The 288,358-nt window shown below is 43.0% G+C and overlaps 3 protein-coding genes and 1 non-coding gene across 6 annotated transcripts in view; 1 reads left to right on the top strand and 3 right to left on the bottom strand.

Moving 5' to 3' along the window:
* Positions 1 to 104,423, bottom strand: part of Tll2 (tolloid like 2) — a 112,398-nt gene extending 7,975 nt beyond the window's left edge. For all 3 annotated transcript variants that reach the window (XM_074078626.1, XM_074078627.1, XM_074078628.1), the window contains exons 1-18: positions 104,095 to 104,423; positions 81,381 to 81,491; positions 56,217 to 56,294; positions 45,196 to 45,351; positions 43,553 to 43,670; positions 38,856 to 39,034; positions 37,335 to 37,440; positions 29,907 to 30,031; positions 27,599 to 27,714; positions 22,323 to 22,425; positions 15,167 to 15,283; positions 13,915 to 14,060; positions 13,297 to 13,492; positions 8,395 to 8,520; positions 7,546 to 7,706; positions 6,147 to 6,327; positions 3,827 to 3,952; positions 2,353 to 2,480 (exon numbers count right to left, since the gene is read on the bottom strand). In XM_074078626.1, coding sequence (XP_073934727.1) covers positions 2,353 to 2,480; positions 3,827 to 3,952; positions 6,147 to 6,327; positions 7,546 to 7,706; positions 8,395 to 8,520; positions 13,297 to 13,492; positions 13,915 to 14,060; positions 15,167 to 15,283; positions 22,323 to 22,425; positions 27,599 to 27,714; positions 29,907 to 30,031; positions 37,335 to 37,440; positions 38,856 to 39,034; positions 43,553 to 43,670; positions 45,196 to 45,351; positions 56,217 to 56,294; positions 81,381 to 81,491; positions 104,095 to 104,278 — 2,457 coding nt within the window. In that variant the 5' untranslated portion in view covers positions 104,279 to 104,423. The remainder of the gene's footprint in view (positions 1 to 2,352; positions 2,481 to 3,826; positions 3,953 to 6,146; positions 6,328 to 7,545; positions 7,707 to 8,394; positions 8,521 to 13,296; positions 13,493 to 13,914; positions 14,061 to 15,166; positions 15,284 to 22,322; positions 22,426 to 27,598; positions 27,715 to 29,906; positions 30,032 to 37,334; positions 37,441 to 38,855; positions 39,035 to 43,552; positions 43,671 to 45,195; positions 45,352 to 56,216; positions 56,295 to 81,380; positions 81,492 to 104,094) is intronic.
* Positions 63,180 to 63,257, top strand: Trnag-gcc (transfer RNA glycine (anticodon GCC)). Its single transcript has one exon. It is a non-coding gene; the product is annotated as a tRNA-Gly (tRNA).
* Positions 104,424 to 108,581: 4,158 nt separating the features above from the next.
* On the bottom strand, positions 108,582 to 176,373 carry Tm9sf3 (transmembrane 9 superfamily member 3). Its single transcript, XM_020181409.2, has 15 exons — positions 176,122 to 176,373; positions 166,105 to 166,300; positions 157,122 to 157,244; positions 155,026 to 155,186; positions 153,964 to 154,041; positions 148,356 to 148,487; positions 146,695 to 146,861; positions 139,775 to 139,869; positions 136,103 to 136,233; positions 125,689 to 125,828; positions 122,507 to 122,575; positions 119,676 to 119,822; positions 118,763 to 118,846; positions 118,570 to 118,646; positions 108,582 to 112,928 (listed from the first exon to the last, which is right to left on the bottom strand). Exons 1-15 carry the CDS (start codon positions 176,215 to 176,217, stop codon positions 112,861 to 112,863), a joined length of 1,764 nt encoding a protein of 587 aa, XP_020036998.1. The 5' UTR covers positions 176,218 to 176,373; the 3' UTR covers positions 108,582 to 112,860.
* A 3,012-nt stretch (positions 176,374 to 179,385) lies between these two features.
* Positions 179,386 to 286,470, bottom strand: Pik3ap1 (phosphoinositide-3-kinase adaptor protein 1). The gene is made up of 17 exons (XM_020181407.2): positions 286,332 to 286,470; positions 275,654 to 276,073; positions 232,864 to 233,000; positions 230,157 to 230,301; positions 229,288 to 229,430; positions 229,027 to 229,159; positions 226,247 to 226,443; positions 223,548 to 223,737; positions 213,839 to 213,934; positions 208,989 to 209,186; positions 207,198 to 207,263; positions 205,292 to 205,497; positions 202,634 to 202,706; positions 195,453 to 195,608; positions 191,076 to 191,146; positions 190,021 to 190,139; positions 179,386 to 183,878 (listed from the first exon to the last, which is right to left on the bottom strand). The coding sequence occupies exons 1-17, from the start codon at positions 286,342 to 286,344 to the stop codon at positions 183,821 to 183,823; spliced, it is 2,421 nt and encodes an 806-aa protein (XP_020036996.2). The 5' UTR covers positions 286,345 to 286,470; the 3' UTR covers positions 179,386 to 183,820.
* Positions 286,471 to 288,358: the final 1,888 nt, after the last annotated feature.

Here is a 288,358-nt window from a genome sequence, read left to right as displayed (position 1 = left end):
ACTGAAGCAGAGATGTCAGTTGACTTGCCCAAGGTCACCCTCTGCTAGAGCTGGGCCTAAGAGCAGAGATCCTGATCTTAACCTCTGCATTCTGCCATACAAATGAAATAGACACAACTTTAAGCAGGGCATGCTGCTCACGCCAGCATCCAGAGTGGCTGGTATTTGTTACCAAGCATAGAAGAGCATTTTCTCACTTAATTCTGGTGATGCTATGAGGGAAGAGCTATTATCTCCACTATGCAGAAGGGAAACTGAGTTTTAAACAGCTGACTTGCCCAAGTTCATGAAAGTAGAGACAGATGGAGCTGAACTTGATCCCCAGCCAGCCTTCTACAACCCACTTCTAAGCCATTACCAGACTATATTGCCTCCTTCCTCCCTGTCCCTCCCCAAGGGCTGCACCCCTGAAATCAGCCAAAGGAGGGCAATAATTTCAAGGCTTCTCAGCCCTGATGTAGGCTTATCAGGTAACGTCAAGGAGATGGGACAAGGACAGCGTTAGATGAAGACGTGAGCCAAAAGATAGAACAGGAGGGAGGACATTAATTTGGAGGCATCTAAATTCAAAACAGGGAGGTTTCAGGCGAGTGATGCAGGTAGATGGGGAGGCAGAGGGAACCCTCCGTCATTTCTAGCAATGACAAACACTATAGGTGGGCAAGGCTCATGCCTTTGGAGAAAGGGCTCCTTGGGGCCAGAGAGTAGTGAGTTAGAGACACAGGGAAAGAAAGACCACGGGAACCAGTGTGAGTCAAGCAATGGGAGGGAGAGGCAGATCATGAAAGTGGGGAGCCCCCCAAAAGTCCCTGTCCCCATGCAGTGAAACACCAGCTTTCCTGAAAAGTATTCACCTCACACTCTATCATAGCAAACGATACAGAGCAGTCAATATATCCACCGTCCACTTCCCAAGGAAACTGCTTTTTAAAACTAACACGCATGTGCAAACACCTCTGATGAAGGCTTCCCATTGTGCGGGGTCTTGATTCCACCCCCAGGGGGCACCGTTCCCTTGCAGTCAGCAGACATAAATGCTGTCATTGCAAACACGTTCCAGCAGATGGCAGTCTCGGAGAAGACATGCCTTTCTCAAATGCACTCTTTATTCACCCTCACCCAGATTCCAGACTCGAGGCAGCAGCTCTTGGGAGGAGCCGAGGAAAGCGGTTCCCACGTGGGTGCACGCACAGGATGTGCCCACAGAGAGCGCCCTGTGGTCGGGGTCTTTTCTGCACTCCTCCATGCCCTGGGAGCCCATTCACTTTACTCTCTGCACCTCACTTACTGCTCTCAGCAGCGAACACCCTTGCAAGTCCCTGTGCTACCCTATATTGGTTGCCATGTCTCCTTTATTCTCTACCATTGTCCCTGAGCTATTGATCTGTCATTCATGGAGCAAATCTTGCTTATCTCAAGAGTCAGAGAACTCATTTTAAAATAAAAGTTTATCTGGAGTACAACAAGTTCTCCAGCAGGCAAGAGGGTTTGCTTTATACTCCAGAATCTGGGAGTCCCTGGGGTCTCAGATATGGGACTCCTTATGAGAGACACTCATTTTTCCTTTGAAATAACTGAGCACCTGGTGCAAGACCACACATCAGACTCATGGATGGACTTTCAACAAAGGCTTGCAAGTTTGTTTGGTTTTTTTGTAATTCAAGAAAGAATCAGCACAATGTTCCTATTGTTAATATTTACTCATTTTTATTATTTACTTTTTGGTGGTACTAGAGTTTGAACTCAGGGCTTCCTGTTTGCTAGGCAGGCATTCTACCTCTTGGCTACTCTGCCAGCCTGCTAATTTTTAAAATATAAGTTACAGAAAAATATGAATAACTGGATTCCATCTGTGTGGTTTCAGTGAGAAAAAAAGATCAACATTTCCATATGCATGTACATGCAGAGGAAATTTCTGGAGAGATTCACCAAAAATATGAGAATGGTCATTTCTTGAGTGGGAATTGGGTATCTGGGGACTTGTGATCTTCCTTCCCAAACTTTGGTATGTATTAATTTTTCCCCCTTGAGAATGTAATGTTTTGGAAAAAAAAAAATCAACACTGGAAACAAGAAGATTTCATACAACACTGCAGATCTGTATGCAGCTTGCCCTGGTGCCGCAGTGAATAGGAGTCATTACAGAGCTGCTGTGGATACTTTCTTCTCATCTGCACAGCAGTCGCCACCAAGCAGGCTTCATTAGCACCCCCACTTTCTAGTCAAACTGAGTCCTGGAAATGCTGACTAGCTCCCCCTAGTTTCAGAGCTGGGAAGTGGCAGAGCAGAAACTCAAACCCCCATCTGCCTGACATCAAAATCTGAGTTCTTAGCAAACCACAAAAGACTCACGAGTTTCACCCTGTGGCCTGCTGTGGAAGAGATATTCCAGGTGCACTCCCTCCGGCTGGGGTATTTGTCAGGCCAGTTGGGGCTTGCCAGCGTCCCCTCCGCACTGCTGATCTTGTGTGCACAGCCAGCTGGGGGCCATTGGGGGACACAGAGAGAGAAAGAAAGGAGTCATTCACTTGTGGCAACACCAAAGGCATTCATTCTAGGGGAGGGTCCTCCGTTCTTTGTCTCAGAGTCATCAAATGTGGGGATGGCCAGTCAGAATCCCGTGTGCCCTGGTGCACAGATTTGCTGATTTGTTTACACTGCCTTTCCAGCTACGGATTAGGAGCCAGGGCATCTTTCTCACTATTACTGGTCACATAGAGGTTAGAACTGAAAATAGAGTTAGGGGTCAGGTGGAGCTTGGTTCAAGTTCTGATTCTACCACCTATGGGATTTGAGGCTCTTATGTCCTTATCTATAAAATGGGTTTAAGCCTCATGCGTGTGGATTACCTGACATAACACGTGTAAAGGCTTAGTGAGTGCCAGCCTCAGCAGTGCTAGCAGAGATCCCCTCCATCACTGCTTAGTCTTTGTATCCGGGTGCACCTTTCAGTTTGTCAACCTGCTTCACCCTGGTGGCAACCAGCAAAGAGCAGTCCCACGACATGCCCATGGACTAGCATTTGGACTGATAGAATTTGCTTTCCTTTTGTTGAGCTCTGTGTTTAACATGCATTCTCTCGCTTAACTCTTCCCATTTCCAGATAAGAAAACAGAGGCGGGCATGCCCTCTTCACAACTTCCTGCACCCTTGACCTCGTTTGCTGGGTTCTGTGGCTAGGCCAAGGCTTGGAGCCTGTGTTTATCACAGATGCACAAATTCCCTTCACTGGACCAAGTAAGAGCAGAGGGGAGGAAAACTCCCAGGAGTGAGTGAAGAAGAGGACAAAGCTTTCCCCAAATTCCAGTTCACTGATAGGCCTGCTTACAGTCAATAGACACGCACATCACAGCTGCTATTTACCAACATCCAAGTGTGCAATAGGTTCAGTGACTGGAACATCTTCTAAGCATTCTTTTCATCTTTACAAAAACTTTAGGAAGGAGGTATGGTTAGGCTTTTTAACAGAAGAGGAAACTGACTCCCAGAGAGATAAACTAACTTGCTCAAGGTCACCATAGCTACTGAGTGGCGGAGCTGGGATTCAGACCTACGTAGCCTGATTCTGGAGCCTTCTGGCTTCACCACTCTGCAATAACTCAACTTTGAGCACCTGAGGCTCCCACATACTGTGTGAGGTGGAAGGGGAAGGACTGACTGCTCTCCAGCAGGAGGCCCCAAGGAGTTCCTAGAGCAAAGATGCCAGAAGCAGAGCCTCGGCTCAGGGCTGCAAGTGCTGCAAAGTGTGGCAGGCCCCCCAGCCTGCATGCATACCAAGGGAAACAATGTAGCCAAGGCAGTCCCAGCCCAAAGGGATCCTCCTCACCCTCTTTGCAGTCGTGCCCGTTCTCGTGCAGCCGGTACCCATTCCGGCACCTGCACAGGTAGCTCCCGAACGTGTTGACGCACTCGTGCTGGCAGCCACCATTGTCCTTGACACACTCGTCCTTGTCTGTGGGAGCAATGGATTTTGCTAAGAAGAACTGCCAGCTTGGGAATGGCCCTCGTGACTCAGACCCAGCTCAGAAGTTGCCTCCTCCAGGAAGCCTCCTGGATCCTCCACACACACATACACACATTATCCCCTTGGCGGAGGCTGTCACTGAGGGAGCATCTTTGCCTCTGAATGCTGGGCAGATGCACAGCATATATGTATGTTCTCTGCCTCAATCCCTGCCAAAACCAAAGAGCTCCCTGAAGAACAGGCTCTTATTAACATAACAGCAATCGTAACAACAATTAAAATAACTGCCATTCATTGAGTATTTACTAGGCAATGGGTCCTACCCCGAGCACTTCCTGTACACTTGCTAAGTTCTTTCTCACCCAACCTTGGGAGGGACCTGCTTGAATCTATTTTGCAGATAAGGAAGTGGAAGCTGGGAGGGTTTGGGCAAAGTCAGTCAGCAGGTAGTCTGTGTGACCTACCTGCAGGTCTGGGCTCACAACCCACAATACACATCACCTCCTGCCTGTGGACAAGGTTAGTGTGTGGGCCATGGGCCTGACAGTGAGTATTGGCCCTGTGCTACCACTGCCAGCCGGGGTAACGTTAGGCAGTGCCTGACCTCTGCGCCTCAGTTGCCTCACCTGTAAAACAGAGACAGTAATGGTGTCCTTCCCGCAGAGGAGGAGAAGCAGAAGAAAATAGGTTAGAATAGGGAGAGCACTGAGAGCAGTGTGGTCTACCCACAGGAAGTGCTGGCTCCTGTGATTACTTCTGTGGGCTCTTGTAACACTATAGTTCCTGTGGCCCCAGCCAGCATGGCCCATGGCCTTCTCCCAAACTGCCTTCTTCCTACATTAACCAACCCACGTCTCCCCCTCTACCGACCCCCCCCACGCCTCAGGGGTCAGTCATGTCGTCCCCTTCTCTTGGCACTACCTCCTCTTCCCATTGTGGTTGTGTCCGTGAACACTTGGCGTCTTAGTTTCACCCTTGTATTTCATGGGGACAAGTAAGAGCCTGACCTGAACTCCTGGAATGTGGACGAGTTGCCACCACTCGGCACCCCAGCACAGGGGCTACTCCTCTCTCTTGTCCTCTGGAGTCCTTGTATGGACACTTGCAGGTCCTCACCCAGCTTGGACCCAGCTCCTCTGCCTCAGGTTCCCAATATAAGCATGGAGCCACATCCTCTTCTGAGGTGGCTGCTGGCCCACTCCCCCTCACTCCCCAGTTCTACACTGCCTGGCCTGGCTTTGTCATATAGCGTTTGTAGGCCTCCTCCCCAACTTAGGAACCTGCAGAGGATCCCACTTTCTGTCCCGTTGGGTCCCCACACTATAATCAGCATTCAAGGCCCTCCATGATCTAGCCCCTCCTGACCTGGCTTACCTCATGCCCTTGACTTTCCAGCCTAGGACTTGACTCCATCCAGTCTGGTCTCATCTCAGTCTCTGTGCTCAGGAGAGACCCTGAGCCCAAGCTCACACTGCCTCTCCTTTTTAGGACTCTGATCACTTTCTCTCCAGTCATCCTAGCTCCACTTCAGCACTGCCCATCTCTTAGACCTGGCCAAGACCACAGGCATCCAGCAAAAGGTCTTTACCAATGCTCCAGAGCCAGGGGCTCCCCTCTCCTCCAAACATCAGTCCCTGTCTCACCAGGCTGAGACTTAGCAGGTACACCTCCCTGGTCTCCTCAGCCACGATGTGAGCTTGTCCCTCACCCAGGGGCATGTCCCTGGCAACCTCTCTGAGTCCAGTACTGCCCGGTACTGGACACTTGAATAAAAACACAACTTGCTCAATGAGATACTGCCAAAAAAAAAAATTAGAAACAGGTATTTATAAAGCCAATGAGTAGTTGACTCACTTCTATGCTAAGCAATAAGAATAAAAGAGAACCAACCCATAATCCCTGCTCTTAAACAGCTGGCCCTCCAGTATGATGTGACAAGCAGGACCCACCATGTGATTTTCAGATTTCTGGCCCTTAGAATAACAAGTGAATAAAATTTTGTCATTTTAAGTTAGTTAGTGTGTTGTAATTTGTCATGGTGGTCTCAGGAAATGAATACAGCCACCAATATAAAAACCCTGGGTCCGGGCACCACTGCCAGGGCATATATGTAGGAAGCGAAGCAGGAGTAGGTGGAAAGGAGGTCAGGGACCCCAGAGGACTTGCCTCCAAATCCACCTACCTGAGAAGAAGTGCGCCCTGAAACCACGTTTGGAGATCGTGTTGTCAGACTTGAACTCCACGCGTATATTGTTGTTCTGTGAGGTGATGACCTCGGGTGTCTCAGAGCCACAGAACTTGCCATGCAGCTTGGCATCAGGGGACAGGCCACTGCGCACCTCCACGAAGTCATACTTACAGACCTGCAAGGGAAGAAGTTGGAGAACAGCCTGTTGCCCCACCCCCACCTCCCACCCAGAACGCCTGCCTGAGAGCTGCACCCTGCCATGTGGCCCGATGGGCTCAGTCAGATCCACGGGAGGGTCCCTTTGACTCTTACTATGCTGGTCACTAGAGTGACATCCAGAGGCCAACAAGGACCCTGGCTTTCCCACTGAGGCTCTGTCACTGCCTGGCCCCAGAGCTGAGCCTTTAGCCTGCATCCCCCAATTTGCTTTCATTCTATCTCATGTTTGAAGTAAGGGCCCCCACTGCCAGAAGAAGAAGAAAAACAAGGAGAGGAGGAAAGGAGGTACAAGGGAGGCAGGAAACACTTTCAAACCACTGACACAATCCAACTCCATCATGCTTTCATGTAGAAAAACAAAAGCTCAGAAGGTGACAGACAGTTGTCTGGAGTCACACAGCTCAGTAGTAGTGGAGCCAGGCCTGTTATCTGCTGTAGCAATGGCTTTCTTCTCAAAAAGAACTTAAATACTGAATGGTTTGATCTATTACTTTCATGGGTTGGTTTTACACTTTGGGGTGAGCCCCAAATCAGCACTGGAGCCCCCATGCATCAGGGCCAATTGGCATTGGACCATCTCCTTAGAACTTTTAGTATCCTAAAGGTCAAGCGAGACCCAGGTGAGTGCTGTTCTTAAGGCGAAAACCCTAGTTTGGCTGGGGCAAGAGAATCATGAAGAAGAGACCGTGTGCCCCTTGGGGGTCCCTCTAGCTCTAGGAGGAGGCATGGGACATGCCCAACTAGCACTCTGGCTATAGGGCCTCACCTGATTTGATTATCCATGACCACTCCCAAGACAGAGAATAGGCCATCTACAGCATCCTTGTCTCTCACTGGCCCTCTGCCCTCTGTTCCCCTCAGCTCTACACCAACCACCAGATCAATACCCTAGGGTTCAGACCTATTCTGATCACCCCCACCCCCAACAACCGCCACCTTCAGAATCTTGTTCCAATTCTCCTTGGGCTTATCAGTGACAAGAGGGCTGGTTGGATGTCATCTGCAGGTGACATGCAACCAAAGTGACTGGATAACACACCCTTTGGATTCTGCTGGGCTTAGATTCTGTGGCTCCAACACAAGCCACCTTCCTGCCTGCCAAGTCCCTCCTAGGTCTCCAACTCTGAGTCACTTCTTAATGCTGACCCCCACCAGTTAGAGCACAGAGACGTACATCATTGCCTTCCAGTTCAAACACTTCAAACTGCAGGGAGATGCGATACTGGGTGGGGGCCACCACCTGCCAGACACAGTTTTTGTTTGTGGGATACTCTTTGGGCCACCCAGGGCTGGTGATGGTTCCGTTCAGCTTGGTAATGAATCCGCCACAAGCCACTGCATCGGGGGAAACAGAAACAAGATTCATTTGGTTTTTGTTCCAAGTGACTACAATTCCCCACCAGCAGCAATGAGCCCTGCTGTTCTGTAATAATGATGGAAAAAGTAACACGATCTCAACTGATTAATTCAGTGTCCCCCTTCTCAGCCTGTCGGCTGAAGATCTGATGGATGAAGCTGGGGACAAGCCTTTACTGCTTTTGAAAATAATTATGATGCACTTGACCTGTTGCCCAGTGGCACAGTCAGGGGCTCCCATGACTTGGACCAAAGGAGAATTAGAACTGTTTGCACCAAGCTATTCACTTGGCTTGCAGGAGCAAGAGGATTTGCACAGGTGGGGAAGGGATGGGTGAAATGAGCTATGAGTGAGTCACACAAAGTGCTCATCGTTTTCTTTACTTTTATTTTTTTACCTTAATTATCTCACAAATTTTACACAGTCACAGAAGAAAATGAGCCATGGCCCATTGCACAGTTTCTAGGGAGGAGCCTGTGTAATTTGGTGGTTTTCTCACATTTATGACTGTCACCAACTTGTTTCTCTCTTTGGAAAACAGGTGGACCCTCCCTCCACTTCTATCCATCATTACTTTGCAGTCAGCCAGCTACTCTATCTCTGTCCCACTTCTCCTAAAACATATACCCATTCCTGCCATTCCAGCTTGGTGGGCTCAACACCAACCTTCACACGTCTTCTTGTCAGCGGCCAGCTCATAGCCTGGGTCACAGGCACAAGAATAGCTGCCAAGTGTGTTCACACAGCGCTGCTCACACCCGCCATGGTCTGGCCAGGAGCATTCATCCACTTCTGCAGGAAGGGAAGGCGACTCGGCGAAATCATTACCAACCTGCCTAGTCCATTCCCCACCCTTCCACACCCCTGGGGTCCCAGCTAAAGTCCTCTAAGAATAGAGGGGCTCCTGGTGACCACCTCTCAAAGAGTCTCAAGCCCTTATCTAAAAAACTGGCAGTAGCCACAGTCAGGGTAGGATCCCAACCACACAAGCAGGGATCCCAGGTCAGCCAGTGTCGCATTCCTCTGTGGGGAGACTGGGCCTGAAGAGTGGTATTCTGCAGAGTCTAACAGTATGCACGTGGAATTTCACCAATTCTCACCAGGTTCCACACCAGAGATGCCACCTATTTTAAGGCCATGGAACTGGGGATATTGTAATTACAAATATAGCACTTCTCCGAGACATTCAATAAAGGGTTATGATGGAAGGGCCACTTCTAGATGAAGATGTGTAAGTAGATATTAGAACCAGAGAGTGTCATGCAGGTCCACAAAATGATAGAAAACCTGAGGGTGAGGCCAGAAGGAGGCGGGGTTGGATGGGAGAGGAGTCTGAGGAATTCAGCAGTGATAGGTATCTAGTGATATGTTTGGGGCATTAAATATCAGCAGGTAGGATGCCATGAGTGATGTCTAGAGGAAGAATACAGGAGTCACTGGAGAAGCCCCTCAGGACACATTAGCCCATGTGCTGCTGAAGAAATGACAATCCTTAGCATTGGGCACCTCCCAGAAGAGGATGTGAAATAAAGGAAAAACATTCTCTGCTGTCAAGCCACGGTACATCTATCCTTGAAAGAGTGTGTGCAGATGTGGCCTGAGAGTTAGTGTTGTCTAATGAAGGGACAACTAAACACTGAGACGTCTTTCAAAAAAAAAAAACCAATCTAGGAAGAAGAAAGAGTGGGGGGTGGGGCAGGAAGGAGAGTATGGGGTCATAGCACCATGGAAGGGAGGAACACAGCAAGCATGGAGTTGTTTACCAAATCTTGAAAGAATGTGTTACACATGAAATGAAATAAATCAGGTCATCTAGGAGTTGATAAGGACCTGAAGATACCAAGTGTGACCACTCAGGCAAGAAGGTTTAGTACCATTCCTGACAGAAGGCGTTTCAGATCTCGCCTAAAAACATCCAGGGATAGGACTCTCACTGTTTCTTGGATCATGTGACCCTTATAACTTCTAACCCATTGGTCCTGCAGAAATGTAAACCTCCCAGTTATTGTTCCTCCCTCTGTGATGTCCTTTTCCAACTTAAATAATTCCCTTCCAAACTTCCTCCTCTGTGATACACAAGTCCCTCAGCAGCCTGGTTTCTCTTCACTGGGGAGAGGATGGCTCTGTATGCCCCATCATTTCACCTAGTGGATAGCAAACCCTGAGACTGGGGGTGTTCTTGGGCTCAGCAAAGGCTTAAATGAACCAGTCACTAGGGATGACTGGGCTTAGGAGATGCCACAGGCAGGAAGGTGAAGTTGTCTGGGGTCTCGAGTAGATACGTTATAAAGCATGCTGGGATAATAACCATGCAACTGTTCGCTCATCTTTTAATATGCAAAGTACTTTCTTAGCTATCTGCTAGAAAGTTTGGAAAAAGGAGAAAAATAAGGATAATAAAGAGCAGTGGAAAGAGCCCAGGCTTTCAAATGAGTCAAGTCTGCGTGGATCCACCAGATCTTCCCCATCAAATCGGGTGGGCGCTGATAATTTAACCTCCCTGAGCCTTTGTCGTGCTTTAAAATGACAAGAATAAATCCTAATAAAAATTTATTTAAAAATAAAATGACAAGAATGGTCCTTGCATTAATGGTGATTGCAAGTTATACCTGTGAAGCACCCAGTACACAGACAGTCAGTGTGCAGGGCGATCAGTACAGACTATAGTGGAGCAGCTTCTGCAAGTCCAAGAGGTAGAGAGACACAATGATGGCAAGGTGGAAGGCGGTTACCTGGGCACACTTAAATCAGGTGACAGTGGAACACTTCAGGCCTGAGGAGGTGAGGGAGACAGAACAGAACAGAAAGAAGGAAAACACTTCAAGTCTGGTCCAATGAAGGAAGGGTAAATGGGCAGGAGGGATGCACAGCAGATTCAAAGATCTGGCCAGTGGGGAGAGGGAAACTGAGAGGAGAGCCCGTCAGACAGATGAGGACAAGCAAAGGCCTGAGGTAGGAGCAAGGGAGGCTCTGAGGCAATAAGGTATGGTGGCTGTGGTCAGGACACACAGGTAAGAAAGAGAAGACACAGTTTCTTAGCACAATCTGAGCCAGGTGGCGGGAGAGAGGAAGGCCAGAGGAATGGACTTGGGCCTAAAGCAAAGAAAATATAATTCCTGCAGAGATAAGAAGAGTAAGATGTAACCCAGCACAGAGGATGAAAAGTAGACTTTTTTGGGTGGAGGGGGGACTGGGATTTGAACTTTGTGCTTAAAAAGCAGGTGCTCTACTTCTTGAACCACTTGTCTAGTCCATTTTGGTCTGGTTATTTTGGAGATGGGGTCTTACAAACTATTTGCCTGGGCTGGCCTCAAACTGTGATCCTCCTGATTTTAGCCTCCCAAATAGCTGGGAGTGAGCTACAGTTCCTGGCTGAAAGGTAGACTTTTGAAGAACAGCAAGAGCAGCTGATATGTGGCACTGCAACCCTGCTCCTATGTGGAAAGATGGCATGCAAGTACACCAGGGACCCTGCTCTCAGTGAGGGCCTCGCTTTCTGCATGGCTCTATGCTGTCACCAAATAGCATCTGCTCCAGGACCACTGTCTCTTGATTGCTCTGGGCTGCAGTGGCCAAGGTTAAATGTCCCAAAAAGATATGGGAGTATAAAGGGATAGGAGAAGAGGCTTGAACCTGGTTTCAGCTTAGTATAGCAAGAGGTCTGGCTTCTTTCCATCCTCCAGGTGGTAGAGTAAATGAAGGAGTCCTTCTGTGGCTAAATAATGACACAGCTTAGGCAGGATATCAAGATTGTTTCAAAGAGAGTTAAAGAAATGGAAGGCAGAGCACATCCCTAGATGACTAAAGAACTACCTTGAAGGCAGTCAGTCCCCCCCCGCAACACTCCACAGCCCATCTACAAAGTAGAACGTAGGGATGGAGGGGAACTCTCACATTCTTTATGTAGGGGGCGGGGGACAAAATGGCCCAGACAGCCTTGAATGCTGAAGCCATCTCCCGAGGTTATACAAATGTAAGGTACTCTGTCTGCTTACTATCTAGCCAACAGGCTCTGAGAGGGACTGCCATCTGGCACCAGGAGAGGAGTGCTGAGGCCAACTGGCACCCTGGCCAGTGTCACAGGCCAGCTGGGCCCAGGCAGACCCTGCTGCCAACTGGCACCGAGGCACGAGCTTCTTTGGTTCACTCCAACTCTGCTGCAGGCCTGTGGTTACACTTCCAGTTTCTTTCACTGCTGAAGTCCTGACACACAACCTGGGCATTTTGTGCCCATAGGACATCCAACTGCTGGCCTCTTTGGGCAAAGGCTGGGCTAAGGAAGCCAGGTACTACAGACATTGTAATTATTGCTGTCTCTTGTTCTTCCCTAAATGCCTCAAAAAGGGAAAAAAAAAAAATCCCACATCCCAATTGGTACTGGTAAGCTTCTGCAGTGCCTCACTGTTGTCATTTCATTGGGGACAGCACGACAATTGTATAGAAGAAATGGACAGATTCTCTTCTCCCTATTACCGAGGGGGAAACTGAGGCTTTGGGAAGGACAGGTGGTGGCCTGCCAGGGTAGTATGGCTTGAAGTGGATTCTTTTGATAGCCAGTTGCTTTAGAGAGAACCTGGGAGAGGCATCTAAAAAGGAGATGAAAGGAGATGGGGGGAAGGGGATAAGGATTTCTGGGCTGGCACAGCCAAGAGACCTAGGAAAGGAGGGGAGGGCAGAATCAGCCTTCCCCAGTCAGCCATGAGTAGCTGGGGAAATGGTGCACCAACTGCGGCCACCAGTAGCTGCCAGTGTCCTACTGGGCGTCCATCACAATACCCTGAAAAACACCATGCTTCCTTCACAGGCTGTGGTCTGCAGGGCTTCCAGGGTTCTGAGCACCCATTCAGAGGAGCCTAAGAATGCTGGGTCTGCTGGTGTAGTCTGGACCCTATAGAGCAGCAGATCCTATAAGGCAATAAGGAGTTTTGATCCCTCACTGTCCTCCCTACCTGACTCCCCTGGGGTTTGGCTAGAGGGTGGAGGCCATTGTCTCTGGAACTAAACACCTGGGTTGCCTCTCTGGCCCACACCAGGGAATGCAAGGCAATGTTGTAGAATGAGTTTGAGTTGTGGAGTCAGATTGGGTTTGGATCCTTGATCTCCCACTTACTTACCCAAGTGATCCTCAACAGCTCTTTTCAGTGTGGATCAAATGTGATCCAAATCTAACTCAAGGGGTTATTGGTGGAATTAAATAACAAAGGAAATCAAGAGCCAGGCTAGGCACTCAGTAAATGACAGCTGCTGTATAAATATTTGTTATCAATGCTCAGCCTTAACTACAGGGTCATTTGTAGTGAAGCTTACTAAACTAAATCTTATTTAGTAAGCTTACTAAATCTTATTTCCAAGTGCAGAATAGTCTGCTTTGCAGAGGCCAAATTTGAACCTGTTCTTGATTGATGTGCGGGGGTGTGGGGCCCCATGCAGCTCTGAAATGGGTCGATGTCTCCTCCCTGCAGGAGCCTTGATTGGCGCTAAGGCTCCAGATGGGCCTTATGGTTCTTATGCTAAGGGGACAATATTTCTGCCTGTGACTGAAAGTGGAAACACACTGCTAATTCATACCCTTGAAAAAGTTGGCTGCAAAGCCCGCCTTGTTGATTGAGCCATCAGATACAAACTTCATCCACAGTCTGCTGGAACTTGATTTCACATCATCAGGCTTGTCATAGCCACAGAAGTGACCAATCAGGGCGCTCTCTTCTGTGGGGCCATCACGGATTTCCAGGTAGTCATAGGCGCAGCTGTCATGTCTTTCAATCTAAAAGGGGAAAAAGAGGCCAGGCAGTGACACTGGATGACTCAGCTTCAAGGTTTTTAACTTAAGAATGGAACCTATCACTCTCACACGAAATGCGTCCTGCACTTCTCCAAGACATCAAGAGCGAATGGTTCAAGTTGAGAAGAGAATGGGAGAAACAGGGAAGAACAATTCTACAAAACTTCCTTGGACTCCATCCTAGATTTCTTTACTTCCCTCACCCTCTCTCACAGCTTTCAGAAAGGAGGTGAGCCAAATTTCAAAGCCCACAAAAATTTGTGGCACAATTTGCCATGGCTTGAGATGGCCTCTTAAGTTCCTGTTTTTAACCACAAAATGGAAACCCATCCTTATAAAGTGGAGGGTATTGAGCAAAAGTTGCCCCTTGCTTTGTCCTGGGGAAGACATGGAGCAGTGCTCACCTCAAAGGCCTGGAAGGTAAGTCCCACGTGAAACCCATCTGACACCGTGATCCTCCACACACATTCCTTGGAAGGTCTGTAGTCATCGGGGTAGTTGGGAGATTGAATCTGACCGGCGTCTTTGGTAATGTCTCCCCCACAGGTAGCTTTACAAAGACAGCACAGGAGGAAAAGGGGCCCTGGTCACATCTTAAGGAAGGAAGGTAAGTGGTCACTTGTCACCACTAGGTGGCTCCACTCACCAACATTTTCCTCTCCATCCAGCAAGGACTGTACCTTAGAAAGGTAGAAGTGCATGTTTTCAACACTGAATTTTCTCATATTTTCCTAGCCATGTAGTGCCTTCATTGTGCATGTGATCATGTGATCAGAATCACACGGGAGATTGTTCCAACTGTGGGAGCCGGGGCTGTGTCCCCAGGGGTTCCTCCTCAGTTGGGTCCAGGGGAGTGCTAAGCAACAGCAGCAAAGTGTCCATGTGAGTCTAATGTACAGGGCAGAGGGCTGATGTACAGAGTGCACCCACACTCACACTCACAGCACACATACATGCACACATGTACACGGAGACCTACAGTAGTTGTTTCATAAAAACAAAACTTTGGCTTCCAAAATAACATTGGCTTGAGGCCAAAAGGAGCTTTAATAATTTTCTAATAGTGTCCCTTTTGGGGTAAAGGGGGCCAGAGAGACTCAGTACATAAAACAACAGAAGCAGCATAGCCTGGGGCATCTTCCAGAGTCCACCCAACCTTCAGGGTGGCCTCAGAGCCATTCTAAAAAAACGCAGGTGGACCTTCTCTGACATTCAAAATCTTCTTTTCACTGGTGAGACAAATAGAGGCCCAGAGAGGTCAGGGTCTTTGCTTAGGCTCACACAGCTATTCAGAGACCATTGCCATTTCTATAGGGTTCTATATCCCAGATACCACCCCTGGGATGGGGAAGCCAATTCTCCAGCTAGACCAGAAGGAGGATTTAGTGGGCTAGTGATGGGTAGATAATAGGTGACAGGTAGATGATAGGTGACAGGGAGATAGCAGTTTGAGTTGAGCATAGCTGGCCTCTGCCTTCCAAAGGTGGCAGGGATGGTCGTGCAGTTCTCAACTTGCCACCTACAGCGGTGGCCCAACCTTCAGGTATCTGGCAAGCTGACCCTCTGGGTGGGGAGGGGAAGAGAGACAGTGGGCTGCATAGGAGGGACAGAGGCCTATCAGCAGTCACTCACACGTCTGCTTCATCATGAACAAACCTTCATATACTGCAAAGAAGCCTTTGCCCAGGGTGCTGCTGCTGCTGCGGAACTCCACCCACAGCCGGCTGTCCGTGGAGACGAGTGGCTCTGGGACCTTATCACCACAAAACCTCCCTGGAGAGGGGAAAAGATACAGTCAGGACACCGGGGGACAGTAGAGTAAGCAGAGCTCACTGCAGCTGGAGGGAAAGTGGTTCTTCCCTCGTGCTTGGAACTGAGCGATGACCTTCACCCATTGTGACAGCTGATTCTGAAACACACTCAGGGTTGGAACTGGGACTGGGAGTCACACATCCGTGTGCCTTGTGCAGGAGACCTCCAGCGTCCGGTCAATCAAAGTAGTCGGTATGGTCTCCTTGGGGGGCACCCTCCCCTCCACACAGGTTCTATAGCGGGTATGGAAGGATAATTCTCTTCCTATGGCATCCATACCTTTCCTTCTGGGCCACTGGGCTTTCTGTTTTCTTTGTCTCAGGATTGGAGACCAGAGAACATATTTCCCCATCCTCATAGTCTTTGAAACCCAGGACGGAGGGAGGGGTACTAGGAGCCAGATAGTTGGGGGGGCATTATGGAGCCCCAATTAGGACCCATATCCTGTCCCCCCCGAGCTGAGACCATTGATGGAAAAGGACGACAAAGACCCAGGTAAGCTTAAGGATGTGGGAGAAGCAGAAAACTGTCCTCAATTCTTGAGCAGAGCTTGGAGGGGCAAAATGATTCTGGATTCTCCTGTCCTTCCTGGGGTCAGAACAGAAATATCTACATGGCTTTTCAGGATACCTGCTATGAGACAGACATGCAGAGCTCCTCAGGCCAAGCACGATAAGACACCAGCAACATGATTTCAGGCTCCTAAGGAGACATGGAGGCTACTTTCCCATAACCCAGAGGGTTCAGGGAGCCAAAACCTGTCTCCCAAGCTTCTAGAGAGTCATGGACTTGGCACCATGCTAAACTGGCTTGGGGTTGAGACAAGGAGGAAGCACAGTAGCCACATTTAAGGCCAGAGGACTGACTAGCCAGGGTGAGGACATCCTAGCAGTACCAGTCAGGATGCAGTATGGATGCTTCCCTGCCACCATCCCTTGCGGGGCGGGGGGAAAAATACAGGTTGAAATTAAGTTCCTATTGTCTGAGGGGACAGGCCCTCATAACAGATATGAGCTTTTGCTATTTAAAAGCACAATTATTTTTTAGACACTTGCATATGTGGTATGAAATTAAAACCCTCTGTAGAGGAAAGGAGTAAAATCATGCCTTTCTAGTACATGGTAAGCCTTGGTCATCTAATTCCTAGTGCCACTTAAAGATGGTAACCCAACAAGGGTAGGGATGAGTTGGGGATGAACTGAATTTTACTGACCATTTCAGAACACAGAGCAGCCAGGGTCTATTTGAATTAGAAGTCTGTGGTACTGCCAAGCACCTACTGTGTGCACCACTCAGGGAATTTCTTTAGCTTTTCAGGGTGAAGTGGGAAATGACTGCTAGTAGGTAGGATTTTCCTTGAAGGAAATACCGCACAATTTCATAAAAATACTAAAAACCATTGACTGGTATTCTAAATGGTAAATTGCAGCAGAGTGCAGTGGGAGGTAGAGACAGGGAGGATTGTGGTTTGAGGCCAACCCCAGGCAAAAAATTGTGAAACTCTATTTCAACCAATGGCTGAGCGCCATACACAGGGAAGCACAAACAGGTCGATCGAAGTCCAGGCCAGTCCAGGCATAAATGCAAGACCCTATCTCAAAAATAACGAACACAAAAAGGGCTAGTAAAGTAGCTCAAGTGGTAGAGTGCCTGCCTACCAAGTATGAGGTCCTGAGTTCAAACCCCAGTAACATCCAAAAAAAAAAAGATGAGTTGCGTGGTATATAAATTATATCTCAATTTTTTAAAAAAAATCCATTTAACAGATACTTTGTAAGTACTTTTATTGTCAGTGCCTTGTCATGTACTAGACAAGCCACTTGAAGCTATAATTCTGCTTTATCCTTCTGAGAGAAGTGGGAAGCAAGAAAGTTGGGGAGGAAAAAAAATGCCACAATGGGTGTTTCCTAATGGCCAACTCTGAAACACATCCTTTGGGGAGAGACAGGGATACCTGTGAACCTCCTCCAGCTTAATATTTAGGGAGAGGACATGAAACTGCTTCCAAGACTTGGGCATGGAAAAACCCATCAGAAGCCTGTAAATTGTCAGTAATGGTTCCTCTGGTGCGGCCCATTAGTGTCAATTAGCTTTTGGAAAGCAACGCATAAGCATGAGGAAGCATCGCTTACCAGTGGGAGAGACAGCGCAACAGCAGACAACGCCAGTCCAAAATGGGAATTTCTTTAAGCCTTCTAGCCCAAGTTTCAAGTCCAACTTTCTCCTTTCAAAACCCCAGCTCTCAGAAACACTGAGGACTGTTTCACTTCTCACTGCCTAAGGACTTAATAGGATGATACGAGGACGGCTCACCTCGGCTCAATTCTCTGGGATGAGGGAGAAATGGCAGCTCAGGAATATTTTACTGCCTTCATAAAGCCAGACTTGGTAGACTAAGTTGCAATTCTCCCAAAATCACTTTGGAATTCTGAGCTAGAGCCCATTATTTTATTCCTGACTGATACCTCAGCATTTTTCTCTTTACCACAGTGGCTCAAATGAAAGCCCCTTTGTCACTGACCATGTCTATGTGAGACACTGTCCTAAGCACTTTACCTAGAATATCTCTTTTCTTCTCATTTGTTATGGTTTGGATCTGAAAGTTCCCACCAAAAGCTCACGTGTTGAAGGCTTGGTCCCCAATGCAGCAGTGTTCAGAGGTGAGGCCTTGGAGAGGCGACTGGATCGTGAGGGCTCTGACCTTATCAATGGATTAAAGCATTGATGAATTCAGAGCTTAATGGGCTATTAAGAGATGGTGGGAACTTTAGGAGGTGAGGAAGTAGGTCATTGGGGGTACGCCCTTAGAGGGTATATTTTATCCCTAGTCCCTCTGTATCTTTCCAGCCACCGTGATGTGAGCAGCTTTCCATTGCCATAAACCTACTGCCATGATTGACCACCTTTCTTCTTGCCGGAAAGTGATAGGGCCAAGTGATCACTGCCTGAAGCCTCTGAAGCTGTGAGCCAAAATAAACCTTTCTTTCTTTAAGTTGATTTCTCTCATGTATTTTGTCACAGCAACAGCCCTAACACACCACTATTCCCTGAATTAGGTACTGTAATTAATTCCATTTCACAGATGGGGAAACTGAAGATGGGAGAATTTTCCCAAAGCTGGAGGTAGAAGCAGAGTGTGAAACTTGGCAGTTTGAGATCTGGACTTTCATCACCAATATCACCTTCTTCATCATCACACCACCATCAAAAGGAAGTCGGGTGCAATTCTGAGCATTGTATAATTTGGGACCCATAGACACCCACTCTGTTCCTTGGGAACATAGGCGTCATGCCCACTTCCATTTGGAAAGACAAGTACAAATGAAGATCAAAGCCTCCAACCACAAAGCCAGCCTATGCAATGCCAGGTTTAGCTGCTGGCCTCGCTCTCATTTCTATTCGTTTGGGAAGCTGACCCTGTTCAGGGAGTCCCAGCAGTAGAACCATGCAATACCCATGGGCCAGCCTGGCCTTCCTGCACTTCCTTCCCCATTTCAGGGAAAGAGGGGAAAAGGGCTTTTGTGTGCATTGTGTGACACAGAACCCAAGGACAGTTCTGCATACAAAAATACATTGTTTAGAGTAATTCCTCTAAGGGAATGGGGGGGGGGTGGGATCCAATTTCCAGGGCAGTGTTTAAGATTACTGCATGGGTTTCTGTGCAGCCATCACCTCCCCGCAAAGGTTCAATCTCCTAAGTGGCCCCTGACACAGAAAAACCAAGTTGAGACCTTTAAGCAGCTGTGAAATGTTTTCAATCTACTTAGTTTTCCCTAGAAATCACTATGTGAAAACCTGGGTCCTGACCAGCCTCCTTCCAAGGAAACAAAACAGGCTGGAAAGAAATGAATAAAGGAAAGGTGTCAAATTCCTAAACTGAAATCTGGTTCCAGGGTTTAGAGGAGGAGTTTAATAAGGATATCAAGAAGAGGAAATGCAGACGAGGATACTACAAGTGGGCTCCATGGGGAGTCATAAAGGGTTCATTCATAAAAAGTTATGTGTGCATTATGCCTGGATTTTCACACACTGCCCTGGGAAAAAATGCAATGCACAGTTTTTCAGAACAAGATGCATACTTTCACAATCCGCCCTAATCCGCTCTCCCTCCTGCCAAAGGGGCATTGACCTGCCTCCTCCCAGCAGATTTCATGGCACTGACCCCTCCCAGGGACCAGTTCTGCTGACACAATGCACTTGTTCCAAACACAAAAGTTCACTAACAACTGCATTTGGAAACATCAGAGCGGGCCAAATAGTTGGCAAAGGAGAACTGCAAATGAAGAATGACCATTACAGGCGCCAAGCCATGCCTTGGCTGGGACACCACACACACACACACACACACACACACACACACACACAGAGAGATAGTGGGTAAAATATGAACCTTTGATCCCCAAAACAAAACAAAAAAAACCCAAACCGTCACCACTAACATAGCCAGACATACCAGATTCTGTAGTGAGAAAATCCCTGCTTCAAGTTCAAACAAAGATCGCCTGGAAACCTGCCTGTGCCCATCCTCAGGGACATGCCTGGCCCTCTCCAGGGAGCTTCCACAACAGAGCGTTCCTCCTACTGAGTCTGTAAGTCTAACCCATTCCTGGGAGGTATAGGGCTGCCAAGTTTGACAAACAAAATCCCAGGAACTCAGTTAACTTCAAATTTCAGATGAACAATGCATGATGTATCTTACCCTAATAGAAAACCCTGCTCAGAGTCAGCAGTCACCTCTCCCTGTTACCAGGACATCTGAATTCTGCAATGATCTCAGCCCCTAGCTGACTATGTGGTCTTAGAAATTTAGTGCCCATTTGGAGAATCCGGCTTTCTCGTGAAGGTGTAGGATTTGGTGACTTGAAGGTCTCTATCAGATTGAAGAGTCTGTAGTTCCATGTTCTCATGAAACTCCTCCCACACCTCTCTTGTGAAATGACCTTGCAAAAAATCCAAACAATTGAGAAGTGTACAAAACAAACCATGAAGCTGCTCGCCACCTCTGCCCTTCCTTTCTCAGGCAACTACTTCATCAGTTTGGTGAGCATCCTTAAAGCCCTATTTCTAGGTACTTGGTACTAGACGTGCACATGCACATAAGTCTGTAGGCCCACAGGATCATTCTCTGGCCCAGCTTGTGGGGATTGCTGCAACACAACAGGATTGGGAACCTCTGCTCCAAAGAATCCAGTCCTCTGTCATTTTGCTAACCCAGTCATACTACCTGTAAACTGTGCCTCCCTCTGGCTTTTAGTACCCCTTGTCTGCTCAAATGAGGCAGGAAATAGAAATCTAGGATAGACACCCTCTACTCTGCCATCAGGTGACATAACCCACTTGTCCTGCAGTGTGCACGTTCCTGTGTGTGCTTGGTCTGGGATCACTCTCTTGGCTTGTCTACCTGGTCTGCTCATTACCTGACAGATTCTTCCTAAAGAGGGCAGCCTGGTACTCCACTCAGAGCCTGCCCTGGATGCTCCCTGGCACTCTAGGGCTCCAGCAGACAAAAATTCCTACCTGTTTGTACCTCTAGAAACTTGAACTCGTGGCCCTCTAGGCACAATCATAGCTGACCAGGCAGGGACAAATTAGTGATACAGACACTTTGCATCCAACCAGACCTTCTGTCCTACTCTCTTTTGACTTATCCTATGCTCGGTTCCCGAGGATCCAACATGATGCCAGGGCTCCATCTAGCAGTGAAACTCCCCAGCTTGGCCCTCTCCTTACTTTCCTATCACCATCTTCCACCAACTGCCCAGGAACAGCTCACTCTTACCCACAGCATAGTATGCATGGCTTTTCTGCTCAGGTGAAGATATGCCAGGCACCAAGTTCTCAACAAGACATCAGACTTGTCTGGCCCAAGAGCCCACACTACACAGAGCTGAGCCAGTGAGGACAATCCACTGCCAGCAGAGACCATTCTGTCTGGTTCCTCGTCAAGCTCCACTATGGGCTACTGGGTAGAATGAATTCCAGTGCCAGCTCCCAAGACACAAAGCCATTGGTCCTCTATACAATGTGAATCTTCCCTGGTCACCATGAGAGATTTCTCTTGTCTTGAGACTTTCTCTTTACGCTACCTACCTCCTGTCCCTCACTCAAAGGTCTGAGCTGCCTCTTCACAAATGAGAGTTCTTGTGCTGCTCATGTCACAAAAAAAATAAAACATAACCCTCACAGAAAAATGGGAAAGGATAGCTAAACCAAGAATAGAACAAAGAATTTAAAAATACTATCCTAAACTAACCACCAAGTATTATTTACAGTTATAATTTTACTTGATATTTATGTTACAGATCACAAAATGTTTTCCTTCAGTCAGTTCAGTTCAACTTGCACATATTTTAAATAATTTTGATTTGAAGATTTTGGACAGGATTTTGGATATTCAGTTCACCACATTCCCTACCACTCCTTATTTTATTACACTAATCCCATCTCACTCATTTCTACCTTCTAGAGCATCTATGTTTGCAATTCTTACAGTATACATATGTATACATATGCACATGTGTTTTAAGTAATGCTACTGCTTATTCCATTCTGTAATATACTTTTTTGTGTGTAATGGTGTACCATGAACACCTTTCTGTGGCAATATATAGTCACATCCAACTTTATTTTTAATGGGTGTTAAAGTTTTCCATTGAAAAGATGTGTCATAATTTATTCAGCTAACCCCTACTGTTGAACATTTAAATTGCTTTCAGTTTTCCCTGTTTCAGTGCACATCCCTGTAGCTAGAGCTCTGCACACTTCCTTAATTAGTTCCCGAGGATAAATTCCAAGAAGTGGAATTGCTAGGTCAAAGGGTATTCACAGTTTTAAAAGCTTTTAACATGTGTGGCCGAATGGAGTGTACAGAGTTTTACAATGACAAGGGTGCTTGAGAGCTTCCTGTGACTGCTTGTCAGGATGGACCCTTCCAGACAGTAACAGCATCCCAGAGAACACCCGATCGTTTCTCTCTCAAGACTGTCTAAAGTTCACTCACCCAAAAGGGGGGCTTTTCGCCAGTAACCATCCCGGATCTCCACGTAATCGTACCAGCATAGGCGGCTCTTAAACAAATCCATGGTTGTGAAGTTTAAGATGATCTGTAAAGAATTACCATAAAGTGAGTTGGAGCTGTAACAAAGCCTAAGGAGTTCTGAAAGCTACATCTTGCATGCTGGTGTTCTCACGTTACCCGTTAGCATACAGAACCCTCAGACACAGTAGGAGCGTCTTCTCAAAACACACACACAGGAAACCTCGTGACATTAAATAATAAACCTTAGGCAGGATGGGGAGTAAACAGAGGAGATGGGTCCTTTGGTTCTGTCTGGGGAATCACTTGAGCTTTTGAAGTCCCTAGGTGGTTTACAGAAAGCAAGATGCATTAAAAAGACAGGCCAGGGCATGTTGAGACTGGGGATTTGAGGGGTCGATGAGGTTCAGAGATACGAAAAGATCTTATAACATCATCAATCATTCCAGAGAGTCTGGGGTTAGCCTGAGTGCATCTGAGCCCCTCCATGATCAATGTCCCCTCAGCCAAGACCTCACTTTTCTGAGGTGTGGTGTATCTAATGGCCTTCTTACAGTTAGTCCCCTTGATCATTAATTCATTCATTCTGCCATTGCTTGTTGGTTACCTACTGTGTGCTGTTCTATGTAGGGCAATCAGGAAAGAAAGATCAGTCAGACAGGGTCCTTGCCTTTTGGGAGGTCGGTGAAGGAGAGAAAGGCAGATGAGCCAAGCCACACTATGGTATGAATGCTAAAAAGAAAGGAATGGACAGGAAGAGCTTTTGGTAGTCCTGAGAAGGGAGAAATAAATTCTGCTTGATGATTTTGGAAAAACATTCTCAAATAAGGTGACATTTAACTTAAGGGACTAGGGGCTCCACCGGCAGAGAAACAGCTAGAGAGAAATTGACATGAGTTAAGGCAAGGAGCTGTTTGAGGAGCTAGAGTGTGGGCCCAGTATGGGCCACTCTGTGTGTGTCTAGAATGAGGGGGAAGAGGGGCAAAGAGATGGAGTGAAGGCTGAGAAAGTGGGGTTCAGCTTGGGCTGGAAGTGAACATTTTGGCTCCCCTGGACATCCTTGAGGTCCCTCAGTGGACACCCCTATGGCCAAATAGGGAAGTGTCAGTGGAGGAGGCTGGGCTTCAGCTGTTGCTCCCACAAACAGGCTCTGGCCCCCTGTGGCCCTCCAGCCCACGCAGATAGCCTAAAACAGAATCCAGTTTTCCCTTCACCCTTCATCTCCCGTTCAAGCCCACCAGGCAAGGTGCCGGTGCCTCCAGCAACACTGGGAAGCAACAGCTTGTCTGTTCGAGCCTCAAGCTGGCTCTCTGTCCTTGCTTGGTTTGTTCCTGCACCATCACTTCTCAGCTCTTCCTGCTCTCCAGCCCTACCCCAGCCCCAGCATCCCTGACCCTATTCCTCCTCCAACTTCAGGGGCGTTGCTCTCTGCAATTCACATTCTCCAGCATCTCCACTCTGTGCCTCCATTGGCCACTTCTATAATAACAGCCCAGGGACCCTCTGTCTCTAAACAAACCCTCAGGCTGGAGGGGCTATAAGTCAAAAGTTCCAATCTCCCCAGCCAAGATCTAAGGGATGGTTATTTGTCCTGGAACTCACTGGCCCCTCTGCTCTCAACTGTCCTATTTGGTTGTCACTGCATTGGCCTATCCTTTGGCCACTGTTCTCTCTCCTTGGCTGGCTCCTGCCCTCCCCGCTCCCACCCTCCCATTAACTGTGATGACACCTCAAAACCAAGCAATTCCCATCTTGCCGACTTGACTAATGAGTCCCTCCACACCGATCACCCAGATACCAAGCCTAGGCTTTATCCCTCCATTGCCTCTGTGGTTGGCCTGCCAATACCTGCTCAGCACCCATGCCCATTGCTCTTTGCTCTTCAAGATGCCTGTGTCCCTCTTTCAGCCCAACCTTGCCTCCTCTTTAGGCCTCCTTCCTGATTGCTACATGGGGATCATCCCCAGACTTCCCTCTTTAGTGCTTTGCCCATCTGTCCTGCATACTAAGGCTTCTTACAGTGCATGTTTACCAGGCCCACCCCCATGCTTAGGAACCCTGTGGCTCCCTGTATTCCCACCTCAGAAGTTAAATGCTCTGCTTACTTCCCAAGAGCCTCCAGGGCCAGTCTCTGTTCCCTGTTTCCCAATGCTCCCTGCTTCGCCAGTGCTAATGAGACTTTTCTCCAGCTCAGCTAAGTGTCCCTTCCCCTGAGTTCATCTCTGATTGGTCAGATGGACACTGTCTCATCTTTACCTCTAGGGAACTCCTCACTGTCTCTATAGAGATTCTAAGCAGATGTCTTTAGAGTCAGGCAGATTCACTTATCAGCTCTATCCCTTACCAGCTCTGGAATCTTGGGGGAAATACTTGATTTCTTGGATATCTAATTTCTTCATCTCTAAAACAATATGCATGCCATTGGGTTAGGGACTGCATGAGGAACTGTATATGCTATGCCTGGCTTTCAGTAGGCACTCTATAACTGGAAATTCTAAAAATTAGGCCACATTGAGTGTGCAACTAGTGTTAAGGGTGCCCACCCCTTCCCTTTGGCCAATCCCACCCAATGGTCAGGTCCAGAACACAAAGCCCTATGATCTCCTAGGAAATGAAGAGTGAGTACAGTGAATAAGAATAATAGGCCAGCTCCCCTCCGTAATAGCAGTAGCTGTAGTAGAATGTGTGATGTCATTCTCCTTTCAAGCTAGCGTTTTTAACTGTACTTGTACAGTAAAATCACCCTGAAATGAAGAAAGCTATTACCTCACAAATGCCTGTCCTTCCAATAAACCAAGCATGAAGAGAACACAAACTATTTGGGAAGTCTCTTTTCATTATTATTTGTTTGTTCAGACACCCTCTCATTATATAGTCCAGGTTGGCCTCGAACTCATGATTCTCCTACATCAATTTCCCTAGTGCTGGGATCACAGGCATGCACCACCACTCCTGGCTAACACTAAGTCTCTTAAAGACAGAGCTGTACCTTAGGTTTCTCTCAAATCCCCTGTGGTGCTTGTAATCAGGTGGTCAAGCTCAGTGATACTTATAAGCTGGTTACACTATGGTTCTTTAGCTTTGGCTTTTTAAAATTACAGAAAGGAAATGTTAGTACAACTTCCTTGGTAACACATTCATAATCTGAATGAGATGGATAATTATTCAGGTTAATTATTTTAAGGATGTTAGTGAACCATAAAGACCATAATGGAAGAGGTGATGAATGAGTGGTTATACTTGAATCAATCAAGTTTGCTAATTACTAACAGCTCTGGGGAAGGCTGGGTGAAGCAGAAATTAGAATAATTGGTACAGGAATTTCAATGATGTATATCCCCCTGCCCCCAGTGAGCACTAATAATTGAGGCTTGGTGAAGCTTACACAGTTCAAAGATATCACATAGCCTCTGCTGTGCTGAGCAAGTCAACATTTTGAGGATTACCAGACCTCTTCCTCTTCTCCTCCTCCTTCCTGCCTCCTTTCTGCTAGCACCTCCAGCAGACACAGCGATGTCACATCCACCCAAGGCAAAAGCTCTGAAGTCTCAGGTCCAAGATGACAACCACACTGTCTTAAATGCTTAGAGCCAAAGAAAGGATGTGTTTGCATGAGTGCACACGTGTGTGTGCAAATGTGTGTGTAAATGTATACTCATCTGTAATAATATAAGATGAAAGATAAGCATTCAGGCTTAATTGCCTGTATTCAAATCTTAATTCCACAACAAACTTAGTAGCCTTGGGCAAGTCCATTTCCCCGCCTGTTAATGAGCATAGTATTGGCACCTGGCACATGAGGTTTGTGGAAAGATTAAGTTAGCATACCGAGGACCAATAGAAAATGCTTGCCATGGTTCTTAGCCATTTCTCTCTGGTTACCACACTATTCTTAACGACACTTGGATGGACATGTTTGTAAATTTATGGAATACCTGAAGATTGGCTATAGGCACCTGCCATTTTTTTTCTCTCAGCATTTGTGCATCCACACATCCATTCAACAAATGCTAATTGTGTGACTGCACTAAGCCATGGACAATGTGGGGTGCTGGGACTGAGGGTGGACAAGTCTGTCCTCAATGAGCACCAGGGTTAGAAGTGAGACATAAAAACCAGCAGTCATGACACAGGGAGACATGCTGCAACACATATGGGAAGATGGGGGGCCCTGCACCTCTCCTAGACAAGAAAAAGAAGGAATTCTCAAAGAGAGTTGCATCCAGCCTAAGGCAATGTGGACACTTGGATTTGTAGACACATGTAGTGAAAAGATAAACACTGGCGTAACAAAACCCAGGTTCCCCTTTCCCAGTTCTACATCTTACTCTAAATTTGGTCAATTTCCTCAGTGTCTACGCCTCAAATTCCTCATCCACAGAATGGATAGAGCAACATACACCCTGCAGTGGGATTGAGAACATACTACCCATGGTCCAAGGATAAGAGGTCCTGATCCCAAGTTCAGCTCTAGAAGGTCATGGAATCTTCATGGCCAAAGGAATGTTCCAATATAGAGCTTGCCTCTAGGCCTCCTTCCAGAGTCCAGGATCCTGGAATTCTCTATCCAAATAGCTCTGAACCCACTAGCAGGGCATGCAAGAGCTTCTTCCCTTGATCTAGCCTCCCTAAGGTAGAGGCACAGGCTGGAAGACAGCCAAGGAACAGCTGTTTGCAGAGTAGGAAAGGATGGTGTTCAGGAGAGTTGGCTGGGATGTCAACACAGGTGCTTCTGAAGCCCCAGATGGGCGATGCAAGGGCCATCCCTCTCCATGTCACCACCTTCCAGAGCAGCAGTCCAAGGTGTCAGTGAATTCTAAATTGAACCTTGCCCTCCAGGGCATTATAATAGTATATTATCAAGCAGGAGGACAGAGCGTAATTTACTGTACAATGATTAACATGTTTCATAACTTACATGGTCATTTAGTGCACGCTAGGCCTCCAGTTGTATGGATGAAACTGGTTGAGAAGCCCGGAAATAACAAATGTAAAATAAATAGTGTGGTGCATAGCACGTGGAAGATGTTCATAAAAAAGCTAGTATTACCACGACTTCTAAGAATAAGTCCTCTACCTTACCCAACTCAGTGCCATGCCATTTCTGAGGGGGGTTCCCATCTTTTAAAAAACAGTTTATCATTAATTACTATTATTTAGTTGTACAAATTTTGGGGTACCTTGTGGTGTCCACATGCATACACTATAGTCAAATCTGGGTAGTTAACACTCCCACCTACCTTTTCCCCTGGAGTGACTGAGATCCTCCAGACGCAGTGGGAGTAAGAAGGGTAGCCATTTGGGAAACCAGGTGCAGAAAAGTTCCCTGTTGTGTCCTGCAGGGTCTCCCCACATGCTGCACAAGCAAAACAACAACTGTGACAAAGGCATGTGTACCCACTCCCCGCCTGAGTCACTCCTGCCCAGGACTACAAAACAAACACATCCCCTTCAACAACCAAAGCACTTGGAATGACTGGCAAGAAGCGAGTCAGGCAGATGAATATTTTTCTGGTTAAGGCAAGAGAAAGTAGCCTCGGGTATGAAGGAGCAATAGCCAGGGGTTCTGCTGAGGCTCTCGGGAGCTGCAGGCTCTGTGGCCATGAGCAGGGCCTTAGTTTTCTTATCTGTGAACTAGGCAGGGCCATCTCAGGACAAAGAGGATGAGTAGAGTCATCTGCATTACATGAGCTGATCCTGCAGGGTGCTGGGCACCCAGTGAGTGTGTAATACTCTGTAGCCTTTCTGGTTTCTAGCCGCACCACCTATGGCAGTGCAAGTCAGTGGAGCAAAACCAAAAAAGTACTTTGAAACTCTAGACTCTTTCCAATCCCTTACTAAACACCTCTGAAAGTGCTACCAATAAAGAGAACAGAGAAAAAGGCAGAGGCCCAAGAAGCTAGAATATTCTAGAGTATATTATTCTGCCCTTGCATGTTTGAAGGTTTACCTGGTCATGAACCTAAAACACAGAATGTGTGTATGAAAAATATTTTCACTAATTTGTCTTTTTAAAAAGGGTACCTGTACTTTAGGAGCTGCAGCTTTTGTATTTCCCTGAGCCCCAGGGATTCAGATTCCAAAGACAAAGACGTTGGTTTGCTGATTGCCCCTCCTTTCATGGGGCCACCCCAAAGTGTGGGGAGCAAGCATCCTTAAGCATCTCCTGCATGCCATTCCACCTCCATGTGGCAACTGCTCTAACTTTCAGTTCCTCCTCGAAACTACTAGAAACCCCGTAGTTTCTGGAGCTGCAGGAAGGCATATGTGGAGAAGTGCCCATCACTGGCCTCAGGAAATCCTGGATATCGGGGGTTCAGTGTCACATTACTGAACAACTGCCAGGCATCGTGAGGATTACTCCCAGCAGTCAACACCCCCGAGGGTTCCGTGGAAATTATTTTAGAATAATCATCAGCATTCTGCAAGAACAGATACATTACTGTGTGGCTCCATGGTATTTACCAGCTGCCTCCAAGCCTTCCTTTTGGGAAACAAGTAGCATATAGATTATAACCAAATAAATAGTATGGCATTTTCCAGGAAGAGCTCTGAGGTTTCCTTTTAAATTCAGCAAGGTTATATGATATGTGCGTCCTGTATTTCAGGCCTAACATCCCCCAGATGACTAATAGCTGGATGGACATATTTCCTACTTTCATGGGGATGGAAGCCACACACAGTCCTGCTTAGCATGGTAATATGCCAACCTAGATTTTTTTTCTGATGTCCCCACACCAAAACATTCTATCCCGTGATCAAACTCTGTGTCTGATTTGGGGGATTGGAAAAGGTTACTGGACAATTGGTAATAGAACTTCCTTCTGTCTTTCCTTCCCAAAAGGAGGATGGTGTCTGTCTTCTGTCCCTTCTAAAGACTCGCCAGTACAACAATGCTTTGCACTGATACTCAACAGCTGAGAGTGGCTGACGAATGCTCACTGCAGGACAGTCAGAGGTGTGATTATGGTGAGACGGCAGGACAAAAGGCAAAGAGGACCAGTCTGAGGAGATGACACTACTGGACAGGCATTTGCTTTGACCCCAGGGTACTGGCCAGTCTTCCATGGCAGACTGCTGGTCCCTGACTCTGAGACCATAGAAACCAACTCATTTACAGTACAGAGGCTTCCTCGGCCTGTAGCATTTGGCATTTTCCCTCATTCTTTGTCCTCCTGCCAGGTCTGCCTTGGTTCTTCTTTTGCCAAGCCCACATCTCCCATTCATACAGAAAGGAGAGGAGTTCTTTCTTTATGGTCCTGCTGCCCTGAATGTCTGTGCAGTGCTGTCCTGCTCGACTTCTTTGCCTCTGTATCCAGAAGTCCAGAGTCTCCTGCTATGGGCTCGGAGACCTAATATTCTCCTGACCATTAGATTTTCTACACTGTCTCAGCCCTCCTGACAGAAGGACATGAGAAACCACAGCTGCCAACGAGTAGTCCCTGTAGGTCCCCCAAGTTATTTTCTGGCAAGGTAGCTGTGTGCAAACCTCACAAGTTGTGCTCTGTGAGATGCTAAGGTGCTGGGACTCCCATGGTTCACAGTTACCTGGGCATTTGTACAGCTTCCTCGCTTGAGCTATGTCTCCCTGACTGAGCCGCACCCGCTGGCCAATGGTTGGCCTGATGCCATTGTCGTCTCTGCGGGGAAGGATGGTGTCTAAGAAAACTCCCCTACAGGAAGAAAAAAGAGAGAGGAAGAAAAGTCAAGGCTACCAGGTTGTGCATGCTTGCATTCACAGTCTTCATTTCTTTGTCTGTGAGCCATCAGCATTCCTGCCCGCAGCATGATAGGAGGTTTCCTTCACTCGTGCTGGCCTTGTACCATTCCATTTCATCAACTGCCTACTCACTTTCCAGTGGCAAGATGACTGCCAGGTTGAAAAATATACTTTAGTTCAGTAGCCTGGAGTCTGCCTTACTGATATGTACTGAGAATTTCTAAGAAGCTCCTGTCAGGGCCCAGCCCCTGGGCCACCATGCTGCACAATGCATGAGGTGAGATCACAGTGCAAGTGGCACCCCTTGGAGTTGTTGTTTTGGGCAGTACTGTGCATAGATAAGTCTTAGAGCCTCCCCAGAGAGAGTCTAGTCCAGTGTGAGGTTTTTAGCAGCTGGGCAGCGAGTACAGGTGGACGAACTGGTGAATCAGAGTTTAAAGGGTCTTGCTGGCCAGAGAGGGGGTCAGGTGAGTAGTGAGCTAAATGCAAAGAACAAGAGTCCTTGAAAAAGGCTGGAACTACAGATTTCTATGCCAGACCTGGCTCTGCCATCTAGGTGAGCTTAGCAAGTCCCTTCCCCTCTCTGAGCCTTCCTGAGCCTCAGTTTACTCAGTACAATAAGAGACTGGCCTAGATGGTTGTGGGAGCCACTTCCAGCACTAACACCTTATTCTATTTCTACATGACTCACATCTATAATGACATTCATTTCTAAAATACACCGCCTTGTTTGGGCCCGGTTTCTCCCCACTGGTTGCTGCCAGTTCTGACCTCCTCTTCTGCCTGTAGAGTCTCTATCTGGCCTTTCCTAAGCGGTCTAGTAGATGGTTTTGGCTAAGCCTTTCCACAAACCTGCTCCTTCTCCAGGTACCACCTGGTTTCTTTCTTTCTTAAGCAACTTTCTGGAAAGAATTGTCTCCAACCCTGTTTGGTGCACATCTCTCATTCATTCCTTACTCCAACTGTGATCTGTCTACGTCAGTGATGGTCACCACTTACCTACCAATGGGCACTCCTCAGTCTTCATGTGCCCTCTCTACAGCCCTGGGACCTGTCACCCTCTTCTGTCCTTACTGTCTTCTATTGGATCCCAGAGCACTGCTCTGAGCTAAGAGATAGGAACCCCTTCTGCTTTCTGTTTAGACATGCCTATCAGGTTTCTTGTCCCTCTCTCTCTGTTCCATGCAGCCCATGGGTTTTAATCACCACTTATGAGTCCACAACAAATTCTGTTTCCATCCCTGGTGCCACCTCCCCTGAGCTGTCCTATGGGCCTCTTACAACCAAATTTATTCCATTTGGCTTACAACCAAATTTATTCCATTCTTCTGCTCGTCCCCTAACCCTTATCTCATGAGACATTGAATCTTAAGGCACCCTCAGCTCCTCCCTCTTTCTCATAATCTCTTCTTGGAGCCAGTGACTGGGTTCTGTCCACTGCACCTTCTCTGCAACCCTTTAGTCCATACGCTTCTCCTTGTTTCCAAATCACTGCCTTAGCTCAGGTGATCAGCTCTTCCTGACTTCTTCCAGAAGCTTCTTAACAGTGCCCTCCCTATAGGATCAGCTACTTCTGCTCTACACCACAATGATGCATTGCGATCATCCCAAAGCAGAAAGAGAGGTAAGTGTCCTTTTGGTTTAGAATCTCACCAACTTCTTGCCACTGCCTGGATCTCTGGGCCCTTTGCTCACTGGCTTCTGTCTTCCTCTCCAGCCACATCTCTTGCTATCTCCCTATAGGCCCTAAATAGGTCCTTGCACATACGATCCTCCAATGAGGCTGCCCATCCACCATTGTCTTGTCTACTCACAAATTACTATTTATTCTCCTCCATATACCCATCAGATATGTCTCCCTCTTAAAAATCTCCCCTAGCTCTTCCTATCTCTCTCATTTGTAGTTAATCATCCCCTTATCCCCTCCCTCTCCTTCCTGGGCCTTATTCATTTGTCTAGTCTCCTCTTACTACATTATGTTGGTGTTTTGGATTTTTTTATTTTTTTTTTAGGGATTGGTAGTATTTGTCTTCTCTGCTAAAAGTAAGTTTCTCAAGCACAGACTAGATTCTTCCTTTTTGTCCTTAGGCACTGAGTCAGAGCAGGCTTTAAGAAATGCTTCTTAAATTGCATTATGCAGCCAAGATAGAGAAATGTCCTCAAAAAGAGTTCACAAAATAGCTATTTACAATCAAAAGGAAATGCTAAAATGTACGTGCATTTCTTACCTAGTAGCTGTGTACTCTCCTTTCTCTTCTTCCCCTCTCTCTTTCAAGCACTCTGTTCTCCTAAATTCTGTACTACGTTGGAAAATACATACCCCTATTTCTTCCTGGTTGCATTCCTTTGTTATCTTTTTGCTTTTGCAAATTCTTGTTTTTCTAAGTGAGGCTTCAAACTCTCTTTGTCCTCAAGATTAGCATATGGGCCTAGGGAACCTGCTGATTTCCTTTTAGTCTCCCTTTGCCCAACATCTAACCATCTGTCCTGACTTTCTTTAGCCCACAGCCTCATCTCCAGGTCCAGAGTCCTCTAGAGAGACTTAAATGGAACCCCTGGTCTCTCCTCTGCCTTCACCAGGTTTTAAGTCATAAGTAATGACTTTACATGAAATTCCAAATTCAATCACCTCCTTAAAATACAATCATTTCTGATCTAATGAAAGATGTCGCCACTTGTAATTATTTCCCTTAAGAAGGAATTTCGAAGTCCAAATATAAGGATTGCCTTGTTGTCCAAGCAGCCCAGGAAAACTGACAGTGTTCTCCCCTACAGCACTTCCTGTCTGCCAGGCCCATGGTGGGCACTTTACGTGTATCATCTCATTTAATCTTCATAACACCCTGGGAAGCAGGTCTCTTATCTCTTGGCTTCCTGTTCTGTAGGTGAAGAGAGCCAGCCCACAATTTTTAAGTGACTTGCTTAGAGGACAGAGCTAGAAATGGAGAGCCAGCCCTGGAACCCAGATAGCCCTGGAGCCCACCTCTGAGTATCTTCCTCCTCCCAGTCATGTTTCCCACTGCCCAAGAAATCAGAACCTGTTCTAAGAAGGGGGAAAAGGGGCAGAGGGAGGCTGATGGGGGGCGGGGGGTGAATCTAATTAAGATATATTGCAAGCACATATGTAAATGTCACAATGAACCCCCCCTGTACAGTTAATATATGTTAATAAAAATAAATTTTAAGAAGAAATAATCAGCTTTGATGTGCATTAAATGATAGCACTGAGATCACTGTGGACTTTGAGACCAAAGCAGCAGGGACAGGGTTGGCTCACACTCAGACAATCTCCGGAACCGGGGCATCCCTGCACATCCCTGGGATCTGGCCATCCCTGTGTGATGCTCTGCAGTCCTCTCCTTCCTGCTCTCACGATGAACAGCTCCTAGCACTGACATTCTGCTAAACTAAGACAGGGTATGGCAGATGCCTGAGAAAATAAAACTGTCAGCTCTGAGTTCTCCAAACAAAGACATTCCTGTACTAGGGAACTGTCTCCTCATCTCCTGGACCTGTGCCCAACAAAACCTCCAAAGACGCCACTCCCCACTGCCTGGGTCTGACCAAGGGGGAGAGAAGAAGAATTGCATAAACCAGAGGGAACAGAGTTGGAAGAAGACAGTTTACTCGTAAAGAGACAGAGACTGCCTTTCCCATCAGCAGGAAAAGCTTTGCCCAAAGATGAGCTAATGATCTGAAGGCTGTTTGCTGCTCTTTTAGAGAATCAAAGACAAAGTGCAGTCCAGCCCAGGTGCTCTGTGGCCAGGAGTAATGACCTGGAGTTAAGAAGTGGAGGAATTTTTGAGAAGATGCCAGAAAAACACACCAGTAAAGGTCCATGGAACAAAATAGCTTTCTGGACATCAATGAAGAAAATTGGCAGAAAGAACAATGGGGGTATCCACTGGCAGCAAAATAGATCTGCAAAAACCATTCTGAACTCAAGCAGAGGTAAATTGTTAAAATAATGACTATCACCCCCAACATCTACATCCCCTGTGAGAAATGTGCATGCCTATACTCGCAGGCAGAGTATGTTGCTCTACTCACTTTAGTCTGAGTTGGCCTTGTGAGTTGCTTTGACCAATAGAATGTGACAGAAGTGATGCCATACAAGATCCACCCTGGTCCTTAAGAGGCTTGTAACTTGAGTCCTCAAGCAGAGAAGAGCCTGGCTCAACCCACCTGCAGGTGAAAGACCACAAAGAGGAGAACCAAGAGGCCCTTTGGAGAGCCAAGGGACATGGCCAGACAGTACTAACTGCCAGAAATGTGACTGACCATCGTGGACTCCAAAGTCCAATCAAGCTGTCAAATGACTGTTGCCATGGGAGTGATCTCAGGCAAAACCAGAGAAGAATGAGCCAGACTGCCCTGGACTATCAGAAAAAAAGAATAAGTTGCTGTTTTAAGGAACTAATCTGGGCAGCAAATTGTTCTGCAGCAACAGACAATAGTAGCAGAAAGGAAAGTCTGCTTTGGGTGAGCGTGCTCCGTCCCTGGCCGCCCATCACACCCGAGGGCTGTCCCCTGCTGATCTCCCTCCTAGGGACTCTGGGTACTTTAGATGAGGAGTGATTACTTCGTGGGTTTGGCCCATGGATTTCCTCTGGTCAGTGCTGATAAAATAGTTCACATTGATAATAGTGTTAGGAATGGTTATTTCCTGAGGGACAAAAAGGGGAGAATTATGAACTAGACATCAGAGGAAAACAGAATGAAAGAAAGAGAAAGAGACAGAAAGAAAGGGAAGGAGGAAGGGGAAGGGAGGAAGAAGGAAGGAAGGAAGGAAGGAAGGAAAGAAGGAAGGGAGGGAGGGAAGGCTGGCACCAGAAGAGGCTTACCTGGCCTCTGGTTCAGGTGCTTTGTGCAGTAGCTTGCACAGAGCAGGCACGAGGAAGATGGTGCAGTTTCTACAGCCCCTACATGCCTTCTGGGAAAGTGACAAAGTCTCCCCAATGACGTGACCACTGCACTTGTGAATGTGTGGAAAGAACTGCAGTGAGAATAATGGAAATTTCTTCCCTTACCTATGCCCTAGCAGCCCAGCTCTCCTAGGCCCTTCTTAACTCCCACATTAATTTATAAACTTAACAACTAAACATTGAACACCTACTATTGCCAGGCACTCAAGTGAGTGTGGAGACTAGAAGAGAATAAAACAGTCTCTGTGCCTAAGGATCTCAGTATACTGACAGAGAGGAATGCACCAGATAAATATTAGCAGAGTAATTATTAATTAATCATAAAGCAATGTGAAGAGTTGTGGCAGCTACAGAAATAAGACCCAAGGTACAAGCTTCTCAGTTGGATCAACTTGACACTGGTTCCCCGATAAAATTAATACTTTGTTTCTATATACCATCCTGCAGCTGCAGAGATGATGGAGCGACACTTAAGTTCTTCCCTATGCCAAATTCCAATACCCATGTATCCACCTCTGACATTTGTGGGATGGGCTTTCATCCTGCCCACTCCAGCTGACTTTTTGAGTCTCCCCACAACACACACACATACACACAAACACACAGAGCCCCAGGTTTCCCAGCCTGGAAGAAGCAGCCCCACCAGCTTCGGATTTCCTGTATGCCAATGAGTGAGATACTGTCACCCATCTACACCAGGTGAAGAAATTGCAGCATGAAGGTTAGAGCTGGAAGACGCTCAGAGAACGCCTGCTCCAGCCCTCATGTGAGGAGACTGAGGCCCTTGGAGGGAGAGATATAACCAACCCCACAGAGGCCCCTAATCACTGTGTGCTCCTCCTCCATAGCAAGGCTCATGGGAGAACTAAGGCTACAACCTAGCCCTCCCACTCTCAGGTCGGTGCTCTACCCATCACACCATGGCACTCCTGATGTCTGTGGAGAAGAGTCAAGAGAAAAGTAGAGATCAAGGGTGACTCAGCACACACCACTTCCAAATGCTGTCAAAGACACTGTCCTCAGAGCCCTGGGAACTGCACCTGGTGCAGGAGAGAGCGGTCATAACTGAAGCAGCTTGTAGCTAGAGGAACGGCACCCCCAAAGAACTGGGATGCTGAGATTCAACCTCATCAACAAGACGCCTCCAGCAACCTTCACCCCAAAACCAAGGAGCCCCTGGTGACTACTTTCCCTTTCAGCCCCAGGAGCTGTCTCCTGGGCCTGTGGCTCCCTTTAACCTTTGTACACATAGACTCAGGAAATGGACTGTTCCCCTCTTTGCTATGACTGTTGGGGAGCACAGGGCAGGATTTGCTACCAATCCCAACAAAGTATACGTGTCTTAATGGCACATATTCTGTGTACGAATTTATCACAGATTTTACTATAGCTTTCTATCCTCATTTTTTCCTCCCTTTCTCCCCAGTTTTCTCACCTACTTTTTCTTATTGTCCTTTGTGTATATTAGAAATCACCTTAAACCAGTTGGGGGGAATGACTAAATAAACAAGCAATTGGTTTTAAGAGGAGATTGAAGAGAAAGCACCAAGAGGGGAAAAAAAATTATTGTGTGTCTACTTTAAGTCAAGAGTAAGAAGACCTAGAAAACCAGAACTAGTTGGGACAAACCCATACACTGAACACTTATGTGGCCTAGAAGCAAGGGCAGTATGGAGATTATCTAAAATCCCATGGCACGGCAGAACAGACCCGTCGATGTCAGCAGTAGATGGCTGATCCTGACCTATTAGGATAGGTAGGTAGCATCTACCATCTGTGACCTGCAGGCAGGGGACCTGGATTCTCATTCTCACTGTCTGATTCCAGCTAGCTGTGCTCCCTTAATCTGACTGGAGTTTCTTTTTCTTTACTTTTGAAATGAGTCTGAGGTTTACACCCACCAGTCTCTGACACAACCTAGCTTCCAATAAACCAAACTTCTTCCAGGAGAACAGGGATTACCTCCCTGCTTACTACCTCCCTGCTTACACAACGACATGCTTTAAAGATGCCCCACCCACTAGAAATTTTATACAGAGCCTCTGGGTTATTACACTGCCTGGCCTCTCCATAACTGGGCCTTTCCAGTTTGCTGCTTGTGACACTAGGGCATGATGGAACGCCAGCTTCACCATGGGATTCAATCTTATTAGCAGGAACCTGATTAGATTATATTTCACTGCAGCCCAGAAGCCACCGTATTTCAAGGACAGCCAGCCAGCCGTGCTAAGAGCATACAGAGACCCGCTCACTCTCTGCAGACCTCAGGAATCCGACCCAGGCCTGCAGCAGGTGCAATAAAACACAGACGGCCCATGCAAAGGTTCCGACCTGGAGAAGGTGTTCCGGGCGTAGTGCATGATGCTGTCAAAGTCGTATGTCTCTCCCAGAGAGCTCACTTCCCCGGCTTCCATTTTTAAGAAGTTATACTCCTGACCTGTGACACAACACTCTGTTAAGGACTTTGAAAACCAAGGCAGCATCTGAAAAGAAGGAGGGGAGGGAGAAGAAGGGCCCAGAGCAACTTCCCACAGCAACCCTCGCCCAGTTGTTTAGACAACAGGGTCTGTGAGGCTTCTGGCTGTTGTTTTTAGTAGACATTTCAGAAATTTGAAACTTCGAGCAAACCCTGTGTTCTCCTAGCCCTGCCACCCAACACTCCTCCCCAAATGCCCCTTGAAACTTTTCAACTATGTTGCCAGGCAGATTAGCACTCCAACTGCTTGTCCAAAAACATGTTGTTAACAACCAAACCAAAAACCAGGACTGGGGGTGTGGCTCAAGTGGTACAATGACTGCCTAGCAAGTGCTCCAAGTTCAGTCCCCTAATACCAAAAAAACAAAATAACCAAAATATTCTGATCTCTCAATTTGAAGAAACGAAAGAAAATGAAGCAGAGAATTAAATTCATTCCTAAATACTTCACAAATTAGATTCTCTAAACATGCTTAAGGCAACCATAGAACTCATTAATTACTTTCATGTTCGATATCTCCTCTCATGGTCAGGTGCGGTGACTACACCTATAATGCCAGCTCCTTGGGAGGTGGAGATCAGAAAGATTGAGGCCAGTTCACAAGGCCTGATCTCAACAGAAAAAGTTGGGTGTGGTGGTGCGCCCTGTAATTCCCAACTACTGCTGAAAGCATAAATAGGAGGACTGGGGTCCAGGTCTGCCTGGGAAAAAAGCAAGACACTATCTCAAAAAGCCATAGCAAATAGGGCTGAAGGTATAGCTCAAGTGGTAGAGTGCCTGCCTAGCAAGGGTGTAAGCCCTGAGTTCAAACTCCAGTACTACAAAAAAAAAAAAAATATATATATATATATATATATATGTATGCATATATATATATTTTTATATCAAATTATTTAATAAGACAAGACTTTTTAACTAGACATGTTATCTACCTTGTGGCTTCTAGGCAGAAGTGCTCTTTTTACATGTGTTTGTATCTTAATTATGTTGCAGTTTCAAAAAGATGGGTTGCCCAAGTCAGCAAAAATGACTCACAAAAGCTGCCAGGAGAACTTTTTCTGGCTGATCAGCCCTAAAGCTGCCAGAGCGTTCTGGTTGATTCTGTTCCATTCAGGAAACGGGGTTACATTTCATTGTTTACAACATGGGCAATCATTTTGCTTCAGCTCTAACCTATGAGCTTCAGCAGATGATTTCCCAGGAAGGCCACAGATGGGCAGTAGCAGTGCTGGTGACAAGCACCTGCAAAGTCAGGCCTCCAAAATTCAGCAATTAGCATTGGTCAACTCCTAGCAGACCCTCCCCTTCACTCCCTCTGACCCTGGACGCCACCTTCCTGGCCAGTGGCTTCCAGGCTCCATGCAGGCCTCCTTACCTGGCTGGATGTTTTCTCTGATGATGGTGACATGTTGGTCTCTGTCTGGCCGGGTATGTTCATGCCAGAACCCAACCACATGGCCCAGCTCGTGAGCGACGATGCCAAACTTGTCACAGTTTTTTCCAATGGATATGGCCTGTGGACCCCCTCCTCGGCGCCCAACGTAGGAGCAACAGCTGGACAGTGATAGAAATACTCAGGTCAGCAGGTCAGGGGACATCCAGAGCGAGAGGCAAGCTTCCCACCCCGCCTTGCCCACTGTGTAAAAGAAACATGGCCACCAGAGATGGAAGTACTCTCTGTGTTCAACTTCTCACACAGTGCAGAAATTCCCTCCAGAGATGCGTCTCAGTCTTTGTGGTGGTCATGGACCCTCTTGAGAAACTGAAGAAAGAAATGTCCTCCTTGCCTACAGCAAAGCACACACCACCCTCCGCCCTTTGCCCTTCACCCCCACAGTGCCCAGCCTCCACCCAGCCACCAATGAGGATAAGAAGAGACCAGAAGATGGCAGCTGAGTTTTGGGAAATCATGTCAAAGGAGACTTGTGCCTCCTGGGTACAATATTATGGTTTTTTTCAAGTAACATATATTTATTATACACTGGCCAACACTGGTTTTATCAAAATATTTTGATAAAGGTATAAAAAAAGAAATTAAAATGGTCCATAATCCCATCACCCAGATAACACCTATTGAGCATTAAAAAATACATGATCATATTACAAAAGATTGAAGTCTTTACCCCCACATCCAACCATTTTATACAAAGATAACCGTTGCTAACAGGATGTCCTCCCAGAAAACGTTTCCACAGGTAGAAACATAAATATTTGTCTCTCAAAGATACATATATAGATACATGTATATAATTATTTATAATATATACTTAAACCACACAATACATCGTGCTCATTGTTCTTCATCCTTTTCCCATATAGACTTCCTTTGTTCTTTTCAAAGCAACATAGTACCAAGTTTATTTCATAGTACCAAACTTTTTATAGCACTACAATTTATTTCATCAGTCTCCTATTAATGTAAATTTAATTTTTTTTATTTAAACATAGCTGCAGGGTAGAGAATGACAAAACAAGTCAACAAAAAAACGCAAAACAAAGAAATGGCTATACTCCTACATGCTCATGGTAGGATAAATCCCGGTGATGGGATAAATGAATAAAAGGATATATGCATTTGAAATTTTGAATTTTCCCATAATAAAAATTGGTCAACCTATTTTATGTATAAAGAAAAGCTATGAATTTTTATTTATTAATTTTGCATTCAGTCACCTTAATCGAGTCTCTCTGAGTTTCTAATAGTTTTTCAATTGATTTTCTTGGCACACAATCCTATTAGCCTTCAATAATGCAAGCTTTGCCTTGTTTCCGCCAACATTCATGGTGTTTATTTCATTCTCCTATCAAATTATATTAGTTAGTGTTTTCAAAACAATGCTAAACAATTGTGTTGACCATAAACGTCTTTGATTTATTCCTGATTCTGACAGAAATGCTTTTAGAATTATCATCAACAAACACGATATTGGCTTTTGGTTTGAACTAATAATTATAAATGTATTTTTGAATGTACATATGAAAATATATATTTATTTTTAGATAATTGACATCTATTCCTGTGCTACTTTAGTTACTTTTTAAAAAGAAAAACAGAAAATGCATGTTTAATCACCCAGATGACTTTTGTCATCTACTGAGAACTGCACGTGGCTTCAATCCTCATACCTATCAATTTTGTGAGCAGACTTCCTAAGCTTGAGCTAGTCTTGCAAACTTCCTGGGGTAGTCTCCCTCTAATGAGGGTGTCAGCCTCCTACTGATGAACTCTAATGTCTTATTTGGAATTTTTCCTAGTTATTCACATGTGAGACACATCTATGACTTAATTATTTATTTGTTCATTTATTATTGGTACCCTCTGTCGTTTCAGGATAGCAAGGCCATGACAGTTCCTTTAAAACGCCAACTTGGAAATGCTCTTTCTCTCTGCCCTGAAAAATTTCAGTAGTATCAGAATATGTTTCTTGAAGGTCTAAAAGAATTCACCTGTAGAACTCTGGCTTTGGTGCTTTGGGGGAGGCAGCTTTCCCCCTGCATTTTTCAATTTCCTTGAAAGTTATTACTCTGTGTCAGTATTTTATACTTACCTTGAAGCCATTCCCATTATTCAGATTGTGACACTTCTCACCCAAGAATGTTGTAAATGACTCTTTTATGAGTCTGCCATGTCAGTGGCTATTTCCCTTTCCTCCGTTTCAAATTTTGTGCTTTTCTTCACTGACTCTTTTTTTTTTTTTTTGTCTAGGTTAAACTAAAAGACATCTATTGCTTTTTTACTCAAAGATTTTACTCTTGAGTTTCTTAGCCTCATAATGGTCCACCTTCTCTGGTTCCCCGTATTTTCATTAAGTTTATTTATTTATTTATTTATTTGTTGCTGTTGTGGTGGTTATTTTGTTAATTTCCTTGAATATCCCATTTTCATTCTTATTTAGCAATGTGGATATTTTGTACATAGCTTTAACCTTACGTCTTTCATTTTGAATTGCAGGATTTGTGTTATCTAGACACTTTACAGTTTTAATCTTCATTTCTTTCTTTTTGTGTGTGTATGGTACTGGGGTTTTAACTCAGGGCAAGGCACTCTCCCACTTGAGCCACTCCACCAGCAATCTTGATTTCTTTATGACCTAGAAGCTATAGAAAAAGATGGAGGAACTTTTTAATTTATAAGGTAGTGCCTATTCTAGTTTTGTTAAGATACACAGTTTTATTTCTTTGCAATCTGGGAGTGTTTTAATGTTATTTCTGCTGTTTACAACCCATTGAGATGTCGCTAATGCTTAACAGTGGACAAGGTCTATTAGCCTTCCATGTGTAATTAAAAATGTGTTCAGCAGCCAAGATGCCCCACCACTGACGAATGGATTAAGAAAATGTGGTATCTATACACAATGGAATTGTATGCAGCCATGAAGAAGAACGAAATGTTATCATTCGCTGGTAAATGGATGGAATTGGAGAACATCATTCTGAGTGAGGTTAGCCTGGCCCAAAAGACCAAAAATTGTATGTTCTCCCTCATATGTGGACATTAGATCAAGGGCAAACACAACAATGGGATTGGACTTTGAGCACATGATAAAAGCGAGAGCACACAAGGGAGGGGTGAGGATAGGTAAGACACCTAAAAAACTAGCTAGAATTTGTTGCCCTTAACGCAGAGAAACTAAAGCAGGTACCTTAAAAGCAACTGAGGCCAATAGGAAAAGGGGACCAGGAACTAGAGAAAAGGTTAGATCAAGAAGAATTAACCTAGAAGGTAACACCCACGCACAGGAAATCAATGTGAGTCAATGCCCTGTATAGCTATCCTTATCTCAACCAGGAAAACCCCTTGTTCCTTCCTATTATTGCTTATACTCTCTCTACAACAAAATTAGAAATAAGGGCAAAATAGTTTCTGCTGGGTATTGAGGGGGTGGGGGGAGAGGGAGGGGGCAGAGTGGGTGGTAAGGGAGGGGGTGGGGGCAGGGAGGAGAAATGACCCAAGCGTTGTATGCACATATGAATAATAAAATTTTTAAAAAATGTGTTCAGGTTATAGAATCTGATAGGCCTACAGAACCAAACTATAGTAATTATATTCCAAATCCTTCATGCATCTCTACTTAGTTTTTGGTCAACATGATGCTGACCTGCTTGGACTGAGAGAAACAAAATTAATCCCCTGCTGCCAGTATTTCTGTTGATTCCCCAGGCTTGTTTTGATGATTCTTAGTGCTATACTGTTTGGTGCATACATATTCATGGCAGCTGTGTTCTCACAATAGCTTGTACCCTTTTTCATTATAAAATATTCCATCTTTTTTTTTTAACATTTTCTGACTTTAAACACAAAAATAGGGCTAGGGATGTAGCTCAGTGGTAGAGTGCTTGCCTAGCATGCGTAAGACCCTGGGTTCCATCTCCAGCGCAAAAGCTATAGTCTATAACTATAACTAGTCTATAACTAAAATGACAATTCCAGCTTCCCTTTTTGGTAGCTCTTGCTTGTACTCTTCCATCTTTTACCTTTAAACTTCTCAGGGTCATTTTCTTCAGTAATCACCTATATGGAGAGCACGTAGTTGAGTTTTGATTTTTGATCCACTACAGAAATCTTTTTCCTTTTAGTAGGCAAATACATCACACTTACATTTATCAGCAAAACAGATATCTTTCATCCTAACGCAATCATTTTATTACATGTTATGTTTTCTGTAGGACGTCTATAAAGCCCATGGGGCCTTTAAATTACATGCAGAATTATGTGTCTATCGAATTATGTGTGCATCGATTCTTGAGAGAAGAAAGCCTATGGCCTCATCAGCCAGCTGATTCTCAGTGGGGTCTCTGGCCTAAGTTTGTGCATATGAAACACCAGCCATAGCTGCCATGGTGACATGACCCACTAGGAGTGAGTCTTCTTGGAGTCATGTTCTGGATCCACCTGCTTTGCCACAGGACTGTGATTTCACTAAGGGCAAAGAGAGTTTCCAGTAAATCCTAGACTCCTATAAATCACAGCTTGTTGGAAATTCTTAGTGTTACAGGGAAAATTCAAGACTTCGTGCATCCTCTGATCTGTTGCCTTGATCCTACTGAGGTGCCTAGCTTTGGTGCACTTACCCACAGTTCCTATAACTGAACACAATGAAACTCTCCTCATCCGTCCTCTCTATGAAGGTCACACAGGTGTGCTTCTCCCAATGTCGCATGGCCTGCTTAAAAATGGCCCTCTGACTGCCTGAAATGACAGGGAGAATCTTAGTCTTCTTGTTGAATCACCTGATTAAGTGTTTGACACTAGGAAGCCATGGACACTGTCACCAAACAAAGAGGAAGGGCAGGTCCCCTTTACTCCAAGGCTCCAAGTGCCCACTCTTAGGTCTGCCCAGTTCTGTTGCTAAGTTGTTCGTGTGTGGCTCTCTGTAGCTATGGTGAGTCATCAGGACATCTGCCTTCCTCAACCACCTTTTACAGTAGGAGTCACAGAGCCTCAGGTAGGGGAAGGGTTCATCTTCAGGAGGGGTTGGAAGTTTGCTTGGTGTGGCTTTCATTCAGGCATTCAACCAATGTGGTACTAGCCACAGGCCTGCCATGAGCAGATGTGTGGAGTGCCTGGGCCGTGCCAGGCCCTGTCCTAGGTCCTGGACAGATAGAAGTGAAAAAAAAAATCTTTGTTCCACAGAACATGTGTGAAGACAAAAGTTAACAGAACTGTCAGTGAAGTAGCTGCAGGTCGTGCTGTAGAGGTTATAAACAGGGTGCTGAGACACAGAGTGGCTGGTGGGGGTTGTGGGGAATCAGAGGGACTTTCTGTGGATGTGTCACTTGATCTGAGAGTCAAATGATAAAAAGAAGCCAGCCAAGCAAAGCTCTGGGGAGAAAACATTCCAGATCGACAGAAGGTGAAGTCCGAGTGTAAGTGTTGAGGAACTGGCAGTGGACATGTTCTGAACAGGAAGGTGGCTTGTATAAGGACTAAGAAGGAAGGAGGAGAGAGGAGAAGAAGGGATAAAAGAGAAGGAAGGGGAAGGAGGCAGAGCTCCATGGGGAGGGCTGAGGCCACAGCCAGCAGTCTCAGGCTTATTGTAGACATAACAGAAAGTCAAAGGATGATTTACATATTCCAAAGATAATAATACTAATAGCAAATAATACTATGTGTCAGGCACAATTCTATGTGCTGTATCTGTATTAATTCATGTAATTTTCAAAACAACTTCATGGAGTAGAAAATATTAACATCCCCGTTTGTAGGACAAAGAACTGGGGACAGAGAGGTTAAGTAGTTCACCAGTGGTGGAACCAGGATTTGGCCCAAGAAGGTCACATTCAGCATGCCACATCTACTGATGCCCTCTGGTTATGTATGGAGCACTGCTCAGGTAGGTGGTGGCGAGACACCAGCAGGTTCAGGTGCTCATCAGGCAGAGGATAGTGTAGCCATCCTTTGTTCCTCCTTCTGCTCAGAAGGCTGGTCCTCACGTACTCATTGTGCATACCCCATCTGTCCTTCAAGACCAAGGTGACTATGCCACTTCCTGAGGAAGGCTCAGGAACAAGGTGACCTTTGAGGACATAACCCCGACAGAAGTTTTCCTGAGTCTGGTAGAACAAGCCACACATAGGCATGAGGGAGACTTAGCAGATGGGACTGCTGTGGCCCTGGCATCCCCTGAGTCCCACCAAGTCCCTCCTAGGAGGACATGCTCAACCTCCATAGCCCAAACACCCAGACCCAACGCGGCCTCTCTGGGACGACTGACCAGTGAAGTTCCCTCCAATGACATAGGGGATGACCCCTCCAGGCCAAATCCTCTCTGTCCTTGAGGTTGTGGCTCTTCGGACCCGAGCAGAGGTGGTCTTGGCTGTGGCCTCCGAGGTCTTAGGGCTGTGTGGAAGCATAGCATCCTTCTTGCCATCTGCAAGACAGTCAGGACACTGTTTACTTTGCCCTAGGATTTCTCCTGTGAATTACGCCTAAGAATTACATCGACCATGAACCTACAAAAAGGGATGCTAGACCCTGTATTCTAAAGGGGCATTTCACCTGTCCAGGGCTTTGAGTCCCTGCGTGGTAGTTTTCCAGACACAGGGAGAAGAAAGTATAGCAAGTGTTTGGGGTTTCAGAATGGTCTGGCTTATTTGAGACCTTGAAAGAGGCCCTCTGGGGCCATAGAATCAAGGTGCCCAGATAACCCTAATCCATCTGGGGGGTGGAGGGAGGTTGAAGTGAACTTTCTGCTCAGAGCCATGAACATTTAGGGTAGTGAGCTCAGACTGTCAATGTTGCAAATTTTCAAATAATTTGGTCAGTATGGCAAAGAAAGTAGACCACTCTGTGACACTGGAAAAGAACAACTTCTTTGTAAGATACGCCTTGATAAGCCTCATAAAATCTCGCAGCTCTTGGAACATCTGGACCCTTAGGAGAGGAATCTAGAGCTGGGTGTGGTGATGCATGTCTGTAATCCCAGCAATCAGGAGGCTGAAACAGAAGGGCCATGAGTTTTTATAATAATAATAATTCATGCTAAAGATTATTCTGAATGCTATCAATATTACCATTTGTCTTATTTTCATTAATATTTGCCTCATTTGATATTTTTTCCACCCATTTATTTTTAATCTCTGCATGTCTTTTTAGTGAGTCATTCCATAGGCATCATTCCATAAGCGACTTAACGTTTCCCACAACAAAACAGTAAAACAAGTCATGCAATGATCATGAGGTTGAAGTTCAACGTATTTTTTTTTTTACTAGATATGAAATGGCCTCTTGTAAGTTGAAATTTTCTACGGAGATAAATTGTAGATACACATATAGCTATGAGAAGTAATGTAGAGAAATCCTATGAACACTTTACTCAGTTTCCCTCAATGGTAACACTTTTTAAAAACCACTGCCCAGTATCACAATAAGGATATGGACATTAATACAATCCACGGATTTCATCCAGCGTTCTCCAGCTTGACTTGTGCTCTTTGTGAGTGTGTAGTTCTATACAATTTCATCATCACAGGTTTTACGTGACTACCACCATATTCATGATACTGAAAGTTTCAGCTCCATAAGGACTTGATGTTGCTACTTTGTAATCACACCTCTCCCTTTCCCCTCCCTCCTGCCCATCCCTAAACTCTGCTAACCACTAATCTGTTTTCCATTTCTAAAATTCTCTCATTTGAGGAGTATTATATACTTAGAATCATGTAGCCTGTTACCTTTGAGGATTAGCTTTTCTCTCTCAGCAGAGTTCCCTGGAGCATCCTCCAAGCTGCTGTATGTATGAATAGTTTCTTTTTGTTGCTGAGTAGTGGTCCATGGAATGTATGCACCACAATTTTATTTAGCCACTCACCTGTTAAAACACATCTGGGTTGTTTCCTGCTGTCACAAATAAAGCTGCTATGAACATTTGTACATGTTTTTGTGTGAAGATAAAATTTTACTTCTCTGGGATAAATACCCAAGAGTGGAATTACTGGGTCACATAGTAAATGGGTCGAATTCTGTTCTGTTGCATCCATCTCGTGTTTATCCCTCTGCCAAAAGCACACTGTCTTGATTGCTATAGTGATAGAGTAAGCCTTAGTACAGCGTAGAAGGATTACTCCCCACTTCATGCTTTTTTTCATGATTTTATCTATTTTGCCATAGTGATTTTGTGTCTTTCCATATAAATTTTAGAATGAGTTTGTCTATGACTACAAAAATGAACGTGCTGGGATTTTTATAGGAATTGCATTAAATTTATAGCTCAGTTTGGACTTAATGTGGCATTCCCACATTAGTCTCTATTATCCAGTCTTCCAGTTCATAGATACAGTATGCCTCGACATTGACTTATGTCTTCTTTGATTTCTTTTATCAGCATTGATTAATTTTCATTGTACAATCCTGTACATATCCTGTTAAGTGTATATCTAAGCATTTCATTTTCTTTGGAGTGATTATAAATATTGTGTTTGAAATTTTAGCTTCTGCATATTTATGTGAGTTTTGTGTGTGGTCTTGTATGCTGCCATTTTGATAAACTCATTTATTGGTTCTAGGATTTTTTTTTGTTTGGTTGGTTTGGTGTTCTTGTAGATTCCTTGGGATCTTATGTAGAGTCAAACATGTCATTTGCAAATGCCAATGAAAATTTTATTTCTTCCTTTGCAATCTGTATGCCTTTTGTTTTTCTTGCACTTCTAGAACTATGTGGTGTGACAGCAGACATTCTTGTCTTGTTCTTGATCTTAGTGGAAAGCATTCAGTTTGTAACCATTAAGTATGATGTAAACTGTAGGTCCTTCTGTAGATAGTCTGTATCAAGTTAAGATAATTCTTCTCTATTCCTAACTTGCTGAGTTTTTATCCTGAATAAGTACTAGGTTTTCTTAAATGATTTTTCTTCATTAATTGATGTGATCACAGAGCTCTTCTTTTTAGCTTGCTCATGGAGTAAAAGGTTCGTTTAAACCTGGAATAAATCTCACTTGTTTCTGGTATATAATTCCTTTATACATTATTGGATTTGATTTGCTAATATTTTATCAAGGACTTCTGCATGTAAGTTTAATTAGGTTTTGGATGGGTCTCCAACAAACAGCAAGTATCTAGATTTTTTTTCTTATTTTTCAACCTGAGACTCTTTTAATAGGCAAATTATATTTATTTTATATTGATATACCTAGACTTATCTCCGTCCCTTCATTTTGTGCTTTCTTTTCCCCCACTTTCTTTCCTCCCTTTTTTTTCCTTTCCTGATTTCTATTGGATTGAGAATGTTTTCTACACTGGCTTTTTATTTCATTATTCTTTTTCTATTATTTATCGTTGCACTTAATTTTGAACATTATACTTGACTTAAAAAGTAGAAAGAGCCCCACCACTGACGAATGAATTAAGAAAATGTGGTATCTATACACAATGGAATTTTATGCAGCCATGAAGAAGAATGAAATGTTATCATTTGCTGGTAAATGGATGGAATTGGAGAACATCATTCTGAGTGAGGTTAGCCTGGCCCAAAAGACCAAAAATCATATGTTCTCCCTCATATGTGGACATTAGATCAAGGGCAAACACAACAAGGGGATTGGACTTTGATTGAGCACATGATAAAAGTGAGAGCACACAAGGGAGGGATGAGGATAGGTAAGACACCTAAAAAATTAGCTAGCATTTGTTGCCCTTAAAGCAGAGAAACTAAAGCAGATATCTTAAAAGCAACTGAGGCCAATAGGAAAAGGGGACCAGGAACTAGAGAAAAGGTTAGATCAAGAATAATTAACCTAGAAGGTAACACATACGCACAGGAAATTAATGTGAGTTAATGCCCTGTATAGCTATCCTTATCTCAACCAGCAAAAACCCTTGTTCCTTCCTATTATTGCTTATACTCTCTCTACAACAAAGTTAGAAATAAGGGCAAAATAGTTTCTGCTGGGTATTGAGGTGGGGGGAGAGGGAGGGGGCGGAGTGGGTGGTAAGGGAGGGGGTGGGGGCAGGGGGGAGAAATGACTCAAGCCTTATATGCACATATGAATAATAAAAGAAAAAAAATGAAAAAAAAAGTAGAAAGAATTAGTGAATAAGGAGATGGATTTGAAGAAACCAGGATCCCCAGTCTTATTCTAAGAAACATGTAACTCTTAAAAACACTTTTACAACTCTGATTTTGTTTATTTTCTTTTAAATTCCCAAATTAGTCTCTATTATCAATGGTTTCTTTGCATGCTTGCTAAAAAAACAGATTGATATCTACTTTCAAATTCATCCATTTCCTTGCTCATTATTACTTTCTACTTTCCACTTCTCCTGCCTGGAAATGCATCTTTTAATGTTCTTTCATGATGATAACAAATTCACTCTTTATCTATAAATATCTTTTATCTTAACTCTTGAAACAAAATTTAGTTGGGAAGATGTAGAATTCTAAGTTAACAGATATTTTAACAACACTTCAACACTTCAACGATGTGAAGTATGAAGTGAACAACACTTCAACAATGGCATCCCAATGCCTTGTGACTTTCATCATTGCCAAGGAAAGGTATCTTTTTAGTTTTGTGACCATTCCATTATCTATCATGTCTCATCTTTTGTTCTGTTTTCTTTTTTTGTTCTTTGTGTTTGAGGTTCCTCAAAATCATTATAATTGTCTATATATGGATTTATTTTACTTCTCTGTTTGGAATACCAAATGGTACCATTCTCAAACTTTTGCATCATTTGATTCTGGAAAATTCTAATTTATCATCACATATGGATTCACTCACTTTCTAGAGTTCTTACTGATTATACACTGAACATTATCATTTTAACCTCCACATCTTTTCACCTTTTTCACATTTTATGTTTTCTTCTTGCAGTGCTGCAACTTGCATGGTGTCCTCAGATCTACTTTCTATTTGGCTCATTCTCTCTTCAGTTGTGTTCAACATACTATTTATCTGATTCCAGTTTCAGGGAATACAGTTATCATTTATTGACAGCCTATTTAGTGCTTTTTCAAATGTTCCTTCTTTTTCACATTGTCTTTTTTTCCCCTCTATAGTTTTAAGTTCTTCCTTTGGCTCATTATTCATTTCAGATATATTTATTATAATTCCTTTAGTTTCTCCTAGTCTTTGAATATCTTGAGGTACCAATACTTCAGTTTACTATGTTTGCTGAGTCTCCTTCATGAATTAACTTTTTGTGTTTCTAATGTTTTCAGATTCATTTTTAGGCATAGCTATTCCTTTTTCCAGGAGTACCATATGCCTTGGATCATGGCTGTGACTGTGTTTTGTATTTTTGTCAGGAGTCTTGGGATTCTCTGAGCCCTGGATCAATTTTTTTTATTAATTCCTCAATATTGTTCTCATATATTTTAATTTGAGAATTCCTACTTTCATGTTGAACAGACTTTGGGATTGAGTCTCTTGTAGAGGATATTTTTGCCCTAAGCTAGAGCCTGAGAAAGATAGTAAGATTTCTCCTCTGAGCCTTTTGAGGACATTTATTTTGGAAAGATTTTAGTCTCTACTTCCTGCTCACAAGAGGTCTAAGCCACATCTCTTTCCTATATGGCATCCCATGGGCATTTAAACACCAGCTTTCAGCCCTGTTAGTCCTGGTCCAGTTTCAATGCCTTCTTCAGGTTCTTGCCATCATCCAAATCTTAATTCTATGAGTTTATGTTCCCTATTCTCTTTTAAACCTGGCCATTTACCTTTCTTTCCTTTGAACTTAACTGCATTTTTAATTTGGGGTGGAAGAAATGTTATTTTCCCCCCAGCACTTCACGCTTGTATAAGTTCAATTGGTCACATTGGGAGGTCCAGAAAGTTGATATGTAATACACTTTTAAACCTGAAATTAATTGTTTTACTGCTGGAATTTCTAGAACAGAAGTCATACACTTGCAGTCTTGGGATCAACCCAACCCACAGATGTATTTTGCTTGGCCTGGACACTTTTGGCTCACAATATGTTTTTATAAAAATCTCACCTTGAAAGCCAACTTTTAAAAATCAAGAGATTTCACATAACAACCCAGATTTTCTACTTTTTCTTTACAATTGGAAAGATCTGCCAACAGGGGGGCCCATTTTCCACCATGATACAACTCACTGGAGTGAAGGACCACTGTTCGCCATAGTCAGACCACATGGTCTCCCCTTTGTCAGAACCTCTCCCCTACTCTACGTTGTCCCATCCAGCCCCTTTCACCCATTTATATGATCTGCTGGGCTCCTAATTTGCTCTTCCAGCCCTACAATCAATTGCATCAAGATTTTAACTGTTCAAGTAAATGGAAGGCCCCAGGAGGGCAGGAACTATGTCTGGCTTGTCTACCACTCCATCCTCCAAACACCACACAGTGCCTGTCTGGTGGTAAGCATTCAATATTTTTATATTTTGAATGAATGAAATAGAGAATGGACAAACTATTCTAAAAATAAACAGCCCAACAGTCCAAACAATTCTGTAGCGGAAACTTCTCCAAAAATGTTGGCAGCACTGAAGTGCTTAGTGTTTACATCCTGAGCATCAGTGTCTTAAGTAATCACAGGCAGCGATGTAGCAAGTGCAAGTTTGTTATTTATTTCCCATATGGTTTTCAACAAGTCTCTTAATTTTGCTCTGCTGCCAATTCTCCTTTGGAGAATGGGCAAAACTACTTCTCTATTCGAGGGAATAACACTAAGACATCCCATGCTGCTCAGACAAGCTGTGCCAGATCTACATGTGACCTAGCCTCGTAAGGAATGGTTTTATGCAAGCCGAGTCAGCATGGGAAAATCTTAAGTGCACCTGGAAAGAGACTGGGGTGTAATTTCCAAAGATGGGTTATTGAATGACAGTTTCCCCTTCGGTCCAGTGAGAAATTTAATTTGCAGAGGACTCAACACAGGAAGCATTTGCCGATTAAAAATATGCCTAAACAGATGTTCTGCTTAGCCTGGAAGAAGGATCTTAATGCAACTGTCATTATTGGATTTTCTTGGATTACTACTATCTGCAATCAGAGGCCAAATAGAAGGATGTAATTATTTATTATGGCCAAGAGTCCTGCATTTGAAGAGGAGCTCTGGGGCGTCTGAAAGGATTTAACATGCTGGGGGTGGAGTGGGGTGGGGGATAGAGCCCATTTAAATTCCCTGGCTCTGGGAGCAGACCTCATCCTCTCTGAAAGAGCAGAGCGGCCATTGCTATTCAATGGTCCATTTCCAGCTGAAGGCACAGCCGGATCATAAACAGAACCAACCCAGCCTTCTCAAGTGACGATCTGCCATTTTAAGATTAGGCAACTGGTCACTCCCACATGGCAAGTAAACACCCTGATTGTCTAGCCGGCTGAAAATTCTTTACCACATGGGTGATGGCAAGTTCACTCCTTTCCTGCCACAGTCCTGAAGGACTAAAGAGCAACCCCTTGGTAAAAGAAGAAACTGCAAGTTATTCTACACAGTGCTTCTTAAAAATCCCGGTGTCCACCCTTGCCCAGAGATTGTGACTCAAGTGGCCTAGAATAGAGTCCTAGCATTGGCCATTTTCAAAGCTCCCTGGTAAGCCGCAGAGCTTAGTGAAGTTTGGGAACCATTAATATAGCCTGAAGGTTCAGTGGTAGCTCAAGATAAATGTTACCATTTGTTACCTGTGCAGCTTTGGACAAACCACTTCCCCCTCTAAACCCGACTTTCCTGCAGGATTACATGGTGATATGAACCTTGAACCAGGCTCATCAAGAGCTGCAGTCATGGCATGAAGGGGTGCAGTTGGGACAGGTTAAAATGAGTGGTTACGCCCAAACACTGACTCAAGTAACATCCAGGGATTCTGGACCCGAGTGGCACTGTGCATCCAGCTTTGGGGGATCCTTGGTCTCTGGCATACCCAGGTTGCATTATTCTTTGCTTCAGCACGAAGGCCTTAGGACCTGATCCTGAAAGTTGAAGGTCCACTGTCTTTTATGAACATGGTTCTGGAAATCAGCTCTATCCAAACCACCACAGCTTCATCTATGGAACAGTTATACACTCATTTCATTAATCCTATTACAGCCCAAGTGCATGCTGAGTTCCTGGCCCCCGGGGAGGGGCTCCTCTCACTGAAGGCTCTACCGGGGATGCTGAGTGAGCAGTTCAGCAGTTCACCCTTTCCCAAAGCTGCACGCACAAATCCCACCGTCAGGGCTGAAGGGAGCCAAATAATGCCAGGAAATAACTCTCTGCTAAAACCGGTGGTTGGGGGCTTCCCTCAGATCCTTTCTCCTGCTTGGGCGGTCTCCTGTTCTGGGGTGGTGAAAGAATGGCAGGTTGTAATTAAAGAGGAATCTGAGATTGGCACAACTTATCTTTAATTCAAACAAAAACAAGAGGCATGAAGGCTGGTGTCCAGCAGTGTCCTGAAGGCACAGGATGGGAAGGATGGAGGGACAAGCTTAAACAGCCTGTCCTCACCTCACCTCTGGGGTCTCATTCTTCCTCTGGATTGCCCTGGGTGATTGTCTGCTGCTGTAATGAGGAATTGGACTCATCTTGATCCATTATCCTCTTCAAACAAGCTGGGCTCTTCTGAGGGGCTGCAGACAACAATCTCCCCAGCTTCGGAGGTGTGTGGGTACAGGGAATAAGAGTCCAAGGTCTCTTACTGCCATTCGGATCCTGTGCACAGCCCAGCCAGTGGCTGAATTTTAATGGACTGCAGACGCCTCATTCCTTCCTGTCCTCTGTGGTTGTGTTTCTATGCAGCTGTGGAACAGCTGTGGAATCCCAGCCCAGCCCTGGAATCTCAGTGCTGTGCAACGTAATTCTTAGAGGTGGAGGTGGGGAGGAGGAATGGAAAAGCGACGTTCACTGAGCACCTTTAAAGTTCCGGACACTTGCCTTACACTTTACATAAATCTTATTTCTAGTTCTCTCCAAGCCTCATAGGAGGAATTGGGGAACCACCCAACTAAGTCAGAGCTACTAAATGGCTGAGCTGGAATTCAAACTCAAGTGTGTCTGTATCTAACTGTCCCAGTATCTTTGGTTGGGTCATTTTGTACTCCAAAATCTGGTAAAAATCCAAAAGTCTGATAATAGCTACTGCTGGTGAGCACATAAGAGGTAATGATAGAGTCCAGATATAACCTACAAGTCCCCTGTGGGGTCAACAAATTCTCACCTGCACTGGAATCTATTTTCCTCTCCTTGGGCTTTTGCTGGCCTTTTGCTTGTTTTGAATGTGGCAGAAGTAGCAATTTGGGGTTCTTAGTCCAGGCCTTCCATGGACTGGCATGTTCTGCTTCTTCTCTGGGAAGCTAGACACCATGGTGTAGAAAGTCTCAGGCTGGATAATGGAGGCGGTGTATGAAGGGGCATGCTGAGCACCAGGGGTGAGTAAAGCAGTACTGGACCTTCCAGCCCAGTCCAGCTAGAAGAATGTAGTCAAGTGAGCAATTGCAGCTGACATCAAGGAAGAGCCACACCACTGTGCCCAGTCAGCACACAGAATCACGAAGGATAACAAGTCAAGTTCAAGGGTAGTTCTATGTGACAATAAATCACATAAACAGGGAAGAGGAAACGAGGTGTGGCCTGTATGTCACTGCAGTGTAATGACAAAGTCCTCTGGCTTTATCCCCACACTATATTCCATTTTTACCACCAAGTACTGCTCATCTGTGGCCAAATGAAGTACCTTGAGTTTACCTAATGTCTAGGGAGCCTAAAAATGTATAGGTCAAAATCCCCTCAAATAGACAAGGCAGAAAAATACAGATTTTAAAGGGAATTCCTGCACATGGTCCTAGCAACAGGCTTATGTAGCTCAAAGCAAATGTAGGTGTTTCAAGTGTAGGGGAGAAGGGGGTACAGATTCTGCTTCTCTATAAAAGAAGTCAAATTAATAAGAGGCTCAATAGGAAAATGAGCAAGGGATACAAGAGGTGAGTCCCAGAAGTGTACACCCAGATCACTGGCAAATACAGGGAAAGCTGCTCAAAGCCACTGGCAGCCAATAGGAATAACTATTGCTCATTGGCTGAAACACCTAGGCCTAGTGAGATCTGGGGAAGGGGCAGACTTAAAAGTTGCTATGGAAATGTGGATTGTTTTACTTGTACACATTGCAGTCTATCAACATCTATTAAAAACATACTAAGTGTGTAAGGACATAGGTTCAGGAATATTTAAGGAGTTGTTCACAATGGCAAGAGCTGGAAGTGAAGGGAATGCTAGTTGATAAAGAAACGATGGAGGGCTCCCCTAAACCACAAGATTCTGGCATTTAAAAACCATTCCTTTGCTCTGCAGTTAACTCTACATAGAAGAAATGGCACTACCAAGCGCCAGCCTTGACTCTTGCAGGCCACAGCCCAGACAAAAGTCCCATGGCCTCTTTACTCCAGCATTGCTCTGAATGGGAATGGTTCCTCCAAAAGTGACATGCTTGTGGTGATCACTAAGCTAAAAGCTCTCAGGACTGAACTGTAGTATGCAGAGAGGCCCTGGGGATACTTCTGAATGGGGATGGCAGGTGGACCCTGCCTGCAAACAGCCAGCCAAACCACCTCCCCTGCTCCCTTCCTCAGCAGCCACAGGTCTCTAGTCTACAACCCCTCCAATTCCTGCCCCTGCTGTGTTTTCCTTCCTTGCCTCCCAAGCTCTTCCTTCTCAGGGCCACCTTGTCCCCAGCCTCATCATCTTTCCTTTCAAGTCTTCAGGGACTTCAACTTGCAAGGCAAGGGCCAGAGAGAAACATCAAGCCAGAGAGAAATGTCAAGTCAGAGAGCAGAATTTACCTGAAGATCATGCAACAAATGTCGCCCTTCCATCCTTTCCCTGGCAGCAAGCCATCCCCACTCTACCAAATGGAACACTCCTCCCTCCCTCCCTCATGCACACGGAATCAAAAAGAGTCCAAAGTTCTTCAAAAAAGAGCTGCCCAAAGCCAGGGACTGGGCATGGAGGACAGGAAGTGACCATCTTAATGGGTATGGGGTCTCTTTTTGGGGTGATAGTAGTGATGGTCACATCACACAGCATTGCAAATGTACTTAATGCCACTAACCGGAACACTTTAAAATGGTTAAAATGGACAGCTTGGCATGGTGGTTCATGCCTATAATCCCAGCACGTAGGAAGCTTAGGCAGGAGAATTGTGAGTTCAAAGCCAGCCTGGGCTACACAGTGATAACCTGTCTCAAAAAAAGGGGGCAGAGGGTTAAAATGGTAAATTTCAGCTTGTTTGTATGTTGCTATAATTTTAAAAATAAATAAAAGGTACCCAAAGAGCTGGTTGGGGCCGCACATACATTACCCTTTCTAGCTGCCTGGCTGCTGGTATTCGAGGCCGTAGGGTTTGGCCAGCTCTCAGATGACTGCTCTAGAAGCCCACCTAAAAAGGGAGGAGAAAAGGAAGGTGAGGCAGACACAACTTTGCAGCAGCATCGAAGATGAGGCAGCAAACCCGGCCACCTGAAGGAGGATCAGAATCACCTAGAGCGGTCGAGATTTGGCTAAGGTTTATTGGCAACTTCCATGAGCCTGGCACTGTTCTAGACCCTGAGCCAAAAAAAGAACCTGCTTTTCTTTTTTTAATAGCCCTACACGTCATTCACTAATTAATGAAAGTATTACCTTCCTCCCTCAGTCAAGGGTACTCAGAATGGAATTTATAAGACATCACACAAGCCCAAAGCCAGCTTGCTCACCCTCCTCCAGAGGACCAAATGCAAAGAGGCAGTTGTAGTCTGGGGTCCACTGGGGTGGGAGGCAGCACTACTGCTGGATGACACATGTGACAAGCTTGGTGACTTCCGCCTGGTGTTCTGGGCGTCCTCCAGGCATTCTGGCTTTCCCTTGGGGGAGTCCCCTTTAGGAAACTGCTGTGTTTACTTTAAAAATTGGACTCTGTAGACACTGGGTCCACCAAGGACAGTGAGGTTAGTGTTTGTTTGCCGGTGGCCATCATCTATATGTCATGTTAACATTCGTCCCCACCAGGAGAAGCCAGTCATCTAGGTGCAGGTGCAGCTCCAGGCACCATGGGCTCCTGGTCAACACGTGTGTTCTACAGGGGGAGCTGGATGGTAAACAGCAGGTGAGGAAACAAGTGAATGAGATGATGGCAGGTTCAAAAATGCTCCGAAGGACACCTGGTACCCACGTTTATTGCAGTCCCGTTCATAACAGCCAAGCTATGGAATCAGCCTAGTGCTGTCAGCAGGTAAATGGATGGAGATGCTGTGGTCTATAGACACAGTGGAGTATTATTCAGCCCTAAGAAAGAATGAAATTATGTCATTTTGCAGGAAAATGGATGGAAGTAGAGATCATCTTGGTCAGTGAAAGAAGCCTGACTCAGAAAGACAGATACTGCATGCTCTCTCACACATGGAATCTAAATCTGAAAAACAAAAAGCACATGAACAGAAAAGGTGGACTACAGTGAACCAGAGGGAAGTGGGAGGAGGAGAGGGGAGGGGAAATATGACCCAAGTGCATTGTGTGCATGATAAGAAGGTCATAGTGAACCCATTTTAAAGAAAATCTGGAAGAAAGTAGAAAAGGAGGGGTAGAGAGAGGGGGTTAAGAATAATAGAGAGGGTGAATGAGATCAAAGCATGAAACCCCTCACTTTGTGTAATTAATATATGATAATAAAAATTATTATTATTATTTGCAGTGCTGGGGTTTGAACTTAGGGCCTGCACCTTGAGCCACTCCACCAGCCCTTCTTTGTGAAGGGCTTTTTTGGGGAGGGGGGTGCGTAGGATCTTGTGAATTATTTGCCTGGGCTGGCTTTGAATCACTATCCTCCTGATCTCTGCCTCTTGAGTACAGGTATGAGCCATCGGCACCCAGCCTTCAAGATTACTTTTTACAAAAAGAAAAGAAAGTGTTCTGAAGAAGATGAAATTCAGAGTGAGGTGGAGGGTGATTGGAAGAGCCCCTTGTATGGGGGTTGAGACTATACAAACCTTCTGGGAAGGTTACTTTAGAGTTGAGCTCTAACACAAGAGGGATCCCGATCTCACCACTTAGTGATCTGGGCGGAGCCTCCTCAGCAACAGAAGAATGGGAAAGACCCTGAGTCCAGAATGACATTGCTGGCACGTGGAAGGGTCACCTCCAGTGGGCCAGGTGGACAAGGCCACCAAGGAAGGACAGATCCACAGGGCTTTGCCAGTCATGCCAGTCATGCTGTGACTTTTGACTTAATTCTTTTAGTCCAGGAGCCCTGCGAAGGGTTTAAAACAGAAGAGCCATGAGTTTTTGTGTTTTACCCAGACTGCTCTGGGGTATGGGTAGGCAAGAGTGGATCAGTTAGGAGCCACACCGAGGTCTAGGCAAGAGCAGGTAGTGTCATGGAGTAGACAGTGTGCACAGATGCTGGGCACCTCCTTTCAGGGATGTATTTGGAGGCAGAGCTAACAGGAGGGCTGGTGGGTTAGCTGTAAGGGGTGAGAGGGGCCACAGGGGTGGGTCGGATACCAGTGAGCAGTTTGTGTCCAGGAGAGATAATTGCACACCTAAAACCACAGCAAAACCCTCAAAATGACAATATCTACAAACAAAAACTTTTTCTTCCATTCTTTGAGAAACTTGCACCTTACAAAACCGTCTCCCTGTATCTACCATGACTCCCATCAGGACACTCTGTGGGAGATGGAGTATAATCCCACTTTAGAGAAGAGAAGACTAAGATGTGAAATGATTAGCCCAGGGCTGCTGGGCCCATGGAGGAAGCTGAGGGCTCAAGACACGGTCTCCCGGCCAGACCCCCATGATTTTTCCTGAGCCACGGCTAAAAGAGCTTCCAACACTGCCAACAAAGGCTCACACACAGCACCACACTCCCCAGCAGAGCCTGTCCTGCCCGCATATGCTCCTGCACCACCTCCTGAGGGTCGCCTCATTCCCTCCTGATCTCACAGGGGCTGCAGCTGCTGGGCCTCCTGTAGAGAAAAGTCCCCCTAACGCCAGGCGGGGACAGGAGGCTCCCGCTGCATCCTCTGATCCTGCTGGTTCCGCTGCCTTTGTAGCCAACTCGGAATCCACTCACACTCCCTGCAGCTGCCGGGCCGTGACTGCCAGCTCCCAGCCCACGGGGACTCTTCCAGTTGCAATATCATTTCCTCTCGGGCTAAAGGTCAGGGGAAATCCTGATGGTATGACATCGTTCAGCAAAGGAGGAATGTGCCATCTGTGGAGAGAGGATGAGCTGCGCCGAGGCTGGGCTCCAGCTCAGCCTCCACTCGGCTGCACAACTGAGGATGAGAACTTGGGCGTTAGCACCTTTCATCTGTCAAATGGGCTCCTGCGAGGACCAGATGAGGTAATGTGCTTGTTTGGGCATCCTCTCATCCAACAAATATTTATCCAACACCTGCTCCACACTGTTGCTGCTGCTTGGGGTCCGACACTGAAGAAACTCTATCCTGACCTGGTGGAAATTAAATTCTGATGGAGGAAAGAGAAGAAGATGGTAAACAAATAGGCAACAAAGTATCTAAGTTGGCAGTTGATATATGCTATGAAGAAAATAAGAGAGCCAGGGGAACAGGGAGTGCTAGCATGAGGGACTGCCATTTCACGGAAGGCAGAAAATCAGAAATCTGAAGAGAGCGAGGAAGAAAGTCTGCAGTAATCTGGAGAAGAGCACTCCAAACTGAGGGAGAGCAAGTGCAAAGGCCCTGGGATAGGAGTATGCCTGGTGGCAGGGAGTGAGTATGACTAGAAGGGAATGAACAAGGGAGAGAGCGGCAGTAGGCAATGAAGTCAGTGGGCAGTTGGGGTGGGGAAGACCTGCAAGACCAGCTCATGCAGGGCCTTGAGGACCATTTTCAGGACTTTGGTCTTTATTCCAAGTGATCTAGAAAGGAATTGAAGGACATGTAAATGATCTGTATCTGCTCTGTATCTTGGTCAAGGACAGCTGGAGGCTGTGCTAGAAGCAGAGGTAGGTACTCAGTTCAGCTGCAGGCAGAGGAGAGGGGAGGATGGGGAACTCCAGTCCCCTTGGCTCTGTGTTGCTTGCGGGTAGCATAGGTGCAGAGCTCCGGAGTTGCGGAGACCAGGTGCCCCCCATCCGTGGGCATGACTGAAAGAATCAGCATTACTAAGTGCTGGTTACAGTGCTAACCAAGTGCTAACAACAATGCCTCACAGAGACCCCATAACACAAGGACCATTTTAGGGACAAGACAGGGGCCTTGCCTGTCCTGAGGGTACCAAGACGGTTAGTGATAGAAACAGCTGGAGAAGGTGCTATGTCTCCTCAAACCTGTCACCCTTCCCTCAGCCTCAGGAAGGAACAAGAGCAAGCTGGGTGCCTGGCAGGGGCCAGCAATTCCTGGGGGCTTCAGGGCACTGTCCAGGAGGTCTGCGAGAGGGCAGTGGAGTCAGTGAGGAGGCTGGGGTCGTGGCAGTTAAGAAGACAGTCCCTCCTCTGTCCTCATTATTAAGAGATGGAGGCTCCATCTTTTTTCTCTTTAACATCCAGCTGGGATGCCCTGGCCTCACCTACACCTTCCTGACTCTGTGCTCAGCCACACTAAGCTACACAGTAACTGGGTTTCACTTTCCCTCTCCTCAATGTGCCTTCCTCAGTCACACTCACCTCTTCACATGGGGAAATCCTGCCAGTCCTTCAAGTCTCCACCTAGACACCTCTGCCTCTGGGAATCTCCAGTACACCTCTTGGGTTGCAAGCCCTTCTCCCCCCCACTCCCCAGGCCCTAGCATTTCCCATTACAAGGTGCTGGGGTCTCCTTTGTATTTAACAGAATCCCCACAGCCTAGATTTTTACATTTTAGCATCTTGAAGGGAGGGACCCTGAATATCCAGCACTGCCTGGCACATAGCAGATGCCTGATAACATACTTGATGGATGACAAATGAACGAACCAATGAACCAGATTGACACTGTTCAAAATGAGAACTTAATAATTTCTGCTCAGCCTAACTGTTGGGAAAATGTCTTTATAGCTTTGCTGGAAAGAAGGAGGCAGCTATTCTTGGAACAATGGCTCCCAGCCCTGGCTGAAATTTTGAATGATCTGGGAAGGCTTTAGTTTCACTATTCAGAAGCTCTGATTTAACTGGGCTGGGGCACACCTTAAGCATGGTGACTTTGAAAAGTTTCCTAGGTGATCCAAAGGTATGGTGAGGGTTGAGTATGGCAGCCAGTTGTGGTGGTACACACCTGTAATCCCAGCCCACAGGAGGCAGAGGCAGGAGGATCACAGGAAAGCCAGTCTGGTCTACACAATGAGGGGGGAAAAATGAGCCTGGCTACACAGCCAGTCCTCTGGGAAAGAGGCCTCATCTCATGTTATTTTCCTACAGCCCAGCTCACCAGGAAACTAAGACTCATCCAACTGTAGAAAAAGCCAGTCTCACCTCAAAATCCATGGGAAGCGCTCCTGCCTCTGTAAAAACCAACTAATAAATAAGACAGGTGAGGCTCAGGCTTGTGACTGCAGCTATAGGTACCGTAGAACAAGGGAGAAAGACAAACAGCCTGATGCAAAGATGGGGCAAACTTGTGCATTTTTCTGGGCTATATTTTTCCCAGAAAATGATTGCAAGACAAAAATATCTGAAAAAAAAATATGTATATGTATATACTTCCCATATTTGGTCTTTGCTTAATTATCTCTTCAGTGAGAGGATATGCAAAGACCTTGTAGATTTCATTAGTCACAGGGGTTTATTCAAACGTCTCCTTTGCATAAGAAACCCAGGCTTACAGCTGGTCTCTGGGAAAGAAAGCCTCCAGGCCTTGAAAAGAGAGCTCCGGCCTGTCCGAACTCTTGGTGGAACACAGCGGAGGTCAGCGGCCCATGATGCATGGGCCTGCTGAAATGCTTCTTGCCAGCATTTGCAATTCAATCCCACAGTTTCCTTTATGGAACAATTCACTAAATTCAGAGTTGTTCTTTTTTCTAATTCACCATATAATTCACCTCCCAAGTTCAATTAAGAAGCAATCTGTTAGCAACTTTGGGAGCAAGCTGCTTTTCTTTGGGAAAACCCAGTTTTCTTCTGCTTCTAACAAAAAGTGCCTTAATTTTATGCAACATATGAGACATTGATGTACACAACGTCCCCACCATAATTAATGAAATATTAACGATGCGCATCCAAGGACACCTAGGCAGAAGAAGGTGAGCTTTTCCAAAGCCTAAGAAGACAGTGCCCATGCCACAGCTCAGTATCGCCCTTTTGAACTATAGGCCTGTGAATATTCATTAACATGGAAATTCATAAACAAAAATTTTTTTTTCAAAACTGTGTTCCTTTCTTCCTTCTTAAAGCCTAAAATACTTGATTCCATGATCCGTGGTTTTCTTTTCTTATTTTTTTCTGGATGGGCCTAGGAGTCAGGACTTCACACATGCTAGGAAGGTATGCTATAATTCTTCTATTTGTACTTCCCCAGGTAGCTGGTATGACAGGTGTGCACCATCACACACAGTCATTGGTTGAGATGGGGTCTAACAAACTTTTTGCCCAGGCTGGCCTCAAATGGCGATCCTCTTGATCTCTATCTCTAAAGTAGCTAGGATTACAGGCTTGATCCACTGTAGCCAGTGATCCCTGGTTTTCTTAAGCACAATAGCTACTACCATTTTTCAACTGTAGATTATTTGAAGGTGCATCACGGATGATAACCTGTTCAGTCTTCAACCTGACCCTCTGCAGGAGGTATCGTTCCCATTTTACAAGCAGGGTAACTGAGGCTCAGAGCACACATCCATTGGGTGGAAAAGTTGAGATTCTCCAGTGTCAAAGCCCATGCAGTAGCCACCCTGTTGATTCCTCCTCAGCTCTCACACTGACTGACTTTAACACCTGAATTTACAGCTTTGACACATCCCAGATAAATCTAACACAAAATTGCTTCACATTACTCTAAGAAAAAAGGATTCTCTCCAGCACCAGATCTTAAAAGACACTTTCTTCCTGGGCCATTCACTCGAAGAATCTTGGTGGAGCACCTGTTCCGAGCAGCCCAGGAATGGGTTCCTGCTGACGCACCTGCCTTCATGGTGCCCATGTTCTGATGGAGGGATGCAGATTAGCATAATCGGTGAGATCATTTCCTGGAAGGATTAAGTACTTTGAGAAAATTAGAATCATTTTATGAAAGAGTGATGGGGGACAAGGTCTAGGAAAGGTCTCTCTGCACAGGTGACATTTGAGCTGAGGTCTAAGTGATGAGAGGGGAACATCTACCTGAAGACAGTATTAGAAACAAACAACCCAAAACTGGGCTGGTGGAGTGGCTCAAGTGGTAGAGCACCTGCCTGCCAAGCATGAGGCCCTGAGTTCAAACCCCAGTACCAGCCAGGTGTCAGTGACTCATGCCTATAATCCTAGCTACTCAGGAGGCAGAGATCAGGAGGATCGAAGTTCAAACCAGCCCCGGCAAATAGTTCATGAGAACCCATCTCTTGAAAAAAACCCATCACAAAAAAAGAGTTGATGGAGTAGCTCAAGGTGTAGGCCCTGAGTTCAAACCCAGTACCACACACACACACACACACACACAAAACAGAGTAAAGAAAGTCCTAAGGAAGGAAAATAAGTGTGGCTTATTCCACTGTGGCTGGAGTTGGGGCTTAATGCAACCATGGTAGGAATGACACCTAAGAGCACACCTGAGTGAGTCTTGTCCTCATGACCCTGTATTAATTTGCTGGGACACACGCCATGGGCACAGCAACCCTGTGGATAAGTAATATTATTCCTCCTTTATAGAAGACAAAACTGAGGTTCATGAATCTGTAAGTCATCCAGATCACCCACCCAGTCAGTGACTGAATTTGCATTCCAAGTGGGTCCATCCGACTCCAGAATCCATGCCCAAGCTGCCCTCCACCCCACACCTGCAGGGGAAGAATCCCAGGCAAGAGCAATGATGAAACATCTGCACACCTCTCTCTGAAAACTACCTGCAAGACACAGCCAGTCAGCCGAGGTTTTAATTATTCGTTAGAAAAAAACAAAAGGCAAAGGCCCTTTGAAAGGTTGAGTTAGGAACAAACACGGCGATCGCTATGGTAATCAATGTGTAATCTTAAGCAGTTCCATGCCTAGTGACTTTCACAGCCATGCCAAGTTTCAAATGCTACCAGACAGGAAAGGGAAAGTGAGTTAGATCATTGCCAGATTTTCTTAATGAAACGATTTAATATTGGCGAGTGTGTAATAAGATGAGAATTCTTACACACTTCTGGTGCAGGAGCCCTATAAATTGTTAACACTTCATAATTTTGTAAAATGTATCAAAATCTTGTAAAACAGACAATGACATGACTTCTAGGTATTTATACTACGGAATTCTTAGGCAGTGAGAAGAAGGAATGTTTATCTCAATGTTTTTATATAATTAAAAAAAGACTGTCAGGCCTACTGGCACATACCTGTAAGCCCAGCACTTGGGAGGCTGAGGTAGGAGGATCTTGACTTCAAGGCCAGCCTGGGCTACCCATCTCAAAACATCAAAAATCCAAAAACAAGGCTGCAACAACCACAATCCTAATAGGGGAGAGGCAAAATGAACTGTGATATAATGGCACATCATGTAACATTTTAAACAGTCTTAGAAGTTTACTAAATGGAAAAAAATCAAGCCAAAAAACAGGTTAGGAAATAGTACCCAATGTGAGTCCAACAGAATCCGGTATGATTCCATCTTCTCTTAAAAAGCATGTGCTAAAAACGTGAGGAAACCATGGGTGGAAATACACACAATAGCCAGATACCATCTCTGCTTGAGATTTTAGGATGTTTTATTTTCTAAAAAAAAATTTCCAGATTTCATTCAACATATTTTTTATAATCAAGAAAATTATCATGCTCTGTACTTTGTAGTGTGGTGTAGTGTGCAGGGGTGCACACACACACACACACACACACACACAGTTGCCAGGGCAACCTTCTTCTAGTGGGAAAGAAACATAGTTGTGTTTATGCAGATGGAGAAGTTGTAGTCCAACCATTTTTTCTGCTTTTCTGCTCTGACCACAAAACAAAACAATGAGTCCACACCTTGGCAGGACAGAAGAAAAGGAAGTTCATTGGTGAGAACCTCAGCTGACCTGTGGGCACCTTCTCTCAGCCAGTATTGGGTGGACCCTTCTGAGACCCAACCCTACTTCTCTCGCCAACTTCACAGGCTATCTTGCATCCTCGCAGTGGCTGGTGACACCTAGAGTTTGCTCCTGCCTCTGGCAGAGCCCATGGGAGAGTTCTTAAATATGAGCCTTCCCTCAAACCTCCAGTTTTCTCCTGACCCCTGGCCTCCAGTAATCCTATCTACCCATCTATGTCATTCACACCCAGCCTGGCCTTGGCTTGTTGGCTGTGTCCATTATTTATTGTTGGACAAAAGCTATCCCTCCTCATAGGATGTTATGAAGATTAAGAGAGAGATAATACATACAGTGCATGGAAATATGCCTGGCCAGCAATCATTAGGTTAGCTATTATTGCTATTATTTTTAATGTTGTTGTTGACCCTAAAACTGTTCTGAAGTCTGAAGGAGCAGAATGGTGTGACACAAGCAACCACAGAGACAAGACCTTTTATACCTGAAGCATCAGTCAAGGGAAAAGTTCAAGTTCTCCTTAAAGCAGACTTAACAAAGCCAAATTCAGAATTCACTGATGAAGGACTGCAGTAACTGAAGGAAGGCATCTCACTGTAACTAGTCATGGTATTTCTTCAAACCTTGCTCCATATAGTGCTCGTCCATAACAATTTGAGACACTGAATATCAGTGAAAAGATAACAAAAGATACACTTTAAGAGAAGACTCCAGTAACCAGGGATATGTAGTTTCCTTGTTATCCCTGAGAGGACTGGCCAAGAATTTGTAGTGGCTCCCGGACTGCAGGCTAGCACTTCACTGAGGGGACTAACAGTGTTGACTGGGCACTGTGCATTCTAAGGTGTGAAGTTCCCAGGAGATGGGGGCTCCAAGGAAGAAGTGGAGGAGGACAGGGAGGAGAAAGCAGATGACGAAGGGGAGCCTGAGCTCCCAGGGAAGCTACCCCTGGTAAACCTCTCTGTGCCTCCCCAGGGGAACCCCTCCACCAGAGGACAACCTAGACATAAGCACCACCAGGCAGAGGTCTCTCTCAGCCCCCAACCCAGGGATTGACAGAAATAGACAGTGGTCCCCTCCAGGTATAAAGGTAGGCTCCCTTCATTCTGGATTGATCTCAGTGCCACCCAAGGTGCCCACCAAGTCACCAAGATGATGCTGGCCAGGAGTCACCATGTGTTCTGAATCAAGCCAGTTCCACAGTGAGCTGGATCACCTGGAAGACATGGCTATGAATTAGACACCACCCCACATACCAGAGCCATGAGGCAGAAGTGAGAGCAACCTGAAGAAGGAAATCTCACTCTAACCTGGAAGTTCAGGAGGGCTTCCTAGAGGTGGTATTGAAGGGTAAGAAGGATTTCAACACATGGAGACGGGAGAGTCAGGTAGGAGAACACAGGAGGAGAGGGACTTGCCCAGTTTGGTAGTATAGGATTTTGGATCTGAGTGATCATTGGCAAGATGCTTAAAATCTCCAAGTCTCGGTTTTCTTATCTGTAAAATGGATGTTGTAAAATCTACCTTTTTAGGTTTTGAGTAGTACATGTGTAATGTCTGGCACATCACAGGGACTCATAGCCTCATTGGTGGTTATTCTTCAGTCACCTTAAAAGGCCTCTCTTGTATCTTTTCATTTGTTTGCTTGTTGTTGTTTTCTTGTGGTGATGGGCATAGAACCAAGGGCCTTGCATATGCTAGGCAAGTACTCTATGACTGAATAACTGAACTACAGCCCCAACCTAAACTCAACCCAACCCAGCCGTATTAGAGATCAAACCCAGGGCCTTGTGCATGCTAGGTAAGTACTCTAAAACTAAGCTACATCACCCAAATATTGGGTTTTGTTTTTGTTTTTGTTTTTTAAGACAGAGTCTCCCTATGTAGCCCAGGCTAGCACGGAACTCCTGAGTTTCCAAATGTTGAGATTACAAGCATGTACCACCACACCTGGCCCCAAGTTCTTATATCTTGATGACCATATTTCAGCTGGAGCTCTGGCCTGAACCTTGACTGGACAGGCCTGTCTCTTCCAAATGGAGCTCTTCCTAGGCCCCAACCTGCTACACCTCAGCCTCCCCCAACTTAGGGAACAAGTGGCAAACACAGCAGGTGCTTAACAAGTATGGCCAGTCAAAGCAGACTGAACTGAATTGACCAGTACTTGCATATGATCTCAATTAACACTCACTGCATTTTACAGATGAGAAAAGTGAGACTCACTGAGGTAAAGCACTTGGTCTGTGGTCACCATCTGGTACCTGGCAGGGCTGAGAGGATTAGACTCCCAGTTCTTGTCCTCTGCCTTGTTTCTCCTCCCTAGTGTTCTAACAGGAGCAGGTGAAGAAGAGAGAAATCCCAAACAATGTGGGAGATGGGTGCGTTTTGTCCTGTAGAAAGAAAACAACTTGTAGTTCCTTTCAGGAGAAGACATATTAATAATGTATGCTGGAATACAGAAATGGATTTTTATTTGGTTTGAGATAGGGTCTCACCCAGGCTGGCCTGCAACACAAGATCCTCCTGCTTCAGTCTCCTAAGTGCTGGGATTACACACCTGGCTCTGAAAATACTTTAATGTAGACAGAAACACAAATAAATCTACCCCCAAGCCAACTTGTGTGCTCTCTGAAATTGAATCCTGAACTGAAATCTGAGCTCTGAAAAACAAAAAGGATTGCCTACACTCAGGAGCTAGAACTTTCTTGATGCCCCTATCAGAAGGGCTTCAGGAGAAGCACTCATTTGTCCCTATAAAACATAGAAGGATTTTATCCTGTAGCCTCCATAGAGATAACCAAATGACCAATCAGTATTTAAAGGTGTCTCAAGGGGCAAGCCCCACATACTGGGGCCCAGAAAGAGTAGTAAAGAGCTCATCCCATGCCCTTGACCTTTCTTGGGATGGAACTCAGCTTGGTTTGGTTTGGGGAAAATTGTACAGCAGGGGCTTCACCTTTAAGAGATAACATGGATATAATAAAAGAAACAGAGAAAATATGAGAATGCTGGTAAACAGTGACCAGTGGTCTGGGGTGATGGCACACGTCAGGAAAATGCAATGACCCTTTGTTCAAAGAGATTAGTACCTATTCCTAGTCCCATCCCCTGGAGTGTCTGAGACAGCAAGAACCTATTCTGATACCAACACCTATACAATAGGGCCACAGCCCTCCCATGTAAACATGGAGTGTGTCCCCTGTCTGCTTTTTCTGTGTTCTACACAGTGCCACCCAGAACCCGGGGCATGGCATGAGGTGTTACAAGTAGGTGCCAGAGACTGCATCTCCAACAAAATGAAGAAATGAGGCCCCAAAAGAAGGACTTTCTCCCAGACCTCCAGCTGAAGATCTCTTCCGTTGACGGAGAAGAGAGAAAAGTGACCTTGCCGAGTGTCATGGGATATGAACTAGGGCCCAAGGTAGTGACTCTTACCCAGTGTGCAAACTCAGATGCCGAAAGCTGAGGGGTGGGGCAGGTTATGCATCAGGGTGACAGAGGTTGGGTGTGAAAGATGGTTAGGGATTGGTGGGGACTGTGGCAAACCGCAGAGCACCTGCCCCTGAAGAGTTCAGCCCATCTTATGCAACCCTGTTGATTGTTGCCATGTGGGATTGCTGGACCAGCATGGTCAGATCTTCCAACTTTCCAAGAGAAGCCAGAATTCTGGGTTTTTATGAGAAATCTGATTTTTAAATGTTGGCAGTAAATTTAAAAAATGTAAGCACTACAAAACAAACAAAACACATCTGCAGACCACATTTGGCTGGTGGGTTGACGTTTCAGGACCTCTGAGCTAGGGGATGGATGGGAAAGTCATGCCTGTGGGCAATGTGAATGTTGGGAGGAAGGGAGTCTTGGGCAATGGCAGCCAAAGTCTGGGGATGAAGGGTGTTGGAGAAGCTGGGAAGCAGAAAGGAAAAGGCAGCAGGAGCTGTCACAGACCACAGGCTCAACACCAAGGCTGTTTGGGCTCTTTCCTCAATGTTTGTGGGCAAGCCAGGGTCATGAAAGGGGACCAAAGACAAGTAAGATGGCCAGAGCACAAAATGAGATTCCCTGGCAACTCCACCACCATCATCACCTCCTTTCTCTGAATTTCCATGGAAACCACAGAAGTAATGACCTTGGGATAAACAGCCCTGAAAGAAATAGAGCTTTGTCCAGACATCCTACTCATCAGCCACATATGAGCAGGATGGGAGCCTCTTCCCAAATTCACACCAGCAGGGCCACATGCCACCCCATGCTGTGACTCCAGCTCTTGTGGTCCAGCTTGCTTGTCTCTGGGGGCTCAGTTCCCATCTCTCTGCTGTGAGAAGCAGCCCCAGCTTTCTTATCCTCCTTGGTCTCACCCACTGTTACTTATTTTTTTCAGAGAGAGGCACAGCCATACTCTTCCCACCCTCTGAGAGCCCACTAGGGAGTCTCTGGAAAGGAGAGGGTTTGATTTGACTTAAGCAGACTGTTCTGAAGTTCCATGAAGCACCAGATGAAGGAGAACCAAAGACATAGCCGTTATCTCATCAACACTGTATGCAGCAGACTCCACATGTCCAGTCCTCATCACATTCATAGAGCTTGTTTAAAAAAACCAAAAGACTCCTTTTGGCTCTCAGGAAACTTAGCTCCCAACCCTCCATTTTATAGATAAGGAAGCCATGGTCCCCCAAGAAGGAGTGACACCCCTGAAGTCTATCATGGCTAACGCTAAGGGTTGTGGCACTCATTTTGTCAAAAGCTAATTTCATTCATTATCCTGTCCACCCGGTAAGAAAATGCTTGAGCAGCTGGTGCACGGACAACAAGAGTCAGATCCTAGCAGTAACAGAGAGCCCCAAGCTCAAGAGAGACTAAGAAACACAAGGCCAAAGGTGCTTCACTGTAGAAAAACTAAAAATGCTAAGTGAAATTTTTGGGGAGATGCTGGGCATGGTGGTGTACTTCTGTAATCCAGCACTCGGAAGGCTGAGGCAGAAGGATCATAAGATTGAGATCAGCCTAGGCTACACAGTGAGACCTGTTTCAACAATAAAACAAATAAAAAATTTAAGGGGACTGTTTATTGGGTAAAAGGATCCTTTATTTTGTCAAAAAGGCACCAGTGACTCATAACTGTAATCTTAGCTACTCAGGAGGCAGAGATCAGGAGGATAGCGATTCAAAGTCAGCTCCCAGGACCCTATCTTGGAAATACCCAGTAAAAAAATGGGCTGGTGGAATGGTCAAGTGGTAGAGTGCCTTCCTAACAAGGGTGAGGCCCTGAGTTCAAACCCTAGCCCTGCCAAAGGAAAAAAAAAATATTTACCACAGAATACTCATTAAATCAGGGTAAAAACCATTTTTTCTACCTAGGCCACTGATACTAGACATATTTAATGGAGGCTTACCTAAAATGAGCATTCTTATTTAATTTTATTCTGCTTTGGTCATTAACTGTTTTTAAATTAAGAATAGGGAACACAGACTCCCATTCAATCAATATGATAAGAAACACATACACCGTTAAAAAAGAGAAAAAGTAGAATCAAATTAAGAAAACAAAAAGAATGATGAGATGAGACACAATCTTCCTGTCGGTAAAAGACAAGAGACAAAGACTGAATCCTCATCTGTCCCCTACAGAAGGAGTCCCCAGCTCCCATGAGGCTGGGGTCCCAGATTCCACACATTTAAGATGGCTGATGGGAACTCATGAAGTATTTTCCCATGAAAGGACATTACAAATGCCAAAGTGGAATTACCAGTCTTGGCCCTAAAATCCAAGTTAACCCCAAAGGAAGCTGGGTCACCCCGTGACTTCAGTTCACTCACACATCTCAGCCCCACACTAGAGGCTGCTCCATTATTCATTCTTCTCCTGAGTCACAGCCATGGAACCCCCACTTTCTTCCATTGTCACTTCATTTCCATGTCCAACCTCCCCAGGATTCACTATCAGCCTTCTGCTCCACTGACTTTATAACTTCCTCCCTTGGACATCTCTTCCACTCTCAGGACTTCCATGGTACCCCTATATAGGTTGGTAACGTGGGTTACCTTCAAAGGTATGTATCAATGGGGGACACTCCAATCAAGCATCATGATGTAGACTCAGGCATGGTGGCCTTATTGGGGCAGGTGTAGGAAGAGTAGACAAAAGCAAAAAATGAGAGATTCTGTGGCCCCTGAGAAGTGAAATCAGACTTATTCCTTTCTAATTCCTAATCCAGTCCCCAAGAGGCAGCTCTACTCTGCTTCTTCCCTTAGCTAGCAGAGTAGCTTAGCTATAGTTCTAGAATAAACTCTTCTACTTGAGCCACCTGGAGTGGGTTCTGTGTCTCACACCTGAGACAACCTTGGCTAAAATGGCAGGTCTACCACTCAAGTGTCCCAGCTTCAGCCTCCCACATCAGTGGCCTAGAAGGATAATGGCTTCTTGGGCGTATGGTCACAGTGTCTAACATGGCTCTGCAGCCAGTGTGGCTCCAGGTGGGCCCTTATGCCTCTCTCTCGAAATTCTGACAAACACAGTCATAATAAAAATCGGCTCAAAGGTGACTTTGCTTTTCCCAACATTTCAAGCTCTCAGTGAACTCTGGCTGCCATCCAAGGTGTAAGGCAGATTGAGATGATAGAATCCTTATGTTGCATTCTTCCTTCCTTCCCAAAGAACAGATGTGCACTTTATCAGATGCCTCTTTATCATCTCAAATCATCTCACTAAATTAAAAACTTTACGGGTGGAGTAACTGCCAGGCCTTGCTGGTTCCGGTGCTGAAGTCCTTGCCCTGCCACTCCTGCTGACTGCTGTCCACTGGCTGAACTGAGTGTCTGGCTCTTGGGCCAGCCCGGACCTCGGCAGAGAGATTTAAAGAATTTGGACTTCATATTTGAGGAGCTTACCCTTGCCTCTGGTCTGGCTTTGACCTGGTCCCCAATTTTGATTTGTGGACTTCTACTTTATTTCTGTCTCTTATCCCAGGCCAATTTTCTGCTTGGATCCTCCCTAATCCCCACTTCCCACAAGAACCAGGGGCCTCTGCCCTGTTCTTTGGAACTGCCAGCTTGGAGCTAGAAGCCTCCTAAAGACCTTCTGGATGCTGTTTTCCTGGGCCTCTAGGCCCTGAGAGGAGACTCTAATACCAATCGCCTGACTGGATGACACTGGTCACCTTCCTTCCAGATATGTGTTCACCACCCCACACCATCTGGGGCTTTTGGTCTCAGGTCCTGCCCCTCCAGAGTGCCTCATTCCTCCAGTGTTCCTCCCACAGCACAAAAATAATCACTTCTGTCATTAAAACTCAGTTTTCTTAATGGTGGGCAAAAAGGTGGATACAGCTGTGTCCTTGGTGCTGACAGCAGAGAGGCTCTAGTTAGCATTTGTTACCTGAAGGAAGGAAAGAGGGAGAGAAGTGGCTCTAAAAGTCACAGAAGCAATAGAAAGTCGGAGAGACAGACCCCAGTGGGGTGTAGAGGAAAGGCTAGGGATCCAGTGCATGAGAATCAACTTCCACCCTGTGGGATCCCAGAAGTCTCACGGGAGGGGCAGGATGAGGGTACCTGCAGGTCTGGGAAAGGCTGAGAGGAGTCCTGGAGGAGGGAGCAGGAGCCCACATGCTGTCTCTCACTTGGAGAAACCTGAGGACCATGGTTTCCATCTGAAAATCTGTAGTAAGGATCAAGTAAAAGAAGCTATTGGCCCTTTGGCTTAATGGCACCCTTTTCAGGCATTCCTGCAAGGTGATGTGGGCCTCAGAGCACCACCCTGAACCTGAGAATTCCCTCTGAGCTGATACCCACTCCCGGCAGGGGTCTGTCTGAGGCATCACCCATTCAAGAAATAGGCCCAATCCTTATCAGTTTCTTGGGAGCCAAGGGGAGCAAGGGAGGTTATCACACAATCCTGACTCCCTCATCTGAGCCAACCTGCACACTTGGGATCCACAGTTCCCAAGTGTTTGCCTGGCACCATTTATATGTCAAGCTTGATGCTGGAAATAAAGAAACAGGGCCAAGCCCAAAGCAAACAGGCACTGCTGTTGAAGGGGAAAGGCAGATGCTGAACACACATGACAGTAATGGAGGGGAAGACGAGGGCAGCTGCCATGGGCCTGAGGAACTCATCCTTTCTTTCTCCATCACCCGTAAGGGTGGTGATAGAGGGACCAAGTCTTCAGCAGCTCAAGGGGACAGGGTTAGTGGTGATGCCAATGGCTGTTTCTAGAAGTAATAGAGTATAAATCCTTGATGTTAGATAGATAAGAGTCCTCATACTGACTCTGGTAATAATTAGTTATGTGATTGATCACAAGCAGGCTTTTTCCCCTTCTGAACACTGGATCTCACACCTATGGAATTAGCAGTACCTGCCACATACAGCTGCTGTGAAGATTACAAGAGATCATGCATGGAAAGCATTTGCTCCATAATTAGCATGCACGAGTGGTAGTTATTATCATGCTTTTTATTGTTGCTGTCAAAGAGACACCACTGTCAAATCAATTTTCAGATCTCTTTCTGGCCAACTTTATCACTCTAAAGTTTGACTCAGGTCATAGGGAAGTTCTTTATTTGGGGGATTGCCACTGAGATTTCCCATGTGCTGGTTGGGATCAAATTCAAAGATCTGACCTCAGCACTTTGCTGCAGGCGCAGCTCCTGCATTCCCCAAAGGTTCTGGAAGGGTACTGCTAGGAATTCTAAGAGGCCAGGCATTTGGGGAACACAGGGTCTGGGATCCAGAAGTAGACCAGAGAGATGAGAAGACAAGGGAGCCATCAAAGGGACAACCATGAAAGTATTATGGTTTTTGGTGCCAAGCCAGAATACTTCACCTACAAAACTTATTTGATCCTCTTTGTAAGGTAGGCAGTAGTAACCCATGTTACAAGTAAGGAATGAGTAAGCCTAAGCACCACAGCTAATCAAAACAGAACCAAGCTGTAAGCGCAGGCCTGCAGAGTCTAACACCCATGTCTGCCCACACTGCAGCTCTCCAGGGTTCAGGATGACCAAGTGAACATGTCCGCACCATGCAAGCATGGGTTAGAATTTCACGACCTGAGGTGCATGGGTTAGTAAAGCCTCCTGGAATTTCAAGCAAAAGCATGTCTCAGAGAAGGGCTCATACTGTTCACCAGTCTCTCAAAGAAGTCCAAATGTCAAGTGCCACATACTTACAGAAAAGAAATCACAAAGACCAGGAGAGCTCCCTTAATGGCCTCTTATCTTCTCCAGCTTCCCAAACCAAAGGACCCAGCAGCAGAAGCCACCAGATAGCTGAGATGGCACTTGGCAGAGCAGAATGTGAGAGAAGACAGACCTGAATCCAATCAGCTTCCCCAGCAAGAAGTCAGCCTGGCCTTCATTCATACACTCAGGATGCAGTTCCTTCCAGAGTATCACAGGGAATCACCCACTGACCATCCCTCATGTGGACACATGTAAACAGCACTCCCACCCCAACAAAAAAAAAAAGGTGGTGAAATTAGTAGGCCATGTCTACACAGCCTAGAAACTCTCTCTCCATGGGTGCAGGAGCTGAGGAATCACAACCTGTTGATGGAGCTGCTTAAAACAACCCCATCTACGAGTTCTCTCAAGAGCCTGAAAGCAAAAATGTGTCAAGGAACAGACACATTGGGTTTCTCTGTTCAAACCCTTAATCCTCAAAAAAACAGAGCCCAGAAACCCCAAGTCAGAATTCTCAATTTTGGACACTTGTGTATCTCATAGGCATGCACTTGCCTTTGATGCCTCATAGCCTTTGGTTTCTCTCTTTTCTGTAGTCCGAAATACCAGAGCTCAAACTGACTTGAAAAAAAGTGAGAATAGCAACTCCTCTATTCAGTTGGGAACCCAGAGGCAGTGAGAGCACACCTGTCAGCCAAAGCCACAGTCAGAGAAGGAAGAGGAAATCTAGCAGCCAAAGAGGGTGTGGGTGAGAAGACCTCATGATTCAGAGATGATGTCCAGAGAGGGGACATAAGCTGTCCTATCATGTCTTCACCTCTCTCTTGCTCATTTATTATTGTGAATCCAGATGTCAAACTACTGGGGCTATGCAGATGCACTGCACAGACGGCAGGAGTGAAGGAAGCAAGGATTTCGAGCAAGGTTGGTTTCTTAAATAGAAATGGACATGGCCGAGTGGCTCAAAACAGTCAACGTAGGAAACAGCTTCCATCAGAGCCAATAAGTAATTAAAATCATTTCTCCTTTCCAAGTCCTCATTACAGAGATCAAGAAATCAGAGCCACTATCCAGACAGAGATGATTACAAGACAAGAGTTCCTTTCTTGGTATATTTGCAAAGATGGGACTGTATAACTCTGGCTTCCTTGGCTCTTTAGGGAAGAAACAAACAAATTAACATCCAAAGTCCAAAGCACCAAGCACACAGGCTTCTGCATAGCCTGTGTTATTCGATGGAAAGGTATCTAAGAACTCTAGGAGCTTGGAAATGGGGCTGGCAGTTTCTGCCAGTCACATTGAAGAGGGTGCAAGAGGGTCGGAAAGTGTGTGTGTGCCTGTGTGCATGTCTGTGTGTGTCTCCCGCTAAGTACTTCCTTCACTACACAGCTAATCCGATTAGCAGCTTTAGGAAACTCTGCAATGTTAATTCAAGGGCCCCATTCACAGAGCAGCTTGGCCCATGCCTGCCCAAAGCTCCCATTCATCTCACGGCAAATAAAATGCACACAGAAAGGCTTTCTCTCCCTGGAGGATATAATCTTGACTCCTTGCCCCACACACATCCAAATGCTGCCCTCACATCTCTCTTCCAGCAGCAACTGGGCCAGGGGAATGGGCCCACCAGAAAATGGGGGAAAAGGGCTCTCTCTCCATCCCAAGCACAAAAGGAGCCACTTTCAGCAACACTGTCAGCCAGGCAGTCTCCTACAGCTGGCAGCTGTGCTGAGGAAAGGGGTGTCAAAAATGCACCCAGCTGAGGAGCTGTGGGTGAGTCACCGGCTTCCTCTGGCCTTCATTTCTGTGTCTGTAGAATGGGGAGTTTGAGTGGAGGGAGCAGCTGGAACAGAAGGCTGGAAAGGAAGGAAACTCAGGGTGTGGACAGACACGATGTCATTGCATTTGGCTGGAGGACAGGAGAGGAAAGAAGCCTGGCTATGTGGTCTGTGGACAGAGCAGGCAGGGCCTTGGGAGCTAGACTAAGGAATGTTCCTGATAAGTAATGGGAGCTACTGAAGGGGTCTATTCGAAGAAGCAGAATTGTATTAGATTCCTAGGACTGCCATACAAGTGACCACAAACTGGGTGGCTCAAAACTAATTTCTTCTCTCCTATTCAAGAGTCTAAAAGTCTGAAATCAAGGCGCTGGCAGGACCACACTCTCTCTGAAGTCTCCAAGGAAGAATGCTCCTTTGCGTCTTCCTGGCTTTGGTGGGTTGAGACCGTCTTTGGTGTTCTTGGCTTATAGCTGCATCCCTCCATTCTCTTCATCCATCTGCACATGGCTTTCCTCTCTGTGTCTCCCTGTATCCTCTTCTCCTCTTATAAGGACTCAGTCACTGGATTTAGGGCTCACCTTAAATCCAGGATGATCTCACCTCAAGATCCTTAACGAATTAGACTTGTAAAGACCCTATTTCCAAAGAAAGCCGCATTCTGAGGTTCCAGTAGACATGAATTTTGGGGAAGCACTGTTCTACCCACTACAATGGTTGCAAGGTTACCAGGAAGATGATCTAGAAACAGGATAGGGAAAGAGAGAGACAAGGAGGCATACTGGAACTAACTCAACTCATTCCATGGACCTCTTAGAGGTCCCTCCTGGGAGCCCCAATCTCTTAAAGGCTTCTTTTATGGCCAGTGCAGCACTCTAAATGGGCTCTTGAATCAGGTCAGGCACAAGGGCTTTGCTTACCCATCATTCTAGTCTTCTTTCCAAGTTGTTCCCTGTTCGTTCCAGCTGGCAATATGGCTGGCAGGTTGGTCAGGGAAGGACATAGCAACTAGAGAGCTGGGGAACCTGGGCTCTGGTCCTGATTCTGCCACTGACTGAATTTAGAACATGGGTACCTCTAGGAAATGAGGCTGGCTGGGTCAATCCCAGGGCAACTGATATTTCAATGTGTCTGAGCCCCTCCTCTACATGCTCTATGCAGGCTTCTTCCCTGTGGCTCCATCCACAGCCTCCAAAAAACAAAACAGGGGAACTTACAAAAGCTTGGAAATGCAATAACCTGTACCTAAGAATTCATCTCTTCACCCATTTAAAGATTTGGCTCCCTTTAATACATATTTTTAAAAAATCAAGAAAATGTTTAAAGATCTAAGCACAAAGTTCTTCCCAAAAGCATCATTTCTAATAAGAAAAAAATAAAACTACAGGAAAAAAGGGAAACAACTTTCACGTCCATAAGTAAGGGCTTAGTTTTCATGTGGCAGAGCTGCACATGGACCACTGCTGCCCTTAGGAGAACCATAGTGACCGTGCTACACTGCAGGAAAAGAGGGCCACAGTGTAATGTTAAGTAAAACACGCAGACTACACAGGAGCTTGTCCAGCAAGGTCTCTTTTATGTTTTTTGGTATTATGTGTTTATGTTTCTTGATGTGTGTGTGTGTGTGTGTGTTTGCTCATGTGTGCATATGTTTGCACACGGGGCCTGAGTACATTAAGACTGAGGAGTTTAACTAGCAGATAATACTGGGGGTCCCAGGGGCCAGGTAGCAGGGGATTTCCCCTTTCTATTTTATACAATTATGAGCCTCTGGCCTTTTTTCTTTTTAACAAGCAGTATTAGTTTAATCAGCAAAAGCAATAAAAATATTCCCACCCCAAAATTAAAATAACTATTCTAGATAGATGCAAAGTACTCTTGGCCCTCAGAGAAACCAGTCAGGACAAGAATCACCTTGTCATAAAAACACACTAAAAATACTTACAAATCTTGAGAAGAAGGAAACACTAGGTATGTGCTTCAGAGGCTTCATGTCCAAACTCCCAAATTCCCTCTGCACATGGCAAATTTTCCCCGCTCTCCACTTTAATCCTAAACCCTCCCAGGTCACAACCTTCTCTCTGCAAATAATAATAAGAAGAAGGCTGAGTTGATCTTTATTGAGCATTTATTATGTGTCAGGCACTTTATAATACCTTTCCTTTTGTCCTCATGACATCACTCAAAGGCAAGGATTATTACTATTCTCATTTGACAGATGAAGAAACTGAGGCTCAGCTCAGAAATTCAGTACAGGCAGTGCAACCCCAAAGCCTATGACTGTCACAGCACCCTTCTGGGACCAAAGCTCTATTGGAGCTCCCGATCTCCTCTCAGGCCGTGAAAGAGGATCCTAGGGTCTGCAACCTCTGTCTGTCTCCACTTTCTCTTCTCTGCCAATGTTGACCAGTGCCTTCTAGGGTCAAGGTGCTGACCCACCTGTGAGGAGTCCAAAACCAATATGACCTCAACTTCCACCCTCTGTTTGCACAAAGGAACAAAGGACAAAGAAGACAAGCACCCAAGTCCACGACAATCCTGAGTAAGTGCTGTGACAGAGATAGACCATCAGGCTTCCCTTACTTCAGCATCCTCAGACGACCCTCCCCAAGGGAAACTCTCTGTCAGCAGGACATACAGCTGCCACAGTGGCTGCCCTCTGCTCAGTCCCTCCCTGAGTCTTCTTACTCACATTTGCCACCCCACGCCCTCAAGCTGTGCCATGGCAGGTCCTCCAAGGGCAGCAGGAGAGCCAATAGGGGCAACCCTGAACATTCCCAATGGCAGATGAGCACCAACCAACTGCTACTCAGGCCCGGAGGGTAAGAGCACACATAGGGCAGGGAGCCCAAGATCCAAAAGACCTCACCAGAGCCTGCATGGATATCACTCCTGCTTTCTACATATGTTCCCACCTGAAGTGTAAATTGGTATAACCACTCAGAAAAATGGTTTGACAGTATCCACTAAAGCTAGGAACCCTGCCATCCTAACAGTGGCACAGGCCCACTGAAAATGAGTGTTCCATGTTTAACAAAGGTATGTACAAGTATGTCAGCAGAAGCTTTATTTATCATAGCTAAAGACTATAAACTGCTCACATGTCTGTCAACAGAAAAATGATAAGCTAGGGCCCATTCATATAACAGAACACTGCACAACAAATGAAAGAGAATGGCAACATGGGTTGAATTTCACGGTCATCAAGCCAAGTGAAATAAGACAGACACAGAGTAACACAATAGGATCCTGTTTACCAAAATACTTCTGTGGTGATGGAGTTCAGACTAGTGGCTACTTTAGGACGAGTAATGACTGGGAGGGGCATATAGCATTTGGATTCTGGAATGTTCCATATGTCTGGTGGTAGTTATATGGGCGTGTACATCTCACTGCACATTTGACATACGTGAAGCTCACCATTTTTGAGTAACACCACACACACAAAATATGTTTAAAAATCATTTAAACACACAGACAGATTTCAGTGAGCAATTTCTGTAGGCCTCTGGGAAGAGCTGAGGAAGAGTGAAGATGGCATGGCAGAATTGTGAAGAGATGCTTTCTCATGTTTGGACCTCAATTAAGGCTGTGAACATATTGTTTAAAAAAATTTGAAAATTCACCTAAAATTCTAGTAGGCTTTTCAAACTACACAAAAGAGACCTCACAAATTCTAAGAAATACTAGTCACAGAATCAGATGCCACAAAAAAGGCCTGATGTGTCTAATGGCTCCTTCCTCCCCCCAGCCACTAGCAAGAGTCCCCTGACCTTCCATAGCTCCTGTGAGGAGCTTTGGAGCCTGGTCCTTCTAGCTGCTTGTGCTCCTCATAAGCCCTGGGGGTCACCCCCACTCTGGGCACATTCAAATCTTCCCCTCTCCAGGCTTCAGGCACATTTCTGGATGTCACCAAAGGCATCAGTAGCTGGTTGGTACCCCCAGGGTTAGAGGGGGTAGGGCAAGTGCCCAGACAGGACAGTGCCAGCAGTTATCCAGGAACCCAGCATCCTAGGGCAACTGGTGAGCTATGGAGACCGTGGGAGAGGGGTTTCCACCAAGTCACACTCATATGCAGAAACCTTGGGCAGGACCCCAGCAACCCACAGGTAAAGTCCACAGTTATTGCCTTGGCAGGCAAGCCCTTCATTTTCTGCCCCAGGCAGCCTCTCTAGACATAACTCCTGCCAGAACCCACCCCAAAGGGTCCCACTTCAGTGACCTGCACCTTATCCTTGTTTCCTGAATAGAGAGAGCCCCTCTCATACTCTCTCCCTTTCCACTTGGCTTCCCCTCCACCTGAATGCCCTTTCTCCCATTCGGGACTCCCACTTATCCTTCATGACACAAGGCAAGGGTGCCCATTTCCATGGTGCCAGACAGGCTTTGCAACTCACTCCTCTCTCTTGCCACTGCTCTTGATTCATTAGACATTTGCCATGAGAGTTTCTTAGTAAAATATCTGCCATTTCCTGAGATGTTTTGTCCCTGGAACTGGGCTAGCCTGGTTCCTTGGAGTAATTTCCTTTCATTCCCTTTGGAATGAGTGCTGATCTCATCCCACTTTACAAACAGGAAAACTGAACCTTGGAGTTGTTAGAGCTTGATCAGTTCTAAGTCAGTCTGCTAGTGTGAAGGTCTCCTTGAAGGCAGGGGCTACACTCTCCTCTTTTTCTTGGCCAATGGTAAGTGCTCAAAACAGCTTCAAGAGAAAGGAAGGGTATATGGGAAGAATGTCACAGGTAGTAGGCAAATGTGAGCCTCAGTCACCAAATGATAAGCTATCACCTGCCACATGGGAACATCAGCTCCCACACTCAGCAACTTAGACTGCTTCTAAGGATAAAGAGGCCACAAAGCCAAAGTCATTGAACCCAGTGAGCAGGGAGGTGAGGAGAACTCAGGGAACCAGTCCCATTACTGTTCACCTCAAGGTTAGTGGCAAGGAGTGGAGAGGAAAAGTAGCTACACGCTGTAGGGTAGGGGGCTCATTGGCCCCTGGAGATTCTCACTTGGATTGTTGCCAAACAAGTGCACAATACCCCATAGGGGTAATTTCCTCCCTCTTGGCTAGTTACTATTAACATTATCATCAAACATGCCCTAAATCCAGCTCACCCAGCAATTCTCTCCAGTCTAGAAAGAGCAGGACCCCAAGCCAAAGTCCTAAGAACCAATACTGGGCTCCAGCCAGAACCTTCTGATAAATAGGCAAGTACAGATCAATTGACTTCAAGTCCCCAGTTCTACATCTCTGAGAAGGAGGAAAGGTGATCACCCCTGGTTTTTCACAGACAGGTGGACCCTGGAGCTACATGTCAAATACCAAAGACTTGTAGTCCCCATCAACTCCTACTGAAGCCCCTTGTACCTCCCATGTGGGGCATGAGAAAGGGACCCGCACTTGCCAGTATTGTGTCCTGTTTCCTCCACTGATGGTTTGGTCCAGTCTTGGGCCTTATCGATGTGAAATAACTTCAGATCATCTTCATCCAAAGCAATGTCTCCCCAGAAGGCAGCTAGGAAGAAAAAGATAGAAGTGAGTCAACTAAAGGTCAAGAGGACACTGGAGATGGGGGAACAAACTCTAGAAAAGACAGACTCTCCAGTCAAATTGTCCCTGGACCTAAGTGACAGGGCTGGCAGAGAAAGAGGAAGGACAGATAATAATTCTGGGCATCAAAGCCATGTGGCCAAGGGCCAACCACTGCAAGAACCCAAATCTTCACTCTGTAAGGTATTTTGAAAGGCCCCTATCTTACTCTAGTTCTAGGCAGCTGTGGAAAAAAACACCATATAAAGACAGCTGTTTCTCTCTTCTTCAGCCCCCAGGATACAAAAGCAAAGGCATAATGTCATCACTATACTATTGTATACAGTATCTGCTGCCCTTCTCTGGGGAAAGATTAAATTCCCTGACCCACTGATGTCAGGATTGGCCACTAACCTGGTGTGAGTAATTCAGTGTGAAAGAAAGCAGTGAGAGCCAGTATATGATTCACCGCGTCCTTTTCTCCCTTTCTCAGAAGACAAGCAATGTTCTAGACAAAGTCAACTCTAGCATGCTGGGATCTTGAGTACAGATGATACAGAACACAGACATGGCTTACCAAGATGGATGTGCAGTGCTCTGGCTTGGATAAAATTCATACAAGATTCATGTGTTAAAGCCTTGATTCCCACAGCAGTGCTATGGGAAGGTGATGGAGTCTTTAGCAGTTGGGGTTTTTGGGAGGTCTTTGGGTCATTGTGGGACCTGGCCTCCTCCTCTTTGTCCTTGCTCCTTGGTGACGGGATAAGCAGTTTTGTTCCACCATGTGCTCCCAACCAAGATGTGCATGAATAAAAGGAGAGGAAAACTCATTTTTATAGCCTCTGAGATTCGAGGGCATTTGTAACTGGAGCATAATTTCTTTATCCTGACTAGTGCTGAAATTGCTATCAGAAGAGGTATGTTAGTATAACAAAAATCTATTGTGTCTGGACCAGACACCAAGGTAGTTTTTGCCAATGGCTGGAATGAGATGATCTGTGTTACACAGTGATGAAGCATGTTGCCTGTATTAACCTGGAAAGCAGATCATGAACTGGATAAGCTTATGGCTATAAGTGAAGTCGGAATGTGACTAACATGCCTTCATTGCTGTGACTCATGTTTGACAAGGTCCTACAGAAAGAAATAGACAAAAAAAAAAAGATCCAGACAATTTTAATAGGAATGAAAAAGAACAGGAAGGGTCCAAAGATTTGGAGCCTTGAAGAGTGGAAAGAGCTAATCTATTCTTTCTTATAACTACACAATAAAAGAGAACAGGAAACTTTGAGTCACAAAGGTTGATTATATGTGGCTCTGTGGTATGGAGAAATAGGAACCTCCATCTACTGCTACTAGAGACGTAAAATGGCAGTTTTTTAAAAAATTCAATAAATTTCATAGGACCCAGAAATCCCACATCTGGGGATAATCTAAAAGAAATGAAAACATGCACATACAAAGATGCATACTCAAATGTTTATAGCACTCTTGGTCATAATGGCCTCCAACTTGGAACAACCTATATGTCCATCAGCTGTTGAATGGGTAAACGAATGCAGCAGATCTATACGATGGGACATTACCAGCAATGCAAAGGAACGAATGACAAGCATGTACTACAACATGTGTGAACCTCAAACACATCATTCTACATGAAAGAACCTTATGTGGTTTCTTCCTCTGGAAATACAGCTAGAAATACCTTGTAGAGTGGGTGAGAATTAAGTGAAGGGGTATGTCCGGCTGGTCCGGGACCTGGTCTACGGTAAGCACTCAGTGAATAACGGTACCACTCTAATTTTCACTGGGTTCCTCTGGCCACTGTCTCTCCCCTTGCTTCTCCCTGTCCTCCTCCAGAAGATTCTGCCCCTGCCAGTTTCAACACAAATCTCATCACCAACATGTCCTCTATGAATTCTCCTTCCCACGCTGACATACTCTTTCCTGTCTCTATGTTTCTGCAGGACAATCTTGACCAGACAATGGGAGCTAAACTGTGTCCATCTCCTCACCTAAGAGACACTATTGCCCCAGTACATGCCAAGCTTTGGCCAGGTGGGGCAGGGGGCTTAGGGGAGTGGGTTGGGGGAAGAGATCAGCTTTTCTATGCTTTACAATTAACGATGGATTTCATCAATGCATCAATTGTTTTCATTTCTTATGAACCTACATTGATCACATTCCCAGTTTACAGATAAGGAAACCAAGACTCAGAGAAGAAAATGACTCACTCAGAGTCTCACAGACAGAAAGTGGCAGAGCCAGAACCCCCAAACCAGAGCTGTCTTCAGTCCCCCCAAGCTGCCATACTCAGATCATACACTTAGCTTCCCAAGCTATGCCAGATTCTAAATAAGGCTCCAGGCTTACACACACTCATGGGTGAAATCCCATTTCACACAATAAGGAGAGTCACTATGAGACAATGCTGAAGCCTAGAGGCTAAGAGGGAAGGTAACCAATCAGACAGTCTGGGGCTTGAGTCCTGTCAGCAAAATATAGGGCAAAAATTTAAGCTCTCTGAACTTCAGTTTCTTCATCTTTCAAATGGGGATAAAGAATAATAGTAACTCTCCTCACAGTTGTTGTGAGCCTTAAGTGAGATAATATGAAGAACTGCTCAGCACAGGGGTGGTACCTGGGCTCACTTAGTAAATATGACAGAAGAGCTGCATCTGCCAGACATTAAGATCCTCGGCAATGGCCTGTGTGAGCTGTGATGTGCAGTGCAGGCAAGTGACGTTCTCACAGGTGTGACCCCCTTGGAGTACTGACTTACACTAATGCCCAGTCCAGGCTGGTCCTTACACACTGCAGCCACAAGAGGGCACAGGCCTAGCTCTGTGTGGGCACATATGAGCCAGATCCAGTGGCAGGCCACTGGGTTCTATTCCCACCTCATGTCCCAGAGGGCCCCTACCCTAAGCCAGCCTAGCTTGTCACCCTCCCTGTAGCCCTCCAGGCTGCCCGGGATACTGTCATACTCTACCTATCTGTCCTACGGATCCCATCCCAGAAGCCCAGAGTGTTCCCAGGTATGCTCTGCCCCCAAGAAACAGTCCAAGAAAACTGCCTGTCCACTACTCAGAGGGAATACCTCTGACTCCTCAGAGCTGCTCTGGGCTCTGAAAGCTCACCTACCTTAGGCACAGAGGCTTCAAACCAGAGTGACTGGCACCCCACACACAGGTCCAGGGTCAAATGTCTTCTAGAAGTCCTCCTCTGCCCACCTGTCCCCAGCCCACCATTCCATAGACACCACCATGTTCTTCAGGGAGGCCAAGCAATTTGTTCAAGGTTGCATACTAAGTCATTTGTCACATCTACGACTCAAGTTCAGGACAATTCTCCCTATACTTTGGCCTGAATGAGCAATGCCCACCCCATCTGGGAGGTAGGGGAGAAAGCCTCTGTACTGAAGGGAGAGAGAGGTGGTCCTTGACATTCTAAGTGTGACCAAGGCAACCACAGGGAGCCAGCACCCCAGAATCCTGACACAAAGTGCTCTTCCTAACATGATTCTTGTAGGGTACTAGTCCCCTCTTCCCATCCCACTATAGTTAATGTTGTGTCTTCAGAGAGAAGAGTTGGACACTAAAGAGGGAAGTTTCAAAGACTGCTAATGCCTCAGGGAGAGGCAGGGAGAGGCAGAAGTGCTGTGATTGATTAGTGATGGTTCCCATGGCCCAAGTCTGGAGTGGTGACTCACCCTTGTTTTCATCTTTAGGAAGAGAACTAGGGTAACTATGCTGCAGAAAAGAAACCAGAAGTTTGATACAAAAGCAGCAGCTTGGGCTGGCAGAATCACTCAAGCGGTAGAGCAACTGCCTAGCAAGCGTGAGGCCCTGAGTTCAAACTCCAGTACCACCAAAAAAGAAAAAAGCAGCTGCTTCCCTAGAAAACCTAATAGAATAAATTAAAATAATTGGTCCTAAATTAATAAAATATTTTAGTGATGTGTAAGAAAAAAATGATGTGTCAATAAGCACTAAATTGCTATGCACTAGAAACTTTCTGCAGGAGTTCTATACTTGAGCTCTTCCTACTAAAGCTATAAAAAGTGGTGAAATGAAATGGAAAGGCATACTATGTTCATGGACGAGGAAAACGCTAACATCAGGCAAATAAAAGTAAAGCTCTTGGAACCTCACTTTATGTCAACTCTTTCCAAATTAATGTGTAGGGTTAATGTACTTCAAAACCACGATAATTTTTATTATCAAAAATATGATATTAAGGTTCATCCACATAATTAGGCGCTAACAGTCAAGAAAGAGTACCAAACGAGTACCGCTCCATCAGATATCAAAATGTAATAAGGTTTCAACAATCCTGCCATGTAGAATAGTCTAGAAGCAGTCTTTAGGTTACACAAAAAACCTATAATAAATAAGGTCTCACAAGTTTGTGGAAAGCAAGGGACTAATCAATGAATTATGTTGAAACAAATGGAGTAGCTATCTGAGGAAACGGAGTCGCTATTCAGGTTGACTTTGAACCTCATACTATACACCAAAATTAATTCCAAATAAATAAAAACTTGAATCAACAATTGCTCAACAATATTCAGAAGCAAATGAGCTAAGTGCACATAGCAAGCACTCTACATCCATGGGTTTTTAAGCATAGTTTCAGCCAACCAGGGATCAAAAATATTTGGAAAAAATTGTGTCTGCATTGAACATGTAGTTTTTTCTTCTCCTTATTCCCTAAACAACACAGAATAATAACTATTTACATAGCATTTACATTGTATTAAGAATTATAACTAATTCAAAGACTGCTTAAAGTATACAGGAGGAAGTGCATAAGGTTACACAGACATATTACATCACTTTACATAAGGATTTGAACATATGTGAATTTTGGTATCTCTGGAAAGTCCTAGAACCAGTCACCACAGACACCCCTGGACAACGGTATATTCAACACACACAGCTATTGGAGTCTTACTAAAAGGCAAAGGCTAGTCTATGACAGCTTTCTGAAAGAATGCTCTCCAACCATTCCCATCACCTCTTCCATCACCAGCCACATAATTCACGGGCCAGCAACATCAGCAGCATCTTGGAGTTTGGCAGAAATAGACAAGATCACGTGGGAGGTGGAGAGAGGAGGATCATAGTTCAAGGCCAGCCCAGGGAGGAAGTTAGCAAGACCCACCGCAACAAAAAAACAGAAGGTGCATGCCATAATCCCAGCTATGAGGGAGGCAGAGGTAGAAGGATCACAGTCCAAGGCCAGCCTCAGGCAAAAAGTGAAAGACCCTATCTGACAAATAACTAAAGCCAAAAGAGTTGGAGGTATAACTCAAGTGGTAGATCATCTGCCTAGAAGCCCATATGAGGCCCTGTGTTCAAATCCCAGTACTTCCAAATGAAAAAAAAAAGAAGTAATACATAATCTCAGTGCCCAACCTCTGCTAAGACAGGATTTTCTTGCTAACAAGATCCCACAGGTAAATCATGTGCACACTAAGCTTTGAAAAGCACTGGCACAAGGGACCAGTGACTTTGTCCCCAACAACCATGACCCAATAGTCACGAGTTCCCTGCCTCTCTCTTATATATGTCATGGCTGTAATGAAGAGGTAAAGCATTCTTTGCAGAAATGTAGAATTTGAATGGAGAGACCAAAGGAAGCATCTCAAATGCACATGAGTGAAAATACCTTCTGCGCTTGTCTCAAGTCAGCTGACCTCACTGGAACCCCGACCCACAACTCAGCAAGTTGTCAACAAGTGGTGGTGTTTGGTTATACAGCTCTGACTCATAAATAAATAATCATTTCAGGAAGAGAGAGGAAATGCAATAGGGAATACAATAATGAGTGTTTTTCAGAAATCCAGCATAAAAATATTTTTAAAGTAGTCAAATATAACTTTAAAGTTACTTAATATAATAAAGCATAGAAGCAGAAAAGGAGTCTCATTTGAAAGACATAGTTGGTAAATGCTAATACCTAACAATTGACTGGGAGAGAGAGAGAGGGAGAGGAGGAGGAGGAGAAAGAGAGAGAGAGAGGGAAAGAGAAATGGTTTATAGTTTTGTCAGTTTCCTAGTGTAAATAACCCAACATGGCTGAATTCAGAGTCACTGAACATGGAGTAGGGAAGAAAGACATAAAATGACCCTCACGAGCAGGTGAGAGCCAGCTCCAGCACACTACTGTGGTGACAACATCTGTAAAGTACCTCGCAGTTTCTGAGTTCTGCTCTGCCCCCTGCCTGACCCACCATCAAATCATCAGATGCCATGCTTGCGCCCAACCCTCACAGCTGCAGGAGCTGACCAGGATAGGCCATCCTTGCAGTGCCCACCCAGGATTTGCACAGCGCAGACTCTCACTGCCTTTCCACAGAAACACACGGTATTCACGGGGCCCCTGAGACTGGGTCAGCTCCTCCTGTACAGTATCTCCATCCATCCTCTTGCCAGCCTTGTGAGGAAGCCATTTTACCCCGCTTTATAGATCAGACAATTGAGGCCGTATTTGAGAGGGAGCAGGACTTCCAACATCATTGAGGTAGGACGAGGCTGCACAAATGTTTTAAGTCAACTGAGGCCTCCCTGATTCTTAAACCAGAGCTCTCACACACCAAGCCAACACTTTCCAAAGTTGCACATTTGAAGAAGTTCCTAGGTAAAGTAGCCATTTGAAAATGGCTGTGCTAAGACATTTTCTTTCCTGCAGGATTTCTCAGAGTCTTTATAATCCTAGCAATCTCATGACACCAAGAGAGAAACTGAAAATGCCACATTTCCCAATATGGCTAGCCCAGGATCGCTTTTCTCAGAGTCTCCTGTCCTAGGAGGCATGTTTTAGAGACTGCTGTGCTACTCAGCAATCCTCCAGGAATTATAGGCTCCCAGGCCTGGAAGGGGTCCTGTCCTGTCCACCACGTGATGTCTGCTCACAATCATCCAGGGACAGAAAGCTCTCACCCTTCCTTTACAGTCCCCTCGATGCTTGAACAGCTGTTTCTTCCATACCCCAAGTTTGGATCTCCTCTCAGAGGCAAAGCACTGAAGGGACAGAGAGCCACCTGCTGCCAGAAAGTACAGGCCTACGGCAGCTTCTGGCCTTCCTGGTGCATCCTGGCCATGAGCCCCTCCCCAGGGTTCCCTCCAAAATCCCTGGAGACCTGGACTCTCCATGGAGTGACCACCAGCAGGTGCCTCAGCTTATCTCCACCAACTGGGTTTCCTAATTCTCATATCCACACTTACAGCTTGGGGCTGTACTAAGGGGTGGCTGACTTCTCATTCAGCTTCCTACTTAGGGTGCTAATCACAAATGTTCCACAGTGAGGCTGCACCTCAGAATGGTGTACGCTGGAGAATAGGCATGGTCCACAGGCCATGATATACACTAGAGCTGCATTTGACCTTGGGCAAGTAACTTTTCCCTTTGGTGGTACTTTCTTCACAAGTACCATGAGACAGTTGAGCCAGCTCAGTGTGGCTGGAGGCCGTAGCCCACACACCCTTTGCATAAAGTGCGTAGAGTTGATAGGCAGACCTCCAGAGGCCAGCCAAAAGTAAGGAAATCAGAATCTCCAGGGACAGGGCCCTGGAATATGCATTTCAAATGCGTGCATGCCTGACTCCACACTGAAGTTTAGAGTTGATGGTCTCTAAGGTCCCCCAGATCTAATGATTCCCTTCAATTTCCTTTAGAGAAGCACTGGGCATCTGCTGGGGCCTGCCATTTGTCCATCCCAACAACAAGCCATGCAAGAAGCAAGGAAGGACCTCGTTAATGCTGTATTAGATAGACACCTAGGGAAAAGCCTAGGTTATTGGAGGAACTAAATATGGAGCATTCAAACCATTGGAATTCCTCTCAGGAAACAGGCAGAGGTGGAGCAGAGGGGCCAGAGGCGGAGAGAATTACAGGGAAATCCTACCCAGAGACGAATTTGGTTCACTTCAAGTTTCCAGCAGAGGGATTTAACAGGTTTAAGGAAGTTTTCTGTGAATCTTTGTCAAGGGAGTGTATGTACAAACAAACAGGGAGGGTTTTTTTTAGTAAAAAGTTAATCGGCTTAAAGTGTGCAACTAAATAAGCAAAGCTTACATTAAAGTGACCCACAGAGAAAGGACCCCATGGAAAGAAAGTTCTAGGAAATACAATATGGCCTCTATGTTCTTTTGTAGTTCCACGCTATAAATATTCATGGGACGGTGTTAATAGGGTCCACAGTTCTATGAACCACAATAGTTTTTTTGTTTATTCTCAGGACCATGAACTTTGAAACCATGACCCTAAATTTCAGGATTCTGCATTCAGGCGTGTTTGTGGAGCTGGAGGGGAGAGGTTCGGCTTGCGGAGGACAGAGGAGAGGAAATAGGCAAGTGTGAATCACGCCCCCTGGATCTTTGGGTGGAGATTAAAGGGTAGGATTTGTTTAGTATGGGAAGCCTCCTGTCTCCAGGGTCCCCAGCTGCTCCTGGGGAAATGGCCTTCTTGAGGGACGAATGGCTTAGTTACTGGAGCATGTGGCACAAAGGAGTGGGAAGTTGTAAATATTTTAATTGGATCAAACAGATTCATTGCAAGTTTTATATTGAAGACTTAAAAGACGAATTTGAATCAAGGAATTTCTAAGATAGTGAGAATTTAGCAGTCATCGATGCAATGTCCTTGTTCTCTGTATGGGAAGACTGGTCAAATGACTTGATCAAAATGCCATATCCAGAGGCCGTGTGTGCCAGCTCTCCACCCTGCTCTCTCCCACACTAGGGGTAGCAAATATGAGACACACACGTGCCTTCTCTGATGCACTCTTGGCAAGGACAGATACCTCATCCTGTCTCTTGAGTCTGAACACAGCCACCAGGCCCAGCACAAATTGAACCAAATGGCATGTTGAGTTGAGACCTATTTATCCTCCACACCATACATCATACTGGCAATGTCCATAGTCCATTACTTTGTTCCAGTTAAGGACAATCCGTTCAGGGATCTGAGCATGCTTCATCAGAAACACCCCAGGACCTGAGTGTCCATGACTCTAGTGTTAAAGGTCAATCAGGATCAAGGAGAGTGCCCTACACAGCTGGGTTCTATACAGCAACTCCAGAGCTCTTTGCACCTCAAGAGAACACCCAGCCCTGCCTCCAGCCTTGACTGACAGATGAGTCAAGAGTGTCTAGCTGGTGCCTGGGCTGGTGGCCACCTTGCTCAAGGCCTCCTGCCTTGCATCCTTATCTGTAGGTTACAATACAGTCACATCAGTATTTTTGAGGCCATGCCATAGCTTGGCTTTCCAAACAGAGCTCACTTGGTTCAACAAACACCTGTTCAGCAAGTTAAAAAAAAGAATACACCATTCTGGCATGGGCAGGCCAGCTGTATCTGCCAGGATTATTTAAGGCTCCAAATAATTTTCATCACATGTGCCCATCCCACTCAGTTGGTAGTGTCTTTTTGAGCACTGTGAGGTGACTTCTTGGACCCCCAAGAAGGATAGCCATCTCAATTAGCAATGTCTGCCACTGGCATAGCAGAGGGGGAGACTTGCATCTATAGAAAAGAGCACAGCAGACAGCTGCCACACATGGCTAGCCATGACATTTTGGGGGAAATCATTTGACTTTTCTAGACCCTGTTTCCTCATATGGAAACAGATTTTGCTTAGATGACTTTTACATTCTTGCCATCTTAGAAATCCCTTGATTCAAACTCATTTTTTAAGTTTTCATTTGCCATTTACAAGCTGTTATAAAGACACTAACTGTATTTCAGTCCACATAAATGAATAGCTGATGCCAGGCCTGAACTACAATTACAGTTATTTTTTGTGTGTTTATTCTCCTTCCTTTCTGCTCTGCTCTGTGTTGGGGAAGCCTGCTCCCATGGACTGCGCCTTCCTGTCCCCAGCTTGCTCTGGCTTCTAGTTATGTTCTACCCAAAGGAGACATGGACAGACCAGAGAGAAGAAAGAGAGGTCCAGGTATTTCTTCCCTGCTCTGGTGCTGCAGGCCTGGCAGTAGGGCTTCTCTCCTTCACGTCCCCTCCTGCCTGGTTCTAACAGTAACACTCTTTGTCCCTGTTCCTTCACTCTGGGATAGATGGGTAGTCTCTGGAGGGTTCTGCTTTCAATTGTCCCCTTAGTCTTGCTTCCCTAACTAGTCCTTTCATTAATATCTCTTCATCTCAAACATACAGAGGTAAAGTCTAACTCCTGCCAGGCCCCTGTTATATGGCTGTTCTAAGAAAAATCCTTCCATTAGTTCCATAGCTAAAGAGGAAGATGGGAAAGGTGATGACTACTTTGGCCTAAACAGCACTTTTTACTGCTTAACTCCAGCAAAATAGGACTTTCTGCTATCTCACATCTACTGGTTCCCACAGCGTTAATTTACAAGGGCTCCTCTCAGTAATGGAGAGGAGGATGCATTTAGGTCCTAAAAGCCAAAGTTTCTTAGATTCTAATTTTACATCTTATGAGTCCAATTCCAGAACCAGACACATGTCATAAGCCCTAACATCTCCACTGTGCAGTGACCTTTCAGAGAGCCATAAATGATGAGTACCATGGCTCATCTCATGCTGCAGAGGAGGCCCCTGGAGAACTGAAGTCATGCGTGAGGAGGAAAGACACAATAGGTGGAGAGCAGAGGAGGTCTGGGGTCTACCTCTAGCCATGCGCCCAGCTCTCCATATCACCTCTGATAAGTTACTGCCACCTCCAGACCCTCAGGGTTCTCAGCAGAAACATAAAAACTTAGAATAGATATTCCCAAGAGTTCCCTCCAGCTCTAGCATTCTACCACCTTATGTTGTATAGCTGGTTAACTTTCAATAAAGATGGTGGCCTGTTATCACTGTGACTGAATTTTCTGCTTACAGGTCCAGTAAGTTTGGGCTATTGTGGCAGAGGTCCATCAGTACCTTCTTTTCCTTCTTCCATAAGGGTAGAACCTCTGATTTTAGTTCTAGATCCTCCAGAAGTAAGATCTTCCAGACTCACAAGTAGCTACCTGTGGTCATGTGATTAAGTTCTGGCCAATGAGATAAAGCAATAGTGGCAAATGGCCTCTTCTCACACATTCTTTATGCCTTCCCTCCCACCACCTCCTATGTCCAGACCACGCCTGTGATGGCTCAAGCTCTGGGCATCATCTTGGACCATGAAGCCAGACACCTCTCCTAGGGAGAATGATAGGCCAGCCGGGAGCAGCTTGGATCCTATAGGACATTCTGGGAAGGCACTGCTACACTGGTCCTGGATTGCAGACCTCCAGACTTTGAGAGAAGGAAGAAACAGCCTTCTAGCTTGCTTAAGTCAATACCTCAGCTATAGACATAGATTGCCTCTTGGCCTCCAACCCACCCTGCTTGCTCATGCTCTGTGGTACTGGAGCTGGACCCTGTAAAGAATGTCTCCTTTACCACCTAGCCTAACGTTAGGCTTTGCAGGTAGAGGGCACTGGAGGGACACTGCAAGAGGAAAGACCTTTTCTTCCAGGTTCCAGTGGTCTCACCTTTCTTGCTCTTGCAGCCATGGCTTCCAGCACTGTTCAGAAGAACCATCAGCACTGACCTTCAGGTTTTTGCTAATCTCCACTGGGCAATTCCCACTGCCTGGCCTTGTCCTGCAGTACAATGGTCCTCGTGATCCGTGGTTTCACTTACCATTGTTTCATTTTCCCATGGTCAACTCTGGTCTGCAAACATTAAGTGAAAGCTCCAGAAAGAGCCAGTTCATAATTTTTAAATCGTGGGCTGTTCTGAATACTGTAATGAAATGTTGCAGAATCGTGCCCGTCCTGACCCAGATGTGACTCCTCCAGCATATCCATGCTATACACATGACCTTGTTAGTCACTTGGCAGCCATCTCAGTTATCAGGTCAATGACACTGCATCACAGTGCCTGTGTTACCTTACCTAACCATGGCAGCAAAGCACAAAAGCAGTGATGCAGAGGAGGCAGCAGGGTCTACATCACAGAATGGCAGATTCCCTGCTGGTCACTTGGAGGAATACGGTATACGGAGGGTTTGAAACTGTCAGTGGTGTTGGCATCCCCTGCAGACAAGGGGGAACCAGTGTGTCTCTGGGAACTTCTCACACCTCCAGTGGCCACCTTCTCAGCCTCTCTCCTTGGGATTAGTGGGAGAAGTTAGGATTTGGACCTGGAGGAGTGAGGGTAGGTGGTCAACTCCTTTCCTAGTAGTTTCTCCTGACATCTACTATTCCTGTTTTCTTTATAGCTCTCTTGATCTTCTTTAGTAAGTCAGTCCCCTTTTGCTAGTTAATAATTGCTTATATTCAATTTAGTATATTCAGGGGAAACATTTTGTTACAAAGGAAGAAACTGAGAAGAAAACTCTGTACCTGTAAGGGAAGCAGCTAAACATGCAATCGTGTACAGGGCCCCTGAACCAATGCTCTGCAGGTATGCTTAGCACATAAGCATCTTCATTGTGGTGGAAAGAGACTCATGGTACTAAGGGAAAAAGAACCAGAAGAATTTCAAAGCAGCGATGTATAGCATATTCAGGAAAAAACACACCTATTACAAACATGCATAGAACAAGTCTGGAAGAAGACAGAACAATGTTAACAGCAGTTACTCCTAGGCAATGGATAACCGGACATTTTTAGCCCCTGCTCTTACATATTTTCTAAATGTTCTCCAGTGGATGTGTATTGCAGTGTAATTCAGAAAGCATTTTATGTTATAATGTCCCTTTCCTGTCTACTTGAGGGGTACTCAGGTGCTTACTGTACATGTCTGAATGACCTCATTCATGTTTCAACCATAACCTTGAGGCACAAGGCAGCTTAGGACCCCTCCCCTCACGCACAGAGCCCCTATCTCTTCCCATCTCCACACGGTGGTATCCTACAACTTGATATTACCCGATACATTTCATTTCCAAAAAACCTACATGATGGATTCTCCAAATGAGAATGGGATGTGTGAGGATGCGTGTGGATGTGTGAGGATGGAGAGAAGTACTAGGGCTCAGTTTTGGAAGCAGAACTGGCTGGGCTTTGGTTGTGCTGCACGACAGGCAAAGGGACAGTCAGGTGGTCATTTTGGCAACCAGGTTTCTGACTTTAGCAACTCCGTGGTCTCTGCTACCAGTGTGGCACCTGTGAGCAGGGGCTAGCACTTCATGAGCCAAGGAAGAGAGGATGGGAAACCAGAGTTGGCCGAACAGGGAGGACCCTTGGCCCAGGCACATGAAAAAAAGTCAAGGAGGCAGGTAGCTTGAGTTGGTTCCTGTGGGGAGCCAGCCAGCTCAGAGGAATCACATCGACTCCAGTCAGTAACCCGGGTGGGAGGAAGGGGAAGAATTCAGTGCAAATTGCAGGATGAGGTGGGAGATAAGTGGCCCAGCTGGTGGAGCAGGCAAAGACTCAGGGCTGAACAGCAACACTCAAGTGCTCATGCAGGCGAGCCTGAGAATATTTATTGGTAATTGGCAGGAGTGGTTAGAGGGTGGCGTGATCACAAATAGGTCTGTAACCAATCAGCAGGAAAGCTGGGTTCCTGTTGCTAGGTTTGCATCCAGGCAGAACTGGATTATGAGCAGCCTGAGTGGGTACCATAAGAAACCTCTTACATGCATTTGGTTTATCTGTCCTCCTCTCCTTGTGAGCAGTGGAACAAAAAATTAGCACTTGCCACATGCTGTGGATCCCAAGAGAACACTTTGCAGCCCTGAGAGGCAAAGGTAAATATACCCAGACCACTGAGATTGTTAGTTATAAGGAAATTCTTAAGCAGGGAACAATAATAGGAATAAAAATAATAATAGCAAGAAAAAGAGCTAACAGTGAGAGTATGCCAAACACTTGATATTACCTGCCACATTTAACTTTTTAAAAACCCATATAATGGATTTTAATGTCATTCCCATTCTCCAAATGAGGAAAGTGATGCTTAGTGAGGTTAAGAAATTTGGTTATAGCCACACAAGTAGGACTGGAGGCATGGCTCGAGTAGTAGAGTGCCTGCCTAGGAAGTGTGAGACCCTGAGTTCAAATCCCAGTACCTCCAAAAAAAAGAGCCCAACAGGTGGTTATGGGCAGAGATGGGCTACAAGCTACTGGCTAGAACAGGATGTCTCACTACTTCTGCTCTTCCCATCCAGAGCCTGCTTGGGAAACTGGACCTCGAAAGTCCTGTCCTTCTGGGAGGGAAGAGAATGGGCAGTGGAGCTGACCTGACACCCATGCACTGCCCAAGGCCTTCTGGAAAAGGAGGGGGGAACAGAGAGGAGGATGCATTTCAACACCTTGAATTATTTGTTCTTTCCAGTGTGGGACTGACAGTGCTGTGAAGGCCAGAACGCTCTCATCCTTGCCAGGTTCCTGGATAAGGCAGAGAAAAAAGTAGGGAGGTGAGGTGGACCATGGTGCTGTGGGGAACAAATACATCAATGTGACCTTCAGATGAGGCAGAATGGAAATGCTTGTTGAGTGTGGGTGGAGGAAGCCAGGCAAAGCTACAGGTGCTCTCCCGCACAAACACCATGACCTTCATGATCCTTGAGATCATGGAAGCCCAGGCCATGTCCTAGGAGCACCCACATAATCTCCTGTGTGTCTGGGAGACCAGCAGAGAGAACAGAAGGAAAGGAGTCTTGTAAAACATCAGGCCTGATCCGAAGCTTGAAGAGAATGCTGCCACAGGCGGGATAACATCATTGTTCTTCCACTTGAAAAACATGTGAGGGCTGAGAAGACAAAGGATTGCAGACTCTTGAAGTGACAGCCTCTATTCAGTTTGCTTGACAAGGTGTCTGTGGAAGAGGATGTGCACCACCATCAAATGTAGGACAGGTCCCAAGCCTGCTGGTTCTTCCATGCTTTGCAACCAGGAGGCTGTAGGAACACTGCTTTGGAGAGAGGGATGGCTGGGAGGCGCCACCAGCCCAAGACCCTTCCCACATCTCCAAAGACTTCTCAGGTTGGCTGGCAAGCCTGGGAACCCTCAGCCTGCTACCCTCCTGAATGGGTCAGCGAGATTCATAGCAGGCTGCGGTTCTGAGGTCAAGAGGAGCTACATTGGCATCATGAGAAAACATAGAACTCTTAAAATGTCACTGACTTTGGTTGTTCAGATATAGGGTCTCCTGCCCCTTGAAATCTTATTGGATGTGTGTGGGATGATAATAATAAAATAGTAGTTACTGAATGTCTACTCTCTTGCAGGCATTATTCTAAATGCTGTGCTTATAGGAACACTTTGATCCTCAGAGTAACCCTATATGGTAGACATCAGTACACCCATCTTAGGGATGAGAAACTTGAGTCCCAGAAAGGTTATGCACATTGGCTCAGGGTCCCACAGCTATTAGTGGCCAAGCCATGCAATTTGTAGAGTCTGTCTACTTCACCCTGGCTGTCTCACAAGAGTGGAAAAACAGTGCTGTTCCTATGGTTTAACTCACACACTTTTATGGGCATGACAGGTTCTTCAGCAACCACAGAATTCTAGCAGTATTTCATGTTTACTGAGCTCTTCTATTTGCTACTCACAGTGTGTTTCATATACCAATGGTTTACTAATAGGAGCTTCTATTAGCTGCACCGTATAGACGAGGAAACTGGCTTTAAAAGTGAGGACTTGTTTAAGGTCTCAGTCAGTAAATGACAGAGGTGAGAAGGAAAACCTAAGCCAGCCTGAGCCAAAGTGTGGGGATGGAATCACAACACCATGGAAGAGGGTTGACAGAAGCAGTGTTCAGCCAGAGGCCCAGACCTAAGTACAGAGGTGCTGTGAAATGAGACATCCTGCTGACCAGTCTACACTCAGCTCCCATCCCGGATCACGCTTCCACTGAGCTGGCCATGCCCTCCCTGGGTATCGGGTGCCAGGAGGTAGTACTGAGCTCTTAGACCCTCAGCACCAGTGTAGAGCCCACGTGTGTCAGGGTCCTGCAGATCTGGGACTATCATGGGTGGCTCTGAGGTGACATTGCCGCTCCCACCTCTTGCTGTGCTGGACAGCAAAGGAAAGGCCACTCCTGACACACATGCCAACCCCAGGAAGGGTGTGCAGTGCCCATCACTGCATCTCTGGGCAGAAGAAAGAAGGAAAAGTAGGTCCCACTGATTAAGACTTGGTTACCTAACCTTGCTGACATCATTGTGAACTTTACTGTCACTGAGCATGGGCTCTGTCCAGAGACAGGGTTGAAAGTCCAAAAGTCATCAATGTCAGACAGAAAGTCCACACCTGAAGCTTGGATTCCCATATGTAAAAATAGCAGCCATCACAGCTGTATGTCTGCTCTATGGGTAATGCTGAGGTCACTGGGGGTAGAGGTAAAGGTCACTGGGGTGGAGTCCTTGCTGTGGTTCAGCTCTGGAGCAGCTTACCCATGGGGGCCTGGTGTGTTCCCCATCCCAGCCTCCCCTTTGACAGAATGGCTCACCTGAACACTGTTGGAGCCCTGGGTTCAGTTTAACATGCAGAGGCCACACAGGGCATACCGGCTCACCCAAGGTGATATTGCAGCTGGATGCTGCGCCACTAGGCTAAGCTTCAGTCAGGAGCCAACAGAGTGAATCTCCTTTCCCAGCTCAGTCCCTGGTCCTCAGATTTACTTACTTCTATATTTTAAGCACCTTTTTTTGAAATCTAACTCATATGCCATAAAATTCACCCCTCTCTTACTTTTGAGACCTTGTTTAAAAACAGTGATCAGGTCTGAAATTAAGAATCCCTAACTCTAATTATACCATTATCAATTATTTTATTCATCTATTTTTGGTACTGGGATTTGGACTCAGAGCCTTGTGCTTGCTAGGCAAGTGCTCTACCACTTGAGGCAAGTCTCCAGCCCTTATTTATTGGAAAGTTCAAATTGCTCTTCAACATTTCAACAAATGTGTTCAAGAAGTGTGTGTGAACACCTGTTGTATGCTTTGATGATGTAAATGTCAACTATTGAGCACCTCCCTGATGCAGGCACTGTGCTCAGACACTGATAAGCCACCACCCTCCTCCCCACCATCAATTAATCCTTGAAGCAACCCTGGATTTGAGTTGTTCTTTTCTGTCTTTCTTTTTTTTTTTTTTTTTTTGCAGTGCTGGGGTTTGAAGTCAGGGCCTATACCTTGAGCCACTCCACCAGCCCTTTTTTTGTAATGGAGTTTTTTGAGATAGGGTCTCATGAACTATTTGCCCTGGCTGGCTTCAAACCACGATCCTCCTGATTTCTACCTCCTGAGTAGCTAGGATTACAGGCATGCGCCACCAGCACCTGGCAAGTAGTTCTTTTCAAGTGAAGAAACTGAGGCTAAGGGAGGTTAAGTAACTTACTCAGGGTCACACAGACTTTCATAGGGGCAGATTTTGAATCCAGGTCTGGCAGATGTCAGAGCCTGTGCTCTTATCCTGCTCACACAGCCCCCGGTGCACAGTATAGGAAGTGAACTATGAGAGACAGAGGCGGGCTAGCTACTGCACCGCCTAGAGATTGGGCAAGACAAATACTTCATCCCAGTGTAACCCTGAAGTAGTTCAGCTCCATCAAATCAGCACTGTGGATGGAAAGAAAGATGTAAAAATCCCAGCTACTCTTACTAGGGTATGGCCTACGGGAGTCTCATGGGGAACACGGTGAGACACCACAGGGACAGGCTTCAAGAAGATACCATATGAGCCTCAGCTCTGCCTGGGCCTACCCCTACCAGGAAGGCTGGAAACGCTGAACAAACTCTGCCTGAAGTCTCCCCAGCTCTAGTCAGGGCACTCTGGAAGTCTGCAGCTCCCTGGCCAGGCTGATACTGAGTAGACAGTTCCTTCAGCTATGGACCCATCCACATAGGGCTAACGTCACCCCCCTCTTCCCTCAGCCAGCAGATGTTGACAAGTGCCTTCAGTATGCTAGGTGATGTTCTAGGCTGGTTGCTGGACAGTGACAAAATCCCTGACTTCATGGAGTTGAATATTCTAGCTTCATACCAATAACATGAGGGCTGCTGGCAAGAGTTGTCCCAGAGAGTGCTCTGAGTGACTCCCAAAAACCTATCGTGGGGAGAGAGGCCCCCAATTTCAGGTAGAAGTGAGGTCTGAAAGTGTGGAAGGAATCTTCCTCATGAGGAAAGAGCCAGTTCTCAGGCCATAATCCTCACCACTGACTCCTGCGCCTTAAGCCACCAACTCTATTCATCATTCCTAAACCCAAGGCTCACAGCTGTGAGGAAGTCCCTGGCATTTGCCAAGCCACTAGCTAAAAGTAAGCTGGCCGCTGGCCAGTTCCCTTGGAATAAACAAATCCAAAACGCTAGCCAAGCAGTTCTGTATCACCTGAGCCTCATACAGACAATTTTATTCACCTGAGTCACATACCCTCAGCTCAACTGTCTCCTACTTTTCAACTTTAGATCTTTTTCTGAATCTGTACAGCCTGTTATACCTGGATGATCAGAAACACAATGGAGAGTGTGGAAGGTCATTTTGTCAAAACCTGCTGCAACAATATCTCCCATTCCACATGCTCTTTTAGCATCTGGTGACTTTGACATTCCTGGGTCTCTGTTCCCTCCCCTTGAATTTGGGAGGGCTTGTGACCATGGTGGAAGTGATGATGCATGATTCTGAGGCAAGGCCATTAAAGGCACTACAGCTTCCATCTTGTTCCCTTGGATCCACTTACAATGCAGCTGCCATAATGGGAGCAAGACTGACTAGCCCACATGAAGAGGCTCTTTCTGGATGCTTTGCCCAGTGATCCAACAAAGGTCCCAGGTAACAGCCATACTCAACCACCAGACATGTGAGTGACCGAGCCTCCAGGTGATACCAGCCCTCATTGTCATCCCTGCCTGAAAGTCTTCTTAGCTTAGTCTCAGACAACACAGAATAGACACAAGCCACTCCTGCTGTGTCTTCCCTAAACTCCTAACCCACAGAATCACAAAGGTGATAACATGGTGACTGTTCTACACCACCAAGTTTGGAGTGGTTTCTTGCCTAGGCATAGAAACTGCAGCAGAGAGCAAAGAACCAGGGCAGAAGCCTTGGGATAAGTGCTTCAGCCTTCTACTCATGGGTGGATAATCTGAGACACATTCTGTTGTACTTCCCACAGGTGCTAGCAGACAAAAGCCATGGGCTACAGCAGCTACCCTGCTGCTCTCCTCATGGAGTTTCCTTCTTCCCTTATCTCACTCTTCCTGTTCCCTCAGCCCTGCTTCCTGGGACCACCTTCCAAACACACTGTCTACACACAAGTCCTTGGCTAAGGCTCTGCTTCCTAAAGAATCCAGCCAAAACCGTTCTCATATCTACACAACAATGCAAGTGTTTTCGTTCCCACCTCCATCTTGCAAATGGGGAGACTGAGGCATGGAAAGATGAAATGACTTGCTGACAGCCACACAGATGGTAGGGGTGAGGGCAGGATAAGGATTTGGCCTGGAATTCAGCTAAAGAATAAGGGCAGGCAGTCATGCAGAAGTCCCCCCAGGCTTGGCTCTCAGAGGAATGGCAAATGGGGAGCCTGTCTTGTGATTTACTGTAGTGCCTGACTGTACTCAGAGTATCAGAGGGAAAACAAAACAGCAGAGCTATGGACCCCCAGACAGAAAATGTACCAAAGAAGCCCAATGCTGCTTGTCAGTCCCAGGCCAGAAGGGCTTTGCAGATTCACTCCCACTCCCATCTGATTTAATAATCATCCCTCTTTGCAGCATCAAGTAGATTGTCTGTTAGAAGATTTAAAATTTGCAGCTTACAACCTGCTTCAAAAATTCAGCATGAAGATGTTCTTTCAAACAAGTTTCTAGAAAATCTGTTGATAAAATATCTAGCAATAGTCAGGCACTACTCTAAGCACTTTCATCTAGTAGGGATCATCCCGGTTTACAAACAAGGACACAACGATACAGAAAAATCAGGTGAGTTGACCAAGATCATGCAGCTTGTAAATGGCAGAGAAACACTGAAAAAGCAATGAAATGGGAGATGGCAAAATTGTACATGGCATCAAACTTACTAGTTTTCTCAGCCTCTGAAGGCTGAGCTGGAACCAGGGTCACAGAACATGGAAGAGGAAAGAGGCAGGGGGCTCAAATGCAAGTGCCTAGAGGCAAGAAAGCCAATGTGGGTCAAGAGAAGAGCTCCCTAGATTTGTCAGTTTGCAATCCTCACAACCCAGTGTCTTCATTCTACAAAGGAAGAAGCTGAGGCCCATGGAGGAGGGGACTTGTCCAAGGTAACACAGCTATTGAGAGGACAGGGATAGCAAAAAGACTCTTCTGTCTGCATTCTAGATCCACAAGCAGAATGCAGACTCACACTGAAGAAAGGACAGGTGGGATGATTTAGATTCAAAACCCTGAGTCAGGTCCCAGGAGCAGGACTTCTGACTGGAAGGGATGAGGAAATCAGGATTTGACTGGGGTGTACCCACAAAAGTGTGCTCTAAATATGCAACCAGGAAGTGCAGCCCCCTATCTAGAGATGTGTTCTCTGTTGAGACTTCATTGCAGTGTTGGCCTTCCACATGGATGGCTGTTCCATAGGCAAAGTCCCAGGAGGATGGGCACTGAGCCATTCCCTTCCCCCAGGTCTCCCTGGCCACTCTTAACATTGGCATAGCCCAGGGAGAGGCAGTGGGTTGCAAGAACCCAAGGATGGTTGCAGAGGATGCACAGACCTGGCCGACTCCATATGCCCGGGATCCTCTCCCTTCCAGCCCTGCCTTGAATTCCATTCAAGGCCTCAACAGGCAAATTTGCCTCAGGGTTATCCCCCAAAACTGAGGCCAGGCTGGGAAGCTCTCACGGTCAAGACCTCTGAATCTTCCACCTCTGGAAGAGGTCAGCACCCAACATAGTGGAGATGCTCAATCTGTTCCTGAGCAAATCGATCTCTTCCTCCCTCTGGGCCCCAGCTGCTCATACTGCCTCCAGAAAGCTCCAGCTCCTACCTGGCAGAATTGAGGATCTGACAGGTGCAGCTGGTGGTTGGTCCATCTCATCCTATTTTCTCAGCCTAAGTACCCTCTTTTTAGGACCAGGTACCATTCCAACAGTACTCTGGAGACCCTTGCCATGAGTGAGGTCCCATGAGAAACTGGGATACCTCAGTAAAGGCATGCTACCTGCTAATATTCTCTCAAATTACCCAGAAACCGCCCACCTTCCCAATTTCAGAGGCCCTACCAGTTATAGCAATAGGTGGATATTTTGCAGGAGTCTTCCATGCAGGAAGACCAGCCCCTCACACCTGGTTTGATCTTCCAACAGTGACAGGATCCTCAGGTCCTCCCTAGGTCCTCCATCCTCCTACGAACCTCATCTTTCCCAGACTTCAACCGGTGCACTCCCAGCCTAAACCAGAACCACCGAAGTAACAATAATTATGCCAAGACTCATTATTCCATTGGCAGAGAATTAACCCATCAATCATCTGAGCCCTTCTTTTACCGTCCCCCCTCCACCAATTTACAGATGAGGAAACTGAGGCTGATGGAGGTATCCAGAAAGTGATGGAATGGGGGTGCTGGCCCAGGGCACTGGCCCACACCTGCCAGCCATAGCCACAGGGGCCAGATGAAACTCACTGGTCCTGAGGTTGTAGCCACACTCTGGCCTCTTTCGTTTCTGCTGGCCAAGTGAACGAGGCCAGGCAATGCCCAAAGGCGAACACCATTATCCGCGGGCCCCAAGCCACTGGCAAGGCGCAGCGGTGCTGTGCTCTGAGACCACATGTCACGGGGAGCGAGAGCACCTGTCCCAGCTGGGAACTGTCCCATTGGCTCTCTTCGGAACCTGAGCCTGAATCCTTCGGGGGCTGGCACCTCAAGGATTTCTACTCAGAAACCCGCCCCCCGCCCCCAACGCCCCCCAAGCTGGTTGGTAGCTCTCGGGAAGCAGGAGCTGCAGTGTAACGGACCGCGGTCTGCGCCCGTACGGCCCGCGCGTCCCGGGGCGCCGCTTCCTGGTGGGATTAGAGCACCTGCTGGCTTCCATCTTCGCCCGCACAGAGCGACCCCCAGGCTTGACTACACTGTGGGGACTACAGGGAAGTTTGTTGCGGCAATTTAAGTCCTACGTATTCTCCCTAGGCTACCCTTTTCCTGGTGCCTGCTGTGAAGCTCTTCTCTTTCTCCTTAAAATCTCTTCCCTAGAGTAACTAACTACAGATCTTGGGAAACTTTGAGCGAAACTTAAAAATGCTGTGAAATCGGAGCCAGCGACTCCATCTGAACCTGGGAGCGCCGCGCCCAGCCCGGCTCCTCTGCTCTAGTCCAGAGCATTCGGTGGTGACCGGTGCTGATCGCCTTGCTGACAAGCGGCCCTGGAGCCGGCCGTGGCTCCTGAGCGCCCCTTCGGCCGGGCACCCACCCCGATCACCTCTGGGAACATTTCCAAGGCTGCCACCCGTTGCGCGCCGCAAACCTGGGACCCAGGCGTCCCAGGCTCTGAGTGGTATTGAAGCAGTTCCTCGGGGGGCATTGTTTTCCCGGGGAGCTGTGGCATCTTAGCGGAGGGGAGAGAGGGGAGACCCACCCCACCGACTGCAACGCTGGCTTGCCCACCACTCATTTGCATTTCAAAGGCAAACTTCTGCCGGACTGCCCCGGAGGCGGCGTCACCTACCGGCTTTGCACGGGTCGTGGTAATGCTCCAGCTGCTGCTCCGCGCCCTCCTCGCCTTCCAGAGCCCAGTAGTCCAAGGCGGCATCCGAGCGCTCCCCGAACCCCCCGGCGCCGCGAGCCAGCTGCAGCAGCAGGGGCGGCAGCAGCAGTGACACCAGGACCCCAAGCATAGGAGCCTGGGCCATGGTGGCGCGGGGTGAGAGGGACTAGTAGGCGCAGAATGCTTCGCTCGGGCGAGGGACGGTGCACAGGGTCGGATCCCAGCGGCCGGTGCTCGGCGGTTACGCGCGGCTGCCGGGCATGGCTCCCGCGCGGAGGAGTAGAGCGCGGCGCCCCCTGTCCGCGTCGAGGCACCGGAGAAGCGGCCGCTCCGAGCGACTTGCCGGGCGGCCGAGGCTGCGGCTGCTGCGACTGTGGCGGTGGCGGCGGTGGTTGGAGCAGTGGCCGCTCCGCCCCTCTCCACCAGGGCTGGACCACACAGCCCTCTCCAAGGGCCCCGGACAGCCAATCAGTCGGGCGCCCGAGGCGAGGCCCCTCCTCCTCCCGGCACCTCCGCAACTTTGGAGGCAGGGGAGCGAGGTGAAGATGCTCAAGGCATCTTCTGGGTGCCCAACCCAAGGCACACTATCCCGGAGCCACGTCGACCTCCCACCTCCAGAACGATGCTGCCGAAGACTGAGAGTGGGCTTCCCGCTTTGTTTTATTGCCACAAATCACTTTACAACTCGCAATGCACACGTGGACCGAGGCAGGAGCAGGACAAGCAGCGGTCCACGTCGCCACCAACTCGCTGTGTGCATTTGGACATTTGCAGCGATGAAGCGAATGTCTCTCAGGTACCTCTCAGAGTAGGAAAAAATCGAGGGCTACGATTCGCTCAGGCTCTCTCGCTATCCCCTCTGCCAACCATGAAGGGCACTTGCTGCAGCACCCACCTAACCCAATGTAGTGGCTGATATGTGTGGCAGATTGAAGATGACAGATTTTCCCCCTAGGTGACCCTATCCTTTATTAAAAGTCTAAGATACTTCCTACAAGATGACTGAATAGCCATATAGTGCTTTTTAAAAATCACAGACATATCTTAGTAAACAAGTCCCTCGTCCCTCACCATTAACCTGATGTAATAAAAATGGTCAATTTCTGAATTGAAAATAACTATATTTTTTGCCAATGAAAAGATAGGCCCAAATAATTTAAAGGAACAAAAGCTACTTGAAACTCATTTCTGTGATGTACCTTGAATATAAAAATTGTCAGAATTAAGCTACTTTGATTTAGAAACATATTACTATGAGTTTTTTCAAAGATCTTTTTATGCAACCAAAATTGCCCTAATCATAGAAGTATCACACACGAATGTGTATGTGCAGAGATTTTTAGTATTACATCAAGTAGAATCTTTTTTTCAAAATTAAACTGCAAAGGAAAAATGGAGTGAACTTCCCTTCTTGGTTTGTTTCCACATGGTTTCACAGCTGCTAATGACAAAATAGTTAACAGGAGGCTCACAGCTAGGCTTTACACTGTACTGGATTTCTTAACATTCTGTTCACCTAGAATAATCTCTTCAAACCAGGAAAGGAAACAAGGAAAGAAGATAACTACTGGAAGGGTGCTACTGAGTATTTCATCCTGGTTCTTACAAAGAAATGCAGTGTTGACCCTGCCTTGTGTTATGTGAACTTTCATCTAATGGGCACATTCAGGACAGAGCCAGATTGGGCAACATCTGGTTAGAAACTGGCAAGTGATGGGGGAAACTTGGGAGGAATGGATGCCACCAAATGGTCGTGAAGGCCAAGTGGCCACTAAATAGGCAATAGGTGTGGAAAGAGGTTAAACAGCATTTCTGCCAGCATGATGGAAGGAGTCAAACCCAACGCCATAGTTCTCTGCATTAACCCCAGTGAAGGTCACCACCTGTCAGTAGACAAGTTCACAAAGTCAACATCTAAAAGGCCTAACAAACTTCTGTGACACTTCTAAGTCTCCAGATGGCACTAGGCAAACAGCCAAGTGGCTTCCTCATTAGCAGAATTACTCTAGAAAACAGACATTAGAAGCCACCTCTTATACATGCACTGAGGTTGTGAGCTTTTATTGCCTCTGCTCTCCACCTGGTGGTTAACTGCCAGGACTTTTCATCAATACCCTTTGTCCAAATTCCGAAGACTGGTGTCTCTGCTGAGCGAGCTGTCCAGCTTTATGACAGAGCTTGTCCAGATGCTGCTCTGGCCATCAACCAAAAGATAGCAACAAATTACTCAGGTTGTTAGAAAGGTTGGATGAGAAAAACTCAACAGGGATGCTCAGTGTTTTTCCCATCAGTTCTATAGCTCCTAATTTCACTCACCACTTATAGTAAACTTGGGTTCAAATAGTTTTGAAATATATTTTAAATCTAAAATATATGAAAAAAAAAACCTGGAGGTAAATTTACAACAAAAGGCTGCTCAACATAGCTCCATTTTACTTTCCTAATTTTAGTGGGTTTCCTTGTTTCTCTGGGTCCCATGAATTCCTGCCCAGCCTGTTGCATCTGTAGCCAGAGCCACCAGGTACTCCTCCTCCAGCAGTTCTCAGACCCCTTCGTGTCCACTAAATTTTATTCTCCTTTATCCCACCTAGGCCACTTTCTCATATCATCTCTCCAGGCCACTGTCTACCATCAAAATTTCCTCCAGGGCAAGGAGCAGAATCTCCAGAAAAACGTGGGTATTCTCTTCTGTCTCATTCCTTCCTTGCTGACCACTTAGACAGTACTTTGCCTTCTTTGGAGATGATGATAGTTACAATTTTCAGCAGCTGCTTAAAACCTTTTATGGCTCTCGAACCCGAACCCTTATACCCCAGGTTCTCCAGGTGTCACATCAGGCCTTCCTTTCGCCTTTCTAGCATTGGCTCTTGCCCCCTCCCACACCCCATTCTCCTTGCATTAAACACCTGCAGTCATCCTAATGGCCTTGCTGCTTCACTCCTCCATCCCTTTGCCAGGACACTTTGATAGCCACAGACCTGCATCCTCATGCCAGTGCCTTTTATAGCAGCTGCTAAGACACATCTATGACATTTGCTGTTCAAGTCTGCCCTGCTGTAGCTACTGGTCTCTTAACTACAGCAGACTACTCTGACCAACCCCAACTTGGAATTGCCTTCTGTCTCTACCTACACATACACCTGCTTCCCTTCTCTGACCTTCAGGATCAGTCCTGCAACTGGAGTCGCTTAGCCTGAGCCGCTGCTAGTAACCGTTAACATTGGCCAGTTAAAATGACATCAATTTCTCCCTACAACCGTCTCTTTCTTTCCATGTGAAACTCATGTTAAACTTTTTTAAAAATAATCAAAATAGTTTAAGTACATTTGTAGGCAGCATTAACACTGACTCCACATTCGAATGTAGGCCTGTTCTCTCCTGCTGTTATATTGTACATTAACTTTACTAATTCTCACTTTGAAACTGTGAAGCTGGGTCACATAGCAAACTTTCTTCTAGCCTTAGTTTTCCAACCAGACAGAAAGTATTAATTAAAGACGTAAGAAGTAATCCAAATTTCTACTAACTTCAACTATCTGGCTAATAGGAACTGCCAATTACAGGTGTTGAGTGAGGAAGCTAAAAATATGGTGGGGGGGGGTGGCGGGGAAAGACCCAAGGAAGTTGATAAGGATCCTTGAAAAGAAGCTAAAAGTGGAAATGAAAACCACAAAGTGTAAGTAGATCTGAGAAATTAACCAAATTTCAATGTAGTACAATAAAAACAATCCCTTTCATTTGACAGTGCTCTACACTATCCCATGAATCATCTGTTCCAGGCTGAAGAGGTGACAGTGACAACCATCAAGATGACAGGGCCCTAATCTTGACTTCTGGGCTAAGAAGAGCCCTTTTAGCTACCTTAGTTTATCTACTCTTCTAGCTTCATAGGATTACTGTGAGGGAACATATGTGAAACTGAAAAAAAGTAGAACATACTAGACAAAGGCAATGTATTATTTATCAATGAGGGGAATCACAGGAATGGGGTGGTTGGTGCTTGTGTGTAGAATGAAAATTGAGAGAAAAAAATCATTTGAAAAGACAAGCCCTATTCATTTTACCATTCTTCCAACTTTTTCTATATATTTTTTTTCAAAATATAAATTGAGGGAACCAAACCTTAATTTAAATCCTTCATTTCAGGGGTCCGTTAACTATGGCCCGCTGGTTGCCTGTGTACTTAAAGTGGAACACAGCCATGCTCATTAGTTTATTTTCTGTCTACCATGGCTGCTTTGTGCTACAACACCAGAGTAGTGACAGAGGTTATCTGATCCTCAATGCCTGATTTATTTATTACTGGCCCTTGATGAGTGCGGACCCCTGCTTTACTTACCTTGGAAAGCTATTTGTAAGTTCTTTGCATGCGTATCAGTAACAATAGGTTACCCTTACACTTCGTCCATGTGTTCCACAAAGGAAAGAAACAAAGCATCCAAGGGAAGTATATTTAACTTTTTATTACTTTTTAAAAATCCAACTTCAGATAAATTAACAGACTAGATTTGAACCTCAATTTTATTTGATACATTATATACTGGATGTCTATTACTAAAAAGCCAGTTGGAATATGGCCTAAACAAACCAAGGGTGCATACAAAATGGAGTGATCATTGGGCAATCATTATTTCCTTCCAATTCTTGTTGATTGTCCATGCATTCTGGGGATTTGTAGGTTCAAGTTTAACGCAGATGAAAAACCCAAATTGGACTGCTTTTCCAAGAATGTTCTGTTGTCCTTCAAATAAAACTCTGTATCTTTTCTTCCTTGCCTTAAGCTATGGCTTATAACCTTTGTAACTTTCAAATGACCCAACCAGATGAGTGGGATGAATGTATACCACTCTGCTAGTCAGTTATCACAAGCCCAGCTCACCAGTGCTGTTATAAGCAGCTTTCATAGCAATTTGTTTCCATTTCCTAACAGTGGATTAAGAATTGACTTTATTTTTGCCTTTGCACATTCTTATCTACAGTGCCAATAAAAGCAACTCAATTCAGATGCCTTTTAGGAAATGCTTACAGGAGAGAACTAGTTATTCCTCATACTGAATTTAAATCTTACAAAAGTATCTGTTACTTTTCTGTTCTACCCTGTCAAAGCTAGTCTATTTCTGTACACTCTTCCAATCTCACTAAATTTCCACATCTTTGATCTCTTTAACACCTTGATTGCTAAAATTAGCTTCATAACTACAATTTTACAAGAAAATATAAAACATGAGTATGTGTTTTCATACATTACTACTCCTACTTATTACATGTTCCAATAAATCAATAGAATGAAGCAGTAAGACAAAATGAAATCTACTTAAAACCCAGAAGGAACTGCAGTGTGTACATTTTTACAAATAGGCTTTTCCCCTAGAATTCATATACAGAAGCCCTTCGGTATGTAGCTTTTCCTGAACAAATTACATTAATACAACTTTTTCTTTTTTACACTTGTAAAAATCCAGAAGTTTAAAAGCTATTTGCAAGACATTTGGCATAGGTGGTTAATAAACATTTAAGAAACAAAAACTGTATCAAAATGAACACAATTTGTGGATAAACCCTAAATAAAGTGGCTTTTGGAAGAATTGGAATTTGCAGCAACCACCTTTATAAAGGGGTCTGTCCACTCTCAGTGGAAAACATCCAAGCATACCATTCACTAGGTTCAGATGTGACCCAAATTTAATAATGAATTCTAAGAGTACGGGACTTGATTCGTGGGCAAACTCAGTATAACCTAGGAGTTCGACATGATAACTAAAGAATGCTTTACATTCCCTTCAGCCATTACATTTCTATTTTATCCTACTCTTGTACCAGGAGATACTTCTAAAGCAGTTAAATTTCAGGGGATGCATGCTTAAAGATACAGAGAAAGTGTATGCTTTGCTTCTCAGAGTGTCTGAAATGTTAGTTGATGAGCTGAGCAAATAATGCTAGCAAATGAATGATATGCACAGCACTAATGGAGCAAAAAAACCCAACCCTTCAATTACATAATATTCTACTGTATTCTTCTACAACTGAGAGCTAGGGAGCTAAGCCATTGTGAACTCTATCTTCGTCAAGTCACACATGTATTTAGTCTATGAAGTCAGAAACCAACATAAATCCTGTTTTTAATTTTCAGTTTTAACTCAGAGCCTTGCACTGGAGCCACACCCCTAGTTCTTTTCACTTTAGTTATTTTTCAGATAGGATCTCATGCTTCTGTGATCTTCCTACCTACACCTCTCTCATAGCTGTGGTAACAGGCATGTACCATCACACCCAGCTTGTGCTTCCAGATCAAGTCTAATTAACTTTTTTGGCATAACTGGCCTCAAATGTGATCCTCCTTATCTCTGCTTCCTGCATATCTGGGATTACAGGCATGAGCCACCATGCCCATACATAAGTCCTTTTGTAAAGGGCTTTTCCAGGTGATTTATATTAATTTGAATGTTCTTAATGTATTTGAAAGTCAGAAAGTTACTTTTTACTACAGATTCCAAAGAACTTCTTCAACTCAGAAAGAACTGGTACACCTGGAACAGCTAAACCACATTCTTTAAAGACCTTCATCTTATCTGCAAGATTATTATGAAAAACCAGTTGCATTTTACTAAGATAAAGTTTGTTATTCAATTTATACTCCATCAGATAGACTATGTGTTAAAAAGTTATGTGATATAAGGAATTAGTGACTTTTGGGTTTTTTTAAGATCATAAAGGCAGGTGTGAAGAGAAAAATGGACAATCCAGTGTACTCTGGGTTGAAGATAATCTACAGATAGCTTCTATGCAAATTTGTTTGCTCTTATCAACCATACTTAAATGGGAAGAAATCAAATTTTCACTCTTCATAGGCCTTCCATGCCACAGTATAGGATACGGAATCCATCAGTTTATAGAAACATATTTTATAATGAAAACATCTTATGTAACTATTACCTGCATGAGTTTTACACTAAGGTTTAATACAGGTGATTTGAGTCTTTCTAAAACACCAATGTACAATATTGTTTTAGGTGGTCATTTGCATAGCAAACTATTGAACTAGAATCAATGGTTCTAGAAAAACTTCACATTATGGATAGTTCCAGAAAAATGTATTCGAAATTAAAGCCTCTTCTTTTAAAGAACTATAGCCTTTATTTGTTCACCCAATAAAAGAGCTATAACCACCTGACCCCCACATCATACCAACCTGAACAGATTTTGTGCCACAACTTCATTCAAAGGGCTTGTCATTCATTTTACGACTGTTCTGGATAATCTAGACATAGCCAAGCATGGGCATTTTAGAGTGTACGTCCCTCTGTATTTGAAAAGCACATTTTATAGTATGTATGTATGTATGTATGTATGTGTGTGTGTATATATTAAAAAAAAGCCTGGCATTCAGTAATACTGCCTTTTGAACAGGTATCTTCAAATTGCAAACACATCTATTTCCACAAAACAATTTGGTCAGGAAATTTTATTTGAACATTCTAAAGCGGTAATGCTTTAGATGTTACTTAAGTGTCCCAGACAGGATTAACAAAATTAAATGTTTCTAAATTACAAATTTAGCTCCTGTAGGAGTCTCAGAAAAGAAACAGAAGAAAACAACCCTCCGCCCAAAAGAAGTATGACACACATTTTGAAGAAACCCCAATGTTTCATGCAATGGTAGGCAAGATGTAAAAAGCCACCCAAATTCACACATTTCTACACCAATTATCATCAGAAAAAAGTACTCCGCAGTCAATCTGTACATCCAAACGCATTTGGGAATCTACACCTACGTTACATTATTTAATGTTATATACATTTATTACCCACCCTCCCCTGCTTTTAATAATTTCTTATGTAAAGCCTTCATTCAAACCCCAAAAAGATGTAAGACTAACGTGGGGGGAAAAAAAGATAATCACTTTAGATATTCAGTTAAAATGTAGTTTATCTAAATCTCAAAATGTTTAATAAAAACAAGTATCTTCTCCATTTAACACTTTGCTTTCTACCTATACAATAAATTGCATTATAGAGAGTACAACTCTGTCTTCGGACTGTGTCTTCTTTGGATGTAATTAAGATGTAAGTGGATAATCTTAAATAAATGGGAAGTTGGTCCAACAAGACAACAGTAGATATATTACATGCAGAATTTAATAATGTTAAATTCTTTTTTTAAAAAAAGGATGCAGTTAAATTGAGGGGAAAAACCAATGAAAAACATGTCAAAAAAGAACCCAGATTCAATATATAAAAATGTCCCACAATAGGTCAACAATGGCAGTAAAAATAAAAAGAAAAAAAGTAATCTCTCTGGAACATCATTTTTTCAGTAACATAGAAATACTAAGTGCCAGGAAGATTTCTACTTATGTAATTTTAGCATCCAAGTTTCCCTCTGCTTATTTTATTGGAACAAATGCTTTAAATAAACTATTTGTCCTCTTCACTGAAGAGAGCTGGTCTATTTCATCTTTAATGAGCTAGTTTTGGGAAGATTAGCCATGTACTGTAGTTAATGCCTACTGCATAAAATCCAAGCATTTGCTGAGAACAGTTGGAGAAAGCAGTCAGTAAGAACCTAGGATCAATGGAAATAGATGCTACTTTAAGCCATCCACAAAAGAGAGACCCACCAAGTGCCCAATGTTAAGCCCAAATCGCTTCTTGCATTTGTTTGTTTTGTTTTTTTGCTGTGCAAGTTCCACCACTATGAAGGAGAAAGTTCCAGGTTTTCTTGGATCTCTAGTCAATTTTCACATTAGTATAGATTTTTCGGACAAAGGCACTTGTTCCCATGTAACCAATTGCTCCTGCAAAGATAAAATAAGATGTTTTAAGACAAATCCATACACAGCATTGTCTGTCATTTACAAACACTAAATGCTCTCTGCTCTGAAAAGTTATTCTTTTTCTCAGAATAATGTCTGTTATTCTTTCTAAACTTATTAAAATTGTATCATTTGCTTTGCAAAGCATCTGTTGCAGTCATACACTAAGTCTGATCTGATGTATTTTTTAGAATCAAATGCAATTACTACTTTAGTCAGTAACTACAAAATTAAAATATATCTACTATAAAAGAATTTGATTAATGACAAAATATTGTTAAATGAAAAAATATACCTTATTTGATTTGACCATATATTACTCTAAGTCATTAAAGCAGTATCAATACACATTTCCAAAACCCCAATGATAAGTAAGAAGTGAGAAGGGGTATGCTCAGGGAATAACAGAGAAGCATGGCCCAATGGCTTCTGCAGCTCTGGAGAAGAGGCACTGTGTCATGTCACTTTTTTGTTTCAGTTATAGAAGCTGTGTAGTTGGAAGAAAGGATGACTATTTGGGGGAATGAACAAAAGAGACATGTAAACAGTTCAGGAGATTTGAAATGTTATTTTTGAATAATAAACCTCAAATAGGGCTCAAAACTCAAGAAAGCAAGGACATCTGTGTTGCTAATGAAGCATCTACCTCCCATGTCTAAACATTTAAGTATATGAAAAGGTATGCAAATATTTATTGGATGGATAAATGACCAAGACAGTTCTTTTTGACAAATACTTGGGGTTCTTTAAAACAAGACAGTTGGTCACTGAACAGTCAGAGAAAATTCTCTATTGGACTCAGGAATTTACAACCTAGGATGACATTCATAAAAGTTTAAAATGTCAATCTTCTATGAGTTAGAGGTAGTAATGATACACACAAATGTCTAGCTGTTCACTTTTGAACCAACATTTATTCACCCAACTGGTGAATGACAGGAAGGAAAAAAAAAAAGCATGTATTCTGCCTTTCCTTTCTAAAAACTGTACCTCAAGGTAACCAAATGGTATTCTCCTTATAAAAATATCCTGGCTAGTAAATATAAAAGGAACAACAGAATTAGAATATTATAACCACTAATAAATTATTTAAGCTAGACAGTAATTATCAATGGCTGCTAACCTCACGCAGAGAGAACAAGACACTACACAAGCCTGATAAAAGCTTACAAGCATCGGTTAAGTATTCTTGGACTGGCACTAAGTATGGATCAAGGGCTATAGCTCTACTTTATGGGAAATGTGGAGGGGCACATGAAAAACATTAAATACACCTCATGGGTATAAACAGCCAAATCCAGAGTATGGAAAACTAAACAGTACTTTTGTTTTTGTTTTGGCAGTACTGGGGATTGAACCCAGGACCTCATACATGCTAGCCAAGAGCTTCACCACTTGGTTATGCCCCAGCCTTTTTGCTTTTGTTTTTTTCTTTTTGAGACAGGCTCTCAACTACTTTTTTCTCCTGGGCTGGTCTCTAAACTGAAATCTTCCTGTTCTCAGCTTCCCAAGCAGGCAGAATTATAGGCATGAGCCACCACGCCCAGCTACATAGGAATTTATTAAAGTAAGTTTTTAAAAATAAATAGTGAAAGAAAATGTAGATTAGAAAAGTCTAAAAGACATTCTAACCAAGCAATGTATGGGCCTTAACTGAATCTTGCTGTACAAACAACAGTATTAAAACAGAAGTAGCCAAAAGGTGAGGTAATATGAATACTAACTGAACATTTCATCATAGTAAGGAAGTATGCTTATCTTTTAGAGATGGATATACTGAAATATTTACAACTTAAATGACATAAGAGCTAAGATTAATGTCAGAATAAAAGAGATACAAATTGAAATATAAATAAAACAACATTGATCATGAGTTGATAATTACTGATATTGGATGTTGGATACATGGCGCCTCACTATATATACTACTGGTTCCTCTTTTTTGTACATATTTGAAAATTTCCCATAATTAAAATTAAAATACAAAAAAGCCCACCAAAATGACAAAGCAAACCTATTCCCATTATTTTGCAATTAATTAGACATTTCTTTTTGTTGTTTAGACTAGGTTTGAACACAAGTCTTCACACTTGGAAAGTCAGTACTACCACTCGAGCCACACCTCTAGTCCACTTTTTTCTGGTTATTTTAGAGATGGGGGGGGTCTTACAAACTATTTGCCCAGGCTGGCCTGGAACTATGATTCTCCTGATCTCAGCCTCCCAAGTAGCTAGGATTATAGGTGTGAGCCACTGGCATCCAGCTTAGACATAGGATACTATGTTATAAAATATAGATAGTTTAAAATAGTTAAAATACAACTCTTTCAAAGGTAAGAAAAAAAAAATCATTCAATTATATAAAAACAAACCTGGATTTGTTTTTTTAATTCATATGTGCATACAATGTTTGGGCCATTTCTCCTCCTCCCCCTGCAACCCTGCTTCCTGGCATAAACTATTTTGCCCTTATCTCTAATCTTGTTGAAGAGAGTATAAGCAATAATAGGAAGGACCAAGGGTTTTTGCTAGTTGAAATAAGGATAGCTATACAAAACCTGGATTTTTAGAACATAAAAACATCTATAAAATTTTAATTATCCTCAAAAACTTAACTGGCATAAGACTAGCACTAGTACAATAACCAAACCCAATTTTTCAAATTTACAAAACATTGCTCCCTTTGAGCAAAGATGTGCTTTAATCAAAACACTATCAACCCAGAGAGTCGTATTTCCTGATTTTATGAGTATCTCAAGAATAAACTTGTAAAAGTAGGACTTTATAAGAGGATACTGAATATACTCTCTAGAAAAGCAAATGTCTTAGGAATGTAACAGACATACACTTAATTTCCTTAAAACAAAAATGCCCTATTCACAATACAAAAACTATATTCTATTTCTCACTATTTCAAACTCATGTTTCTACATTAAAAAAAATCAACACCTTCTTTTAATTATTGACTTTAACATTTTAATAACATAAATCGATGGTTATGCATAATTTTTTATTATAACATATTAATCAGTTCCAGTCTGGTTTCTCTACCTCACCCCACTTCCAAATATATTAGCTCCAAAAGCAGATAAACCCATTAAATAAATGCTGTGGCAGGGAACTGTGAATGTGCCAAGACTTTTAGGCAGAAGATGGTATTTCAACAACAAAAGTACTCAAAAAACTTAGCTAGATTAGTTCCATTTTTCCTCCACTCCCTCTCATTTCATTTTCCTTCAAAGTGTCAAGATATTACTTTTCTGGGTCTTCATAAGATCACATACAGAAAGACAAATCCAGAAAGTTTTTACTCTTTGCATAATCACATAATTTTATACTTTGCTAAAGGCCAGTGATCTCAGATACAGGAGGCAGTGAGAAATGGTCTGAAGAAAGGGTGGTCAAACACTAAAAAAACCACTAACTGTCTGAGGTTACTAAGATGTTTCCACATGTGTCACTTCTAGTTTCAGCCTTCAACCCCCTTTTTCTTCCCTCAAAGTTGGAAACTATTTAACTAATATAATTACCCTAGCAGCTATAAATAAAATATGTGATTAAAACAAAGGAGAAATGCCTTTCCTTATGGCTTGTGGAATTAGTTTCACTTTAGAGTCAACCTCATTTGTGTGTGCATACACACAGGATCACATATAGGGTGCCCACGAACTGAACAAAGCTATCTTGACACCTTAAAGATGTGTGCAGGACTGGTGGAGTGGCTCAAATGGTGGAATGCCTGCCTAGCAAGCATGAGGCCCTTTGTTCAAACCCCAGTAACCCCTCCCCCACCAAAAAAACAATGTGTGTAAATGTGAAACCAGCACCACCACCCAGCTTTTAATAAGATTATCATATCTTCTTTATTCCATTGCCCAACCTGTAAGTAAAGGTGGAACTATCACAAAAGCGGGATACACTGAGTGTAGCTCAGTGGCAAAGTGTTTGTCTCGTATGTGCAAGACTATGGGTTCAACCCCCCATAAGTGGGTGGTAGTGCAATGGTAAATAACCAAAAAAAAAAAAAAAAAAAAAAAGTCTGGATTATCTGCTCTCCAGAAATGTTTCCATATTGACTAGACCTTAAGCCTTACATTACTTCTATGAGGTAACTTGGTCTCATTTTTGGAATACAACAGTGAACTGAGTTTCTCTTAAAGTACCTCTGCCTTTTCTGGACTTGGTGTCACGAAACGGCTCTGACGTGCCTCCCACAGTGGAGGGAAACCTCACCGGTAACAGCAGCAGCACTCACTAAGCATCTGCCACCAACCCGAGACTCACCCATATTTACCTGCTGAGCCCTCTGCACAGCCCCATGAGGCCAATTTTACTTCAATTTTGCCAGTGAGAAAAGTGGAGAAAAAGAAGCTATTAAGTGAGGGTAAGAGGATTCAAACCCAGGGCTGACTCACCCCCATTCCTTGCCATGTCTCTCCCAAGTAACTGGCTCCCTCTTACCACCTCATAGCAGTCCACACACTCTGGAAGACAGGTTCATTTTATAGATGACAGTGAGACTTAGAAGTTAGTGTGACCTTTGTGGCCACAAAAAAGGTGACTGGCAGCATAATGATCCAGTTCAGGTCATTTTGGCTCTCAAGTCTGGGTCCTTTCATTTATCATACTGTTTCTGAAAGTTCTGTATTTCCTAGCTATTTCTCACATTCTAGGGACTCTGTTGTATGGTAAGAACTACTAATATTAACTCTTCCTTTTGGCGGGAGATTGTGAAAGGTCATCAAATAGTAGCAACATCCTCACTTTACAGAGGCTTGGAAACATGGCCTTGATCAAGTACCAAGCATGGGCTGGGTGCCAGTGGCTCATGCCTACAATCCTACTCAGGAGGCAGAAATCACGAGGCTCACAGTTCAAAGCCAGCCTGAGCAAATAGTTAACAAGACCCTATCTCGAAAAACCCTACCACAAAAAAATTGGGCTTATAAAGTGGCTCAAAGTGAAGGTCCTGAGTTGAAGCCCCAGTACCGCCAAAAAAAAAAAGCACCAAGCACGCATGCAGCAGTCACAATGTAAGCCAGACTGCAGACACCCAATGCACATACTCCAGGCAGTACAGTGAGCCACCTTCTAGACACTGGAACCTCCACCAACTACCTGAGAGGCTTCCAAATAGAAACCATCAGGCAACACCTTCACCTGCCTACATTAGGATCTTTTCTAATGAACTCAAGCTTTAAAAATGCCAGTTTTCAGCTGGGTTCAGTGCCACATGCGTATAAGCCGAGATACTTGGGAGGCTGAGACAGAAGAATCACTGTAGGCCAGTAGCTTGAAATTAGTCTGGGCAACATAGCAAGACCCCATCTCAAAACAGAACAAAACAGTCCATTCTCAACATAAATGAAAATCTAACTTCAGTATGGAATTAATTCTGTCCTGTACAGAATTATTAGAATTTCTATAAAAAACAGAAATTAACAAGGTGATAAATCAGGTTTTGAGGGAGAGTCAAAAGGACTAAAAGCAGACTCTTGAATTTATTTTGGTGGTCCTGATAAAGCAACAGTACAAAATTTCTTAATTTCTTTATATTGTATTTTTCTGATTCTGAGACAGTCAGCAAGATTTACTCATGACCTTCCAAGAATTTCGGAACTTACCACACATTATCCCCAAGGCTGTGCTAAATACCGCCATATATCCAAAGTAAAATGATGTTTGAAATAAGCCATACATCCTGCAATTAAACAAAATATTTAGTATATACATTTTTTTACTTTCAACAAAAGGTCTTAAATGTTACTATTTAAAGGACAGATTTAGTTTCCTAAATAAAAAGATGTCTCCACTTACTTTGTTTTGAAAAAATAGTAGTAAAAGGAGTACATGTAAACATAGATTGCGGTTGATGCAGCAGAGAGGAAGCTTGTCCACTGCCTAGAAAAGAAAAAAAAAAAAGATACCTCTTTGGAATGAATGAAACTAAAAATTTTAATCAAAGAATTTTACAAAGCATCCCTTAAAATCCTGCTATTTAAAAGCAGTGTATGTACCAGTACAGAAACCTATCAAAAAGGAGAACATGTTAGTAGCAGAGAGCCTCAATTTTGTCACATTGTCTATTACAAGTGACCTGAAATAAACCATTTTCTTTTTCAGACTTAAAGTCTCCTTGTGTTTAAAATGGAAAGATGCTTCCCCATAAAACGCTACATTAAGTACTTCACAAAATATTTCAAATAACAGCACAAAAAAATTTTTGCCGGACACTGTTTTTCCTCTAAAATTTTCATTATTTTTGGGCTGGACGCATGGCACATACCTGTGATCCCACCGACTCGGGAGGTGGAGATCCATAAAATCACAGTTCAAAGCCAACCCTGGCAAAAGTTAGTGAGACCCACCCCCATCCCAATCAGGTATGGTGGTGCACACCTGTAATTCCAGCTACACAGCAGGGACAGGTAGGAGAATCATGGGCTGAGGTCACCCCCAGGAAAAAAAATAACTAAAATATATCCAAAAAATAACTAAGGAGAAAAAAAAGCACTAGGGGAATGGCTCAAGTGATAGAGCACTTGCCTAGAAAGTAGTAGGCCTTGCCCCAGTACCACCAAAAAAAATTTTTTTTCATTAATTTTACAACTGGAAAAAAAAAATCCCTCTACTGTCTTAAGTAGCAAAATTTCTACAGAGCTCTTACTTCAAAGGCCATCTTGTTATGACATATGGTCCTGAAAGGTTCTGCCCACAAGTAAGTACTTACCACCTATAATCTTCTGCATTCAGCAGGAAGTACGTGCACACAATGGTCACACAGACCGTCACAATGCACAGGATGACCAGCACCAGCATCATGAAGCCATAGACATAGTAGATCTTATACGCCCAGAAAGATGTGAAGATGAAATACCTAAGGATAAACGATAAAGGCATAGGTTTGTAGTCTTCATTTCTGAAGTTTATTCTGCTCTTGCCAAGTCTCACGTCTTACTGCTTTTATCTCACTTCATTCTCAGTTTTATTCTTTAAAGTAACTTTCAACAGTTTCCTTTCCTTTGTCTCACCTATTAAATCCTTAAACATGTTATTTTCTTGTAATTTTTCAAAAACAGATTTTTCAGGAGGGCATTCATCTCTAAGCAAACTGAATAAATTATCAGCTTAAAGAGAAAATGTGTAAAAGAATAACTAAATATCTCTCTTTGTAAAATAAAGCCAACTCCTTCATTCATTTTTTACAGATTATAATGCTTCGATTATTGCACTTTATATTTATAAAACGCTGTATTAAACAGAAAAGTGACAGAGTAACAATATGTAAAATTAAAAAAAGAAAAATAAGTAGGAAAACAAAGTCTATATTTACACTGTCTTCAGAGGACAGTGAGGGAAAGGGTAGTAAGATTTTTCATTAAGAAAAAGACTCTTTAAATCCATTACTGAAATCATCATTAAGTCAGAATGGATTTAATTCATTTAATCTCTCTTTTTTCTCATTCTCTTCTCTTTGCTAGTTCATTTATTCAACATTCATTTTCATAAAATATTTACAGAGCCCCTACCACACACCAATCAGGATAGCAGTAAGAACAGAAGTGTAAAGATATCTCCACTCTTAAGGAGAAACCTTAAGAAACAGGGAAATCATGACACATTGTGATATGTGCTATACACATATCGTCCTCTAAGGTACCAGCTATGCTCACAGCACACTCACAGTTGGTAGGTGGCAGCTACCTACTGATACCAGTTGGACTTATTAGTACAATTAATCAACTGAATTAAATGTTACACAAACCAATAAACATGAAAGCAAAAAGGATCCATGGCTCCTATTAAAATTCTGAATGCTTTTTGGAAAGATTCAATAAGACAGGTTGTTTAAAATAAAAAGGCCATAAAATTAAGTGCAGGTGAGATGGCTATAAAAGACTAGGGGACAAATAAACAAATTCAGGATTCTGTACTTAGAATGGTTCACATAGGTCTTTTTGGTTTTGCTCCACTTTTCAAATGGCTGGAAAACACCGAAGCTGTAGTATGAATGTTAAAGGAAAAATGGTAGAAACTCCAACCAGTAGATACAGAATTTGGCTCTGTATTATAAGGAAAAAACAAAAAAAGGCTGGGTGCATATAGCAGGACCATGATTTCAGGCCAGCCTGGGCAAAAAAATTACCAAGACCCCATCTCAAAGAACAAACTGGGCATGGTGGAAAGTCTGTAATCCCAGATGCATTGGGGGCCATCTGAACACAGCCCAAGCAACAAACATGAGACCCTACCAGAAAAATAATTAAAGCAAAGGGCTAGAGGTATGGCTCAAGTGACAGAGTAGTAGGCCCTGAATGCAATCCCCAATTCCTCCAAAAAGAAGTCAAGGAAACATTCAGTTGTTTTAAAATAAAATTTTATGTATGTGTCTTTTTGTGTAATTCTCTACATGAACCAACCTTTTCAATTAACCAACAGAGATGACTCTCTTATAAACATGGGTATAATACATATTACAGTGTCATGACTGCCCTGGTAGTAGGTTTCTCCTCTAGCCAGTAATCTCCTTGATGGTAGAGACACTGTCTTTAGAGTAAAGAGTAAATGCAATCATGTTTGTTAAAGAGGCTGCCCTCCTCTGCAGAAGTCAGCAGTGGGCAGCTGGAAATGTGTAAGGGTAGAGTTGTCCAATGAAGTAGGCAGGAGCCAGGGATGGATGACTGCAGTATGAGAAAGGTCTGTGTGAGGAACTACCTTGACTAAAATAAAAAGAACATTCCTATCAAGGAATATGGGGCCATAGGCAGAGAAAAGAAAGGCTTTTATTTTGCAATGGTCATGAATAATGCAGATATGAAGCATAGTAAGGGGGTGTAAGGTGGCATATATCCTACCCCATGCCCCTCAAATACATATACTTCCAGCACTCCTGAAGACCACTGGGGAAGGAACCTAGGAATGACTGCATCAAAAGATGTCAGGGAAGGAGGACATGGTGGCACACACCTGCAATTGTAGCACTTGGGAGGTTGGAGCAGCATGATCTCAAGTTTGAGGCCAACCTGAGCTACATAGCAGCACTTTGTCTCAAAAAAAGCCAAAGGCTGGCAATATAGCTCAGTAGTAACAGCATTTGCCTAACATGCATAAAGTCCTGCGTTCAATTACCAGTAGCAAAAAAAGAAAGGAAAGAAAAGAGGTCAGTGTCTACACTGACTAATAGATAATGGACTACTCTATCTAGTTTCTTTGATCTTCAGGTATTCAAAACATACAATAAAAACTAGTGATTGCATAATCATGCACGTGACCAAAGGCTGGTCTACCATTCTGTAGCATGTGTCTTAGATCCAGCCACACACGCTCCTGTCATAAAGTGCCACCCTCACCAGAGGCCAAACCAATGGAACTGCCAATCTTGATACTGAACCTCCCAAACTGTGAACTAAATAAACCTGAAAGCTGCCTGAGGGATTTTGTTATAGCGATGCAAAGCCGACTAATATAGATGCTGCCTTGTCTGGAGATTCCACACCTACCTTAACTCAAATTCTCTTATAACCAAATCCCTCAAAATGAAAAACTGCCTCCAAAACTTACATTTCAATGAAGATTGAGCCAAAAGGTAAAATTCCTCCCAGGCAAACAATAACTGCAGGCTCCATAAACCTGGAAAATATTAAAATTAACAGTAAGCTTCCAATATGATTTTATTATATATAAATCCTAATAATAGAAAAGAATACTTACTACTTTAACAATTATCTCTAAAGGACAAAAACAAACTAGTAAAAAGAAAAACAAAATCCAAAGAGGCACAATATATTAGTAACAGGTTATAATCAATATTCTTTCCAATATTAAAACCTGAGACAAGTATTTGAGGAACACAAATTATTGCCACTGAGAACATGAGAAAGACTTTGTTCACTCCTATTATACCACCTCTCAGTGACTTCTAAGAACTTTATAGGTATTTACTCACAAAAAGAAAAAAAGAAGAAAATAAAGTCTCAAGACCCCTATGTGAAATAACTGTTCATAAATCGTGCCCTGTTATCTCTTTGCCCACTCTTTCCTTAGCTCTGTAATTCCTTCTCCAGTGAATTACATAATTAAGGTATTATGAGTTCTGATTTATAATAGGGTCCAGGAAAGAAATAAAATTCACACTTCACTCAGCAAACATTTCCTGACTGCAATCAGTAACTCTCCATCTGCAATGCCTTCTCTCATCTCCTACTTCTCTTCCTGAAAGCAGTGGCTCATGTGTCCCCTTTTAAGCCTCCCTGAGGCCCCCAAGAAGAGGTGGCTCATTCCTGTTCTCTTGCTGCCTCCTGAACACGGCTCCACAGCAGCAGTCCCACACTATCTAATTGCCTACATCATATTCCCAAGGATCTAACACTAGTAAGCAGAAGCCACTCATTTATGCATTCCCAGTACCTAGCACAGTACTTGACACAGGAAATATACTAAACTAATTTCTCTGGGATGAACAAGCTAAAAATCTGAAGGGAAAATTTTAAAAAGTTGAGAGCTGGAGAAAAAAAAAAAAAAAACCTTAAAAATAATTTAGTCTCTTTTCCTTCTTTTATAGGAAGCTAAGACCCACAGAGGTTAAAGGTAACCAGTCCATAGTGACACATTCAATAAAAGCCTGATCTAATGCTCAGATTTTGGTTCTTATGTGATTAAAACAATCAAAAGACTGCAGGCTTGTTATCCCAGCTACCTGAGAAGTAGAGAAGGATCAAAGTTGAAGGCCAGCCCAGCCAGTTAGCAAGACCCCATCTCAAAAAAAAAAAAAAAACTGACATGGTGTTACACAGCTGTAATCCCAGCTTGAGGCAGCATAGGTAGGAGGATTGCAGTCCAAGGCCTGACTGTAGCAAAAACACAAGACCGTACCCCACAGAGAAAAGGGCTTGGGGCAAGGCTCAAGTGGTACAGCACCTGTCTAGCTCTGAATATAAACTCTCTAGTATCACCAATTTAAAACAAAACAAAACAAAAACCACACACCAGCTTCACTCCTCTCCTTCAGTACCACAGTGACCTGGAGAAACTTTTGTGGTTCCTGAATAGGTTTTTCCTTTAAGCTTTCCCTCTCCAGAAATGAGGTGAATGTAAGAATATCAACAGAATCTTAATATTGATTTGGGAAAAGAGTAGTTAAAAAAAAAAAAAAAGGAACTCAAAAAATCTCTAGCCCAAGTCTCTGGTAAGCACAAATCTAAGGGAAGAAAAGCTGGTGACCAATCCCTGAGACTAAACCGATCACGGTCCTCCCAACTCCAGGAAAACATCTATACAAAGTTTCTGGCCTAGGTTGTATTTATACCAATGCACATCCCTTCTTATAAACATGCATAGTTGTTGCTATGGATGGCAAGGGTCATGCATGTGCAGTAAGACTGGTTATGCTGTCTGCTGCTGAGAACCAGAAAAATAAAGAACGAAAGCAGAACAGCATAAACCGGCAGAATATGCCATGCACTAACCCAAAAGCAAAATATATGCACTGCAAGTTCATATTTTATTTAAATTTGCATCCCAAACATGGGAAGTAAAAAATATAAGGATATTTTATGTTCAGAATTCAAAACTACAAGTTAAAAACCCACTCAGAATCAAAATTTCAAGGCTACTACTCAAATAAAATGTAATCCATATCTACACTACTCCAGAGAAGCACCTGTCCAGTTGTTTGCAGAAATGCTTACCATCCTTGGTCATAGAAGGTTCTCCAGAACACATTCTTGATATAAAATGCGAGACACATGTGTATTTGAGAAATTCCACAATATTCCAAAGTGAAGATAAAGAAGATAAGCCTGAAAATTCTAATTGGTCTCAACCCTAATTATCTCTCTCAATTAGTGGATGTACCTGGCTATAAATGTGTCAGTATTATTTGGAATAATAAAACATCTAGAAAGAAAAAGAAATTATAAGTCAAGGGATGGCAGATTTTTCTATAACGCTTTGGATAGTAAATGTTTCAGGTTTTATAGGTGATATGTTCTCTGTCACAACTGCTGCTCTGTCAATTCTGATGCTGCATAGTAAAAGCAGCCAGAGACAGGCCAGTTGTTAAAGAGTTCATGTCTGTAATCCCAGCTACTCAGGAGATGGAGATAAAGGGGATCAGGATTCCAGACAAGCCCTGGCAAAAAGTTTGTGAGGCCCCATCTCAACAAAAAAGCTAAGCATAGTGGTACACGTCTGTAATCCCAAGTATAATTGTGTTCTGAGGTCAGCCCAGGAAAAAGCGAGACCCTACCTGAAAAATAAACTAAAAGCAAAAGGTGCTGGGTCATGGCTCAAGTGGTAGTGCACCTGCCTAGTAAGCTCAAGAGCCTGAGTTCAAACTCTAAATGGAGGAGGGGGATAGCCACAGACAATTGTAAATGAGTGGCCATGATTGTATTCCAATAAAACATTATTCCCCAAAACAGGCAGCAGGTCATATTTGACCTGCAGGCTTAAAAAAACCATTGAAGCTTTACTTCCCACCCCTCTACACACTAGTATACTTATCAAAGCACTTGACTTGTCTGTGAATGGTACCAATATTGAGAAAGTAAAATCAGGATATAACTCACTACAACTATGACAATTCAGGCTGATGGAAAAATTTAAATCATCAAATTCTTAAGCTCAAACTTATGACAGTCATTCTTGTTAAGTACATAAGAATTTCAAGTTACATGTACACATACCCTTAAGAACTTACATACTGTGAGAAACAATAACGTAAGAGTTAGCATTCTCTTTACCATTTTTTCTCCGGTATAGGACGAGGCACAGCATTGACTCGACAAGGGAAGTTGGGCTGACCTGACAGATTTCGGCCAAGTATTGTACCAACAAGATTTAGAGGAAGAATAACAAAAAAGCAGATGCAACAAACGGCCACCTGTAAATTAAATGAAAATGTGTGTGATTTCTCAGAGAACAGCAACACTAATAAAAACAAATGAAAAAGACACCAACAAATGTAAACACAATTTGATCACAGAAGAAACTGTTCAAGTTCAATATATGCTAAAATGAAGAGGAAAAATACTAGAACTGAATTGAATTCAAGCTGAACTATTTCCTATCACTGTAATTCTCCATTTTTCCAGTTCTTCCACACTGTCTCTGCTCAGTCCTTTTTTCTCTTTACCTGTCAGATGTCAGGCAATAACATATCTATCCGTTATCTTTCATGACTTAAACCACCTTATTTGGCTACACTTGACTGAACTCCTAATATGCAAAAAGAACCTTGGATATGCTAGTGCCCCACTATGTAGGTGAAGAAAATGAGGCTCAGAGAGGCCAGGTAACGTACCACGATCACACAGCTGGTAGGCAGCCAGATTAAAGTTTTAATCAGATCTGTGGCCTCAAAGCCCATGTTCTTTTCTAGTCTACACTGTCTCAACAACAGAATCCTAACAATAGAAGTATCTCTATCTATGTGTATAGGTATTGTTACTAAAATAACACAAATATTTTTCTACCCATTGAAAGTCTACAATTATAGAGGCAGCTATATATTCTAGAACCAAAGAGGACAAATAGGAAAATATATTTTGTGATTTTTATAAAATCTGGGTACATGAAGACACACAAACTCTTTTGGGGACAGCCTCTAATTAAGATTATTTCACTGTGAACTTCAGTAAAATGGAAAACTGAATTATCTTTAAAATCACCTTCAATTACACATCTTTAAATCGCCTTCAATTATACATTTTGCAATTTTACTAAATAGAAAGTAAGAGTGTCAGAAAAACTCAATGAAAGCTGTGCAGAAATGAAAGTAAGAGTGAACATCATAGTGATCACATGAGAAGACTCTCCTGAAGCACATTAGTGCTATGCGTGTGTGCTTGCACTTAAACTAGTATAAGGTACCACACTATCTTTCTTTCAGATAAAACTTGGATCAGTTTTAGGAATTCATTTTTGTCAGTTTAGGCCTTCAAATGATACGAATTTATGCTCACATAACAAGAATATGTGAAAGGTGAAAACAAAGCAGGTGTTTCTAACACATTTTAAAAATTGTAATATATTGTGAATTATGCATATATCTCGTATATACAGTAAATTTTGTGTCCATTTTTGCTTCTGACTGCCTTCTATAGTAATTATTATAAGGCTCATGAACCTTAACACGTTGTAATAAGGATCTCTGTATTTCCCCCTCTACTGGACTCTGGTTTCAAATAAGAATGGAAGAGAAACTGAAGGGAACATTCTTACATGGAATCCCAGTCTCAAAGAACCCTCACATCCTGAAGTGCTTCAGGAATTCCACAAGCATTTCAATATGGAAAATAGCTTTTTTAAGAAATATTCTTAACTGTAACAAAGCAATGTACTCATTCAAAAGAGTTCTATACCAACTATTAACACAATGGAGATACCTGAGCAGCCAGGCTGAGTAATTTTTATGCACATGGCAGAATAAAGTTTCTCCTGCTATCTCTGTGTATACATCTGAACTTCTGGTAAATGCGACTGATTAGGAAGGTTTGTAACTGTGCACACTGTCTTTTGTTCTACCTCCCATCTCCAATCCCAATCCAGGAACACACATACTTCTCATGAAATGTAGTACAAGCAAAGGCACTACTATAGCGCAAGTGTTACAGGCAGCTGAGTGACAGACACGTGAGGACATATCTAACCTTCTGTGCACATGACAAGAATCAATAAAGCAACTTATAAAGACTCTCATCAAGACAACTGTTGAGCATTTGTTTAAACATTCTCCCCTTGTCTGATTTTTAAAATGTGAGTTTATTAGATATTAAAGTGATTAGGCTATTAAACCAATTCCCTACTCTTTCATGTTCAATTTCTAAGTAAGTTTTACTTCAAGAATACTCTGAGGTTGCAAGGAAAGGTGTTTAAAAAAAAATACATGGAATAGATTCATCAGTCAGGGCAGGTTTTTCTACTTCTAATATTCAACTAAATAAACTGGTTGCTGAAGAAGATTCAAATGACCTGTTATGCATAACCTTGATATTAATTTGTACTCACCACAACTTTATTTCTCGTTAAATATACAACGTAAAGTATTGACTCTACAAAATAAATTACTCAAATAGAATCACAGTTCTATCAGTTTTCTAATCTGGGCTTCCACTTTTGAGTTTCATTTTAAAATGAAATTTAGCAGGTAAGAGATTAAAAAACACTTGTCTACTAGACTGGTGAAAACCCTGGAACTCAAACCAATACAGGGCTCTTCTGAGAATCTAGCCATGGCTCATGGATGAGAGGAGAGAGAAAGACTTACTCTGCATGGAGGGTCACCCCTATCTACCTAAGAACAAGTTAGACACAAGTACGGCCTGTCAGTATGTAATACCCCAAAGACGTACCGACTGATTAACTCTTCTCAATTGTAGTCAGAAACCAAGAATATGGCTAATACTAGTCACCTTTGCTTTCAGAATGGCCTTTTAGGAATCTATGGTATGTATAAGTTGGAAAGCCTAAAATGGACTATTTCTGGACACTAAAAGAAAAGAAACAAGATACTAGATAGTAACTGTTTATGGGCATGATCAATCACAGGAAATTTACAGTTTTTGTCAACCATCAAGTTTCTTTTAACACCTGATCATGGTAACTAATCTCTACCATCCCTTCCATACATTTTATGACTCTTATGGGTTTTGTTTGTTTGTTTGCTTGTTTGTTTTTGGTGGTACCAGGGTTTGAACTCTGGGCCTCACATTTACTAGGCAGGTACTCTACCATTTGAGCCATTCAGCCAGCCCTCTAGTCTGTATTAAAAGTTATCTAGTCTTACCATGTGCCTGTGGCTCACATCTGTAATCCTAGTTACTCAGGAGGCAGAGATCAGGAGGATCTCGGTCCAAAGCCAGCCCAAGCAATAGTTCGTGAGACCCTATCTTGAAAATACGTAACATAAAAAGGGCTGGTGGAGCAGCTCAAGGTGTAGGCCCTGAGTTCAAGCCCCAGTACGGCGCAAAAAAAAAAAAATCTATTTTCAAATCAAGAATTCAACGAATGGACATAGTAATTCAGCCATTGCCAACTCAAACACAAATGCATCTAAGAAGCACAATTACATTACCCAGAGATTTTCAACATGTTAATATGCAACTAACCATGCTGTTTCTTGGGTTATCTCAGTACTATAGTAGAAAAAGAATGCTACATTTGACATGAAAAATCTGTTATATAAAGCTAGCCTTACCAGAAAAGAAGACATAAGAAAACTACAGAGCAGTATTTCACCTACAGATGCAAAAATAAATGGAGCTTCAAAAGAATGCAAGATTAGAAAATCAATCAACACTATTCACCATCATCACAAAAGATACAGAAAAAGCTGCTGCAAAATCCAGTGTCCATTCCCAATAAAAACTCCAAGCAAACTATGACTAGAAGGGAATCAACCTGATGTAGGGTACCTAGGAAAAACTGCAGCTAACATGATACTTACAGGCACAAGACTGAACGTACCCCGTAACCCTCAAAATTGGGAACAAGGCAAGGATTCCTACTCTCATCACTTCTATTCACAGGATACTGGAGGTTTAGGGAGCCAGGGAGAGAGAGGAGGGCAGGAGGGAGGGAGGAGAAATGCTGATTGAAAAACAGAAGTAAATCTCTACTCACAAGACAATTTTTTGATGAATTATATAAAATATATAATAAAACAACCAAAAATAATAAGTTAATTTAGTAAGGTTGGATAAAGTCAGTATGAAAACAGAACTGCTTTTCTATATAGTTACATAACTGCTCAGAATTTGAAATTTAAAAAATATCATGTACAAGAAGCAGAAAAATGGAGTTCTTAGGGATAAATTCAACAAGAGATGTACAAAACCTCAACACTTCAATCTATAAAATGTTGCCGAGAAAAATTAAAGATACCTAAATAGGTTAAGAGACATACTGTGTTCCAGAGTCAAAAGACTGAATATGTTAAGATTTCAATTCTTCCCAAATTGGGCTATAGATTCAATACAATCCCAACCAAAATTCCAGCAGGCTTTTGTAGAAATTGATGAGCTGATTCTAAACTTCATGTGGAAATACAAAGAATACAAGTAAGTCAAAACTTTGAAAAGAACCCATTCAAGATTTATAAAGCAACAGCAATCAAGAAAGTGTGGTACTGACATAAAAATAAGACAATTAATGAAACAGAACAGAAAATCCACAAGCAAATCTATACATGTGATAAAATAGTTATCAACAAAGGTGCTAAGGCAGCTCAACAGAAAAAAGATAATCTTTCCAATAAATAGTGCTTGAACAACTGAATAGCCATATGCAAAACAAAATATACTAAAACCCTGACCCTTGACACTCATACTATATGGGGTTTAACTCAAGAGCTAAAACATAAAATTTCTAAAAGACAACATACAAGAAAAGCTTGGTGCTCTTTGGTTTGGGCAAAAGACTTCTTAAATCAGATAGTGAAAGTGCAAACAAGAAAAGAAAAAACATTTACCAATACACTGGTCTTCAAAATTAGTCACTTTACTGTTCAAAAAATACTATTGAGAAAACTAAAAGACAACAAGTCTTTCAAGACAAAAGACTTACATCTGTAATATATATAAAGAACTCTTCCCACTCAATGAGATAAACCTTTTAAAAATAGACAAAAGATCTATCTATCTATCTATCTATCTATCTATATATATATATAGGCAAATAAGCAAAATAAAATCTTCAATATGAATGATTCATCGCTAGGGAAATGAAAACCAAGAGACTGCTATATACTCATTAGAATTCCTACAATTAAAAAGACTGACCACATTAAGTATTGACATTGAGGTGGAACAACTGGAACTCTTAATACAACGCTGATGGGAATGTAAATATGGTAAAGCCACTTTGGAAAAGTTTAGCAATTTCTTGAACTAGCATATGACCCAACCACTCCACTCCTAGTTATTTATTCAAGAGAAATGAAAACATCTATCTACCCAAAAACTTACACACGGATACTCATAGCGACTTAACTCTTAATCACTAAAAACCAGAGATAATCTGAATGTGTATTACTAGGTAAATAAACTGTGATATGCCCATGCAATGAAACACTGTTGAGCAATATAAAAGAACAAACTACAAATACGTACAACATTGTAAATCTGCAATAGATTTTATGAGTGAAAAAAAAAAATACAAACTGTAGGACATCATTTAAATGAAATTCTAGGAAATACAAATTAAGCAGGGTAGTAGAAAATGAGTGAGGGAAGAAGGAATGAATTTACGAAAGCTCATGAGGAAACTTCTGCATGTGAGAATATCTTTTCTTCACCATAGTAATGGTTTCACAAATGTATAAGTATGTTTAAATTCATCAAATTATGTATTTTATATACAATTTGTCATAATGTTAATTATACTTCAATACATTTGAAAAACATACAGACAAAAAAACATCCTCTTGGGAAGGGGGAAGAGAGAGAGAGAGGAGAAAAAATTCAAAAACCACCTTTTATAAACAAAAATCCATCTTTACCACCAAAACAAAGAAAATGTGATTTTGAGTCAATTACTATTGTAAAAGTCTTGGGGTTTTGCTCTAAGCCAAAAAAAAAAAAAGAATATCACTAGCTCTGCCTATCTCTTTGAGTTCTTCTAAAACTAGATAATAGGGATGAAGACGTTCTATTAAACTGGGCGCCAGTGGCTCACACCTGTAATCCTAGCTACTTGCAAGTTGAGATCGAAGAATCGCAGTTTGAGGCCAGCCTGGGCAAAAAGTCAGAGAGACTCTATCTCAACAGAAAAAAGCTGGCCAAGTGATGGCGCATGCCTGTCATCCCAATGACGTTGGGAAGGATAAAATAGAACTGAGGTCCAGGACAGCCTGGAGACCCTGCCTCTGAAAAAAAAAAAAAAAGTGAAACCCTGGCTCCAAAAAACCAAAACCGAAACAAACAAACAAAAAAAACACAAAGCAAAAAGGGCTGGAGGTATGGCTCAAGTGGCAGAGCACCTGCCTTACAAACAAGAAGTCCTGAGTCCAAACTCCAGACTGCAAAAAAAAAAAAAAAAAGGAAATGCTCTGTAAACTACAACATATGCTACAAATTATTATCTACCCTTATTATAACATTATAATACATAATTCATCTTTTTTAGATCTAGACATCATTTCAGTCTAATGACATCTTTTTTTAGGTGCTGTCTTCTGAACTCCATATTACTAGTTTCCTCCCTGGTCTCAAATCCTTTTTCAATTTAATTATCAGATCACCACGTTTTTATTTGAATTATGAATAATCATTCCACCAAGTCAGAGTCGAGGATACACATATCTTATTGCAGCACAGTATGTGAAGGATTATGGGTATTGACTGTTTAGCTAACATCTATCCATTTTACTATTATCTGACCACATTACCTTATCTTACCCAATAAGATGTAATACTTCATTTATACTCTTGTTCTTCTATCCCACTAGAATCTACTAAAAAGGATATTAAGTTGTTGTAGCAATTTTCCTTTAATGAATCCATACTGGCTCCTACTGTTCATTACTTTTGAATTAATAACCAATTCTAAAATGTTGTGCCCCATCAACATCAAATTCACCACATTCTGTAAGGTAGAACCTACTTTCTCCCTGTCCCCCAGAAAAGTAAATTTGTCTGTGTTGAGTTTTACAACTCTGACTTTCTTACAGTTACTCAAACATTACTGATCCACGCTATCTTTCTGCATCTCTAAAAGATCCTCATGAGCAAAGCTCCTTTCACCTAAGGTAGCTCAGTATTCCTATACAGTCATCTGTCTGATCTTAGGTTTTACATCTTTCTCAGAGAATTTTCCCTCTTGTCTTGTGTGAAGCTTATTTGATTAAAAAGTAAAAAGAAGAATAGAATGGAACCACTGTTCTTTTAGCCTGTTATACTACTGATCCCATGTAATGAGCTTTTGCTATGAAAATATCTTTATAACATCCTTTTGCTTGCCTTAGCATTTGTTAACAGTTCAGCTTAGGTAATGGAGTTTTCTAACACTATTTTCACAAATCTTTACTACTGGGTACATACTACACACTAGGGTATTCTATACTCTTCCAACCACCTTGAAGAGATACACCTTGCAGGTGTGTGTGTGTGTGTGTGTGTGTATGTGTGGATACTGAGGTTTGAAGTCAGGGCCTTACTACGCTTGCTAGGCATGCACTCTATCACTTGAACTTTTTGCCTTACTTTTTCAGATAGGGTCTCGTGCTTTTGCCAGGGCCAGTCTTGGAACACAATCCTCTTACCCCATATCTCCTGCATACCTTGGATTACAGGCATGCACAACATACCCAGCTTGTTTGTTGAATGGAGACTCACTAACTTTTTGCCCAGGCTAGCGTCCTAAGTAGCTGGACTTACAGACATGAATCAGCATGCCTGGCCCTGCTTTGTAGTCTTCATCACAAAATATTAGCTATCTAGTACTCCTGGTCCCTACTTTTCCTTGCTGTTTTAATTTCTGATTACATACCATGAATTTCATTTTTGAGAGACTCCAATTTAAGTCATTCTTCCAGTTATGAGTCAAGACTTGGGTCATGACAGAGCATATCCCTACATATTTGTGAAATCTGATTTCTAAAGCCTGTGGCAAATTTCTGATTATGTCCAAGATTATTGGGAGGAACTTTTGGAGGTAAGGCCTTGTTGGAGGAAGTCACTTGGAGTGTGTCCTTGTGGGCTGTATCTTGATCCTGGGCCCCTCTTTGTCTCTGTCTCAGACTCTCTCTCTCCCCACTTCTCTTTGTCTCCTGATCTTCATGAGGTGAGCAAATCTATTCCACACATCCTTCCACGAGGATCTCCCTCATCACAGGCCCCAAAACAATGGAGTGGAGTCAGTCGACCAGGACTGAAATTTCTGAAACTGAGCCAAAATAAATCCTCTTCCCTCTTAAGTTGTTTTCTCAGGTATTTTGTCACAACCATGAAAGGCTGACTAATACACCAAGTAACTCTGATAGGACCAAAACCTCTGGATATAACACTTCGCTCACTATTAGATATAGTCACGAAAGGAAAAAGGTTTTGCCTTCCTTAAATCAATCTAATTTCATGTATTCTCTCTCATCTTTTGTAATACCTCTCTGCCAGACACTCCAACTTGAGAAACAAATTTATGCATCTTTTGCCAGTCCAACTCCAAATTTCATTGAAATGCTCTCTTAAATCTTGTAATATTCTTTTGGCTCTCTATACCATGTCTTGAAGCTGGGACACTAGACATTAGTTCAGGGTATCACCACTAACCTCTATCAATTGTTATCTTTATTAAGCTTCTAAATTGACCACTGCTTAACAAATTTAATCTGATGTAGATTTAATTTTTTGTGTGTAACTAGGTACACATAAGCAGAGAACTTAGGCTCCAAAGACAAACAATCCACTTTCAATCCCACTTAAGCTTAGTCCTGGTAACAACAGCAGTTAGACAAAATCCTTATTTTTCTGGTGCTTCTAGAGGATAATGCAGAATCCTGAAGTCCCTAAGGTTAGAGTAAGTTGTCAGATGTGGAAACTTTGGCAAAACAGAAAAGTAATGAAGGAATGAAATTGATGTTAAAGATATTAAAGGACTGGGAGACAAACAGCTGAGGCTTGGGGAAAAGAATACAGTAGGATCTGCAGACTCTGACTTTCAAACTAGACAGCAGGGCTTCTCAGATACATGGTACCTATGGTCTGGGGGCCCTTCACTCACAGACCCACCCCCAGATGGGTCTAGCATTAGGTAGACACTAGAGATTGGGTTTAAAGCAGGACAGATTTTTTTTTTCATTTTTCTTTTATTATTCATATGTGCATACAAGGCTTGGTTTATTTCTCCCCCCTGCCCCCGCCCCCTCCCTTACCACCCACTCCCCCCCTCAATACCCAGCAGAAACTATTTTGCCCTTATCTCTAATTTTGTTGTAGAGAGAGTATAAGCAATAATAGGAAGGAACAAGGGGTTTTGCTGGTTGAGATAAGGATAGCTATACAGGGCATTGACTCACATTGATTTCCTGTGCGTGGGTGTTACCTTCTAGGTTAATTCTTTTTAATCTAACCTTTTCTCTAGTTCCTGGAAAGCAGGACAGATTAAATGGCTTCAAATGAAATCCTGGACACTGATACTTTTAAAATCTCCAAGTGATTCCAAACTGGAGTTCATGAGATTATATAACCCTTTCCTTCACAATATCAACAAGCCAATCAAATAGGAATACAAATTCAAGCAATTAAAATGCTTAATAAGAGCCAGGCAGAATGGCATAAATCTGTAGTCCAAACTATTTGGGAGACTGAGGCAGGAATGTGGGCAACAGAGCAAGACACCATCTCAAAAACGACAAACACCAGCAAAAAAATCAAGTTCTAAGATTTATGCCCTAAATAAATCTTGGTACTATCTAAAGGCAAATTACATGGCATATTAACATTTAAAACCTTATTTACAAAGTAAATTTGTAATTTTGAGACAACTCTGAAATACAATTTTTACCAATATCAAATTTGTAACTTCTGAGAAAATTATAATAGTATCAGAATCTTACTTTTTAAAGCACTATTAAAATAATTTATTCACCAGATCATCTTTAAGTATATCCTTATAGCACTTTCTGATGGCTGGTAACTATTATGAAGCAAATTCTCTTCCAGTCTGAATGTACTGGAATATACTAGTTACTCTACCCTTTCTTAACGTATTTTAACTTGAAAAAAGAAAATTCAATTTTGAAGTGAGATTCAAAATATTCCTACCTCCTAACTAAAAAGTTTTGAAGATTTAGTGAAAACGTATATTGAACGTATCTTTGAAAAACCTGAACTGCAAAACAACAAAGCCTTCTGGAATTTCTACAAAACCACTTGTTAACTCCTATACAACAGAAAGAAACCCTACACAAGACTAAAACTCAGAAAGAGATGTGTGTTCTAGCTGCAGTTTTACCATTCACTGCCTGATGACCATGATCAAGTTATTTGGCCTGTTTTATGCAACTTGTATATGCATGTGTGTATATATGTGCACGTGTACACAAGTGTACATTATAACTCAAGTCTAGGGAACGCTAGTTTCAGAACACACAAAAAGCAGGTACTCTGAAGGAGCAGCAGGCCTCATATGAGAATATTTACACTTACTCAAGTAACTTACCATTGTTCCAAAAGGAATGGCTCTTGAGGCATGGTAATAAATGGCTATGAAGTTGATGAAGAAGGCAGTGCCACACACCATAGCTGGAATAAGGAATGCCCCAATAAACATCTGCTTTATCCATCTCCTTCCTGAAAGAAAAGAGAAATTATAAAAATCACAGCTAGGCAAACATGCATTAATGTTTAAAGTGTACTTAGTATCAAATTATTTAAAATTTTAATGCAAAGATCATAAAATTTGATATTCTAGTAATTGCTTCAAATCAATAGCTAATAAAGATCATTCTAGCTTTTCAAGTGTGTGAAATAGAAGCATGGCTTGCAAAGTAGGTATACTTGAAAAGACCAATGACCTATAGTAAAATATTCTGATGTTTTGTCCTGATTCTGCCACTGAATTTCTGTGAACTTTAGTAAACAACTTGTTATGGTTAGAATATGAAGTGTCTCCGCCAAAAGCTCATGTATTAAAAAGCTTGGTCCCTAGCTGGTGGTGCTGAGAGGTGACTGAATTGTGAGGGCACTGGGTTAATCCTTTCATGAGTTCATAGCTGAATGGGCTATTAGAAGGCAGGGCCTAATTGGACAAAGCAGGAGTATGTCTCTGAAAGGTATACTTTATCCACAGACCCTCCCTATCATTCTCTGCTTCCTGGCTGTCATGAGGTGAGCAGCTTTTCTCCACCATGCCTTTCTGCCATGATGTTTCTATTCTGCCCTAAGCCTAAAGCAATGGAGCCAGATGACCATGGACTGAAACATCTAAAGCCATGAGCCCAAATAAATTTTTCCTTTTTTAAGTTGTTTGTATCAGCTATTTTGTCACAGTGGCAAAAAGGTAACTAATCTACCACTCTATCTTTCTGACTACAACTTGGTCTAGATAGGGCTTTTCCAAACTATTAGTTGGAGTTCTGGAGCTTCTTAGTATGCCCATGAAGCAAAGGAAAAGTCCAGGCTCTGTAGCAAAGGAAAAGTCCAGGCTCTGTAGCCCTGCTTCCACCAGAGCAATTCCATTTTCAACAGTTTTATAAATTGGAACTACATGTACGCTTTCATCTGAAAAAAAAAAAAGAGTTACATTGCTTTGTAAAATAGAGTTTAGGGATGGAGGGTATAGCTCAAGTGGTAGAGGGTTTGCCTAACGTGTGAGACCCTGGGTTCAATTCCTAATACAGCACAAAACTAAATAAGTAAAATAAAGTTTAAAAACACGAGGTTACATAAGGTCTAAATTAATCATAGCTTATAATTTTATGTATTTAAAAGCATTTCCATGTTTGAAAAGGAAAAAATAGAATGTATTCATGAGCTTGTTCTCAGCAGTTAGAAACAAAGATTTGTAAGTTTTACTATTTCATGTATCTCTGTGTATTGCCATACACAGGTATCTGTTATTTAAATAACCAAGGGAAGAAATATGCTCACATTCACCAAGAGAGCAATAGAGAGGTATCCTTCTAACTTAGCAGCTTACAAAGGCAAGTACATTGCTAGCAAAAAAACTATCTTTACAGCTTAGAAACAGAATATAAAGATTTAACACTGGATCACTATTAAAATTCAACCCCCAAATCATAAGCAATGGGAACCCAAAAAGAAAATGCTAGTGGAAAACAAGTAAAGCCCTACTTCTGTTTCCCTCTATACAAAGTTCTTTTTAAACATGTGTCTCACAGAATTACTACCCCAAACCTTAACATTCCTCCAGAAAGACTGCTGATTCTGAACTTTCTATTTCATTTCTTTTTGGCCGGTTGTGGTGGCACACGCCAATAATCAGTAAGGAGAAGGGAATGCAGCAGGAGGATCATGAGTTTCTTTTTCTGGTAAGTTTCAAGAATCTCTCTTTGCAACACCCAGCATTTGAACAACACTACAAAAGGGATGACAACTAATTAAAGTATTTTTTTCTATTTAATTCCAACTCTTCTCTACCATTTTTCTTTTCCTTCGCTTTCCATTTAGCTTCTGAGATTCAGATGTGTGTTAACAAAACTCCTTATCCAATTCTCTTTATTTCTCCCTTTCCTTCTAATAGTCAAAAAGAATCCCACACACATTCTATTGTGTTTTCTGTTTCTTGCTCCCTTGGAGGCTCTGTCAAGTTCCAGGCTATCCCTAGCTTCGAGCTGTGTCTATAGCACTACTCAGTTCACAGAGGACAGTGACACGCCCATGAGCCCCACTGTAGTTCAAATTCTGAGGGATAACTGAGAAATGCTTGATTCTCTGGATTGACCTCTACATCAGTCTGGTTTTTAGGGATTGTTTAGACAAACTTATCAGGACACAATCAGATCTCCTAAGGGGACTAGCAGTCAGAACAGGATCTTCACCATAATGTGAAGATTTTATACTCTAGACGTAACTTGGAACTCTGTCAACTTTTAAGAATAAGTGTAGTACAGAAAAACGTAGCTGACTGCTCTTAACTTGCAATCAAACAAAAAATAAATTTAATGTCCAAATATGAATAAATTTTGTTTTAAGTAGATTTGTTTCTGCTGTGGAGACCTTTTGGAGAGTCATAAATTAAAATTTTTAGCCTAACAAGTTTCCAGGTCGAATTCAAAGTAGAAGTTACCTTAGGAATCCTTGTTTCCTTTGGATGTAGTCCTGTATGATAAAACTTACTTCCCAGACCTGGAGGTAAAATTTAGAGACTGAACACCTAACTAAAATAGTCAGGAAGTCATAATGATATGCTACAGGTATTCCAAAGAATTATCTAAACCAAAGGTTCTGACCACAGTATGTCTAGCAGGACCAATGAAAAAAGCAATGGTAAGCCAGGATATCCTGAGGAAATTTTAAATGATCCTATGCTCTGATTTCTTATAACCTATAAATCTCTCCAGTCTACTAAAAGAAACCAGGATCCCCTAATGCCCACAGTGCTTAGGCAGCTGTGAAAAATCACATTACAAAGTCTCTATCGTGGGAATGTAATTTTAAGGCCTTTCAACAATCCTTCATTCATTAACTAAAATATGCAAATCCACCACTCTGCACCTTTCTGACCACTATTAAAGGGGATACAAAGAAACTTAAAAACCCCTGAATACAATCACAGAAAGAAACATCAAGAAGTACCCTCTTATCATCCATCTATTAGCCCATCATTTTTGCATTATAGGAGTAGAGGAGCAAAGGAGATATTTAAAATGAAATGCAAAAGACTGTGACACAGAGTAACAGAAATCTTTGTGAAAAGTCTTTTGATAAGTACTTAAGAGACTAAAGAAATAAACAACTCTTTCCTATTCTCTTTCCACTGTTCAGAATGTTTACCCGTAGGTCATTAAAAAAAAAACTTTATATTCACCTATCAAGCTATACTCTCTGTGGAGGACTCTCACAGAGCACATCTAGGGAGCTAGGCACCTCAAAGCAGCATAATACCAACAACTTAAATGTACTCTCCTAGATGTTCTTTTAGGGCTAATTTCACAACGGAGATAATCTGTTACTTATTCATAATTTTAGGAAATAAAATGCAAAGCTTCCATAAAAACCCAACAGAACACAATTAAGTTTGATGGAGGTTATGTGAAGTGGCATAACAAAGGATTTTACAATGGCTTCCCTGTGCATTTAAATTCCAAATACTTCACAGTAAAATAACAACATCTAGAATTAAAAATATTAAGTGATGCTCGCAAGTTACCTCCTTGTCTAGCATACAGACTTCCTCCAAAATAACCATTCACTGGCGATGTAGCAGCATAGACAAATATGGCTGTGCTGAGCATTGATCCCCTCCTAAAAAGGCAAAAAAAAAAAAAAAAGGATAAATTAAAGCCAACAATTTGAAGAAACTGCTTAGCACTAATTTAATTTCAAAGATAAATTTTAATAGAAACAAAAATATCACAACCTGGACTGCAAAAAAAAAAAAAAAAAAAAAAAAAAAAAACCTCAGGAATACCAGGTTGATCCTAATCTGCAGCTAAATTTCATAATATATTGTAAACAAATATTTCACATGTTTTTGGAAACAATATTAGAACTTATAGTAAAACTATTCTGTAACCTTTAAACCATCCCCATTATATCAAACAAGATATTTACCTATTGTAAAAAATGCTTAGAATACTCCTTTTTATAACTTGACTAAATATTCCTTTTTATAACTAAAGTTTCTTGCCTGCTAACAGAAAGAAAATGGAAGTAGGATAATCTATATTACACACTACTATTTAAATGGTATGACATTGAGAGTTTCCTTGTCTAGTTTCCTTTACACTGTTAAATGATTTTTTAAAAATCTATAGGTCCACAGGCAACATTAATTCATTTAATAATCCCTAATCACTTGCTCCAATAAGGATATCTAGAAAATTCAGACCAATTCTCCTGCTCAGTAATAACTAGAAAAATATTTTTAAATACCTAATTGCAAAGAGAAATATTAAAATGATAAATGACAGTTTCATTTGCTATGGTATAGAAATGTACTTATTCACTTATTTCCGTACACACACTAGTCTTGCAATATGTAGCTCTCTTCCATTCAAACACTTATCTTAAAAGTGAATGTACAATACTGAAAACACTGCAATATTTTATTCCCATCAATTTATAGCTAACTATACACAAATGTAATATAAGGATTTGTCATTTTCAAATTTAAAAGATGAGTATCAAAAGTTAATCAGTTTCAAAAACTAAATGTGTTGTTATAAGAATTCAATTAATAAACACTGCAAGTGCTAATTTATTCCTTCCACACTACCATTAACAAGTAAAACTCATTCTCTTTAAAAATATGTGTGTGCACTAAGGCTGACATAGGTCTAACTGATGAAAGCAGAAAGACTGCTTGGAGGGGGAGGGGAGAGATGGCTCAAGTGGTAGAGCATCTGCCTAGTTAAGTGTGAGGTACTGAGTTCAAGTCCCATAATGCCCCTAAAAAAGAGCAATACTGCAGGTATCACAGTATCTGACTTCATATTATACTACAGAGCCATACTTAACAAAAACAGCATGGAACTGACCCCAAAACAGACACATAAATCAAGGGAGTAGAAGATCCAGAAATAAACCCACACAGCTATAGACTGATTTTGACAAGGAGCCAAAAAACACACATTGGAGAAAAGACAGCCTCTTCAACAAATGGTGCTGGGAAAACTGGATATTAACACATAGAGGACTAAAACTAGATCCCTAGATCTTATCCACCCCATACAAAAATCAATTCAAAATGGATCAAAGATCTTAATGCAAGACCTGAAACTTTGATAATACTACAGGAAAACACTTGAAGATACAGACAAGCTATTTTCTGAATAGGACTCCAATTGTCCAGGAAATAAGAGCAAATCTTTGGAAGCTATTCATTGGATAAAAAAGAATTAATATTCAGAATATACAAAGAGCCCCAAAATTAAAACAGCAAAAAAACCCAAACAACTCAATTACTAAATGGGCAAATGAAGTAGACAGGTCTTAAAAGAAACACAAACAGCCAATAAACACATGAAGAAATGTTTAATATCCTCAGCCATAAAGGAAATGCAAATCCAAACCACACTGAGATTCCATCTCACCAGTCAGGACGGCAATCATCAAGAGCACAACAAATGCTGAGAGGATGTGGAGGGGAACCACTATACACTGTTGCTGGGGATCTAAATTTAGTGCAACCACTATAGAAATCAGTATGGAGGCTCCTCAAAAAACTAAAAATGACCTAAATTATGATCCTGCTATATCACTCTTTGGCATATAACCAAAGGAATGTAAATCAACATACAGTAGAGATACCTGAATATCTAATGTATCACAATACCATTCACAATAGCTAAACTATGGAATAAGCCTGAATGCCCAGCAACACATAAATGGATAAAGAAAGTGTGACATGTATACACTATGGATTATTATTCAGTCATAAAAAAAGAATGAAATTATGTTGTCTGCAGGAAAATAAATGAAACTGGAGCTCATCATGCTGAGCAAATTTATGCCAACCTCAAAAAGCCAAATATGCAGAATCTAGACCTAAAATAATGATGATGATGATGGTGACAGCCAGGCGCCAGTGGCTCATGCCTGTAATCCTAGTTACTAAAGAGGCAGAGAGCAGGAAGATCATGGTTTGAAACCAGCCCAGGCAAATACTTCATGAGACGCTATCTTGGAAAAAACCCATCATAAAAAAGGGCTGGTGGAGTAGCTCAAGGTGTAGGCCCTGAGTTCAAATCCCAGTACTACAAAATAACAATAATAATAGTAATAAAGGAGGGACGATGGTGGGAGGAACCAGCAGAAAAGGCAGGGGGAAGAGAGGGTTGCTAAGGGGGTAAACATGGTCAAAACAATATGTATGTCTGAAGTTTTATATAAATAAATGTATATATTTATTTATATAAAGATACTGCTTTTAAAAGGGGGAGGAAGGAGCAGGGGTTAAGAGAGTGTAACAGGGGGTGAATCTGATCAAACCACATTGTATGCGTCTATGGCAGTATCACAATGAAACCCCTTTGTACTAATTTATGTTAATTTTTTTTTTAAAAGAATTAACCTAGAAGGTTAACACACACGCACAGGAAATCAATGTGAGTCAATGCCCTGTATAGCTATCCTTATCTCAACCAGCAAAAACCCTTGTTCCTTCCTATTATAGCTTATACTCTCTCTTCAACAAAATTAGAAATAAGGGCAAAATAGTTTCTGCTGGGTATGGAGGTGGTTGGGGGGGAGAGGGAGGGGGCGGAGTGGGTGGTAAGGGAGGGGGTGGGGGCAGGGGGGAGAAATGACCCAAGCCTTGTATGCACATATGAATAATAAAAGAAAAAAAAAAAAAGAAAGCATGTGAAGTTACGTTAAAAAAAAAAAAAAAAAGGCTTTCAGTGTAGGAACACTAACACTAGGCAGAAGTTCCTGATATCAGCACAAAGGGTTCAAAAAGGCTGCCCATGTGTCTGAGAATCCAAAATGACTACCAGGTAGTCCAAAGATGTTTCTACTAAATGAAGGTATAAGCAGCCATCACAGTTCTATAAATCAGATATATCCTTCATCTTTGTTTATAAATATCCTATGAGCATTTTACTCCTAGCCCTCAAATAAGTCATTTTCATCTACACTGAAATCCACTGAGGCAGCCTCCAATCCCAAGACAGGAAAAGGAAACTGCTAGGAGTTGCTTTGCCACTACTTGCTATGACCTTACCACTCTTCACCAAAAGTTTCAGCATAACAGGAACAGCAGCTGTGTGGCAGCATCACCAGGCTCACCCTCATCTTTCAAATGGTACGCCTTCTCAAGAATTAATATCACTCTCACAGACATGTACAGTGATACTGATCCTCTACCAATGTTCTCCAAGTATTTTTCCTCCAATTGTGATGGTGACCACAGAGGCAAAGCAACTTTCACGAGTTATAATATTTGCTCTTTATCCCTAACAATCACTACATCTCAAGTGATCTGTCCCAATTTCACATGCAAACTTTTCATTTTCTTACCACTTCACATTATTATCACTATTTTCATTTCCGTAACACAGCAAAGTGTTCTGAAATGAGACTGCCTAATCCGAATCTCAGCCTATCAACACCCTAACAACTAGCTGAGATAGTGCTCTGATCCCAGATAAATTACTTAAGCTCTCTGAGCTTTACTTTGCCTGTCTATAGAATGGAGTAATAATGGTTCCCTTACAGAGGTAATACACAGAGTAAAGGAGCTAATGTGCACAAAGCACAAAACATGAAACTTCAATAATGCTAGCAATTTCTATATTGTAATAAGACACTGCATTAATTTTTATTTTTTTCTTTTATTATTCGTATGTGCACACAAGGCTTAGGTCATTTCTCCCCCCTGCTCCCACTCCCTCCCTTACCACCCACTCCGCCCCCTCCCTCTCCCCCCCACCCCCTCAATACCCAGCAGAAACTATTTTGCCCTTATTTCTAATTTTGTTGTAGAGAGAGTATAAGCAATAATAGGAAGGAACAAGGGTTTTTGCTGGTTGAGATAAGGATAGCTATACAGGGCATTGACTCACATTGATTTCCTGTGCGTGGGTGTTACCTTCTAGGTTAATTCTTTTTGATCTAACCTTTTCTCTAGTTCCTGGTCCCCTTCTCCTATTGGCCTCAGTTGCTTTTAAGGTATCTGCTTTAGTTTCTCTGCGTTAAGGGCAACAAATGCTAGCTAGTTTTTTAGGTGTCTTACCTATCCTCACCCCTCCCTTGTGTGCTCTCACTTTTATCATGTGCTCAAAGTCCAATCCCATTGTTGTGTTTGCCCTTGATCTAATGTCCACATATGAGGGAGAACATACGATTTTTGGTCTTTTGGGCCAGGCTAACCTCACTCAGAATGATGTTCTCTAATTCCATTCATTTACCAGCGAATGATAACATTTCATTCTTCTTCATGGCTGCATAATATTCCATTGTGTATAGATACCACATTTTCTTAATCCATTCGTCAGTGGTGGGGCATCTTGGCTGTTTCCATAACTTGGCTATTGTGAATAGTGACGCAATAAACTAGGGTGTGCAGGTGCCTCTGGAGTAACCTGCAGACACTGCATTAATTTTTATTTTTATTTTGTGGAACTGAACTCAGGGCCTCACCCTTACTAGACAAACACTACCATTTATTTTTAGATAGGATCTGGCTTTTTTTGACTGGGACAAAGATCCTCCTACCTCTGCCTCCTTCTTAGCTGGGATTACAGATGGGTACACCCAGTTTGTTTTTGAAATAAAGTCTTGCTAACTTTTCCTTGGGCTGGCCTCCAACAGTGAACCTCCCATCTCTGCCTCCATTAGTAGGGAAGTACTTCTAAGTAACTGATTATGTTTATTTCAAAACAACACAACATAGAACACCCATTTACAGTAATGACAGTAAAAAAACAAACAAACAAAAAAACTTATTTGCCTGCTAATGCTATCTATTAAAGAGCACTTTTTTTTTTTTTTTTTTTTGTGGTACTGGGCTTTGAACTCAGGGCCTACACCTTGAGCCACTCCACCAGCCCTATATTTGTGAAGGAGTTTTTCATGACAGGGTCTCACAAACTATTTGCCTGGGTCTGGCTTTGAACAGCAATTCTCCTGATCGCTGCCTCCTGAGTAGGTAGGATTACAGGTATGAGCCACCAGAGCCCAGCAAAAAGTAGTTTCTTATTTCTAAAAATGGAAGGTCTTTAAAGTAGAAGAGCTTCTGTATTAAGAAAATGAGATGTCAAATTCTAACACATAATATTTTGAAAAGCAAAGCAAAAACAAGAATTCTAAGAAAGGTTACTCTCTAGTAACTAGTAAGATTATGAATAATATGGTCAGCCTCAACTCAATATTGACGAATTTAAACCAGTATTTAACATAAAGCATGACTTTTTGCAGATTTGAAATGCTTTTCTTATATTCAGGGTTCAGTTTACCTGAAAACATATTGTACCCTAGAATATGAACTACTTCCCAAAACTCTGAAGTTTAGTCTTTCCTCAATTATTTTAAAGCTTATGTAGTAAATTAATTGCAAAGGTTCTATTAGAGAAACAGCTTTGTTGGTTAATATATTCAAAAAGCATTGTTCAGGCACTTTTATGTAGGTACTTGGTAATTCAAAAAGGTAAGACAAAGTACTTGTTCTCAAGGAACTGGCTAACAAAAGAAACAGCAATTTAATATACAATTAAATATTTAACATACAACTAAAGAGCTATTCTTTCAGCATAAATGTATTGCTTGTCCATGAAATGCTGGACACATATAAGAAAGAATGCATTAAGAATTAAAATGTAAATATGAAATACACCTGGAAGAAGGGTCGTTCTAGTGGAGAACCTCATGGGGTTGAACAGCTCAATTACACCACTAAAACACCTGAATTATGTCACTACACCCAGGCATGAGAATACGTTTGCTTTACAGATGTTATGGCTCTTTTAGAACAAGTGACTTCAGTTTTTCCTTCAGGTACAACTTTTTCTTACAATTCAAAGACCTCAAATCAGGTCCTTATAAATCCTTATAAATGGTTTTGTTTATAAAACTATAAAAACCATACAAAGACAGGATATTGGTCTAGGACTTTGTTTTTTTAAGAGAGCATCCAATTATTTTTCTAATCTCATGTGACTTGTCCATCATTCTACTATTATTTATAATAGTTCTTTTTTTCCCTATTCTGTATATAGTGTCCTGTTTTGATACAAATGTGAAGTACTAATTTCATCATAACTGTGAAATTCTGGTACTTCATATGGAGTCCCAATTGAATCTTCAACTTTTAACGAAAAAAATGCCTGCTCACTTTGTTAAACACTCTAGATTGAAAGTAACCTCTGCTTAATTCTCTATTGGAACATAACCTCTATAACTAATCCAAATGTTCAGTAATGCCAATAAATTTTAGCATGTATGGAGAAATTCAATTAGAGCTAAAGGGTACTGCTCATTATTTGGTTTGTCTGTAATAATGACATTTATAGTATTTAACTTGTGAATAACTAAAATAAGCAAACATTCAATTATAATTGACTTAAAAAGTTCCAATGATAAAAAGTATTTAAGAGCAAAAAGGTAATGAAATTAAATGCAAGCACTTACTCTGTATATAAGTCTTCTATCATTGCAACAATAATAACAATGAGAGATACAGCAAATATCTGGCATCCAGAACCAATGAGAGAGGAAAATATCAGCGGGTGACTGGATGGTCTAAATACATCTCCATGTACCTGCTTCCATCCATATTCATCTCCTAGGTCTCTATCCTGTATTCAAGTACACACAAATATGTAGAGAGAAAAGAAAACCATTCAGAAGCAAATTAAAACACAGTTAACAAGTAAGAAAGGACAGACCTAAGGTCCTGTCTTCCAAATTTATAGCCTTTTAAGAATTTGAAATGCCGAGAAAAGACATTTCAAAGTTAAAATATTCCCTGCCTTAATAACTCAAAATGAATCTCAAAAATGGAAGGTCTGGGAATAAAGCGAGAAGGCCGAATTGGAAGAGCAGTGCATGGAGGGACACTCAGCCACCCCACCATGTGGCTCATGAGCGACTGGGGGTCAGGTACGAGCAAAAGAGAAGGATAAGGTATCAACAATGCCAATACTTGCCCTAAAAATGCACACATGTCCTTTGTAGCCTAAAATCTAAGAAAACTTACAGGAAAAGTACTGGATACAGATGTTCTTTTTTTAAAAAGAACTCAATTTTTACTTTTCAAAAGTAATCCAAGTGTTTCATAAATATTTCTAAAACATTGTTTCTTAAGGAAGTTGTTTGTGAAGTATCAAAGATTTTATCTAACCTCCTTTTTTGTGTTGTTGTGGTGGTGGTGTTTATTTTTTGAGACAGGGTCTTATTATGTAGCTCAGGCTGAACTCAAACTTGTGGTTCTATCTCAGTCTCTTAAGTACTGATTAAAGGGCTCTTATCTACCCTCTGATACTTCACAATATACTTAGCATATTAAAATTGAAAAGTTAAAACTGTTTCCCAAACTTATTTAATGATGAAGCATACGTATATGCAATAGCCACTAATATTCTATGTGAACACACTTTTAGTTCTATAAATTAATAAAAAAAATGTAGGAAATTTTATACCACTAAACTAAATACAAATTAATACCTCCATGCACTCCCTGAATTTGATGCAATATTGAAAGTACTAGAACAGTATCATATAGGTCTATAACCTCCTAATCACAATTCTGAAATCAAAAGCTATGAAAATTAAAGTTTGGTGTGTCCTTAATTTGGTGGCAAAACTTGGCTTGAACTAAGAAGAGGTTGTTTATGCTGTTTATCTCACATGGGTGTATATTTTCATGGTTTACTGAAAAAAAAAAAACCATGAATAACCCGGTCCCAGATTCCACCAAGAGTTTTATACCTTTCTTTCTTTTTAACTTTGAGATGCTAGGAATTGAATTCAGGACCTTGTCCATACTAGGCAAGCACTCTTCCACTGAGCCACACCCCCCAGCAAAGTATTATCATTTTTATTTTTATATATTCTTAAGAGCTGGGTCTCACTATGATGCCTAGGCTCAAGTGTTCCTCCTCCCTCCTGAGTAGCTGCAACTACTGGCCTATGTCACTGTCCCTGGCTTTACATGATTTTTAAACCTAAAAATCCTGAATTCTGAAAAGCCATCTGGGCTCATAGATAAAAAATTGTGACCTAAATTCCAATATTCACAATATCACTGAGATATAAACTGTTATTAAATGTTTTATAAAATGTTTGCTTACCATGTCATCCATTTCTTCCTCTTTACTATACCGGGCATAATCTTTTCTTAAAGTTCTCATTAAAATCATTGAAACTAAGCCCACCAAGAAGATCACCATCATGAAGGAGTTAAAAATTGAAAACCAATGAATCTAAAATAACAGAAAATGAAGAAATACCAGTTACAAAATTCATAGGTTTCATGACAACTGGATACTAATGGAAAAAGTCTCTTAAAAATCTTTTATATAAAAATCCAAACTCCAGACACACTGGAAATGAATTTCTCTGTGCCAAGGAATTGTCTTTCTTCATAGTAAAATTTGGTATATTGAAAACATACCTCATCTATACAGATTTTCACAACCAAATTTACTATACCAATAAAGTATAATTTGGCCATATGGCATATGCTATTCAGCTTCACATGGAAAAAGCACAGGAGTGGAGTCAAATAAGCCAGGGTTTTAACCCAAGCTGTGCCAATTTCTACATGGCTTCAGTTTTCTTATTGGAAATGTTATTTGTAAAGTTTAGGAATGAGGGTGTGTGTGTGAGCGCATGCATAACTGAGCCTTAAAACACTAAAACCAAACCATCACAGTTGACTGCCATGGACTTAGATCATCTTCCTGAAGATTTGCTTCACTTACTTTTAGTTTGTTAACCCCACCTCACCCTGTCACACCCTCATTATTTAGTCCTTCCCAAATTATCCACAGAAGGTAAAGAGAACATTAACATACTCCTTAGTTTCTCAGTGTTCTCACAGTTCTTGGTTTTAATTTCATCCACACAAAATTATGTCTAGATTCCAGTCCTACAATATTTGAGTGCATCTCAGAACCAAGTACATCTGACTTCAACTAGGTGAGTGACACTGCTCAGTTATTCCTTTAATTATCTTTTAATCCCAAAAGGTCCTTATGGGTGTTTCCAAAACTTCTTAAGGCCCCATAGCCATCCTTTCTCCTGTCTTCTGCCATCCAGCATGACACAACTTTTCTGCATTCATCCTCCTATCCTTTCATTCCTCCTGTCAATCTCTGAGGAGCTGTTTCTCCTCTGAAGTCAATCTTTGCACTAGGCTCCACATCTTATTCACTTGAGGTGTTTTCCTTCTCTCAGTTTACCCCATTAAGTGTCCCCTCACTTCTCCAGCACCAGCAAGTCCCTTTTACAATGAGGGCAGTTTTTAACTTGGATGAATGTGCTGAGGATGTGTGCCAAGATGAAGAGCAGTCCTAGCTCTGCTATCCACCCTGAGGCTCTTCCTGAAAAGCAGGAAACAGTCAACTGTCTCTGCCTCTGCACAAGATCATCCCTTCCTTCAACAATTTATTTACTGAGTACCTACTAGACCTGTAAACAAAACAATGAATGCATTATGCTTTGAAATGTTTGCCCAAAAAAAGCTATATAAATTTATCATAAAATATCATTAAAAATTTATGAAAGCAGTTTGTAATGACAGCCTTTTCAAAAAATGTGATTTTGTTTCCTCTTGGGAAATTAATAACCCAGAAAAAGTCAAGAGAAGGAAATATATACGTGACTCAAATCTTTTAGTCACTTGGCCCAATTTTGAAAGAGAAATGAAATTTTATATACATTTAGTAATAAGAAAGATACGCCTAAAATGCTAAAATTTACAACATGAATGGAACTGGAGATAATTATGTTAAATGAAATAAGCCACGCACAGAAAGACAAGTACCATATGATTCACTCATATCTGGAATGTAAACAGGTTGATCTCATAGAAGCTAAAGAATAGTGGTTACAAGAAGCCAGGAAAGTAGTGGGCAAAAAAGGTTGGGAAAAGGTAACTGATGGGTACTACTAAGCTACAGTTAGTAGTACAACAACAGTAGGATGACTGAAATAACAAAGTATACTATACAGTTCAAAAACTGCAAGAATGGATCTAGAGTATTTTTACCGTAAACAAATAATAAAGATTTGAGGAGACATGTTTACTCTGATTTAAGCCTTACACATGTATTACATATTCTGAAGCATCAGATAGTACCTCATAAATATGTAGTTTTTATTTCTCAGCTAAAAAACAAATTTGAATTTAAATGCCAAAACTTCTAACAAGCTCTCTGCTATTTTCTAATGTACGATATATACAATCTAAGATACAAACTTTAAACCAATGCCTATTATAATGCACTACTAATAATTTGAAATTTGTAACATTCATTTATTCTAAAATTATAAAATGTGGTATTATTTTGAAGTTTTATGCCAAGAAAAATATTTCTTAAAAAGCTGGTATCACAAAAGACTTCATGACCCTACTAACTGCTGCACTATAGCACCCCCTAGTGCTAATTCTAAAGCTGCACCCTCAATTTTTCCTGAATTTTAGAACTGGAGATAAACAAGGAATGGCCAACCTCATGTGAAATTGCTCAACCATCCCAAAGGGTATCATGATCCTTACTCCACTACTAAGGAAACAAAAACTGATGTGATGACCAGGTGATGGTGAGTAACAGAGTCAGAGCTGGATTCAGTTCCAATTCTGATGTGTGTGCTTTAGGCATGAAGTTAGACACCACCCTTACACACTTATACAACAGATTCCATCCCATCCCATCTGCTCCCCTCCCACCTACTTCAGGAAAACACTATAGGAATTCCCCTTTCTCCGGAACTTTCCATTTTGTACTCTTCACTGAACCCATCAGTATATAAACATAATGTTTTTGCTGTATCTTAAAAGGAAAAAGTTGGGCACCAGTGGCTCATGCCTGTAATTCTAGCTACTTGAGAGGCTGAGACACAGAAGATCAAGGTTCGAAACCAGCCTGGGCAGAAGTTTGAAAAACCACATGTGCAGTGGCACACACCCATCATCCCACTTACGCAGGCCAGTCCAGGCAAAAGAGTTCATGAGACCCCCATCTCAGCAGAAAAAGTTAGGCATGCTTTTTCTGTAGGGCATGCCTCCTACAGTCATCCCAGTGACTGTAGGAGGCATAAACGGGAGGATCATGGTCCAAGCCAGCCAGGGCAAAAAACAAGACCCTATTCTCAAAGATAGCCAGAGCAAAAAAAGCAGGAGGCGTGTTCAAGCTGTAAGTACAAAGTGCTGAGTTCAAACTCTAGCACCACCAAAAAAAAAAAAAAAAATCCTCCTAATGCCACCTTGTCTATTGAACTGCACCATTTCTTTGTTCTCTTTAACAGCCAAACTCCTCACAAGAATATGCTTGCTGTCTCCAATTCCTATGCCTCCATTAATCTCTCTGGAGCTCTATTCAAATTTTGCCCTATGTCACACCAAAACTGCTCTTTGCCAAGTTCACTAGGAACTCCTAAGGAACTCAATAGCTGCTTTTCAGTACTCATCTTATGCTGTATTTTGGATCTGGAATGTCCTCCAAGGCCCATGTTGTTAACAGATTCCCCACTTGGCATTATCTGGAGGTGGTGTGAACATCAAGAGCTGGGGCCTAATGGGACAGCATGCTCTCAGAAGGAGACAGTAGGACTCCAGCTCCTTCCTATTTCTCTTTCAATTCCCAGCCACAAGGTGAGCAGCTTTGCGTCACCATGTTTCCCCGCATGATGTGCTGCCTTGCCACAGACCTAAAGTAGTAGGACCAAGCAATTGTGAACTGAAACCTCTGAAATCATGAGCCAAAATAAACTTTTCCTCTTCACAAATTGATCATCTCAAGTATTTTGTTACAGATAAGGAAAACTTACTAACACTTTTTACTTGGCCCATTAGCAACAATTCAGAACTAATCTTTCTATCCAGGATACACTCTTATCCTGGCTTTCAAAACACCATATATTCTGAATTTTTACCCTTAATGCCCTTAGCTAGATACTCCTGTTCTCCCTAGACTCTTATTACTGTCCCCAGAGCTCAGTCCTTTGTCACTCTCCTGCTGAAACCACTGCAATGCTTCTCCAGAGCCTTTGCATTGAAGAATAAAATCCAAAGTCCTTATAGTAGCCATATGATTTATCTGGCTTCTCTTACCTCTGCCTTCATCTTCATGCTGTTCCTCAAATCACTTTATCAGGCTTTTCAATGGTGTTGCTCTGTGTGAACACTCTTTCCTTAAGATGCCCACATTCCTTATTTCCCTTCTAGTTTTTCTCACAAGTCCCTCTCAAGAGACTTATCCTGATTGCAATATGTAAAGCAGCAACTTACCCTGATTGTGGCACCCTTGCTCCACTGTTCTCTTTTCTAATGAATGCTGTATGACCACAGTGTACACTGTACTTACTACTTACTAAAATGTAAGCTCTCAGAAGTGTGGATCTTTGCCTTTCACTTTCTAATGTGTTCTACTTATCTAAGACAGTGCTTCACACACAACATATGCTCAATAATGTGTATTAGAAGAATAAATAGCACATTGCTCTGTGTAAAATGCAAAAAGGCAGTCTTTATCTCAAATCATAAATACCAAAGACTAAAAACAAGGCAGACCTAAGTGTTCCAGTGGGGACTGCCAGTTGAAAGCCCTCATATTCTCAAATGTTATCTAAACTGAGGAACGGTGGCCATACCTGTAACTGGACTACCACATTCATAACTGCCTGAGAATTATACCTGAGGAGGAAGCATGAGGGTAGCAGGTAGAAGAAGTAAAGAAAGTAGAGGTGGGGAGAAAAATGTAGCTTCAGAACTAGTGTGCTAAATTTTTCAGAAAGGATTATCCCAGAAATCCCAGAAAAGCTTTTTTCTTTTCTCTTTTTAAATCCTAGAACCCTGAGGAAGATTAGATGTAGTGATAGGTTCTGGTGGAATCTAAGCATGGAACCTAACAGCAACAATATAAATCCAAAAACCTTCGATCCATCTCAAAAACAGATGATAAATAAACTTCAAAATTCTAGTCCAAAAAATGAGATCTAAATTGAAAAAGAGGCAATTCGGGGAAAATGGATATATTCTCTTATGCCTTGTGGTCTTTTAATCTTCACCCTTTAAAAAAGGAGCCACCAAAATAAACCATATTTTTGCTACCAAGAACCAAAACTACCTGTACAAAACTGCTACTGATGCTACCCACTGATCTTATGAGCTGAGATCCAGCTTATATCTGCAGGCAGGGGATAAGAAATGTGGAAAGAGTTTCTTCCCATTCTTGAATGTTTCTATGTGCAAAGATTTCTACTAGCAAAAACTCTGACCTCATCTACTTGCACATTCATTTCTTTCCCAGAAAATGTGTACACTCTGCTGTCACTTCACACAGTAAGTTTCTCAAGGGCAGGTACCCATATAAGAAAGCCTGCAATAGTGTGTTAAGCCTGCACTGAGTGTGTTAAGTCTAATTCTGAGTTTTAATAGTAAAAAGCCTATTTGACCATAAACATAAGCAGAATTCTCCAATATTTTATTATTAGTAATTAAAGTGATATGTTAGCTTCCCAGATATCTGTGTACCTCTTAATTGGTTTAAGCCACAGCATGAAGGAGATTTTGATTATTCTTCTAAAATACCCTATTGCACTTATGACCCTAAGTTCACATCTGCAATCACAATTAAATCTTGAAATTGACCTACAAATGGTAAATACTGAATGTTGATGAAACTGATTTGCACACATATAAAATATTTTAAAATATACAAACTATTTACCTACCCTATGTTGAAAAAAGGATGGATCAAGATATTTGTCAAATCGATCTTCAAATTTTACATCTGACTTTTTCCATTTTACCTGAAAAAAATTTTCATTTGAGAATCAAGGCCAGTAAACAAATCAATAATCTGATGACAAAACTCCAAGCAAAATTTAGAAATATTTACACACTTAAAATTAACAAGGGAAATGGTGAAAAGTTACCATAATATGAAAAGTTTAAACAAAAACTAATCAACTTTCTTCTCTGTGTATCAGCAAAACTTACAACTTTCCTTTGAGGGATCATTTCAGTTTTCAAGGACTATTCACTATTATTGCCTCACACACTCTAACCTGATGTCACAAGTGTTGAACCAATTAAAATAAGAATCTGGACATCTTTAAGTTTAGATTGCTTTTACTATAACTATCAATTATCTTTATAAATATTATTTATACTAAGTACATAGCACAAAGCTTGAAAAACTTTCAAAATTGTGTATGAGCAATGGACTCTTTCCAGTGACCAAGAAAAATAACTGGCAACAAGAGAGGCTACCTGCATTGAATTTTTCTCTCTTCTTTCCACCATTTTTAAACCTAACAGAAAAGGATTAACCTGATAGTTCCTAAAGGGTTCTGAAAAGCTCTTACTTGGCAGAAGTAATTATCCCAACAGATAAAGTAAACCATGGTAAACTGTATCTATCCAGAAACTTTCTGTACAGTATCACTTCTATCTATAATGATAAAAAGGAAAGAGAAATAATACGAACTGCTGTAACCTAAACACGTAACTATGAAAACACATGGCTGGGTTAGTACACCTGCCTAGTTGTAACAGTAACTTTGCTAGAGCAAATACTAGGTCCTGCAAATAAGTAACTGGTATCTCATACTATATTTGTGAGGTACAACTTTCTCCTGCTTTTAGGAGGCTTACATATATTTAAATGTGTTGAGGAAATACAGTTTTAATAATATTCTGTTGCATTCCATTTCAAGCTACATTTTCACTTACTAAAGTTCAAAACACAATCACAAATACTTCTTCCTACATAAAATTATTTTAATACTTACTGAATATGACATCTGTATTTTAGTATTTGGAACCAATTTCACCTTCCCTTCACTAGTAAGATTAACATCAACAATTCGATTTCCATTAAAACCTATTTCAAGTTTTTTGTAGGTCCAAAGATAGTAATCTTCTCCATTTTCATCTGCTTCACCAACAATACCTATAAAGGAAAACGCACTTTATGCAAGGTAATACCACTCAGTATTTAAAAAACTGGTGAAAAAATGACCAGTTCAACATAACTGACCACTAATTTGGCCCTCAAAGGTCACACTTTGTCATTACTATCACTTTCATTGCAATATATGGGGGTGCAGGCTCCCTAGCATCTCTAATTTTCAGTCCAGTGATATGTCACCATCTGTCAAGGTTACCCAGCTCCTAGTGATCAACCAAAATTAAAAACAAACTATTTCCAGAGACCACATCCCATATTTTCTCTAATAAGTTATGATCTAACCAATCCTGGAAAGATGCGTGTGTGTGTATGTACAAAACCAAAAATGTACCAAAACTTAAAATGCCTCCTCTTCCAAGTATTGAACCTGTCCCTGGAAAGTCATCAAGGTCAAAGGAATGCTGAACATAAATGGTAATGAGGCAAGAGTTTAAATGATTATTCTGATGATTTGGGATATTAGAGATCTGAACAATGTGAGACAATAAGTGATAGCTGAGGATTCATTTCTTGTGCCCTTGAACTGTCAGCTTTTTGTCCAATGTTCCCTGCCCAAGCCTATGTACTTACCAAAGTCGTATGCTCAGAAAGTTACTCTTTAGGCCTTTCCTCTATGGTCAATGCAGCCCATTAAAATATTAGGAAAAAATATGATCATTTCTTATGAAGATTATTTGCTTAATAACCAACATGATTCTCACTAATTGGTGCAACTGAAAGAATACAGTTTTGTTTTATTTGGGGTTGAGTATCTCTCTATAATGAAATCCTTCTAATACGCTTTTCTCTAACAGGCTTTTTTAAAAGACTGAAAGCTTTCCCCCAGAATTTTTTTTTTGACAAAGATTCCCCATGGTTCAGATATTCTAGGATATGCAAAAGTATCTTCTAAACATGGCAGACCCTGAAATCACAGGGTTAAAAAAGATTTAAGACAAGAAAACAGAAAAGTCACAGCCCGCAGAAATGAGTAGGGGAAAAAACCCAAAACTAAACCAAACAAACAACAACAAAAATACAACTGAGGATGATCTAGTTCAGAAATCCACAAGCAATGGAAAAGATCAAAAATGAAGAATGCTTGGCCTAATGCGTCCTCCTAAATTACAGGATCAGAAATCTTCAGTGAATATGCAGCACATCTTCCTGCTTCCCTATCTGATCACAGAAATGCCCATGTAACTATACACAAATTACAATGATTGGTGTGGAACGCTTACTATATATACCTGACGCATAAAAGTAATAATGATGCATACAATTATCTCTTCAGATTTTCTTATAAATTTCACCTTGGTATAATAATAAACTCTGGCCTGGTATGTTCAATTGTTTAGTTTGGTGGTCATGAGCTAACAATTTTAACAATTAGAAAAGATATTTGTTGTATACAGAACATATGTCCAGAGACAGAAAATGTGCTCAAATATTATGACTATTATCGCTGCCTATGCTTTGTATTTAAAATAATTTAATCAAGTCCAACATAAATGATTTTTGGATTATACTTAAGTTTGTGTAACAGTGCCATAGTACTTCTCCACTAAGATGAATATAAGCAAGAGCTAGACACAAAATTTTTTTAAACGTTGAAAATTTTGGAAAACAACACAGGGAACTAGTTAAACAAGTCATTCAAAAAACTATCATACCCAGCTGGGGGCAAGGCTCAAGTGGTAGAGCACTTGCCTAGCAAGTGTGAAGCCCTGAGTTCAAACCTCAGTACTGCCAAGAAAAAAAAAAGATAAAAGCTTCAAGTAACAGGGATACATAAAATGGCATTAAAGTTACTCTGTGGGAAATGAAAACACATTTATATCATGATCCAATATAGAATTAATAACCATAACAAAGTCATTACATAAATCTTGCTTATTATGCAAATATTCCCAAACCTTAAATGCAATACTTACTTACCCCATATTGGTAAGTCATCTATGTACATCTGGTACCAGTAGTGATTTTTGATAGCATACACAAATGCATCTCTTTTTTCTTTATCTAAGTCAATTTCACAGTAAGTGGCTGGCATCACATCATCTGCATAAAATAAAAATTGCAAATTAGTCTACTGATTTGCAAAACATAATACAAGAAAAAAGCCAGTGTTTCCTGAAGTTTAATATTCTATTCATAAGAGTTGATTCTGGATGATAAATATCTGAGGATTCACTATGCTATCATTTCTTTTGCTATATCTTTGTAATTTTTAATAAGAAGAATTTTAATCACCTTTATTTTCAAATATTATCTTACTCAGTGATGAAATCCCTTATATAAAGAAATTATGTAGGAACAATTTTACAAAGTAACTTTAAAATGAATAAACTGTTTTAAAAAATAAAAAAGCTTAGCCAGATGCCAGTGGCTCACACCTGTAATCCTAATTACTCAGGATGCAGAAATAAGGATTACAATTTGAAGCCAGCCCACATTAAAAATGGTTGCTGGAGTGGCTCAAGTGGTAGAGCACCTGCCTAGCAAGGTTAAGATCCTGAGTTCAAACTCTAGTACTGCTAAAAACAGATCTTAAAAAAATAAAAAGTTAGGACACATTAGAAAGTTTTCGTTTAATTTATGAGAAAGCTTAAGAATATGACCCTAAACAAAGGTAACACTATCTAACTGTAAGATTTCTGAGATAAACATTTAACATTCTTAGAAATACAAGTCACTACAGACTAGATTCTATGAGGAATTCCAGTGACTCTTCATAATAAGATTAAAAGGGAAACTTCTATCCAGCAGGCATCACTGTTTAAAAATTACCCAAAAATCCCCTGAAGATGAGTCACTTCCACTCTTGACTACTTTCAAAAACAGTACTGGCATAATTCTATTCAGATGGTCTCTACCTTATAAACCTAATGTTTCAAAACTGTGATATGTTCTAAATAAAACAAAACAAAAATTTCAAAAACCCTAAAAATTCTCTAGATGTCAATAAAGAGGAGTAAACTATTTTGCTATGTTACTTAAGCAATTAGGAAAAAAATCTTAAAAAAAGGAAAACACAAGTTTATGTCCTCTTGTGTTAAAATATTGTTTTTTTAGTATATGAAATGCAATTTTCACAAAGAAACATTAACCCTTTTAAACATGGGTTAAATTTTTTAAACATAAACTATAGTTGAATCATGAATGTAATGGCTACCTATAACATTATTTCTGTAAGAAATAGCAAGGTGAGTTATAAATTGACACTCCACAACATTTACCCCAACTCTCAAGAGAAAGAACAGTTTCCCTTATTATATCGATCAGTCCACAGTGGGTATCCCCAAATGGACAACAATAAACAACAAAGTCCTATGGGAAAAGGACAGGGAAATACTCTCTTCCCCTCAAGTAGAAGAAAATAGCTTTATCTCCAATACCCTCTCCTATGCAGATTTTCTTTCAGTAAGGAATTTAGGATTTTCATAATGGTAAAAACTGAAGCTAAGCAGTGAAGCAGGGGAGAGTTAAGAGATGAGGTTGGTATAAAGGGTTCTTAAAGCAAGAGCCAGAACTGTCAGCAAAAAGTCCCTAAAAAGGACACAGTAGCCTTGGGGTGAGGGGGTGCGGACTAAAGGAAGATCCAGGCCAGGAGGGCAAATACCTGCAATCGCTGCGGAATTCAGCTACGCAAATTCCTTGCTGTTATAAAAAAACATTCATTGATAATGATCACTAACAATGTGGTAGTTTTGAAAATATGACATTTATATGCATAAACTTTTAAAAACTTACTTAGTCTGAACTGTTCAACTGTTACCCAATTGATCCATCATCTTCTCCTCTTTTATTCTAACCTAACTCAACTACCTGCAGTTCCCATACACCTTGCTCCCTTGGTCTCTGAACATTTTTGCTCATGCTGTTAACTGCACTTGAAAATCCATTCTAAAATCTTTCCCATTCCTGCACCCTGTCCTCCAAAGAGCAGTCCCTGATTCCCCACCCCCACAAGCCTGCCCCTTTCTCTGAAGTCCCATGGCTTTCTCTTCACACCTCCCTTATGGCATGTAGGCCTGAATCACTCTACCTCAGACCAGCTCCTCAAAATACCATGTGGCCTTGAGAGCAATGGCTAGGGCTGATTATAAAAGCCCTTTCAGGGCTGGAGATGTGGCTCAAGTAGTAGAATGCTTGCCTAGAAAGCATAAGATCTTCAGTTCAAACCCCAGTATAAATTAAGTAATCAGTAATTAAATTCTTTTTACCCCACAGCTAAGCCAGCTTCCCTACCCAACAGTATAGCATGCACATATGCATGCATCTGTGTATGAATGGGGTGTGTGTGTGTGTCAACATAAAAAATGAAGTTTTTGGGCAGAGTCTCTCAGAAAAATTAGAAAGAGGTCTTTAAGAGTATCTTTCCCTAATGTAAAATCTAGAAATAAAATGTGGTAGAAAACCTATCATGATTGTCTGTAAAAAGGGCACTGGTTGGTCATATTTTAGTGAAATTCCTCTTTCAGGCACATAGGCAAATACAGACATCACAAAAAACTGAAGACTTGGTTACCAGATCAAAATAGCACTTCAGTCTGGAGGGAGCTGCTGTAAAGATAGCTAATGCTGAATATGCAAAATCATTACCAGCATTCTATGTACTGGGAAAACAATCTGAAAAATCTATCACTAGAATCATTTTCTCAGCTAAAACACAGACCTATGAATTCTAAGGATGATGCAATTGAGATTTTACCAGTGCAAACTTTTTTTTTTTTTTTTTTGTGGTACTAGGGTTTAAACTAAAGTCCACATGAACCATGTCTCCAGCCCTTTATGCTTTAGTTATTTTTCAAATAGAGTTTCACACATTATGCCCAAGCTGGCCTGAACTGCAATCCTATTTACTTCCAACATAGCTGGGACAACAGGCATGTGTCACCATGACCCGCTTTTCATTGACTAAAATGGGGTTCTGTTAACTTTTTGCTCTGGCTGGCTTTAAATCCCAATCTTCCTGATCTCTGCCTCTCATACTTGGGATTACAAACACAAACCACAGTGCCCAGCTCATCTTATCTTTTGGTAACATTACTGAACCGGACAATCAGAAATTATCTGCCTCAAATTCAACAGCATTTGGCAAAGTCTCTCATGAAATCACTAGACACATTTATGGAGAAATGGGAGTTTTATAGTTTAGACTTCACTACTTACTAGCTATGCAAGTAAAAGAAGTTACTTAACCTTTGTGAATCTCAGTTCTGTCAAGTGTGAAACAGAGAAAACATCTGTGTTAGTTCCTTTCCAGAGTTGCTTTAAGGACTAACAGTATCAAATGTATTCATAAGTGGTGTTCTTAAGTGTTCTTAGCCTCACATCCCTTTGAGAATCTGATAAAAGTTTTATTTCTTTGTCCCCCAAAATGCACATTCACACAAAATTAAGAGCACAATTTCAGAGCTCCTGGGTAAATTCTGTATACTCAGAAAGCTCTGGGTATCCATTCCATAGTGCTGGAATGCAATTAGGTACTCAGTAACTGCCAAATGAATTCAAGGAAAACAGGAACTGGAAAAACTGATATATTCATAGTTAATTTAAAAACTACACAGAGTATTGATTCACTGACCAATCTGGTGTTATAAACTCCAATTTTTTTTTTTTTTTTAAGATTGGCTACTTGGTAATACTTGTCAAGAACAATCTTTCAAAATGTTCATTGCCAAGTCCTGGTGGCTCACACCTATAATCCTAGCTACTCAGGAGGCAGAGATCAGGAGGATCATGGTTCAAAGCCAGCCCCAAGCAAATAGTCTGGGAGACTCTATCTTGAAAAAACTCATTACAAAAAAAAGGCTGGCAGAGTGACTCAAGCAGCATGAGGCCCTGAGTTCAAACCCCAGAGCTGCCAAAAAGTTTACTGCCTTTGTTTTTGTTTTCTCCTTCTAAGAATTTACCCTATGAAAGATTCAGAGATTCAGTAAAATACTTAGGTACAAGGACAGTTAAATGTTTTGTTATTTCTAAGAGAAAAAAAAAAAAAGAAAGAAAAAGAAAAAGAAAAGAAAGAAAAGGATGAAAGAAGGGTTGAGCAAAATATCTTATAACTAGTAGATGGGGAAAATTACAGTATTATAGTTAAAAATACTATGTAGTCACATTTAGAAGAGTTAACAATATACGGATAAACTCATAAAATGTTAAGAGTAAAAAAAAAAAAAACCAGGATAAAAACTAATCATTAGTAACTGGGTAAGAAATGCTTACCCAAGTGCATAATAAGCACTTACATAAGGGGTTTGTTAAACTTTTTTAAGAAAACATGCATATGTAACATGAACTCCACTTTTAAATATTTTAAAGCAATGTGGATGAATGGAAAGAAAAGCACAAGGAAAAATTGAAGAAAATATACCAAAATGGTAATAGTAATTTTATCTAGGTGATTTTTATTTTCTTCTTTATATTTATTATAAGTCCTAAATTATATACAATAAACTATATCACAGTTAAAACCAGGGGGGAAAATACACATATATTGCTTTGAAAACAAAAAAGATAGTTGTCAATCTGGAGGAAAACAATGTTACCAATGGTATAAACAAGGACTTAACAAAAAGATAATATTTATCAAATCTGCAATTGGCCCAAGGTGTTAAAGAATTAAAGGGGCTGTCACAGTGGCTTTAAGTGGTAGAGCACCTGCTTAGGCCCTGAGTTCAAACCCCAGAACTGCCAAAAAAACCCAAAAAACTAAAGAATGTAAGACTATAAAGAATTGACAAATTCCAGATTAAATCATCTGGTCTGGCTAAAACACTGATTAAAACCAACAGGACAAAATATTGCGCTAAGTTCCAACTAAACAAGACAGTATGTTTCTTCTTCTTCCTGAAATTCATCAAAATGTCAGTAAAGAAAAAAAGATGTCAGTTCTACAACACAAAAAATAGAGAAATCAGTGAAGATAAGATTTCAACAAATTTTTTAAAAAGGAAAAATAGTGTGACAAGTGACACATAAAGCAGGAGGAAACAAAACACAGGAGGGACACCTAGAAGAAGGGGTGACAGGGACAGGTGTCACAACTCAAAAGACACAAGACTTGGAGGCACCACACATATTAAAAGGGACAGATGTAGGGCTAAACACACAAAACAAAGCAATCTCATACAAATATGTATGTGGAGTCAGATATGGTGGTATATGCCTGTAATTCTAGTACTCAGCTGGTGGAGGCAAGAGAATGAGGCCAGCCCAAGGTATATGGTAAGACCCTGTTTCAAAAAAACCAAAGGCTGGGGATGTAGCTCAGTGGCAGAACACTTGCCTAGCATGTGCAAGGCCCTGGGTTCAATCCCCAACACTGCAAAAGCAAACACAAACAAACAACCAGCAACAACAAAAAACCCATGTATATGGAGGGCTTGGCTATCAAGAGTCCCCTTCCCTACCCACAGTACAGCTAGATATATATCCTCAACTGATCCCCTGAAGTAGACCAAAGGCACATCATCCTCTAGAGAACCTAGAGGATCTAGCAAAAGGAACCGCAGAATAGTAAAAGCTAGGGACTAAAAACAGGATGAGGAATTATCTTAAGTAAAAATCTTCTACACCCTTTTCCTTACTTGATGAGGCCTGTTTCACCCAGGTAGATAATTGTGTGAAATATTGCACAGTGAAGATGATTAATAGCCAAGATGGAGAACCACTGAATTTTAAGTATTTAAGGCTGTAAGCAGACTTGGCATTTTTCCATATCTGCAATACTCAAAACGTAACAATTCACGCTAATAAGAAATATACTTGTAAAATTTCACCCCTTTGTTAGGTTGAGATATTCAAGGAAGACCAATTTTAAAAGTGGAAGGAAGGAATCATCTAGAAGTTACTGATTTTCAACAATTATCATCTTTTCTTATACTGTAGGATTCACAAATGGAGGGAAAGGGGGCTAAGGCAGTGATGTTTCCAGGTTAAGAATTAAAATTCCAGACCACCTACTGATCAAAATGAACAAGTATAAGAACACCAGGCCCTAGATATGTCTGAATAGCTATGGATGTAATGGTGGATAAGAAAGCACTGTCTTTACCCTGACAAAACCAACAGGCTAGTGCAGAAGCTTGGGATAAGTCCAATTCTACAATCAATAAAACAAATTTAACATTTCACAATTGCTAATCCAAAACCAAGTTGGAAATATAGACCCATACTATGTACTATCAGTATTGTAAGTTACCATTCGTTGAATGTAAACTATGTACTAGAACTTTGATAAATGCATTATCTCTTTTAAACCTGACAACAATTCTATCAAGTAGATATTGTTTCACAGTGAGGACTAAGAGATCAAAAAGGATGAATAATTTGCTTGCAACCATCCAGGTAAGCAGAGGCAAAGCTGGGATGCACAAGTGTCTCTGACCCTAAATAAAATGTTCTTTCCTCTCTATAATGCCAAGGTACTAAGAAGTACCCTCTAAAATTAGAGAATAATAAAATCAGGCCTGGTTTAAATATGCCTCATTTAGGCCAGCCTTGTATTCTCAAAGTATTTTCTCTAAATGATCTCAGCATTTGTCTAGTGCTAGAATGTAAGAAGAAATTAAAAAAGAAAATTACATATAAAATTCTAACTGAGAAGCAGTCTCTATGACCTAGACCTAATCTGCCTATAGACCTAGACTGTAGACTATCATTAGTTCCTTCTATGTGTGTACCCATGTAGGTATAGGAGTGTGTGGGTACATGTACACACATATGTGCATATATACTTTATTCTATTTTGATAATTGTAATTTTTATTATATTTGAACATGTCTTCAGATGAATCTTCAAAAGTCCAATATTTAAGGAATGAAAGATTAACAATATAAGTATTTCTACAGTCCAGAGGATGTTCTCACTTTTATTACATTAATAGTATGTATGATATACCATGGGCAAATCACTCCATCTCTGGGCCTCTGTGAGAGGAAATGGGATAACACAATCTTCAGAGTGCATCCTACTTTAAAATTTTATGATACTATAAGTAACAATTGGGAACACTCTCAAAGCATAATCAACTTTATCCTTGAACAGAGCAACCAAAAGCCTATAGTAGAGGGGAAATAGAAGTCTAATCAGCATTTACTATTTTACATGGACCAGTTAATTTAGTAGCTTTGCTTTTTTGTTTTGTTTTTTTTTTTTTTTGGTGGCTCAATCAGTAGAGTGCCTGTCTAGCAAGCACACTAAGTTTATCTAAATTTTTTTATCTAATTTTTTTTGTTGTTAATTATTTACATATTTATTCATATGTGTATACATCGTTTGGGCCATCTCTCCTCTCTGCCCCCTGTCCCCCAATTTAATAGCTTTTCTAGCAGCATATCCAAGCTGAAGGTACAGAGCTGGTAAGACCCAAGGAACTACTAACTCTCAAGCCAGGAATACCTGGCTAGCTCTTCTTTCAACCCAAAAGTGCTTAGCTTAAGTCTGAAAAGAAACTAAATCCCATTTTTCAAGTTCATGTTTAAAACCATCTCCCTCTATTTAAATAATCTCTCCATCTCAGCCTCAAGGAACTAATAAAAGAGGAAAGGTTAAGAATGCTGAATGAGCAATTGTCTTTAGGAAATAGGAGTGAGGATTTCAAAAACCACAAAACCAAAGTAGGACTCAATGGTTTTGCCTATTCTCTCTTGTTGGTCCCCAACTCAGAAATGTCTACCAATTATGCAAAAGGAGCAAATAGGTGAATAAATATATTATTGAGGCTCTCAAAGATCACATACTCCAGTTTTAAGTTTCCTCTTAATTGTGATTAAATATTTCAACTAACTTATTAAATTAAAATACAAGTCTCAGGGCATGTTTACAGTGATTTTTAAAATTATAGGCCATACCACTCACTATGGTTTCAATTTATAACTTAATTTTATAATTAAATCTCAAAGAACACTGTGTATAGCTGTGGGGGTGAGAATATAAATATGAACAGCCATTTTTAGTAATAGTAACAAAAAATTCTAAAAGTATACAATTTTAAAAATCAAAGTTAAAGTAGCATTATCTTTACAGTATCATTTCCTGTCCTCTTTCATACAGTACTAAAAATATCAAAAGACAGTTACTATTCACATTACACATGGAAATAATGAAGTAAAAACTGATGTAAAAAATTTACCAAAATCAATACAGAAAAAGAAATGGCATTAAAATTTAAAGTTCCTCATTACAAAACCCATCATCTATTCAAAAACCAATATATCTAATCAAAGATCCTGCAAAAATTCAATTCCTCAAACTTTAGCTCATGGTACTAAAAATGCCTATGCAGGAAATATACTCTGATAAACTTCCCAGAGGAAAATTAGTTATAAAGACAATCAAAAGACCTTGTGAATACCTAAGGCAATAATAAATAGATTAGAAGGACTTTTTTTCTCAAATTTAAATCTCCTAAATGTGTTGGGAGGGTAAATTAATATAACCCTGATAAATATCTGCTGAGTCAATAGCACAGATCTGAATTTTAAGACTTATAATATTTTTTTTAATGTAAATTAAAAACACACATCCCATTACAGTCTCACATGTCCAGAAATTATTTAATCATGAAGCTATGAAGGTCCTCCCTGGATATCTAGTCACTAGAGGGTTTACAAGAAAACACTTTTCAGAGGCTGGGGATATAGCTCAGTGGTTTAGTGTTTGCCTCGCATGCATGAGGCCGAGTTCAAATCCCCAGTACCGCAAAAAAAAAAAAAAAAAAAAAACTATACACTTTTCAGGAAGAAATGTATTAGGGAAACATAATTTTATTAATAATTGACTTTGTTAAACACTCTTCAATGTTAACAGCCCCATACAACAAAAAATTACATGGCCTCAATGTTGATATTGCCAAAGTTATAAAACCTGGCCTACAGTCTACCTCATATTGGAGAGACTATTAATGTTGACTTACCTTTAAATTTGATATCCAGACCACTAAATTCCAACTCAACTCCTTGAAGTGCTTCTCCCAGAGTTTCATGGTAATGGCTGATACTTTTTTTTGACCCCACACAGAATGGAAGTGAAAAGTACTTATAGGTTTCTTGGCGATTATGGTAGGGCCCAACAGTATTCATCCATAAGACAACTTCCTCTTTATCTTGATACTAAAACGAGAAAAGCAAGTAATAATATACACTGTTAAAAATCTAATTCAAATTAAGGGAATATGATCCATTCTAAACAACAGCGCATTATCTGTGTTCAAGAAGTATAAAATAAAATACCGGAGGCTTAATTTAATCTGATGATCAATGACTATACCTTAAATATCAAACTTTGTGACTTTTAAAATTATATCCTGATTGCGGCCTCAGGGTCCACATTTTCCAAACTATGTTTTATACAAGACAGTATTTAAGCATAATCCAACAGCTCTTTAGCGTATGTTTAAAATTAACATTCATATTATTAAATAATGATAAACCTAGAACCAACATAATTCAACAGGCTAACATGGACAAGAAAGGAGGAAAATAATCAACAGATTATCTAAAACCTGATGTTAATCATTAGACACCAACCCCCCACACCAAAAAAAATTAATGTACCCAGTACATATAAAACCCCCTCTCCTTTCTAGTTTTCACACGACCCTGGTCAAAGTACTAGAAAGGAAAAATATGACTAAAAGGAAGAATAGCCATAATGTAAAACTACCACAAGTCCATTTAAGCCAACATTCTGTTACCAGCCTGAAAGATACACACTATATGCATGTGTAACTATGGCTCTACCCATCAGTGAATACTGCATATAGCTGAATATGGACTTGAGGTAGGTGACTTCACCTTTCCAGGGTCTGGTTATGGGATCTGCCAAAGATTTCTAAGATCTTTACAAGTTTAAAATCCTAAATGAAAACTTACTACCTGGGTAATTTTAAAAGTAGGCATTCTAATTAAAAATATTAACTGAAGACATCACAGAAGTTGACCCACTCAGTAATTATTTACTGAGTGTATAAGCATGTGCCAAAAATGATGTTTATAACAGAGATTCTGCTTTTGAACAAAACCTGTTCCCTACCCTACTGGTCTCTTAAGGGAACAATGGACATTGAACAAGCAATTATAGTAAGGCAGGCTGTTACAAACCATGTAACAGAGGAAGCTATCCAACTAAGCCATTATAAAATCCTTTTCTCCAGTTCTCATCTAAAACTGATCAATAAACTTTTCCAACCAAAATCTATCATCTTTGTAATTAGACTCACCCTACCCAAATCCGCCCTCCCCAACTTTGTTTTCCTAATGGTGCTACCTACCATTCTCTCAGACAAGGAGACTCAAATTCAAGACCCTCTGCATTCCACAGAAACAGAAAACATTAACTTACCTACTTTTACAGTTATCTGCCTCTTCTTTTTGATTTGCATCAGTACCACCAGCCTAAGACTCAGATCTAGTCACCTCATCTGCAAATGTAATTTCTCACTATGCATATAAGGCATTATCAGGATCATCAAGGAAATAAACTATCTCACTCTTCAAACACGAGACACGTACCAAGAATTGTGTTAGATATTGAGGATATAAAGATAAATAAAATACTCTCCTTTCCTTTAGGAAGTTCACAATCCACAGTTGGGAACCAGACAAGTAAATGATTAATAATGGAGGAAAAAAAAGAGTTATAATTGAGGCAACAAAGTGCTATTGTAGCAACAATAAAAGAATGATTAATAATGCTCTGGTAAAGAAGGATCAGGTAAATAATCTAGAAAATTGTAAACTGCTTCTAGCAAGTTCGGAAAAACAACTATAATTACCATGTATGAAGTAATAAATCAAAGGTCTGAATGTTAATTTATCCATCTATATATTCCCATTCATAAGTATTCTTTTTTAGGAGAGGGGAATGAATAGCTAAGTCACAATTCTCTCGTCCAATACTCATGATTACAGAACACTAATCAATCAAAGTACTCCTTTCTGCTATATGTAACCTCAGCAGTCTCCTCAAAACAGTGGTCTAGGCAAAGCAATGGTGGTACAGGCCTATAATTCCAGCACTCAGGAGGTTGAGGCAAGAGACTGCCGGTTTAAGTCCAGTCTTGGTTATACAGTGAGCTTAAGGATGACCTGGACTACATTTCAAGACCCTGTCCAAAAGCGAACAAAGGAACAAATAAAACCAAAAAAACAGTACACTAAACCAACCACTACTCACTGACCAGGGCTGGTATTAGAAGTGAAATCTGTTCACTAAGGCAAAATCTCTCTGCATACTACAATATACATAAGTATTTCATAAGATAGGAGATCTCTGAAGAAATGTGAAGTTCATTGGCAACTTAGTAAGAGAAGTTTGAAGCATCTTCACTGACTGGTATGTGCACTGGCTGTAATAGTACTTACTATATAAAGAGATATAAAAGAGGTAACAACTTAACATAAGAACACTGCATAGAGCACCCATTAATGAGAACCTTGCCATGAATCCTGCTTAGGCTGCACAAATGTTATGTAACTCTAGAAAATAGTTTTTCTATAAATTTTAATATACATATTCCTTTAAAAAACAAAAATCTGAAGATAAGACATTTCTTTAAAAGAGGGCATTCATTTATTTTATACAAACTGAAACACAGAACTAAAGCAATGTAAGAATGGCAATGTGTGGTAGGCCACATTCTGAAGTTACTAGAAATACACACACAGGAGGAATGGAAATAAAATAGAGGGGTGAACTTGTTCAAGGTACATTGTATTTATGGAATAATCACAATGAAATTCCCTCATATTATGAGAGTATGTTAATTCAAAAATAATTTAAGAAATAAATATACACACAGTTTAAGGTGAATTTTAAGTCAAAAATAATCCTTCTTAGCCAGGTGCTAGTGGCTCACACCTATAATCCTAGCTATTTGGGAGGCTGAGATGGAGTAGGGAGGGGGGGAGATGGAGGTTCGAGGCCAGCTTGGGCAAATAGTTCCCAAGACCCCATCTCCAAAAAATAAGCAGAGCAAAATGAACTAGAAATGTGGCTCAAGCAGTAAAAACCCCAGTCCCATCCAAAAAAAAAAAAAAAAACCGTCTTTTATAACTATTCCTTTTTATACAGACTGTGATCAAACACAATAAACTTAAAATGTTTACATTTCATCTCAGACCTTGACTGTCCTTGAGAATAAGTGCTCCCACAACAAGGTCAACAACTCTTTCTTGCAGGGTGTGGTGGTGGTGCCTGACTAATGCCACCACTTGGGAGGCTGAGGCCGGAGGATGGACAATTCAAAGACAACCTAGGGTAAGACTCTGTTTCAAAAAAAAAAAACAAGTAACAAAAAAAGAGTTCTGTCTCAAGAGAAAACGTGTTTTAAAATAATTTGATATTAGAAAATATCAAAAGGCAGACTGGGCAGAGGGCACAGAAAGTTCCCAAACTCCCCACTCTATGAAGAGAGCGCAGGTAGGGCTCTTCCTTCCACTAATCTGCTTCTTATAAACCTGTGGTTAAGTCAATTCCAAACACTCCAGGAAATCCTACCAAGTTTTTAAATACTTTCCTTAGAAAAACTCTGAGCTGGCCAAGAGAAAGATGGCATTTTATAACCTACCTGCAAAATGTAACTTCTGGGGGAGGAGGGAAGAAGGGGAAGAAGAGCATTTGACATATGGGGCCCCTGAGCATGTCAATAATTTCTTCCATCTGAAGTGTCCAGAAGTGGACACTTTGTCAAACGACAAATTCAGGCTATCTGTTTTCTTCACCTACTCATTTTGCAGTATTCAAGAGAACTTCAGTGTTAACACTCAACCCATGAACTCTCTACTCTAAGCCAAAATGGTTACATCTTCCTTTCCTTTTATGCATTATCTTGTTTCTTTTGTCATTCCCAAAAATTCATCCCATCTTCCTTTTCCCCACTTAATCAAATTCTACTTACCCTTCTGAACTGTTCAAGTCCCTCTTTCTCAAGCCCTCTGATAAAGCCTTAACTGACCAATCCCTAAAATGATATGACTTTGGCAGCTTTTCTAATACCTCACTAGCTACCGTACTAACTACATACCAGAAGCTAGGCATATTTCTAAGGTCTTTACATGAACATTTAATCTCAAAACTCTGTAAGTAAGTCCTATTTTTCCCCCGTTTTACATAACAAAAACAAAAGCAAAAGAACAGAGAAGTTAAATAATTTGACCAAGCCAAGAATAGAAAGCATGACTATAATCCCAGCACTCTGAGGCCAGCTTGGGCCACCTACTAAGACCCTGTTCTCAAGAAAACAGGCGCTGGTGGCTCACACCAGTAATCCTAGATACTCAGGAGGCAGAGATAGGGAGGATCACAGTTCAAAGCCAGCCTGGGCAAATAGTTCCCAAGACCCTATCTCAAAAATACCCAACCCAAAAAAGGGCAAGCAGAATGGCTCAAGTGGTAGAGTGCCCACCTAGCAAGAATGAGTTCAAACCTCAATTCACACCCCAGTATCGCCAAAATAAAGGGGAGCCAAATAATAATAGTAATTATTTGTCCAATATTGTATAATTAATCAACATCAAGCGTGTAAGTACAGGAGTATATTTTCACTGGCTCCCAGTCAGCTTCATTACCCAGCAAGACTAAATCGAGAAAATATGGAAAAGCACAACTGTACAAAAGCACCTAAAGACAGCACTTAACACTGAACAACTTTTCCACTGAGCCTTGAATCTGCCCCAAAAGAAAAAAACCTTCCTAAAAAGCTGCCTGCACTCTCATCTCCAAAGACAAAGCCTTTTCCTAATGAAGTCACAATGTTGGAGCCCTCTTATTAAATATTCTATGTGCTTTTTTTGGGGGGGGGACACCAAAGTTTTCCTCCTTGACAAAGGCCATGAATTATTTTTTCTCAGGAGGAACACTTTAGGAAATAGTATTGCTGACATACTCTATAAAGACTGAATTAAGGAAATCAGAAAATATACTGACTAGCAAAGACAGCTCAGAATAAACACGCAGATGCTATTTTCATTTGGAAAGAACAGTGTTAAAATACATTATCAGAGAAAGCAAAATCCATTTCTGAAAATATTTCAGATATCACAGGTCCAAAAGTCTTTTAATTAAAACACAAGTCAGAATCCTAATACAAATGAATTAGAAGTGTATTTTTGAATGCCTTCTGAGATAACTATTCTCTCTTAAAATATCTTAGTACCTAAATAAACTTTTAGTCTATCATTGAGTGCAGCTGAAAATAGGACAACGAATCATGGCATTTCCTAAAACTGGATCTGTATTAACACACTCACAAACTCACTTGTAAATGGTCTTTCTCCTTAAAAATCAAAAAGTTTCAATAGTTGCTATACTTGCAACAGAGGGCTACCATTTGCCAAAGTAAAGCAAACAAAACATTTTTAAATCATTCATTGGTGCAATACAAAGTGTTTCCAGCAAAGGTGGAATAATCTATCCTAGGCACAGATGTCGCCCTTGCAAAATTAGAAGTTCAAGTTTACCAGAGGCACAATGGGCCATGAAGAAATAGGACATTAGCCACAAAGAAATAGGGTTCGAGCTAGGGACCCAAAATCACTATGCTTTAAGCAACAGAGTTTCACTCTTTCAGCACTTTGCATATCCTTGTTTCTAGTAGCTATGTAATTACTCAGCTCACTCAACAAGCTCTGGTTCAGTACTACCGGTGCCAAGCACAGAGCTTTGGTATGAAGGGTGCGGAGGGTGTTATGTGATCATGTTAAGGAAACAGAATGCATAAAACTCCAAGGCTACAGTACAAACCACAAGATGCTCTAAAATTCCTCTGCTCTTGACAGTCAGTTTTTTGGTGCTGACATATTTACTTATGATTACTAAGAAATTAACTGTACAAGACAGAAAAAAGAAGGGCTAGTGATGAGATAAAGCCACTGTTTCTGCAGCCTTGGGCCAGTCACCTGGGTCTCCACATGCCACTAGGAAAGTAAGTTTTGAGGTAAATGACCTCGTCTTCCCAGTTCTAAAACGATTCTACGATTTTTAATCAGTAGTTTTTAATGGAGTCCTCTGGAATCTTAGGAGACATGGTAATTTAACCCTAGAAGTTTCCTTGAGCTTCCACCCAACAGGTGTAAATCATACCCTACACACCTACCTTTCACTACTCTAAAGAAACCTTCAACCACTTAGTAAGAACTTTCATGTATAAAAGTGTTCTTTAATTTTAATTTCAAACAGTATGTCATATAATCCACACAACTTAATTTTTAAAAATTAAAAGCATATTTTTATATATTCTAGATGTGTATGTTCTCCAGAAGAGAACACACCTTCTCCTTCCCATCATTCTTCTGAGAGTATTATGAGAACTTTGAATAAATAAGCACATAAAGAATTCTATATGGGTCAGATGATCAGCTGACCCCTAATTCAGTAGGTACAGTAAAAAGGGGCTTTGTGAAATGGCAGAAAGTAGTGCCTTCTTAGAACAAAATACTTAATTGGTGAAGCCCAGTACAAAATAAAAATGCAGAACTAGGCATGGTGGTCCATGCCTGTAGTCCCAGCTATTCCAAAGGCTGAAGCAGGAGGATCATTTGTGCCCAATCAAGAATTTGAGGCCAGCCTGGGCAAAAGAGAGACTCTGTCTTGAAGACCCTACAACAAAAAAAGGAGGACCCTTTGTTCAAAAATTAAGAATTTCAGGTGACAGCAAAGCACTAAAACAAGCGGTCCTGTGTTAACTATTCCCGTTATGCACCTACTGTGGCCCTTGTCCTCTTTAATGCTAACCCAAACATCTCAGCAACAACCCAATATGGAGCTAGACTCATCCGACCATTTGAGAGCTCATTTGGAGGGTCTAACAGGGAAGTGCAGCTATTCTCAAACTCTTGTCCCAAAAGCAATCCTCCTCTATGGGGAAGGTTTTCCTCCTGTGCGTCTTTGGGAGGGACACACATGGAGTGCTGAGGAAGGAGACACCCGCCCCAGCCCGATAAATCAGCCAAATCAACCCTGGCAATCAATGGGATGGCTCACATCCCTAACATTTCTCTAACCACTCCAATATTCTATCAATGAAAATAACCACTCCGTTTAATACCAAATGTCTTATACCCTATTTCCGAGAGGGCTGTAGCACATATCAGATGAAAGAGTAAAGACGATTAACTCAGAATTCCTAGGATCAAATTCCACCTCTACCCCTGCTGGGTGTGGCCTCACACAAACAACCACCTCGCTGCCCTGTTTCTCCTACTACAAAAAAGGTATATCATCTGCCCCATAGGGTTATTTATGCATGTTTGTGTATGTGAGTGTTTGTGGTGCTGGGGATAGAACTCAGGGCCTTACACAGGCTTCACAAGTTCTCTTCCACTGAGCTACATCCCCAGCCCTCACACAGTCATTAACATATGGTTAGGATTTTTTTGCAGTACAGGAGTTTGAACTTGGTTGGCCTTCACGCTTTCTAGGCCTGCTTTATCACTTGAGTCACTCCCTTAGCCCTTTTTTGCTTTTATTTTTCAGGTCACATTTTTGCCTGGGTTCAGCTTCAGCCCAAAACTCTCCCATCTACACCTCCAGAGTAGCTGGGATTACACATGTACCCCACCACAGCAGGCTTATGGGTTGAGATGGGGATCTCACTTTCTGCCCAAACTGGCCTCAAACCACAATCCTCCCAATCTATAACTCAGGAGCTACTGGGATTACAGGCAGGAGCCACCACACCCGGACCTAATATAAATGTGATTTGTAAGCACTTACAATTGCCTGATATAAGCCATATTAGTTATTATTTCTATCTGGAAACAGTCTTCCCAGAAAGTAAATCTAAAGGACAAGCTTAGCTTCCACAAGTGTTTGCTGAGCACCCACTCAGCAATGCTCTCTTGGTGATTTGCCTCCTTCAGCATCATTCCCTCTTCACTAGCTACTTCTGTCTTGTTGGTAGAGAGGTGAAAGCCAGTTCTCAAAAAATATTTTCAAGAAACTTAGACAAAGTAAAAGATTTTGACTAATAGCAAAAAAAAAAAAAAGACTTATTTGAACTTTGTATTTATAAATGAATCATCTTCTATTACTTTTTTTTAAAATTAATCTGTTTTTTATTGGAAGTCCAGATGGTGACTGGAAGAGAGCATAAGGGGACTCGGGGTCATGTTCTGATTAGTGGAGTGCTTATAACATCACAGGAGTAGCCAGTTGGTGAAAAGCCATGAGCACTTTTCTTTTCCTTCTTTTTTCGTAGCGCTGGGGCTGAACCCATGGCCTCATGCATGCTAGGCAAGCGCTCTATCACTGAGCCACATCCCAGGCCCCCTGTAACTGTTGATTAGGTATTAAATAATAAAGGGAAATCACATGAGAGCAGATCAATGTGGACATGCAAGGAAATGTGATGGATCCTAAAATTTTTGTCCAGCAATCATCTCATATATGTCACATTCTTCTTTATGACATTCAACAATATCCTTTTGGGAAAGGGTATAGCTCAGGAGTAGAGTGCTTGCCTGGTATGTGTGAGATCCTGAGTTCAATCCCCAAGACTCATTAAAAAAAAAAAATCAGAACACTCCTTGCAATAAAATTTCACTGAAGTTAGCATTTAAATTTAAATTTCTAAGTTATACTAAGGACTTTACACACCTACAATTTATTAAATTATAAGTTAATGGACTTCCTTATTTATAGCAGTATAAAACACAAGACTAAAAAAAGTAGACTATCGCTCTCAAGTTTGTATGTCACCTAACTAAGAGAAAAATTAACATTTTACCTAACTTTTCTTAAGTGTTAAAAACACTGGAGAAATATTAGTAAAAATACCATTGGCCAAAAAGTATTTTGGAAATAGCTTTTGGGAACTAAAAAGTAACCAATGACCCCAATATGTACATATGTCCCTGTATACTGTAGGAAACAATAACCGTTCTTACACTTCGAACAGGTGTAAATAACAAAAAAACAGATTTAATTTAGCGGTTTAACTTCTGAACAAAATGATCTTAAGGTGAAAACTCACAAGTGTAGCACAAGGGCACGTTACCTATTTGGGATTTGTGTCGTCGCTAAAAAAATTTACAGCTGTACATTTACAGCTAAGATTCTTAAAGTGACGACGTAAAACTGCCAAAAGTTTGGAGTTCTTAGTCAGCTGAAGTTAGCAGGGAACAGAAGCAAACTTTGCCGACTACGAATAAAATCTAAAATCCGTTAAATAAGGACTTCCTTACGTAGACTCTCCAAGGCTTTGAGATTTAGGGCATACACTAAATCTTCGCTTTCGCAAAATCACACCAATCACTCGGCCAAGCACCCAGGTCAGTTTCCCTGACTTTCCCGACTTCCTCGAGTGCAGCTTTCTGAACACCACCGAGTTACAGCCCTAAGTGAAAGCCGCTCCAGAAGTCGTTACCATCCACGCTTTGATGTGAAAATGCAATTAAATAAACCGCCCATCAACTTCAGACCAAATGCAAAGGGCCGGGCGGGGCGTGAAGACCGGGAGCCGCGGGCTGGGGGGCCGGGTGCAGCCCGCACACGTGTACGGCGCCCTCGCCCATTCACCCTGACCCTCGCTGGATTTCAATCCGGTTGGGGCAGAAGGGAGAGGGGAAAGGCTGGGAGGACCATAAAGTGGCGGGCATTTCCTGGTTGGAATGACGGACGATCGTCATGCATCCATCTTCGGCGGTGTCGTTGCCCCCAGGAGCCCGACGGCGTCCCCGACACCGGGGGCGGCCCCCGACCCAGGAGCGCAGTGCCTGAGGCCGGGCCGGGAAGCGAGGCCCAGGCGGCGGGGCTCACGGAAATGCCTCCGGCCAGCTCCCGCGGTTCCTGCTCCGCCAGGCCCGACCGGAAGGAGCCCTCGGACGGCCGCGGGACTGCACCGGGCCGCCCGGCTCTTCAGGCCGCGCCGGGCCTGCCGGGAGGGCAGGCAGGGGAGCCGGCCCGGGAGGCCGCGCCAGTCGGGGCGCCTCACCGTGTGTTCGTGCTCGTCCGCTCGGGCTCGGGATAGCAGCAGCAGCAACAGCGCGGCGGCCGCCGCCACGCCAGGGGCGCCCGGCAGCGGCCTCATCCTCCGCGCTCCCACAGGCCAGGCGCGGGCCCACCGACTCCTCCTCCTCCGCCGCCGCCGCCGCCGCCGCCTCCGCCGCGGCCGATTCGCATCCACGGGGGGCGGACAGACGCACGGGGCCCGGGCCCAGCCGCTGCCTCCTCCTTCGCCGCCGCCGCCGTCACCGCCCGCTCTAAGCCTCCCCCGCCCCCCAGCTTCCCAGCCTCTTCCTCTGACTCGGCCACGTCATCCGGCCACCCCGGCACACGCCGGAAGTGTTTCGCGACGCGGGGCCGCAACTGCCGTCGGCGGAGGGAGAGACGCACGCACGCGCGCACGCACGCCGTCCGCCCTTTGCTCCCGGTTTGCTCCGCGGGTGCTCTGCCACTGCCCCTCGCGGTCGCCCCTCCGGGCCCTGTCTCGCACTTGGGCTTGGGTGACCGGGGGATCTGCGGGCTCTGGAGCCTGGGGAATGGCATCAAGTAATCCTTCCCAGGCACTTGTCTCCCACGGTGCATGAATCACGGGCCCCGTGACCCCGTGGGCGAATCGTTGAGCGAGATTGTTAAACTTGTAAAGTTGGATTCGTGTTTTTAAATCACTGAGTATTATTTTTGGACTCCTATTCAATCAGCAAATGTGGCCTAGGTTGAAATTCTTGGTCATCTGCCTACGTTTTATTTGTTGGCGTCGCATCCTCAGTCGTAAGGGCCTCGTGGAATACCAACTTCTCGGAGGAGATATCATGTTGACATGTTTTTCTGTACCTAGATATGTAGTAAGGACTTAAAATCTGTCAAATGAGCATAGACGGGCACCCCCTTCTGTACAGTCCTCTAAACCAAAAGTGTGGAACTAGTAGGACTGTTCTTCTCAGCCATCAACAGTCGACACATTCTAGCATTTGATCTCTTAAAAATGTCTCGAGAATTTATTTTTTGCTCTCCTTCCTCTGCCAGTAACAGCCAATCTTCCACATCACCGCTCATGGCAGCAGCCTCCTCCAACAGGATCCCAGCCACCAATCTTCCTCCCCTGCTTATCATTCCCAAAGGGTGACTGTACCCTTTTTCTAAAAAGAAACCAGATTGTATCACTCTCTTGCTTAAAACACTACTTGAATATTGAGTTTTTAAAAGTCATGGAATCACCACTAAGGTTTTCATCTGCCAGGTACTATTCTGAACTCTTTAGCATGTATTAACTGACTTGATCCTCATAAAAATCCTATGCTACAGGTACCTTTAGTGGGTTCATGTTACAGAGGAGGTAACCAAAGCACTGGTTAAGTGGCTTGCTGAAAGACCAGACAGAAGCACTCTGGTTCCATAATCAGTCTTTTTACTGCTAATGGACTTACAACTGTACAGCCATTCTAAAAAGTGAAATAGATCCACAAACACTGGCATGAAAAGATATCCAAGAGATACTTAAAAGTGAAAAAAATAGTGTATGCCTCCATTTTGAATGATAATGTTAGTTTACCTCTAGAAAACAGTCTGCAAGATTATGACTCAAATCTTTACCAGTGTGATAAACTTTCTACTTTTTACATACCTTCAATATTTGCATGTTTGTTTGTTTGTTTTTTACAGTGAGCATGTGCCACATATGTAGTAAGAGGGGAAAGTTTATTGCTAAAGAATAAAAGCCAACTTCCTTAGTCTGTCAATATGCACCTTGCGCAATCAGACCCTGGTAATCTCCCCAATTTTACTTCCTACCCACCTTTATGCTCTACCTTCATTCATATAGTTCCTGAATACTATACGCCATGTTCTCTATATCTTCATATCTTTGCTCTTGATAGTCCCTTTATTTAGAAATTCACCCCATCTACTTGATACTTAGCCTTTCAGGCCTAGCTGAATTAACACCTTTTCAGTGGGATTTTGTATGATGCCCTTGGGAAGTTGGGCATCCCTTCTTTGCGATTCCAATAGCATTTGGCATGTTATGTCATAATTGCTGATCTATTCCCATTTCCTATTCTGTACTACAGTCTGACCTTTTTTGATGGAAGAAGCTATCATTTGCTTATCTTTAGATCTGTCTCAACTGCTGGGATAGTGCTTGTCACATCATAGACATTCAACAACTATTTGCTGAATGAATGAAGACATTAACAAGTGAAGGATCAAATAGCATAGCAGGATCTAACACATGCTTTCTAGGTAGTATAAGAGACAACACAAGGCAGTGCATGATTAATTGCTGTATGAATCGTACATTACTGCCATAGAAATCAGAGGAGGCATCTTATTCATCTTCGTATATCTTCCAGAGCACCTAGCATGGTGACTTGCTCATAGTCGAAGCTCAGTAAATGCTCTATGAATGAATAACCATAGTCTTTGAATGAAGTGATGATGGGTAATTGAAGAACAAGCAGTGTTAAGTGCTGCCTAAAGATGGATGAGTAGTTTCTTCACAGCCTCCACAGATTTGAGGCATAAGCTTTTGCTGGATTTTGTGGGGAGCACCAGGCTGACAAATACTTGGAGGTAGAGAGGACACAAGAATATGTCTAAAATATCCATTTGGGGAAGATAGACTTAAAATTAGGAAGCCTTACACACAACAGAGAATAGGCAAAACAGTGTAAAAAAAAAAGCAATGTACAAAATGTGACCAACTGTGCAAATGTTCCAAGGCAGTAAAAGCAATGGACAATGAAAAAAAGGAGACTCTGTCTTAGTGGAGTATTTGGTGAAGTTTAACAAAGGGTCAAGCATGTAAGGTCATAAGTCAACAACTATTTATTCAGCATCTTCAGTGGGCCAGAAACTCTGGTAGGTACTACAGGAATGATGATGATAAGTAGAGTTAGGTGATACAAGTCTGGTGATGCAAGAAAGAACAGGAGACAAAGGAACTGGTTACAGAAAGTGTAGCTTCAAAGATCCTTGGAAACTGATGACCTCAAGGCTATGAAACAGGGCTCCAAAGGACCATCAAAATTAGGGTTCTTCTGCAAAACTGGGGAGTGAAATCCATTGCTATATCTTATTTCACCAATTTCTTCTATATTAATGGCCTCATTCCTTGATACAAAAAAAGGAAAAATTCCAGTACAAAAAAAATCCACTTTTCCCAATGGCTGTATAGTTTCTTTTTTTATGATAGTTTTAATAAGACTCAATTTTGGTTAAAGAGCTTATGAGCAGTGAAACAATCCAGAAAAAAAACCACAATTTTAATCTTTTATTCTTATTCTGAATAATCATGATCACAAGAATCTTGGGGTATGAATGACAATATATCCTGCGGTTTCTAGCTTCAGCTACCTTTTCTTAGAAATTCTGTTTATTCTTTCCTCTTTGCATTTGTCTTGCCAGCCATTTACTTCAGGGAGATGTTGGGAGGCTATTGTTATTTGCCACTTTCTACCACTGTCTTTTCTGTTCTTATTACCCTTGCTCTGAGTTCTTTCTTTAAAAAATAATTAAGCCAGGCATGGTGGTACATGCTTATAATCCCAAGCACTCAGGAGTCTGAGGCAGGAGGATTGCAAGTTCAGAGTCAGTGTGGACTATTTAATGATACCCTGTCCCCCAAAAAAGGTTACTTAAACATTTTGTTTTTTGACTAAAGAACAATTTAAGGCCATTAATTTCTTTGTGTGGTTCACATTTCACTATCTCTCACTCAGTTTTTAATTGATCTATTACAATAATATAAACAGCAAAGAACAGCACTTGTAACATAATTAAAAGATCCTTGGTCTGGAGGTAACTCAGTGATAGAGCACTTCCCTAGCATGCACTAGGCCCTGGGTTCAATTCCCAGCACTAACAACAACAAACAAAGATATCTTACCTCCTTGCCAATTAGGGGTAACTTAACTCCAGTCAGGCAGTTTCCCTGCTTCTGCAGAATGAGGGATTCCCCACCCTTTGCCTTAGATTGGACTTCAGAGTTGAAACCAGTAAGATTACCAAACACAGAACTCTCTGCTTCTTAGGTGATGAAACACAAACCTGTGTACTCAAATTATGTGAACTCATCCAGTTAGTAGCAGACTAAAACAAAAACCAGGCCTCCTGACTTCCAAACGAATGTTCTCTTCCTTCTACCATACTAATTCTTATTGTGCAGAGAGATAAAACACTTTCTCAAATATACCATGCAGGCTAGCCTAGGAACCTATATTTTACTGTTTCTATGAGCAAATGAATTCCAAGTTGTGCCTCAGAATTCAGAAAACATCTTTCAGCCTCCTACTCATCCTCTTACCACCCTGGTGAGAATAGTATCTGGCCAGAAGGAATGAATGAAGACCATTTTTTATATTCTTAATAACTTGCTTGGTATTGAACAGAACACAATTTATTTATCAAACTAAAGCAAATATTTATACAGGTAGATTCCTCAAAATTGAGGATTGATGTTTAGAATGAATCCGTTAGAATTATCCAAATTAACCAGTTGTCTTTCTCAGAAATAAATCTGTTACTAATACTTCCTCTACCAGGCAGCTGTAAAATAACACACTATTCTTTGATGGAAAAGAGAGAAAAACCAACTTACTTCCTGGAACATATGGAAGAAGAATCTTAAAACCCCCACTATTGAGGTGATTTGGACTAACTAGGACTATTGTTTTGTGGTACTGGGGTTTGAACTCAGAGCCTGCACCTTGAGCCACTTCACCAGCCCCATTTTTGTGATGGGTTTTTCGAGATTGAGGCTTGTGAATTATTTGCCCAGGCTGGTCTAGAACCTCAATCCTTCTGATCTCTGCCTCCTGAGTAGCTAGGATTACAGGCAAGAGCCACCAGCGCCCAGCAGGACTGTTTTTAATAATAAAAGAAAGAAATGACAAAAATAGTCATTGCCTATAGGAATAGTCATACTATCACTTTGTATAATTATAACAAAGCATGAGTGATTATTTACATCATTAAATATGTCAAGTTAAATTATTCAATTGTAACACTAAACTCTTATTCATAGTCTGGTAGATTTTGTTGCTTATATAATTGTGTTATCTGATCCCAGCTTTTAATATAAGATGAAGGAATAGTGCTGGCTTAGGAATTGGAGGCCAATTAACCAATTAACCTTCTATGGTTGGGACAAATGTAACCAGCAGTGAATATGGTCAATTGTTTCACTTTCTGTTAAGCTAACTTGTAAAATCCTGGGGAAGGAAGATGGTAAAGAAGCTGTCTCCCAGAGCACCATAGAGAAGACTTTGTATCTGTCTCTTTAGATACCTGCTTAGCTTCTGATTCTCATTCTATTGAAAGTCCATGGAGTTTCTTTTTGGCAGTACTGAGGTTTGAACTCAGGGCATTATGCTTGCAAGGCAGGCACTCTACCATTTGAGCCACTCCACCAGGCCCATTTTGTGAAAGGTTTCTTGGAGATAGGATCTCACAAACTACTTGCCTGGGCTGTCTGCAAACGATGATCCTCCTGATCTCTACCACCTAAGTAGTAAGGATTACAGGCATGAGCCACCAGCGCCTGGTGAAAATCCATGGTTTTGTTACATAATGTATTCCTAAGAATGTGTACAAATGTGTTAGTTTGTGGAAGTTGAATAAATATGTTATAGTAGATAGCTCTCTTTCTAGAGGAAAAAAAAAAAAACCTCCTCACATTGTCCCAGTGTTTCAACCAAAACTTTTTCCTTTTCTTCTTTTATACACAACCAACCAGCTTTGCTGTTCAATGAACACCCGAGTACCCAAGACTTGTCACTTTTGATTTTCCATGACTGATCACACATTTATTATAAGCCTTTTCAATTTTATGTGTCCTACTTATTTTAATAGAAGAATAAAATGCAATAAACTGTTTAAATATTGCACTGTGATGTGCATACAAAGATACTAACACTACTGGCTAGTATAGATTTTCCTTGTTATTAATCATGCTTAGTTTTCAAGAAATATACAAAAAACTAAATTTGGCACCCACAAAGGGGCTTAGAGTTACTGAACATAAAAAGTATCACTTTTATGAAAAATCAAATCTTCTTAAGATGGAGACTGCCTATAAATAACAGGAAAAGCAACCATACTAATGTTGTAATTTCTTGTTCTTTTTTTATCTTACATTCTTCTATTTCTCCCAAATAAGTGACAAGGAGAATAAAGGAACCACACTGAAGGCACATTTATACATGGCTATCATGTGTCAGTCCTGTCTGAGATAATTTGTGCAAATATTGCCATAGAATGGACATAGCCAATAGTGTAGTTTATATTCAACAACAACCCAAGACTCCTCTGGAAGCTGTTCACTTCAATAAGAATCTTTGCTAGACTGAAAAATGAGATTGAGAAAGAACCTTTAATTATTAGAAAAGGACCCAATAAAATTGTGCTGAAATGAATCATTAGTAAAATGGTTTCTATATATCTGTATGGGATGGAAGAATGATATCAGGGGAAACAACCATATTTCTGATATTTTTAAAGAAATAGTTCTGACATTAACTTTACAGTATTTTGAAGCATCCTTAAGTATCTGTGGTTTGAAGGTAGATTTATATGACAGAAACTCAAAATTCATGACATCTTGAAGGCTCTACATTTTCTGCACAAACAGACTTACCAAACCTTCTGGTAATAAGTCTGTAAGAAAACAGATAACTATTTCTATTTTTGGTTCTTTCTTCCACTTCAGATTCCTCACAGAGAAAAAGTCAAGGATCTTCCTCTCTCCTCATGGCCAGAAGTAAGATCTATAAAGGCAACAGAGCAGTAAGCGAGGTTCCTGGCATCCCAAACTTCTGGTTCTAATCATGTCCAGTGGTTTCCTGGCAACATAACTTGTTTGAAAGCATACTGAACTATAAATGCCCAAACTGGAAATGGTACTTGGTAGCACCATGCCTGGGAGCTATGGAAGAGAGAAACTTGTGGAAAGTCAATAGTCAGTTATTGATGAATTTCTAACATTGGGACATTTCTTGAGGGAAAGAGGGATTGGTTTCTTGGAGATGGAATTTGTGGTGACATAGAATCAGCAGACCCCAGATTCTAGACACAACTCTTTCTCTGACCAACTGAGGATTCTTGGTTCCATACTTCTATGAACCCCAGATTTGCCTTCTATATAAGAACAATGACTAATCCCTGTCTAAAGTCTTCTTCAGTTTGTTATATGTGACTGGCCCTAGCACTTAAACAGAATGTTCAGATATGTGGAAAAATTATTTAAAAATTAGGTCACTTATCTTCTTACTTGAATATTATACATCTTATAATCACTTCTAGAAATTAGGCTGAACTAGCAAATACATAAGAACTTAACATAAGTGCATTGCAGTATAATCACTTATAAAGTATGTTTGTAATCAATCTTGTTAGGTTTCTGATATGGGAAATTAGAGGTAAGTGTCCTGATTAAGTCTTTATCCTTTTGGCAAATAAGCATGTGGACCAATATACTTGGCAATGGTGAATGCAGTGCTTGGTTTTTCACATCTTCCTGCCTTAATAATATCTTCTTCAAAGATCACCCAAACCAGCAGGTCTGCAACAATATCAGCAATGAGAGTGGATCTCAAAGTCAGTAGTCATGTAGGAAATTCAACATGAAGAGATAACTAACAGTCTAAAAATTGCAGTCTTAAAGTCCTGAAGTAGGAAGGGTTTAGGAGGTGGACTCAGCGACCTCTGGGTGGAACAGGTGGAGGAGGATGGAAGATCTCCCTGGTTGGAGGCCTGAAAAGAAAGATAAAACAACTGTATTAAACAGTTCTTGAGTATTCATGACTTGTGGCAAACTTGGTATAGTATGCAAAGGACACATTCCTCAATTAATGAGATGGGATATACTATGAGTATCTGAGTGACATACCTGCTAGCTGTAGCTCAATCCTTGTTGCATGTTAGAATCACCAATGGACCTTTGAAAAATACCAATTCCCTGGCTCTACCACAAACCCATTCTATCATAATTTCTAGAGGATAGAGCTCAAGCATCAAAACTTTTAAATATTGGCCTTCCCCAACTATTCCTTTTATTTTCTGATGCTTTGCCATCCTGGGGCCTTGCTGACTCTGGAGAGACTGCCCCTCCTGGGATCTACTAATAACCTAACCACTTCCTTGGGATCTTTATCCAATCTGCCCTTACCATGTCATAGTCAGGTATAGCCCCAGTACCCCAGAGATCACTGAAATTACCCAAACTAGACAATCTTAAACCTGCTTACCCTGCATCGCTCATTTATCCCCCCCAACCCCTGTGGAAATCACAATAAAAACTCCTGCCCATGCTTTTCCTTTGCTCCCTCTGCCTCTTTGTGCTTCCTGGTGTGAACCCTTCATGGTGTGGTGTGCTCCCTATTCTTGGGCACCATGACTATAACAAACTATCTGTTCAATAGAAGTTGTCTCCTGATCTCTGATTTTACCATCCTTAAATATTAATGAAACCGAAATGCTACACCACCAACAATTCTAATGGGCAGTCAGGAAGGAGCCCCACTGTGGTAGGGAGGCATATTGAGAATCTCCAAAACTTGCTTCGCATCACTACTTCCTCATAGGATCATAAGTGTTATCCCAACTCTGTTTCTTTCTTAGAAGCCCCTCTCCAGGTTTTTCTAAATGATTTTTCTAAGTTCTAAATGAAACTCCAGGTAGACTGGGTGAGTCTGTTTACAGATAGGCTCAATGATTACAGGTGGCATTTCCACATGTATGCTGTAAAACCAATATTTAATTCTCTTGGAAGCAAGTCAACAAAGCCAGAAAGAAAGCTTTGTCAGGTGCTGTAATTGAACTGTGCTATCCTGGAGTTGCATACTCAAGGACTGAATGAATCAGAGAGTAAATATTTACCGAATGGCTCCTGAACACTAGTTTTGCATAGATCAAGGAAGTAACAACAGAGTTGGGAAAAGAGGGGCCATCTCAGGAGCAATAGAGGGAGGCAGAAGTAGCAAAGAATAACCACAGACATCCTCAGGAGGTCCTACTCTGGTCCCTGAGAGTAGATGGTTTTGTGTGTTTGCCACTGAATGACTGAGCTTTACCCAGTGAAAACAAGGGGATGCTCTCCTTCTATCTCCCCTGCCTGCGCTATAGACTGTGGGCTAATAGGAGAGAACAATCAGGCGATTATCCTGAGTTTAGGAATATGCACTCTCCCCTTCCTTCTTCTCTACAGACACTGTCTGCTATGCATCAGCTCCTGCGTGTGGTATGTAACAGCAAGTAAATGGGCAGGAAACTGGCCTACAAGATGCTATAAATGTGCACATGAGACAGACAACAGGCAAAATCAGGAGACTGGACTGTGTTCTGATAGAAGTTTAGGACCTAGGGGAACACCTAGCAGAAACATTTTTCTGGTACTGGGGATTGAACCCAACACCTTCTGCTTGCTACCACTTGAGCTGTACTCCCCTACCTTGAGATAAGGTCTCTACTAACTTTGCCCAGCTAGCCTCAAACTTTCAGTCCTTCCTAGCAGAGACATTTATACATACAGCTCTGTGTATACAAGTCCAACTTCTCTGAAACTGTTTTCTCACCTGCTAAACAGAGGTGATAGCACCCACATGGAATATCTGTGAGCTCAGAGATGGTAACTGGAAATGGCAGAACAGTTTCTGGCTTAGAGTAGGCACTCAAGAAGTAAGGCTAATAATTTCATTATGAGGACTGAGGGTTTAGTCTGAGATCCTTCTCCCATAAGCCTCACATTTTACCTTCCTCCATAAAACAGTCATTTCATCCTACTGCCCCACTCTGATGTTGAGGTGCAATTCCAAGTGCTGTAGCTCTGTTTCATTCTGATGAAAGAGCAAGGGACTAGCAGCCCTGAGGCAGGCTAGAAGAAGGAAAAGTTTGGAGCTCATGTAGGTTGCCTGGGGATGGGCCAGACCACCCTCACCTAGCTGGGAACAGCCCACGCCCCTCCCCACTCAGTTCATTATTGGTTGGGAACCTCCTGGGCCTGCCCTTCTATGGGGTAGTATAGGTTTTAAAGGCAACTGAAAAAGAAAAGCACTCCCTGCCAGCAGACTCCACCTGCACCTACCTGCACCCACCGTGCCCTCTGTTTCTTCTTCCCTTTCCTCACATGGCAGAACAGGTGATTCCCCTTTTCTCAATTAAGCTATCCTACTTCACCCCATCTATGTGCTCTGCTTGGATTTTTCCACTTGGAGCACAAAAACCAGGATCTTATCACAGACTGCACCAGTGCTGTTAACAGCCCCATTCAGGAAGATGGATTTTTGATTATAGACATGTCAGAACCAGAGAGATATAAAAAGATTTCTAAATCAAATTGAGAGGTGGTCTGTGGAGAGCTTGCCCCTCTCCCCAGGACAGTGGAAAGCTGAAGCCAGAAATGATTACGCAGAGACACACGGGCACTGTTCAGGGTGTTTTCCCACCTGTTCAGGGTAAGGTCTCACTGATGGTGGGTTTGGCTCAAGAATCCAGCAATCCTGATGTTAGTTAATGTTCTCTTAAGTAGGGCTTTAGCTGGTACTCCTTCATGTGGTCATACACACTATTTATAACATAATTTCTAACTTTCCTATTTGTTAATAAATTGCTCTGTCCCAAGTCCATTCCCTCCCTGAGCACTCCAGCCACTCCTATGGACTCCATAGATCCCTCCAAACCAGCAGCTGAAGGATTAGCTTTCAGTACTGCCAGAGGCCTCTAGAATAGATATGGTTACCCAGTATATGGGCTTTGCCTGCATAGGAGTACACAGATTGCTAGTAACAATGAATCACGAGTGAATGGCAAAATAAATTCAAAACAAAGAGGCAGAAGAGCACTAGTGGTTCACAACTATAATCCTACCTACTGGGGAGACAGAAATCAGTAGGATCATGTTTCAAGACCAGCCTGAGGAAAAAAAAATTAAAAAGGGAGAGTTGATCTTAAAAATATCCAACACAAAAAAGGGCCAACAGAGTAGCTCAAGTGGTAGAACACCTGCCTAGCAAGTATGAGGGTCTTAGTTCAAACCCCAGTATGGCCAAAAAACAAACAAAGGGACAAGAACTCTACAAAAATTTGGCTTTTTGCTCTGAAGACATTACCTATGCAGAGCATATCCCTATAGGGACTTGGGAACACGGGAAATGTCATCTGCTCTTACTCTCATCACTATCTTCCTCCCCTTCATTTCTTCAGTTCAACGTATTGAGAACTCAGAGCAGGTGGGAGTGCAAAGGCTTTCCACTACAACACACGTGCACTGTGTTAGGTGACTCCAGGGCTAATTGTTTAAGAGATTAGGAAGTCCAATCCAAACAGCACCAATCCATCTATCCATCCATCCACCCATCCATTTACACAATAAATACTTAAGTTCATAATATGTGTCAGTTACTGTGCCAGGTACTGGGGATAGTAGGGAAAAATTTTTTTAAATAAAAAGTAGTTTCTATTCTCTTGAGGTTCACTCTCTACTTGAGGATAGTGACAGATATGAAAACAAGGTTTGCAACATGGAATGAATTACAATACAGATGTTTGGGAACTCAAAAGTAGAAGATTCACTCTGTATAGAATCATCAGGGAGAGCTTCCCAGAGGAAGTGATATTTGGATTGAGTTCTAAAGAATGTCGAAAATTTTCTATGCATACACTGGAAGGGAGTTAAAAGATAGCATTCCAGGCAAAAGAAGCAGATTGCAGAAAGAAACAGAAGAAAGGAACTAAGCTCACTTAAGGGATGGAGCATAGATGAACACAGGAGAGGAATGGGACTTGAGAATGGGCAAGGCCAGCGCATGCTAAAATACACAGATTTGAATTTGCTGGCTCTTATGCCGGAAAAATGACATTACCAGCTATTTCTGTTATAGCAAGTGTGCTCTGGTTGCACTGTGGAGGAGGGACCACTGGAGGTAGGAAGGTAAGTGTGGGCCTCCAATGATGAACTTAGGTACTGGCAGATGGGAAGGAGGGGGTGGATTTGAGAACTGAAAGGGTAGCAGAATGGATGGAGCCTGAGACAACACTGAGCTGGGAGCTGCGAGGGAGGCAGGAATCCAGGCTAAAGAATGGTGCCATGAGAATAAGGGAGCTGGAGCAGAGAAGGGTAGGTGGGTTGGTGAATTCAGTCTTTATCTTTTAATCCAGTTTTTAATCCTTGAATTTCTAGAACCCATTTTCCTAATCATTCTTTTTCTCTTCCATAAACAAAATCCTATAGAACCTTGATGACAACTCTTATCTTGGTACGATTAGACAACTGGCTCCAAAGAGTCCTCAACCTTCAGAAACAAGCTGTCTTGGGTCCTGGACCTCCTTTTCCCAGACACCTAGACTTTCTTGGACAGACTAAAAGGCTTCTTTCTTGACTAAAAGACTGTCCTGGAGTCAGGCCACACAGAGAAAGCCTGAGTTTCTACATCTGCAAAATGTGATCATACTAAACATTTGCCTTTTAGGTTTGTGGAGAGAACTAAATGAGATAATGCATTTAGTGTGTTTAACATAATACCTGCCACACAGTAGGCTCTCAATTAACAACAGCATTTGTTACCATGACCACTCTTAAAAAGGCCCTTCCCTGATAATCAATTGTATAATAATTTTCAAGCACTAGAACATAATGCAAATTCAAGGAATTAGACTAAATTATCAGTAAGACTCCTTCTGAGAGTAGTAAAATTCTAGCATGTGCCCTCCAGACTGCACCAGGGAAACCCCACACACCTGCTGCGTATGACTGTGCAGGAGGTGTCAGTACAGGAATGTGCTGAGAGCAAATGTAAAACATGGTAAAAAGCAAAGGAGAGATGGAGAGCAAGGAAAAGCACAAAAACCAGAGGAAAGGCCTCCTTGCTGCACTTTCTCAACAAATTCCACTGAGGAACTCTAGCTTAAAAGTTTCAGAATGCAAAAACTGTCCTGGTTGAAAAAAAAAAAAGCTTCTTCCTTTCTTATCCCCTGCCCCTCCACACTGTATTTTAAACATCAAAAGAATTAAACCCCTAAGGCAAGCCTAGGCTTTTACTCATAAGGGCTCCTTTCTGGATCTGTAGACACACCAGGTGCCTTTGACACTTTTTCATTTACTCCACAAGTTCATAAAAAGGTTCCTACCAGGGACAGGGGTGAGACTTAGTGGCGGAGCACTTGCCTATTATGTGCAAGGCTGGGTCCCATCCCCAGCATCACAAAATGAAACAAATAAACAACAAAAACGTTCTACTAGAAGCCCCAGTACCAAATGAACAAAGATGTACATAAGAGTCCAGTAAATTAGTCAAATTCTTCAGTGCTCATCTCCAAATCCCCACGTTCACTCCTCTCCTGAATAAAAGCATCACTCCTATTCTTGAGTGCTTACCATAGGCCAAGAACTTCATCCTGAAGATTCAGAAGGAAACTCTACTTATAACCTTATTTTACAGACAAGAATGTTGAGGCACATAGAAGTTACATGATTCATCCAAGTTCTCACGGGACTATAAGGCACTTGCCCCGGGAGGGTGGCTCCGGAGCCATGTTCACCCCTACATGAGCAGGCCACTTCCCTCCTACATTTTTGCTTCCAATTCCTTCTCTCCTTGAGTTCTTGAAAAACACTGTCCCCGCAATACAGCCAAGGAAATTCAATATTTAGCCAGCCAGAAAAACAATTATTTAAAAGTTGACATTTGTCCATGTATTTTATTATGACACAGTGCATTTGCCATTTAAAGGATTTGCAACTGAATAATGCATCCCTTAAGTTAATGAGGAGCTCAAGCTGAAGTATGTCAAAATGAGCAAGTCAGTTAGCTCTGACCTCATTCCTTGGTCACCTGTGATGTCTCCAAATCCTACTCTGCCCTGGAATTGAGAGAGTGAGGGAAAACAGTTTCCATGTTACCTCTGTGAGGCAGCTCGAGGAGGCACCCTGGGGGGTCTCTCCAGAGGCACGATGGGTGTCCCGTCCACTTGTGAGGGCCCTGGACTACGACTTCTGGTGGCTTCAGGGACTTCATTATCCTACAGCAAGCAAGATGAGAAAGAAAGATAGAAATTACACTAAGCATATGATATAAACCAGCAAGGCTGGACACCCTTTTCCCCAAACCCTCTTTCCTCCTTAGGCTTTGGTTGCAGTGTGCTCACAAATTGCTAATCAACCCAGCAGCATCCAGCAACCTTCCCATGTCTTCGTGGGGCCACTGAGAAAGACAAGCTGGCCCAAGTGATCATGAATTGTTCGAACTCTAAATCCTTGCTGTTTAAAGTGTGGTCTGTGGTCCTTCAATGCTCCTACAATCTTGTTAGAGCTCGCTCCCTACGATCCTTCCTCAGGAGTCTACAGTTCATGGTGACCCATGTGACCCTCCTGCTCATTCCAGCACTGGTATCCAGATTAGGGTAGATATTGACCCAAGTTGGGCTAACTGGGAATGGGGCCTCAGCCTAAAGCAACAATTTCCTCTCTGCTCAGAGGCCTCATGACTCCCTGGGGATTGTACCCTCACTCTCTCCCTCTCTCCTTCCCTCCCTTTCTACCCTCATTTCTTTTCTCCCTCCCTCCTTCCTTTATTCCTCCTTTCTCTTCCTCCCTCTCTCCCTCCCTACTGTCCTTTCTTTTTATTGAGCCCAAATCAACCATTTTAAAGTGAACTCAATACCAATTCTGTGGCTTTGATTTCAGCCACAATGCTGTTTAACCACTACCTATATCTAGTCTCAAAACATTTTCATCACTCCAAAGGAGACCTATGCCTATTAAGCAGCTTCTTCCCATCCCCTCCTCCCACCCACCAATCTGCATTCTGTCTCTGGATTTGCCCATTCTAGATGCTTAAATAAATAGAAGCCTATCATATGTGACCTTTGGGGCCTGGCTTCTTTCCCTGGGATTCTTAGCTCTGCAATGAAGCAAGCCCTGGGACCAAACAGATGGGATGAGGGTCTAATTCTCACCTCATTGTCGCCCTCCATCCCACTGCTCACACTGAGAAGGCTCCGGGTGCTCGATCGGTTACTTGTGCTGCCTGAAGAGGGAAACAATATCATCTGGACTGTACATTCTCCCAGGAGAAAACGAAATACAGAACTCTAGCACATACTTATTTTTACTGATAGAAACAATACACAGGCTGTGGATATGGGGTTCTTCAAAAATGTTGTCATCTTAACCACTTTATTGGAGTTCAGTTTTCCTTTCAGCATTACATGAAATGGTTCACTTTTTGATGAGCAGTTTGGGCTTAACAGCTACCGTTTACTGAGGCTTACTACACGTTAAGTGCTTCAAAAACATGATTGCCATTTAATCCCTTTGAAAATCCTATTTGATGTTAGTACTTTGATTTAACAGACAGGGAAGCAGAGATGCTCTGAATCTCACTTGTTCAGAAGTATCTCTAAAACCTGCAAACTAATTTTGTTGCTGCAATTTTTTGCTTGGTTAGGAATAACAGGAAACGTGCATGTATAGCACATGCAGATACCCTGGTTTGTTTAGGTTTTGTTTTCCTTTTCTTTGAGACAGGCTGACCTGAACCAGTGATCCTCCTTCTTTAGCCTCCTAAGTGCTCAGATTACAGGTCTGTGCCACCACACCTGGCTCTAGACATACCTTCTAATAAAGGGTGACACACTGATATAAAACCAAACGCAGGGCTGCAGGCATATGTATCTCAGTTGTACAGCACTTGCTCAGAACACCCAAGGCCCTGGGTATTGCAAAAGCAAAGTGCAAAGCACAAATTCCAAAGTATAATTTATGCTCATGGTAGGAACTGTGACTGTGTGAATTTAGGTGCTAAAGACTTCAGAGTTGGGGATTTATCACCTGTATCATTAGAATAGCTCTATCCTATAGAACTTTCTGGAAATGTCTGTTGTGTGCTATCCAATATGGTAGCTAGTGTGAAATGTGGCTCCAACCACGGATATTCATTTTATTTAGGGTCTTTTGTTTGTTTGTTGCTATACTCAGGGCCTTGCACATGCTAAGCAAATGCTCTACCACTGAGCTACAGGCCCAACCCTAAGAAGATTTTGAACCTTGATATATTAATACTGGTATTAACAGTATTACCAGATCTTCAGTATACTGAATTTCTACTTAAAATAGCTCCTAATCAGATTGGTTTGGAGGTAATAGTCTTAGTTTCAGACTTCATTATGGTATCAACTTTGACCTAACTAACTTAGTTGTTAGCTTGAATAGAACAGTTAGGATTATAATTTAGAGTTGGTTCTTGGAGGCAGATTTTTTTAAATTTAAAATAATAGGTCAAACTATTTCTATAATCCAGGGGAATCAGTTTGTGCATTAAGAAGCATGTGACCCTGCCCTTTCTATTCAAATTTCCCACCAGAATGTCCTTTCCTATCCATTCCCTCACCCCACTGCTGCCCTATGGCTAAAACGTCCTCAATCTCCAATGCTCAGGACAAAGGCCATCAAAACCTCTCCAGATTCCCCCAACTAAAAGCAACCCTGGACCCATAGGCTCCATCCCTCTGTGGGTGGCTGAACCCCCATCACTGTTGTTCATCACTTTGCCGCACAATGAACCAGACACATTCTAAATGTCATCCACAAGCAGGAAGTAAAATATGGTCACAGACACTGGCTCTATGATTCTAGAAATTTGTACTCATCAGTTCCCATTGTCTTATCCCCTGGCATTTTTAAATCTTTAACCCCAATGTTTGGCCCCAAACCTTTGCTCTCCTAGTTCAACAGCATTGGCCCTGGTTCCTCCCCAGGCCCACCTCTCCCTGGGCTACACAGCTGGTAGGATTCTCTAGCCCAACCCCTCACCTGCACTCTTGCCAGGGGGAATGTCTCAGCCATCGGGGAGCAAGTGCCATACAAGCATCTAACTCATGCTATTTCTGTAATTTCTCTTCTCCATTACAAGGCCCTAAAGACAGGGTCTGGTTCTTTTTCATCTTTGTGTCTCCAGTATGCAGTCTAGTTCAGTGTGCAAAAAGGGATGTCCTCAATATTTGATGGATGAATGAATGAGGGGAGAAAATGGCTACATCTAATACCCTTGGATCAGACAACCTGGAAGGTCAACAGTCTTTCTACAATGAAATTTTTGTTCTCATAAACGTAACACTAATATCTGGGGCTTAATTTTTTAGTTATAACCAGACTTACCCTAAGGCTGATTTTTTGCACTTCCCAAGAAATGACAGATGCACCATAATAAAAACAGTACTGTTGGCAGGGTATAACTCTGCCATAGAGGGGCAGTTGGCTGGTCAAAGTCCCACCACCCTCTCCCTAACCGCCCTGGGAGTTAGGGAGACAGCAGTTCCCCAGAGGTAACAGCACAGAAGGATCAGATATGAATACCAGACCCCCTACTTCTCAGGACTCCAGGGGCAAGTTGCCTAGCCTCCAACTCCGCACTTTCTTACCCAGAAACTCAGAGCATTGTTGGAGAGAATGAACATGACCATATGGTGACGTGCTTGGCCTAGGGCCTGCAAACAGCAAACACTGGACTAACAAAGGCAGTTATCCTCATTGTCTTCAATTTCAAGATAGCATACTAACCTTTAGTGACCTCCAGTGAACGTCACCTCCCAGTCTCCATGCCCACCATACACACTTCTGATTCTGGACTTAGCTGTGGGACCTGCATTGGCCAGTACCACATTCAAATGTGACATGAGTCAAAGCTTGATAAACACTTGCACACTGGGGTTTGTCCTTCTGTAATATCCCCTTTTCAGATTTTGTTGCCATATAATGCTTTAATAGCATGAACTTTAGGCTATACGGATTGAGGTCCTAGAGGATGAGGGGCCATCTTGGATGCTCCAGCCAACTGCAGTGACACAAGTGGCCCCAGCCCATGCCCCACAAAGGAGAAATGAGCCACCCCTTCTAAGTTGTGCCCAAATTGTAGAATCTGAAATAAATAAATGGCTGTTTCAAGCCACTGTGTTAGGCATGGTTTGTTACCTAGCAATAAATAACAGGAACTGTAAAGCAAGAACTGGGTATGATCGATAGCCACAGAATAGAATGCAATCCATTGGTCTGACATTTACTTGCATTTTCTAACCTGATGAGTTAGCCACCCCTGAGCAATAAACCACGACAGGTTATTCTTCCCGTCCTGTCCTAACGTCAAGCTACTCCAAAGAAAAACACACACAGAACATCTTAATTACAGCATACTATACCTAAAACGAGTACTTTGTATTTATCTTGTTAAATTTCCAGCTATGGCTCCCCTTGAAATGCATTACCCTCACCAGAGAAGGTTCTAGCACTTCTCTCTCTCTTCTCCTACATGTCTGAGAGAAGCACCATCTGCCCCTGGCTTCCTCTGCCATCTGTGATCCCTGGGAAATTCTTTCCCAGTTCTGAATGTGTGTGCATGCACAGTTGTACATTTTTCTGGGAAAAAGATCCATGACATCAAATTCTCAAGTTAAGTGTGATATAGAAAAGATTAAGAGCGCCAAGTAAGATGACCTTCCTCCTCCAACATTCTTTTGGAGACTCTGCCTGACTTTTAAGGAAACATGGCTCTCAAAATTCAGCTGCTCTCTGCCTCTTTCATTGCTTTTCCAGCTGTTTTGATAACACTGAAATGGATGAAAGAAAAGAAACTCAATTTGTTGGGCTTGGAAAGCCAGTGTGTCTGGAGTCAGCTAACAGGTTCCTGTGCACAGAAACAAGGTCTGCTGCACCAGCCTGCCCATCAGCGGGCATTGTCTACTGCAATCAGACTCCCATTCAAGCTTTCAAGCCAAAAGGAAGACATTTCCTAATTAGATCCCGAACGGTCTGCAAAGTTGGAATTCTCGAATTTGAGTCCATTGTTGTCCAATGTTTCTTCCTTTGAGCCCTTGCCTTCCCCTTACCACAGCTGAGGAAGCAGTGAGAATAGGGATGGAGAGTCCTGGCTCTGGATCCAGGCTGAGTTCACAGCCCAGCTCTACCACATTAGCTACTTAACCCAGGACAAGACACTAAGCCTCAAGCGTCCTCCTCAGCAAACAGAGGTCAAAGAATCTCCCTCATAGAGGTCTTGTGAGAATTAAGTAATCTAGGAAAACGCTTCACATATAAATGCCTCAATAAATTCCCTACCATTATTAGATTTTGCTATTTATAAAAGAATACAGTAATAATTATCACGCAACCAGGTTTCTTGAGATAAAAGCAAACCTGGAAGGATAACTATTCCCCACATTTACACCTCTCAAAACCAAACCAGGTCCCAGTTGAGATCTCTGGGCTCATGGCAATGTTTGCAAAGCCTCAAAGGCACCAGCTGGAGTCCAGCGGTGGAGGCGCCCAGGCCCACTGCTTACTAGCTGTGCTGGAGGTGCTGTCCGTTTTCCAGTCACCGCGTCTTAGCTCTGTCCTTGGGGGGAAGACGCTTTTCCTGGGGCCACTCTCATAGACTCCAAACTCCACCTTCCCAGGTAGGTGCTGTGAGTGCCGAATTGGGACTGTGATCTCCAAGTCTGGAATGAGGAAAGAAGAACAAGCTGCAAGATAGCGGACTGTCATCTGCCACACTGCTCAGGTGCTTCCCCTCCAACTGCCTCCTGTACCTGAGTCTGGAGGGCGCCTGGAGGGGAGGGAGGAGCCCTGGATTGTTCTCTCACTTCAGCGTGGAAAAGCCCCAGAATCAAGTGTGGCTTGATTTGCCACACCTGGGAGTACAGGCTGGGAGAACATGAGAGGGATGGTGAATTTGAGAAAAGGGCAGAGACACACTTCCACATCCGGGAGTGGATGGCATGTGCAATTAGGAAGGCTTAGGCTCCTAGCCCTGCCACTTAGAAGCCTTGCAGCTGAGTAACTAGCTGGATTAGTCCCACTTGGGGAGAGGCTTGTACATACCATGGTGCTGTTCTGTGCACCAGGCTCATTCTAAGAGCTTCCATATTTTAGCTCATCGGATCCCCATAACACCCAAGAAATCAAGGGTATTACTATCATTCTTGACAGAAACTAAGGCACAAAGAAAAAAAGTCACATCCTCATCATACAGCTGAAAGTGGCAGAGCTGGGGTTTGAATCCTGGCTTGAGAGTCCAGGCTTTTCCCCACGCCGACAACTGATCACTCCCTTTAGTCCATACAGATGATGGGTGGAAGGTGGGCAGCCCATGCCAATGGCAGGGACCTAAGGAGCTCATGAAGAAGGCCCTTCAGTCCCAGGAAAGCACTGACTTGTGAAGTTGACTATTGGTGAAGATAGACTATTGCTTTGCCCAGTGAAGCTTTGGCCTGATCTATTCGCTGGCTAAGCCCTGTCAGTACTTTTCTCTTTCATTCTCCTTGGATGTCCACCCCTGGGTTCTCAGTACAGAAACAGCTGGTGCTGAGCAGAATGAAGTGTCTCTGTTCACCAATTTCCTCCCCAGCCAGGTGTGAATACAGATCAGCTCCTGCCTCAGGCTTCCCTTGCACTATGGCCTAGCCTCTGGGAGGCTGTGGAAGCAAGGACAGACAAAAGCTCTGGGACTATGTGTTTATCTCCACACAGCTTCCTCCTCTGCCTCTATTCTTCCAGGGGACTGTGCACGTGGCAGGAAATTCAGAGGGCTGGAGTAGAGGTGGCTCTGTTTGCCAAAGCCAGAGGCCTGCCAAGAAGGATGAATGAACTAGAACAATATGAAAGAGCAGTGCCAGGACAGGGTAGAACAAGCCACATGATAAACACTCTGTACACAGAACACTTAAAAGGGTGAATTTTTTTCCAGTCCTGGGGTTTGAACCCAGAGCCTCGTACTTGCTAGGCAGGCACTCTACCATTTGAGTTATGCCTCCAACCCTAAAAGGGTGGATTACTGATTTCTATAGGCCCAAGCCTTCCTCATTCTAGAGACTCTGGTTCCAGGTGTACTTACTATAGGGGGCTGTAGTTCAAACAGCTTTCAGCCCTTTGTGTACCACAGACTCTTTTCCACATTCCAGCTCTCTGGATTACACTGTGTAGAAGCACCTCCCAAGTTTAAAGTGCCCTGGACACAGCACAAATGGGGCCCTTCTCACACAGGGCAAGCCCTGGGGTCTCAGAGCCCACATGACACCCCTTCTTCTTTTCCCCTTTCAGCTTTGACCTACATTTAAAAAAAAATCACCTTTTTAAGGGAGGTTCTTATCCAATTAATTAACTTTAAGATGGCAGTTTTCTACCCTCAACCAGTTCTCTGAGGAAGATTCCTCAGAACACACAGCAAAAAGTTGGGGGGTGAGGGTGAAAAGTTCAAAAACTCAGGTAGAGCCCATCTAAATGTTTACAAAATCCCAATATGTTTAAATGAAGGTACAATGTCAGGAGTGGTTCTCATTATTATATTGATTAGTACTCTCCCAAAATGTGCTCATCTGTGTTATTACTCCCCTTTGAGCTCTCCATTCATAGATAAATAGGTATAGCCCCATGAGAAACAGAGGTACAGAGTGGTCCCAGATAGTAAAGTGATTCATTCAGTGACAAAGTGGGGATAAGAACCCGGCTTCCTGGGCCTCCACCTGTTCTTCTGCCTCACAGGACACACCCAGAACACAAATATTGATTGTCTTCTCTGTGGGGCCTGGGTATCCTCCAAGGCAGGGGTGCCCTGGCCCTTCACCAATTTCCTGTACCATCAACACCCTGCACCAGCCCACAGAGTCAAGTTCCTCCTGGGCCTAAAGACAAGCTGGTGAGTTCTCATTACCAGAAGTTTAGTTTTCAAGGCTCTTTGGTGTTCTAACCCATGTTAAAGAAAAATAATAGTTGTTTTTCCTTTCTGAGGCAAATGAAGTTTCCAAATTAAGAGGCAGGCCGTGTTTAGAGTGGGTTACAATCTTAGAAAAGGTCCTGAAGGCAGAAATGCCACTCATCTACCCTCATGTTCCTATAGAGTACTGTGATTGCTTTCCATGGTTTTCTCACGCTTTTTTGGATCTCAAGAAGCATAATTCTTTCCTATGGTGAGAAGATCAGCTCAATGCAGAAAACAGATTTTTTTTCTTCTTCTTCTTTTTTTTTTTTTTTTTGGCAGTACTAGAGTTTGAACTCAGGGCCTCATGCTTGCTAGGCAAGTACCCTACCAGTTGAGCCAATCTGCCAGCCCAGAAAACAGATTTTTAAAAGGGGCTACAATAGTCCCAGCTGAGTAAGGGGTCCCAACCCTTACTAATCCACTCCCTTTCCCCCCACCCCAGTTCCCACCCCACCCCACAAGCATACATATAGCAGCCTTGGGGCCTCCTGAGGAGCTCCAAGTGAAAACCCATGTAACAGGTCATTATAAGCTAGAACGTACATGCGTAATCAAGGCTTATGGAGTTAACTAGTAAGTCATCTCTACTGAACCATAATTGATGCCTTCTCTTTGCAGATGATCTGATGAGGTCCTTGGGCCTCAGTCTGAGGCTTTCTCTAGTAGCCAAATTTTGAGCGCCCCTCCCTTAGCAGTCCTCAACCAGTGACTGAATGGAGCTGGTGCATAAATGCCCAGCTGCCTTGCTCCTTGGACAGGATAACTCTGAGCAAGTGTTCTCCATCGAGTTCTTCCCTGTCTCTCTTCCTAGCCCACTACTGTATCCTCTGTGATCACCTTTCACACCAGCTCTTGACTCTCAAATCCTTGTCAGGGAAGGAAAAGTTCTAGAAATGGAAGGGTTGAATGTATTTCATGCCACTGAATTGTACACTTAAAAATTATTCAAGTGATAAATTTTATTATGTATATTTTATCACAATAAAATTAAAATGAAGTTTCTCATGGGGATGATGGGTAGAACATTCTCCCCATGTGGATTCAGTGTCTGTTATAACTTGGATCTGGAATGTCTACCCAAATGTCCATGTCCTCAGGACAGTGCTATTTTGGGAGATGGTAAAACTTTTAAGAGGTGGGGTCTAGTGGGAAGTTTTGGTTTGGGGGCATGCCCTTGAAGGAGGTAGTCAGACCACAGCCCTTTCCTCTTTCTCTGATTTCCTCCACCATGTACTCTCGCCGTGATGTGCTGTTGCATCACAGCTCAAAAGCACTGGGCCAACCAATTCCAGAACGAAGCCTCCGAAACTAGGAGCCAAAATAAACCGTTTTTCTTCATAAATTGACTGTCTCAGGTGATTGCTACAGTGATGGAAAGCTGGCTAACACAGAGTCCACTTATATAGAGTCTGACCTTTTAATAGTCATGACATTAATTAAAGCCCCTGATTTAAAAAAAAAAAAGTAAAAATACCTAACCCTCCAAATTCCTCAGAGGGTCTGCTTCTTGGAGAGTGAGACTCCTTCAGAAGCCTTTAGACATTGACCTTTCTGACTTAGACTGTAACTACTAGTGTATATAAATCACTTATTCAGAGCCTGATTAGTCTTGGGTAAATTTGTTATTTGTTTTATTTTTAAAAGTATAATAATAATATTTATTGATTGCTTACCATGAGCATTAGACAATGTTTGTTCGTTTGTTTGCAGTACTGGGGTTTGACTCAGGACCTACACCTGGAGCCACTCCACCAGTGCTCTTTTTGTGATGGGTTTTTCCAAGATAGGATCTTGTAACTATTTGCCTGGGCTGGCTTTGAACCACAATCCTCCTGATCTCTGCCTCCTGAGTACCTAGGATTATACAGGTGTGAGCCACTGGAGCCCAGCCTAGACAATGTTTGATAAAGGTATTATATATATTACTCATTAATTCCATTTTTTGTTTGTTTGTTTCTTTTTTGGGACAGGGTCTCCCTATGTAGCCCAGGCTGGCCTTGAACTCATGACCTTCCTGCTTCAGCCTCCTGAGTTCTGGGATTACAAGTGTGTAGCCATCCTCAACTTGAACTTTGTATAATGTTTCAAAACTTGTGATTCTAGGACTCCGCCCTGGATGGTAAGACCCAGTCCAGTCTCACTCTGGAAGCCTCTGCCCACGAGGGCATGTGGGAGTCTGTGTATAATTGCAGGAGCAGATAGTTTTTAGCATGCTCCCATGTGCCTGGCACTGTGCTAGACACCGTTTATACCTGGATTCCTCCTTGAAGCAACCCTCATTGGATGAGCACTTCCACTTCTGCCATTTTGCAGATAAGGACTGATGCTCAGGCAGAGAAGTATCTTGCCCGTGGTGCCTACCTAGCAGTGGCAGAAATTCATTCCCAACCCTGCTAGCCCCAGTGTCCATGCCTGTACTTCTCTGTATGAGTGTCTGTCTTGCTTCAATATCTCTGGTGAAACCAGGTGGAGCCCAGGGAAAGAAAGATGTGGTTACACCCAGAAGGTTCAGTTCTTGAGCTCAGGCCGCTGACCACACACACAAGACTCTAATGCTGCAACTCCTGGGCCTTCAGACACTGAAGACACTGGGGCACTGCCAAATCACAGGCCTCGTGGTGCTGCCTGTATTTAAAAGCTTGCAGTGTTTCATTTAACCAAGCCTTCTATCTTTGAGCTCATGTACTCTGTTTTAAAAAGCATCTCAGCCCTCTTACTACCTAGAGCCCTATATCTGACCCCAGGATGACTCCAGACCTGGAGCCAGACTTCCTGCTTTCTCTGCTTTCTCTTCCTCTTCACCTGGAGGGCAGACCCAGGCATGAGGAGTCGTAACATGGATTTAAAATCCAGTCACTCAGGCAGAGGTCTTCAGATGAGCTCTCTGATCTTCTGCCACGGCTTAACCCTTCTTTCTTACAGCAGTCAACATTAACATGCACTAGCTACTACCTTCTACAAAACACCGTGCTAGGCATCATGGGATACAGCTTAGCAGGGAAAACCAGACCTTCATGAATAAAAAGATCACTAACTCATAAGCTTACATATGGCAAAGTCAGCAACTCATAGGTCTCTGTACTTGGCTGGGTGCCTGGTACTCAATGAATGTTGTGGACTGAATGAATGGTGTCACCAGACATTTTACTGAAAGCAACCATTCTAACAAAGACTTCATGAGTCTGTCGGTATCCTATAGCGCATACTCCCTGGTATTCGGCAGAGCACAACAGAGACCTGTTCTTGCCCTCATGGAGTTTACTGTTGGAAGGAGGTGGGATGCTGGCCCAAGCTATGAGAAAAGAAACGTAAGGTAACTGGCCTGTGAGAAAAGGCGACAGGAAGTGAGTTTTGGAGGGCTCATCTTAGAAAATGGCAGAGAAGGCCTCTCTGAGGATGAAAAAAGAGCCAGCTGATGGAGATGTGGGGAAAGGCAGGAGAACAGCAAGTGCAAAGACCCTGTGGGAGAAATGCTCTTGCTTGTTAGACCAATAGAAAGGAGTCATTGGGGCAAGTGGAGGATGAGCTGAGGAGTCAGATCATGTGAGGTCTTGGAGTGGATCAGAAGCCCTGGAGCCCAGGGAGTTTTAATTTTTTTCAAAAAGATCACTGGATCCCATTTGGAGGATGAACTACAGAGGGCCAACAGTGGACATGGGGAGACAATTAAAAGGCAAGTGCCTTAGTCCCACCAGGAAATGATAGTGGTTTGCAGTTGTGGCACTGGAGAGTCAAAAATGACCAGGTTTAGAATGTGCTTGGGATGCAGAATCCCCAGGAATAAAGGAATGAAGTAATAGTAATCAGAGCAGTGATAGAGAAGTGCCAGGTTAATAGAGCCATGGTAGGTTCTCTAGATACTCAAATGAGGACAGATTATGCTGGCCTGCCATGGTCCAGGAAGGCTTCACAGAGAAGGGGCTCCCAGGTGGGGTCTTAAAGCCCATTTTATGAAGGAAGTATGAAGGAAGAAGCCTGTGGTGGGAAATGTCCCTGTTTAGAGACCCTGGTGTTACCAGCCTGACCCAGTTCATAAGAAGTCACCTGTTGATGGCAGCTGGATGCAGGCTATGGAAGTTGTACACAAACAGGGCTAGATTTTAGCTTATTTCTTTATGTAACGGGGCTCCATCCAGGATCTGAGGGCCTCAGCCTTTTCTTCCAGATCCTCTTGCTAGAAGGCTGGCCAGGGTAGAGCACCAAGTCCTGCCATGCCAGAAGCATGCAGTGCGGACAAACATCAAGTCCTTACTCAGGGGTAGTGGTGCCACATGGCTGACATCTAGGGGATGGGTTCAGTGGAGTAAAGGGAACCAGTCCACAGTGTACACAACTGGAGTTCATGGCCCTGCTGCTACACAGTGGGCCCTGGGCTTCTGAAGCAAGGTGTGGTGCAAACACTGGAGATAGAAGCTGCCTCATTCAAGTTAGAAACACACACTATATGGATGGGGCTTTCTCTTTACTCTGCTCACGTATGTCCTCCTAATTGCTAAGGGTAGAATCAGGCACCTGAGGAGAAAGTCCTCCTTGAGTCGGAGAGAGTTCTATCCATTCGTTTACTCATTTCTGGGTGTTCCCATGTGCCATGTACTATGGTGTTTATAGAATCAAGGAGTAAAAACCATTGTCTAGAAGGCCCCCACAGTCCAAAGGGAGACACAGATTATAAACAAGTGATGAGCAAGGAGTCTGCCCACAGCAGAAAGGAGAGTCAAGGGCAACAGCCACTTCCCCCACAATGCACCACCCCAGAAAGCCACATACCTGTCTGCTTTCCTGATTTTTGTTTCTCTCTCTGTCTTCGGGTGATGCTATCTCTTAGCCGTTTAAGATTTTCCTGGAAAAAATTGTTTATTTTTTAAGCATACATCACATTAAATAACATTTTCAAGATGCAAATGAGGCTCAGCATAGCAGGCCCTCAGAGAAACCCAAGTCCTCATTGAATTAGGTTTGAAAATAAGACATTTCTTCCACAATCGGGTGTATCCCCACCCTCGGGTTCCTCTCTCAGCCTATAACTCAATGATATTCTCCACTGTGTGCTAAGTAGCCAAGTCCATCTCTGACTGCTCACAAACACACTGTATCTATTCCTGCCTCTGACACTGTGTTCTCTCCTCAATCCCCTGACCTTGAGGGATGGTGATTCCTCTCCATGAGTCTGTTCCAGGCCTTGGTCAAAGCCACCTCTGAAGACTGCTCCAGCCTTTAGTGTTGTCCACACCAACCACTTGGCACTTGAGCTACAGTGCCTTGCATGTGTGTGTAGGTATGCATGTGCATGTACATATGTGCACCTTGCCTCCTCAGTTACACTTTGGGCTCTCCAAGGACAAGAGACCAGGCCTTGTACCTTTCTGTAATCCCGCCATCTAGTCCACTGTAGTCATTCAATTAATGTTGAATAGATATGTGAAGGACAAGATCTGTTTCTATTTTAATCAGTCTACAACAGCAGTGTCTGAGCATCCTAGGGATATTACACATTTTAGCATTCAATGCCCTGGGAAAATGTCCAGACAATTGAGCAGAGGGTTCATGTAAGGAAGTCCCAGGAAGCTAGACTGGAAGGGCTGATTGGTTTGCACCTTCAGGCTAAGGAAAAACTCTCCTCCAGAAAGCAGCTGGGAAATGTACAGTTATGGGGTGGACATGGTACTTGGACATGGAACAGGTGGAGGCAAGGAGACCTACCTGGAGATGAGATAGCAGGACAGATGCAGACAACAGAGATGACAATGGAATGTGGCTGGAGGAATGGAAAGATACAGGAGGGAAAAAACACCATAGAGCAAGACTGGATAAAAGGGGGCTGGGAGAAGAGCTGAAGAGATCCTGAATTCTGCCCTGGGGGTCTTTAGGAGACGGCAGTGCAATAAGCAGAAAGAAGGAGTCAAGAACGGGAAGTAGACCTGAGGGATGGTTTATTCCTGGACACATGGCAGCTCTAGGGTACCTTAGGAGGACATGCCCAGCTGGCCATTGGAATCCTAAGACTAGAGAAACAGACTCAAGAGTCACCTGCACAGAGAAAGAGCTGAAGGGAACTTGTGCACTGCCCATTTATGGAAGAAAGGAGTAAAGGAGACAGGGAAGCTGGGAGGGAAGGAAAACTGGTGCCTCAGGAGCAGCTTCCACACCACCAGCTCTGGATTGGGGAGGCTCAGGAGGCACCAAGAGGCTGATGGGGCACAGAATTATGTGTGCTCCCTTGGACTGGGATTTTCTGCCATAATGAAAATGAACCCCGGTTGTCTGCTGCACCCAGGAATTCTAGGCAAATTCATGGGAAAGGAAGAATCCTCTTAGATATAACTACAAAGAGACAACTGACACTTAGTAAGTATTTAAAACTGTGCACCAAGCACGCTAAGGGCTTTACATGAATGGCCTCTACCACCTGGTCCTCTCCCTTCACATTTCAGAGGTGGGAAATGGAGGCACAGCAAGGCCAGGTCATCCAGCTGCAAGTGGCAACACACACATCTGTCTGAACCTCAGTTTTCTACAAAATGGAAGCCATGATACTTCTCATGCATAGCAAGAGGAACAACAGAGATCAGAGCAATTCAGCCAACAGCACAGTGCCCCACCCCCAGGCTGATGTGAGAGCTGCTGTCAACCACTACTGCTTTCTGATTCAGATCCCCACTTCTCACCACCTAACCTGCCCCCAGAAAATGTGCCGGTTGCTGGTTCCTCACCTCCCCTTGGCCCCAGGAGCTGGGAATTCGGAGTTAGAATACATACCATGGAAAATGGGGAGAAAAAGCAGTAATTCCAGGGCTGACTCAGCCACTCTAAGTGGCCTTGGGCATGTCCCTTCATCCTGTGGGCCTTCCTTTTTACTATGTACACATAGAATTATATTCATTGTCTAATAATTATTTGAATTACATTAAAAACATGCAGTTATATATTCTTATAAAAACCATTAAAACCTACAGCTAAAGCAAGAGTCTCCTGTGACCCCCTCATTCTCTAATCTCAGGCCTTCCCAGAGGGAAACACTGGAATGGGTGTGTGGCAAACCCTTCCAGATATCCAAGTTCTCTTTGAAGGGTGATCTCTGTGAAATATCTGGCACTAACAGAAAAGAGAGACTCTAAAGAAAAAAACTGGCAAGCAGAAGTGGGGGGGCCAAATGCAGAGAGAAGCAGCAGAATTGGGGGTATAGCAAAGTCTTTGTTCCTGACCTCAGTCTCAAGGCATCCAGGAAAGTCATCCAGCTCTCAGCCAGGGGAATCATGGGGTTCCAGACAAGAGGACACAGATGCACACTCACTGACTTAGGACACCCAAAAATGTTCATAGGCACCGCCTTCAGAGCTCAGTCACAGCAACACAGAAGACAGAATGACCCCACTTTCCAGAGAAGAAGTGACATGCAACCAATTCCACAGTGACAGTGCTGGCTACCTGCTGGAAGCGAAAGGACTCGGATCGTTTCTTCTGGTTGAGCTGCCACTCTTTGAAGTGCAGCACGGCCTCGTCCACGTTGACAATGCCTAGCTTCACCTGCTCCTGCAGGGTAATGAGCTGCCGCTGGCCTGGCGTTTTCATCCCCGCAAATGGGTCATAGATGCTCGACTGGGGCCTGTCCCTCCATGGTCTCACGGGCGGCTCTGGAAAGAATGGCAGAACTCAGCTTGACAGCTCCCCACTGGGGAGAGCAGGCTCAAGGAGTAGGGGTAACACAGCTGGTCACAGGCTCCAGAGGACACATCCACAGAAATAATTACATGTGCAAGGAAGAAGAGGGAAATATGACACAGAATCAGGAGACAGGAAGGCTGCTGATCTTTCACAGCCTATCACACAGAAGTGGACAAGGCTGCAACACTTAAGGGAGGTGTGAGTCTGAAGAACCCGCCAAGGCTTGATTTGTGAGGTGCCTTTACATAAGCGTTTCCAGAGTTGACACTATGACATTTTGGGCTGGACAATGCTTTGATGTTCAGCAGCATCCTTGGCTTCTACTCATGAGGTGCCTTTCCCTGGTTATGACAAGCAAAAGTGTCCCCAGACATTGCCAAATGTCTTTGGAGGAGGGAGAGCAAATTTATTCCCATTTGAGAACCAATGCTTTAGACTTAAATCCACTTCCAGAAAATAATATACAGAAAAAGTCCAGCCAGGACGCCTCTTCCACCCCCACTCCCATCCCTGTCTATGCAATGTTTGTAGACCAATGGGCATGAAATGCCAGGGTAGACTGAAACACCTACAGAATTGTGACCCAGGTCCAACTATAAATTAGGTGCTGGGTCCCAGCAGGTTAACCTTGGGTTGTTCTGTGCCAGCCTCTTTTCCATACTCCACGTACTATTCTCCATTTTGGGGAATCTAAAGTCAACCCTTCCTCCCCCGTGCAGACTATGATCCCAGTTCTTTGGGAAATTAGCTTCTTGCAGAGATGATAGAGCCACTGGGACATGTGAGGACAATGTGACATTTTACTGCTCAACTCATGTAGGGGTACTTGATCCAAATCTCACCAGCAGGACTCCATTTGGGCATTGTGATTCAGGACATGGCAAGAAGGAAAAAGAGGCATGGCCTTACTACTGAGTACTGAAAAGACTTAAAGAAGCTTATCCATCCTTCTGCCCAACCACTGGCCCCTCTGTCTATAAATACTCACACCCTTCTCTCAGGTTTGACCTTTACAAGGCTGTCTTTAACGGAATCAGGAGAAAGGATGGGGAAGAAAAGAAAATGCAAAAGTCAATCAGTTCTAATTCTTACTACCGTCATCCTTCGGGGATGCCTTCAAATGCTTAGATGGTGTCAAGGCTACTTTTCAAAATAATCTTCAATGGGATAATATTGAATAACTCTATTGAGCATGAGAAAATTAATCAAGAAAAAAAGGAGCAGTTAGCTCCTTGAACATCCTCAAAAAGTCTTTGGACAAAAATGGGATATCCACATTGTTATCCAGTGACCTTTTAAATCAAAGTTGAACCAAAGCATAGTTGAGCTGCTAAACATAGGGTAAAGAGATATATCATAGGTAAAGACTGGGTGATGGGCCACCCCTGGCATCAGCCTCAATGTTTAAATTGTACTTTTATGGACACTTTCTGGTATATAAGTGACCTCTACACAATCACTCTGTATAATAGTTTAGGGCACCCCAATCTTGTCCCCTCTCCCTTTACCGTCAGTGAATTCTCAGACAATTCCACCCTAAAGTATCTCTTGGGTCTATTTTGCATGCCAAGGAGCTGTTATTACACTTGGAAATCCCTAAGGTATGAACACCCCTACACCCTGGAAGTTTAGTCCATAAAGAGGACGCTGAGGACAAGATCTGGCTTACCTCTTCTCATGCTCTCTGAAGAAATATAGAAATTCCCAGGCCGCTCTTGACTTCTTTCTGCAAAAACTGGGAGAGAAAGAATATTTTGAGTAAAAGCCAAGGTTTTTCTTTCTTAATATTGTATACATTTACAAAAATTTTTATCAAAACCTTGTGTAAAACTGGGCACCAGTGGCTTATGCCTGTAATCCTAGCTACTTGGGAGACTGAGATGGGGAGGATTGCAGTTCAAGGCCAGCCCAGGCAAATAGTTCACAAGACCCCATTTCAACCAATAGTTGGGCACAGTGGTGCATGCCTGTCATCCCAAGCTACTCAGGAGGCTGAGATTGGGAGGATCACCTCTCCAGGCCAGTCCAGGCAAAAAAAAGTCCATGAGATCCCATCTCAAAGAAAAAAGCTGGAGGTGGTGCCATGTGCCTGTCATTCCAGCAATGGCAGGAAGCACAAAATAGGAAGATCAAGGCCCAGGCTATGTGGATAAAAAACAAGACCCTATCTCCAAAATAACCAGAGCACAAAAGGCTAGAGGTGTGGCTCAACTGGTAGAGTACCAGCCTATTAAGCATGAGGCCCTGAGTTCTAATCCCAGTACTGCCTTCCCCCCAAAAAAATCTTGTGTAAAAAAAGTAATGAATGTAAACGTATGGCCACTGTATCTATAAATCATAACTCCAAGAGAGGGAGCAGAGATTGTCAAAGACAGGCCAAACACACAAGCTCTTAAACTTAGAAAGATGAAAGCAGGCAGAGGACAAGATTAGCAAAGAAAAGGATAAAGGGAGCAAGAGCAAGGATGTATACCCTGGAGTCCTGAAGCACCCATGGAAGACCTTGAAGCTTGAGATTAAAAGGAAGTACCTATCACATAACAGGTCAACTAGGGCTGCAAGACAGAACTCCAAGCAAACAGATAACATATGTGTACAGCTCCAGAGGGCCCAAGATGAAGTCACTCATGAGGGACAGGCCCATAAAAAGGACAGTGGGAAGTGACCAATACTCCCTTAGTGATAGGATGGCGTGGCCATTACAGCTCCCTGAACTTTTAATGAGACCAGCTGTATTTAAACCCTGGCTCTGCGGCTTATGAGCGCGTGATCTTGGCCTGACCTCTCCCTTCTTGTTTCTCACCTGTAGACTAAGGGCAATAATAGCATCTCCATCAGGTTGTCCTAAGGATTAAATGAGCTAACACCTGGAAAGTGCTTAGAATGATGCCTGGCTCACATAAGCACCCGATGTTAGCTTTCATTATTATTCACAGCTAAACTCTGAAAAGAAGTTAAAACCCAATTTTCCCCAATTTTTACTGGGGAGGTAGAGAGCTTAGCATAGTGGCTAAAAAACAGGGCTATGGAATCAGAGTCACTGGGTTCAAGTTCCGGCTCTTACGTGGTGGTTGAGTGGCCTTGGTTAAGTCTCCATTTCCCCACCTGTAAACTGGGGATTAATGGTCCTGCCCTAAAAGGTTGTTGTAAGGATTAAAGGACATTTTCCAGGTAGAGTACTCTTGGTAGATTTCAATAAATGTTAGCTATTAAATTAATAGTAACAACAAGAAGTGTTTCAGGAGATAAAAGGTCTTGTTTGCAACTGTGTGTGAACATCTCCAGGATAGCCAGCACTGAATCTCATTGTTCCTGATCTAGCTCCAGAATTTTCCCCAAGCTATGACCCTATCTCCTGGGGATGGATGGAGAACACCCAAGAAAGGACAATGGTTCAGAAATCCAAGGGATCCAGAAAATTTCTGTTAAGGAGCTCCAGAATCATTCCCTGCGCACTTGCCTTTAGAAATATATGGTTCATTGTCAGGTAGCTGGTGAGAGCCAGAAGCACTGGCCTCTGGCCTGGGCACAGGAACGGGGGGCCTGCTGGCCAGGTCCACAGAAAAGGTCTCATCGTCATCCACTGTATGATACACATCTTCTTCCCCATCAAGATGGTGCTGATCTCTCTCCAAACTGGCCATTCCCACACTTTTGCCTAGAAACACAGAGAAAGGTGACTGAGAGCCGAGAGCAAGCAAATTGGGAGAGCAGTTATGAGAGCAGAACAAGTGACTATTCTTATTGGTACAGTACTGGCCTCTGGCAAAGGGCTTCCCCTACAGCATCTGCAAAGCAACTGTGAGAACACCAACTTCATTTGCTACCCACCTGTGCAATTCAGGATGTGAGCTCCAGGCTTCATGGCTTCAATTTTATTACTAGTATTTTACTACTCATCCCATTAGAACTAAGGGAAAGAAGACAGTTGGAACCACCCCCTGGTGTCTGGCAGCAGTGTGAGGATGTGCTAGAGTTCTCACCACCAACGGCTCTAGCATCCTCCTTGTCCTCCTCAAAACGGCTACCCTAAATGAGTCCTGAGTACTTCTTCCATGCCAAGAACTGCTCTATTACTCACATGATTATCCCCTTTGATCATTTATCTTGTTTTGTAGATGAAGAAACTTGAGAATTAAAGATTTAAATAACTTGTCCAAAGCCCCTGAGAGCCAGGGTGGTGCCAGAAAAGCTGGCTCTGCACTGACTTAACTCCTATCATCTCCTGTGTCTTCTGCAACCTCTGCTTCCTCTCTGCTCTCCACAGACCCAAAACACTGAGGACAAAATTGCCTCCTACCCTCTGCCCACTATGACCTCTCAGCCCTCAAGTTTTCTCTGCAATGTTCTATTTCTTCTCCCTACCACCATTCAGTCAACAAATCCTTATTAAATGCCCATTTGAGATACAGGAATAAATAGAGCTTGGGTTTTCTTTCTATAGAATTTGCAACCCAGTGAGTTATTGGGAATTTATGTTTTCATTATGTCTTTTCTGAGTTGTAGGAAGACTGTACTTGGCTTCCTGATGTTATGGGAGCAGAGGATTGAGCAGGCTGGTCCCAACCCATTAGAAAACTCTATTTCCTGAGGCTCTGCCTTCAAGATAAGTTTTCATTTATCTGCTCATCTTTCAGCAAGTTGTAAAAGGTGTGAGGAAACTCTGGGGTAGTGTGTCCAATGTTAACAATATGAAGTGTCCTGGGAAAGCTGCTGGCCACCCTGCAGGGTAAGGGTGACTTGCATAGCAACTGCCTTTCTCTCAGTGTTTCCAAACACACTGGCTTTGGTCTACTTCTTAATTCCACCAAACTCTTTCCTGTTTTGGGGTTCTTCTGCTTGGAAATGTCTTTCCTCCATATTGTGCCAGGCCAAACCAATGTCTCCTCTAGATCTCAGCCACCTCAGAGAAGGCTAACTGAGTAGCCAATCCAAATTGGTCCATCCTGTTATTTACCCTCACTGTGCCTTATTCCTTTGCCCTACCACCCTACCACAACATGCACTTATATGTGCATTACTGTAAGGGCTACTTCCTGCCTCTCTCCCTCCCTAGGCTGTCAGCTGCAGAACGGTAGGCACTACCTCTGGCCACTGTGCGGTCCTAGAGCCAAATATTGGGCCTTTCCTACAATAAGTATTCAGTAACATTCTTAGAATGAATCGATGAATGCATTCTGAGTACAATGTGCTCTCTCGGCCAAAGCATCAGGTTTGAGCCTCCCCAGTAGTCTGCAAACGGTGCCTACCCTCCCTCCTGGCACCTTCCTGATCTGGGCTGAGCAAACCCTGGGGAACATCAGTCAAAATTTAAGTCTGCTACATTATCAGGGTAAGAAGAAGACTTTTCTTCTGCAAGGAGAAGCTTTACAGCTTCAAAAAGCAAGAGTGCCAGACTCAACAGCTTGAGAACAAATAGCGTTTATTCCCTTAGCAACAAGGACATTTGTTGGAAGCCCTCTGTAAGCAGAGCCCTTCTTTTTTTTTTGGTACTGGGACTTGAACTGAGGGCCTACACCTTGAGCCACTCCACCAGTCCTTTTTTGTGATGGGTGTTTTCAAGACTGGGTCTGAACCATGCTCCTACTGATTTCTGCCTCCTAAAAAGCTACAATTACAGGTGTGAGCCACCGGTGCCCTGCCGGAGAACCCCTTTCATTAGAGGACTGTACATCAGGAGTCTGTTGTGGCTCCCTCATTCTTTCAGCAGCTACAATCACCCCCAGCGCTCCCTTGGCTCCTGCTGGACAAATAGGAAATTTGCAGGAAGGCTTGCCAATCTCACCCCAGCTGCCAGGCTCCCTGGGACCAACAAAAGCTAGGGATGCAAATGAGAAAAATTATAGGAAATGTGCTGCCCAGTGTTTAAGGTTACCTCACAGGAATTCAATTCCGTGTTATTGGGTCTCTGACAGAGTGAATTCTGAGCCTGTTTCTCAGCTTCTCCCACCATGATCAGATCATACCATTTAAAATAATTAATGAATGAATTAAAATTGATTATGATCCAGGTACTGTTCTGTGCCAGGAACTGCATTTTATTGAGAACAGAAAGTTAACCCCTACCCAGAACTCTTTATAACTCTCTAGTACTGACTAGCTAAGGGACATATGTAGGGGACAAGCCCTCACAACCCCAGGCCACCTGTCCCAGCCTCATCTCCATACTTTCCTCCCCACTCTTCATAGGCACTGTAGTTTCCAAATTAATTCTTTAGAGTTTCAGAATTCCAAAATATTCTTCCAGAATCTTATCAGATAGAAATGAAAGGCTGAGCAGAGGGATTGAGAACGGTTCCAGAGCTATCTGTGTTGTAGAGTAAGCCTCCATGTAACATTTTGTGTGAAAGTAGAGGTCCAGACCCCGTTCATATGCCCTGGTGGGAATGTAAGCTTGGAAGATCAAAGGAGAGCAATCTGATACTGTCAAAATCACAAATACACATTTCCTTAGACCCAGCAATTCTATTTCTAGTAACTTATAGTACACATTGTCTTAAGCGTGCAAAAAGACATAATATACAACAAAGGTACTTACTGCATCAAGGAAAAAAAAAGCTCAAGACAACCTAAATCATCTCAATAGGAGACTGATTAAATACAGAAGATAATGTTACATATATGGAAGATCAGGTGGCTGTTCAAAATTAATGTGTGTGCTAGCATAATACCACTTGGGAACAAAAAGAAAAGGAGATATACGTGTATAATATTAACATATCCCAAAATTTTCTGGAGCGTCTAGGGTACAAGAGAAAGTTTTTTCATTGCTTAACTTTTATGTATCACTTAATTTTTGCATATTACTTTTACAGCATGTATTACTTTGATAACAGTAAACAACATAGCAGCAGAAACGGGGTAACAGGGAATCAAAAGACGGATCCACTGTTAAAGACCAAAAAAAGTGCTGCTCTAGATCTGAGGTTCTCAAAGTCAGTATCTGGACCAGCAGCCTCAGCGTCACTGGGAACTTGTCAGGAAAATGAATCTTGGGCCCTGCCCAGACTTGATGAATCACACACTGTGGGGTGGGCCCAGAAATCTGTGTTTTAAAAAGTCCCCCAGATAGATCTGATGCACACTTAAGTTTAAGAACCAACTCCAAAGGAAAAATTCTAGAAGCACAGTTCTGGAGCTGACGTGTTGAACTCCTACCATGTGCCCTCCAATAGTGCATGACACGTTCCCATTGCATCATCACAGAATCTTAAGAACATTACCATGACCAACCTAAGCTTAGGGTAAGTGGAAAACCAGGATCAGACAACCCTGGTACCAGGTGCTGGTACAAGAATTGACCGAGTGATCAACCCATGACTGCCCAGAACACCCCTCTCAGGGAAACACTAGGTTTAGATTAAGAGTCAACAAACATTTTTTTAAAGGTTTAGATACTAAATATTTCAGGCTCTGCAGGCCAGTAGTCTGTCTCTACTACTCAACTCTGCCCTGGTAGCATAAGTAGCCATATACGATACTAAATGAATGGGCATGGTGTGTTCCAATAAAACTTTATTGACAAGATCAGGCAGTGGGCCAGACTGTGGTTTGTCTGCCACTGCTTTAGAGCTTTTCCTTCCTCTTTACTGCCCACTTGTCCCTCCTGTGTCCCATCCTCTCAGCAGTCTGCTTCCTACTGCTACTTGACTGACAGACCCACCACAAATTATAAATGATTGAAGAGCATTAAGGAATTAACCTTTGAAACCTCCAATAATAATAACATCAGCAACAATAATTATATATAAGCCTATATTAAGGGCTTGTTAGATGCCTGGCCCCAGTGTGAGGCTTAATATACAATAACTCACTTAATCTTCACAATATTCATCTCATTTTACAACCACAGAAACTGAGATCCAGGAGCCTCAACTTCATAAAACATATATATATTCTCTTCCTTCTAGAAAGTCAAGTCTCCCAAGGGCACTGATCACAGGAGCCTCCATCCCCACCATCCAGAGCAGTGCTTTGCACATAGCAGGTACTCAGTAAATTTCTGTCAAATAAAAATAGATGTGCATTTAAAAAGAGGTCTCTCTGGAGGCAACTTGGTTTACCCAAAGGAGTAGCTCCAGTCACAGGAACTTCCACCTATCTAGGCAGGTAAGCCACAGGCACACCCTCAGTCTTTTCTGCCTATCTATAATAGGCTGGTTCAGGAGAGGTCAGGGCAGGTGCAAGGGACGTAGAGTGGCTTTGTTCACATCCTATACCATGTGTGTGACAATTTGCTCCCCAAGCTGCATCAGGCAATGTCTTTCGCTTGTTTCTTTTTCCCTGTTTTTGCTTCCCTGCTCAACTTACCTTCTAAAAACTTGCGGATCATAGAGTCTTTAGTGGGCCGAGAGCAACCTTCTCCAGAGACTGGTTTACACGTACTGGCCTGAAGCATTTCGACATCTAGAAGAAAAGAATACTAGGAGTTGATACGCTGTTCTTCCCCACAGGCAAGGAGATCTCATAGATGGATTTATAAGGCATGGCAACTTTCATCAGAGACTCAGGTACTCTTCCATCTATCCATCCTTCCATCCACCATCTCCCCTATAAAGACACCCAGTAAATATGAAACAAACAGGAAAGCAACATTCACAACCCCCAGGCCCTTTCTTGAACCAAAAGCTCCAAAAAGTTTATTTGAACTTATTTAACATATATGCTTATTTGAACTTGAAAATGTAGGTTCAATTTTGAAATATACACACTACAGCATTGTTTATTATAGTAAAAAATGCATGCAGAAGCATCAGAGAGTAGATAAACTATGATTTGCTTAAATAATGGAACATTAGGCAGTAATTAAAAAGAATGCACTGGAGCCACTTCTACCAACAGTTATATCCAAAAAACATAAAAGAGTGAAAAAGTTACATACAAGTGATCATAATATGATGTTGTTTTTGTGCAGTTTGAAGACCTATGAAACCACACTACAAATTGTTCATGAATTCATAAATATGCAGTATGATAAAAATATGTAGGAATGCTAACTGTTATATTCCTGTTAGTGATTACTTCTGAAGAGGGAGGGAGAAGATTCCAGAGACGGTTAACAGTAGGCTGCACTGGGGATCATGACGTTGAATTTTAAAAATCTCAGACAAGAAAAGAAATAAATAAATAAGTATACACACACACATATTTTCAGGAATATATATATATATTCCTGAAGATTTTGATGAATCTGAAGAACCGGAGTCTTTAAAAATACATTTTAGATATTTCAGATGGTACCCAAAGGAAAAAAATAAAACTCTATATTTGAATTTGCTTGTATATATAAAAGAAACTCTGGAAGGAGAAATTAAGATCAATGGTTTCCTGGGAACTGAGAAGATGGAGACAAGGAATAAAGTAATTCCATTGGTCACCTTTTTATATTTTATACTTTTTAGCCTATTCAAGAAAGAAAAGGGCTGGAGGCATGGCTTAAGTGGTAGAGCACCTGCCTAACAAGTATAAGGCCCTGATTTCAAACCCTGTGAAAGAAATGAAAGAAAGAAAGGAAGGAAGGAAGGAAGATAGGCAGGCAGGTAGGCATGGTGTGACCCTGTCTATGTTACCTTAGTATCCCAGAAACACACAAAACAAAAGCCAACCTCCTTATTTCTACCTTTTTGTAGTAGACACATTGCATTGAATATAATGTACCTTGGCATCCTCTAGCCCAAAGCCCTTTGATTCCAAATGGGGAACCAGTTAAGTGAATCATGACTGCTCTTGTCACCCCTAAATTCTACATCATAGGTAGTAGAGATTGGGGTGACTGTAAGGATTCTGAAGCATATTTAGAGTTATGTTAATCTTTTTTTTTTCTGATAAGAACTTATACTTAATTCATTCTTGAAAAATTCCAGACCAGGGAAATTCTAAGTAGAACGTGAGCTTTTCAGTTTAACTCAAGTAATTATGACTTTATAGAACACCTTCCTCATGGCATGAGGTAGTTGGGAAGGAAAACATGATCTAGAGGCACCCCGCTGGGAACCTGGTAGTCAATCAAATCCACAAATATCAGTCTGCTTCTTCCACTTCTTCCATTTTTCTGGTCGTATGACTACATATCAGAAGTCCTATGCCATCTAGTCTTTTAAGGCCCAACGGGGTAGGATACTGGCCAGAAATGCAGTACCAAGAAGCATTCCTTATCTGGTGCCAGGCCAGCAGGCCAGGTGCAAGGAGGTGAGACCCACAGAAGACAGTGCAGGAGCTACCCTAGGGAAAAGCCTTGTGTCTCACTGAAGCACCATTTCTCATCAAGTCGCATGCCAGAGTCATTGCCTTGAGAAAAACCCAGAGCATGGGCCCCTTTCAAGTATTTATAGCTTTTGTACAGCTCCTCCCAGGTCCAGATAGAATAGAACCAATCAGAGGTCATTTTTATCTTAAGTAATGTTGCCTAGAAACACAGTAGACATTTGGCTCTTATCAGGTTACCAGGGTAACAGAACTAGGAAGTCAATCAAAGGTCAAATTCTCATGCAGAAAGGAAATGATAGCTGTTATATTAATTATTTGTCCATAATTACCTTGGGTCAAGTTGTTTCAATTCTCTGAGCTTCCCTTTTCCCGTCTAGAAAATGGTGATGATAATACTATGTATCTCATCAGTTTCTTGTATTAAATAAGAAGCTTGCTGTGAGTGTAGAATAGTGTCAAGCATATATGAAATGCTACTGTTACTATTATTGTTATTATTACTATTATTTTTATTAAATCCTATACCCAGGATAATGTCCTAAGCAGAAGAACAATTCAAAAAGGAAGACTCAGGGCTGGTGGAGTTGGCTCAAGTAGCAAGTGTGGGGCCCTAAGTTCAAACCCCAGTACCACCAAAGGTGGAAAAAAAGGTAAAAAAAAAAGACTCAATTTACACTTCAAAATTTTTTAGGGCTGGGGTGTTGCTTAGTGGTAGAGCACTCACCTAGCATATTCAAGGCCCTGGATTCTATCTCCAGCAACATAATTTTTTTCAACTGACACATAGTAATTATATGTGTTTATGAGATGAGTATAATAATTTAATACGTGCACACAGTGTGTAATGATCAAGCCAGATTGCTTAGCATATCCACTTCTTTAAACACTTAGCATTTCTGTGTGTTGGGAACCTTTGAACTGTAATCTTTTAGTTCCTCATAACATATATAATCAATTGTTGTAACTTGTAGCCACTCTATTGACTTTAAAACTAGAGTTTATTATTTCTATGCAACTGTATTTTGGTACCCATTAGCTAACCTTCCTCTATCACCTCTCCCCCCATCCTTCCTAGCCTCTAGTGACCACCATTCAATATTCTACTTCTGAGATCAACTTTTTAAGCTTGTACATACGAGTGAGAATGTGAGTGTCTGTGTTTTCATGCCTAGCTTATTTCACTTAGCGTTCTGCCCTTCAGTTCCTTCTATGCTGCCACAAATAACAGGAATGATTTCAAAACAGTGATTTCATTTCCTTTAGCTATATATCTAGACATGGGATGGATGGATCGATCATTGCTAGTTCCTTTTTTAGTTTTGTTTTTTTTTTGAGGAAGCTCCATACTGTTTCCCATAATGGCTGTAGTAACATTTGCCCACAAACAGTATATAAGAATTCCCCTTCCTCTGAAACCTTGCCAGCATTGATGTTTTGATCATACTTATTCTAACCTCATTGTGGTTTTGATTTGCATTTTCCTAAAGTTTAACAATGCTGAAATTTTTCATGCATTTGTTGAGCATTTACATGCCTTCTTTTGAGAAATGTTTATCCAGATCATATCATTTGCCCGTTTGCTAGTCAAACAATTTGGGGTTTTCGCAGTGACTTGTTCACATTGCTCACATATTTTAACCATTGTTCCTTTACTAGATGAGTATTTTCTCCCACTCTGCAGGTTGTCTCTTCACTCTGTTCTTCCCTTTGCTGTGCAGAAACTCGTTAGTGTGCTAGAACCCCATTTGTCTATTTTTGCTCTTGTTGCCTGCTACACTTTTTAAATGGTAAATTTATTTGTTTAAACTCAAGTCTTCTGCCTTTATAGTCATAAATACTTATGAGTTTATTCTAACACTTGAATTTTCAAATATGTTCTCAAATATCACATTTCATATTTCCTAATAAAGATTTATACCTAACCAATATTTTTATACTTGGATATAATGAAATCATCAGGGAATCTTTTTTGTACTGATGCTTGAACTCAGGGACTACACCTCGAGCCACTCCACCAGCCTTTATTCTGTGATGAGTTTTTTTTTGAGATAGGATCTTTCAAACTACTTTCCCTTGCTGGCTTTGAACCATGATCCTCCTGATCTCTGCCTCCTGAGTAGCTAGGATTACAGGTGTGAGCCACCGGCACCAGTTTCATCAGGCATCTTAAATTAACAAATGTCAACTTTATTTTACTTATTTATTTTTCCAGACAGGGTCTCGCTATGTTGCCCAGGCTAGCCTGGAACTCATTATTTAGCTCAGACTAAGCCTGGGAACCTCCTGCCTCAGCCTCCCAAGTGTTGGGATTACAGGCATGGACCTGGCACACAAATGTCAATTCTTTATAATTGGATTAATTATGGAAATCTGACTCACAATTAAAGCTTGCTAGGCATTTTCTTTATCATGGCTCCAGAACTCTTAAGTTTTCTTGCCTCCTTTGCCAAGCCTCTGTCAACACAGAGGCTCTGTGTCCATTTGCCTGTGCCTTCCTAGGCACATCATGCTCTTTTTTATCAGGCCCAGCAGTGAACACCATGGGGCAATCCTAGTAGCTCTTTAGTCCTGCTGGCTCAATTGTGCAGGAAGGATTATAGGTAAAGACTGACCTTAGGGACAGACCCTAGAGGTGGAGGATATGAGAGGATATGGCTGGACAAACTCGATTGGGTGAGGGTACACAGAGGAGAGGAAGGGATACGCAGACACAGGAGGAGATAAAGGCACTGAAGAGCTGAAGCCAGCTGAATGGTCTGCATTCAGGGGACATAAGTCAGAGAAAGGCAGCAGCTGAAACCAGGCAAGCAACAGAGGCCCAGTATGCTGGCCACTGAGCAACCATGAAGGTTAGCATTGTGGCCAGAGGCGTGGACTTTGGTATCCTGGAAACCTAGCTTCATAAGCTGGCTCCAATTCTTGCTAGCTCTGTGTCCTTGGGCAAATCACTTGATATCACTAAGCTTCTCTCTTCCCATCTGCAAAGTAGGGATAAATGACGGGCCAATTGAGACAATACTTATAAAATGCTTAGCAGCAGTCCTAGACGTCAAGTAGTCAAGGTCATTATTCTTACTATGTTGAGGAACTTAGTTAGCAAATTTCGTTTCCTATGGCTGCTATGACAAATCACCACTTAAAACAACGCAAATGTGTTATCTTACAGTCCTGCAGTTCCAGTCTGAAGTGGGTTCTCACTGGTTCAAAATTAAGGTCTATCAGGGCACATTTCTTTCAGAAAGCTCCAGACAAGAATCTGTCTCTGTGCTCTTTCCAGCTTCCAGAGACCACCTGTGTTCCTCCTCTTCTGTCTTCAAAGCCCACAGGGTCAGGCAGAAAGCTTAGCTGAGCTGAGACCTCACCATGCCATCCCGCGTGTCTGTCTTCTGACCACTCTTCCACTTAAGAACGCTTAAGACTACAGGGGACTCACACAGAGAACCCGGATCTTCTCCTTTTTCTCAGGGTCAGCTACTTCACACCTTAATTCCACCTGCAACTTTAATTCCCCTTCGCCATGGAGCCTAGCATAGTCACACATTCAGAAGCATTATTCTGCTTTCCACAGACAGAACCACGTATCAGGCGCAGTCAGCTGCCATGAATCTCTTCCCTTGCTGAGCTGACACAGTGAGTGGGGGACAAGACTGAGGATGCACTCCAGGAAGTCCATCACGTTTATACACACGGGGCAGCCTGTCCAAAAGTCTCTGGATGTGTGCACTGCCTTAAGTTACCTAAAAATTATTTTGTTTCCTTTCACAGTATAAATGAAAGGATTCTCCCTATACTTAACTGAATATATCTTTGAAATAGACCACGAACAGCAGATACATGTGTGCGCCGCATGTCCCTATTCTGTACTCAGGGAAAAATATCATTAATCAGTCATCACATTCTTTCTGATCTCAATCCTTTTCAACACAGCACCCAGGCAATATTGAGTGGCAACTGGCACTGGCACATAAATTACTTTAAAAACACATTTGCCATTCATGTATTCGGCACTAATATGGAGGTAGCAGGTGTTACTTTTGTAGTAACAAATAAAAGATACTTAGTTGTTTGGAGTCAGCAAGTGACGAGACCCTCTTATGGTCTTAATTTGACAACACTTCGTGTCTATATGACCCAGGATGACTGAGTAACACAGGAGTGACTGAATATATAGGAAATTCTGTAGGGAAGGGAGTCTGTTTCCAAATGAAGAAGGTTTCGTAAAGGAAGTAGAACACCACATCCCTGCATCCCAGGATGCTGACAGCTTGTATTTCACATTCCAAGCCCTTCACCTTCACCATGTGCCAGCTAAAAATGAACTGGAAGTGCCAACTTCTTTCATTTCAGCAGAAAAAAACAACAGCAACAAGGAGACTCTGGGTCATAGTCCCCTTCTGGAAGAAGCAGCTGCAGACTGACAGCAAACTTTGAGTCAATCAGCAAGGACCCATTCCTAGAATGCAAGTAGTTTGCAAGATGAGAGACTATACCAGAAGGCATTTAATTGAAGGATGAATCAAAGGCAATAACAAATGCCCAAAGAAATATCACTTCTGTGATCTTTCTCACGGAACATAAATCTAGACCACTTAGCTGTGGTGGACACTCATCCAGACTGTATGTTGTTAATTTAACATAAAACCAAGTCTGAACATACAATCCAATCCAATGTCCCCCCTACCAAAACACTATTCTTCTAGAAAGGCTCTCCAACTCTCAAGGATGCCAAAAGGACCTTTTTAAACTGCAGTAGTACCTTTTGTGGCAAATGATACTACTGTTACTACTTAAAAAAAAATAGAGCCTCTGAGCAAGAAGCAGTATGGCAAAACATCTGAAGATAACCTGAAACCTGGTCGGTTCCACTAGCACCTAGGTACAATGGAGTGGCTTGACAGGTAGTATCAATAAAAAACAAACCAAAAAAAAAACTCCCTTCTTTTCCGTACACTGATGGAAAAGTGACGATAAGGAGAGAAAGAAGGAGACAGATGGATGGTCAGACAGACAGACACACACCAGGAGAAAGGCAGTCTGAAATCAGAGGGGCTAAGGAGTGATGGCTGGCATTGGCAATGAAAAAGAAAGGGCTAAGAATGGAAAGGTTTGGAGAAGCAACAAGTCTGCTCTGTGGTTTTCTTACTCGGCAGGCACAAACACCCTCTGCCATGCAGGTCACAGTCTGTGGGACACATCTGTGGTCAGTGGGTACTTGTGACCTGTGGTGTTTCTGTTTCATATTAAGAGCTCCCAGTGGAATGTAAACTCTGGAAGGCAGGGATGGTGCCAGCTTGATCACTGACTGCTTGTCACCTGGCACCATGTGAACTGAACACACGAAGGGTTTGACAAATATTGAATGAATGAGTGAATAAATGAATGAATAAACTAGGGAAGTAACAAAGATCTGAACTCTTGCATATGGTGGGATTTGGGCTTTTTGAGGAGTCTGGGCATTGCTCAAGCAGAGAAAAGAAGGGCAGTTCAGGCAGAAGGATCAGCACAATATATGGAGACATGAAAGAAAAGGCAGCCTGGGGCAGCTGGAGGAGTTATAGTGCCCCTGAGATATACCTAAGGCAATGTCTCACAACCACCTGTCAGGAAAGCAAGGGCTCTGCACTGGAATGTCAGCAAACTTCCACACTTGGATGTTCACAGAGTCCAGAATTATATCTTATTTTCCAGAACCTCAAATTCAAGAACTAGTTGAGCACCTATTGTGCATAGCACCTATTGTCTGGGCAGTAGGGATGACACAAAGCTGTAAGACATGCTTTCTTCCAAAGCTAGGAGCTTAATAAGAAAAACATGTGAATAACCAGAGTTCAAGGTGGTATATGTGCAGTGCCCTGAGAACTGTGTAGGTCCAGAGAGGAGCGAAGCTGCTGCTACTAGTGGTGGGTATTTGATTTCATTAACTTTAAAACATCCAGTCAAGTGCTTTCACTAAGTGTCCATATCCCCAACACAGATCTGTACCTCTGGAGAAGTAAAAACACAAGGAAGCCAAGAAGTGGACTGAGTTATGGCCCTGCCTCTGTGGGAGCTGTCTCCCAGCTGGTATACCTCCAGTCTTGCACCCAGCACCACCAGAATCTTCCCAAAACGGACAGCCAGAGGTTGACAGAGTTCCCATAGTTGCAGGAACAGAGGCTCTTGAGGGAAAGTGTGCAGACAGGACAGACAGCATGTTCCAGAAGCAAACCATAGATTAGCAATTTTGCTTAGACTCAGATCTACAGAGCTGGGCTGAGGTCTTTTACAGTGCCTAACCCATACCCTCAGCCCTCAGGAACCTCACTCTCAGAGGGGGACTGTAATCAAAGAACTCAGGAAAGAAATCAGAAACTGCTGGAGATGATCGGTCACAAGATGCCAATTACCAAGGAGGTTGCAGAAGGAAGCCAGCCAGTTAGTTACGGCCAAGGCATCTCTCCACCTTGTGAAAACTTCAGCGGCCACAGAACCATGAGGGAGGGATGAGGAGTTCAAAGGAAAGTTCCATGTGAGGGTAACATGAAGCTGAAGAGTCCGCTGAGATTCATTAGAGAGATTTCTAGTACTGGAATACTACACGTCTCTCCTTTAAGACAAGCCTCTGAGATATGTAAGCAGAGCTACAATCCACCACTTTATTACCTTGGAAACAGACTGGACAAGGGTCTCCTTGCACTAGCTCCAGAGGCCTCCCGACCCAGAACTCAAAGGAAATGATTGGTCCCTGGGTGAAACTCTCAAACAAAATGAATGACCTAAGTCCAAGGACCACCAAGACCGTATCATTCTTGAAGGCAAAGATAGAAGCAAAAGAACTAAGCCAAAAAAAAAAAAAAAAAAGTTCATGAGACTCCATCTCCAAACTAACCAGAGCAAAATGGAATGGAGGTGTGGCTCAAACCGTAGAGTGCCTGCTTTGCAAGTGCAAAGCCCTGAGTTTAAACCCAAGTCTAATCAAAAAGAAAAGATTAGGAGATAGTGAGAACACCCACAGAGAGGTCCGCCTGGACTTTTATCCCGTGTTCGCATAAGTTTACCTAATAAAAACATTTATTTCTTACATAGTCAAGTATGGACAGTGATAGTTTAAATCTGTGAAGTCTGGGTTAAAAAGTTCTCAAGAGAATTGGGAACCAAGTTGAAGGTCTGATAACAAAGACATGTAGTTACCACCTGGTGGCAGCATATCTAAACCAAAGCCTGAGTGTGAGGGAGCGTGTGTGTACCAGCATGCAAGTTCAGGGGAAGGTGCAATTGCAGCAGAATCCGATCTCAGGGTAAATAAAATCCCAGGGTGAAAACCCAGCACCTCCTCCATCTCCCCTGCCCACATTCAATACTGGTGTTTCCTCTATGACCTTCCCTATTAGTGGCTGTTAGGAATCCCCTTCGGTGAAGGGGACCCCATTACATCTCTTTCCCAAACTCAAGCCAGAAAGGTAGATTTGCTGCAGCAACAGTTAGAGGATGTCCAAGGTAGTGGCAGGGGATTGGCCTAAAGCCCTCTACTCCAGTATTCTGGTCCTGCAAGGGAGCGAGTGAATGAGCAAGTCAGTGAATGAACGCAGCCTAATTTCCTTAATATGTTGACTTGTGACTTCCAGGCAGACCCTCACAATGGTCACAACAGAGGGAGTCTGGAGAAGGATTGTGCTTGTCACAGCACATGACCGCAGACCTGACACTGTGTAACAGAATCGTCATCTCTCTGGAGTGAGGCAGGGGTAAGCAGGGACTTCCCCCTTATGAACCAGAATGAAGAAAGCCATTTCCCGGCAGAAGAGTGGAAGCAGAAATGGGCTGGACTACTTACAAAGGTCTTCCGTGGCTGCTGGGGCAAAGGTAGCCATGGACTCATACAGCTCCTCGTCGCAGCCGGGGTTGAGGGAGCACTTCATGAGCAGGTCTGTGGACAGGTGGGCCATGGACTCGTACACAGCGTCATCCTGCTCGCCCTGCATCAGCTCCTCTTTAATGTGACTCTTCAACATGTCCACAGTCTCCTGCAAGAGAAGACGGGCCCACGGCATGCAGATGGAACTGGCTAGCTGGGCGAGTCAGGCCCCAAGTGGGCATGTGACTGGGAGCTCCTGGGACCAGGCTTCATACCCTTTTTTCCTTTTCTTGCCTTATGTTTTTTGTTTTAATCCTCATATCTTCCCCCAACACTAATCAGAGATACTGTTACAGGTTCAGTGACCAGAAGATATACATACAAAAATTACTCCCTATGAGCAATTGTGACTCCCTATTAAGGGTCAGGCTCCGTGCTAACATGTGTCACACGTTATATCCTGCCATCCTTTCCTCACTGCTTGAGAAAGATATGCAACTCCCTTGTTTACAGCCAGGAAGAACAAAGCTCAGAAAAACCTCGTGTTTTGTTGTAGAGCTTGCATTCCCGGCTTTTGACCTTCCAGCTACATCTTACTGGTTCCTCAAAAGAGAACAAATGGCACAAGAGGCTGTGACTCTTCCTGACTAGCCATGCAGAAATGCAGCAGGCTTGACAGGGCTGCATTAAGGTGTTACCACACCTGTGCAGCCAGAGGTCCCCAAAGAACTCCTGCATGCCCTGTCCCTTCCAGCAGGCTTCTCCAAGTGGCTGGTGGTTTCCAGGACTCCCCCTTCAGTTTCTACATGCCCAAGAAGAACCCTGAAGTCAGAAAGATTGCCCAGCTGTCATTCTGCCTCCGGGAAGTTGTGAAGCTGGAAAGCCAACTTCTCCAGAACCACTGCACAACTTTTCCTGGCAAGCAAGAAACCGTGGTGTGTCACAATCCTTACTTCAGCCTCAACCTACAAAAATCCTCATTTTCATCATCACCACCCAAGAGAGCTACTCTTTGGTTGACATTCTGTTTGTAAGTGGACCAGGTGACAGCAGGGTAGTGTTAGCGACTCCAGGTCTGGCATTTGGGAAAAAGAAAATAGGATAGTTCTTAGAGACCATAAGCAACAGGCAGAGACAACTTTTTGGTAGCAAGGCTGAAGACGCATTGGTGGAAGATGCCTATAGCTAGGAGCAAAGGCGATACAAGAACTGTGAGCCCAGTGAAGCTCAGTGCGCACTGGAAGTACATCCTTGAGCCCCCACTCCAGCCCCATTATAGCAGAGCAGGACGGCAAGCCCCAGTGCTAGCATCAAACTAAGTTCAAGTCCCATCTCCCTCTTCACCAGTGTGAGACTCTAGGCACAATCACTTTGCCTTTCTAAGTCCTTTTTCTCATTTATGAAGTATGGATCAGAATATGTCAACTTCAAAGGATTGTGGTGAGAATTAAAGGAGATAATGCATTTGCCAATCAAACAAATTCCATACTTATTACTATGAATACAATATGTCTATAAAAACTACTGCCATGTAGATGAAATGCTACATTTTGTATATTTGTAATTTCAAAGTAAAGCTGAATAAATACTCCAAGACCTATTACAAATGCCTTTTAGACAGATTTATGTCAGTTGAGGCCCACAATAAGGACTTATGCCATTTATATGGAATACTGACATACTCCTAAACATTGGGAAGCCCCCTCTATGTGGCATGGTGAGTCATTGCTTTGTAGATTTTCCAACATAGACAGAGAGTTAGTTTGGGGGAAGCAAAGTAGAGCGCAAGACTGGATTGTGCTTACTGCCCCTTTTGGGAATCACAGCCCCATATGAGAGGTTAAGCTATTTTAGGGTGCCCTTTGTGAGTCTACAAAGAAGAGGAAAATCAGAGAGGGGTGGAGTTAGGAAGAGCAGCTGTCTCCAAGACAACAGAGGCAATACCAATGTATGGAATAAATTGTAGGTATGGGGTGAGATCAGATTCAGAGAAGAATCCAGAAGCCAGAGATCAAGGAGGATTTGAGATCCCAAGACCAAATGAGAAGATAAGCTGGATGTATCTACCTGTCTTAAGGTCAGAACCAGGTGGAAGTTCAGAAAAAGAGATAGATTGTTAGCAGGTCTCAGGGTTGACACCCCTGATGCCTCCTCAGCAGCTGGACCTTATTGTGTTTCTGCTAAGGGAGGAACCAATCCTGACAGAGTTTACCTGGGCCCAAAGATGGATAGGGTAGCTGGAACATCCCACCTAAGACCCTTGGAGGTAGGTGAAAGGAAGGTGGAGAGGTGGGTGGGAAAGAGAGATCAGAGTCAACTTTCATCTGATTCACTCTATAAATGTCTTTGTCAATTCTTTCAGGGTGGACCTCAGTCCTTGGTGTACATTATTTATCCTTAAAACAACTCTATGAGTAGAACTATTATGATCTTCCTTCTACATATTGAGAAACTGAAAGCGATGATACGTGATTTGCCCAAAGTCACATAGAACCAAGTGTGGATAGGAATTTGGCACCAGGACCATGTGATTCCAGGACTAATCTCCAGCCCCCACACACTGCCCACTGCCAATAGAGGCACATGATGAAACCCACCCTGTATCTTGAATGAAAAGGCAGCCTTAGAACCACACAGTACATTTCCAATCACGGGATCTTATCGGGCTTTGACCTTACCACATACTCGTCGATGAACTGCCTCAGGTCCCTGAAACCATGCTTCTCAGCGATGGTGTTGGGGTAGTGGCCTTGCTTGTTGGCCACGCTGTATGCCTGGAGAGCTCCTGGGCAAGTGAGCAGCAAGGCAGTGAGGTTCTTCAGCCCATACTTTGCAGCAAAATGCAACAAGGTGGGCAGTTCTTCATCCCTCTGATCTGAAAGAGTGTCAAAGAGAAATTAATTGGCAGGTATGAATGGAGGCACAGGACACCCTTGTTCCCAGAGATGAAGCCGCCAAGCCCAACACAGCAGCCAGTAGTCATTCAATCATTACTTGTTGGTTGGTTGACCTAACATCTGACAGCTTCCTTTGAAGCACCACTGAAGATCACATGCTCACATGACAGAGGAAATATCATTTTAATTAATTAGCAGACCTAGTAGTTAATAGCCAACCTTCTTTCTCCAGAGGGATTGGAAAATGTATAGAGAAAATACTAATTCAACAGGTGCTGATTTCCGTAGTTCCCTGGTGATTGAATCCTGGACCTTGAGTATGCTAGGCAGTGCTCTGCCATCGTGCTTCATCCCCAGTCCCAAATGAGCTGGTTTCTAAAAACAGCCACACAATACAACAGCTCAGAGTGCTTTAAAATTATTTTTTTTCTTTATGGTACTGAGGATTGAACCCAGGGCCTCATGCATGCTAGGCAAACACTCAACCGCTGCACTACATCCCCAGCTCTAAGATTATTTTTTGGTGCTGATTAAGAGAAAGACTCTCATCCTCTTAGCTTGCATTCCTAATTTCATAATAACGGTGCCAAGAAAATAGACAGGGTGGTGTTGGAGAGTTAGGGGACAAATGCTTTTTTCCATAAAGGTTGATTTCTAGGCTCAAAGTTATATATTTTAATATGACAACCCCAGCTTCCTATTCACTAGGATATGAGAATTTGGATCAAGGGCATGAAATGCCTCCAGGGTCCCACATGACCAGGTCATGAAATACTCTCCCCTGAGCCCTAAGTTTAAGAACAGAGTAGCAACATCTACTGGAAGTGATGTAAGAACACCCCATGGTGGGGAAATGGGGAGAGGCAACAAGAATGAGAAGGCCCTCCAGGAGAAGGCCTTGAAGGTAATGAAGCCTCATTCCACGGTTTTCAGGCTATGGAAGGATGGAATGCAGGCAGAAGGTAACAGAGACTTGGGTCCCATTTGTGCAGTGTCACCATGGCACAAAGGAAGAATAGTGTTCACAAGGACACTCCAAGAGGCATCCTGTCCAGAGCACCAGGCACCATCTTCATGCAAGTGGTGTAACTCTCCCAGCTTCTACCACATCATATATGCACAAGGGCCTGCACCTCCCACATAGGACAAATATTTGTTTAGAGTCTACAGGAGCCAGCCACCTGAGAACAGTTTCACCCCTCACCTCAGCTGACAGCCTTGCAAAGAAGAAACACACAGATGATAAGTGCTAAGACAGAGGCCCCAACATGCTAGGGGAGCCCATAGCAGGCCACCACCTGCTGGAAGTTTGGAGAAATTTTTCCTAAGCTGCTGCAGAGAGGTGAAGGGAAGGTACCCAGGTGAATGACAACCAAGCAGAGACAAAGAAATCACATTCCCATGAGTAGAGTGGCAAGACACAGGTGATAGAAGTTCATACCTTCTGAAGAGCAAAGCAGAGTAGCCAAGAGCGAGAGCAGAAAAAGGTGAAGGCAGAAATGCACAGAGGCCCCTTGGGAAGGGCTTGTTAACAGGCTGACGAGTTGAACTCCATCCAGAAAGCAAGTGGGAACCACATGTTTTTAAAAGGGAATGAAGTGCAGCCATTGGTCACATAACATTTCAGTCCCCAACAGAAGTCCTGTGAATTGGAAGAGAGCGGAAAAACTCCCATCCACCTAGTAATGCTGTGGTTATTGTAACAGCACAGCAAACATGTACCTCACAGGCTGTCATATGCTGGTGTGAGCAGCCCGACTGCACTGCCAGTCGTGTAAACATACAGCACATGCAGTTATGTACAGTGCATGATACTTCATGGTAATAAGTGATTAAGTTCCTGGCTTATGTATTTACTAGACATATTTTTATTATTTTTTTTTGGTACTGGGATTTGAACTCAGGGCCTTTACCTTGAGCCACTCCACTAGTCCTATTTTTGGATGGGTTTTTTCGAGATAGGGTTGTGAGAACTATTTGTCTGGGCTATCTTTGAACTGCGATCCTCTTGATCTCTGCCTTCTGAGTAGTTAGGATTACAGGTGTGAGGCACTGGCCCCCGGCTCTATTATTATTTTAGCTATACTCCTACTTAGGAAAAAACAGTTTACTGTTAAACAGTCTGCTGTGTTACACCAGAAGCAGCCTCATCCATTGTGTTTACTGTGTCTCTTGATGGCGTCATACTCCCTTAGGCTTGATTTAATCTCCTGTCGTTTTGCTTATCTTGGCTCTACAGGCAATACTTATGTACCACATAGCATTTAGCAGGCTATACCATCCAGGTTTGTGTAAGCACACTCTGTGAGGCTCACGCAATGATAAATTGCCTAGCTATGCATTTCTCAGAAGGCATCCCCACCGTTAAGCAATGCATGGCTGTATTCAGATTTGAACTTGAGGAGAAATTCTGGCTACCGCATGAGGCATGAATCCTTCCTCCAAGGACAGGCTCTAGAGCAGGCATCTGCAGGAGGTCCATGCATGGTATGGCTGGATGCTGCACCAGCAGGCTGTAATGGGTCCATTGCTGGCTCCCTGAGGTTTGGCTGTTTACTTACTCGCCATCATATCTTCTTCTTCCAACTGGTTGATTCCAAAGAGGTGCAGTCCACTGGCAGGGATGTTGTTCTTCAGGGACTCTGTTAGCAGTTTATCCAGGGTCTCTGTGTTGTATGGAACAATTTTAAATGCCTAAATAAAAAAGGGAAGATGGTCAGAGTTTATATCTGGCTATCTCCTGCCCAGCACATTCAAGGCTGAAAAACCATCACTGAGACCCTCATACCCCAAAACCTCAAACCTCCTTCTAGCATCCTTACCTGACACATGAACTCCACAGGATTGGCAGCATTAGACAATAAATTCCCAATTTCTTCCATGTCAGTATAATAGCTGATAATGGTTTCACACACCACTAAGTCCCCGGAATATATCTTCAGACAAACATTTCCAGATGAAAGGTCTGAGCACAAGATAAGATACTTTTAAATACCCAGGAAGAACAAGGGTCCAGTATAAGTGTTTATGGATAAGATATGCTCCATCTGAATGGTGAATAAATAATTTGGGGGCTTTAAGAAAGTTCTTGGAGGTGAGCTGGAGGAGGGGAATGATGAAAGAAGAAGGTGAATAGGCCAGCACGTGACATGAGAAGTTCAGAGTCAGAGAAATTATCCTTACTGGGTCTGCAATTTAATTTTTGAAGGATTTTCATCTGTTTTGCTTACTAGGTTGGCTTAGCACTTCAATGGGGAGAAAGAAAATTTGGGTTTAAGGCACTTTCTACGAAGGGCAGTGGTCACCAAAAGAGTGTTTCTGTTGCTTTGGGCCAGTAGAATTGTTGACTTGCTCTGCAGCTGTCTACATGCTCTCCCTGGGGTAGGAGTCTATACCACCGGAAGGGGTTTTGAGAGGAAAAGAAAAAAATTAAAAATACACCAACCACAAAGATTCGATTCACAAAAGAGGAAATGTGACAAGTAGAGAACATGGAAAAAGAGTCAACCTCACGAGTAATCAAGGAAATGCAATTAAAACAATGGAATGCTTTAAAAAAAATCCCTATCAAATTAGCAAAGCTGAAGTGACAGCACCTAGTGGTGGTGGTGGCACAGCAATCTGCTGGAGAGCAGCAATATATCAGAAGGCTATCGAGCACTGCACTATCCTGTTACTGAGGGCTACTCACCAGGAGCCTTCACAGAAACTGTGTACTCATTCTCCAGCGTGGCTTCCACCCTGATGGAGGGAGAATCCTCAGGAGAAAACTCAGCCTCTGTCAACACCCTGTCATCCAACCTACATCTCACGATGACGTAGACAGTGGTTTCGGCCTGGAACAGAAGATGGGTCATGGTGCTTCTCCCTCCTGGATCCCTAGGGTTCTGGACCAGAACATCTCCCCAGCTCCCGAGTCCTGGCTCTCTCTAGTGAGGATGGTCCAGACCAGGTGGGCTCAGCAGGCAAAGAATAGTACTGGAATAATTTTGTCTATTGTATTTAATAATTTTTAAAACCTAGGGCTTCTGTGTTACTTGTCTTTTTATTTCATCTTATAGCATTTCTTTCATATCGTTTTGTTTTTATAAAATTATTACACCATCAGAGAATTGGATGATTTTTTTTTAAGTCCTTCCCCACCGAAGTATGAGAAGTGCTATTCTAGGCTAGTTTTGCTGCTCCAAGTGTGCCCAAGGGCCCAGCAGAATCACAGCCCCCAAGGCTTGTTAGAGATTCAGGCTGTCCAGTCCCTCCTGGGCCCACCGTCCCAAGGTCTGCATTTTAGCAAGATACCCAAGTGACCCCTCTACACCTTACGGAATTGGAGGCCCCAGCCTGAAGCCTCCTGCCCCTCACACTGTTCCTGGAAGGGCAAGAATCACTCATCGAGGGACTACTGTTCCCAAGGCATAGAGCACCTTGGATAGCTATTTTACCCAACTATAAAGATCTCACGCCAAACCTGCCAAACAGAATTACAGGTTGAGCATCCCTAATCCAAAAATCCTAAAGCTGAAATGCTCCAACAAGACACCACCAGTAGAAAATTCCATCCCTGATTCAAGGGATGGGTCAAAGTTCAAATGCAAGAGCACTAAAATATGGCATAAAATTACCTTCAGGCTATATGCATAATGAGGTATAATGAAACATTAGTGAATTTTGTTTTTGGACTTGGGTCCCTATCCCCAACATATTTCACTATGTCTGTGGAAATAATTCGAAGTCGAAATTTTCTTTAAAATTTCAAAATCTGAGACATTTTATGTTTCCTAGCATTTTAGATAAGGGATACTCAACTTATCTTGGTTTATTGTGCTGGTAAGCTGAGAAATAGTCTTTTCAGACTGAAAAGACTTTTCAGACTGAACTTTCAAAACACTTGAAAGGGGAGATTTCTGGCAGAGCTAGCCATCAAGCCTTCATTCTAGGATTCTGTTAAAACGTCCTCAACATAGCCCTTCGTAACAGGAGTTGCAGGAAGTCTGGATGGTACAACGGGAGGAAGTGAAGCTCCTGGAGGATGCTAAAGCTGAACACACATACTCTGCCTGTCATCACTCTCGCTGTGGACCTTGCCCTGTCTTATCTGTACCTTGGCACAGGGAAGTGAGGAGCCAGAGAGAGTGATGCCTCTCCTGTTCATATACTAAGACCCAGTCCAGCCATCCTCCTTGGGCCTAGAGAACTGGAGTAAGCAACAAGGAGAATCCTGGGTTAATGGGAAGCCAAGAGAGCAGAGGGAACTTGGCTGGAAAGTCATGGAGCAAGTGGAGGGATGCATGCTTTCTTTGTAAGCACTGTCACCCACAGGCACCCACCAGTACCATCAGAGGATCATGGGGAGGCTGGATGTAGTACAGAGAGGTGAAACTGAAATGCCCACACAGGCCTGGCCATAAAGACAGAGCATGAAAAGGGCTAAGTGTAAACTACACGGAGTAGTGGGGACCTGTAAACTGGAGGCTGTGTGTCCCATGGAAAGGGTGCTCAGCTCCAGCCAGCTTAAGCAACAGAGATTTTTATGCCTAATTTTAAAAACACTGTGAAGTTCAAACTAAACATGTCTATGAGTCAAATCGAGCTCAAAGAAGCAGTTGGAAACTCCTATGTGGGGAGCCCTCGCCCATTGTCTAGTGGCCTCAGCTGCATAGAAAGTCACTCACAAGAGTCAGTTCCTATGGCTTCCCTTTGCCAAGGCTCTCACACTCCTAAAGAGCCCACAGTAGCAAGCTTAGTGAAGAACTTAAATCCACGAAGAAAGCATTTTTGTTGCTCCAAACTATCATAAACACCACACATTTTTTATCAGGAGAGGAAAGAAAATTAAAAACTATCAATTCTATGTTAAGGTTCAAATGACTGTGACTTACTGGGTCATCACACTCAAGTCATCTGTTACTATATGCCCCCCTCTAAAAATATTAAGCATTTATCCAATCCTTTTAGCAAGTAATATTGGCCAATGAGTTTCAGTCATCAACTTTTGAGGCATTCCTGTGGGCCAGACCAGTGGCCAGTTGACAGAGAGACAAGCTCCCAGCATGACCCACTTCCTCCTCCAGGTGCTGGAGCAGCAGGAAAAGCTGCAGGCCTCTAACTCCAGGGTTGGTGTAAGTATCTAGTAATGTCCAAGCCTGCCGATCTCCTGCATGTTCTACATTCTCGGTCCATGAACTGGAAGTCTTAGATTGATGATATATTACACTCCTGGGCTCGTTTCCCTGACTCAAAGGAGCTAGGTGTCCAAAGCCCAGGTAATAGGAAACCCCAAGGGAAGGCTATGACTACATTGAGATGTAACATGAGAACCACACTCCCTTTACTGAAACAAAAGCATCCACTTGAAAAGCCCATGTTTTGACTTGGCTCTTTCAGGCCCCCAGGGTGCCTACCCCACAGCGAATGCGATCTGGCTGCACCACCATCAGGTTCCCAGGTGAAGTCTCCTGCGGCAGACTCAGCTGCTTGGAGTAGGAAAGGCCCTTCTCGTCCTCGGGCTCGGTGTCAGTGACTGAGTCACAGCCAGAATCTACAAAATAGAGGACAAGGCTGAATGGGAACAGAAGGAAGGAGAACTGGTGGGTGTGTTCCACCCACAGAGCCCCAAACATCCCCTCAGTGAGTGTCAAACAAATTCAAGCTGACAAGACTGACTGGGGAAGTCACAAAAGAGAACCCAAGGGGGAAAAAGTCAGCCACCATGTAGGCCACAGAGTAGTGTGGCAGCAAGAGAACAATGCAAAGGGAAAGGCCAAAACATTTGAGGCCAATAAGCCTATGCTCAACCAACAGGCTTCTGGAAGCTTCACTTCAGGTTTTCCTGTAGGGATAAAGGGTTGTGAAGAAAAGACAGGTCAAGAAGGACTGCTTACTTTGAAACATTAACTAAGAAGCACTTAAGAAAGCCAGAGTCATGTCTGGCCAATGTCCCTCCTCTGGCAGCAACAGGGAGAAACAATAGTTTTCAACAAGCCCGAGATCAGTTTCCACATCAGTATCACACCCAACATATGCACTGGAAAGAGTAGGGCACGCACAGATTCAGAGTGGTGAGAGAGGTGTGCAGACGTGCGGGGCATAGCACAGAAAATATGATGCCAAGAACATACCAGAGCTCTCCAGCAGGGGCTCTTACTCACCATCCACTGATTGACAGGTCTTCTTGTGAAGTTATGTGCAAGACTGTACTGTGCAAATGTGCGTGTACATGCACGTGCACCAATTTACAGATGGCAAATAAACACAAGAAAAGATCTACATATGTCATTAGGGAAATGCAAATTAAATGACAATGATATACTACTACCCATATACTAGAATGGTCAAAATCCAGAACACAACACGAAATGTCTTTGAGGGTGTGAAACACCCACAATTTTACTTCATTGCTGGTAGGAATACAAAATGGTAGGGTCACTTTGGAAGACAGTTGGGCAGTTTCTCACAGCACTAAATTCACTTTTCTCATTTAATCACACTCCTATGCATTTATCCAATGTAGCTGAAAATGTACGTCCATACAAAAACCTGTACAGAGACATTATAGCAGCTTTATTCTTAACTGCCAAAACTTGGAAGCAACCAAAATATTCTTTAAAATGCAGTTGGATAACTAAACTGTGGTATAACCAGACAATGCAATGAAGCACTGAATACAGTACTAAAAAAAAAAAAAAATGGGCTAGCCAGCTACAAAGAGACATGGAGGAAACTTAACCACATACTACTAAGAGAAGAAGTACTAGAAGGCTACACACTATAGGATTCCAACTACATGACACTGTAAACCAGGCAAACCATGGAGCCAATATATAGATCAGTGTTAGCAGGGGTTGGGTGAGGGCAGTGAAGAAGCAGAACTCAGAGGATTTTTAGGGCAATGAATGTTCTCTCACTATTCTATGATGGTGGATAGTGTCATCATACCTTTATCCTGACCCATAGAATATGCAACACCAAGAGTGAATGAACCCTAATGTAAAAGATGGGCTTTGAGCGACAACGAGGGATCAATATATGTCAACTGTTGCAACTAACGTGCCATTCTGTGCTGGATGCTGGTAGCATGGGGGTGCTGTGTGTATGTGGGGGGCTAGAAGTATATGGGAAATCTATACCCTCCAACTTGATTTTCCTGTGAATCTAAAACTGCTCTAAAAACATATAGCCTTTAAAAAAGTAAATCAGTATGAAATAAAGGAAATGGTTGGGGAGAAGATGACTCAGCTGTTAGTGCTGGAAAGTATTAGTTGGGGGTGGGGTGTGTTGTGTGTGGCTGGGGTGCTGTTTAAATACTTCGTAATTCTCATAGCTCCAAAATGAAGTGTAGATGGATTCTAGATTGGAATGTAAAATAAAACTAAGACAATTTTTAAAAAAATTGAAAAGATGAAAACATGGGCAAACGTATTATTTTCGACTTGGGAAAAGATTTGCTAACAAAACAACTGAAGACATTACCATTTCAACAAGCAAGACTTGATGACATGAGTTTCAAACTTCAGTAAACAAACAAAGAGATGGAAACAAAACCAAATGCCCATCAACTGAAGAACACATAAACGAAATGTGGTACATCCTTTCAAAGAAATTATTTAGCAATAAAAAGAAACAAAGTACTGATACAGTACACAGTGTTAGTCACAAAAGACCACATAGTAAATAATTCCAAGTATGCGTATTCAGGATAGACAAGTCTATACGGGCAGAAAGTAGGTTAGTGGCCGCTTCATTCTGGGGAGTTTGGGGCTGAAGGTACTGTGGAATAACAACTAAAAGGTGTGGGATTTCTGTTAGCAGTGATGAAAATATTCTAAAGTCTATCATGGCGACAGTTGCACATATCTGTGAAGCTACTAAAATCCACTGAATTGTGCTCATGAAATGAGCGGATTGTATGCTACATGAATTATATCTCTATAAAGCTGTTATCCAAAAATCCAACTGCAAATAATAAAAAAAAAAAATTTGAAGTGAACCTAACAAGGAGCTACTTTCTTTAATATATGAAGAGGTCATAGAAATCCCTTTTAAAATACCCAAAGCCCAATAAGCAGATGATTTCTCAAAGAAGAAATACAAATGACCTCCTCATCGAAAAATAAAATATCATTCATTCTCATGAGTCACCATGAAAATGCAAATAAAAATAACTCATTGCTATTTTATTTTTCCAAATTAAAAAACAGTTTCAGGTTTACTCAGTGTGCTGTTTAAAGGGTACTGCAGAATTGGCACCCAAGGAGTACAAGCTGTCTGGAAAGCCATGTATCCATACCCAGAGGAAGAGAAAGGCTTTAACATGCTCCCTCCTATTGCCACACAATTATACTTCCAGAAGTTTCTCTGAAGGAGAAAAATAAATATTCAAACCCTAGCTAAAGATAGCAAACAAAGATGTCTTTGTGTCAGTGAAAAACAACCTGTCTGAAAGAATACTAAAAACATTCAAGTGACACATGAAGACAAAAAGCAGGATACAAAATTATACATCTTATACTGAAGGAGTTCAATTATATTAAAATGTATTTTAAAGGTCAGAAGAAAATATGTGGCTGAAATCTGCATGACTTCTTTCCTCCCTCGCCTTCTCCCTTCCTCCTTCCTTTCTTCTTTCCTTTCACCCTATATGTCTGTTCATATTTTCCACAGCAAGAAAGCCTTACTTTGATCCTGGGGGCCAATGATGAGAAAAGCAGCCATGAATCTATCGGCTAATCATTTCACCAGCCAGCCCAGCTTGACATCAATGACACTGAGCCTCATCCTGGCCATTTGACAGCCCTTGCCCAGCACCGAGCTGGACCACATAAATACTTCCTTCCACTCCTGGTGTCAATTTAGATCGCTAACAGCAGCTCATTCGCTTCAGGAAGTCAGGCCATATGTCATTCACTCTGTAAAGTGATGCTGGTGGCACTGACTGACAAGCCACAGCAGCCCTCACAGTACACTACAGAGAAGCCAGGACATCTCAGCAGGGCCAGGGTCCAAGCACTTCAGCCAATTAAAAGTTCTCTTTGAAGGAAAAGCCAAATACCTGACAGTGGGATGAACCCAAACTTTCACTCTTAAACATGGAGATCCCTCTTCAATCCCTACCCTGACTCCCCATCCCTGAAGATAATACTGTTCTTGCTGCCTGAGACTCAAATATTAAATACCTGAGTGCAGCCACTCTGGAAACCCCAAGACTCTTCCCCAGAGAAAAACATTATTAAGATACCAGTAGTATCTTCACTGCTTTAAAATTTAATCATTTTCACTTTCATGAAGTCCACAAAACCTCCAGGGAAATTGTAAAAAGACTTTCTTTGTGTATCCACTTCCCCCAGGTCTGATCTATGGAGTATTTGCTCCATGGCAGCTACTTAAATTCAGTGACAGAGAATTTGCCTGCTCAAATATGGTATGTTTCGGGGGCTGATGGAGTGGCTTAAGTGGTAGAATGCCTGCCTAGCAAGCATGGGGCCCTGAGTTCGAACCCCAATACCACAAAAAAAAAAAGGTATATTTCATCTTTTGCACTTGCTGTCAGGCAGCTTGTTGACAAATGTAATTCTCAACCTCTTTCACACTTTTTTTTTTTTTTTTGGTGGTGGTGGTACTGGAGTTTGAACTCAGAGCCTTGTACTTGCTAAGGAGGCATTCTACCACTTGAGGCACTTCAGTTCTTTTTTTTTTCCACGTTAGTTATTTTTCAAATAGGATCTCACATTTTTGCCCAGGTTGGCCTGAACTAAAATCCTCCTATTTACACCTCCCACATAGCTGGGATGACAGGCATATACCACAACACCAGCTTATTGGTTGAGATGGACTCTCAATAACTTTTTGCCCAGGTTGGCCTTACACCGTTGATCCTCCCACTCTCCATCCCTCAGTACCTGAGATTATAGATGAGAGCCACCACATCTGGCCACTTTTTTTCTATTTTTTTTGAGACAGCCTTTCTATGTAGTCCAGGCTGGCCTCAAACTCATGACCCTCTTGCCTCTGCCTCCCAAGTGTGGGATTACGGGCACATGCCACCATGTTCAGCTTAACTTTTGCACTTTTGTCCAGGTCCCTGCTCTTGCCTAGTTCACTTCATATTGTGATGAGTCTGGGGGCTGACACACACCCTGGGGATCATCAGCATGTGACTCAGTGTTTCTGACACCAGTGTCTGACAAAGGTCTCAGATACAGTCCTCACAGCAACTTGTACCTAGGCTCTTCATTTAGATGACAATGCCTTGAAAGCGGGATGTAAAGGTGTTTCAGATTGCCTAGGTTCTGCCATGAGAGTTTGGTGCCCACATCTGCACTTTTGCTTGTGTTTGTGAGTGCTTTGTGACTAGATCATGCCACACTAAAGGCTGGAGGTTGATGAAGAAAGGCAAGCGAGCACGGGGCTGTGTAAATGAGACACTTGCACCTGGTGGGCCCAGATTTCCCTGTATCTTACTTTAAACAGAGCAACATGGTGGGAGAGACAAGTCCCCAAAGACTCAGCAAGACCACAGCCTCTGTATTATATTCCTAACACTGCTCAACAAACCAGCCTTGTCTTTGACTAGATAAATACAATCAAATTGCTTTTTATTTATTTCATTTAAGTATCTTCATCTGTTTTGCTTACAAAGTTGGAAAAGGACAATAAGAATAAGGAATTAAATGTGTTTATACGTAACTAAACATCAAAATAGTATGCCAATTGAAGGCTCATAATAATTTTTTCCTTTAAGAGGAAGTCTATACATTATTCAAGTTTGGAAGAAACTGAATTTTAAATGTAATGAGCATATGTGTGCACTTGGACCCACAGCCAGCCACACAAAGCTGCTCTGACTAAGTGAGAGGGCTAGTGGCATGTTCACTGTATTACTAATGATGAAAACAATGACAGTCACCACTTTCCAGACATGGTGGTCACTACTTAGTAGTCTTGACCTCATTTAATGCTGGCAACACCCCGTGAGATGGAATCTCAGTTTACAGATAAGATGCTGTGCCTGGAAGGAATGGAGGAACTCGGTGGAGGCCAAGCAGCAGTGAGGGGCAGTGCTACACTGTCCCTGGGTACCTCTGCCCTGCTTCCTTTCTGGATGTGATCAGAGTAGCAGCACAGGTTAGCATCATTTGCCATGCCTGGTCTGGGGCTGTGACTCTGCAGCTCATGAGACATGATTTGAATTTGAGTTGTCACTGTTACCAAGGCCTGATGACACTGCCTTGTTCTGAGCACTGCACTCTGTTAGGTATGCTATGACTTTCCACCAGGGCAAAGAAGGGTTTAAGTCAAGAGACATTTAATTCCAACTGGTTCAGCCCGGAATCTGTGCGCCCTGGCCTCTGACCTGAGGCTGCGCCTCTGATTTCCCAAGTATTTTCACACCACAGTGCTGACTGCTCTTTCACTGCATGTGTGCTTCACAGGAAGTGCTCCACAAGGGAGGGAATGATGTTTACTGATCTTGGATGGTTGTTCTCCATGGTACTCAAGTTAACTTCTCTATGACATAATGTTCACCCCTGGGGAAAACATAAGGAAATATTGTTCTTTTTTTTTGGCGGGGGGCAGCACTGGGGTTTGAACTCATACTTGCTAGGCAGGTGCTCTTACCTCTTGACCCACACTACCAGCCCTTTTCTATTATGGGTTTTTTCAAGATAGGATCTTGCAAACTATTTGCCCAAGTCCTGATCTCTGCCTCCTGAGTAGCCAGGATTATAGGTGTGAACCTATAGTGCCCAGTTGAATATCATTCTTAAAAACAATTGTAACCATCATTTGTTGAGCATTTACAATATGCCAGGGACTGTACAAAATACAACACAGATGATTTCATTTTGTCATGACTGTAGAGTGCATGGCTCTGCCCAATTCACAGATGAACTTTAAACCAAGTGCATGCTGTATGGAAATCCAAACCCATGCTCTTATCTATCAGGGCCTCCTGAGTGCTGTAAGTATATTTTTAAAGTTTTTAAATAATAAAAATAAGCATGATCATATAGAAACTCATATGCAGAACATGTCTGTAATAGTGGAACTACTCTATGGAACATGCGGAAAGAAGGAAAGGAAAAGGGAATGACAGAGCATCAGTAATATCATAAAACATAACCTCTGTGAAGGTAGAGGATATAAGGATATGTACTGAAAGCTATTGAAAAATGAGGGGTGGGAGGTAAAGGGGTAGGGGAGAGTAATGGAAGTGGTTGAATGGACCAAAGTAAAGCACACCCACAGTGGGGATGCACTGAGACACCCCTTGGAACATCAACTTAAATATTAATAACAAAAGACAGGAATGTAAAATAGGTACAGTGGGGGGGTACTAGTGGGAAGGGGAGGGTGAATGAAGGAGATTAAGGAGAGGGTATGTGGCAGGTGGACTTCATATGCCTGTATGAATAGAACAAAGAAACGTCTTACAATTGCTTTAAGTGGGGTGGGGAAGGGGTTGGGGGGATTGATGATGGGGGCAATGTAACTAATGTACGATATAAGCCAAATCAGAATTTCCACTATAAATCTCCTCCTATATAATAAATGTATTGTAATAAAAATTGTGAAACTTAACAATAAATAAATAAATAAGGTGTTCTAAAGATGGGAAAGCAGGAAGGCCTATAGCATAAACATGCTGAATTACTCTTAAGTTTTGGATGGCAAGAAAAAAAATGACCAGAGAAGGAAACTAAAAAGATAACTTTCCACTGAGAATTGGTAGCTTTCCACCAATCAAGTCAAAACAGGAATGAAACAGAAACAGGCAGGGGAACACATGTATCTGTGCTGGAAGAAGAAGGAGGGGTCATCAGTTCTCATCAAAGACTTTCGATGTATGAAGGAGAGTCAAAGATTTCTTGGAAGAATAGAGAAATGAGTAGCCGAGCAACCCAAAGAAAGGGCTGTCCTTTCTCTGCATCTGCATCACTGGTCCAGGAGCCAAATTTACCCATCATCACATGTGTATCAGCATGAGGCAAGAATACAGAGCTCTCAAGTTCTGGAGAGGCTTCCATTGGCTTTTCCACTCAGTATGAAGGTTCTCAGCTGTTATGACACTCATCTGTCCTACCTAAACCACAATGACAAAATAGTGAAACAGCTATTTTTTGCAGCCCTGAATCAAATGTTCTGAAATCTGAGCTTACTATGAAGTTTCCTAATCACATAGCAACATGTACCACATGTCCTAGTACCATCCTAGATCCCTGGGGGAATTCCAAAAGTAAGCTCCCTGTACTCTCAGCCTTTAAGGGGTTTAATTGAATTGGGAAGTTGAGGCTCCCATGAAAAATGAAGAGAACGATGTGATGCCTTATTATCAAGCAAACACCTGTATGATAAGACTATAAATAAAACCAAACTCAACATTTAGAGAAGTGCTGGCACATGGCAAATAAAACAGACATTTGAAGAAGGTGAGGAAGACTTCAATGCATGAAGAGTGCTTGGGTATAAGTCAAAGAACATTTGGATGCTGAGGTAGCCCTTCTGGGAAAATGTATGTTATTTCCTATTTAAATTAACAGATAATTCATAATTGATTCTTTTATTTCTCCAACAAATACTCATTGCCCACCAATAACTAACAAATATGCAAAGCCTAGCCTGGGTTCCCCAAGAAATGTAAGGGTGAGAAATCCTGGAGCAACCACACCAGAGAACTAGAAGGACTTTCCTGGCAGATGTAAAGCATGATTAAAGACACAAAGGGGTGACAGGCAATGACATGTTGGGGCTATGGCAAGCAATTCTATATGGGGGCCTGTGTGGAAGGGAAAGGAAGCCTGAGTATCTGAGAAGTCCCTGAAAGGCACACAAAGGGATTTGGTCTTCATAGTGAAGACCTGCCAGCAAGACATAAAGGTAGTCTGTAAAATATAGACTTAAAATACAGTTTATTTTTTGCTTGATTTTTAAATAATCTCAAAAACTCATGCATAATCTATCAGTCCTTTTACAAAGGCTGCTTACAACTGAGGAGTAGCTGACCACCTCATCACACCCAAGCAGTCTGCCTACAAAGTATGAAACAGCGTGAACTGGTGGTAAACAGTGTTACCAAGCCAACATCCTGCTCTATCCGCTTCCAGAAACAAATAAGATGCTATAATTAAACTATGTCTAAAAAATGTACCAGAAGCATGATTTACAAAATGCTTAGAAAATGATTCTTAATTAAGCCATAAACATTTCTCCTGTTTATACTACACTTGTCTTATTTATATTCACTAGTAGCACAGAAATTTGGTGTCCTGGCTATTGTTGTCTCCTTAGCAAGCGCAAAGAGAGACCTCAAACCTAGCCCTGACCCCAAATTCCAAATTTACAGACCCAAATAAAGGAGACTTTGCTCTACTGCAAATAGATGAGGTTCACAGAGTGGGAGGAGAGTCTTGCTATGGTGGGACTCAAATCTTGAGTTTCGATAACCTCCCCCTAGCTTCCTGGCAAACATCCAGATTGCTTTTTCATTTTCATCATCACCCATAGGTCTTTCTTTGCCCTTATTCACCCACCTTGGTTAATGGGTATTGAATTTCCTGTCCAATTAACCCCTTTCACTTACAAAGTTCCCAAAGAGAGTAACAAGTACACCCAGCCACCAAGCCCCCAGCTACCAAAGTCACATACAGTCATCAGACTGAAGGTAAAGAGAGTCAGTAGAATGCCCGTTCTTGCCATGAAATATCTTGCTGGCATTAAAGTTGAGGAAGGAAGGAGGTGATGATATTTGGTGGTATCAGAATGAGTTGCTTACAGTGCAATCAATCATTGTCCTTGTCATTGTCATCATCCCCATCATCCTTATGATGCCAAAAATGTAAGATGGAATCCTAAGGACACATTCCCCATGCAGACTTTAAATAAACTCATGGTGGCCATTGTGCCTCCCTGGGAATAAGGAGAAAGAGGAGGAAGGAAGACCAAAGCCACTCCTTCCACAATCCTACACTGAATTCCAGAGGCTACTGACTTTTGGAACTCAAGCTGACTCACCTGTCACATCCAACCTGCCCTGCCATCCAGGTTCTAGCCAGCAGTAGATTCCCAAGGGTTTCCTCGTTTCACACACATCAGTGGTTAGCAGGGTTAGACAGAAGGTTCTGAGTCAAGAATCCACCATATACCAACCTCTTCAAGGTACTTAAGGCTCAGATCAAGGTGACAGGATAGGAGGAGAGGGGACCTCAGGCCTCTCTGACCTTTATCCATTCCCCACCTAGTCAGTCTAAATGAACTATTCAAAGTGTTAGTTTTGTTTTCTTCAAGCAAAGAATGACAGCTCTTCTCTTCCCCTCCCCATCAGCCCCCCCAACCTGCTCTTAAGCTTAAACAAAAATAGCACCACAGCTGAGGCTGCCATGACAACCACAGAGCGTATGCTCACCCTTGTCCACCAAGGCTAAATCTGACTGCGGCTTTACCAGCCCTCTGCCAGCTGGAGCTGCAGCCAGGAGTCCTCTGGTCTTCCAAGTTCAACCTCCAGGAAGCTCTTCCCAGTAGTAGAGTCAAGTTGCTCCCACCTCATCCAAGAGCTGAGGTTTCTTTGGAGTTCTTTCTTTTCCCCAGTGCCCCAAAGCTTTTTAATGTGTTCTCATTTGTTCCAGGCACGTGTGACAGAGGCACTTAGGAAATGGAAAAGGAGGCAGGGGCACGTGGACTGCTGGCCCTAGGTCATCAGCTCCTGGTGTAATGGCAAGGTCATAATCAGAAGTCAGGGCTCCTGACCCCAGGCCGGGTCAGCAGAAGAGCAGAAGGGGCAGTTGCTCAGGAAATGTGACCCAGTTGGGGAAATAATGCTGCTGGGTGGACTGTTTCTCAGCCACAGACCAAGTACCCCCAACCAGTCTCTAGAATATAAACCCAGAAAGAGCCAGGGAAAATGTGCAGGTTCCACAAACGCCCACATACGTCCCAGGTCCAGCATCTCTGAGGCTGCCCAGATCAACCACAGGCAATCAAAGGAAGCCAGGAGTAAATTTCCTTGGCTGAGATTACCAAGCTCCTTAAGAGGAACGGTTCCAGATACCCGGTAGAGGAAGCTCAACCATCAGAGCACCTGGTCTGGAGGTTTGGCGGCCCCTGTTTCATTGTTCAGGAAACCCCAGTGTTGCTAACAAAGCAGGAGGTACCACAGCCCCCTCACCCCCCCAAGCTTCCTCTTTCTTCATCTGTTTCCGACACTTATAAATGTGCTTCCTCTCTCTATGTAAATTTGGTTCAAGTGGCCCAACACAGGCTTTTAATGAGGCCATTAATAACTGGTCTTTTAACAGGCTCTTCTTGGTTTCCTGGTTAAGTAATCAATTCTAATCTAAACAGACAATGATGTCTAGATTTACTGGTATAAGGAAAGACAAATGAACTTTGTTTGGGGCAGACCATGTAAATGTGGATTATATTCTCTCAGCCAAGATGTGAGAGACTGAAGGCAACCTTTGATAAAAGAACCAAGTTTAGGAAATTGAGAAGAAAATTTTCTGACCAGCTGAAACCAGGAAATTGGCTGGTCAGTTTCACTTTCCATTTTCAGGGAGGGGACTTTCTATCTCTTACTCCTCACCGGAAATGCTACCTTGGCTTCATGGTCAAGGTGGTATGAGATGATGCTTATTGGTGAAGAACTTAAGGAAACACAAACTAACAAAATGACACTCCAAATTCTGCTCCAAAAAGTACAGGTAAAAATCCTAATTTCTTTACCCCAGGAGTTGCTGACTGCTCCAACATAAAACTTGGACTATCAAGGCCAAAACTCTAAAGACATCCTATATTTCCTAGCAATATACATGTTGTTACTGAGAGATTCTGGAAAACCACATCCACCTAAGCCACAGATGTCTGGATTCAAGCCCCATGTTTGCCTTTTATTGGGTGACCGTGACTTTCCTCAGCTTTAATTTCCTCTCCTTCAAAATGAGAATATTTATACCTGCCTGGCCTGTTGCATAGGCTTATCAGAATTAAGTGATAAACATGCAGAAGCCCTTTGAAAATTAAAAAGTGCTAGACAAAGTTAAAGCAATTAGTATTGTTTATCTGTTGGCAAATTGTTCCTCCACTAGACTGTGATTTCTTGAAAACAGATTCTCTGACATTCATTCATCTTTGTATTCCCAGAGCCTAGAATCTAGTGAGAAATCAATAAATGCTTCTTGCATGAATGGCCGAATCGATGAATGAGATAAGACCAACCACCTAAATTACTAGCAGGGAAAACAACACCTCCACCTCGGGAAGGACCACTACAAAGCCTCAGGCTTGGAGCCTTTTAGTGTGGAGTCTGGAGAGAAACCAGGAACTGTCTAATCCCTATTTTACACAAGCAGGCTGAATGAAGAGGCCCTGAAAATTCTGCTTGGTACCTGTGTTAGCCCAGTTCTTCTGAGAAACAAAGGCTGAAATACAACACAGCATACAAGAATTTCATTAGGCAAAGTGCCAGGGAGAGAAAACGGGAGGGAGGCTGGAAGACCCTGGAGACTGAGCCCAAATGCAGAAGACGGGGAAGGAAAGTTCGGTGGAAGCACCGTGGACTACTGCGCAATCTCAGGAACGTTCTGCCAAACTGTCAGGGAGTCCTCAGGTTGGCAGTGATATTTGGAGACTCCTGCATTTCCAGGACCTGAGACCAGCCCCCAATGTTGTATTCTTGTATTGGAGCCTTATGAGGCCACCATGAGACATAGCCTAAAAAACCATGGCTTGGCAATATTGCAGCTCAAACAACCAAACCAGTTTGTCTACAAAATGAAAGGTCAGAGGGACTCTCCCAAGTTGGCTATTTCCTGGACAGGCTGCCAGGGCAGGTCCTATGTGCCAGAATCGACCTATAGTCACAACCACGTCTCCTCTTGCACTTGCTATGGTTTGTCTGCAGGGTCCTCAGTGTGTCCACTGGCAGTTGTGAGATCCCTGTCAGTCTCTGGAAGAAAGCACAGTCAGGAGACCTTCCCCTGGTATGGAATCATCTTTAGGCTCTGCAAGACAAGGTTCTGCTATGCTCTCCTCATCTGGAGCACCTGTGTGGGGACTCCAGCTTGCCTGGTCTCTGTAAACTTAACTGATTTTTTTATTGTTGTTGTTTGTTTTTTAGATCAGGCTAATTTTCATTGCCTGGCTACTATTGACCCTATGTCTTACTGAAACCATAGTGTCCCCTTGTTGGCCTGGCTGCAACCCAAAGCAATTACAGGTTAATTGGATTTCATGGTCCCAAATGAGCTGGTTCAGAACTCTCCCACCTTTGCTGACTCTCACACCTTGCTGGCAGTAATAACAATGAACCAGCCAGGAAAGGAGTCCCCAAACTGGACACCATATGCTCGTCTCTTCCACCATCACGTCAGAGGCCGTTTGTCCAACCCCTATTTCCCAGAGGGCCACCAAAACCACACACCATTGTTTTCTGGATTTTGTCTCTGGAGGAATGACCTTCAGCTTTTCTACCTGAAAGGAGCCAAATTAAACTAAAAAAAAATTGATCTTGCTTAAAAATTAACAGCTGAACATAGCTAATCAGACTGTATCTTCCAGAATAATAATCTCCATTTCAGAGACTTTTCCAGGCAACTGAAAATTTTTGTGTTGGAGCTGGAAGCAAACACCTGAGATGCCTTATTTCAGCCTGAAGTTAGATGACAGAAAGCACAAAACAGAGCACAGCTTGAACCCTCGACCAGGCAGAACTGGGCCTTTGGTCTGAGCAAAGCAGATGTAAGTCTCTAAAGCCACTGAGCAGAAGAGACTGACCACTTGTCTTGCAGCCTCCAACATAAGCACCGAGGCCATCTCTGCACACAGCTTCTTCCTCTCTACTCATCCTTCAAGCCAGAGCTAAAGTGCAGAGCCAGCCTGACACCAGATATGCCCAGTGTTGGGGAGAGAGACTTGTCATCAGCAGGAAGGAACGCTGGCTAAGCACCTTCTGCCTGTATCACACATGACACTATCTACACATTTAGCAATTAGCTTCATTGTCCACCTTGCTTTGTCTCCTTTTGGCATTTCTCTCTCTCACTAATGAAAAAACCAATCATAATTTGGTTTCTTTACAAATCTGAATTCTTTACAAAATGATACCCTGAAATGAATGAAACCTGGTCTTTCTCACATTCCTACGGTAATGTCAACTATCCGTTAACTGTTAACTGATCGGCCTTGGTGAGTCACTTAACTTTTCAGAGTCCACTTGTCCTCTGTGTTAAGACAGAATAGACAATGCAATTTGATTTCTGAGGCCCGACCAACCCTGACACTCTGTGAGTCCACTGGTCTTGCCAACTACATTCTCACTAAGTACAAAAAAGTGGCCTTTGAACTTCTGCAAACATTTCTCCCCAAAAGGCCCATTTGGGTTATGTGCAGTTCAAGATATGAAGTGAGAGAATGCATGTTCCTGTCTGATGTCACAGCATGAGGAAGAAATGAGTTTCCACTGTCATTTATACACAGTGATGGAAGTCACTAGAAACTTAGTCAACACTGGGATCAGGATCAAGGACAATTTATCCCAATGGCTGTCATCTGAAAGGAAGGTGTGATGACTTAAAATGGGGAAGTTATGCACATTTAAAAAGCATAGCCAATATTCTACTGTAATTTTATATTAAAATGAAAAAGTGTTATGACTATGATACAAGTGTTTGAAGGGGGATGTGTATTAAAAGAGAGAGTCGGTTAGAAAACTGCTTCCCTGGAATCCTTATGACCTCTGTTCTCTGCCTGCCACACCCCCCTCGGCCTCTGTGCCCACTGGCCACACACCTTCCTCTTGTTCGTTTTACTTCTCTGTAATGTTTCCTTTGTGCCTTGTGTCTTGCCAACCCAGAAGTCACAACACAGCTTATTTCCTCTTTGGTTAGGGTTCAACAACCTTCCAAAAGTAGGAGCACCAGACACACAGGCCTCTAGAGGGGAAGAGGAGAGTAGCCCACTCATACACAGTGGGCAAGGAGCACTGGAAGGCTCTCCCCCACCTCCACATTCCACTAATATAAGTTCCATCTGAGTTATTACTCTAGAGAGAATGCAAATGCTTCATGAGCACTCACACTTTAGTGAAGATTATTTTTGAATCTTAGACCATCAGGGTTTGAAAGAACTATAAGAATCATTTAGAGCCAAATTACACTCAAGAAACCATTTTTTAAAATCACGATCAAAGGAGTATAAAACAGATACAGTGTTGTGTTTGGGGTTACTGGTGGGGATAGTGAATGGAGGAGATGAAGGTGAAGAAATATGGTTGATGGGCTTCATATACATACATGAAATAGAATGATGAAACCTCTTGCAATTGCTTTAAGTAGGGTTGGGAGAGTTTTACAGGGCAGAGATGGTGGGAGTGAACTAACCAATGCACAATGTAAGGCTATTCAGAATTGTCACAATGAATACCTCCCTGTACAACCAATGTATCCTAATAAAAATGAAAAAAAACAATCACAGTCAACCTCTATTTGAATATTAAAGGGAGAGTCTACTTCATTTTCTCACATTTTTAATTATCTGTAAAAGCCCAACCTTATCCTCAGTCCAGCTCTGTGCAGTTCTGCTGCACGTGAGAGAGCCCAACTCAGTAACATGTGACTTGTTTTTGACGGTACTGGGTTTTGAACTTGGGACCTCACACTAGGCTAGGCAAGTGTTCTACACTTAAGTCATGCCCTTGGCCCCAAGAAATCCCAAGTGGAAGTGTCTTAAACACTGAGGACCTTGATCTAGAATAGAGAGTCAGGCAGTTGGGTAGGTTTGGGGTTGTAAGTGTTTGGCACCATCACCAAGGTCGCCAGTCCTTTCTGCTTTCCTATTTCATCACCTTCAGCATGAACTTCATCCTCACGCTGGCAACATTAATCCTAAATCCAAGATTGTGGTGGCTGCTGGCTCACTTCACACACAACAAGGTCCAGAGGAAAAAGAGAAAACCATTCCCACAAGCATGGAATGGAAACTCTTCCCTTCGCTCTGCTTCAAATTGTTTCACACGTGTGGTAACAAGCACGGGGCGGGAGTGCAGTTCAGTAATGGACTCTGCACGCATCCAGTATAGAAACACCATTGGACTTGTCCTCCTAACAGCTGCCACTTCTGCTGCCCAGGACCCTCACTTCATCTGGAGCTCTCCGTTACCCTGAACTCACAACCCTTTCCATCAAATGGTTCAGACACCTTGTGAGACAAACCCCTCCCTGGTTGTCTTTTGGATGTCTTCTAGTTCATCATTTCTTCCTACGATGGTGGCACCTGTAGGCCTTCTTGTTAGAATATGGTGAAGTTACAGTATTCCAGGACTGGGAGCTATGGTTTTCACTGACACAGCTAAATATTGGCACCGTGTTTAGCAGCAACACCATACTCTGCATTTCTTTTTAAACAAATAGTCAACTGTAAATCCTGCAGTCCATTTACACAGGTGAATGCCACATGGGATCTTTGCCAGGCCTCAGTAGTTCAATGCTTTTATAGACCTCTGAGCAGAACTTAGAATCATCTCTATTGAATGAAATTAAGTTCCCTTAAAATAATTCTCAGTATAGTAACTGCCCAGTCACCTATAAATCTTAAAATACCACAAACCGAGTAGCTTAAACGGCAGAAATTTACTATCTCACAATTCTAGAGGGCACAACTCCAAGATCAAAGTGTCAGCAGAGGGTTGGAGGAGTGGCTCAGTTGGTAGAGCCTGCCTAGTAAGCATGAAGCCCTGAGTTCAAACTCCAGTACTGGAAAAAAAAAAAAAAAGGAAGGAAGGAAGGAGGGAGGGAGAAAAGGAAGGAAGGAAGGAGGAAGGGAGGGAGAAAAGGAAGGAAGGAAGGCAGGCAGGAAGGGAGGGAGGGAGAAAAGGAAGGAAGGAAGGAGGGAGGGAGGGAGAAAAGGAAGGAAGGCAGGCAGGAAGGGAGGGAGGGAGGGAGGGAGAAAAGGAAGGAAGGAAGGCAGGCAGGAAGGGAGGGAGGGAGAAAAGGAAGGAAGGAAGGAGGGAGGGAGGGAGAAAAGGAAGGAAGGCAGGCAGGAAGGGAGGGAGGGAGGGAGAAAAGGAAGGAAGGAAGGCAGGCAGGAAGGGAGGGAGGGAGAAAAGGAAGGAAGGAAGGAGGGAGGGAGGGAGAAAAGGAAGGAAGGCAGGCAGGAAGGGAGGGAGGGAGGGAGAAAAGGAAGGAAGGAAGGAGGGAGGGAGGGAGGGAGGGAGAAAAGGAAGGAAGGAAGGAGGGAGGGAGGGAGAAAAGGAAGGAAGGCAGGCAGGAAGGGAGGGAGGGAGGGAGAAAAGGAAGGAAGGAAGGAGGGAGGGAGGGAGGGAGAAAAGGAAGGAAGGCAGGCAGGAAGGGAGGGAGGGAGAAAAGGAAGGAAGGAAGGAGGGAGGGAGGGAGAAAAGGAAGGAAGGCAGGAAGGGAGGGAGGGAGAAAAGGAAGGAAGGAAGGAGGGAGGGAGGGAGAAAAGGAAGGAAGGCAGGAAGGGAGAGAGGGAGAAAAGGAAGGAAGGCAGGAAGGGAGGGAGGGAGAAAAGGAAGGAAGGCAGGAAGGGAGGGAGGGAGAAAAGGAAGGAAGGAAGGAGGGAGGGAGGGAGAAAAGGAAGGAAGGCAGGCAGGAAGGGAGGGAGGGAGAAAAGGAAGGAAGGCAGGAAGGGAGGGAGGGAGAAAAGGAAGGAAGGGAGGGAGGGAGAAAAGGAAGGAAGGGAGGGAGGGAGAAAAGGAAGGAAGGAAGGGAGGGAGGGAGGGAGGGGCTCTTTCTTGGCTTGCAGGTGCTACATTCTTGCTGTGTCCTTGAAAGGTTTTTCTTTGTGTGTGCACAGAGAAAAGCCCATCCGTATGACTTCACTTTTCCATAATTATCTCTCTAAAACCCCCATCTCCAAATACAGTCAAGTCTGAGGTTCTGAGGGTTGGGACTCCATAATATGAATATAGAGAAATGTAATTCAGATGCAAAAATAGGTCTTGGGCTGGTGGAGTGGCTCAAGTGGCCGAGTGCCTACCTAGCAAGCATGAGGCCCTGAGTTCAAACCTCAGTACAGCCACACACACACACAAATGTAATGTCTTACTTCTGTGTAGGCCTTAAAGTCAGAGAAAAACTAAACACAAAGCCTCCAGAGCCTGGGGAGGCTTCCCTCTAGACCTTTTTTCAAGGGCAATCATCAGTCCAGTTACGTTCTTGTGTTAGGTTGAGCTCAGTCTCTTTGGAGAGATTTTTACTGGTTTGGGACAGATCATTCTGAACTGGGTACACCAGTCATAACTAAAATCCCAGCTACTTGGGAGGCAGAGGCAGGAGGATCTCAAACATGAGGCCTGTCCTGGAAAAACTTAGTGAGATCCAACCTCAAAAAAACAAAATAAAACAGAAAGGGCTGTGGGCCAGGCTCAAGCAGTAGAGCTCTTGCCTAGCGTAGAAAGCCTCCCAGGTTCGATCCCCAGTATCACACACACACACACAAAAGATCATTCTGGTAACTTGGCACCACTTCTAGTTAAACAAAAAGAGGGCTCCATTGAGGTGTTTCCACAGTCCAGCGGACGACCATGGACTTGAAGGTGCTGAGTCAGGGGACTCCTACACAGGTGATGACTCATAATGGAGGTTAAAGGAAAAGAGCCAGAAAGCTATTGGGAGGCAAATTCATTGCTGCCCAAGTTTACCTAGGGCACAAGGACACTGAGCGCTATCCTGAGTGCTCACATCATAGACTGACCATGTGTGTCTTCACTGTTTTGGTTCATGATTAGCAGTGTGGCCTTTTGCCCAGGGACTTGAAGACACAAGTTTCTAAATGGAAAACAGTTGCTATACTTTCTCACCCTACCCTCTTTAAAAAATATACACATGAGCTGGGTGCCTGGGGCTCATACTTTAATCCTAGCTACTCAGGAGGCAGAGATCAGGAGGATCTCAGTTTGAAGCCAGCCTAGGCAAATAGTTCAAGAGATCCTACCTCAAAAAAAAAAAAATAACCGTCACAAAAAAGGGCTGATGGAGTGGCTAAAGCCGTAACAGCACCTGCCTTACAAGCATGAGGCCCTGAGTTCAAACCCCAGTACTATCAAAAAAGAAAAAAATAAACAAGCAAATATACATGTATATATAGACAGTGACTAAGAGCAACTACACATAAGTGCTAAAGAATTAAGCAGATAGCACTAACCACTAAGTTTAGATAAATAGATACCTGTTCATAATTAGGTCAGTTATTCTTGATTCTTAACTTTAATCTTAGATTAAATCATTTAAAGCCTGTTGTCTGGGTGGATTTACAATTCTAACGACTGAGTTGGAGTAACTTGATGCTGCTCCTCTCATGCAGAGACTGCTCAGCCCAGCTCCTACGTTCCAGACTTCAGTCTCCTTTCCCACGAACCAAATGCCTACCTAATGACCAGTGAAACCTGGCACGTGGGAGTTCATCTTTGCAAGAGCTGTCTTCTCTTCGAAACGCCCTTCTTCAATTTCCTCAAAGAAGAAACTGTCAAGGGAAAAGAAAAGCACCTTTTTTTTTTCCTCTGTTCCCTGAGCTACTTTGTACTGCCTCACCATGATGAGTTATTCTGTGGCAACATGATACTCAGGTGGGGAGGGAGCTCTGTGACCCTTCACTCCTTTTTATTTTTTCCCCATTAATACATGCTTTTTAGCCATTTCACCAACTGACACCAAGCCTCGCCTCTGGTCTCTAATCAAAACCTTAGCAGGGTTTTTACATAAACTGAAATTTACATTCAATCATCACCATAGCAACCATCATACAGGATTTAGATACAACTTTTTCCCATCTAATATAATCAACTTCTTTTTTTCAAAAGCTGTTGTTCCTCTTCCATTGTGAATCCAAGCTATTCAGAAGATAACCATTAAAAAGCTGATTGAAAAAAAACTACATTTAAATAGACTGTAATAAGCTTCAAAAAACAGATATTTGAAGAGGTTCCTGGACACTGAGAACCAGGCATGTATTCCTTCAACTGATGAATGTGCACTGTGGACTTTTCCAGGATTTGGCCTAGCATTAGGAACTGTGGAGAGAGATCATAAGGCTTGGCTCATACTTGGGACAACCATCCTTTGAAAGGTGCCCCAAGATAATGACTCTGAGGTAGAGCAGAAAATTCTGCTTATTTCAAAGAGGTGTCTTTACCATGTTAAAAACAAAAAGAAAAAAAAAAAAAAAAAGGTGGGCTAGTCAATGCATAATCAGAAAATCACTTGAAGTTTCGAAAATTTTCCTACTGAGTGAGGAGGGCATATTCAATTGCTAATATGTCTCCAGGCTGTGTGGGGCTAGGCCAAGGTATGCCAGAGACAAAGGGAGCGATTCCCATCCAAGACTTCCAACTTTTGCTCATCCCATGAGTACACAAATGTCTCTGGGCATTCAAAGATGTCAGAAATGTATATTTTAGACTTACAAATTTTATGAAGACAAATAAAAATGTCAACAGTAGTCCCACTGACTAATCAGCACCCACCCATCTCATTGCTTCTGTCCATTTTGTTCCTTTGCTAAACTTATGGCCCCAGAAATTGAGGCAATTCAATTGTACTGAAAGTGAATGAAATTAAATCATTTTCCTTTAAGCCAAATAATTTTACCCTTTTATCTTTTTTATAGCCAAACTATCATGTAGCATACCCAAACCACTCATTTATTCATCCATTAAATACTGACGGTACATTCGATGCTAACAGATTTTGAGATTTTCCTCTCATAACTTCATCCTCATCACTTGTCTATCTAACTCGTAGTATGGCAGATGTTTTGTGCTAAAATGTCATAAAAATTTTAACCCATTTTCTCTGAATAAACATTCAGGAATACATATATATATATATACATATATCTATTTATATATTGTCAGGGGTAAGGGGAGGGACTGGGTTTGAACTCAGGGCTTCGAACTTGCAAAGCAGGTACCCTACCTGCTTGAGCCATGACTCCAGTCCATTTTGCTCTGGTTATTTTAGAGATAGGGTCTCACAAACTATTTGCCTGGGCTGGCCTTGAATCTCCTGACCTCAGCTTCCCAAGTAGCTAGGATTACAGGTATTAGCCACCAGCGCCTGGCTCAAGGTTGTGTCTATGGTAGAAAGTGATAGCAGCCATATAGATGTGACACTCATTTTAATGACCCCAATACAAAACTGACAGCTGATAAGTCACTTTTATTATTAACATGACTTAGTAGGCCTCACCAGAGGACATATTTTAAGATTTCTGAAAATGCACTGACTTGGTCTTAGTGACTAAGTCACTGTGACAGGAGAAATGGCTGGATTCCATTCCAAATGACAAAAAGGCCCCCTAAATGCCCCTAACAGTCAAGTATCGTGAAAACCAAGGAAAGTGGTTCTAGGGTTTCTCGGTCATTCTTTTCATCCATCTGCTGACTAATTAGTCAACGTAAGCAAGGAGACGGTGTTTCCAAAGTGCTGCCTGAATAGCTGAGAACTCATGCTTATTAAATGAGACAGTGCGTGTAAGTTTCCTCTCAGGGGCCCACTTCAATGGGATGGTGGGGGGCTAGCACCAGGAGTAAGCTCAGTGCTGATACATGTCCAAGCCCCGTGAGAAAAGATGCCTCGACTCGCTAACGAAGTCTGACCTGGGGCCTGGCAGACTCCCTGCACAACTTGCCCCACTGTACAGGCAACCTGGCCATGCTAGAGGGGCAGGGGACATGCATATCATTGGGTGTACTCAGAAAGAAAATCCCACTGCATTCGAAGATCAATGAACCTATGTCAGCAATGGTAAGAAAAACTCCAGCGCACAACTGGCAGAATTCAAGACAGAATGGCTACCTTCCAAATCACTGGGAAAGATAAGTGCCAACCAAACATGTTCCACATTGGGAAAAAATGCACCAAGAGCATTCTAAAATGGAAACTCTGAATATGCTCACAGAATCAGAGATCAGAGAGTTTGAGGCGATACCCTCTGCCAGATACGCCACGTGGCCAACTAACAAGTAATAAGACAGATAAGGTGAGGTTGAAATCCTTTCGTGGGAGTTGAAGAGCTCCACTAGTACACGCATTGCAACCAACCCTGGAGTCCTTGGTTTTTTTGCTTTTCTTTTTTTACAGATCAGCAGGAAGATCACAACCTCTCCATCTCGGCCTCCCGGCAATGATGCAGACAGTGGCCTTTGTGGTCAAAAGAAGCAAAGAATATCATTTTGTGTATCTTAGGGCTACAGACTTGCTGCTTTTGAAAAATGTAAACATATCCACAAAAGCCACAAAATTCAGCTTGTGAGTTATTTATGTCTTCATTTTTCTCAGGGTTTCTTAGATGACTTGTGTCAAATCTAAAGTGACCCTTACACAGTCTGGCTGTGGTCATTCTAGTGATCATCAAGTTCAAGACACACAAACCTGTCACTGGTTTGAGCTGAGCAAAGAAAGAGCGACCCTCCAGCCTGAGGTTTGTTGTTCAGAGCCATGCAGCCAGGAGTAGTGGGAGCAAGCAGGTGACTTAGCAAGGAAGGATGGTAGCCATCCGTCTGTCCATAGCCCCTGCTACCACCTGGCTCCTGATGTCACTTCCATAACTGGGTTGATGGCAAATGATGGACCTCATATCTCAACGGAAATATTAGAGTCTCCTCATGTCCCCATCACAGAGAGAACTGTCACACCTGTCATGCACAGGCAGGGACAAGTGCATTGAGCAATTACTACATGTCAGATAGTAGACGTGCGAGCTAGATACTGCAGGGCCAGCTGGGTACATTCTGTTTTGTAGCTTGCTTTTTATCTAAGCTGCTGGGCAGCTATCCTCTAATCTCTAATTGGTATTTATTTATTTATTTATTTTGGTGGTTCTAGGGTTTGAACATAGTGTCCCTAGGCAAGTGCTTTACCACTTGAGCCATGCCCCCGTACCTTTTTGCTTTAGTTTATCTATTTTTAGATAGGTCTCAGGCTTTTTTGCGCAGGCAAGCCTCAGACCACAATCCACCTCCCTACTCCTCCTGAATAGCTGGGATTACAAGCATGCTTGGCTTCTTTCTTGAGATGAAGTCTCACTAACTTTTTGCCCAACCTGGCCTCAAACCACAATCCTCCCAACTCCACCTCTCAAATAGCTAGGATTACAGGCATGAGCTACTGTGCCTAGTTCTAACTGATCTTCTTGCTTCAATCCTCAAGGATCACATAGTCCTTGGGGTCATAGAGGGCTAAATATAATAACTCCAATGCAAAAAGAAAAGGTCAACAGGAACAAAATGCCTAACATGTTTCCCCAAGGAAAATGACAGAAGAGCAACCAGAGGGAGCTCTCCAGAACAGGTTCTCCAAATCTCCAGGTCTAAGAGAAGACACTGAAATTTGAGAAGAATCCTTCAGAGCACATCAAATAAGTAAATAAATAAAGCCATTGGGCTGCAGGTCTGTAATGGATAAAGAGAAATTAGGAAGGCTCATATACACATCTAAAGTTCTTCCAACATGCCCTAAAATAGATGTGGAGCAGGACAGGGAATGAGGCTTGGGGAATGGAAAAGAAGAGCCAGACCCTGAGCAGACTGGGGTTCAGAGGCCCCCCAAGTGCACAGTTACCCACAGAAGTTCCAGGTTCACCTGTGTAATATATTGGAGTTTACAAAGGTTTTTCTCAGGGAATAAAAGGTTCTGCTGTTGGTAATAACAACAACAAAATAACAAATATTTGAATAAAATTGCAGAAGTCAACAGGGACAGATGGCAGAGTTTTGAAATGTCACAAGGAGGAATCTGGACTTTATCTCATAGTCAGTGGTTCCCCATTTGGGTTTTATGAAAACCAATGTAGCAGCTTGGTAGAGGATGGGCTGGGGAGATGTGAGACGGAATCAAGAAGACCAGTTAGAAGAAGGCTGTAAAGCGCAATGCATTCAAAAATCCACACTGTAAAAACATTCTATATGTGCATGCCATGAATTCACAGAAAGGCACAGAATAATGTGTACACGATGATCCTATTAATAATGAAAAATGCCTCCTTTTTTGTATGTGTTTTATAAGTGCATAAGAATTAACTGTGGGAGCTGGAGGAGTGGCTCAACTGGTAAGAGCACCTGCTTTGCAAGCATGAAGCCCTAAGTTCAAACCCCAGTCCCACCCAAAAAAAAAAAAAAAGAATGGACTTGGAAGATACACACCAAACTGTGGTAGTTCCCTCTAAGGAAAGGAATGCAAACAAAGTTGATGTATATTTTCACTTTTTTCTCTATTGACTTCTGATTTTTAGAAAAAAAAATATAATAAGCTCATATTACCTTCATGAGTTCTGAAAATATTTATAAAACTTAAAAAACTAAACAGTACCATAAAGTTAAAGATACCATTTCTGAGGCTGGGGATATAGTTCAGTGGTAGCGCCATGGTCTGGCATGTACTAGGTCCTGGGTTCAATCCCCAGCATGGCTAAAAAAAAAAAAAGTCATCATTTTTATGATTAAAAACATCAGGACTTACAACCAAGCTAGTAGTCATGAGTATAGATGGTGGAGAGAAGCAGCTCTGCAGGCACATGCTGGTGAAATAGGGGGAGAGGGAGCAGGGGACCATCTCACCCACACTCCCACAGCTTTGGGAGGTGGGTATTTTTCACATTTTCAGATCATTGGAACTGGACCTCAGGGAGCCTTGCCCCAGGATCCAGTCCTGGTTACCCCAGCCAGGTCTAGAGCCCTGGCCTGCTCTGGTGTTTATCTTAGACCTGCTCCTCCACCCATTGAGCTCACATACAGGGCCCTCCGACTTCCTTTCCTGTGCCCTTGTCCTGATCCACAGCAGGAGTGGGGAACTAGGCACTAGCTGCGACAACACTGGGCAGCCCTTGGGACATAAGCTAGGCTGAAATGCATGGTCTTCCGGCAGAGTAAATCCAGGTGCTGAAACTGGCCATTCACCTACAAATACCCACATGCTTGCTTGGCTACCAAGGATTCTGGATGGCAGAGCCTGTTCAACAGAATCTGCACTCTCTCTTCCACACCGAATACAGCACTGAGTTCTCTGAGTGGGTGTTTCATAAATATACATTAAGGAGAGGGCAGCTGTGTCACCTGAAGCAAATCCGAAGCTGTCTTTGGTTCTTTATTTAGATCATGAATGTTCTGAGAGTGTTTTTTCCCCTTGGCAATTCAGGAGATAGACCATCAATCCACATTTGTGACAGGTAATGACTGTGACCCTAAGGAGAGAGTAATTGTATCACTCTGTTCTAGAGTTGCTTTGACTGAAAAGTACCTATAATATCTCAGCTCCAGGACACAAGTCCCAGCCAGCTAACCAAAAAGCATTTGCTAAGATGTCCAAGTGCCCACACTGGGCTGGGCACAACAGAGAAGACCACGAGATCATAATACTGACCCTTAGGATCGTACAGTCTTGCTGGGAAACCGAACTGGACTTTAGGAAAGAGAGGATAAATGCATGCTCCCTGTGGACATCCTGCCATGAGTTCCACAGGAGCCCAGAAGAAACCATAGACCCTCAAATTTAAATTAGAGGGATCTGGGATGGAGCTCAGTGGTGCAGTGTTTGCCTAGTGTGCACAAGGCCCTAGGTTCCATCCCCCAACACTAAAAAAAAAAAAATTAGACAGGCTTCAACTGTGTGGTACAGGATAGTCAGAATTCCCCAGCCTCTTAAGAACATAACAGTACTTACAGCATCTATTAATGTGCCCACAGTTGTTATCCCCCAGCACTGGGCAGCTAGCTGACCAGCCCTATTAGTGGCCTAACCCTCTCTCTCTGATCAGAGCCAGCATTTTCTCAGAGCCCAGAGGACTTCGTATGAACAGCTAGAACACACACCAAAGCCAACTCAGCTCATAAACACAAATCCCAAATTGGCTCACTCTGTCCTGTGGGCCTAGGTACATGTGCCAGACCACGCCGTGGAAAGCCACTGGGCTGAATGTTCCTCTTTCCTGCTGACCTTCCATCTCTTTTAGAGGACTTTGAGGAAGATCCCCCTTTTTTCAAGGAAGAGTTAAAGCCTTCTTTGATTTTGTAGCCCTCAGGGCTACTCCATGATAGGTGTTTTATAAATAGTGAATTAAGGGCCCATCCCCTGGATGTCCATCCCACACCTGCAAAAATGTCCACTCCATAAGACCTTGGGCTCTGTCATCACTGCTAGAAGACCAGAGCCTCTGAGAGTAAATGCACAATCTTCCCCACAGCAGTCATTTCGCTCAGTGACATCATTCTTCCAGTCACCATGCCTTCAATCTCATCTTGCCTGCTCTTTCTCTTTTCTCATTGACGCTTCCTCCATCTAGCATACACACCCCTTACTCTGCAATGGCCACCATTCATGCAGGCTCTACCCAGTCTGGTGCCTACGTCAGAGATTTAGTGCACTGTCTCCCGCTATAAGTGGCACGTGAAAACTCCACCCACCTCCCTTGTGCTCCTGGTCATCCTTCCTCCTCCTGAACTGCTCCTGAGCCCACCCCTCACACCCCACCTCTGATTATGATGGTGGTAATACTAATCTGAGGGTTGAACACCGGGCCTCACACTTGCTAGGTAGTGCTCCATCAGTTGAACCATGCCCCCAGCCCTTTATGCTTTCATTAATTTTGAGATTAAGATCTTGCCTTTGGGCCCAGGCAGGCCATGACCATAAACCTCCTACTTAAGCTTTCCACATAGCTACGGTGACAGGTGCATACCACCATGCCTGGCTCTGTTGTTCTTATTGAGATGGGATCTTGCTCATTTTTTGCCTGTGTTGACCTCAAACCATGATCCTCCCAATTTGGGCCTCCTGAGTAGCTGGGATTACAGATGCTCCCAGCCCCTGTCACTGTCTCTGTTTTATCTTAAGGCCTACACCTGGAGAGAGGTATCTGGACAGGCAATGGTTGAAAAGTGAGAGGTGACTTATCGACAGAGTTGGTTTGGAGCAAACCTGACGGGAAGGCAGGAGAAGGTGGGGGATAGGGAATTTATCTAGAAGAAGTCTTTGCAGAGTAAGCACGCTCCTCTCTTTATGTGCCAGGGGATATTGCAAACTGAGGGACACACAACCCACTCACCTACCTCTAAACACCCTTTGGCATTTCCACTGTAATCTATTCAACAAGCAACAATTTTGCTCCTTCCAGCCAACCTCACTGTCCACCCACACTGGAGATGAGCTGCGTACATACCACGCAAGATCTTCATGGTACGGAAACACGATAGTAAAGGGACGATAAGATCAAAGGGCAGGAATAAGATGAAAGAGGAACTTAGCGTTAATGTCACTGCAATAATACACTCCTGTGCCTGTGAAAATGCAGTAACATTTCACCAGAAAATCTGCTGCATAGATTCTATTTCTTTTTAAATTAATTCTTAATTGACAAAAAATTGTACATTATGACATGTTTTAAAATGCATATTCATTGTGGACTGGCTAAATCAAGGTAATCACAGATGTCTTACCTCACCCTCTCTCACTGAAGTCGGCTCTACACACATTTATTTAGCTCCACCCTCAACTTACCGTTAGGAGAAAGGCTCAAGAACCTGGTGTCAGCCCTCGAGGTGGGCTGTTGCAACAATTTCTCCAAATGCCATTTTGGTCATATTGCTGCCTTGGCAACAAATAACCCTCTGAAATAAGACAGGCGAGGCTCCTTGGCCTGATGCTCAGGCCCTTTGCTATGAGCTCCACAGGACTTTTAAAATCAGCACTGCCCCCCCCACCCCTCTCTCTCCCAGCCTGCTTCTCTGCCCAAATTCAAATACACCCTGTGCTTTCCACCCCTCTCACTCGCCCCTGCAGGTGCCTAGTCCTGAGATGTCTTTCCCTCTCATTCTCACCGATGCCTCTTAAAATTCAACCTGGATTTCAATGTCGTCCCCTCTGTCACTGGATGCCCAATTGAAAGTACTTTCTTATTTTCCACATTCCATATGCACGCAGTCCTACTGAAGGCCATGATCACTCATGAGCACCCACTCACTGCTTTCTCTCTCTACCCACAGCCACACGCCAAGCCCTCCTGGCCCTGCCTGCTTTTCATCCCCCACTAGTGTTCCCCACCCCTTCATTCCCACCACTCAGCTCAGGCCTACTCACCTCCCCTGAAAGTCCAACACCCTCCTGTCCTATCCCACACAGCCACCAGAATGAACTTATTGACAATGAATTCTGATCAGCCCTTCTCTCTTTCCTCATGACCTTCAGAGTAAATGCTCCTGCTTTCCTGCAGGCCCCTGGAAGCTCTGGGCCATGGGTACTCAAACTTTGGTGCCCATCAGAATCACACAGGGTGCTTGTTAAAATATATATATTTTTTCTGTCCATTCCAAACAGACATTCTAGCTCATTAGGGAACAGGTAGAACTCAAAAACATAAATATTGACAAAAATGTGGGGTTCAAAATATTTGGTTCTCAGCAGAGTGTGCTGGTGCATGCCTGTAATAGCAGCTACTCAGCAGGTGGCAGCAGGAGGATCTCATGCTCAAGGGCAGCCTGAACAAAATAGGAGCAAGGCCCTGCCTCAAAAATGAAAGAAGGGCTGGCAGCATGGCTCAAGTGCTAGGGTGACTGCCTAGCGAGCATGAGACCTGAGTTCAAACCCAACTACAATGAACTCGAAATACATTCTTCTGAGGCAGGTACACGGAGGATCAGACTTTGAGAATACCTGATGCAGATGCTGGAAAAATAACACTGGGGAGAAAAAAATTTTTTTTCTTTGAGATGATGTTTTGCTATGTCATCTAGGCTGGCCTTGAACTCCTGAGCTCAAGCGATCCTCCTGCCTGAGTCTCCCCATGGCCTCTAGGCAGGAAACAAACACTTTTTCAGAGCTTGGTGGTTAAGACAGGACTGGGAACAAAGCTGATACTCCCACTCACCCTTGGAAAAGTGCCTCCTCTGCAAATGGAGACAAACATCACACCTGTCTTCAGGGTTAAGGCTGAACAGATAAAACAGCAAGCACAACACCTGGCACAAAAGCATCCCATGGCGGCAGGCACTGCCACTGTCATCCACACTGTGGGGAAAGAAGTGGAAACAGAGCAGCAAAGAACAGCATGAGCCACCTTTATCGTTTACAGGGACTCTGGCTGGAAGGGATCTCAGGGACTCCTTCAGTATCTTTGGCAGACGTCTACGGTAGGCTTTCGGTGACATGGTCCTGGGTACCACATGTCCTCCTGAAGCACCTGCTCCATTGTTAAACCATTCCAGGAGTTAACATTCCCCCTTAAACCTCACCCAGTTCTGCCCTGGGGTACCTCTGTTCATGAATCCTAGCCTGCCCTGGGGAGCATCATCAAGTGACACTGTTTCCAGTGTAGCGGTCCTTCAATGCCTGATGGCTGTTCCTGGCTTGTTTTCTTCTCTAGGATGCCAGGAGAGTTGAACAGAGCAATAGTTAGTGTGAGAGGCCTGGACTTCTAGCCAGCTGAGTGTTCTTGGACAAGTGCTTTGACAAAGCCCCAAAGCCCGTCACTCTGTGGTGAGCACCCCCAGTTCTTCCTCTCTCCTCAGGCCCACACAGGAACCAGATCCCTCAGAGTGAAGGAGTCCTGTGCATTGCTTGAGATGAACAGATTCCCCTTTGGGAAAATGCCTGATCCCATCACATTCGCCCAGTGGTTTGAAAGGAAGCTGCTAAGATTTTTAGAAATCTCACACCTGGGGCTACCAAAATGGGCCCTTCATAGTTCTCTAATCCCCTGGCCACAGATAAGCAGCCCATTAACTCTGACCCAAATTCCACCAATTGAGATTTTTAAATTTTGAGCTGAAAGAGAGAGATTAGTTCCTCTGAGTGTTGGGTAAGAAGAAGTGAGGTGGGGGAGCTTGTAAGGGTTCCAATTCTTCTTAAGGATGACGCACCAGAGAGGGTGACGCCAACATGCAGAGACATGGGAAGGAGAGGAATGCAGGTAACTTCTGGAGTTCAAGTCCTTGGTTGCAGCTATCTCTGAGGAGCACCTTCATCCCTGCCCTTCCCATACTTCGGTTAATTCCTCTTTTGCCCAACTTGGGTTTTCTCCTTATAAGCACACAAGTAGATAGCAATACATCCACCCTTCTAAGAGGACTCATGTAGCTAACTCTGGCTTGTAGCATGCCTTTATGCCTCCAATCTGACTCCCTACTCTCCCCACCACACATCAACATCTGCTCCAGGTGGTGACAGCTGGAGTCTATGTATAATACCAAAAGGACTGTCACTTCTTACTGTGTGGGCATCGTTTTGAAGGGCAGCTCAAGACTGTACCTAGTGCAGTGAACCAGACTGCTGACTCACATGGAGTTTGTGGTCACCTCAGACCTCCAGATCTTCTTCACATAAGCTATGGAAACCAGGCCTTTCCCTTTAGCAGGCTACAGTTGGGTTTGTTTGAGGCTTGGGGATGGGGTTGAGACTTGTTTCATCCCGTGGAGATTGTTTTGACTTGGGATTCCATCAGCATTTGGAAATTCCATCAGAATATCCCAACTGATCTTCCAAACGGAATAGGTTACCCAAGTGATATTCACTCCCTCAGAGTTTTGCTTGGAGCTCTGAATCCATTCAGTGGTTCTGACTCCAGTAACCTTATCATTTCCTAAGTGTTCCTATTACAAGTTCCCATAGCTATAGTAACATTCAAGAGATAACTTTTTATCAGATGAAAGTATTTACTAACCAAATGCTCACTTAACTATCTTGGCTTGCTTAATCTTGGTGCATATTCTCATCCAGCAAGTCAGTGTTGTTGCTCCATATGTCCCAAACTTAGAGGATTAGGACTTTTTCACAATAACCTATAAATGCAATATGGTTTGGTTTTACAGGGCAAGTCTAGATTTTGCAAAAGACCTAGAATTTTATGAAGTTGATGAAAGTGATGTTGAAAACTCTTAGACAAACCACAATAAAATGGCTGTCATTGGGACAGGTTAGCATTAGACAGGAGAAAATCCATAGGGCTACAGTGTAATAATCAAAAGCTAAGGAAAGCTGGGGGTGATGGTGCATGCTTGTAATTCCAGAATTAGGGAGGCTGAGGCAGGAAGATTTTGTGTTCAAGGTTAGCCTGGACTACATAACAAGACCCTATCTCAAAAATAATTTATTTTAAAGCTAATGATAGGAATACATCATAGTTAATAGGAGTCCTTGAGAAATTGTTCAAATATCTTGTGAAGTCTATTCAATATACCTGTAAAAATGTAAAACAGGTAAATGTGATCTAAGGAAAATTATGTTATTCTAACATAAAATTATGTCAGAAAAATGAAAGCAAGCCCCCTGCACAAAACCAAGCAACTGATTCAGTCTTTAAGCAGCTTTAGAACTGGCATATAGCAGAAATTATAATAGACACTGTGTTACTACGATAAAAATAAATTTATTTTCTTAATTTTTGTTTTACTTTGAAAAATAAAAGTCCCAATAAAAAAAGTAGTGTTTATTATGAAATTTTGATCCCTGCTTAAGTGTATCCATTTTAAGTGACCTGTCTCAAAGTTTTCCTCAGATTATGAGAGCCTCCTAAACCCATTGTTGCCATGTCTATAGCTTTCACCTAGGATTCCCAGCCCTGTCTACTACAGAAACACAGAGAAGGTTCTGTCCCTCTGCTTCTCCACGTGACAGGTCTCAGAACTCTGAAGACAGTTTTTTATAGTTCCAATAAAATTTCTCTTCTCTATGATAAACTCATGTCCTTCAATCACATCTCATCTGACAGAATTTGACTCATTGCATTCAGTCATTCAAAAATGTCAAGTACTGTAGTAGGCCCTAGGCATACAGCAATGCCAAAACCCTGGCTCTCCTGAGACTTTCATTCTATTAGAAGGATACTAAGCAAAATGAGTAAATAAATGAACCAATGGATGGGCATGTTGATAGATGGATAGATGGATGGATGGATGGATGGATGCATGGATATGAGTAGATAGATAGATGAATGGACGGACAGATGGGCATGTGCACAGATGGGTGGATGGGTAGATGGGTGGGTGTATTGTTGACTCAGCACCTGGCTTGTTAGGTGAATATCTGTTTGTATTTTTGTTGGACAATCTCTCATTGAAATGGTAAATATCTTTCCAGGTAAGCTGACTGATGCACGGTAGAGGAGGAGCCTTTTCTATTAAATCAAAAATCCTGTCATATACCTTCACATGGTATTTGAGTTTTTGGAAGTGACATTGTTCATTTGACTCACATTTAGCTTGCCTTCAAGTAATACCATCAGCTCTTCCTAATGCTGCTCTCAAAACTTATATCCCTTTACCCCTGCCTTTCTCTCTCTCTTTATTATTATTTTTTTTTTTTGGCAGTACTGAGGTTTGATCTCAGGGCCTTATACTTGTGAGGCAGGAGTTCTGCCATTTTAACTCCAGTCCCCTTGATCCTATTTTGATGTAACAGTTCAATTTTTTTCTTGGGCTCCAAGCAGGATTTTATATTGATCCTTATTAATTTTCAACTTACTCTTTGGTCTATCCTTCCAACCAACATATATTTAGATGAACTAGAACGTGAAACTTTGGGAATATATACCCACATAACATCATTGCTGCCTAGACACTTAAGAACCAAAATGCTAATTTTAAAATTGAATGTTTGAATAAAGCTACTCTAAAATCTCAGACAGCCCTAATCGCTACTCTGAAAAAATGACTACCCTGCCTGAAAGCCATGGCTAACCTGGGCACTGGGTGACCAATTGATGGTCATGCACAGAACATTTGCCATAAAAACAAGCTGGGTCTTTTCTTCTTTTTTCCAAGACAGGTGCTGATGACACTCATTCTTCCTTAATGGAGGTTGTAAGGAACCACCAAAGAGGTTTCCAGGACCTGAGGGGTCCCTTAACAATTCAAAGGGTGCTCCCTGACTTCTCCTTCATATTCTAGATACTCTGTCACACACACTGTGTGACAAGTGGCTGTTGACTGTTCCTGTCATGCCAGGCTGCAAGAATTCCATGAGGCCAGGCCTTGAACCTGACTTTTTCATCAGCTTCTCCTAGGATCTTGCACACTGGTGCTCCCACACCAGGCACTCCATAAAGCTCAATAAATATCTGTTGTATGTAAACATAAATTAACAGTCTCCTCTCTGCCACCAACCAGCACTAGGTAAGGCATGCAATTCCTTGGTCCTATTTGGTCCATTTGAAGCTGAAAGGATTGCAACAGATAATCCTGAACTTTTTTTTTCTAATGTTAATATTTTATATTTCCACCTCCTTACCCAGTGGCTCCTGCCTCCATTTTTCCATCAGAAACACTAAAGCGAGATTGTTTCAAGAGTGTGAGCAAGTTTTAATTACACAAACAACCTAGGCCATAAGAAGGATTGAGGCAAAACATTTAAGAATCTGTATAACCTCTAGGGACTCTGAATTCCAAATGACTTCAAAAAGATAAGCATTTAAGCTGTCAAATTACTGCACAATTATCTCAGTATCGCATGTTCTCCTAAAACAAACTTCTAACATAAAAATACTTTAAAGTCACATTTGGAAACTAGGCATGGTGGTTCGTGCCTGTAATTCCAGCTACTCACGAGGCAGAGATCAGGGATAGAGGTCAAGGACTGCCCCAGGAAAAAGTAAGCAAGATCCGAGCTCAACAACAACAAAAAGTCAGGTATAGTGGCATACACCAGTCATCCCAGCTACATGGGAAGTGTAAGTAGGATTCCAGGCTAGCTCAGGCAAAAACACCAGAACCTATTTCAAAAATAACCAAAAGCAAAAGAAAAAAAGGCTGGGGGCAGTGGTTCAAGTGGTAGAGCACCTGACTGGCAAATATGAGGCCCTGAATTCAAACCCCAATACCAAAAAAATCACATTTGGAGAGCCAGGCATGGTGGTACATGTCTATAATCACAGCCTGAGGAGGCTAAAGACTACAAATTCGAGGACAGCCTAGACTATGTAGTAAGACTCTGTCTCAAAAAGCCAAAACAGAACAAAGCAAACAAACAGCATACACACTCCTGCACACATATGGAGACTTTCTCTTGCAACAAACCAAGGCTTTTTTTTTTTTAACTGTTCAAACCAAGGTTTTGACAAATAATTTGAGAAAGTATCAGTACACGAAAGGGGGAACCTGGCTCAAACCAAGTAACAAGTTGGCTTGGTTTGGAATGCTCAATGCCATGTCCTGCAACACAAATGTTTCCCCACATGCTGCATGCTCAGAAAACCAAGTCAACAACTTATGCAAATATTCTGTCTGCTGGTTTGATGAATGTCCTATTTTATAGCAAGCTGCAGGTATAGCCACAGCCTCCAACATTAGCTATACATGTAAAAGGAAAGTTATTTTAGTCTGATTTAAAAGTAGAGCATTTTCATTTCGTCATGAGCCTCTTCCTCTATTTCCTGTGTTATCAGATGTTAAAGAAAGAGCCATCAGGCTGATTGTCAAACTAGCAATTTGGTAGGCAAAAAAATCATCCTTGACCAACATTATTTTATACAAGAGCTTAGTGTGGCACCAACACTGTAAAGGCGATGGGGAAGGTGCACACATTCAGAAGGAATAAACTCAGAAAAGTACCAAAGAATTCCCAAAAGGACTAAGCCAATTGTACAGGTTTCCTACAAATTACAGATTTCCTCACTTTTCATGATTTCCTTTTAAAAAAAAAGACACACCCAATTTAATCTCTGCTACTAATAAACCTACACACAATCTAAAGGGAAATAAATGGCATACTGAATTATTTTGTGAGACAGGTTGTCCTATCTGGTACATTTTCCAGTATAAACACAAGGAAAAAATGAACTCTATATACCCTGTCTTACTTTGAATGAACTTAAAGAGTTTTTGTTTTCTGGTTATAAACACCCTGACCATGTGACCCAACACAAACCTGCTCCATAGAAACGGTTGACAATCCAAAGGTTACCAGCAGTGTAACCATCCTCCAAGTAGGATGCTTATGGGAGGGACATCTTTTCTACAACTGGGACATCCAAAATAAGACCAAGAGTAAGGCAAATGGCCAACAATCCATGGATGTACCCACCCATCCAGTAATCCACCATGCATCACTTACCCAACACCTACCACACATAAGGCATTATCAGTGGAGACTAGTACAGGTCCTTAAACTTGAAAAAGCGAAAACAAAAATCTCCAGATGTCTCTTTCCCCTCACAAAATAGGACATTTTTATCTACTATTGATTTTTCTCACTTTTCTGTATCTTGGAAAACCCACTCTCCTCTGTTTAAGTCTACATGTTACCAAACTGGCTAAAATAGGAAAATTTCCTACCCAGAAGTCCATCTGACAAGGCTGCTGTGGTTTCAATCATTTTTCCAAAGGAGAAGAGTCATTTACAGTATTAAACCATCCTATTTTCTGGGCCTTATCAGGCATACTCTCGGTCATGTGAATGGCTGGTGGAAACTAAATTGAAAAGTTCTGAAAAAACATCCTGTAATAATAGGGAAATTAACAGACCCATTCTATCATGCTTATCTGTCTCCTACTTCCTACCCCCGTTATCCTCCCATGAACCCACATGCATAAGTCATCATGCAGACCATAATAAACAGTACAAGTAAGGTATTAAATACATATGTTCTACCATTTGCACAGAGATGAAGGTATGATTTTATATCTTCCTAAGACTAAACCTGAGCCAATGTCCATAACAGAAAGTTCCTATTAATATCATTGAAGGTTTTGCTTAAAATCCTGTTATGAAGGATATCTTGTTAGCCAAAATAAAGACACTGCAAATAAATTTCATGAGATTTAGAAAATTATCAGATTGAAACTCAGCAATGAAACACAAGGTATGTAAAGTCACATATAGTTAGGATCATGGAATTTCCTGGCTATAAATGTCTGAGATGCCAACTTGTATTCCCCTCAGCATTTTAAAGAAGATAAGAACAGATCTAGAGTAGCCAAGTGACTTGCCTAGGTGGCACAATCAGTTAGTGTCCGCGTGTGACATATGCAACATATTCTCCTACTGACCCTCATAAGGATTGGAGCAACCCAAGAAGACATCAGTCCAAACGCCTAAGGGTCAAATTCCATTTGGTAAGAGGAAGCACGTGAGCCCTAATACTTGCACCCTCCTTACCAGCATTAGCGCATGCCGAGGGAGCAACAGTGTGGGCTCTGGCACTTATACAAACCAATGCCACATCACTTCCCCTTCCAGAAAGCCAGGCCAGTGAAGCCAAGGAAGAAAGTCAAGGAGTCTGCACAAGAGACATAACCTGAAACTCAACCTGCTTAGACTGGCTGAGTGCAAGCCCAGCACCTTCCTTTAGATTCCCGCGCTTTCATTACTTTTCTCTTTACAAAACTCCTAAGTGACAGTAAAATAAGAATATAGAAAAATTATATTGTTAGAGAAATGTCTAAAACAAAAAGTTCATGCCCATATCAACACAGAGACATTCCTTTCAAAATATAGCTAAATAACATTATACTCTATGCACTTTTCTGTAATTTAGGTTTTTATCCCATAATAAATATTGGCGGACTTTCCACATCAGCACAAAGAGAGCCGCCTTGAACTTGCTTATGCATCTGCATACATAGATAATCTAATGATCCAGGTCCTCACCCAAATATGATTTCTTGAAGGGCAAGCACCACAGTTTGATTCTGTCTTCACAAAGGCTGCCAGGATCTCAGACTCGCTAGCTCAGGTGGTGGACTGGTCATTTCAAGGATAGAAACCCTGTTATTAATCAAAGCTTATTTTCTCTTAACCGATGCTGAACTTCTGGAGCTAAACAGATAACAAAATATACAAAGGGATGAAGAAGGGGACTGGGGAAGAAAAGAGAGAAGAGATCAAAGAGGAGTACAGAACATGCCTGCACCTAACAGGTGCCATTCAACACTATTTTAATGACCGATGAAGAAACCAGTATAGGCAAATTTTTTAATACCTATGACTTGCACTATATGAAAATAAATGATATAGGGGTCCAAGTCTGAAAAGTAAGCGTTCTTTTCTAGCTACAGTGTCCAATATAGTAGCCACTAGCCACATATGGCTATCAAACATTTGAAACGTGGGCTGGAGGTATGGCTCAAGTTAGTAGAGCACCTACCTAGTAATCATGAAGCCCTGAGTTCAAACCCAAGAACAACCGAAAAAAAAAAAAAAACCACACAAAAAAATTGAAATATGAGTTGTCTGTAAAATCCATGCTAGACTTCAAATATTTAAAGGAAAAAGCCTGTAAAATATCTCACTGGTTTTGATATATTGAAACGAGAATCGTTATGTTGGGTTAACTAAACCTTAATAATAAAATTAATTTTCAATTTCATATGTGGCATGCAGCATGCAGCTCTGGACACACTAGAATGTGGACAGCATTACAGTAGGGACTCTATCTTTCCCTGCTTGATCCCAGTCCCCACCACAGGCCGTGGCACAGCAGATGCCTGATACACATACACACCCAGCAGATGAAAGGCTGGCTCATCTTCTGGCTGAGGCCTCAGACTATAAGTCAGGAGGCCCTGGCCTTGATCCTAGCTGCAATGGAAAAGGAGCTGTGTGACCTTGGACAAGTCATTCAACCTGCCTTGGCTTCCTTTTGTTCATCTTTAAAATGGAGATAATACTAACATTTGCCTTATAGGGAAACTGCATAGACCAACTGGAATGATGTCTATAAAAGGGTTTTGAAGGGGAAAAACAGATGTCAGGTGTCTTCTGAATTCTAGTATTCACTTCTAGTAACAGTCCCCAGAGAAGCAAGATTAAAAAAAAAAATCTTGAAACAACACAGTAATAAACTGACTACGAAAATTGCTACATCTGATGATTCCATTCAGGCCCATGTTGGGAAATGTAGACAGACAGGTGCAAAGTTGAGATTCTCCCACAGCAGAAACTGCCATCCACCAAGAAAAGTCAGCCAAAGGACACACAGATACTTTCCCTGATGCAACACAGAGAGTCTAATGTGAACTGGGAGAAGAAGGCCCCTCTGGGCCAGTGAAGAAGCAGCAGGAATAACCAAGTTCACTACCCCGCCTGGAGCTTCCAGCTTTGGGGGAAATCTATAATCCTGGACTCTGAGGCCCTGCTGGGAAAAACTCCATGGGCACAAAACTCTACCCTGAGCATCAGTCATTAACTGTCCCAGGGCAGCTGGCAGTGAGCTGCACAGTTGGGGGCAAGCAGCCTCCCTGGTCCCATGAAGTGGTCAGAGGACCTGGCAGGGGAAATCCAAAGGGTTCCTGGACACACAGTAGCTTTTTAGCAACCCCAAAAAGATTTCACCATCCAGCTGGATATCTTCTCCCTCAAGCCACAGACCATTTCAAAGGGGAAGAGATGAAGAGAGCAGCCTGCAGTAGGGACACGGAAGCAGGCGCAAGCAGAGAGGAGCCAGCTGCAGACAGACTAACCCGACCCAGAGAAGGAGCGAGCCCAGCTCCTCCAGCCACAAGGCAGGGGGACAGGACAACAAAACTTGTACTTCTCCACAGGCCCAAGGCCGGCTCCTTCCCTTCAGCTCCCCAGAAGTTGTCCATAACTCACCATCCACGAGGCTACCACACTGAGCAGAGCACGACTTCCCCTTTGCTGACAGGGGTCTAACTGCCTTCTCTTCTGTAAATGTCACTGCCTGTGACGTGCCAGGGCCAAGCTCTGAGCCCCAGGGACCTGCCTGTAATAGGTCTCAGGGCTTAAGCCACTGATGACTCCTGGGACCCAAAATACTGAAGGATAGAACATGAGGCTCAGACCAGAGCCCAAACCTGACTTCCCAGAGGTACCAATGGCAGAGGCTTTTTGAAATTCCTATTCCCAGGTACTCTTGTTTTACTTTCAGTATTTTGATGAACATACATTGTTTTGGAAAGAATGTTCCTTTCTAAATTTGAGGAAAAGTTATATCAGGGAATATGATTCAGCCATAAAACAGTAGGAAATCCTGCCATTTGCAACATGGATGAAAGTAGAGGACATTTTGCCAAGTGTCATAAGCCAAATACTGTATGATCTTACATGCAGAATCTAAAAAAACAGTCAAACTCGGACCAAGTTTGATGGCTCATACTTGTAATCCCAGCTACTTGGGAGGTGAAGATCGGGGGAAAACTCAAGACCCTATCAGAAAACTAACTGAAGCCAGAAAAAAAAAAAAAAAGGACTAGGGCTGTGGGGCAGGTGGTAGAACACCTACTTAGCAGCAAGAAGCCCTGAGTTCAAACCACAGTTCAAACCTCCAAAAAAAAAAAAAATCAAACTACAGAAGCAGAGAGTAGAATAGTGTAGTGATTATCAGAGCTGGGAGAAGGAGAAAGAAGAGAAATGTCCATCAAATGGACACTTTCAGTTAGAAAATGAATAAATTCTAGGGGTGACTATAGTTAATGATACCATACTGTCTACTTGAAACTTGCTCACGCCTGTAATCCTAGCTACTCAGGAGGCAGAGATTAGGAGGATCGTGGCTCAAAGTCAGCCTGGGGAAAAGAGTTCTGAAGACCCTATCTTGAAAAAAAAAAAATCACAAAAAAGGGCTGGTGGAGTGCATCAAGCTGAAGGCCCTGAGTTCAAACCCCAGTACCACCAAAAAAAAAAAAAAAAGACTTTTCAACACACACACATACAAAGTCACAATGGTAACTATGTGTGGTGATGGATGCATTAATTAATTTGGTCATGATAATTATTTTACAACACATACTTATTTACAAATAATCCTATTGCATGCCTGGAATATATTCACTTTTTATTTGTTAATTATACCTCAATGCAACTGGAAAAATATGAACAAATAAATAAGCCTAGGGAAAGATTTTGGAATCTACTTGATTAGATGAAAGCATTTTAAAATATTCCTATTGTTTTTCTTTTAAATTCCAGTTTAATAATAAGATTAGAACATTACTATTTACAAAGGAAAGCCAGATGTGGCCATATCTCCCTAAAATTGTCCTATGGGAGCTCACATTATCATTTTGAGTATCACCAGAGCTCCCAAAACATAAACGACATGCCAAAGAATGTGGGAGTTAAGCAGGGAATATAGCAAATAAAGAAGCAGATAAGGCTGGGCATGGTGGCTCACACCTGTAATCCTAGCTACTTGGGAGGCTGTGTTCAAGAGAATTAAGGTTCAAGGCCAGTCCAGGCAAATAGTTCACGAGACCCCCATCTCCAAAACAACCAGAGAAATAGGGACTGGATGTGTAGCTCAAGGGGTGAGAAGCCCTGAATTCAAACCCCAATCCTGCCCCAAAAAAACAACAACAACAAACAGATAAGGTCTCCACTGTAATACTAAGTAAAAGTGGGGAAAGTGGGTTTAGATCTTCCCTCCACCCAGACATGTGCACTCACGCACAAGAACTTTTGAAATAAAGCTCAAGATCACCCACTGAGCCCTGTCCCACACAGTCTCATAGAATCTATTTTTATATTCCAGTGAGATTTGCAGCAAAGTACAGAGCTCCAGTAAAAAGAGGAAATAATTATTGGTTTGTACCTGGGGTTTTCTCACTTCCTTATTTGAAAATAATCACCCAGCAAGTCCAAAAACTTCAGAACAATAGCACTGTCTTCTACACACCGCCATCTATCACTGCAGACATGTTTGGAAGCTGAGCCGAATCAGTTGAAAGGTTCTGGGTAGTTGACCATTTTCTTAGCAAGCTGTACTCCAGCACAGGGGGCTGGAGGAAGCCTTCCAAATAAATCATCTGGTCCCACCTCATCATTTTACAGTTGAAGAACTTGGGAGATAAGTTGGCTGCTCCAATATGCTGAAGACTCTAATTTTAAGGAGGCTGTCAAATTTGGAGAGACATGTGGGAAACAAAACCTTAAAACAGTTTTAATGGAATAGTAACAATAATCAAAGAGCCTATTAAAGGAGAGAGTATGGATGGAGGAGACAGTCGTACTACCGTCCCAAGGACAGGACTACTTACAACTACAAAGCTGCGAAATTGTAAACTCAAAGGGAACATGTTAAAGAAAGAGGGATCAGGGGTCCACCCTGAAGGTGGATGGCCTAACCACCAAACGCTGGCCTAATTTTACATCTAAGCTGCTGAGTGTCCTAATGCAATGCTGCCACTACTTCCACAAAAGTGGAGATTTAAGGGAGTGGTGCATGTCCACTGCCCTGACAAGGAAGGTGGAGGGAGCTTAGATCTGGACCCCAGTAGCTGTTTTGGGAGCTTCTTAGAAATGCAGGCTCCAGAGCCCTTCCCAGAACTTCAGAGTCAGAACACGCAGATCAACAAGATTCCCAGCACCCAAAGTTTGAAAAGCACTTATATAAGTAGTACAGCAGCAAACCAAGTATACCTGGCCACCTGTGACTACCTTTAATCCAATCTAAGTTTCTGTCCTCCTCTTTCCTTTCCTGTAATTCCATCTGGCTATGTACCAAGGGATTTCCCACTAGGCAACTTATTTTAGTCTCCCATTGAAATAATCTCTTTCTGACAAGAGGTGTTTTCAGAGAAGAAACACCACTGTAAAATAGTTCATTCTTTCTGAGATGCTTGAAGTTAAAGGCTCACAGCATACTGGGACAGGATCTGTCTAAAAAGTAAAATATAAAAAGAGGTCAATTTATCCAGGTGCACCCACACTATAGTAAAGAATCCACTGCCAGGCACCAGTGGCTAACGCCTGTAATCCTAGCTACTTGGGAGGCAGAGACCAAGAGGATCAAAGTTCGAAGCCAGCCTGGGTAAATAGTTTATGAGACCCTATGTCGGAAGCAGGGCTGGCAAGAGTGGCTCAAGTGGTAGAGTGCCTGCCTGACAAGCCTAGAAAACATGAGGTCCTGAGTTCAAACCCCAGTACCACCACCACAAAAAAATAATCCTTTTTACTATCTTTTTGTACGTGTGTGTGCATGTCTGCCACTGAGCACACCCCACCCCCTTTACTATATGTTTTCTAAAACTATCACCACTGTAATATTTTAAAGAACAATCTGTAGTGTGAGGTATCAGAACAGTGACTATACATCCATGAATGATTGGTTAGTGGGTCACAGTGGCCTGCCCACAAGATTGTAATGGACTGCTACAGTGACACAAACCCTTCCAGAAAGCAACCTGTGTGTCTCAGTTCTTCGTAAGTTTGGGTAGCTCACAGCTCCCTTGGGCAATGAAATGCAATCACACACATTTGAATGACATGTTTTTCTATCATAGCAAAACAAAGAGAAGCAAACTCTACAGAAATTACTAGTCCAGGTCCCCGGCATTTCAGAAAGACACCTTTTGCTTTGACACCAGTCATTTCTAGCACAAAATGAACAGGACTGTACCATATTAAGAGGCCGGGTCATATTGATTGGCTTAGAGCAACCTACTCCTGGGGTAAAAGTACAGAAGAAGCTACATCATCAGATGGGACGGGGAGAATGAACCTATTAATGTACAAGTCACACCAAGATCACTGAGGCACAGCTAAAGAGGCCCGTCATTTTCCAAGCATCTTGGCTGATATCAGGTGTAGATCTCAAATGGCAAAAGAACAGAAGAGAAACAGCCCACTCATTGCCCACAGCGAGGTAAAACTAGAGCACTAAAAGAGGAAGAGGATCTGTGGCATGTGTCCATCCCAGTGCATGTCTCCCACTACTGTTAACTAGGGGCCACTAAAGTCACTAGCCTTGGCAGGAAGGACTGGAATTTTCCCATTTTCAAAACAGAAGCAGGGAAAAAGCCAGAGGCAAGGCTAGTGGGAAAGCAGGGCTATTTCCTTATAAACATGCCATCCAAAAGTGACACCTTTTCAACAAAAATGTCCAAGTCACATGATGATAAACTGGAAGTGGCATGCAAGCAGAAGGGCTGCTACCCTCCCACACTAGGTCTCTGCCTCTCACTCCCACTCATGACAAGGCTGGAACCTGTATCTTCAAAGGCACAGAAAACTCCAGACAGAAGGCTTTTGCCCTAGCACAGAACGCAAGGAAAAGTGTTTTCTTTGCAGTTCAAGAGATCCATCCCATCCCATCTAGAGCAAGAAATAGGACGAGGTCGAGGTCTCAACGTAGCAAGATCCCTGCGCTTTCCTAATACAAATCGCCAGGGCGAAGGAAGTAGTTCAAACTGTAAGCGCCTGCCTGGCAAGCACAAGGCCCCGCGTTCAAACCCCAGTGCCGCCGAAACAAAAGAAGACCAAATTGCCAGTGTTGATAGAAAAGTTCCATCTTTCTGGAAGAAATCCTGACCTTCTGAAATGGCCTTCCTCACGGCCGCCAGGTAGGTCTCGGGCTCATCGTCACAGGTGAGCTCCTGCCAGTGGGCCCAGTCGGGAAAGAAGTGCACGAAGTCGTCCTGGGCGCCCTGCACCCCGCACAGCAGGCGCACCACGCGGCGCGGGGGGTGGAAGGCCCTCTGCAGCAGGGGCAGCAGGGCCGGCCGGTAGAAATGCTGCACCAGGTCCCCCGACAGCAGCACCACCACGCAGCGGGCGCCCAGGAACAGGCGCAGGTCCTCCGCCGAGAAGGACGCGTCGGGGCCCAGCCGGTGCCGCTGCATCTTGTGGCTGCGCACCTGCCTGCTGGACAGGAAGAGTTCCTGGAGGTACTGGCACCATTCCTCCGCATCCGGGCTGTAGACGATGAGGATGTCGTATCTTCGGGGCACCCCTGGGTAAGGAGGAAGCACAGATGCTTGTTAACATGCCTGTACCTTCTAGAAGGCTCCCCGTTACCTGCGGGATACACCACTCAGACAGGGGCCTGGCACCCCCAGCCCTTCCCACTGTCTGTCCAGCACACCTGTCTGACCTCTTTCCCCACTTACGGTCGGTGAGCCCGCCATCCCAGGCTCTGTCTTTGTCCAAACACATCCTGCTTTTAGATCCTTGCAGAAGCAACTGCTTCACCGGCCCTACTCCCCAGCCTCTGTTGCCACTCCTCCCCCTCCAAGCTGGTACAGCTCAGATGACAACAATAATAACAGTAGTGGCAACAGCCAGCATTCTTCTAAGCCTGGCAAACTCATTTTAGCCTCACCAGCCTCCTTATAAGGTAAATACCACCAGTAGCCCATTCTAAAGAAAAACTGCAAGGGTGGCAGATTAAGTAACTTGCCAAGGTTTAGCGGCAGAGTCAGAATTTCAAAACAGACAATTCTATTTGACCCAGAACCTGTCCCAAATACAGTGGTTAGATGGTCAGATGGGTTCAGATGGTCAGACTCTTGGCTCTGGCGTCCAGCTGGGTAACCTTTGCTGAATACTTAAGTCTTCTAAGCCTCAGTTTACTCTTTTGTAAATGGCAACATATGGCAATATTTATCTGGGTTTTCTGAGAAATAATTCAATTTTGCGTGTAACATGCTAACCCTTAGTAATTGGTAACTCGTGTCATGATTGTCACGTTAATATAAACAATGCATTCATGTAAGTGGAAACTGGTCCAATTAATGCTTTGAGCTACACAGTATTATTTGTAAGGTGCCCCTTGCCATACCTGGTCTGTGACATGGACTTTCCTTTTCCCTCTAAAAAAGCACTTAACAGAGGCAACAGGGTTTTGGGGGAACACTTGGCCCAAACTCCTCATTTACAGATGAAAGAGACACTGTCTGAGAAGATTGGGGGATGCTCCAATTCACACTCTGCTCTCTAGCAGCAGATACGATGGATGCTCAGGCCAGCCCCAGGTTCCCAGTCCAGTCCTTTTTCCAAGCCCCTTTTGCTTCCCACTAGGAATTTTGTCAAGAATCTTACAAGAAAGAATCATATCTTCCAGTGATCAATGTTCAATTGAGCTTGGATCTTTTTATTTTTTCCCTTTTGCAGTATTGGAGTTTAAACTCAGGGCCCTGTGCTTGCTAGGATGGCCCTCTACCACCTGAGCCACACCACCACCCCTTTTGCTTTAGCTCTTTTTCAGACAGGGTCTTGCTTTTTCCCAGGCTGGCCTCAGACTGTGATCCTCCTACCTATGCCTCCCAAGTAGCTGAGATTATAGGCAGATACCACCATTCCCAGATTGTTCTTTGAGATAAGGTGCCACTAACATTTTTGCCTGGGCTGGCTTTGAACCCCCTCCTATCTCCCAAGTAGCTAGGATTACAGGCATGAGCCACCAGGCCTGGCCCAGAGCATGGCTCTTAACGTAACCACTTTTACCACTGTTTTTTACCTCCCCACTATTTCACCAGCCTGTGTGATTTAGAAGGGGTGAGAGCAAATTACCCACACATCCCACAATGCAACAGGGGTCCTTCTTCCCTCTCAGTGAAGGAAGCTGCTCACATTTCCTGAAAGTGACGAATCACCTAAGTTGTGGACTTTCACAATTAGTTGTCAGCCCTGGACCACATGTTACTGAGTGGTTCCAGGTGAGAAGGTCAGAGGCAGGACTGTGGCAAGACCTTGAGGCTCTAAGCTCTGAAAAGATCATGGCAGGAATCTTATTTCCTGCCCCACCCACCTTTATATCCAGAGTTTAAAAAGATTCAAAATGTAAACCCAAAACATTTCTGGGATATTACCAAACAGGAGGATATTACCAAACGTCATTAAATGGCAAATTAAACAAAAGTTAGTTTTGTTCTTTTAGGAGCCCTGCTTTGCTGTATTTCAAATCTAGTGTTCATAGACAACCCAACAGGTTTATCAGCAGAAGTGAGTTAACCAGCTCAGTATGGAGTCAGGCATGGTGGTTCACATCTGTAATCCCAGCACTTGGGAGGCAGAGGCAGAAAGATTGGGAATTCCAAACAAGCCTGGGCTACATAATGAAACCCTGTTCTAAAAAAAAGAAAAGGAAGGGAAGGGGAAGAGGAAAAGGAGGAAGGAAGGGAAGAAGGGAGGGAGGGAGAGAGGGAGGAGAAGAAAATGTAGAACTGGAAGGTAAAAGCACAATTCTGGTGATGCTGTGGGTACCATGATGCAGAGAAAATTCCAAGGGTGGTCTGTTCCCTCAGCTACAAATAAAAGTCCTTTTCAGAAATGCTTACTGTGAGCTGGCAAACTGGCTCAAGTGTAGAGGCCTGCCTAGCAAGCATGAGGCCCTGAGTTCAAACCCCAGTACCACCAAAAAGAGAATACGGAAATGCTTACTGCGATCCCAAAGTTTAATCAGATTAAGGACAAAAATTTGGTGTGCCAATGTTGCAGTCTTCCCTAAAATAAAATCTTTGTTTATTGGATAATTTTTCCCCTTCAGTATAGACCATTTCTTTGTAGCTTGATGGAAAAATAACTTCACAACTATAGAAGGCATAAAATTAACAAGGCTACATAACGGAACTCACACTGAGCAAAGTGGAGTTCAAGTGTCTCCTTTCTGTCCCTCCTTCCTATGCGGCTGGTTAATCCTAAAAGGCAAATATTCTTCTAAATGTGGGGGGTTACAAAAGACTGTGACACAGGTTACTCCAGAGGCACCTGCACACCCATGTTTATTGCGGCACTATTCACAACAGCCAAGTTATGGAAACAGCCAAGATGCCCCACTACGGATGAATGGATTAAGAAAATGTGGTATCTATACACAATGGAATTTTATGCAGCCATGAAGAAGAACAAAATGTTATCATTCGCTGGTAAATGGATGGAATTGGAGAACATCATTCTGAGTGAGGTTAGCCTGGCCCAAAGGACCAAAAATCGTATGTTCTCCCTCATATGTGGACATTAGATCAAGGGCAAACACAACAAGGGGATTGGACTTTGAGCACATGATAAAAGCGAGAGCACACAAGGGAGGGGTGAGGATAGGTAAGACACGTAAAAAATTAGCTAGCATTTGTTGCTCTTAACGCAGAGAAACTAAAGAAGATACCTTAAAAGCAACTGAGGCCAATAGGTAAAGGAGACCAGGAACTAGAGAAAAGGTTAGATCAAAAAGAATTAACCTAGAAGGTAACACACACGCACAGGAAATTAATGTGAGTCAACTCCCTGTATAGCTATCCTTATCTCAACCAGCAAAAACCCTTGTTCCTTCCTATTATTGCTTATACTCTCTCTACAACAAAATTAGAGATAAGGGCAAAATAGTTTCTGCCGGGTATTGAGGGGGTGGGGGGAGAGGGAGGGGGCGGAGTGGGTGGTAAGGGACGGGGTGGGGGCAGGGGGGAGAAATGACCCAAGCGTTGTATGCACATATGAATAATAAAACAATAGAAAAAAAAGAAAGAGAAAAAAAAATGTGGGGGGTTATTCAACATGAGTGTGTTGAGGTGGAACCCCAGGCAGGAAGTGTGCAAAGCTTGACATTTTATTATGATATTAAGGATGCAGTGATATTAAGGATATTAGTGATGTCAGGCCTGGAATTCAGCTGAACATATGGAAGCCACCACCTCCCTCCCCACAACCACAAACACAGTAGCAAGCATCATGTCACTAATCTGTGCAAATGAGTAGGAGAATGAAATCTCAGAAATGGATAGATGTGGTCTCATATGTGAGTGATGAAAAACCCAAAAGTTTTTTTTGGGGGGGGATTGATTTGCTTTTGATTTGTCTCGCTTTGTAGCCTCAAACTCTCAATTCTCCTGCCTCAGTCTTCTGAGTGCTAGGATTAGAGACATGTAACACTTACACCTGGCCAAAGGCCATGCTTTCCATGGGGTTACAATTGACCACAAAGAAGAGGGAGGAAAAGAACTTCCTGGACTATGAGAGGCACCCAGAAGGAGGCAGCATGGGGCTTTGAGCACTGCTTGAATTAGCAGAAAAGAATAACTGTATACTACCTTGGAGACCTCGTGGCCATCCTGAATTACTCCAAATTTATGAGAAAGTTTTAGTGACCCAAAAGGAAGCAGCACTTTGGGATGCTGGGCTCTAGAGTCTCCGAGGGGGTGAATGCTCATTTTACCCTGATTCTGCCTCACCAGCTGTGACTCCTCTATAAACAGCACATCACAATAGTGGCTGTTCCTTAAAGACTCTGAGTCATCAAGGAAAGTTTAAATTGTAATTCAGCTCCATTTCCTGGGCCCTGATGAGCCAGTCACTCTGTTAAGCATCTCGGGAGCATTCACAGAAAGATCCTCAGAACAAGCCTACTAAACCTATGCCGTGAGGAGCCCCACTGTATCAACACAGGTATTAAAACTCATTGGAGATTAGCTACTGTCAAAGATCACGCTGTTAGTGCCAGGTCATGAACTTGAACCCAGATCCAACTGACTCCACAGCCCACACTCTTCATTTCTAAAATGCATCCTATTTTAAACGTCAAGGAATTGCAGAATATAGATTAAAATATAAGTAAAACACATCTAGTGCCATTGACTTGGAATACCATTCTCCAATAGAAGGAACCAGGGCTCCTTAGAGAAATGGGTAATTCTAGGAATGATTGAAGGATTATGTATTTCAGGGGACAGGAAATATGAAAATGAACCAATATTGTAGTGCCAATAAATGAAGAAGTGTTCAAACAAAAATATAATTATAGGCCTATGTCAAAGGATACGGGAGTCAACTGAAAGAGTTCCCAATGGCCAAAGTTGGAAGCATATAAGCAATGAAATAAAATTATATGGAATTATAACACAAATATAAAATAAATATCCACAGGTCAATACTGGTATAATTAAATGATTGAATAAATAAATTAGAGGAAAGGGACAAGTCTCCCATGCATCAGAATTCCAAATAATTTCCAGCTACTCAGAGGGTAGACATTGGGAGGATAGAGGCTTGCAGTCAGCTGGGACAAGAAGTTGGCAAAGCTCATGTCCACAAACAAGCCGGATGTGGTAGCTCATGCCTGTAGTCCCAACTACACAGGAGGCATAAGTAGGAAGATCTGCAGTGCAACGCAAAAGTCCTACCTGAAAATAACTAAAAAAAGAAGGGCCGGAGGCATTCCTCAAGTTGTAGAGTGCCTGCCCTAAGTTCAAGGCACCAAGTTCAAACCCCGGTACCACCAAAAAAGAAAGAAAAGAATTCCAAATCATTTCTGTAATAATTCTGCTCTCAAGGAGGTAGAATGTAACTCCTTCTATGTACGGACTGTGACTAGTGAGTTCTTTCCAAACAGCATAGTATGCAAGGCAGGGAAAAGTGACTTTATAGTGGAGAGACCTAGCAAATAGTGCCTCAGTCAGTGATGAAGGTTTTGTCTATCACAGTAAGCTGTGTTGACAGTCTGTCCTAGTGATACCATGGTGATCTTCCTCCCCAAACCCATCACTCAGCCTAATTGTGAGAAAAATATTAGACAAATCCCATCTGAGAGGCATTCCACAAAATCACTGACCAGTCCCCCTGAAAACAATCAAGGTCATCAAAGAAAATCTCAGCCCAGAGGAGCCCAAGCAAACATCACTAGCAAATGTAATGTGATATCTGGGATGGAATCCGGGGACAGGAAAAGCACATTGCATAAAAACTAAGGAAGTCTGAACAGAGTAGAGACTAATTGAACCTATCTCCCAGAACTCCATGCAGAGGCAGAAGGATCACATATGCCAGGCGAGCCTGGGCTACAGAGCAGGACCCTGTCCCACAGAGCAAGACCCTGTCCCAAAAGACCCCACCCCCAAATAACTTACCAATATTGGTTTGCCAACTGTAGAAAAGTGTGGCACACTAGTCTAAGTAGAGTAAACTGTGTGTAGAATATGTGGGAACTCTCTGTATGACCTTTGCAGTTTCCCTGGAAATCTAAAACTGTTCTAAAATAAAAGCTTATTAAAAATACAATTGAAAGGGGGGAGAAATGACCCAAACATTGTATGCATATGTGAACTAAAATAAAAATTTTTAAAAAATACAATTGAAATTTTTAAAAAAATGCTTAAGATCTTAGCCTCTCCAAAAAAAAAAAAAAAAAAAAAACTCAAAAAAGAGCTTAGCCTCTTCTGAATGGAAAGTATGGAAAACAGCTGTTTAAAATGACTTATTCCTGTGTTTCTCAGGCTGAATTCAATCCTCTTTGAGCAAGAGTATTTGAGAAGGTAGTGGTTATGCCTCAGACTAGTTAATATCACAACCTATTTGGTCACTAACTGGTTGTGTGACTTAGTATACTAAATCTATGCAAATTCAGCCTCAATGTAAATGAGGACCATCCTCCTGAATATCGCAACTGTCTTTCTGAATATTGCAGTACTGATGAAACTGAAAGCCGGGGAAGCTGTAAAAAAGTCCAAAGTGGAAGCTCCAGTTCTTCCCTTACGTGCCGGGTGCAATATAGGACTAAATGCTTTGTCAGCACTTCTCTCTCATGCAGGGTCCACTCCTTTCTTCAATGACAATTCCCTTCCTTTAACTACAAGTCATTTCTCCACGTGTCCTAAGTCACTTCTCCCACTTTTTTGTTTATTAAGAGAAACTAAATACATGAACCAAAGAAGGCATCTGTAACCCTAGAATTGAGCAAAGGGCTTTGTTCTTGTAAAGCTTAAAGAACAGGTTTGGCTTTAGAAGTTTGAGAAAGGAATGAAAGTAGTGCAGGAAGGGCTCATGGATGACAGCAAGGAGTCACAGTGGTAGGAAGAAGCATAGTGACTGAAAGAGAGATGTCACTGAATGGTTCAGAATCTACCTGAGAAAAGACCAGAGAGCTTCTCAAACTACCCAGCCCAAACCGTTTCTTCAGCCTGCAGGTGAGCCTGCCACCCTGTCAATCAGCCTGGCACCCCACCTTTAAATCTGAGCACCATATTTAAAGAGGGATATGAAGGCCAGCTGCAGTGGTTCATGCCTTAAATTCCAGCTGCTTAAGAGACGGAAATTGGGAGGATTGAGGTAAAAAGTGAGCAAGACCCTATGTCAACAAATAAGCCAGGTGTGGGTGTGCACTTGTAATCCCAGATTCATGGGAGGCCATTGGCAGGAGGCCAACTAGGAATATCTCAGTTCAAAGCTGGCCCCAGGCAAAAACTAGAGACCTTATCCTGAAAATAACTGATACAAAAATGAGCTGGTGGCATGGCTCAAGTAATGGAGTGCCAGTCCATGAATGGTAGAGGGACATGGAGCTAAGACAGCTGTAGGACAAGGCAGGACTGCTCTCCTCAAATTCTTGGAGGACAGAGCTCATCAGCCAGACTTGGTCACCTGGGAAAGTCACAGCCTTTCTCTCCTCTTCCACTTGTAAATACATGAGAGGCCACCAGGGCCACCAAACTGGGCCAATTCTGTTTCATTTCATCTGGCTACCCAGGGTTCTTCAGGATTTCAATAAGCCAACTTGTCTTTCAGGAAATAAAAGACAAATGCTTACCTTCAATGGATGAGAATTTAAGACCAGAGCATTAGAACATAAAAAGGAATAAATTATCAATGGAAGCTAAACTGGGTGAACTTTGAAAGCACTGTGCTGTGTGAAGGAAGCCAGGCCACATGCTATGTGATCCATTCATGTGAAAGTCCAGAGCAGGGACATCAGAGACAAAGCAGATCTGCAGGCTGGAGAGGAGGAATAAGGGGAGCTATGTAAAGCTTTCTGAAGTGATGAAATTTTTCTAAAATTGACTGTGATGACAGTTGCACATATCTGTAAAGACACTAAAAGCCATGGAACAGCACACTTGAAATGGATGAGCTGTACGGGGTGTAAATAGATCATAATAAAGCTGTTTTAAAAATAGAGGGGGACCTGGCATGATGAGGCACATCTGTGATCCCAGCTACTTCAGAGCCAGAGGTGAGGAGGATGAAAGTTTGAGGCACACTGGAGCAAAGCACAGGACCCTATCTATCTGAAGAACAAATAAAAAGAAAAAGGACTGGGGTTGTAGATGGCTTGCCTAGCAAGTGAGAGTTCCTGAGTTTAATTTCCAGTACTGCAAAACCAAACAAAAAACAATAGAGAGAGAAACCATAGGGAAGGGTAGCCTAGATGACTCTTGAGCCTACAGCATCTTGGCAAGAGGTGTAATTTCCCCACTCTGACCTGCTCCCATGGGTCCTTGTATCTCCTGACCTCATGGAGCCCCAGAGACCCCAGGGGCCCAGTTCCAACTTACAGCACCTAGCATGTTGTCTGACTGCAGAGGACGCTGACAACAAGAGGGTTTGACAGCTATAACCATTAGCCCACCCGTTAGCCCAGTGGCCAATGGGCCAGGGTCCTCAGCAGAACCTCTCTCTGCCCTCCCAGCCCCTTTACCCACACCCACCTGAGCCAGCACACCACACACTGGCCTCTGCCCTCTGCCCTCCAGCTGGTGTTCCTAGACAGAGCACCCATGGCCTCTTCCAGCCACGAAAGAAGGCAGGAGCTCCACGAATTCGTCCTTCTCCCCAACCTCTCACCTGCCAGCACCATTAATTGTTCCCTGCTCTTTGGACACACTGTGTGGGACCCTTGCCTGGACCACTCTCCTCCACAGAGCCCCTCCTCTCCCTCTCCAGGTCTTAGCTCAAGTTTCCTTTTCTCCACAAGAACTCACCTGGCCACCGCATTTCAAATTTAGCCCCAATTCCCCTACCCCTCTCTGCTGTTTTTTGATATGTCATACCAAGTACTTTCCTTACTGTGGCCTGTCTTATCTGTGCCCTAAGCTCCATGGGCCTTGACTTTTGTCTGCTTGTTTACTGAACTCTGGACACCTAGAACAGTGAGAACAGTGCCTGGAAACGGTAGGCGTGTGATAAGCCTTTGACGATGAATGAGCTGCCTCCAGAGTACTCTGCTTCAGCTGTCAAATGGAGTGGTGGAGCCTCTTATTACTGGGGCACTTGTTCACAATACAGCTTTTCCTAGCCTTCAGAGCCCAGCTAGGGAGCCAAGAAGCTGAGAACCACCCCCTTAAGAAATGAGACTGCGTAATCAAAGCTAACAGAACTGTCACCCTTGTCCTTTGTTACCCCTACTTCCAAAGCACCATAACCAGGCTAGACCTCAGCAGATCTGGAGAGAGCTGGCGCTTCATTCTAGCATCCGCTCCATCCTCCAAAAACAGCGCCTTCTCCCAGCCCACTGCATGACCTTTCTCAAGAGGTCTTGGCAACGTGTTCTCATGTTCTCTCTTCTAAAACGCCCTAAGCTGGGCTGGAAATACAAGTACATCACCTGAAAGCTTGATACTCTATCGCTTCTCATCTAGGAATTCCCTGTTTACTCACTGTTTTCCTTCACAAGACCATAACTCCTGGAGAACAGAGACGGGGTTGAGAACACAAGCCAATGTCCACTGCAGTGCACGGTCAGGACTCATTAGTTGCCTCTGATCATTATCCTATCGTGTGGTTTGTCCTGGATCAGGGAATGAACAACTTGGCAAGTGTAGTAAGCACCCAGGAACCAGAAAGGAGCCCTGGCACCTTCTGCTGGGTCAATTTACACAATGAACTCCAACTTTCCCCAGTCCCTGAAGTTCTGCAAAGGACATAGGAAACCTCAAGTTAAAGGAAGAGTGCTCTTAGATTCCTAGCAAAATTCTAGAGGAAAAATGCCTGGAACTGGTGGAAGGGGGCTTGGGAAGCTGGCCCAAGGACTCCTCAGATCTCTCGGAGATCTCTCACCAAGGACTGTCTGAGCGCCCCCTGTCGGGGGAGGAGACCCTAAGAGACGATTTGGCCGGCAGAGACAAGTCTGCCCTCCACCTCCCTCCAACTAGTCTGGGGGTTCACAGACTTGGAGAAACAGAGGAACGACCCTCAGAAGAGGAACAGCCAGAACTGAAGGAGAAAAGGAGACTCAGAAGCCAGAGATGGGGTGGGAGTCAGGCAAGCTGGAAGGGGCTAGGATGGGGCAGACAGGGAAGGGACTGAGAAGGGGCTGCAAGTCGCAGGGGAGGTTTGGGACCAGGCACAGAGCAAATACCAGCAAGTACACAAGATCCCCGCACTGACCCCACAAACAGAAGACATGGGAGGAGCGCAGTCCGGGGGTTGCGGGTGGGCGCGAGAGGCGGCCCGGGGACCAGAAGCGCGAGAGGGGAGGCTCCGGGGAGGCCGGTGCCCTTCCTACCCACCTGAGGCTGCCATGCCGCGAACACGGCTCACATCCCCGGCTCGCAAGTGCCGGTGCCTGGGCGGCAGGGGGGCCCGGCTCCGTGCTGGACCGGCTGCTGTCTGGCGCTTCCTCCCGGCGGGCGGCCAGGACTCCCCGGGAGGGCGTGTCCCCAGCGTCTGCCCCGCCTGCGCCTCGGCCGGGCCCGGGCACCTGCACCCCAGCCGTTGGGGAGGGGAAGTGAGAGCCCCATGCGGACCAGACGCTGGCCAGCCCCCCGAAGGCTCCCCTCGGGGTAGCGGGAAGCAGGGGGGACTTCGCGCCACGTGCGTCCCACACTGGGTGGAAACAGGCCTGATTCCTGATCGGCCACCTAAGGGCAGCCCGAGGTGGGAGGACTTGGGGAGGGGAGGAAGGACAAGGTAGGGCTGACCGATCTTTTGGACCTGGTTGGGGGCGGGGGGGCTTGCCTAGGACCACCAGCTGTCCAAGCCACCTCCCCATCCCCTGGGGTTTGTCCCTGAGTCGCTGCCCCCTCAGGAAAGGGGAGGGGTCAGGAAGGGGAAGACAAGGCAGCTGGCCCTGGGGATTTGGTGTTGCCCTTGAGTGCCCTTCTGTGACCTTCTGCAATTCCTTGGATCTGGTCTCCTAACCGCCCACGACTGTTAATTTTAATCTCATACGATAAATATTAGTTATTACTGCTGCTTATGATGCTGGTGCACACAGGGCTGGGCATCAAATGCCTTACACACAGAACCCTTCCAAGTAGCCCCTGTGGCCTTCTTCAGCCCAATTCCTGGCTCAGACTTTCAGAGAATAAACACTCCCAGAGGTTCAATACCTGGCCTGTGATACCAGAGCCAGGGCCCTGCTCCTTCTCCCGCTCACTTGCTCCTTCTCATTCTGCTTCCTTGACAGCTCCTGTAAACAGATCTGAATGCCACACGACCATGGTGTCCTCGCCAATCCCGAATCCAGACAATGGACCCTGACAGCAGAGATGAGAGTAGGTTAGGGCTCAATGAAAAGGATTTAATAATGCAAATAGCAGAACGAAGTTGAGAGTTAGTTTTCTACTGTTGCTATAATAAATTACTACAAATCCAGCAGCTCAAAACAACACAACTTATGATCTTACATTTCTATAGTTCAGTACATCACACAAGACTCACTGGACTAAAATCAAGGTTCTAGCAGGGTTCGGTTCCTTTCTGCCAAAGAATAGAATCTACTTTCTTTGCATTTTCAGCTTCTAAAAGCCCCCCACATTCCTTGGGTCCTGGGCCTCTTCCTCCATCTTCAAAGCTAGCGAGTATAACATCTCTCTGGCCCTGCTTCTGTCATCACATCTTTCTTTGGCTCTCCTGCCTTACCTCTTCTACTTTTAAGGAGTACATTGGGCCCACCCAGATAGTCCAGGAAAATGCATTTAAAGTAACTGTGCATGACAGCTGTGACAGTGTATGATAAGGGGCAGAGCCCAGGGACATCCTGAACATGGAGATTTAATTTAACTTAATTTAATTTGCCTTTAAAGGTCTGCTGATAGCAACCTCAATGTCATCTACAACTTTAATTCTTTGCTCTGTAACATACCATGTTCTCAGGTTCTAAGTTCCAGGTCAAGGACATCTTTGGGGACCCATTACTCTGCCTACCCCAGGCCAATGACATAACACAGCGATGAGCTAGCTGCCTGCTATTCTTTATTCCCATGTTCGCGATGTCCCTGGGCTCTGTCCCCTATCATACACTGTCACAGCTGTCATGCACAGTTACTTTAATTTGTGACTTCTTTATTCAACTAAAAGCCCCTCAAAGGCAAGATCTATGTCTGTCCTTACCATGGAACCTCTAGGACTTGGAGCCAACCCTGGCCAGAGAATATACTCAGAGTATTTGTGGAATGAGAGAATGAATGAACACAACCAGGAAGTTCTTAAATTGGAGGTCCAGAGGTAAAAGGGATTTCTCAGACACTGAAAATTGTGGAACCCTAAGGCTACAGGAAGGTACTATAAGATGTCAAAGACAGGCCAGATAGAA

This window comes from Castor canadensis, chromosome 7, assembly GCF_047511655.1.
Source record: "Castor canadensis chromosome 7, mCasCan1.hap1v2, whole genome shotgun sequence".
Lineage (NCBI taxonomy): Eukaryota > Metazoa > Chordata > Mammalia > Rodentia > Castoridae > Castor > Castor canadensis.
The sequence above is the reverse complement of the archived record's forward strand: the minus strand, read 5'-3'. Positions and strand labels throughout refer to the sequence as shown.

What these genes read in the sequence shown, in the direction of transcription:
- Pik3ap1 (XM_020181407.2), bottom strand. An exon ending in CAGATCGCATTCGCTGTGGG is followed by an intron (nt 230,302 to 232,863) that starts GTAGGCACCCTG and finishes CTTCTGTTCCAG; the next exon opens with GCCGAAACCACTGTCTACGT. An exon ending in AGAAGAAGATATGATGGCGA is followed by an intron (nt 226,444 to 229,026) that starts GTAAGTAAACAG and finishes ACACTCTTTCAG; the next exon opens with ATCAGAGGGATGAAGAACTG.
- Tm9sf3 (XM_020181409.2), bottom strand. Translation starts at nt 176,217, where the DNA reads ATGAGGCCGCTGCCGGGCGCCCCTGGCGTGGCGGCGGCCGCCGCGCTG. An exon ending in AAATACAGATGTCATATTCA is followed by an intron (nt 154,042 to 155,025) that starts GTAAGTATTAAA and finishes AATTTTTTTCAG; the next exon opens with GTAAAATGGAAAAAGTCAGA. An exon ending in AGCCTTGGGGATAATGTGTG is followed by an intron (nt 112,929 to 118,569) that starts GTAAGTTCCGAA and finishes TTATCTTTGCAG; the next exon opens with GAGCAATTGGTTACATGGGA.